The 214,149-nt window shown below is 46.9% G+C and overlaps 4 protein-coding genes across 24 annotated transcripts; 3 read left to right on the top strand and 1 right to left on the bottom strand.

Annotated features, from left to right (window-relative positions):
- Positions 1-750: 750 nt before the first annotated feature.
- On the bottom strand, positions 751-9,363 carry SEC22B (SEC22 homolog B, vesicle trafficking protein). The gene is made up of 5 exons (XM_052801875.1): positions 9,192-9,363; positions 8,768-8,877; positions 4,240-4,400; positions 3,182-3,328; positions 751-2,790 (listed from the first exon to the last, which is right to left on the bottom strand). Exons 1-5 carry the CDS (start codon positions 9,357-9,359, stop codon positions 2,636-2,638), a joined length of 741 nt encoding a protein of 246 aa, XP_052657835.1. The 5' UTR covers positions 9,360-9,363; the 3' UTR covers positions 751-2,635.
- A 297-nt stretch (positions 9,364-9,660) lies between these two features.
- PACS2 (phosphofurin acidic cluster sorting protein 2) lies at positions 9,661-94,072 on the top strand. Of its 11 annotated transcripts, none has more exons than XM_052800798.1 (25): positions 9,661-9,859; positions 39,246-39,333; positions 42,639-42,728; positions 47,347-47,472; positions 49,563-49,725; positions 50,774-50,847; positions 51,620-51,676; positions 54,056-54,115; positions 55,403-55,560; positions 57,648-57,738; positions 58,491-58,565; positions 59,355-59,476; positions 60,237-60,372; positions 61,100-61,204; positions 62,731-62,837; positions 63,572-63,726; positions 67,139-67,249; positions 69,327-69,435; positions 71,372-71,404; positions 76,672-76,714; positions 80,488-80,530; positions 81,768-81,903; positions 85,214-85,440; positions 87,389-87,502; positions 88,506-94,072. In XM_052800798.1, exons 1-25 carry the CDS (start codon positions 9,732-9,734, stop codon positions 88,622-88,624), a joined length of 2,670 nt encoding a protein of 889 aa, XP_052656758.1. In that variant the 5' UTR covers positions 9,661-9,731; the 3' UTR covers positions 88,625-94,072. The 11 variants fall into 11 exon arrangements, with proteins under 11 accessions (XP_052656758.1, XP_052656757.1, XP_052656756.1 ...); XM_052800797.1 differs by having other exon boundaries at positions 58,488-58,565; XM_052800796.1 differs by having other exon boundaries at positions 51,620-51,700; positions 60,240-60,372.
- Positions 94,073-96,910: 2,838 nt separating this feature from the next.
- Positions 96,911-184,798, top strand: MTA1 (metastasis associated 1). Of its 11 annotated transcripts, none has more exons than XM_052800491.1 (22): positions 106,324-106,353; positions 114,586-114,628; positions 117,753-117,820; positions 120,241-120,334; positions 128,367-128,493; positions 128,672-128,735; positions 134,563-134,680; positions 136,308-136,410; positions 139,909-140,008; positions 141,462-141,650; positions 142,783-142,857; positions 150,193-150,251; positions 157,509-157,624; positions 158,477-158,628; positions 160,263-160,452; positions 160,845-160,934; positions 162,804-162,956; positions 164,024-164,059; positions 170,418-170,429; positions 175,527-175,558; positions 178,455-178,606; positions 183,112-184,798. In XM_052800491.1, the coding sequence occupies exons 1-22, from the start codon at positions 106,339-106,341 to the stop codon at positions 183,248-183,250; spliced, it is 2,127 nt and encodes a 708-aa protein (XP_052656451.1). In that variant the 5' UTR covers positions 106,324-106,338; the 3' UTR covers positions 183,251-184,798. The 11 variants fall into 11 exon arrangements, with proteins under 11 accessions (XP_052656448.1, XP_052656449.1, XP_052656458.1 ...); XM_052800492.1 differs by lacking the exon at positions 106,324-106,353 and adding an exon at positions 110,051-112,374; XM_052800488.1 differs by lacking the exons at positions 106,324-106,353; positions 114,586-114,628 and adding an exon at positions 96,911-97,091.
- Positions 184,799-194,295: 9,497 nt separating this feature from the next.
- On the top strand, positions 194,296-209,741 carry CRIP2 (cysteine rich protein 2). Its single transcript, XM_052801713.1, has 8 exons — positions 194,296-194,435; positions 204,498-204,592; positions 206,546-206,603; positions 207,087-207,227; positions 207,403-207,471; positions 207,913-208,007; positions 208,303-208,360; positions 208,525-209,741. The coding sequence occupies exons 1-8, from the start codon at positions 194,393-194,395 to the stop codon at positions 208,590-208,592; spliced, it is 627 nt and encodes a 208-aa protein (XP_052657673.1). The 5' UTR covers positions 194,296-194,392; the 3' UTR covers positions 208,593-209,741.
- Positions 209,742-214,149: the final 4,408 nt, after the last annotated feature.

The raw sequence follows: 214,149 nt of genomic DNA, 5'->3' as shown, positions 1-214,149 counted from the left end.
GGGAGCCACGTCCCTGCACCCCCAATGTGCTCACCCAGCCCAGGCTCGAGCAAGCTGTTGGTTAACACGTGGAGAAACCAGCAGTGGCTTCTCCGCCCCGAGCAGCCGGCAATGGGACCAGAGCAACTAACCTCACGCCTGGCTGCTCAGGAGGTGCAGACAGCCCCCAGCAAAACAAAACTCAGCCTACACCTCCCTTGTACAGAGCATTGGCGGTACCTCTGCCCTGTGCAAGGGAGGAAAAGGGGCTCTATCTGAAACGCAGCAAAGGAGTTACTTATAAAAGTGCTCCTTGGAGCCCCATGCTGGCCTGTGGGAGCAGTCTCTTCCTTGCCTTCCTCTTCTTTAGGCAAGCAGCATTTGCAGCTCTGTGCCCTGTTAATACACACAATAGGGGACACATACTCCACTCCCAGTTTGTTCTGCTTCATGTGAACAGCATTGCCACAAAACTGTCCCCATAAAAATCTGCCCATGCACCCACAAGGCTCTGCCCATGCTGAGGTGGCTGCCTGCCCACATCCAACAGGCAGAGACACATGCCAGCAGGGAAAGAGACCACTGCTGTAACTAAAGTATAGTCTCTCTGCCAGAAAACAGCCAAGAACATGTTTTTCAACTAGTTCTGCCTCTAAAAAGGAGCCCTTACCCCAGGTGGCTTCAGCTATGGGGCCTTTACCCTCCTGTATCCCTGGAAGGAAAGAAAGCATCCTCTGAGATCACAGAAACAAGACATGGGAAACTCCACGCTGCAGAGTGGATTTTTCAGAAGCGTTTATTTCACTGCTGACACTGGGGCTGCAGTAGGCAACTGCTCACCCAGCTGCCCTTTGCTGCAGAAGCATCACTCCCCTCCAATCATGACAATCCACATATGGTCGGTGTCTGCTCACCTTTCAGAGCCTACGTTCCAAGACCTACATCACTGGGATATTCACCTGTTCGGGACACCACTTAAAAGGATTAAAAATAATGATAATAATAATAAAGCAATCTACAAAGTAACACTTGGAGGCATCATGCAGAAACCAGATGATTTTAAGACTACATGGCAGATCAGATTTGCTAGGTTTATTGGACGAGTGCTAACTGCTTCCCTGCCAGTCCAACACAGTGCCAAGCTGGGGTGTTCCCAGTCAGGACAATAGCTCTGTTCCCTACCAGTGGCAGGAAACATTTCTAGGTCACAGCTTATACTTCCAGAACTACACAAGATTATGTGCTTGTGAAAGGTGCCGGGGAGTCCTGAAACTTCCTTCTGTGACACTGCCTGCTTCCTACCAAGTGGCAGACACTTGAGTGCAGAAGAGTGCCTGAGCTGTGGGGTTTCTTTTTTTTTTTTTAAATAAAAACAAAAGCTGACTGGTAAAATGTTATTCTTAGCACAGGTGGACAAAAAAATTAAAAAAAAAATTACATTACACTGGAAGTCTATAGATTGGCCCATAAGAAAGAAGTAGCTATATACTATTGCCCCACAACAAGTTTTTCTTCACCTACAGTTTCAACTTCCCAAGTGAGGTAGGGAGAGGGTGACCACATGAAAAAAAGGTGGTGTTTCCAAAGGATTCCACTGTTTTTAAATTATCCTTTTGAATCCTTCATGTAAAGTTGAAGTGTTTTTTAAGGAAACACTGCTTTTTCTTCACAACATTCAGAGTTTTGGTTTTTTTGGTTGTTTTAGGTGGGGGAAAGAGGGAGAAAGAAAACAAGCATCCCAGAGATGAAACGCTGGCAGTTTTGACATATTTTGGAAGGAAAGCACAGTTATAAAAAGGAAGGAAATAATGTAGTGAATCTGCAGATGGAAGGGTAAAAAAAAAAAAAACAGAGTGCTGACATAGTTTGCACTGTGCCCGCTCCAACAGCATTGAATTACACACCCTGTTCACATGGAAACATACTGTCATACACAGCTGTCAGGAGAGGGAAAGTAGACACTTAACGAACCTGTAGTTTAATTTTATAGGAATCAGTAATATAGAAGCCTTTCATTGCCCCTCCTAGTACTAGACAGAATGTATTTTAAGGCATAATTTAACATCCATTTCTTCCTAAAGCAATTTAAAGTGTAACAAGCCAACGTGTCAAGACACAGAAAACTCAACAATAGCTATTCTGACAGAGATGAAAGCTATTATATGTACAGTGCAGTATTTGCCTTCAAACAGGGGAGTCTTGTCTTTAAAAAAAAAGAAAAGAAAGAAAAATAACTGCAGACCCAGATTCTAAAAAAGCAAACATTGCCAACACAAGGAATGTTCATTAGAGTCCAGTTCCCACTAGAGCTACTCAATAGGAGGACGTACAATGTGATTATGCTAAACCGCGCTGATTGACTGTTCCCAGAGCATGCCCCCAGGAGGTGGGGGGCAGAACCATGGGAGGCCAAACTCTGCAGTACCCTAGTGCAAACTGCCTCAGAGGAAAAGCCTGTAGTCAACAAGCCTTTACTACACCTATTGTTAGGCTTCAGTAAGAGGTGTAGTAGTCAGGTGTCACCTAACAATTTCAGGACACTCCCATAAAGGTGATGGTCCTGTGTGGATTCTAATGCACATCCCCCGTGAACAGTGTCCTGCACACATACACCTGCCAGGCTACCGACTTTCCCTCTTCCGTGGCTGCAACTGGCTCACAGCCACCAGAATCTCACATAGACGATCAACATGATAAAAAACACAGCTACCGCTGCAAGTTTGGCGTAAGTGGAACGCATGTTCAGATACTTCGCATCCTGACGGTACTTCTTGGACAAACTGGACAAGCTGTTGGCCTTGGAATCCAGAGCTGTTAAAGTGAAAGGGGAGAGAAGTTAACCAAGATTAACCCAATCAGGTGTTCCCCAAATGTTACATTAACTGAACAAGTTTCTCTGGAGCAGCTGGAAGCGCAGCAGTTTCACGCCACAGCACGCCCTGTACCTGTCTGCACTGCTCTAGTGCTTATCCTGCTGGGAAGAGAGCCACCCAAACTGGTGAGATGCTGGTCTTGACCAAAATAAGCACCAGTACCTGCCGGGTGCTTTAGGATGCAACTGATCCAACCGAAACACCCACCGAGCCCATTGCTTTTTCAGGACGTTCAGGGATTAGCAAGTCTTTCCCTCCGGTATGCTCTACCCAGCCAGCTGACCGAGGGGACAAGGAACTGTATGACAAATATCAGCTATTCCCTGTACCTGAAAGTGCCTCTCCTCGCTGTAAGACTTCCTCAATGTTGGCCACCATAATCCTCTGCACATCCTGCAGCTCTGTGTTGATGGAGCCCAGGTTCCTCCTCGCCCGGCTATCAATGTAGAGTTTCTTGGTTTTCTGTATGTAGGTATCTGGAACAAGAAGGGGCTATCAAGAGGGAATCTCGCCTAATATAGAGCAGCCCGGCTGCTGAAGGAATGGGAGCACTACTGAGACAGCCAGCAGACTGCATGTAAATATTCACTGGAGCAAGGCCAAGAGACTTGAAGCAGGAAATCTGAATCAAAGGACATTTACCATTTCCCTACCACTTCTCTATTCTCTTGCTTAAAACACCCTGTCGTGGTTTAACCCCAGCCAGCAACTAAGCACCACGCAGCCGCTCACTCACTTCCCCCCCACCCAGTGGGATGGGGGAGAAAATCGGGAAAAAAGAAGCAAAACCCGCAGGTTGAGATAAGAATGGTTTAACAGAACAGAAAAGGAGAAACTAATAATGATAACACTAATAAAATGACAACAGCAATAATGAAAGGACTGGAACGTACAAATGATGCGCAGTGTAATTGCTCACCACCTGCCGACCGACACCCAGCTAGTCCCTGAGCGGCGATTCCCTGCCCTCACTTCCCAGTTCCTGTACTAGATGGGACATCACATGGTATGGAATACCCTGTTGGCCAGTTTGAGTCAGGTGCCCTGGCTGTGTCCTGTGCCAACTTCTTGTGCCCCTCCAGCTTTCTCGCTGGCTGGTCATGAGAAGCTGAAAAATCCTTGACATTAGTCTAAACACTACTTAGCAACAACTGAAAACATCAGTGTTATCAACATTCTTCACATACTGAACTCAAAACATAGCACCGTACCAGCTACTAGGAAGACAGTTAACTCTATCCCAGCTGAAACTAGGACACACCCATTTCTCTAGTGCCAAGAAGGGGCTGAACTGTCAATTCCATAGCCCAAGCTGGAGAGGATCCTGTGGCTGCTGCTCCCTCCCAGCAAGAAGTTTCCTAACTAGCCACAAGGAGAGGGATCTCACCAAATTCAATGAAGGAATAGGGCCTGGAGACCGTTGGCACCTTCTTGCCATGCTGCTCATCAAACTCTGAATGCAAGTCTTCCAGATATGCAAAGGCCAGTTTCTTGGGGAATGCAGCTTCACACAGGACCAGGTAACACACTCCTTTCTCAATGATGTAGCTAAAAGAACAGCAAACAGAGCATTATCAAACAATTTTGAATCTGTGCTATCAAACACCACCCTGCACACCTTTAATCCTATGAGGCAACGAGAACTGGGTACAGGGACTTCCAGCTTGCCACGTCTGGATCAGGTGTAAACCTTTCTACAAAGTAATGGGTTATTTTTTCCTTTACCTGAAATAAATTTTCCTGTAGCCCCAGACCTTATACCTGTGCCAACAGCCCTGAACTTTGACTTTACGAGAACAAAAGCTGGCCTGTGAGTATCATTAGCTTAACAAAATACCAGCAACAGAAGTGTTATAATTTTGGAGTAAAAAAGGGAGGACACCCTCCCTCCCATAGTCAGAGGGAGGGAAGCATAAGAAAGTTTGCCAGCAGAGTAGAGGGGAAGGTGGCCAACACAGCTCTAAGACAATGCAGCACAGCCAAGTACCTGAGGCCCACAAATGGGAAGCTCTGCCCTGAGATTAGGGGACACACAAGAATTTGGTTTCAGCGTGCTAAAAAACCATCCAGTGACTACCAGCTCCTGCTTTACATTTTGGAGGGCTAGCTATCCCCTTCCCTGCCAACACCAGGCTGTTGGTGGGGTTTCGCTACCCACATGCATGACCTGAAATGCAGCTGGGGAAAAATATTGGTGCCAGATGGGTTCTGGTGACTTCCCCTACAGCTTTGCCATGGGTAAGGATGACTGTGCTACCAGCTCTTCGGCTGCGATGTGAGGAGCTCCAAAATGTACGTTGGAACAGGATCTGCTATTGCTGTGCAACGCTGCTTGGTTTGTTCTGCAGCTGAATGCGCAGAGAGGTTCTCTTCTCCTCCCACTGCCCCATCCCCATTACATGTAATTTTTAGTTGTTCACAGAGGTTTAGTGCTGACCTTGTTTCAGTGTAAGCTCCAGTGCCTCCATCAGCACTGAGAAGGGCCTTTCATTATAATTCAGCTAAAAAGCCTACTGAAATAAGGGATAAGATAGAACCAATCTTGAGATTATTTAGGCTTTGCTACAACTGTCTGCTGCTGCACATTGCCAAATACATTTTCCTCCTCGTTTAGCCAACAGAAAAATAAAGACAACAGTATTCCCACCAAAACCAAGAGAGTGGAGACAGTAGATAGCCCTGCATACACTTTTGAATGCTTATCTGTACTATTCAGGGTGGAATTTAAATGCTACTTTTATGTTACCTTCCTTTGACTTTCTGCATAATACCATTATGTAGCAGTCTAGTTAGCATAAAGATTAACAGTGTATTAAAGAATTGACCCAGTCACGAGGGCACTGTAGTTAAATAAGTAGCTTAAAATTTTGTTAATAGCTGCATCAGGCTTACAAAACAACTTCTCCCTCACACTGTTTTTCCAGATAGCCCCAACAGGTCCAAGTGCTTTGAATTAACCATCCTCAACTGTTTCTAGGCTCAGGAACATCCATTTCTCCTGCCTCTATGTGGCCCGTGTGCAAATCCCACCAGCCTTCAAACAACAACCGACCCATCCCAACCAGAAGCAAGAAACTCCAGTTACAATAATCCATTCCACAAGTGTGCCCCCATGAGCCCATGCTTTTATTCTTTTTTATGTCCCTCAGCTTGGACTGCATCAGTGCATAAGACTAATCCTACAGTAGTACCTCATGCCTCTGTTCTTCCCTTACCCTTGGAGACCTGCTTGACAGCTTGGAGTTGCTACCAGTCATCACCCAGAGCTTGATTTATCTACTGTCATGAACAGCAAGACTTGAAAAAAATCTTTTGAAATAAGGAAAACTCATGTTGACATAAGGAAAACATCTGTACTCTGGATTTCTACACACTGAGTACAGCCAGTAGGTTTCTTATCATTACCTTGGATCATTTTGAGAAAGAAAAGCTTTATCCTGGTAACAGTGGCAAAGGCCAAGGGTTGTTTTCAACATGACAGGTAAGAGCCACTTCAGCCATTCATCAGCCAAAGGTCAACTACTGACTGACAGCACAGCAGACTCCATCGGTGTTTCTGTACCTGCACAGCCATGTACACCGAGTGCTGTAGCTGAAAGGGTGACACAGCTTTTGGAGCCAAAGTCTAAATATTACATTTGACAGAAATTATCCCAGTGGTCATAGTTTAAGCTTCACATTTCAGCAAGACTAGGCTCTTCTCTGAATTGATCAAGCTAAAAATGTTCAACACCACCTCAGCAAGTTCAGCACTATCCGTAGCCACACTTGTAACTCTCATACCACAAAATGCTCTACCCTGGTTTGTGCTGCCCTCAGCAGTCAGAGCTCTGATTTGGCAACAAAATGGTGTGCTGCATTAACAAACAGCATGGCCATCAGTCAGCATTATTTTACACTAAATCGCAAACTCCCCCATTTCTTCCCCTTCCTGTACTGTTCTCTCAGGAGGTTTTCTGATCTGAAAGTATTCTTTTCATATAGGTCCTGCCTTAATGTCCCATCTTAAAGGGGGCAGCAGTTGAGTGCTTTGCAGCAGCTGTCAATTGCCTGTGGAACTTGTCTAACCTAACTAACTCAATGCAGAAGGAGAAACACTCCTTTTCCTGCTCATCTGACAGCCAGGTAACCTGTTTGATTCGAGACAGCTGTCAAAACATGAGCTTGCTCAAGTCCTCCCGCCTTGTCAGAACCAGTGACATTACAGCCACCATTAAGAGCCTTCGATTTCCTGGGCACTGTAAGTGGCACAGCCTTCCCAGACATCGCTCTGCTTGCGTCATGGAAGCAACACAAGAAGGGATTTACTAGGATCTATGCAGACTCTTTCCCATAGGATCTACACAGACTCTTTCTCAAGGCTTCACTGCCAGTGGAGTTACACCCCTGCAGTGCCATGGAAACATTTAAACCCAGAGTTTTTAAATTCGATACAGTGCAGCCCTTTGGAGTTAACTCTGGCAACAACACCCAAACCCGACAGGAGATAGGGATGGCCAGGCTATTTTAATCAGGGCTATCCTCTGACCACTGTAACTCCCTATCAAAGGCAACCAGAAGCCAAGAGAAAAAAGATTAAAAAAAAAATCTTGTCGCAGTTATCATACATAAGCCAACCACAAGAAAAGTTGTCCTCAAAACCTCATGGCTTTTGCCAAAGATTGCCCTTCCAAAAAACTCCTGTTCCTGTCTTTTCATGTCACTGAATCTCTAAAGAAAGGCACAGGGCAGGAGATTTGCTAAAGGGCCCTTGTTATAGAAACAGAGACCTAAAGCCAACCTTGCCCTGCATTCAGAGGCTGTCTCCCACTCACCCAGCCGTAAACGCGCACCCGGTCACCAGGGCTGGAGAATCGAGAGGGATCCTGCTGCCGGCAGTGAAGCAGGACTGGTGCCAAGCGTGGGAAACCTTGGTGCACGGCTGGCAAAACTGCACAACTCTGCCCTGGTGATCTCCCGTGGCACCTGATCTCAGAGACTTCTAACAATTTTTTCTGCTAATAGCATATTTCTGATTCTTAACAAGATCTTGGGCTTGACTAAGTTCTCAAGGATTATTCTGCTAGGTAATTACATGCCATGTAAGGAAGCATTTCCTTTCTCAAACATAAGCTTGCTCTCCTGCCCTTCACTGACTGTCGACTCTTCCTCTGTTTACTTGTCTTTCCAGTTCCCTTGCTATTGATTAGGGAGTAAGGATGTCTGACCCACATTCTCTGTAAGTTTTCATTATTTTATATTCAAGTTCCCTTGTTAGTGTACTGCCAGAGAAAGCCAAAAGTGCTTTTAAGTTGAGAGTTTCCAAACAGTTTCGGAAATTAATTAAACACACCCAACACACTTGGCAACAATAAGACTGAATCTACCAGATGAGAGAAAAAAGTTTGTCAGATATTAAGGAAATAATAATATTAAAAAAATCAGAGATGCTCTATGTGCTTCTAACACATGAAGCTAATGCGTGAAAAGACACACCCTCATGGGATATACAGAGAGGGAAATCTTGAGCAAGAGGAGCTCACAGTGGTACCGCCAAACTGCTTTTACCACGAACATCACTTTTTTAAAAAGACAAGACACAGGACGTACAGAAAATGCACTGAAGGTATCTTAGAGAGTGCAAACAAACAGAAAAGCCTTAAAGGGAACAGACCCTACACTGTCTTCAGCAAAGGCAGAACTATGAACCTGGCTGAAAAACAAGCGCCAGACAGCAGTGTGCCAAGAAGTAAAAACTCACAGGCTCTCCCCTCCGAGCAGCTATTACACTTCAGCTAGCAGGGCAGATAGTTCAATAACTCGCCCTCTCTCAGGCAGCCCAATTTCTAACAAATCCTCACCCTGACCCAGAAGTGCCTTCACTTATTTCCATGGCGGCAGAAGCCTGTTCCTCCATCACGCCTACAGATACTTACTGGAAAGCCATGGCTCCTGCTTCGAGAGTACATCTCGTGGGGGACTGCTCGTTCAGCTTGCGGAAGAGCTGCTTCGCTTGACTCTGGTACTGCTGTAGATCGCGGCCTGACTGAGAAGGGAGGACAGGCGGTTGGGGGCGGCTACTACCGGAGAAAAACCACCCGCCCGCAGGCGGGGGGCTCCGGGGGGGTGGGGGGGGGTGGGGTGGGCAGGCTCAGCCCGAGGAGAAGGAGCTGCCCCCAGCAGCAGAGGCGTCTCTCCACCTCCCACCCGAAACCGCCAGGCGGGAAATGCTTGTGCAAGAGCCGCCCAACTTGTGGGAGGGGGCTACGAGGGTCGGGCTGGGCCGGCCCCCCGCCCGCTCCTCGCCGACACACCGAGGCGGGCCCCCCGTCCGCGCCCCCCGCCCACGAGCAGTCCCACCTGCTCGTCCTCCTGCATGGAGGCGGCCAGCGGGAGCCCGTCCGCCACACGGGCGATCATCGTGAGCAGCACCATCTCCGCGGCCCCACTGCGGCCCGCCCGCCGCTCAGACCCGCACCCGCCGCCTGCCCCTGCCACGGAGCTGGCCGGAAACTGCCGCTGCAACATCCGGTCCCACCGCCGCCAGTAGCACGGGCACTTCCGGCCGCGCTCCAGGAAACCGCCCGGGCGGCAACACGACCCCGCCGCTAAGGGGCCGCAGCGGGAGAAGGGGAGAGAAACGCAGCAGAACCGGGCGCAGCCACATCCCCTTCCTGGCCACGCCCCCTCAGCGCAGACACGCCCCCTGCGCCGGAGCACCGCCCACATACAAAGCCACGCCCCTCAGCTTTAGCCACGCCCCACCGAGCTCCCCACCGTGATTTAGCCCCGCCCCCTCGGGCCCAGCCCCCTCACACGTGATGCCCCCCCCGCCGGGGAGGGGCGGCGGCGCAGGCGGCGGCGGCGGCGGCCCGGTGGGCGCGCGCCAGGCCAGCAGCGATGGCGGCGGCGGCAGAACGGAGCCGCCTCAGCTTCCCGGGCGGTGCCGGGGCCCTGGGGCGGCCCGTGCCTATGAACCTTTTCGCCACCTGGGAGATCGACGGTTCCAGTCCGAGCTGCGTCCCCAGGTAACGGCGGGTGGACCTTTCCTCTCAAGCGGGCAGCCCCCTCAGCCCCCCTTTCCCCTCAGCTTTGCGGTCCTTCCCTCCGTTTCAGGGTCTCTTCCCTCCCCTTCGGGGTGTCCCACCCCTCACCGTTACCACAGCGGTGGGCTGGGTTCCCCCTACCCCTTCAGTGGGTTTTGGGGTGCGGGGGGGGGGATGCAAGGATCCCCGGACCCTAAAAAGGCGGGAGGGTGCTGCTCTCTCCACCAGGTCTGTGAGGGGGTCATACTATGCTCCCCACCCCATGCGTTTGATTGCCCCCCCGCAAAAAATCTGGTGTGGGGTGTGTGTTGGTGGGTGCGTTTGGGGTGTCCAGCTCCTTCTGAGACCGGGTTGTGGGTTGTGCTCCCCGTGCCCCACTATCCTGTGTGGGGTGTCCTGTTAATGGGGGCTTTGCCTGGTAAATGCCCCATGTCAGTTGCTTCGAGGTGGGCATCAGTTTTTCTTCTGTTAGTTTTTCACCTGCTCCCAGTCTTGAATCTTTCCCCGCCGCTGGTGTGTGTGTATAAACACGCAGATGTGATCCCTGCCTGTGCTTTTTTTAGCCCGCATGGGAGGGATCCCTTTTAGTTTTTATAAAATTTGTGCTTTTCAAGTCTGGCTTTAACAGAATGCCTTTGAGGATTTAAACGCGCCAAAGATGAATCTTTGAAGTGCTCCTCTTTCTCTCTCTTTTTTTTTTTTTTTTAATAGGGACACAGCAAGTGAGCAAAAAGGGAACAGAGTCATCAGGCTGACCTCACAGGAATGTAAAGCTTTGCAAGCTTTGCAACCCCCCCAAATCCCGCTGTCTTCTGTGCTGTCCAGATAGCAGGCTGGACTTGATGGCCATGGCCCCTGTCTTGCAGGCTAGCAGCTTGCTCATGGGACTAGTAACTATCTTAGCTTAAACATTACCCACAGTCATAGTGCTTTGACATCATGAGCAGGAAGATAGCATGGGGTAGAAGAAAACCAGAGTCCTGCAATTGCAGATGATCTTGGTTTGTAACAGCTTATCTGTGCTGACAGTGCCTTGGTATCTCTTGGGCAGCAACTTTCTGTGCTTGTGTCTTGTTTAGCCTTTCTTCTCTGCAGTGGGAGGTCTTGGAAGGGGAGTAGCACCAAGGGGAATGTGCCCCTCTTCAAGGAGTCCCTCTGCTGCAGAAGGAGTTGCCTGTGTAGGAGGAGCTGGAGAACAGTTGGTGCACTTTTGTTTTTTTGCACTGGATTCCAGTGCAGTTTGCATCAACCCTGGTGGTGTACAGAGGACTCGAAGGCCTTCTTGTAATGCCGTTTTGAAACCTGTTCTCTCCATTGCACCCTTGACCTCAGGAAGGTGGTTGGGTTTCCAGCTCATCCAACCTAGTGCCTGTTAAACTGAAATAAAAAAGAAATGTCCGTTGCTGTCAAGGACTTTTAGTTCTGCATTATCATTTATGCTGATACTTGCAGATCTGAAAACGAGCTCACAACATAGCTTGCTGTTTGCAAATCTGTAGATGACCGGAAAATGCAGTGTAAGGACACTGGCCTTGCCTTGATGTAGTAGGGGGTGGGGATGCATCTGCCCAGGACTTGGCATTTAGGGTGGGTCCTGGGTGCTTGAATTGCATTGGGCAGGTGGGCAGCAGATTGCAGGCGGCTGGTCGAGGGGCCAGGAGGAATCTGGGTGATGCAAAGGACATGTGGGTATCTGGGCAGGTGGGGCAGAACTGGGGCTTGAGGGGGAAATTTTGGAGTCACTGAAGCAAGCTGTGAAGCAGGGGCTGGTGAAAGTGCTCAGATTGCATGCCCTGGGGCCTGAGGCATCAGTGAGAGAGCTGAGGCAATTAGGACCTTCTAGGAACATGGCTTTTGCATGAGGGAGTTTGTGTGTAGCGGTGGGTCCCTCTGGTTTCAGCCCTGTTGGTGCCATCACTTTTGCTTGCTGTTCCTGGATGCCCTTTTCTCCTAGAGCCCGGGGGGATAAGCTGACAACCAGCTGCCGCATCCGGCCGCTGCTGACTGACTGAGCAGGTCTTTCCACAGCCCCGCTGGACCTGGACTGCCCCACATGGGCTGGGCAAGCCTGCAAGGGCTGCGTACGGGGTGCAGCGTATGGCAGGTCTGCAGCTGTAGCTGTGGGTGCCAAGTGGTTTTTTTTTGTTAATCTGAAGTGAAGTCGGGAGCAGCTGAGGTTGCAGCTTCTGCAGTGATTTTAGTCTGATTGCACGGTGAGGTGTGTGCTATGCTGCATGTGCTGGGCAAACGCTGAATTCTTTAGCAGCAGTGAGGGGGCAGAGCCTAGACACTCAATTCTGTTGTTTCTAATCATTTAACATCATGTCTTGTGATGCTACATTGGATCCATGCTTTGCATTTCATTACAGGCTTTGCAACAAACCTCTCTGTCAGAGAAGGCAGGAGTTTGAAAACCTTTAAGTTATACTACTGCCTCTGTATTTTAAGTTCCTGTTGTAATGATTTTTCCTGTGGCACAGCAGCATTTAAGATTCTTTGTGTTAAAGTGAGAGAGACTGGGATGAAAACCATTCTGCAGGGGAAACAATTTTCAAAATGAGCTTGTTGTTCAAGCAGACATCTGTTGGGACATGAAAGGAGGATGTGGAGGAGAGTGGGCCTTAGTGTGTGGTCAAGTACTGTGGAAATGCCTTGGTGTCTTCTGAGATTTCTACCAGTTACAAGTTCCCCTCTGGGTTTCTGTTGACAGGATAGGCCTTCCTAGTTGAGAAGAGGCTTGAACTTGGCAGAAAGTCAGAGGATTCTTGGGAGACAGGCATGTGTCTGGGGAGGGAGTGTTGCTTCCTTCCCTTTTCTTTTTGGTACAATAAATCTTACCCCATTTCTAAACCGTTTCTCCTACAGTAAGCTGGAGCAGGAGGGGCTGGAAGGAAGCAGTGCCTGGAGCGGCCTGTGCTTGCATCGCCCTAAATTGTGTGGGTGGGTGTTGAGGTGGAGGGCCTCATGCGGCTGTGGTGTATGCTTCCCAGATGATGGCTGAGAACTGGACTGTGGGAGGGAGATCTCTAAAGCACTGCTCTTCAACGCACTCTTCTTTGGCGGGTGATGTACTGAAAACCTATTCAGCTTGGGTGGGGTGTCAGTAAAATCTGGAAGGCTGCCTTGGTGCGTCCATGGAGTTTCCTTGTGTGAAAAGGCTGTGTCTAAATTTAAGGAAGAATAATAGTGAAGAGTCATAGTGTTGTTCTGCAATTGTGTGTTTTGAGTGAAACACAAGGTTAGGTGGTGTTTTACACTGGTTTGCCTTTCTCCTCTGCCATTCACAGAAATGATTTTCTGATTTCTTTCTTGAGCACATGTAGCTCCTGGGGGTTTTGACTATAGTGCTTCTGAAATGCAAGTACTTTCTTTTAGTCATCCCAGAAATGTGACTCAAACTGTCTCACTGTCTGGGTGTAACCGCTACATACCAGAAGGGAGAGATGCCTACCTTTTTCTGCTGTTTCTTTCTTCTGTGCATTGAAATATTTTCCTTTGAGGAAGGTTACATTATATGCAAAGTTCTCCCTACCACCTGTAAAAACTGAGTGTGATCTTCTTGCTGCATGGCTGTGAGAGAATCAACACTTTCTCCCTCAGTTTCCTCACACTGAAAAGTAAGAATTATTCTCTGGATTTTGTTGGTTTTTTTCTTTCCGGTCTGTTGATGAAGCTGTGGGTGTGAATGGCAGGATGCAGTACCGTCCCATCTTGAAGGAACCTCACGAGGAGACGGCACCATGGGGAGGCTGTCTAGAGGAAGAGTGGTCCTGGGGGGAAAGTTTTGTTGGAAGGGGGTCTGCTGGAGCAAGAGAAGGCAAGGGTTGGTGCTTGCATTCAGAATAGGTTTTGTTTTAGGCTACTGCCTTAATTGTCACATACTTGAGAAAGTTCCTGCTAAGCTTTGAATGGTAAAGTGAGGTTGAGTGTATTGAAACCAAACTGCACATGGAGCAGGTGTGACTTGGTATCCCTTGGAGATACGAAGGAAGCCTGTGGCACAGACCTGGGAAGAGACAGTGCTGGAGATCTGAGGTTGTTTACCAGGCACTGCCTGACCATTTCTCATGTCAGCTCACCTCTGTAGCTTGCCTGCTGGATGAGGAAACATGAAGGAAATCCATGTGCATCCCCTGGACTCGAACAAGAGGTTGCTGGTGCAGAGATGTTACTGCTCAGCATGCTGCGGGATGGCCTCAAAGCACGTGGACTTTCACACTAGCCCTGGTGCGGACGTCCCCAGGGGCAATGGAAACTGATTGGGGTGAGGCTGCGGATTCACAGCAGCTGAGTAGATCCTAACAATTTGTTCATGCCTCGGGCTGTGTGCTCCTCTCCCTGTGCCAGCTCCCATCTTTCACTGGTCTGTCTCGCTGTTGGGTTCCTCTAGAATAATAAGTTGCAGTGGTTTGCAGAGGGGTCTGCAAGCATGTAAAGGTAACGGCAGGGATGTGTGACCAGGAGGGATACTGTGAGGACTGCTGGGTCATAGAGCCACTCCAGCAATCAGCATGTTTGCACCCCTATGTGGTGTTAATTCCCTCTCCCAGCCGAGTGCTGAGGGGGTTGTGACCTGTGTGATGTCCATGGCTGGCTGTTCTCTGTGAGGTTCAGCTGCAAACGCACTCGGAAGGGGGAGGCTTTGCCTCTTGGTACAAAGGATGCATGCCTACACTGGGAAAGGGAACTTCTCTTGGCCAGTGAGAGCATGTTCTGACCTGGCTTGAGTAATGACAACTACGTGCTGTATCGGCAGAGAAAGGTGGATGACTTGCTAGAGTAATAATTATGATCAGGTGATGCTACATAATTAAAAATGCTGATTAATTCAAGTAGGGAGAGATGTTAAGTTAAATGTATCTTAATCTCCTGATCTAATGGTATGCTAACATTTAGGAGAGAACTTTTGTTTGTTAGGATAACTGCTGGCACATGCATTGGGAGCTGACTGTAGATTTTTGGTACATTAGGAACTAGGAAAATGTCTAATTACTCAGATGACTAGGTACGTTTCAGAAGTGCTTATTTGGAGGCTTTGTTTTGACTTTGTTTGAATAGCATGGAATGCCTAACATTTTACCAATGAAGGAAATTGAATACAAATGAGCGCACAGGATAGGCTTTAAAAAAAATCACTAAGGCAATGCTGAATATGAGATGCATGAGGAAAAGCATCCACAACTGAGCAATAGAAATGAAATGCTTGGGGTAAAGCACAGTGGCCAAAACCAACCCCTTTATTCTTAGAGCTAGGAGATTCTATTTCTCCTCCTTCGTCTTCGTGGAAGGGATCAAGACCAAAATAACATTACTTCACGCAAGATCAAGTGATCCCTTAGTGTTCCCCCTGTAAATCCTATCACAGCAGTTACTGAGTTTGTCACTTTGTATGATACTACTGAATGTAATTTGGACTCTTGTATTCAGTGGAAAAAATTTTCTGTCTAGAGGCTGAGTGGTTTGTTGGAGTCAAACTTCCAGTTAGGCCTATTTTGAGTTGTCTTTTAGCTGACATAAGGTGAAGCTTGTGCATGTCAAGAACAGTCCTGAAAAAGTCTTAAAATCTCAAAGCTGTTAGTGAAAGGTCTCTGGATGGGATAGTGTGTGGTTTTCATCTGGACGCTTTGCACATGCCCAGTGCAGAAGGGCGTTGAGAGTGGAAGGAAAGGGCTGCTCTTTCGAAGGGCCTCTTTCCTTGCCTTCCACCAAGTGAAGCTGCCAAAGAGACCTTCCCCTCATGTTCTCTGGCAGGTCTGGCCCATGCTTCTTCAGCCCTGCATGGCAGGAGGCGACCCTGCAGCTGCTTTGTCCAAGAAATAAAAGCTCTTTTGAATGGAGCTGTTGGTACTCCACCTTTCATCAGCTCTGAGCATGCGGGTGATTTTGGTGGCAAGCTTGTGGCTGTATCAAATTAACGATGAAATGATTTGCATAATAGATTAATCAACCAGCAACAAAATGTCCCTCTTTTCTGCCAAGAAAAGAAAAGCAACAACTCAGCTGTTACAAGAGGCCATTATGTTCCTTGCAACCCTTAATCTTTCTTTTTCCAAGAGCACTTCGTGTTTTGGCCTCGCGCAGGAAGCTGGCCTGCTCACTGGCTTTATTTGCGTCACATCTTGGCAGCTTTTTCTGATTCTTTTGGGCCAAATTTTGCCACCGTTATGGTGACCTTCTAGGGAGGGTATTTCCTATGGAATTGGTGGCTGGCTGCCAAACAACTTTGTATTGCCAGGTCCTCCATTAGTCTTCGCCCTTCCATTGACTTACTAAAGAGAGTGAAATTCCTCTGAGCCCCTCATGCTCCTTCAGAACTGCCCCATTTCCCTGGGAAGTCGGGGAGCAGGAGGGCGAGGGGGAGTGGGGAGCCTCAGAGAGTAACTGTGAGTGGGCAGGAACTGGTCACTGTATTTTATTTTTCCTGTGTTTCTACCTCCCTATAAGCCAGCAATATGAATTTCCTAACCTGTATAGTCCTCCTGTGGCTCCAGATGCGATATCTGCATGTCCTTCCTTGGTAGAAGAATGCCACCTCCCAGACAGTGCTGGGGGAGTTTTATTCCGAATGGATCCTAACGTGCAGATGATAAGAGGCTTAACTGCCTAATTGAATGTGATAGCGTGAAGCTCCTCTCATGGTGAGGTTTAATTGGATTATGGTACTGTACAGTGATGTGGAGGCTTGCAGGGCATGCAGCCAGCTTCACAAGGAGAGAGTGGATCCTTGCTAATCACTCATTTGTTTAAAACAATGAATTGCCTGGAGAGCTCTGATGGGCATGCAGCAGCCAGTAGCCTTGGAGGAGGGATTCCTCAAAAATGAGGGTTGTTGATGACTACTGCACATGTAGACCCTGCCCTTGGGTCAGTGCAACTGTAGTAGAGGGTCTGCAGATCTACCTGGTGAGCCCGAGTCTGGGGAAAGGAGGAGGAGATGAGCTCCTCGTGTTTAGAAAACTAGATGTGTGGGCCTTCTTGTTGACTGCTGGTGTCTGGAACCCTTTTCCTCCTCTAGAACTACTTCAGCGTTTCTTGCAGCGCTTTGCTTGGCTGTGTCACTTGTCATGAGCTGTGCCTTACTTCTGAGGTGGCCTGCTCATTCCTTCTCATCTAGCAGCTGCGAGTCTGCAGGCCAGTCGGCTTCAAGTGCAGTTTCTTGCAGGGCAATAACTATTTTTGATCAGGAGCTCAAATGGCAGTGTTGGACCTCCCCTGCTCCAGTGAGAAGGCAATCTAATTTTTAAAGTGTGCAGCAGAAATAAAAATCAGAGCAGCTTGTATGCTGTGAAGTTTGCTTGGTGGAGGCTCTCGTGCATGTAAACTAGAGCTGGGGTCTGCAAGCCACAAAGTGTGCTGTTGCTTGCCTGGCTTGGGATGGTGCGTGGTGGCTGCTGCACCTTTGCAGCGCCTGTGTTTTGGGTGCAGCTCCTGGAGGCTGTGTGCTTTGTTGAAGTAGCGGTCTGCCTGAACTGCTGAGTGGCTGTTCTTGGGAGTTCTTGCACTGAAAGTAAGAGTGTTTGTTTTACTGATATTTCAAAAGAGTTTGAAATCTGCATGATTGCTCAGATCTTATTTCAGAAGAGTTGTCAAGGAAAATAGCATTTGTTCTTCTGTAAGCAGGCAGATTAGCATAAAACATCAACTTTGATGTTGTGCAGCAGTGTGCTCCGCATCCATAGCCTCTGTGCTGGTTTGGAGAGTTAACCATCTCATAGATCTTTGAATGTGCTGGGAAATACCCCCAAGGATGGTGTGTGCCATTTGGGCAGGGAGCAGCACGTGGACACTGGAAGGTTTTGATCAACTCGTCCTGTTTCCTGCAGTGGCTCATCCAAACTGTATTGAGGTGAAGTAAATAAATGTGATCGCTTTGCTGTTGCTGGGAAATGGTAGTTTAGCCACCTTTTCCCCAGTGCTCCAAGATGTGTGGGACCTCCCCAGACGCTCTGGTTTGGTCTAAAGATAAACCAACTCCCCTTTCCTTCTCATTCATCTTTTTGGCAGTCAGGTGCTCTGAAGCTTGTAGGAGGTAAGTGGAAGGGAGTAGAGAAGAGGGAACACTGGTGTTTAACCAAAACCTGCACAGCTTGCAGGTCCTCCTGGGCCCTGGGGAGGTAGTTTCTTTTGTTCTAAAAATTAAAAAAGGAACAAACCTGGTGATCCAGAGTTGATTTTTTTTAAGTGTATGTTGCTGGGGCTGGGGAGAGGTGGAATTTTGAAGGTGTGAGGCTGTAAAGGAGTGGGGGAATCAAGTGTGTGGCTGTGTGCAGGGTGAAGTGAAACATGTTTTCACTGCTCAGCAATATACTTTATTTTGCTGTTAAAAATCTTTTGAACAAAGACACTGTCTCCTTCCATCAGATCCCTTTGCTCTGTTAAGCTTGACTGTTCCAAAATCCTTCCCTGCTCTTTTTACTTTTCTACAAAGCCAATGTAGTGTGAGGGCTTGCAGGTGCTCCTCACTGCTGGTAAGTAAATGTCATGTGCAGGAGAGAGATTCCTAGAGATCTTCACCTCTGCAGGGAAACACATATGGAGGGCTGCAAATGGAGACATGGGAAAGCCACAGTGCTCATAATGCTGTTCTGGTTTGTGTTTCAAGCCTTTCTAGTGCAGGGTGCTCATTAATGGCCAAAATGAGCTACAGTTTGCACATACACTTGTCTGATATGTGTTTCCCAACAGGCACTAGGCCAGATCTAGATATAGAGCAGAGAATAACCCCCATCAAGAGATTCTTAGGAAGCCTTATCTATATATAGTCTATATAAGTCTGTATCCCCTTTCTGCTGAGAGGATAATCTCTGCCTGGGGAACGTGGTTAATGCAGATATACCCCAGCTTCTGAGAACCAGGCAAAGGTCCACCAGTATCACATCTGCTGTGTCCTGTGTGAGTGATCCCTAACGTGTCCTGGCTTCTGCTGCGGTGGGTTGCAGTGAGGAATTCTCTGTCGAGGGCCCCAGCTGCACTGCTCTGTGCCATGACCATGCTGTTGCAGCAAGCTGGTGACATGCTGCTGCGGCCAGCTAGGCTTATCTTCTGCAGGAGCATGCAGCAGCCGTCAGCTAGAGGGAACAGCTGTGAAGGCTGGGGCACATTGTCTGTGTGGAGCTGATGATGCCTGCGCCTTTGGCGCATGTTGGTCTGTTGGGCACTTTCCTTAAAGCAGAGAGATTGTAGCTTGGCAGCGACTTGTAACAGCTCTTGTAGGATTTTTATGCCAGTGCAATTCCCTTTCTTGCAGCTGCTTACCAGGGTGTACCATGAAAGGACCCTGCACAGACATACTGCTTCTTCTGGAATGAGAAACAATTTGCAGTGCTCAGCCCACCTGGTTCATCCTATTGCAGCAGGAAAAAAAAAAAAAAAAGGACTAGCAAGTGGCTTAGATCAGAAGTGGGAACACACAGCGAGGTGGACAATGCTGCCCTTTCACACACCAGTGTGGTCTCCTATTAATTTATGTACAGGTGCAGTTTCACAGTTAGGATGTCTGAGGCCATTCCCAGTTAGCCTTCCTTTCTCTATAGTAGGCGACTTTTTCCAGCTGGTGCACCATGGGGTTTCATAGCTGCTGAGGACCAGCCACAGAGGAGTACAGCCTTCTTTCTACTGCAGAGAGTTTGCTGCCCACCTAGCATTTTTGCAGTGCGTCCTGAAACCGAAGAAGTGAGAGTCTAGGGAGCGTTGTACCAACTTGAAATGTTAGTCTGTGAATAGCTCGTGAGGTTGTGTTGGACCTGCTGAAGGCATGGCTTCTCTTTGGATGCATTTGACTCTGGGATTGTGGGTCTAGAGCAGCCCCGTTTTCTACGCTGGAGAGGTTGATTCCTTTCTCTTGTCTTTTAGGGAGCTGGTCTGGCAGCATAACTCTTAACCCTGTTCAGGCTGGAACCTTGACAAGACATGCTCTGCCTTTCCTAAGCCCATGAAAGTCATAGGGCTGTTGGAGGACATCTCCTCGCACACGTTTTTACAAATATAGCAGGATCGTTTGAGGTCACTCAGTCTTGAGTTTCTTCAGGGAAAGCACACTTCAGCTGGAGGCTGTGCCAGAGCTAGATTTGACTGCCTCTGGAGGGGCTGTTCTGAAAATGGGTGTCTGTAACATGGGGTCTAATCTCAAGACAATTCTGCAAACTTCCTAGCTCATCAGATACGCGTGCAGTCTTTATTTCACCTTGTCACGTGTGTCCTGATTTCACTGCTGCCTCAACCGTGTGAACTCAGTGGTTTGTAACGGGGACAGGGACATTACCATTCTCAGCAGAGCAAATGTAGTATCTGTTTCCGTATGTGGGGAGCCAGCATCAGGCCTCTCTACCTTTTTACCATTCCATCTGTGCAGTGGATAATTGTGGGTGTAAGACACAAGCATTTACCAGTCCTCTGCCTGTTACAGCAAAGCTCCAATAGTGCTCTCACTGAAGAGCTCTTTCTCAGATGTGCATGGAGCTGTGTGTACTGTCCTGACACTCTGTAGGTAAGGTTATAGCTAGCTTTTACCAGCTCCACTGAGGCTGATGTGTCTGGTGGCTCTTTATAACCTACCTGCTTAGGCTGCTGCTTGCCAGCACCTTTTGCCTTGTGCCAGTGCAAGCATTTGAGAGTTCACATGGTAAAGTGGACCAGGGCAGGATTTAGGGAGTAGAGGTGAGGAAGTGGGTTGTTTCAGTTGGATGAATTCTCTGCTGTGCTTTGCTGCATGATGGTCCTAATGCTTGTGCAGACAGAGTGTGGGGATGAGGACGGAGCAGGTAACCCATTTAATCTAGTGCTGCTGCTGGAAAGTCATCAAGTGGAAGCAATAAGTGGTTCTGCATGCTCCCAGTGTACGCACCACATTTCTAATTTAGCAGAGCTTATCTTTAGGCTGGGGAAATGACTTTTAATGACTGTGGGAGAAGTCCAGCCCCTTGTTTAGAGGCTTGTGTTTTAGCTGCCTGCTAGAAACCCTGGGTGGTCCAAAGTCTTGTGTGTGTTCTTCAGCTTGGGGCTGCTGTTGTCAGAGCTGTGGAGTGGGTCAAGGGGAAGAGATGGTTGAGGTGGCGGTGGTCTTTCCTTCTTTTGGGCTCTAAGGGGAGCTCTCTGGTGGGAAGGTTTTGAGAGCTAGGCTCTTTGCAAGGAGATTGTCAGACAGGGGCTTTCTGACTTGAATAATTGACAGTGTAACCAAAGCTAGTGGAGATTGTTGGGGATGTAACTGAATCCTTCACACCGATTCTTATGCAAATTCAAACATGTGGTCCTGGTTTCTAATGGGACACCTACAAATACAGCTGGCTCCATTCAGAACGCTGCATTCATGCGCTGGATCTTTAATTGCTAATGACTTTATAGTAAGAGTGTGACTTGCAGAGCTGCATCTGTAACAGTTTCTCAGTGCTGCTTTTACCTGTATGCATGGAAGTTTCCTTGTAGATTTTACGTAAGTGACCTGTGGAGGTTCTGGCACGTGGTTTGCTGTGTTTGGTGCTGAAACTGTCCATTGCCATTCTGCTCTGGTTCAGTAGCAAAATGAGCTTGAACATTTCAGTGCTGTTTTCTTCGCTGATGGTGTTGGGGCTCATTGAAGGTAAATTAAATGACCTTGAGTTCTGCAGAAAATAATTTGGTGTATTTAACACTGAGTGCAAATAATCTTAAGTTTCCACCCAGTAAATCTATAACTGCAAGTTGATGAGCACATTTGATATTTTGTGCTCCAGGGGGAGACTGGTGTCTGCAACCTCCTGGCACAGCTTCAAAATTAGGCTTTTTTTCATAAATGTGCCACGTGGTAATGGAGTAGTTGGTCAAGACCATGTGAGCTTAATTTCTTTAAAATATAAACAGCCTAGAAATGTTTGTTTATGTACAAAATATCCAGTCAGTGACTGTAAGCTTTTCCATGTTTCTACAAGAAATGAAGGCAATTATATAATAAGCAAAGATTCATATGGCTCAACTTGTCTCCCATCTGGCATTAGTTAAATTAGTGTTTTCATCTGCATGACCTCTTGGGGTGGGGAGAAACAATGAAAATAGAAAACACAGCTGAAACAGACGTTCCTAGGTCACCTTCTAGCCCATGTAAAGGCTGGAGCAGCTCCACTGAACAACCCCTGACAGCTTCTTGGGGAAGTGACTATTCTCCCTCTGCCATGGTCCATGTTACTGGGTAGGTATTGTAGGAGTTTTAAAATGGTTGGTTTTAGTTGACCAAGGACTTGCCTGTCCTGTATGCAGTCCCCAGTGTATAAATTTATATTCAGACTAAATAGATTAACTACAGCAGGAAGAGCTTCCTTCTTAAAAGAAAGCTATTGTTAGAGCATCACTTATAAATCTCTAGTACTTCTAATCCTGCTCTCCTCCCATGGCCCTTTCCACCCTCCCATCTGCCTGCTGATTTACAGTTTGCAGGGTCTGCAAACAGGTTTCTTGGGGCTGTCCTGCAGCCTTCCTCTGTAGTCTCTTCCTCTCGGACGGGCAGTTTTCAGTGTCAAAAGGATCCTTCCAAAACGTCCCCTTCCATGAAAATACGCCTGCATGCTTTCTAACCGGTAGAAAGATGATATGCTGCTTTCCCGATCAAGTTGCACCCACTGCCTTAAAATGAAGAATTTGCAAGGAAAGCTGAGAACTGCAAGAACTGGATCATATATATTTCATGTTGCTAGTGGCTTGCTAGGGGCTGAACTCCCTTTTATTTGCTCTTCTACCTCTTCCCTATGCTGCGCCTGAGAGTGTGCCAGAATTTAAGGTGCTCAGATTTCTCTTTCAGGCTGATGGGATCTGTATCTTCTTTCTGTCAGGATTCTGCTTTATTTTGCTTAATAAAGTTGAAGACCATTAATGTAGGCTTTGTCCTTGCTTCACAAATAGACTTCGAGTGTCTCCAGGTACTTGGGTAAGCTGTGCCTGCTCATGTTCAGTCCGAGTGAGGATCTGAGACAGCTGCTTGCAGATATGAAAGCAGATCACAGGATTTTTTCCTCCCAACATGTAGCATTCAGCAGCTCAAGTGTAAAGCTGCTCACTGAGACAAACCTCTGGTGGTTCTTTACCTTTGGCCCATGGGGATGTGCTTGAGGATCAGAAGCCTGGCCAGTGCTAAGTTCAGGCAAGCAGGTAGAGCTTTTTCCAGGGAGAAGGGATTTCAGAGGTGGATTTTCTCAGTTCAGCCTTTGGTCAGCATGCTCCTGTTTTTCTGACACATAAATGGCAGGTCCTGCTGGGTGTCCTTAAAAAAACATTTATAATAAGCTTTTGCTGTTCATTCAATTATTTCCTCATTGCAGTATCATAACCTAAATGTACATGCAGCCTGGCAGTACTGAGAGCTCTGTTTATGTTCCTGCTGCACCTGCATTCAAGGCCAGCTTTCCAGTGCTGGTCCCTTGCTGTGCACATGTTGAGTGCAAAGGGCTCAGCTCTTCTTGATGCCCTGCACAGATGCTGATGGTACTGCATTTTGAAGATGCGTCTGCCATGTCTGCGTTCAGATGCTTAAGTTTGCTTTGCAGCATTGCTCTCCCGCAGGTCCAAGTAGCACCTGCAGGAGAGCAATGCTGCAAAGCAAACCTGTTGCACCTAGGTGCTCGAATACAGGCTGTGGTCCAGAGCTGGGTTGTGAGTAGGTTTAGCCCGACCTCACCAACATCCCAGCCGCGTCCTGCCTCCTGCTTCTTGTGGTATTTACTTCTCCCCTGGCTTCTATCAGCATTGCCACAGGCCACTGTTGTGGTTTCGAGCTGTGAAAGCAATGCATAGTGCTTGGCTTCTCGGTGGACTTGGAATCAGTGCATGCTTTCCTGCAGAATGGGTCCCTGTAAAACTATCTGGTGAATATTGGTAAAGTCATACAGTTCTTCACAAGGCTTCTGGGGAGGCGGGGAAAAGTTGCTTTGCATCTTGTGTACTTTTAAGTGGCATGTAAATGACTCTGGCAGTAAAGTAAGCAACTGCGCAGGAATCCTGCTTTGCTTAGCTTTGACTAGCAGTGTGCTGGATACTGGGCATGTGTTTGTGTGACGCTGCCACCACAGTGAGCTCTCAGAGGTAGCTCTTAGTTTAGGACAACCATAAGATGATTTCACTCTGCTTTGCTTTGCTTCCACTAGGTTGTCCTGTTTCTCTCTGGTGGTGGTCAGATTTGCTGATGGTTCATATTTTAGCTGGGAAAAATGTCCCTTGTTGGGATTCTGGTATGTCTGTATACAATCAAAAATGTTGAGTGGGCTGGGAATAGCTTCCAGCAAAGTTGTATCAGTTTCTTGGAGCTCTTTTGTTTGGTAGAAATTCCTTTCCTTTCTCTCCCCCTTCCATCCGCCTGACAGCCCACCTCTTTTCTACAAGGACATGCTGAGGTATAATTCACAATCGTGTGACTGAAGTGAAATATGCACAGCTGCAACTGCATTTTTAAATGATACTTCATTGTTAAGGCATCTCTCTGAACAGGTTTGCAGTTCCAGTAGCCAAGTGGTCAGAATGTGGTAACAAAGAGGATTTTGTTGAAAACACTTGACTTCAATTTTTATCAAACTCTGAGAATGTTTTGACCACTCGCTACTTTTGAGTGCAGATAGGAAGTATCTGGAGCAGGGTAGATCCATGGTGGGGAAGTAAGTTAGGTGTGTCCCTGAGAAAAGGGTATGTAGTTGAGTTTTCCTTTGCTCTCCCTGCATTGTATTGCAGAAATCATGAGACAGCTGCAATACAATAAAGAACACATTAGACAAAAGTTTTATTGATGTTTGAAGCATCAGGAATGTCCAGCCTTGCATGCTGCAGCTCTTCTCTACGTTCCCACTGAATGGAGAAATTTTGCAACTCTCTTTCCTCTTTGGATCCATCAGACTTGATGCTTTTGTGATTTCTTGCTTTTTATGGTGCATAACAAGGCCCAGCAACTGGAAGCTGCAGGCATACAGTATTCTGTTGCAGTTACTATGGCCCAGTGCTGCCAGGATTTGGTATGGGGCTGACTGAATCACAGCCATACCAAGAGCCAATGTCTGTTTATAGGTAAGTTGAAATAGATTTATTGGCATCCAGGACATCGCAGAAGGCTTGTACCAGTTTAAAGGCAGAATTTGGTGTAACTTAGTGTGAACAATTCTCTAATCTCTGGAAATTCAACAGTTCATCTTGTCTCCCAGAGTTCCTGTCTCCTGAACAGTGAATTCAGGGTCCTCTAGCTTTTGTTTCTCTTTTTCTGTCCTCTGTCAGCAGACTGCTGCTGCTGTTGCTGACAGTCTCCTGGGCTATCTTGGTTCCAAAATTATCACCAGATTTTCCAAGCTCTTGCATGAGTAACCTTGGACTTTTCTCCTGTGAGTGAATTCACACTCCACCAGCCCTCCAACAGGACCTGCTCTGAGAGAAGGTAATCTGTGTTTGAGATGGTACATCTGCAAACAGAGGACCCTGCTGAGTATCAGTCATGGGGGGCTATCTGTCTCTGCAGTGTTCTTGCTGATCCAGGTGTGAAAACAGAGAAATGACTTAGTAATTTGTAGTTATATGAACATTTATGTATGCTCAGAATTCTCATATACGTAACATACAAAAATCTCTTGGAGAAACAGTTGTAGCATGCATTCTCCTTGGCTCCAGTTTCAAGGTGCTTGCTATGAGCTGATGAGCTGACCTTTGCTTCACAGTGGTGGAAATGAAGGCTCAAAATAAACACCTGGGGAGTGGTAGCAAACCTGCACTGGCTCTCTGGAGAGCTCAGGCTCACCAGGATTGTGGGAGCCCCCAAAACACTTTTCTCTCTCTCTATGTAGGGAAATATGATTTCTTCAGAGACATGGATTTGACTGCCTCATTGCTGACTAACATGCCAAACCATGGCCTGGGAGACTTCTTGCAAATTACATGCAAAATCTTAAAATGGGAGGCATTACTCCACTATTTGTAAGATGTGAAAAGGTAGGGATGGCCCCTCTCATCATGGCTTCAGTGTAAGTACCCAGGCTCCAAAAGGAAAGACCATGAGGGATGGTGGATTTGTATTGCTCTGTAACAGATGGGCACAGAGAAGGGGGTTTAATGTTTTACAGGTACACCAACGGAGAATTTCTTGCATCATCCTTTTAAATCTCAGCTCAATCTACCGCATGTGGAACATTTAACAGCTTTAGAAAATGTGGTGTTTAGTAGATCATTTGCCTGTTAGTGTATCTGAGGCTACTGGTGAAAAATCTCAGCAGTCAGAAGCATATAATGCACATAAATGCATTTCATGTATGACTAGCCATAGGCCTCGATGCAAAGTTTGATGTGCTTGGTATTAGCTGTAGTCATGTGGTGAAAATCTGTGGCTGAGTGTGGTCCTCTGAGTGAGGAGGGTGTAAAATTAAGGATTAATCCCATCCTGATGGTTGAAAAAATGTTGTGGCACTTGTCCCTATCTCATCCCCACTGATGATCCTCCACTGTTTCTGTGACAGAAATGCTCTTTGACAGCCTGAGTATGTGTAGCTGCTTTCAGGATGCTCCTTGCCTCATCCATAAACAGGACCACTGACCACAAAATGATGCTGATACCTATTCCTTGCTCTTGGCATCACTGTCATGTTAGTGTTAGCTGATTGCATCAGGCAAAGGTATTAGAAGAGAACATTTTCAGGGAGCTGAGACTGGTCTGGCTGTAGAGTTTGGTCTCCATGAGTGATCTAATGGTGTGGTCCTGTTCACAAATGGAGTAACTCTGTCTTAATGCTGGATAGGCTCCTCGGTAATCCCACCCAGCAGTGAACCTTAATATTCTGCTGAGGAAGAGCTGCCTCGCATCCAGCCTCCACTTGTTCATGCCTCATTTACCTCCGTCTGCTTATTCTGTAGGGCGCCTACAGTTTATCTTGATAAATCTGGGTTCTGTGGGAACTCGTAGGCCTGATGAAAGGTTGTGGGGACTGGATGGATTATGATGGTTATAAATCACTTTTTGTTGCTTATATTCAGCATTAAGAATCTTATGGGGGTCTGGAAGAAGTTCTGAGCAGTGAAGACCAGCATCTCAGAGCACCTTGTGACTATTACAGCTTACTGTTTTTCTGGTTTACCCAGGTCACACTGATATTTTAATAAATATTCTTGACAAATTGAACTAACAAGTTCAGGCATTTGGTTTGCTTTGCTGCTCCCTTATTGCTTTCAGTAATGAAATATCACCAGCAATGATGCTGAAGAAATGTAATATCTAAATAATATTGAATCCTGCTTGCCAGCTCAACTTCTGACAGCTGCTGAAGAGGTTTGGAGCATTAAGGAAATGCAAATGTTTCTCTGGAGCACATCACTCTGTTCTGCCTGCCACTGCAAGTGTTTGCCACTGGTGGTTCTTCTGGACTCCTTTAGTAAAAATTGTGGTTCCTTTTTTCCCTGATAAACTTAAAGGTGATGTAAGCTTTCAGAAAAGAGGGTAAGCAAAGTCTGAGTTGCCAGGTTTTCTCCCTTTTCCATGAGAAATGCAGTGAAATCTCAGTCACAAGAGGTTTTTACAGAAAAGAAAACAAATAGAAAACCTTGTGCTGAGTTATTTCCAAACAAGTGTTTTCTTTTTCAGTAGCGGCTCTTTAAAGTGGAGCATACAGAGTATATTTAGATGTGAGGAGAAAGATTGTGGGGGAGGGAAGACATTTTTGAAGTGTTGTTGAGAGACATTTTGAGATCACCTGGAGACTGGGAGTTTCCCTGAAGGAAGCTGCTCTTACTGAGAGAGGATCAGAAGTGCTCTGAAAACCTGAGCTGTTTGCAACCCCACTGTAAGGTCTGGAAATGCATCTCCTGGCTGTCCCCCAGGCCATAAGGACAGCCTGGTGATGTGGGTTCCTTCCCATTCAGGTATCTCCTCAGAGTGGGGGGAAGATGTTTCATGCCGTCTTTGGTAATGCAAAATCTGCTGCTGCTTCACTGTAAAGTAACCTCCATGGGTCCGCTTTAAAGACTGCAAGAGACCCTATTTTCTGTTCATTAGTGCACTTTTGGTGGGTTCTGTAGTTTTCAAGGCCTTTGGTGGAGAGCTTGTGTTGTGCTTGACGGCAGGCTAGGCACTGCACTCTCTGTAAGCCTTTTCAGTCCAGTTCAGCTGGTTTTGGAGATTAAAATATTGCTTCTGGTTATTGCTGAAGTTCCATCCCTGGCAGTAGTGGTGGCAGTTTTGCTTCAGCCATCTCATTCTTGTATCAGCCTGGGTAACGTGGTTAACTATTTGGCTTTTAGAATCTCACTAGATTCCTTATTCCTGTTCTTTGGTGATTTCCTTCCCAGCTTATCTGTGCTCTTCTGAGCACTCCAGCAGACAGTGTGCAAATGAGCAAGCGCTGCCCAGAATATTTGATGGAAGAAATGCAAGGGATAGGTGCCGGACCACGATGCAGCTTCAATCAAAGGCATCAAGAGGCATTTCTTTCCTTGCAAGGAGTGCTGAACACTTTAGCACTTTCAGACCTTTTTTGACTGCTGTTGATACTGCTAAGCTCCTCTCAGTTTGCCCCTTCACTTTCTGGGAAGACAAATCTGCAAGGGATAGTACATTTCAGGTGCTTTACCGTCAATGTTTTGTTCCAGTTTGAGGGATGTTAACCAGTGTTTCCAATGTGTTTAACACTGAATAGAGTTCCCCAGCTTTAGTGACAGAATCTGGAGTTCTTTGTGAATTATATTTAGCACTCATGGAGGCTGCTTTGTCAGCTGTGTGTTGTTGCCTTGTAAAAACTGGCACCATTCAAATCTAAATAAATGCTTCTGGGAAAGAAGAACCTTCCTTTTATAAGTATTTTAATGTATTTGATTTGGAAATATCCTTTGAGCTGTGGCCAGAGAGCAGCAGAGAGCAAATCAGTTGTCAGCATTGCAGTCCCCTGTTTGAAGCACCTGTGCACAGATGAGGCAGTACTGTGGGGCTTAGAGGAGCTCGGTGCTTGTGTGCCATGATGCTGTCAGGGCAAACAGCTGAGGTGCTGTGAGCATTATGCAAGGTGTTCGGTACAGCTGCAGAAATTGTTCTTCATGGAGCTGGTGGTTCTCCTAACCTTGCTTCTGACCTACTGTTGAATACATTGGGGTTTGGAGTTGCAACTTTCCTTTTGCTGCTCCGTCCCTGTAATTCAGGTTGCTAGTGCTGTATTTTTGGATGCTGGAAAGAAATCATACTTTGGGGTGCTAAATAGTTCTCTTGAGGCATGATGAGAATTGTGCAAAAAAAGTTATGTTTCTAACTTAGGTAACGAATTCTGATATTTCTTTGACTGTCATTCCATTTGTCTCTGGAGTCAGGGGAGGAGGGAGCCAGCATTAAACACGGGGCAATTAAAGGAACAGCATAGACCATTGGCTCTGTGAGGTATTGGGGTGGCTGGCTGCACATGCCAATCTGGAAGAAGGCCAGAATGGCAGGCTTTGACAGACTTGCTGCAATGAGAACAGCATTGGGATCTCTGAAGTGTTCTTCTAGTCTGAAAGCAAGCCTGCCAGCGAGATGCTTTGCATATTTGATTGCTGTGCTGGCTAATACCAAACGTACTATCAAAGTTCACAAATGTTTTTCACTGCTGCTGGCTGCTCTGCCTTTACCCTTACAGGACATTTTGAGTTCTCAGTAAAAAAAGCAAACAGCCATTTGGGCTCTAATTATGCCTGTGTGGTTCTCCTATCTTGTTTATGTCAGGCCATATTGCAGACTTCACAAACAAAACCCTGTTCATCTGGCGCTCGGTGCAACTGGTTTAAATCAAGGTTACAGAATGATGGTCTGTTAGGAATGGGCCACCTGCCCTGGCTTTGCTGCCTTGGGTCCAGATTGGTCAGCAAGCAAAAAGCAAGCTTAAAAACAAACACGAAAACCCACCCGCAAAATTCCTTTTAAAAAGCTCCTACAACAGTTTTCTGAAAATCTGTTTATTCAGAGTGGTGTAAGGTGGTTATCTTTCAGAGGAGCGCCAAGTCTTAAGAATTACATGCCATCAGGGTCTTGGCTTTGACTGGGAGAGCCACGTGTCTGACTTGCTCATGAACTGGGAAGCTTTCAGAGATGGTTGAGTGAGAAACAATTTGATGCGCCCCACGGTGTGAGCCTGTCTGGTCTCTGGAGTGACAGGCTGTTCAGCTCGCCTCTGCATTAGAAGGTGTCATGGAAGCTGTTCAAAGTGGAGAGAAGGCAGAGAGACGGTAAATTGTTCGTGCCCTGAGAGCAAGCTTGGATTTGGGTACATGAAGAAGCCATCTGTTTTTCCTTGACTGCTTTCTTAGCTGGAGGCTTCCTAGTCCTGATTTCTCATGATGAAGAGATCACAATGACGGGTAACCCAAGCAGAACTGAGCTCTTCGTTACAAGCTCTTCTGACATGGGCCTGAAGTCAAGGGTCGTGTTGGCATAGTTTTTTCCTCTTGATGGGGGCCTTTGATAGCTGATTTGCAGACAAAGGGGAATATCAGGATTATTTCAGGCTGAGTCCTGGCCTCTAATGATTTGCAGGCCTTAGGGACAGTATGTGCTGTGGCTGGGACTGTGGTGTCTCCCTGGGGTACCAAGCGGCTAATAGCAATGTGCAGAGAGCTCAGGACCAGGTAGCACAGCAGCAAGCTCTTGCTGTGGGCTGTTCAGTGGTGGGAATGAAAAGCAGAATAGCACCTAGCATTTTGAAAGTAGTTGAGTGCAAGAGTGCTTGGAGACCTGTGCTTCCTACTGTCAAAAAGAAAAATACTAAATACTAAACCAGACTGGCCAGTGCAGGACCTCCCTGTGAATCTGTCTGCACTCAGATGCACACTGGCTTCTCATTGCCAAGCACATACAGGCTTGGGATGGGGCAGGGGAGCCACTGGGGAAGTGGCTGTTTGGAGAACAGAGTTCTTGACAGAGTAGTGAAGGAGGATTTGCCATCAGACTGCTCCGGAGGGGAGTGAGGAGGAACAAGAAGGCTGTTGGAGGAGCTGGTCTCATTTGTTGTGTGGTTGCAAGGAGCTGGTTGCATGTGGGCTGTGACATCCCTAGTTGCTGTGGAGATGTTACAGCTCCCAACCTGGTGCTGCTGCCGCTGCCTTTGGGGATGCTGTGCTCAGGGTTGAGGCATGGAGGTGGTAGAGGAGAGGACAGGGGAGAGACTGGGGGTTATCATCCAGGCAAGGCACATGCTGGAGAAAACGTGTGCCTTGAGGCATTTTCTTTCATCTCACTGACTGGTGCCTGTAACATAGCTAGGTACCACTGCAAGGATTTCCTTGGGTGTGTGCTGGAAGGCTGGGTGCTGTCTTTGTTGTTGCAGCTAGCTGGCTGCAGCACTGTCAGCTTGGGAGGAGGATACTGATACAAATGAAGGCAGAGATGTGCTGCTCTGTGCTTTGCAGCACGCTGTGGACACATCAGGAAGCCTTTAGCTCTGACGGTCCCTCTCTCATCTCCTGGCTGCTTTGTGCAGCTCCTGCTAGTCCCAGAGGGTTCAGGGGCAGATGGGAACCGCTCCTGGTAGGCAGAGACAGAGTTCCTGTAGCATGCCTGGAATAGCCGATCCCAGTGATCAGCCTGCTGTGTGACAAGCGCTGCTGTCTGGGGCAGGGGCCGAGCGAGAAGGCAGGCTGCATAAGGAAGGCAATGCAAGGGAGGGGTGAGCTGTGATGGGGAGGGTTGCTGGGTTTGTTCCAGCTGTGAAGGTCTCTCCTCTTCATCCCCTACCCCCCGATTTGTTTTTGCATTCCTGCTCCCTGAGTCTCCTTTTGGTTTGCTCATTTGTGTATATGCTTTTGTGCCAATCTGTAAAGCATGTGGTGGGAGCTGCCTTCCACCCTGGCTGGCTCGCATAAGCTTAGTGGGTTGTGCCTTTGTTTTGTTGCTGGCTAGCTGAGAAATGAAGCCCTAGCTACAGAAATGGCTTGACCAGCCCACATCCTAAAGGCTCCCCCTCCCTGACATGTGCTACTGACTGCTCTCATTAGGTGCTCAAATGGGAAACTGGCATTTCGGTGCTGCAAGGTTTTCTGGGCGAGAGGCTGTACTGCAGTGCATGGGCATCTCGTGCAAGCTTGTTAGCCCCATAGCTGCCGCTGGCCTTTGGTCAGATGGATGTGGCTATGCCTGGTCTGTCTCCATCTTGCTGCTCGTTCCTTGGTGGTGGCTCTGCTTACTCCAGCTACTACTAAATTAATACAACAAATATCAGATGTGTTTGTCTCATCTGTAATATAGAAAATGTAATCCTGATGGTCCATCAGAGGAGCCTTAACCATGAATCAGCTTTTCATTATTTGCTGATTTTAGTCTTTAAAGCTAATAAAACGCCTTCCTATTGCCTCAAAACTTTAAAAATATCGATCAAACCTAATCTGCCGGTACCATAGGCTCTTTCATTGGTGCTTGCTTTGGTGTCAGGATGCCGTGCAGGCCTGGTGTTCTGCATGCTGGGTTTGAAAGAGGCAAGCCAGGAGAGGTGTATTTAACTAGACTTGTGCCTGTGCTTGGCTTTGCAGGCAGCATGGTATCAAAACATAGGTGAGTGTGCTGGTTTGGGCTGGGATAGAGTTAATTTTCTTCATAGTAGCTAGTGTGGGGCTGTGTTTTGGATTTGTGCTGAAAACAGTGTTGATAACACAGGGATGTTTTTGTTACTGCTGAGCAGTGCTTACACAGAGTCAAGGTCTCTTCTGCTTCTCACCCCACCCCACCAGCAAGTAGGCTGGGGGGGGAGGGGACAAGGATTTGGGAGAGGACACAGCTGGGACAGCTGACCCCAATGGACCAAAGGGATATTCCATACCATATGATGTCATGCTCAGCATATAAAGCTGGGGGAAGGAGAACGAAGGGAGGGACATTCAGAGCGATGGCGTTTGTCTTCCCAAGTAACCGTTATGCATGATGGAGCCCTGCTTTCCTGGAGATGGCTGAACACCTGCCTGCCGATGGGAAGTGGTGAATGAATTCCTTGTTTTGCTTTGCTTGCGTGCGTGGCTTTTGCTTTGCCTATTAAACTGTCTTTATCTCAACCCACGAATTTTCTCACTTTCACTCTTCCGATTCTCACCCCCATCCCAACGTGGGGGGAGTGAGCAAGTGGCTGCGTGGTGCTTAGTTGCTGGCTGAGGTTAAACCACAGCAGTAAGTTTGCCTAACTCCTTTGTACTCCATTGCCTGTCTGAGAAACAGACCTAATCCCTGCTTCATGGGGCTTTTTTGTTGTTTTTTTTTCCCCCTCTAAGTCACCTTGTAAAGAGATTTGAAACCATCAAAATGAAGTGTGAGAAGCCAAATGTATAGCAGCATGTGCAAGAACTGAGATCCCGACAGAGGTCAACAGATGTGTGAAGAGAGCTGCTTCTGCTCTTGCTGAAATGACTTCTTAAAGGGAGAGAAAGCTGGTGTTTCTTGGTAGCACAGTTCAGAGCACGTACCTGGAAGCGAGCAGTTGGTGACAGGCTGATTTCCTGCCGGTGTGACTTGGAATACATCAGGTCTCAGCCAGGTAGTCAGAACATGGTGTGACACAACTGCCAGCTTGCACAAGAAGTTATGCTTGGCTACCTGAAGAGTATGTGGAGCTGTGGAGATTTAGCTTTGACCCCTGTGGGTTTCACCAGCATCGCTGTGCCTCAGTAGTGCCCTTTCCTTTCCAGACTACTGAAGCACTAAGAAATGAGAAGTGCCAATGGAATATGTAAACTCTGTTTTGTGAGACAGAGTTATTTGGCTTGCAGGGATCCTGATCCCTTTCTGCCTTGGGTAAGTCCCCTAGAGCCAGCCAGCAATGTCTTGTCCCACTGAAGGAAGACATGTCTCAGCGTTTTCCAACTGATACATTGGATTGGAATATCTAAGCTCGGATGCACTTTAATCCTTGGTCATATTAACTGCATGCTGCTCCTCAAATAGCAAATGTGCCCATGCAGAATTCTAGGATCTTTTAAAAATGATGCAGGCCTGAAAAATTTTGACACTCCCACCCCTTTTGCATTCTCAGTTTGGAGCACGAATATTTGTAATATGTTTGAAGTGAGCAGGACAGTATTTCAGCTGTAAAAGGATAGTGTCTGACTGTGTATGTGTGTCCTTGTGAGGTCCTGGGTAGAGCCTGTTGTGTAAAATAAGCTGCCATCCTCTTACCTGTCTGAACAAGACCTGCTTGCTGCAGTATTTCTATGGATCTTAGTCTCTAGAATCTTAAGAGCTTAATTCTCTGTATTAATGCTGGGAAGAGGATTCCAAGATCCTTGAGAACAAGAACAATGAAAACACTTGCTCTGCAATTGTTCCCTGGCTTCTTAAAGCTTACTTGAATGGATCTGTAGCCAGAACAGCTGGCTAAAGGTTGCCGTTCAGCTGGGTGGTAAGTGTTGAACAAAGGAGACGTAAGCAGAGACTAATGCAGACTATTATGTTTCTTTGCAAGTTACTCAGGTTATGTTTCTGGCATGACAGAAATTGGGGTGCTTGACGTTTGCCGCCTCATTTAATTTCTTCTTGCCTTGGAGCTTACCTGAGAATGGGACCAAGATTAGACTGTTTTGAGGGAATTGGCTCATAAGCTTTGGAAAGCGAAGAAGCACTCTTCCTGCGGCTTCTACCATTGCTACCCTTGCCTGGAGGCCCACTCTGACGCTTCAGTGACATTAGAGGACAGCTCTTCTCCCCTGCTTTCTCCCCGAGCTAACTCTCCTAGGCCATACAGAGCCCTGCCTTTAGCATGTAAGTGCAGCAACGAGTACATCCACATGTTCTTCTCTTCCCAGGCATGTGCAAAGCAGGTGTAAGAAACTGCTTGCACAGTTGGTTGTTCATGTGCTGCATGCGTTCATACCTTACTTATGCAGCTGTCTGAAAAATGCTGTGCAGGGCTTCTCACTCCGGCCTCTCCTGCACAGATGCCTCTCTAGCTATGTGCAAAATGGCTCTGTTTGTTTGGGCAAGAGCATGTGTAGGTGGGTGTCTCCCTCCACTTCTCCTTTAAGTGGCTCGTGATTTGTTTTGGGACTGACTTCGGCGTAAAGTGTCAGCTCAGAGCAAAACGCTCAAAGTTGAGGTTGAAAGCATCAGGGTAGGAGGCTGCTTGCTGTCCTGAAATGCTGAAATAACTTGGGTGAGGTGAAACTGTCCAGTGACCAAACGGAAACCAATTCCTTCCTTATAGCCATTGGCTGATTGAGGTTTACAGACCTCGTAGGAGAACGCTTCTGGCATGAAATGTTTTCTCTAGGAACAATGTCTTCACTGCTTTTAACCTGGACAAAGGGTATCTGTGTACTGAGCTAGAGTCTTCCTGCCCCAGCTCCCATTTTGTGCTTGGAGTCCCTTATAGCTGTGGATGCATCTGTTGTTATTCTCGACTTCTATCGGGCTTAATTAAAATACAGGTCTTTAATTTTTAATTTTTCCTTCCTGTTGATTCGACTGTCTCTGCATGAGCAAGGTCTCAGTGCAATTACTGTGCTCCCTGTGGAGAAACACACATTTAATTCAGTGAGGCAGACTCTTTCTTGGAGGGGGTTCATTTTCCTGATCTTCCTACTCGGAGGGATGCAAAAGCAAAACATCCAGTGAGTAAAGAATGCGACACTTTATGTGGTTGTTCTGGACATGTTTGCTGGATCTTGGTTACCAAAATGTTATGTTCTTCGCAGATAACTGCTTCCCTGAGCAAAGAGATGGTGATGAAGCTATTCAGCACAACTTGTGTTAGCAGGGCGACTCGAAACCATTGGGTCAGGTCCAGGTTTCCTCTTTAAAACTGCATTCTTGCAGCAGTGATATAAAAAGATGAAGAGTTTTATTCCTGTAGAATGCGTTAAGCTGTCTCATGATTTGTTAACCTGAGAACGGGGTCAGGCAAGTACCTTGCGCCTCCTCGCCATGGGGGGGGGACATGTGTGACCGGAGGGGACGCAAGCTCCTCAGCAAGAACTGCCTGCTGCTGTGTGGGACCCAGCTGTGCTCCTAGCAGGGCGATCTACTATGAACCTTCAAAAAAGGGTGGATATCTTGGCTCTCAGATTTCCATTGCCCTTATTTAACACTGCTTCGGGTAACTTAGAGCTTTTGCTAGCTTAACTCACCATGTGCAACCATAGGTCACTGCTGAAACAAACATGCAAAGAAAGGGTTTGTCTGCACCTCGTGTACTGCAGTCCCAGGCTTTTTATAGACCGCTCAAAATACTTCAAGCTCTTTCAGCTCCAGACTTGAGGCTTCCTCAGTTCCCTTGTGTGTGTGTGCTAGATTATTTTCCCTGTGTTCACGGAGATCATGTATGTATGTATTAGAAACTTCCAAATACAGCCTTGTTCTTTTTTCAGATCTTTCCAGGTCTACCTGTGTCTGTCCTGTTTTTCTTACCAATGGTTAATCTTAACAGGCTCGTTGATACAAATGTTTTGTGAGACCAGTCCCCTTCCTGATCTCTGAGACTTGACAGAAGTACAGCAAAACCTAGGCAAAAGATAAGTGTATGGAAGGAGGTGCCACCATTATCAGAGGCAGTTACGGCAGACAAATCCTTGCTGTACTTGCAGGCGTGAGCAGTTCAGGATCCTTGTGCTGGTGGCAGGGGCACGACGCTGATTCTGGATGCAGAGACACACTTGGAATATGCCTTTTCATTATTATTTGAGTAAGGTATGGCCCCTTTCTGCCATATATTCTGAAGGTTGCTTTGATTTGTAAGCTGCAAACTTAGACTGAAGACCCGGAACAATAAGTGTGTTGAGTGTAAGAGAGATTTGGTGGGATTTAAACTCTGTCTGATTTTTATTCCCTGCCCCCCCCAATGGAGAATATAAACATTTCATTGTTTTTTTGTGTGAAGCGCCTTTTAGTACCAGCAGCCCAGCAATGGGGGATAAAGAAAGCAGATGTGTCCTGTGTCTTTTTTAACTGCTTTTGTTTTTCTGATCACTGTAAAGGAGGCTTTTAAATTTTTTTAATTTTTTTTCCGAGCAGCAAGTGCTCCACAGGGCTTGATCAAAGCTCATCAATGATGAATTGAAGGAATGCCCGGCAGAGAACAGAACGCCCTCCTTGTGCTCTGCTGTGTGTGCTGAGAACACCATTGTTTCTTCCTGTACCTTTTTCATCCTTGAGCTCTGGGCTGGAGAGAAAAGGCCTTTGTTCCTTGCCTGTCAGCCGAGACAATGCCAGTGTGTTGTCCTACCTCTGCTCTCAGCACCTGACTGGCCGGAGCTCTGTGGGTTTTGGCAAGCTGAGCACAATTGTCCTCCAGCTACAACGTTACAAAGAAAACAAATGGCATCACAGCCTCCTTCCTCCAGATCCTGGCCTGGCTGCTTCACGGCCGTGGCTGCATGAGTCTCTGCTCGCTGTTTTGTTCGGGATTTGGAGGGAAAGCTGGTGGCCTCCTGCACTCTGGGTTGAAGGATGCAGCCTCACTTGACTTCCAGTGCACAGGGACACTAGGGTTTGCAGTCCGATGCGTTGGTCTGTGCTCTCCTGCTTCCACAGGTGCCCACTTCGCTCAGGGGGAGGCTCTGCCCATGGGTGAAAGTGTGTTGGTTTCCCCTCCACCAGCCCAGCAGCAGCTGCAGCTGTCCTGCCCTCCTTTGGTACCCAGCGCCTCCAGGCTCGCGCTCTCTAGCACGTTTGTCTCGATGACACTGTGCGCAGCTGCTGATGGTGTGACAGAGGGGAATGCAGGCCCAGGCAGACCCAGTTTTTCCACCTTCCTTGTAATTTCTAGAGCATCTCTGGCTGCGCTGTCTTCTGATGCAACACTGCAAAGGAGAGAGCTTTTAGTTCTCTCTTTCTCTTGGTTTTTGGGGGCCTGATTGCAGGAACCAGTGCTTTGCAAATGAGCAGGGAGAACAGATAGCATGGGCTGGGGTGGAGGCTGGCAAGGGCAGGTTTGGAGAGGTGCTTGAGTGAAGACCGTAAGAGTTAAGACCAGCTCTTCCCTGTTCCTAGCCCTGTGTGAGAGGGCAGAGTTCAGGCAGAGCCACAGGTGTTTCTGGATGAGGCAGGCAGTAGTTGCTTTGACATCTGCCACCGCTCCTGTTGGGAAGAGCCTTTAGCTGCATCTCTCCTGCCGTTTTTGTACCAGGCTGATTGTGTCTACTTCAGGCATTGTAGCAAAGCAATGTTTCAGCTTCCCACCATGGTGGAGAAGGTGGTGGAGCTGCAAGTCACTCTTGAGGTGGTGACTTGCTGGGTTCCTGGCACCAGTGTGGGGTCGTGTAGTTCAAGTGCAGGCTGCAGTCAATGGCACTTGTGCTACTGCTGCCTGGGCATGCACCAAAATCGAGCGTCAGCTCCCCTTCCCATCTACAGCTGGACTTGGCCACTTCATGGACAGCCCTTTTTCTGGGAGAAAGTTCTGCAGTGGATTTCAGAGGGGCCTTGCTGAGGCTTGCTAACCTCCCATGGCAGAGACCAAAGATGCCTGTGCTGTGGGGTAGGGACCTGACAGAAAGGCAGTGCTGGCTCCTGGCCAGCATGATGGATGATGTCTAGTTACTAGAGCCCACCTGGCAGCTTTCTCTGGCCTCTGCTTTCCTCAAGCTGAGCTGTCTTTGCTTTGAGTTTATCTTTCCCTGAAGTTTGTTTCTAGGCATGCCTTCTTAATTACACCAGCTGGTCTTAACTTCTGTGGAATTGTGACAGGTCCAATACTGTGGTCCCACTACCTCAGAGCTTTAACTCAGCTGCACCTAGTCCATACTTCATCCTCTCCCAAGCTCCCTGTGCTGGAAGGCAGAAGTGCAAACAGCTTTAACCAGAACAATGTAGCATTGCCTGGGTGAAGAATGTGATTTACTTGCATATGTGTGGCATGTGAAAGCCAGGGCCAGAGGGCACCACTTGAGTCCTCTCCTTTCTTTTTTTTTTTTTTTTCCTTTCCCATTAGAGATGCCTGAGCCACTTGCTAGCACTTTTGTTTGGGGGTGAGGAGGAGAATGCATGGGTTGACAAGAGGAGGTGGGAGTGAGATCTTTGGGAGCCAGGAGTCTGAAACTGAAAAAGCCAACAATATAGGAAAGATTTGTAGACAAGTTTAAAATTAGACTGACCCAGTGCTTTTATATTGCTGGAATTTAATTCCTCTGACCCTAAAGGTTTTGGCCTGACTCGGAGCAAGAGTTCCCAGGCTGTGGTCAGTGGAAGTGTGTGCTGTGAGGCACTCTCATGTGGTCGTGGGTCTGTATCAAACAGAGATGTACGTCCTGTCCACCTCCTTGTGTTTGTGAAAGGTTGGAGAAATTCAGTCTGAAAAGCCAGGGAAGCCTCACATTTCTGCTGTCTGTGTCTGTATCAGTGTGTGGCTTGTATCTGGAGCCTGTTCATCCTCAAAATGGGATACTGCTGTGTGTAAAAGCTGTTCAGACCTTTTCCTTTTTCAGGCATGATTGTAACTTTCTCTTCTGTTCCTGTTTGCAGGTTGTGCAGCTTGACATTAAAGAAACTGGTAGTCTTAAAGGAATTGGATAAGGAGCTTATTTCTGGGGTCATTGCTGTCAAAATGCAGGTAATTGCTGCTCAGTTCTAAGAATTAAATGTGTTGCTTGGGTAAAAATACTGGCAGATGCCGAAGCTGAGCTTCACCTCCGTGTGAGGGTCCATTGCAGCCATGGGCTTCTTCTCAAGTACATCAGGGCATTTTGCATGTGTGGAGAGTCTCTTGTGATCCTTCCCCCATGTTCCTACTGAATTTCGCTGTTGTAAGCGAAGAATAATGTTTGCTGAGGGCTCAGCATGAGCTTATCTTATGTAAAAATGCTCTTTACAGATCATATGCTGTCACCTCTTCTTCCCGAGCTGTCACTGAATCCAAACCTGGTTCTCTATTTAACATGCTTCAGCTCACTTTAGGGCTGAACATCTTGGTAACTTGGTCCTGGTTTTGGGGGGTCTGGAGACTGGGCCTTCCTCTGCTGATGGGCAGCTCTGCTATCAAGAGTCCAAGTTATTTTGTAGCCAGGTGCTTGTCAGTGGATTTGTAGGTGCCTGTATGTTTTAATTTGTTTCCATAAAATACAGCTGTCATTCTAGGTAAATAACCCACTTGATGGCATATGTTTGAGCCATTTAATTAGGTGCCTACATGTAGGTCACACTGCTTGGAGGTAGGCCAGGAAGGAAGGGGACTCAGTTCCACAGTGTGTCATAGCATCAGTTCGGCTCCCACCACTGCAAATGCTGAAGTACTTAATGAGTAAAAGCCTAGCAGACCTATAAGTAGAAAAATACCATTAACCATGATGAAAAGCAGCTGCTTTTCAAATAAAGAACCTGGCAAACCCCTGCAGAGAGCTGGTTGTGTCAAAGCACACAAAGTCTAGCTTGGAAGGTGAAATCATGAAGGCTTTATGGTGCAAGAACATGCAACTGAGGATTTAACCAGCATCTCGCACCTCCATGAGCAGTCCAGCTGGGGTAAAAATGTGTCCTCTCTATGTTGGAGGGGGTTCATGCACCCACAGCAGGGAGGAAAAGGCAGGGAATTGTTTCACACACCTGGATTCGTGGGAACCTCAGAAGAAGCACAGCTGCGGGTTCCCAGGCTGTCAGATACTGCTTATCAGGGCTGAAAGCTTTCCATATGTTTGTACTCCTAGGTGGTGGATGCACCACTGTAAGGGCCCGAGGCTTGTCAGTGAATGATCTATGCCCAGAGTGTGTCAGACTTGGGTTGGAAAATTCAGTAGCTTTTACGAGAGCAAAATCTTCTTTTCCTGTCCAGGTTACTGCTCACTGCTTACACTTTTTGGGGGTGAAAGCTTGCCCCAGATCTGCAAGTACAAAGGGAGTTTTAACGCATAGGACTTTCTTGTTGATTTTGGGTACATGTTGGGATCTGCCTTGCTACAGTAATCCAGATGCTGGAACCTGAGCTGTTCTTCTGCAGTCCTCTCTACACCAGGGCAGATCCTGAAGAACTGGAAGGCAGAAGGACTTGCCCTGTTTGGGGTGCTCATCTGCCAAGTCCCAGGCTGCAGCTTGCATCCCCAGGCCATCCTTATTTTGCCCTTGATACCTCTGTCCAGTTGACCTAGAGGAGACAGGGGCTGGAATGACTGCTGTCCCAGAGGGTGACTCACCTTGGGTGTCCCTTGTGCTGAATCAGCACCCATATTTCACTGTGATGTGCTGTTTAACAGTGGGTCAGTAGCACTGCAGCTGTCTCAGACACAGATTGAAGCCCTGTTATTAGAAGTCCCTTTACAGCTTGCAGGTTATGATGATGATGCTGACAAGCTCTTTCAGGGACACTTAATTTGCCAGCACTCAGGTTTCTGACGTGGCTATTGTTTGAGGCTGATGATACTGGATCATCAAATATATGATCTCTGTCAAATGGCTCACTGCCTTTGTATGGGGAATGGCAAAAGAGGTGTCAGACTGGAGTCATCCCCTTCCAGAGGGGATGACTGAATTCAGAGCTAATGAGAGCAGCTTACCTGCATTTCCCGTGTCTCCTTGCAGCCTCTTGAACAGTGATGCTCAAAGAGTTGTCAACAGTATTTCCCAAGCTGTTGCTCTATTTATCTGCTGCTGTCTTTTAAAAGCAGCTATATTTGGTCTTTCATTAGATTTCGAGTTGCATAACAAGTAAAGCAAGATTGCTGCTATTAGGAGCTTTGCACCAATGGAACAGATGCCGCTGTTGCCAGCAGCGAGGCTAGCTGTGCTTTACTTGCACGCATGCTGGTTTTCCTGGGGGGGAGCACTTCGCTTTCTCACCCTGCTCTGCTGTCTGTCTTCTGATCTGCTGGAGCTTAGGCACCTCAGCTTTTCCACAGAGGAGCCTGCGCTGTGTTGTGCAGGAGCTGAAGCACCACTGCAAATCACAGCATTTGCTCTGGCTGCCGGAGCAACGTTGGGGAGGAAGGGATGTAAATGAGTCTCTGCCTCTCTCTCGTCTCAGGATGCTATTTGAGGCTGATATGGGCAGACCAGATTTTCCTTTGGATGTAGCTGGGAGGTGTTTACTCCCCCCCAGTCTGTCTCGGATTTCCCAGATGCTGCTTTTTTGAGAGCTACAGTTCTGTGCTTCTGGGAGATCAGCCCGTCTGGACAAAGCCAGATCTGCAGCCTCAGCAGAACATTGAGCCAAGGACCTCTGAAACTTGCCGCTGTGTTTGAACAGTGCAGAAGGATTTGCTAGGCAGCAGTCTGTCAAGCTTTCCTACTAGTTTTCCCTGAAACATTCCCTGAAATGAAATGCTTACACAGTAAATAGCCCAGTAACTTGGTTAGCGTACAGCAGCCCAAACACAGTGTTGATTTGGAGTTGCCCTGTAATACTATCAGATCTCCAGACTCCACTGTGATGCTTAGTAGATTTATTTTCTTTTGTAACCCCAACTACTCGCAGTTGTTTAAACAGGTTTAAATCTCCACTTTCCCCAGGGAGGGGTGAGTGCACAAAAAGAAGAGCAGTCTGTCATGGCTAACACTGGAGATTTAAGCATGACGCCGCAGCCTCCAAACCCAGGAGATGATGAGCCTTGTACCTGTTGGCTGAAGTAAAAATATAAGACTTGAACTTGAGGGGTGGGGGTTGACTCAGGGCTTTTGAATGCTGGAGTTTGGCAGAATAAAAGCAGCTTTGTTGCAGTTAGGGACAGCAAATATGCCCAAACCTTTATTAATCAAATATGTCCCTGTCATCTCATTAATATTTCACAGAAGTGCAAGGTCAGACCCATCCGTTCACTTTCTCTGTGGTAGTCTCTGACAATGTTTCCTGGTTTTCAGTAAATAGGATGGGGGTGGGATGTAAGGGCTGGCTTCTGGGGAATTCACCCAATGGACTTTGTTTCTGTACAGGGCTCCAAGCGCATCCTGCGGTCTCACGAGATTGTATTGCCCCCGAGTGGACATGTGGAGACGGAGCTTGCGCTGACCTTCTCCCTGCAGGTAAGGTGGGATGTGGCCTTGGGGCGTGTGTGCTTGCTGGACTTGCTGCTTTGCAGTGAGCAGAGGTGCGTTTTGGGTCTGAGGTGAAGGTCCTTCTAGTGCTGCCAGAGATACTTGTTCTTAAGGCAGTCCCAGCCATTTCTGAAGAGCTATCTGAGCTCTTTTGGCTTGTCTCTGGGCAGTCAGATGTGGGGAATTTGAGCAAAAATGGCCTGGATGCTTCCATGATCTGGGGAGGGGGAAGCCCACTAGGAAGGCTGTAATATAAACCCATAGAGTTGTTCTTGGTACCAACCCTGCATCATGGAAGGCAGATCTCTAATCCTGACTCGTGTCTGGGCGGAATAGGCAAGTTAGACGCTAGGTGCAATTTTCATGACCTCAGTGCAACAACCAAAATTTGTCTGAATTGCCTCTCAGCATTGAGGGCCTGGAGCAGGGTGCTGGTTTGCAGCGTTAGCGGACCTTCCTTGTGCATCCTGTGTTTGGAGCCCAGGAACACGAGGACTTTGCTGCAGTCTGTCCTCTTCGTGTTATGGCTGTGGTAGGAACTGGAGCAGAGCAGAATGGCTCTTTTTTGCCTTTTGTGTTGCCTTATGAATAGGCACTGGAGGCTGGCAGCCATGGCGGGGTAGCATGGAGTATCAGGCTGACGGAAGGCAGTAGTAGGAATGGGACAGTTGAACCTCTGATTTGGAGTTGCTGAAGGAGGCATCGTTTGGGGAAGCAGGAGCAGTATGCAGAGTTACTCCTGGCTCTAGAATCATAGGAATAACTGGGAATTGGAGCAACTGTATTTTATTGGTTGCTCTTTTCCACAAAGCATGCTGCCCTGGTGCTACCTCCTAAGCAGGGAAATAAGGTAAATAGAGGCTGGCTTGCTGCAAGCAAGAGGGAGGATCCTGCATGCATAGAGCAGAGCCAGACAGTCGCTCAGAAGCATTCATATCTGGATTATCTGTGTTTTGGGACTTTTGGTTAGATCTTGAAGTCAAGAGTTTGATCTGGTAAGGAGAAAGGCTCAAGTGATGATGTGAGACAGACTGGTTGTTACTCTGAGATCTGTGCAGACTCAAAGCAGATAAGATTTCACTGCAGACGGATGATAACCCTGCGGCTGCCCAGGCAGATACGCAGAGGGCTGATGCTTCTAGTTCTCCTGATGCAGCCCACAGACTGGGTTAACTGCAGTATTGCATCCCCTCCTTTGTGAATAGGAATAACAAAGCCAGGAATACATATTCATGGGTCCTGGGGCTGCAGCTTTCCCAAGGTTGGGAGGAGAGCTGTAAGATGAGCCAGGTCTCCCTCTGCCAGTCCTGTGTCAGCAAGGACCAAGTATTTCTGCAGATCTTTTTGGAATTAACTGGGAATATTTTTTTTTTCTGGGACTCAGAGCAATGCTGCAGCAGGACACAGAGCATTGCCTTTAACTTGATTTCCCCTGAAGGGCCTGGGAATTGAGCCAGAATAGGGGAGAGTGATGTCCGTGACACTGAGCCTTCAGAAGAGGTGAGCAAGCTTAATGCAGAGATGTGCTGCTGGTCTCTGACTGCAGGAAGGATTGGTGGTCTTGGATGCTAAGACCTGGGAAGCCTTCCTGAAATGGCAAAGCAGGATTTTTGTGACAGCTTTTGTTGTTTCTTAATTGGACAATGGCTGGAAGCTACTCCTAGCTAACAACTGCAGCTTAAGCCAGATACAGCCTGAATTTAGTGCCTGGGATATATTTGAAAGTGGTGATGGGCCACAAAGTAAAAGCATGTGGTGTCACAGGACAAGAAGGTCTTAGTGTCTTGCAGCAGCCAGTATCTCCATATTGCACTGTCAGCTCTTCAAACTGTATGCCTTGCTTTGTGCTAGCTGCGTGGATTTGCAGCCCCTTGTATTTTCACAGTCATTGCCTTCTCAGCTGCTTCTCCTGGGTGAAATTCTTGTCCTTTGCACAGAGCATTTCCTTGTCAGAGCTAAGCTAGAAAGGTGATGGTGCAGGCTGGCATAATAGCAAGCAGCCCTTTGTGTCTGGCAGGCCTCTGCTCAAACAGAAGGGAGGAGTTTCCTGTTGCTCTATTACACAGCTGGGGTAAGACTGGTGTTAGTGGTGTGTCTGATCCTGTTTCGCCTTGCTAGCTAGGGCTAGACCAGTGGTAGTCTTTCTGGCAGGTGAGCTACCCATCACCCTTACTGCTGGAATGCCTGCTTCTCCTGGCCCTCTGTGGGTTTCACAGGATCAAGTTGAAATTCCCCAAATATTCCAAGCACATCATCACAGCTCTCCAGAGCGCTTAATTCCTGTGCTGAATCTAATAAACCTTTCCAGATGGAAGGGGTTACATCACTAGGGCTTCAGAGAGAATGTCTTGCCCTGACTGTTGCTGTTCTGGTGTTTGTGATGGTCCCTTCTTGTCACCCCTCAAAGGTGCCTTGGGTGCTTAGTGCTTCCTCTAAAAGTCTTGTTTTCAAATGTTTTGAGCCAAACTGTTTTTCTCTCCAGTCATGGACTGGCAATTACTGAAAAGTTTTGGTCAAAACTGTTCTGTAGAGTTGATAAGCCGTGGCTGGTGTTAAAAATAGCTTGTCTGTGCTATGAAAATGGCTCAGCTTTTCTTCTAGAGGCCCTTGCTTTTAATGGAGGAGCTAAGTGGCGTGAGTGTCTCTGTACCTTTCTTTTACCATCTCTGTGAATGCTCATCAGAGATGGCCAGGCAACACACCTTTGAAAAACAGAAACTTGCACATGTATGGACTTGAGCTGTCCAGTTTAATCCCTCAAAACTGTACACATTGAAATCAAGCTGGTCTGGGACCAAGCGTGACTTTGGACTTCAGTTGCAGGCTCATACTTAAGAAGCCTTGGTGTGGCCCAAGTACTTTGAGCTGAGAGCAAGGAGTCCCTCTCCCCTGCTGCCCTTCCAACATGTGGAAGGGCCCCAGAGGCAGAGAGATGGTAGATTTGAATGCAAAAGGTGCCTCTGGCTTTTTGAACTCCTCTTGCCCCTTCCCCCTATTAAGTTTCTTCCATCCTTGTTTAGGGAAATTGCACATCTGTGAAGTCACAGGTTCCATTTGTGTCTGGATGCAGGTGTGTTTTGAGGTTAATTACGTGGACTGCCGTTCCTCTCTTCTGCAGGGCCACTTCCTTGTGCAATGCACAGTAGATCTTGCCCTTGCAGAGCAATCAGTTAATTAGTATTCTGCTCTTTTGTGTGGCCACTGCTCCCAGCTCTCTGTGTAGCAGTCAGGCTCACTCTGGCCTGCAAATGAATATCTTGGGGTTTCTGGTGGCACTCAGCATTTGTATTTCTGAAGTGTTTTGATTGGCAGGAAGTTATTTTCATAATGTCCCAACAAAAAAAAAAGAGATGTAGGTCTTGCCTGCAAGAGAAGCATCCTTCACTTGGGAATGTCCTGTTTGAGATCCCTGCAATTAGGTTCTCCTGTCTGCAGATTACTTAGTGTTACGTATTTTGTATATTTGGAGCATGTGTCCCTTTCATATCTCTTCTCAGGATGAGACTGGTCAGGTGGCTGCTGTGTCTTTTCTTAAAGATTGCTCTTCCATTGCACAGCTTCTTCCTCCCACAGCTGGTGAGCTGGGCCCTGGGGACTGTCAGCACTCTGGTGACTATCCTGGCAGAAAGCAGGACCTGATGCACTAATACTCTGTGCAGATGAGCAGGGCAAGCTGAGATAGCATGGTTAGCCCTACTCTTTCCCTAGTAGTCTCTGCTTGACTTCACAGCCTCTCTGTTCTTGGGGAGGTTTTGGGGACTTGTATAAACAAATGTATTTTCTTGTATGGAACATGTCTCGGAAGGATTTATGTCTTTGGAACATAGCCTGGCAGTAGGACAGGGTTTTTCTTGACTTAATTACTTAAAATACAACCACTTTGAGCAACAGAAGTTTGAGTGTGTTAATGCTGGAAAACATTGGCAGTTGCAAGAGCCATGTGCCTGAAGGAGACAGCATTGTCCTGGAGAGAATCATTGCTTGACCATGTAGGTCTCTGTGCTTTAGCAAAAGAGGCCTCAGCAAATCCTTGGCCTCTTCATAGCTGTGCCTCTCTTCGCTTGCCATTCAGAGCACAATAGACTCTTAAACGTGTGCAGTAGAGGGTCAAAGACTGAGAAGTATCCTTGTGCTGGAGGGAAGGCAGTGTCCTGCCAAGAGTGCGGGTGTCCGGGGCTGTCCCTGCCACTGCATGCTGCCTGCTGTTTGTGCAGGGGCAGCCTGCACCCCGGGTGGCACCTCTGGGGCTCCAGTTCTGAGCAGCCTCTATTTAGATGTTAGGGGAAGCATCTCCTGGAGGCTGCTCATCTCTATGGAAATGGGCTTGGGTTCAGCCCTTCCCAAACTGAACAGCTCCTGTGTGCCCCTGGATTGTGTTTTCAGTGTGCTTGGCTGCGGAAACAAAAGCCCAGAGGTGAGCTGTTTAGGCAGAGATGAAGGCTTCCTTGGGATAACGAAGGATTGTCCACTGAGTGCCAGTTAGCTGTAGGCACTTCTAAAAGCCCCGGGGTTAATCCCTAGGAATGGAGTTCACTTGCGAAGCAGGCAGATTGGGAGATAATGTCAAGAGATGTAATAAACTTTTCCATTGTGTTTCCAACCACAGTACCCTCACTTCTTGAAGAGAGAAGGCAACAAGCTTCAGATCATGCTGCAACGGCGGAAGCGGTACAAGAACCGAACTATTTTAGGCTACAAGACTTTGGCTGTGGGGTCTATCAACATGGCTGAGGTGAGCAGCGTTTGACATGATCTCTCTTTACAAAGGTGGATGTTTTTCCTTCTCTTTAAACCCAGTGTTGTCACTTTCCTCATTGAGAAGTACCTGGCAGGATTTTGTATTGCTGTCTTAATAACTGTAGTCAGTATTCACAGGGTAATATTTTAAACAGGTTTTACTACTGAGTAATAATATTGGACATTTTCTGGATAGTATCTTGAGATCTAAAGCTTCGCAAGGCTAGCTTATTACCTTGTGAGGGTTTTGTTGTTGTTGTGTGTTTTTTTTAGAGTTAGGGGGTCCATATCATAAGTGCAGAACAAGACAGATAGGGTCACTCAGGCAAGACTTCCAACCATAAGAAATGCTAAAGTTAAAGCAAGGTTTGCTGTGCTTCTCTGTGCCACTGTATGAGAGTTCAGGATCAAGTAGTTTCTCTCATTTTGCTTGAAACACCCTTTGCAATTCTTATTTCATGGCTGTTGGTAATTTAGGTGGACTTCTATTCGTGAGAGGTAAATGATAAAATTTTTAGACTTACATCTGAAAATTAATGCTGGAATCAAGTACAGATAAATTATTCACTAAGGCTTTCTGAATGGCTTAGCTCCATGCTTCATTATTTCATGCCCTGTTTAATCTCTGCTGTTTCTGAGTATTTAGAGATGGGCTTAGCAGTAGCAAGTTCAGCTTAACACCAGTATTTTTCATCAGCCTGCATTCTGTCAACAAATCATTTCCATCCAAAATAAGCTAGTGTTATGCTGTGGTGAGTTATTACTATATTAAAAAATTCATTATAAAGACCACTCCTTGTGTGTGAGTTCAGCTTCCCTTAGACTTGCAGTAAATGGTGAACTCCCCATTTGAATTGGCCAAATTCTGATTTGTGGTGTTGTAGCTAACATTTTTCCTGTACCGTGTTTGATTTGTTTAAGAACTAGAAATTAAATACTGCTGTAAGGCAGAAAACATGTGGGAACATTAATTAGAGCCATTGGTGAACTTCTAAGTGTTGGGCATTTGCTGCTGCTGTGTGTGGTTTTTCTTATGTCTTTCTGTAATGTCAGCTGACTGAGGTTAGAAGGTCAAAAATTTTCAAAGGTTCACTGTGGTAGGAAATAGTTGCTCTCCAGCTCATCTGGAATATTTCTGAAATTGAAGACTTCAGGAAAACAAATTTTACAAGCCCCCCCACCTCCCTTTGCAGTTTATAGTATAATGACCCCTAAACAGCACTGACAAATTTCTTAAAATAAAAAAAAAAAAAATTCTCTTAGCTGTTGAAACAAAGCAATGAATTGGAGCTATGACTCTGAGCAGAGTTTAAATGCAGGGGGGGCATATGTTCCTCATCAGCTCAGGTCTTTTTCAAGCCACGTGAGGAGCTGACAAAGCAGCCTGGTGTGTGTTAGAAAGCTGAGGTGCAGGTGTGGGGAAGTGCTTTCTGACTCCGGTGGGGCAAGAGAAGAACCTAAGTCTCGGGTTCTGGGGAGAGCCCTGTGACCTGTGAGTGGCAAAGGAGGGAGAAACCCACACTGAGGTGTCCCTCTTCCTCCACGCTTATCTTGTTTTTGGTGACCCACTGCTTCATTATCCTGGGGTGGCCAGCTCCTCTGAGATTCAGGTGCCAGCTTTCTGGAGCAGGGATTTTTGCTTTAGGAAGCACTTTGCATGTGTATCTCACCAAGAATTTTTGCCTTTACTGACTCTTCTGCTGGGCTTTAACACAAAACTAAGTTCCTTAATTAGATGTTCAGAAGGTTGGTAACTTGATAATTCAAATCAGTACTGTGCCATGGAAGCAAATACATAGTAATGAGGTAGTCAAGTATTGTGCTTCAAGGATGAGCTAATCAACTGTCAAGATCAGAATGCTTTTTCTTTCCTTCCATCACTTCCATTAGTGGTCGAATAAAATCTCAACTAGAGTTGTGTATTGCCTGCAAGCAGCTCCTGCAGTTGCATGCAGAGTGTTGGCTTGCTTCTGCACTTGGAAATGTGGAGTAATTCTATTAAGATAAATAACTCTTGTAGTGTGCAAATGACACAAGTTTAAATACATTTAAATGCAGACTTGTACTGCTTAATTTCTGTCCCAGGTCATGCAGCACCCAACAGAAGGTGGCCAGGTTCTGAGCCTTTTCAGCAACATCAAAGAGGCTGCAGTGAAGGTAGCAGAAATCTGGATCTTCTCCTTGTCAAGTCAGCCAATTGACCATGAAGACAGTACTATGCAGGCCAGCCAGAAAATCAAGTCTACAGGTAAGAGTACAACCACATGCTCTGAGGACCGATGTCTTCCTGAAATAGCTGGAGTTAAACCCCACCTGGGCTTAGATGCTTCCTGGGACAAATGAGAACTGGTTTGCATAAGTTGCTGTGTGTATAACTGATTAATGCAAAGAAAACCCACTTTGCAAATCTGTTGCTGTGTAAGCAGGGAGTGTGACAGGACTGGGGGATTGAATTGTGAAAGCTTCTCCTGCATATCACACCAGGCCTGAGCCATCCAGCAAGGGTTAACTGTGTTCTCACCAGTGCTCTTCTAGTGTTACCGGTGGGTGTGTTGAGAACCTGTAGCTTCTTACCTGGCTAACGGTGTTGTGTTCAGGAGAGTCACATTTAAGCTACTCTTCCACCTTCTTTTTCCTTTGAGTATTCTACAATAAATCTCATTCACTTAGATGAGACCTGCAAACCTGCAACAAGTTTTGCTGTGGACTATGGCCTGGTTTAATGAGTGTAAATCCATGATGGTGTGCACTGTATAGGGAGGTCATTGGGTTTCTACTCGTGCTACTCATGACAATCTCTTTTGCTGCTAGAAGAGTGACCTGTTGAAGGTAGTGTACACAGGTGCTTGTGTGTTGTTGCCTGAGGCCAGGCAGCTCACCTGAAGTGTCATTTCAATAAAGGGTTTAGACTCTCCAGGCATGTCTGTCTTGCTCCTTTAAGCCAGTTATGCCCATGTTAGGGGAAAAAGTAATTTCCTTTGTGGAGAAACCTCTTTACTTGCTGCTGTCTACCAGGTGGTTCCTTCCAGGGTAAAACAGTGTGGTGTTTCAAGGAGCCTTATCTGTGTGCTGGTCCTTCCTTCCTATTAGATGTGTTTCTCCTTGTTCCTTACCTCCAGGTGGTTCCCATCTCACTGGTTCTAGCACAGATAGAAGATAAACTAGCAGGCATCTCCTTGTGTGACTCCTTTCTTAATTTGTGACTGTTAGTTGGCTTTCTCTGCTACTGAGATGAGACTGTCCCCTCACCTTAAAGGAGTTTCACAGGATCTCTCCCCTCTTTCCTTCCCTTTCAGACAACTATTCCGAGGAAGAGTACGAGAGCTTCTCTTCTGAGCAGGAGGCCAGTGATGATGCCGTACAGGGCCAGGTACTGTTTAGGGCATGGCTTCTCCCTGTGAGAGCTTCAGTAGAGCGTGTACACTCTCAGCTCATGCTTGAAACTAAAAGCCTACTTCTTTAGCTAAACCATGACAGTGAGAGACTGTCACCAAGTGTTTAGCTGCAGTGGCAGAAGGCCTGCACAGTAACCCATTTCTTCCACCAAGCTGTGATTTCTCTGTTCACGTGTTTGGACTTGAGCTCCCTTTAAACTGAAACATTAGCATCCTTGTGTGTTTCTCTGCTTAATGGTCAGTGCATCAACTGATTGCTTCTGTAATGCTGATTGGATTCAAAGAGCCCACCTAGATCCCCAGCTGTAATTAAAGGGCCAGTGGGGTCTGAGTCAGTCTTTAGTCTTCAATACCTTCTGCAAAATAGGTCATTATGGAGAACCCCCTGGCTAGATGTGAGATGCCTTTGAGTTTGGGTCTTATTTGCCTTCAGACTCTGGCATCACCTGCCTTCCACCTCTTGGAGGATACTGAGAAAGGAACCCACTGAAATGTGGGGCTGTGACTATCCTTATTCCTCAAATGTAGAACTAGGGCTGTTTTGCTTCTCCAAGTTGTTATTCCTGGCTCTCTGCAGACCTGGTTCGCTTCCATTTCCCTCTGCCATCATAACTGCAATTAGGGCAAATGCTGAAAGCTGGAAGACAGAGCAGCCGGTTCATCTTCATAGAGGGAACATTTTTAGCACTTAAATGCTCATGTGTTCCCAAATTGCAAAGGTAACACATGAATCCTCTTTCTATTCAGGATTTGGATGATGATGAGTTCGAGCTGGGGAAGCCCAAGAAGCAGCGGAGATCGATAGTAAGAACGACGTCCATAACCAGGGTCGGTGGAAATTAGTTTTACTAACACTGACGGGGTTTGGCCAGGATGCGAAGTGCATGTGGCTTATGGGAGCAGCAGTACTAGACATGCTGGCCCAGCAGAGAGCTTGGGGGCATGGTCACAGCATGTGAAGAGCTAGCAAAAACAACCAGTTCAGAGAGTGGGGCTGTCCAAGGTGTGTGTATGTGCTGTCTTGAGTGTCCTTTGGCTGCAAGGTTAAGGAGATCCAAAAATCATGTAAGTGTATGAAATTCCACCCTCATGAAGAAGCCAGTGCAGGATCCATGCTCATATAAGTCCTGAAAGTAGCTTTAAGTGAAGGGAAGCTCTTCTGTTTGTGCTGTGTATGGGAGAGGCCAGTGGGAAGGTTTCGGAATGAAGTAAAGTAGCTCAGTCAGGGGCTGGAGCTTGACAGATAAACCTGAGGTGGTGCATGTGGTGCTGAGGCAAAAGAAGTAGCTGGATATTGAAAGCTTTGGCAAGCTGCATGCAGCTTTCCACTGTCTCACAGCAAGCATGTGTATGCCTTCAAAGCTGCACTTCTGTGTGGAACCATCACTTGTGCTTGACGATGCCATAATGCAGCTTTCTGCTTACAGAAGTGTTTATGCATGTCTGATGACAATAACTCAAAATCACTAGGATGGGCTAGGTCTATGTTTGGACTTGGGAGTAAGTTTGGAGATCACTGTACCTCCTGTGAGGCTATTTATGAAATCCATGTTTTGATAAGGTCTGAAATAAACCCTATTTTGACCTGAATCTGACACTAAAAAGATCCTGTCTATGAGACCAGGAGCATGCTAGACCATATCCTTGGTGTCCTTAGTATTGTTTTCAAGAGTCAGTGACCAGCCAGGACAAAATACACCACTTGGTTATTAAGCAAGCAACTTCCTCATAATCAGAATAATGTCTTTCTAGCCCTGACCTCTGAACTGATACTGAATCTCCAGTGTGTGGGGCTGGTGCAAAACTGGGTTTGGTGCTACCAGTTAAGTTAACATCAGCCCAGCTCCAAACCAGGGCTCCTGTCTGCCAACTGTCAACCACTCAGGCCGGCAAACAGCTCTTGCCATGTTACCTTAGCTACTGCATGCTGTGTGTCCTCCCTCTACAGACTGCCATGCTGGTCCAAGGTGGTCTGCGTGATGGACAGTTTGGCTTAGCATCCTGAGCCAGAGGACAACTCTCACTGTCGTGAGAGCATCTTGACCTCACAAGTGCATTGGGGACAGAAATAGGGCAGTCTTTGGAGAGACTTGTTTGAGGCCTGGTGAGTTTATTTCACCTAAACTTCAGCTGTCTAGAAGGTGGTTGCAGCTCACAGAATTTGAGTTCAGAGGTAAAGGGCTACGTTTGGAGACGTGGGGCAGTATGAAGTATCTCAGGCCGGAGTGGGAGCAGGCAGTTGGACTTGCAAGAAGAGCTCACATGAGATATAGGGGAGCCAGCAAATGAGCAACTTTCTTTGCCCAAGAGTGGCCTGGTGCCAGCCATTTTCTCCTTCCTTTCCTCCTGAAACAGGGATGCCACCTTGAATGCTCTGTACCAGCGCTCATGCCTGGGCCCTTCTCATCTTCCTTTTCTTCAGAGTGTGCATATTAGGTTGGTCAGTGAAAGACAGAGAAAGAGAAAGGCTGGGCAGCTTGTGGCAAATCTTAGCTGTTTGGTCCTGCAAGAGAGAGGGAGCTCTTGGGGGCAAGTAAACACAAGGGAAGTGCAGCAGTTTGGCTTGTGATGTTTTAGACTTGGTGCATGCTGTGTCCAGGATCTGGGGTATCAGACTCAGAAAGCATTTTTCTCATAGGCAAATGCTAAGGATAAGCCCCACAACTTTTCTACAGTGCTCCTAGTCAAATAAATGAGCCTGTTAGGATGAACTGCAAGCTCCTGGAAAAAACAGTGCTTTGTTGGTAGAGAACACATTTGTACTTTGGGTCAGGGGGTAGATGCCTGTGTTGGCTCACCTTTGTTAAGAATCAGAAAAGTTGACTGTCAAATGCTTGCCATAAATACATCAAACAGGTACAGGAGGTGATCTGGCAGATAAAATAATTAGTTATCCACTGTGTGTCCCGCCAAGAGTGATGTGCCATCCGTCAGGGCCAGAAGATTTATAGTACTTGCTGGAGTGGGACCTAGTTTGTTGTAATGCAGGAAAGAAAGTATCACAGGTGTGGAAAAGCTGATTTCAACCTAAGAACAGCAGAGGCTTGGTTTGTGGTGCCAGGAGTTGTTTGATATGAAGCAGTAGCTACAGCACCAGTGTTAGATGTGTCTGGGCTTTTTGCAGTCTGGGAGAAAACAGTTCACTTAATGCTTTACTTATATAAAAGTGCCTTTGACTTGCAGCAACAAAACTTCAAACAGAAGGTTGTGGCATTGCTGAAGAGGTTTAAAGTGTCTGACGAGGTAAGTAATTCATTCTGTAAGCCTTCCTGTCTTGTGTGTTGCCTTCTGTTTGGTGCATCTTGGTTTAGTCTTCAGGAGCACACTCCTGTTTCCCCCTAGTTCCCTTCATCTTGTTTTCAAGTCTGCAGTGGATGTGACCTTTCATTGCACCCTGACCTTGCATGGAGGCTTGAGGACCAACTTCAAAAATGTCATCAAACATTTTCTAGATCAAGTTCTATCAAAAGCAGATTTTGGCAACCACGTGTGTACCCGTTAGTTTTGCAGACTGCTTTGAAATTATCTTTGACCCTTTCAAAGGCAAGTAGTCTATGGTGTGTATTGCTTGTGAGGTTAAATCCCAGCCTGTTTGATCATCTTACTGGAACAGCCAGGCAAGACATGAAAAACTTGGATAGGGAACGCAGATCCACAGGAGAGTCAGCTGTCTGGTCAGAGCTGAAAATGAAAAAGATCCAGAACCCAAGAAACCTGTGTAACGTTAACTGTTTTTATATTAGATACTTAATATCTCAATTGGCTGTATGGTTGTGTGCTGATTTTGTGGCTTGTGGGAAAGAGTAACTCCTCATGCTTCCTTACGCTTCCAAAAAGTCCTGTTAGCTTTGCTGTTCTTCCCAAGTTAGCTCAGCAGAGTCAGCACCCATAGCTGAGGCCTCAGCCAGCTGAGCTGGTGCTCTTCTGGAGCTGCCATTCAAAAAGCAAGCTCTGAACTGTGCACAGCTGCCTGCTTGCTCTGGTGTATATGTGAAGCAACCCGTGGAAGTTGTGTGAGATATCTGTTCTCTTCAGCTTTGCATGTGGGTGGCAGTTGATCTTTGTCCAGGTTTCAGGCGCCTCCTGTGGACATTTTTGTCATTTCTACCTGCTTGGGTATCAAATCAGGAGGTGTCATGGCAACTTTTTCAGTAAAACCCAAGACAGGTCACACTTTTGGGAGTACTGCCTTTCTGTACTTGTTCTAAGAAAACTGGGACTCCAGCAGGGGCCTTTTTGAAGCTGTGTTTATAGAATGGGTTTGAGTAATGGACATAATCTATGGTTAACAGCTTGTTTGTGGATGCTTAGTCCGATAGGTAACTCCTGCTTAACCAAACATTGACAAGCTTGACCCAAAACAAGCACTTCTCATACTTAATGTTTCTATTGGATATAGTATCCTTGCACTAAGAACAGAATCTTACCCCCAAGACTCATGTGCTGCAGTCCTCGGGGGGAGCTCAGGTGGCGTGGAATCGGTCTGGCTCCTAGCAGAGTCAGTGATGCCTGCTTTTGTCCTGCGTGTAGGTTCTGGATTCAGAGCAGGACCCAGCGGAGCACGTTCCAGAGGTGGAAGAGGACTTGGACCTTCTGTATGACACACTGGATATAGAGAACCCCAGTGACAGTGGGCCAGAAATGGAGGATGATGACAGTGTCTTGAGCACTCCAAAGCCAAAGTTAAAGTAAGTGTGGGGCGGCTGATGCTGGGCCAGAGAGAGACCGTGCGCAGTGTCAGCACAGATTAGATATTGTTTCTATTCCCACCCCTCCATCCTGGTTTTTTCCCCCCTCTTCACCTGGTGTCCCAGAGCCAGTGTGTGTTGTTACAATGTGAATGACTGCTTGTGAGCTGGGGGTAGTGGTGGGGGGAGTCTAACTTCCCTTCAGTCTCATTTCTTCCTTGTTTCCTTTGCAGGTGTTCTGCCTGCCCTGCCACCACAGGGGTAGGAATTGCTGACAGGCAGGCAGTAGAATTAAACCATACACAGGTGTTTTGAAGAGGTGGTAGAAACGGCTAGGAAATCTGTGCTAAGGCAGAAGGAGATGTGATTGGAAGCTGCAGAAGTAGAGGCAGGGACGGAGAAGGCAGATTGTGTCTTTCTGGAAAAGCTCATAAGACGCTGTATGGAGAGAGAGTCTTTGTAGGGATTAAGGAAGCAGAACTGTGTGAAACAAGGGAGTTTCTCAGGGCCCAAGGGGACTGACTACAGCACACGTAGATACAGGCAAACCTGTTCTGAGCCGGCTTTTGTGGGCACTGATGTGTGGGCAATCACAGCACTGTGGAGCTGAGCCAGGGATCGCTGGCTCAGGGTCTTGAGCAGATGCAGAACCCTGAGCTAACAGAGCTGTGTCACGTCCCTGCCGAATAACGACTGAAAACATGAGACTGTTTGAGCTTCACTCATGCTTCTGACTGACATGTGGTTGCATGCTCAGGCCTTCAGTGTTGTGATGGCTCTGAAACAAGCAAAGCCTACCACTGCAGTTGGTCAGTACAGTATCTGCTAAATGCCAGCTAATTACCAGGTGCCATAATATCCTAATTAATGCAGAATAACCTAGTTCGGCTAAGAACAGATTCTGAGTCTGGAGTGACTTGTTCCCTATCAGTGAGCCTGAAGATGTCAGGGATGGGCTGGGGCAGCAGTGGTAAGTGATGGGGCTGGTGGCTTATAAATGTGTTTGGACCTTGATCCAATATATTGGCAGTTGGTAGGCCCTGCCTTGAAGGATTTGAAAGTAGATGCGTTGTGGTTTGAAACAAGCCAAAATATTGTACTGTGCACACTGAGAGCTCATGTCCTGTTCCCTGGAGCCAAGAAGCTAACTGTTCTGGGACATGTGACTGCTGGAATGTTGCTGGAATAAGAACTTACTGTGTCTGGTACTGGGGAGACACTCTGTGGTTTGCTGTGTCCAGTTCTTGTGTTCACATCTTGAAAGGGATGTGATGCTTGTAGGCAGGTTTTTCCTGCAACAAAAGAAATGAGTTCCTTAAATTGTAATTGAGTCTTGTATCCTGGTGTGATGAGCTGCCTTTTTACATGGAAGCACGATCTGATTGTATGCGCTACCTTATCTTATTGAGCAAATGTGTAATTGGATCCTAGGGCTGGCAGCCAAATCCAGATGCAAACTGGAAATAAAATGCATATTAGCACCAAGAGTCACTTACCCACAGGAGCAGAGTATCAGTGGGGGGCAGAAACTCTACTTGCTGTATTTCAGTCAAGAGCCGGACCCTGTCCGGAATGGCATGTAGTTCAATCAGCATTTGTAAGCTGAAACAAGAATTGTAGTGTGAAACTTTGCACCTGGTGCCTGGGGTAGTGAGAACACAACTGCTTGTGTGGGGTGAATGTGTGTTCTGTTCTGCTGTGGGAAAATGCTGGACCCATATGCCCACCCTGGATTTTATGGAAACAAGAGCTACTGTTTGGTGTGATGTGTGAAAGCGTGCAAGTGTTCCTAGTAAGAGCTGTATAAATATGGTCTGCTGTGTGACAGGTGACATGTTGGATCCCTTAGATGGAGGTCGGTTGGTCAGTCAGTGTCAGGGCTAGTCAGGGGTCCCTGGACTTTCTGGCTTCTCTTGCTGTCCTGGAGACCTCCCCCTCCTTTCAAAAGTAGCCTATAAATGTTACTGGAATCATTGGGGAGCAGTAAGACACTCTGGGAACAGTCATGTTACTTTGCTGTGAATGTGGTGGGCTTCCTCTGTCAGTGTTTTTGATAACAAGAAAGAGTTTTTGCTTTCCTTATTCAGACCTTATTTTGAAGGACTGTCACACTCCAGCTCTCAGACAGAAATTGGTAGCATCCACAGCATCAGGAGCCAGAGAGAGCCATCAAGTCCTGTAAGTTGTGTTTCAAGAAGGTTATCTATCTGCAGGTAATATAGCAGACCTGCCCTGTCTCTATTTGCATGTGTAAATTAAAGCACCCTCTTTGACCTCCTCCAAAGGCTTGGATGCAGGGGTATGAATTTTCTGCTAAGAAGACTTATTTATTGTTTTGGTGGGGGTTTTTTGGGGGGGGGGGGGTTGTTTTGGGGGTTGGGGGGGGTGTTTGGGGTTTTTTTTTGTTGTTGGTGGTTTTTTTTAAAGCAAATATTGTATTAACTCAAGGGGACATCTTCAGGTTAGGTATTGAATACTTGCTAATGGTATGAATAGTTCCAGATTCCCTGTACTTGAAATGACTGCCAGGATGGGAGATGTTGCCTGGGAGGTTCAGGGACTCCTTGGCACTATTTGGAGGAAGCTTTACCTTACTGTTGTTGGGATACTTTTCATGGTGGCTGGGAGCAAATGCTGAGGGGCAGCTCACCCCCTTTTCCATCCCCTCATGGATGGGCATGTTAGGCACCTAGAATTTCAATTCTATTGCAGGGCACTTCCTTGCCTCTACTGTGCATCAGCTACTGCTTTGCCACATCCCACACTAATGCGTTCGGTCCTGGTGTGACCAGGAAGCACTCCTGGTCATCGTGCAGAGCTGTACAATGTTTAAATGGAGAAGTGTGTCTTTTGAACAGCCTGATCCAGAGAGTGTGGCTGAAAACTGTGCTGGTGCCATACCTCCTGATGATTTTTCTCCTCTCAAGCAGGTAGAAGTGCCTGAAAAGACAAAGAGTCTTGGAACCAAACATGCAGGCGACAGTATTTCTGACACTGTCTCTTATGTAAGTTGAAAACACACTTGTTAACATTCCTCTTGGCAGTTTGGGTGTCAACTGTGAACTCCATTCTGTGGCACGTGTCTGACCGTCCATATAGTTGCACATGCAACACAACTTACGTAGGTAACATTGGCTGCAGTGAAGATAATGCTGAGCTCTCCTCCTGACCTTAGTTGTTGGAGGTTCTTGTCTTTCAGACTTTTGAAACTGAAATGCTTTACGTGGCCTTCTGTTTGAACAGCCTTTCTCGTTGTTTGAGGAAGGCTGGCCCAAAGTATGCTACTGAGCATGTGTATCGTACTGAAAAGTATTCTCAGGGCTGTTCCATTTTATCAGACGGGAGTATTACTTCAAGCTGAATTGGCAGAAATCAAGCTGGTCCTGGGGTAAAAATCCCAAAGCTCAAGTTGCTCTGCTGGGGACATGCAGTTTGTAACATTTCTCCTATGTCTCTTTCTCTCTCTGCTAATTCATTTGGGTAAGCTGAATTAATCTGCATTGCATGAGGAGGCATGTCCCTGGCTTTGAGCTGGGAGAGTGCCTATTCCAAATAGCATATCTGAGCATACATTTCCTACCTCCAGCTCCCTTGTGAGGCAGAGCTGGGAACTGGTAGCCCCAGATAGCCAGTACTGGTTTCTCCCTTTTGGCAGTGAGTAGCGTGTCTGGAAGAGGCAGGCTGAATGTGCCTCAGCCAGAGCTAAGCTGGGGTGCCTCCTTGCCAGCCCGTGTGGTAGTGAGGCAGAGGGGAGGGTTTTGTTCCTGATGACTCAGTTCCCTGTGTTTTTGCAGGAGTCTAACCAGCAAGCCGAGGTCCAAGAAGCTGAACTTCCCACACCTGATGTGTTTGTTGAGAAGCTCCCACCCAGCGGGAAGATCACCAAGACTGAGTCCCTCATTATCCCGTCCACCAGGTAGAGTGGTGACACAGGATTGCACCTGCTGCAGGGCTGCTCGAGAAGTCATGGACAGCTTGCCAGCATTTGTTCAGGATGGCATTAAGCCACTGACTGCAAGGAGACCCTCCTTGTGTTCAGGCACTTAAGGGATGGGTCTTGAGCACTTGATAAAGGAATGCTCAGAACCCTGAAGGGCAACATTGCTCTGAGGTTGCTCCTGTCTCCTGTGTTGTACCTTCTCCATGTCCAAGGAAGTTTTTATAAAACTCTGGAGCTCCTTACTCAAAGGTACTGTTGCTCAATCAATATCTGATGCAGATTTTGGCCTTAAAAGTGGTTGCCAAGTCTAACTTATGTCCTGTTAAACCTTCCCAAATAGGATAGTGAATGTGGGCTTCAGCAACCCCAACATATAGTTTTTCCGGTCATTTGCAAGCAAATAGATGCTCTTTTGAAGAGGTGTTTCTGTGCTGCTTTTGGGTGTGTGACTGCAGTTTGCATGGCTGGATCCTATTATGCTGGTGGTGTTGTAGGTCTTAGCATGGGCTGTGGAAGTCTGCCTGGGACTCCTGGGAACATGCTCTGTAGCTGAACCATGTGCTCTGCACTATCAGAAGGAGAATTAGCAGGCCTCAAGCTAGCTCAGATCTACGTGCACGATTCCTCATTGTTTCCACTCACGTTGTTGAGGTTGCCAGACTGGGTGATCTGGGATTTGGGGGATGTATCTCACTCAGGTATGAGCTAGCTCTGGAATGCAAGCACATGTCTCTAGCAGGTCTGAAGGGAAGCAGACGGGACGTCGGGGAAGGAGCACATCTCTGAAGGAGAGGCAGCCAGTGAGGCCGCAGAACGAGAGAGCAAACAGTCTGGACAATGAACGCTCTCCAGACACCCGGCACCACTTACAGGTGTGAAAATATTGCTGTCTCTCCAGCCACTCATAGTTTTTCCTCTTCTCCAACTGTCTGCTGTGGTCCCTCTCCTTCTGGTCCAAGTGCCATCCCTGCTGGAAAGGAACTGGGCCCTGCAGCTTTAGGAAGGAGGGAATTTATGTCTTGGCTGATACTCTTATCTTCCATCCAGTCTGCTGGCTTTTGCCAGCTTATTGCTTTGTCAGCCTGCCATAAACTGAAAACACTGGAACAGATTGTTATAATGAGAAATGAATAGGGATGTGTTGAGGAATTACTCCTTTGAAATAAGACAAATTACTAGGGATTGCAAAAGGGGACTGACTTGTGCAGAGCCTATGCACCATGCTTTTGTTAGCTGTGGGACTCCTCCTTGTGGGATTCCTTCCTTGAAGGAGGTTGTTCCTGGCTTCTATGAATCCAAAATTCCTTGGGCTACTGTTAGTTGGTATAAAGTGATTTAAGTAAAAGTGCATGGCAGAAGGAGTAATGGCCGGCAAAACCAAGGTGGCTAATAGAGGAGACTGCAGAATACTACAATATTGAAGAAGCTGATAAGTGTCAGTCTCAGTAGCCAGTGCGGCTGCTAGCATGCCTTTGCTGATGGGGTGACCAAGCACTGGCCAGCCATGCACAGCTACCTCTCATGCACTGCAAGAGCTGGAGGCTTGATGATTAGAGCTGACATCTCCTACTGTTCTCTTCTCTGTGTCTTTATTTCCAGATCCCCAGGAAAACCGTGTATGACCAACTAAATCACATCCTAGTTTCCGATGACCAGCTGCCGGAAAACATTATTCTTGTCAATACTTCTGACTGGCAAGGCCAGGTAAAGGCAGGAGATGTTACCTGAAGCACAGTTCTTCTTCACTGTTCCTCCTCAGGAATGGAGAGGCCTTGAGCTGTACCACTGACCAAGTAGGTTCTGCTGCTTGGTTGGAAAGCAGTGGTAGTGCGTGGGGGCTGGCAGCATACTGAGTGTTCAGTGCCTACAGATTGGATCTCATTTGACCAGCAGATGCTGTGGATCTTGTAAAGCTTTGCCACCTGAGTCTTTCTACAGAGATTTTTTTCTCTTCTACAAAATGCCATTCTTTCTGGTTAGCAGCACACTGGGAATGGCTAGACCCTTGCACTCAAGAGCCTACTACTCAACTGTGGTAGACTGGGACAAAGGAAGCAGGGAGGAATGACCTGTGGTTTAGGCTGAGATTTCTGGGCACAGGTGGTGAACACAGGAGAAAATATTCCAGGTCAGTTCTGTTGTCTTGCACATACGCTTGTGATTCCTGACTGCAGGTACGTCACCCCATCTTTTCCGAGTGAGTGATAGCTGTGTTAAAGAGAATCCTGAGCAGTGCTTTCTTATGCTGGCAACATGGAGTGGTTTGTTATGGGTTTGGAACAAATTTTGCTCCTTTTGGAACCTTAGTCTGAAAAAGCAATAAAATATATATGGAAGAGGACCAATAAACATGTGCTTGGGTGACTGTTGGCCTGTAGAACCTGTGCCAGGCTCGTGGATTTACATTGTCTGGTTTGGCTTTCTGCTTCTGGAAGAACTAGAGTCTCAATAACCAAGAGAGCAAAAACACCAGCTGAGCTACTGGTTCCAGTTTCTCTATACTTGGAAGATAGAGAAATGCCTTCTAGAGATGGACAGAAAGCATTGTAGGTCATCTTCCAGTAGTTTTAGCAGCTTGTGCCTGCAGTATCAGAGGACATGACGATAGCGTTGGCTGAGATGTATAGACTAGTGGTGCAGAATTTGAAAGTGTGAGATAATTGCTGAGTGTCATCAATATTATGTCCAAGGTGTGTGTTAACTTGTTTCCTATTAGCTGCATGGAGGGGAAACAGTCCCTTATGAGGAACGCGTGTGTTGGTAACACCCTTCCCTTTTTTTTAGTGCTTGAGGGTGGGCAGACCATTGCATTTGTTTAAGTTCTTTTGAAATCAGAGAGAGATGCAACTGCAGGTCCAGAAGCAGGCGAGCAGACAACATCTGCTCCTACCCAGTGCTGTCTGCTAGGCTAATGGCCTTCTGCTGCTGCCCTGCTCTTTGCAGCCATAAAAACCCTGCTGTTCCAGAGTTGTCGTTGCCATGTTTTGGATATAGTGTTGGTGTTTGTCAAGAAGGTGCAATGTTTCCATTTTTCTAGAGGAAGAGGTTTCCTTTGGTTGATGCACAAGAATGAGGTATTTGGGAAATAGCTATGTCACTTAAAAATTGGACATGGGGAGGGTGCCCACGCTTGGGTGTGAGAATACCTAGGAGGCTGGGGCAGGCAGACTTTCTTTTTGTGACAAACTGTACCAAAAAAGGGACTATAAAATGTTCTGTTCTCTCCTCAGTACCTATCAGATGTCTTGCAAAAGCATACCTTGCCAGTGGTCTGCACATGCTCCTCAGCTGATATTCAGGCAGCTTTCAGCACTATTGTCTCCAGGATACAGAGATAGTAAGTTCTCACCTTGCTTGTGTTGTTTGTTGAGTCTCAGGTCTAAAAGCTCCTCAGCTCCTGTGCCCTAGTGCCCATGGAGTTTTCCATCCAATAGCTGAGAAATACTTCTCTCTTCCAATACTTCTCCCCTATCTAGTCTCCTGAAGTCAAAGTTGTGTGGCTCCTCAGCTCTCGCCAGCCCTGCAAAGTTGTTGCTTTTCTGCCATCTCTGTGGAGATACAAGTCTCCTTTCATTGACACCAGTGATTTTAAAAGATTGTGCTTTGGAGGCTGCCTCATAGGTCAGATCTAATAACCAGTAAAGCATGCAAAGCTGATAGGTAGGTTTTTAAATAGTTCTTGCTCCCCCCTTCAAGTAATTCCCAGATTAATTCCTCAATTCCTCAAGGCATTCCCTAGGTACCGACTGAGGGCTGTGGGTACCCGAGTATGTTCTCTGACACAGCAGTTAGTTGCAATAGATACATCCTAACCTACATAGTTGAGTCAAGGCCTTTAGATTATCAAAATGTGTGAAAGAAGTAGCAAGGAGACCAATTAAAATGCAACTTTGTTCAGTACTTTCTTATTAATAACGTTTTAAGCTGCTGATAATCATTGTGATATTGCCTTGTGTATTGAACGAGCTCTCTTCTGCTGTGGTTGTTATTAACAGTTATTTTTTTTTAACTTGTTCTGAAATAGCTGGTTGGAAGCACTATTATGAATATGTTTCCTCTTTTTCTGTCTAGCTGTAACTGCAATTCGCAGCCTCCAAACCCAATTAAAATTGCAGTGGCCGGAGCCCAGAATTACCTCAGTGCTGTATTGAGGCTCTTTGTAGAGCAGCTGTCTCACAAAACCCCAGACTGGCTCGGCTACATGAGATTTTTGATCATCCCTCTAGGTAAATAAGGAACAATTTTTCTTCATAGAAAGATGAACGTGTTAAATGTGATGTGTTCCCTCAGGAGAAGGCCTCCTGAAAGCTTTGGCTAGGTATATGGCTGTTAAATGAGGCAAACATCATCCTGTCATAGTATTGTGTAATGCTTGTGTTGCTACTTATGCATGAGTGAACTTCATCTTTATATTCTTGATGCCAAAGTCTGCTTGTAAACCTTTTGTTTGAAGCAAGGGATTGAGTACTTCCTCCCCATACAGGAAGGCTTTTATATGTCTTTTTATGATGGTACAATAAATGCATAGAATAATGTTCTGGAAGCCCTTTCCCTGGCTGAAATCTTAAATTCATTGGGCACCATGTTTCCCAAAGCAATAACTGTTCTGGCCTCCCTGAGGCTGACACAGAAAATGTTTATGGAGGAGGGGGGGGTTGAAAATTTTTTAAAGGCTCTGAAACTGCTGAGAGTTTAAATTATTCAAATTACATGTATGCTTTGACCTTTCCTTTATGTGCTGTTCTGCTTGGGTTTTTACCTCAGTTTTCCACCACCTTACCTCTGCCCTTCCAGCAGCTCAACAAGCCTGCCTGGCTGGAAAGTTACCCAGCTTGGTTTGCTTATGTTGGCGGGAAGTAGAGTGGACTGATAATAATGTTAGGGGTCTTGTCGTCAGAAATGTGAGGAATGTTGTAGCGGCAAGGCCTGGGAAGTCAGGCAGTCACAGATGCATGTGGGCAGGGGCATCTGGGCAATGTTGGTGTTGTAAGGGTGTGATGCCAGAAGCTGGTCTAGTCTGAGGCTTGGCTTGTGTGAACGGGGCACTTAGGTGATGTAGGCAATGGAAAACTTGAAAAGCACTTTTTCTTGGTATTTTCTGGTCTAGTTTTGGGACCATCTGATGGCAGTTGCTGTAGGAGTTAGAAGCTGCTGCCCAGCACCATGAACAGTGGGGTTAGGCTGTTGATTCAGTGGTGGGATTTTCAGAAGTCAAATGAAAAAGGCAGAGGAAGAGAGCTGGATCCTTCTGTAAGGAAGGCATTTAGTTTCCGAAGTGGTTGGCAGGAAGAGGACACAGAGCCCTTTAGGGAGTAAAAACAAAAAAATTGTTTCTGGAAGGTTAAATGTGCTTTGAATGTAAGTTTGTGTGACTGAGGACTTTGGTCCTCACACGCTGACTGTCTCCTGGCCTCAGAAGAAGAGTTTTCTGTCCTGCAGTCTTTAATGATCTGAAAATATTCTCTCCTTGAAAGTGAAACAAAAGATTTAGCTAGTGTGTTTTAGGGTTGGTTTTTAATCTTAAAACTTTCTTTGGTAATTAAAAAAAAACAAGGAACTTTGATAATTGAACTGTTTCAGAACTATGAATGCTTTTTAAATGTATTTTAAATATAGAAACTTCTTTAACAGGGCCTTTCCCATAGAAGTCTGCAGTATTTGCTGATCAGATCAAGTGCTTATTTCTGGCCAGCTTTCTGGCAGTTCATTAAAGTGATTGAGGAGCAACCTCTTTTTTCTGACAATCAAAAAAGCACCAAAGACAAAATGGTGACCATGCCATAAATGTCTTAAAGAAAAAGACTTTCTGCTGTTAGCTGCACCTTCGAAGTAGGAATAGTGGAGTTTTTTCTAAGATGGTTTTACCTTCTTAGTCCACAACTACACGCTGCAATGACGGAAGAGTCAACCTACAGTGGTTTGTTAACAACGAGAAAAGTTTAGTGTCTGTAAGCATCCATCCTCGGAGATTCAATCCTACTTCATGCTTCTGTTTCTATGGCTGAAAGACTCCTTTGTCCAAACCAGTGTATAAACAACTGAAAAGGGGCAAATAAAATGGAAAAAAATGTTGGGGGTTATTTTGGCTGTTTGGGGGCTTTTAGCATTTTATTTAGCTCCCATGGATAGAACTTCTTGGAAGACCTTGTGTTTAGTACTTGTTTCCAACTGCATCTGTCATGTGCGATTTGTTTTCCCAGCATGTGGGAAAGCTTCTCCAGTGCATGGTGCAGAGCTGTTCCACGTGCACTCTTTAAAACTCCACTGCAAAAGAAATGATGGGTCTGAAAGTAGCCATGATCCAGGGTCCATGAAAGAACTTAGGCCCCTATCTCTAATGTCACTGAGGGGAGCTTGGAGAGACCTTCTGCTTGAACCTTTCCTGGAAGTCTGGAAATTAGCACTGGTTTGGAGGACTGAGAAAAGACAGTGGTTTTTTTTTTCCCACCATGAGCTTTACTGGAGGACGCTGAGTATAGTTAAGCAACTGGGGTCTTCTTGGAAGGAGATGTCAGGTTACCAATTACCAGCTGATGACTCAACTCTTGCAGTCTCTGGAAGTGTGGCTTGATGTAAGAAGTTGGTATGCAGGAAGGATAAAAATAAGCTGATTAGGAGGAACTCTGAGGCCACTTCATGACTGATTGTAAATGTACAGGACTCATGCTGAGCATGACTGAAATGTGGTGACTGGAAAGTGCAATCCTGGCACACCTTTTCTCCTGTGTTGAAAGACTGGAGAGGTAGTTGCAAGAGTGGGTTGTCTGGTATGGGGACACATGTGGCCTAAAATGAAGGTGGCAAATTTTTACTGCCTCCCAGGGCAGAGTTAGTCACTTAAATACCTTCCCTCTCCTGCTCAGTATAAGTATGAAGTCAGATTTCCATCCAGGGCTGCAAGCTTGGAGGCTGGACACACAAAATTTCTGCAAGGAGGTCTTTCCATGCTCACAGAGGAGCCATAAGGCTTAGCTAGAGCAAGCGGGTACCTGATGCATATGCCAACATTCCCTGGGGACTGTAATCCTTGGACTCTAAATTCTGTCTTTAATTACAGCCTATTTATTGAACTTGTAGCCCTTCTCCACTGATTAAACAAGCCTCCCTGGGTTATTTTTCCTGGTTGGGGACAATTGCCTCTTCTCAGTATTGCAAAACGGCCGTGGTGTGCAAATGATATTTGGAGGAAGGGGTCCGACTCTTCTTGGCAGAGGTGACCTGGCCACAACGCACACAGTGCTGCCTGTGGGCAGGAAGGGCTGCTGGGAAAGCTGGTTGCAAAACTGAGAGACTGAGATGGAGAGCTGTAGGGCCTCTGTGTCTTCCAAATCATTTATTTCCTCAGCAGTTTCCCAGTCCTGTTTTCTTTGGCCTCTTTAAATTTAATTTGGCGGGGGGGAAAGGGGGAGGTGTCACTGAAAGATATCAGTGGTGTTGAAGCAGTCTCTCTGCTGGGAAGTCTATTTGCGTGCTCTTGTAGAGATAAGCCGGACTAAATTACTTGGTTATAATTGAAGAAATTTATTTCTGGGGTGTCTAGTGTAGTTCTGATTCTGGCATTTAATTCCTTACAGGTGAAAAACACACTTGTGTTCAGTGCTGGGAAGAACAACTGTCATGTTTTCCTTTCTTTCTTAGGCTCTCATCCAGTGGCCAAGTATCTGGGGTCTGTAGATTATAGATACAACAACTTCTTCCAAGATCTAGCCTGGAGGGATCTGTTCAACAAACTTGAAGCACAGACCACTGGTAAGACCATGTGTCTGTGTCTGGCCTGTGTGGGATGAAAGGCTTGAATGAATAATTTTAGCAAAGGTCAAGTAAATAAAAGAGGAAGCAGACAAATGTTTTTGTTCCTCTTTTCTCCTCACTCCACCACATTCCCTTTTCAGTTGCTGACCTTTGTGTGTCCTCCACATGGTGGTTTGCAAACAGTTGTTGGCTCCCAGAGGCACTAGCTGCCTCTGAGTCATGCTGGTTTTACCTAGCTCTCAGCTTTGTTCTTTGATGTGGAGGTCTCACTACCAAGTTTAGTACATTGCTTTCTTTGGCCCTTCAGAAGCTGTCCAGCCTAAAAAATTTGGAAAACTGGAAACTCTGGGAAGATCAACTTCTATTAGTTTTGCGTGAAAATGACCTTGACGTTTCTGAAGTCTGCTGGCAGGATCTTTCTCATTAAAAAGGAATTTTGTTCTTCACCAGTGTTGTAACATGTGGGAGCTGCCCTAGGTTAGGTCTAGAAGTTCCCGATCTGAGTCCGTTCTAGGCCAGGATAAAGCCTTACTGTGTGTTAAAGTACTAATTTGCTTAAAATATTAATGCTTACAGTTTTTCCATCCGTTCCTTCAAGAACGGAAAGAAACAGGAGAAACGAGGACTTGCATCTGACATTCAGGGCTACGCGAAGGTTTGAGACTTGACTGAGGAGTGATGCTCTCATGGCAGCATATTCCATACAGAAATTTCACTAGAAGGAAAAAGCTTTGGAGTTTTTGGAGCGCCATGAGGGTGGAGAGGTTACAGTGTGGTTCTCCTGTTGGAATTGCAGAGTGCCTGAGGCTCCCAAGATGCTCCTGGAAGTCCTTTAGCCATGAGAGGAGGAGAGACCGACCTCTTCACAGGTGATTGTTCAGAGCCTTTTCCAGCAGCTGGGAACCTGGCTGGACAAGGCCCTGGGCAGCCTGTTCTGAAGGTGAAGTTAGCTCTGCTTGGAGCAAGAGGCTGGACTAGAGATCTCCTAGTGTGCCACCCAACCTACACTTTTCCTTGATTCTAAGCTTGTGGAAGAACAGATGACTGGAACTGGTTTCTTTTAATTCCTTGCTGCACTAGAAATGCAGCAAATGTCAATACAGACTTGATTTTTGTGTCTGGGTTAGGAATACTTCATTAGCTATAGAAATCCAGCTCGAGAGCTATATCTGTTCTTTAGTTGGTTGTATGCTGCAGCCCTTAGTTATTTGCCTGCATGCTATGAGGAAAATGCAACCTCATTTTTGTGCAGTCCAGACCTTGCAGATTCTCCATTTTCATCTGTGCAGTGAGAAGAATGGCCTAAGAAGATCTGGCAAGGAATCATAGCTCTTCACAGTTCACTGTTCAGATACAAAGAGTCTGGGTTAAAATGCCCATCAAGGTATGGAAGTGCCTGGTGAAGGTCACTTATGTTCCCTTAATTTCACAGTTGAGGCTCTTTGCTTGAAAGCAAAGAAATATGGAAGACATTTAGGAAATGTCTTCCTGTCAACTTGGATCAAACAGTCTCACAGATCTGAAGCATACTTGCTGCTACACATGTGATCTTTGTGCTCTTCCTACCCTTGTGTGGCTCTCGGTCTTTTCAGTTAACTCAGAGCAGGGCCATGAGTTCATTAGGAAATCAGGTAACTCAAATGCTGGTGTGAGCAGAGCAGCTCGCCAAGGCCCTGGGAGAGATTGCTAGGCACCTTCTTCAGCAGATACCATCAGTCAAGGTGTAAAAAAGTCTAAAGCTGACTCTGGGCAGGTACACATTTTCAAAGAAAAGCATTTTAACAAATGTAAAATAACCATAATACTTCAGTCAATAATGCTGTGTACAGATGTCTGTGTATCTAGTGTGCCTTCCTAATGTTTTTACCTTGGTGCTCTCGTAGGATGTTTGCTTTTGGTCAGGCAGCTTTACAGTGCTCTGGGATAGGCTGCAGAGCTTCCTTTGGAAGATGCAGTTCAAATGCAGCTGGCTGGGTATGGTTACCATCAGCTGCCTGGCTGAGCAAATGGAGGACAGTGCTGGTGATGGTCTGAGAAGTCACTTAAATTATTTTCTCTCTTTGTTCTATTGCAGTTCCAGAAACACCTGATGTTGTCTCCAGGATAACGCAGTATATAGCAGGGGCGAACTGTGCACACCAGTTGCCCATTGCTGAAGCAATGCTGACATACAAGCAGAAAAGGTATGTCACTAATGTAATACTGACTTTCCACAGTGCACATCAGGTTGAAAGCGAAGTGCTTTTCTCATCTCGTGTGCCAGCAGTCTTAAAATCACTCCAAGTTGTAAACACCTTCAGAGCCTTACAGTAGCCTGCAGCTAGTGATGTGTCCCACTTAGATAACCGTGAATCTCAACAGTGTGGTTACTTTAAGTGCAAGGATTTCTTTGAAGATCTGAGAGGTTTGGGGAAGTGGGGACTAGGCAGGGTAGGGAATGGACAGATTATATCTGTTTAGGTTCTGGAGACCTCTTACCACAGAGACCTCTCCTTTACCACGGAGACCTTAGGTGTGTAAGACTGGACTGAGGCAGTCCCCCTCAAAGTATCTTCCATAAGACCTGGCCTTTGTACATTGGTGTTGAGGGAACTGAAGCCCTTTCTTTTTGGAGTGTAAATAGCAGAGCTTCTCGCAGGAGAGACAAAATCCTTGTTGATTGGCAGTTGCAGGCTACCAGGACTCCTACTGGGGAGGGCTGACATTCACCAGGTTTTATTCCAACTTCTCTTAAGGGATAAGCAGCCTGTAGGAGGGAGGATTGGGGTCTGAAAACAAGATTCAGAAGTGTGTAAAGCCTCACGTGGCTGTGGTCCAAGAAGAAGAGTAACTGTCACTGAAAGGTAGAGATGTACTGTTTCTGAGGCACAGAGGAGAATAATAGACTCCAACTCACACCCCAATAATTCCTGAGAGCAGGACAAACACTCAGCTCATGTAATTTTTCTCGATTAGGGACTAGCACTCTCCTATGAGGCATGGATGATGTTAATTACTACCCTTCCCATGTTATATCTGATCTTTCATTTTTGGTCCATTAACATCCCTCATTGGTGCCTCCTTTGCTTAAGAACTGGGAGGGATTAAAGGTGTGGGTGGAGTCACTTTTTTTCCCTCTTTCTGAAAATGCTTATTGTATATTGCTCTTCCATTCCTGTGTCTGCTCTATGTTACTTTTGCAGAAATGATTCAGTAAAATTTAGCCCATTCCTCATGCATTCCTAGGGAAAATATTTCCAGACTGACTAGTCCATTAAAAAGAGTACACTCATTTTGTGTATTTGTGAAATGCTGTAATGTTAACCTGATAAAGGTGAAGTTTGGAGAGCCACACAGTACTTGAAACTCTTTGCTTCAATCTGGTTTTGGTGTGAAGACTTACATTAGTTACCACTACGGAGTTCAGACACCCTTAGTGTAGTGTGAACTCCTTCTGATGGCTGCCTTGTTATTTCTCTGCACCCTGTGGTTGCTGGGTTCTGCACTGGTCTCCACTACCTTCTTCATTCTGTTACAGGTTAATTTGTGTCATTAACACACATTTAATCATTTTGAGTTTCTCATGTGCCCAGAAAGGTCAGTTTGGTACTTTGTTGAAAAATATCTGAAATGTACTTCAGCAACACATGCACTTAGCTCTCCCAGCAGTGTGGATGGCCACTTTACCAAGCTGGTCTGATCCATTTGGATTTTAGACCCTTTGGACTTGGTGGTGCCATGCCTGAAGCTGTTGATAGGTTTAAATCGGGCTCAAGCCCTGCAGAAGGTTACTTGGAAGAGAGATAGCTGAGACTTTTAGTCAGACTCGTGGCATATCCTACAGTCTCTTCGTATCTCTGTTGTGTCCGCTTTAAAATAACTTCTACTTTCAGCTAAGTACCCCATGAGCAAACTGGAGAGTGAGTGAGAGGAACAAGCTCTCCCATGGAGCGATGGGCAGTTATCTCCCTGTGTGGCTTTCTTTAGAAATGCAGCTCTCTGTCATTTTCAGCAGCTTAGGAAGGATATTGTGAAAAACAACACAGAAATTGTTTCCATTAGCACTATGTAAATGAATGCATCACTTTGTTGTAAGTATAATAACATATTTATCTTTTTCTTTGGTTGCTTTCTGAAAAGGAAAAAGAGCTTTCATTTTGATTTTACCATAAGGTATCGGTTCCTTTTAGGTTCCCTATCCCATCTCCTATATCTTTTCCCCCATGAATTGGTCTTTTGTGCCTTGTTTAACAGTTCCTGCAGGTCTGGGATGCACAGTTTGTGCTTTAGGTTAAATTCTGCTTGCTGCTTTGAAACTATGGCATCTGCTGGCAGAATGCATTGTTGAAAATGACTGCTCTGCCTTTGGACCACACATACAGGTTCCCAGGATGTAGATTGAATGGGAATGAAGTTACTGAGAGTAGCTTTGAGCAGTAAAACATGGAGAAGGTAGGGTTTTTTCTTCCCTTCTTCCTAGCCACCAGAGGATACAGCGTAGCTCCAAAAGGATCATCAATGAGCAAAGGCTTTTCAGTTCCCATATGTTGGAACTGGAGTGCTGTAGGTGGCACTCAGTGGCTCAGGTTGGGGTTCAGCTGTGCAGTATCCAAGTGCAGACCACCAAATCTTCTCCCTGTAATCAAAAAACTGAGGACTAGCCTCTTACTGGCAGGCTATCGCAAATGCATGAGACTTCACTGAGCTTAAGAAAGAGGAGACAGATGTATGCTAGCAGTGGAGTTGTGCTCTCTGAGCTGCCTCTAAGACCCCCTTGCTCTGCAGGGTCCCCTGCTTCAAATCATATGGTTACTGGACATTGTTTATTTTGTCCTCAGTTCACAAAGTTACTGCAACTCCATGTCCCTCGAGGCCAGAGGTGAATGGCTTCTCCAAGGCCAGATTTCAAGGCAGTGGTCCGTGTAGAAACAGCAGCACTACCTACAAACTCATTGCAAGACAAATCTCCCAGTATCCTAGCATTTGCTCTGTTAAACAAGCTCTAGTGGTCCAAGGAAAGCCAAGCCAGCCTTTAGGACGTAGCTGTATGTGATGAGCTGCTTTATAACTTTATTGCCAGCTATGCCTATTTTGACTTACCTCTGCTCTCCTTCCTGTCCCCTTGTTCTGTTTGTCATGGCAAAAGGTTGGCGCATGTACTGCCTGTGATGGACTGCAATGGTGCGAAAGCTTTGTCCCATTCTTTTGGAGCATCTGCTGACCTTATCTGAAATCAAGGGGGCTGGCAATGAGGAAGGGGTTCAGGAAGGAAATGAATTGCCATTTCAGCTCCTCTGCATTACACTGGGTGACTGACTTTGTCTGTGAGCACTGGGAGAATTACTGGTTACTGAATTGTCAAGAAACACTGCAGTCCAGGCAACAACTGGGGAGCTAAGACCATGGCGGCTGAGGTGGGCCTCTCGCTAGGAGGGGTGTATCATCAACATTGATATCTCTCTGCATTGCTTTCTTGAATGAAACCTTGCGGTATTTGGGATCTGAGACTCAACAGACAATCATTCCCAGTGTAGCTGGATTGCTGATCAGTTCTGTGAACCTGTGCTGATTCACCCACTGTAATTCAGCGTCCAGCACAGCTCCTGCCATGTGGTGTCTGGATAGCCCTTGCACAAATCTGGGGAGCACCTTGACTGTTGGAAATAAAAGCATTGCTTGCTTGTCAGGATGAGGGCTGGGTAATTTCCTACCTAGTTACACATTTACCAAAAGCTCTTCACTCTCATGAGTTGTAGAGCACTTCCCCAACTCTTGCTCCATGGACCACAAGTGCCTTGGGTTGGAGGGTTCCTGGGCAATAGGAAGCGGGGATAATGCTGGTTTCTGCATGCTGCGTGTCTCTGAGGCTCTGCAGGGCAGTGGCTAGGCAGAGTCCAGATCATCTCTCCAAGTGCTGCTTCTAAAACACACCTTGCAGCGGTTGCTGAACATGAACACACTGGTGAAGATGGACCCGGTCCCTCCTCTGGCTCAGCAGTGCCCATGTTATCTGGCTGGTTGCTGCATGAACCTCCCTGGGCAGCTGGTGGAAATGTAACAGGAGTTTACTTGTGCCCCTTTCCTGGCAGAGCAGTGCAGCAGAGGAGAGTAAAGGCTCAAGAAATGCTCGATGTCCTGTTGAGTACGTCTAGCCTGCTGTAGGAACATGAAGGCTGCTGGACAGGAGTTTCATGGGGAAGCAGAGAGACAACTCATCTGATGTGTCATGGAGACCTGGAGTTACTTTGTCCCTTTGTTTGGTTTGACCACTGGAAACTTGGTGGAACAGGGACAGTGAGCCAGCACACAGCTACAGTTTCCCAGTGGGAGGGACAGATGCTTCGTACCAAAGATGAACCTTGGAGATCTGTTGGTAGTGCCTGGCCTGAAATGGCTTAGAGGCCTGCTAGTCCTTCAGTGATAAAAGTCCTGTCTTTCCTGTTGCCCCCCTGCAGGACTTGCCTGGAATGAAGGTAGTACCTGAGACCTTCTTGCTAGGAAATCACAGGTGTTTGGCTTCATTTGAATCTGGTTTGGATTGCTTAAATTTTAAATGAAATCTTACTTAAAGGCTAATAACTGGCATAACTGCTCTAAGTGATTATTCAGTCCCCCTTACTGTAATATCTGAGTGCTTTGCAGCTTAGTTTGTACTTTGCCCCAGAAGGGAGATTATTCCTTCCCTTTGTCAGGTGGGTGACTCCTGGTGGTGTGGTGGCTTCTCCTTTCTAAGAGTCCTAAAACATATAAATCTGGCTATATGTCTTTGTTCAATCTGAATTAATTTCTTGAGCTAGGGAGGGAGCCTGCAACTCCATTTCTGGACAGTTCACCTTTGAAGGACTTAACTGCAGGTGGATGGATTTTGCCCAATCAAAAATAGTAATTAGACAACTCCCAATTCCAGATAAAGATTTTCTTTCTAGCCTCTCTGCATAGGTCTGGTTTTTGTTTTCCCCAGAATTACAGAGGTGAAGTATCAATAACACTGTTAAAAATCACAAACCAGGGTCAGGTCTGGCTTTAAATTATAGCTGAGATACCAGGGCCTTCAGAAGCCCTATGGATAAAACCAATACCTTGGACATTGCTATGGGGGTTAAAACCTCTGCAGCCTGGGAATCTGTGCAGCCTAGGTAATAAGGGGGAGCTGCCTTTCCAGGGACAGGGGATATTGTAGTTACAGGGCTGTGGTAGGAGGAATAGAAGAGACAGTTACCAAGGTGAAAGGATTCTGGATTAATATTTGGCATCCTGAAGGATAAGAATCAGGAAAGAGCATGAAAGAGGAAGTAGAGAACAAGCATGGTCATCTCATCTTTCCTTTCATCCACATGAAGAGCAACTGTTTTGATAAGCTGCATTTTCAGAGGCACATGTGCAATATCAGAGTTCCCAAGAGGACGTGTGACAGGACTAGACTAGCCGAGCTGAAATTCAGCTGGATTGCTTCAGGAACAGTCTGTACATCATTGTGAGCTGTGATAAATGGTGACTGAAGCAAATGATTTTTTTCAGAATTGCCCCTGAGCTCTCCTCAGTGGGAGTCTGAGCTCCCAGGGGGAACAAGAATGAGTTTTTTGCTGGAAGCGGGCATGGTTTGATTGTTTTGAGAGCTTGGAGCAAAGCCGTCCAGTAGCTGAGAGGTGACTAGGTGACTGTTGTGCTTCCCTCACTTGGTCAGCAGGACTAGCTTCTGCCTGCTTCTCAGCCCATGGAGCTGAACAAATGAGAAGAAAGCTGAGCCTCTGTCCTGTGCTGCTCCCAACAGCTCTGTGGGTTTCTCATTTCCCTTTGCAAAGCTGGAGCTGGAAATGTCATGGTCATAGGAGACTTATTTGCTGGGAGCCCTCCAGCTGTGTTTGGAAAGCTGTGACCTTTCTGGCTTCCAACACAGAATCAGGGACTTGGTCATTTTGTCATATGCTTTGGGGGAAGAATGAAGGTGCAGTGCCTGGGGTTGTGAGGTAGGAAGGGAGCAAAGCCCCTGGCTTTGCCTTAGAGATGAGTTAGCAAGAGGCTATTTGCGAAAGCACACTCTGCTTTGGACCAAGAGGGAGCTCTGGCTGAGTTGTGTTCGCTGCAGTTCTATGCCATTATTTCCATAGGGCTTAGAGGAAACCATCCGGCCCACGCTAATCACACAGTGGTTGGCAACCTTTGTGCGTTTGGCGCGTTTCTGATCTGTGCTGGAAACAGCACAGAAATACCTGCTTTCCTGAAGTATTTGTGCTGCATCCAGCAATATTCTAGATGAAGGCAATGCTGGATGTTTTTTTCTCTGAACGTTGCAGTGCTCCAAGCAGTGAGGGATGCACAAAAAGAGAAACATGGGAAATCTCGATGTTTGTCTGCTTCCTACCTGTTTCCTGTGCTTGGCTACTGAGAAACGTTGCGTGTCTTGCCTGTGCAGTCACTTCCACTGCTGAACTGTAATTCCTCTGAACATGTGGATGTGCTCCTGCAGTTCTCTCCTCACCCTGTGGGTCTATCTTCTTCTCTGTCACCCTTCAAGGGAGCAGTGGCTCTGCAGGCCCTCCCAGCCTGCCTTCCTCCTCACTCAGGTCTTCCCCCTCTTGTCTTTGTTGAGTCTCTCCCTAATTCCTGCTAGGTTTGACTGTGGCCTTCGTTGCTGGCCCTTCTTCACCCTCTGGCTTCTGAATCCTGGGCAGGGCCAGAGCAGGAGGGGCAGGGCCAGAGCAGGAGGGGCTGAAAGCCTTCCTGCTTTCAAAACGTGTGTAGTGTTGTCTTCAGCTGTTTCTGGGACATGGTGTGCATTTTGTTGAGTTTGGTTTAGGTGTTTGCTGTTCTCGAGTTGGTGTCCTGATGTACCTGGTGTGCTCTGGTGCCTGACCTCTCTAGTGTGCCTGTCTAAGGGACTGCAAGCTCCCAGTGGCAGGGAACATGTATCTGTGTGCGTGACCGTGTGTGTGTGTGTGTACACATATTTGCTAGTGCTATACAAATAACCACGTGTCACGGCTTGTAACCCCGCGGCAGGCTAACTGCTTTAGCGATGCTGGGATATGCAAGGTATGGCACATGACTCCAAAGGTGGGACGCGTGAAGGCCATGCGTGCAGAGTGCTTCAGGTACTAGTAAGTAACGCACAGTTCTCCGTGTTGTTGTGGCACAGATCCATTTCCTTGCAGTAGGAGGTCGTGTGTCTGTAATGACTGCCATGCCATTAAAGCATGTTTCTCTGTCAAGCGTGAGGGAGGGAGGAAGAGACCTTTCCCCTGAGAGATGTGCCGAAAGCTGCGTGCTCTTCCCCACCCATGCAGATTCTTAGCGTGCTGGCAGGGGGCCTTGAGAGGAGACATTGGACTGGCGCTTGCATACTGTCCGTCCCTGCTGCATGCTTGAATGCAACATATAAAGTGAGTATTGTGCCTGGTGTGGAAGCAAGCTGTTAACAACTCTTTTCTCTTTGCCTCTAGCCCTGATGAAGAATCTTCACAGAAGTTCATTCCCTTTGTCGGGGTGAGTGTTACCTTAGTTATGCTGCCTCAAGCCAGCTAGAATATGTCCACAAGTGTTAACCTGAACTTACCTGGTTTTTGGGGTAGAGCAGGAGTGCTGGGTGCTCTAAGGTAGAATGTCAGCATGAACATCTGATGGTTGGATGCAACTGCCTGGTATGTAAGCAAACCTCTAAGATCCCTCAACAAACTATAGGGTGTATTTTACTGTCCTGGCAGCTGGCTCTGGGCAGCTCTGTACTGCATGCATGCCTGCCAGCACTGAAGCAGGCACCATAGCCTTCCTATTGCCTTGTTCATTCAATACAGAGAGGGAAGCATGGCACTGAAGTGCTCTGATCCACAGCCTGCCTTTGCTGCAGACCAAAGCACCTAGGTGGTGGAGAATTGCTGCTGGGCCACGTGCAGAGGAAGGTGGTGTGTGCCTGGAAACGTGATCTCAATGTTGCTGTGCCCAGCATTGTCCTGGGTGATTGATTTGGCCAAATTTGCTATTCCAGTGTCAGTCCTCTGTGTGCTTGTCATGAATGGTCTCTAGTCCTCTTAATATCTCATCCACTCCTGGGAAGTGGAGAGTACATCCCACCAGGGAGATAATTTATACAACTGTTAAGTTTGAGTCTGGGGCAGTAGCTGTTTAATGCATTTTATTATGTGAATACGTATTTGGGATAGTAGTCCCTGACTTTTCCTCCTGTCTTGTCTTTAAATGTTCCCAGCTCAGGTGGCCAAGTGCAGAGAGTATCGAGGCAAGGGTTGTTTGTGCTTCTGTCACTGTATTTTGCACACTGTGTACTTTGCCTTTTCTATCTTCCCTCCCCTTATTTGATCATGCTCTTCATTAAGTTTTAGTATAAAGTCATTGACCTACAGCCAAAAGGATATCCCCTGACTGCTCTTGAGCTACCGGATGTCTTCTCCACAGTTTTTGCTGCTCTCTTGTAGCTTTTCTTTCTTGCATGCTGGTTGTGTTGTTCTGCCTTCTCTGTATTAAGCTGACTTGTGTGTGTTCCCGTTTGTACTCCTGTCAGTGCGTCAGAGCTAATCTGAAATCCCAAGGCGTTTAAAAAGCTTAGTCTCTCTTGCCCTCGGGCTGACCCTGCTTTCACTGTGGTGTCTCTTTGGAGTGACAGTCTCTCTCTGCAGTGTTCTTGAGATGACAATCTACTTTTCTTTGTTGAAGGAAAGATGTCTTCTGCAAAAGAGAAGACACATCTTCCCCATTTGTTCCCTGCTGATGAGCTTTGCTGTGATCTTGTCCCTCCCATGAACTGTGATTGCTGGTGAAGAACTGTTGTTATGAAACACCTGTTTCACCTTTCCCAATAACAAGAAAAGTCCAGAAGAGCTTGGAAGCTCCTAGACTCGTCTCACTATAGCTGCTAGGCTCTGCAAAGCTTTTCTTCAAGGCTGATTTAGTTCAGTGCTATGTGCATGCAAGTGGGGCTCGGTGTTTGTCCAGTTGCTCTAAAACGATCGTTGTCCTGACATTAGCAATGCATTTCCAGTCTGGATTTGATTATCTGAAAGTGGGAAGAGTGAACAGCTCTGTGTGCATAACACTGCCAACCCCCCTAAAAAACTTGCCTTGAAAGCACAGACTGACTTCCTATGCCGCCTGGTGGTGAGGGTCAAATCAACGCTACTTTTTCTTGCTTCTGAAGTGTTCCTGACACAGTAATTCCGCATGATCACATCTGAAGAGATTCTGAAAGGCCAATTGCAGGTGACTTACAAAGTCTGAGGCTGAACATGAACACCGAAGCTCTTTCCCTCAGCTGCAGCCTGCTTGGAGCTGTTGGCCAAGGAAGAGAGGGAGCCAGCGACGTTTGAGTTTGTGACTTCTGATGTTGGCTGGACTCTGTTGGCTTTTAAGGTGCAAAAACTGATGTCCTGCAGCTGGATTGTGCAGTCTTTGAGCCAGAAGCAAGCAGGGCAGTGCTGTGCTGCTCAGCTGGGCTCTGAAGTGTTGGGAGCAGAGCCTCACAAGGGGCCAGTCGCACATGAAAGCCAGGGTCGGGTGGTGAGGCTGCATAGTTGTGCACCTGTGTTGCGCCGACAGCCAGTTGCCAGGAGAGTTAACAGGATGTGCCTCCTTCCTGAAGGGAGAGGAGGCTGGCTGCTGCAGCGTTCCTGCAGGGAGGCATTGTTGGGACTGCAGCAGTCTCAAGCACCTCCCTCAGTGGAGGGAAGGGAAAGTGTTTAACCTTGTCTTCCTCCCATGTGTCTGAATTCAAGCATCTTCAGTCAGCCAGCAAGGGGGAAAAGGCCAGAAGAGATTTCCTGTCTGGCTTGCAGATCAAGGTGGCTGTAGGCAGTTTTCTGTGTTGCTTGTTCTTCCCCTAACTCTTCCGCCTCACCTCCTCTTGCTTACAGCTAGTTACAGTCTGTGAAATATCTTCTTGGCGTTTAACACATACAGCACAAATGGCAGCTGGACTCCAGAGCCTGATTTGTTGCCCTTTGCATGCAGACTGGCCAAACTGAGCTGCAGCTCCCTTCTTCCAAGCCAGTCCCCCCTCAGGGAGCCTCTGCACACACTGCTGAGTTCACAATGGCTTTTCCAAGACTGGAGCTAACAGAGCATCCACAAGAAAGCCTGACAGCTCTCCAAGATCTAGTGTTGAGCATACACGCCCCCCACTCTGAAGTAGGTCCTTTTTCTTGATCCTATAGCACAGAAATGTGCTCCCTAGAGATGTGGTCTAGATATGGTCATGTCTGAACTTAACGAACTTATGTTTTCAAACTAAATAGACTGCATGACATCATTTCTCATTCTAAAGCAGGTTTTATTGACTTGAGATCCCTTTGCAGCTCTTTCCCATTTGTCAGTGTTTATATAGGGTAGACATTAGCCCTGGATAAAAGTTCTTTAAGGACCTTAAGAAGGGTCTTTCCTCTGCAGTGTCGTGAGTAATGACCCCTGTGCACCGTAGCAGATTATCTCTGCAGAAGGTCCCTGCTCTTACATCACCAAGGGTCATTTTATCTTTCTAGGCATAGTGTGTTCCTGGGAGCTTGTGTCTGTAGCATGCTCTGTTCCACAAATTATTGCCAGTGGCATTTATTGTTAACCTAAATGTACTAGCTGGTGGTTGGCAATATCAGAACACATTTGTATCCTTATTACAGTGTGATTGGGATTATTCTGACCTGTCCATGTGGTGGTTTATCCATGGCTGTGTCCAGAGGCTTTGCTAGGAGCTTTATCTTCTTTGCTGGATACTTCCCTTGTTTGGAGACCAGAAAACTCTCATCAGAAAGTGTACTTTGTTGCTTTTGTGGTTTCCTAACAAACCCCAACTATGCTGCACCCTTGAGGTGACTGTACGTGTGCAGTGAAAGCAGTATGTCTGTAATTAGCAGGTGTATCAAAGCAATGCTAAAGGGATATTTATGTTCCTTTCTCCTCCCTGCCCTATTCCCACAGGTGTCACAGACAGGCACTGTAGTTGCCATAGCTTGGGTCTGATGGTGGGCTATTCAGAGCTGTGCAGATCTGTAACAGCTCCATAGGGTCTGTGCTGTCTTTTGTATAGGTCAGGGAAGGGTTGTGAGCTGGTACTACTTGGCTGGATGCTGCTGGGACCTGCCTGGCTCTTAGAAGACTCCACTTTTTAACATACTTTAGCACTACTGTGACTGCAGGGATAGTGCCAAGGGGGGTGTAGGGATGAGCTTAGTTTGGGGGTTGGGGGTTCACAAAGTTCAGGGGACTCCTGTTGCATAGTCCTCCTCTGCAAAACTCCTCTTCTGTTTTGCCCCCTCTAGGTGGTGAAGGTTGGAATAGTGGAACAATCTTCTGCAACGTCAGGTAACAAGCATCTTGCGTGTGCTTTCTGTGTTGTACAGGTGGTGGGAATGTGACTTCACATGCTGAACAAACTTGTCCTTTGCTGATGTCTTGGAGTTTTGTAAGGTGGAATTGGATTTTATTAGCTCCCAGTTCTGCTGCCTTGACTCCCAGCAGCTGTCCGCAGAGAGGCCTTTCTCTTGAAAGAGGCCCTTTTTCTTGTTACTTTACAAGGAGCTTCAGGCCAGCTGAAATTCCAACACTCTCATCCAGGGAAGCTCCACTCGTATGTGTAAACACCCGTTTTTCTTGCGTGTGTTCACAGTGGGGTGGATTCACCACTGTGGTTATTTGAGGTTCCTGCTCCAAACTGGGTAGGCAGTTCATTGGAAGTTCATGCCTGTCTCCCTACGCTGGGCTCAATTGCCTAATAAAATCAATCTCAAACATGTGCCCAACACTGGGAACTCCAGGATAGGCAACCAGTTTGCCAATCTGACAACATATTTAGACCCTTATTGTTTAATGGGGGAGTACAAAGCTGATTTACACGATACTGCCTGCTTACACACGTGGACTTGGGGCAGTGCTATTTTATCAATGTGAACTTGTCTTCTCCTCCTTCATATGCACTACTAGTCAGGAATATTTTTTTTCCTCATCTGTTGAGATTGTTTCTTATATTGCTTCACTATTAAACCCGGATTCCTGTAGCCCGGGTTACACATAGGTTTGTGTGTGGAGGCACCCCTTCTGTGGGTTACTCCTTCCTGCCACGGTGCTCCCACCATCCTAAAGGGCCAATGTGAAGGGAATGATGCCTTGGTTATGGAGGGTGGAAGCAGAGGGGATGGGGAGATCCCTGTGATCAGCTCAGAAGTACTGGAGTCTCCGAGAGTCTCAGAGTGGTGCTGCCTTGCAGTGGTTGTGGGGGGAGATTCCCCAGCAAGGATCAATGGGCTGGGCTCTGACTGTGCAGGAGCCTCAAAATCAGCTGGGAGCAAACCCTAGGAGAGCAGATGCCAGGTGGAGAGCCCAGAGGAGTGTGAATGTCTGTGCCTGCCTCTTACCGAAACATAGAAAGTCCTGTGGTTTAAGTGTGAAAGCAGTCAGAACTGATGGGCTAGCTGATCTCTGGATTGAGTCTGAACAAAACCCATGCAGCAGGAGTGTGGGCAAGGAGACTGAGCTATTCCAGTGTGCACATGCTGGGCTGTGAGACAAACCCAGACAAACAGTTTGACTTCTTTTCTGCAAGGTGACTCTGATGACGCAGCTCCCTCGAGCTCCAGTGTCCTTTCTTCTACCCCACCTTCTGTGTCTCCTGCTGTGAAAGAAGCCTCCCCCACACCACCTTCCTCACCGTCTGTCACAGGCAGCTTCTCATCCTCAAGGTAAAGCATGTTTTGTCTCCTTACAGCTCCTTGGCTGTTTTATCTGACATACACATGAGAGAGGAAAGCTCTTCTAAAGGAAAACCTATAGCTCTGCTTTCTTCCTCCCTAGCAAACACTTGAAGTTGTTACCTTTCCCCTTCACCTCTTTTGCCTCTGGAGCGACTGTGTCCTTGTTGGCTGACAAGGAACTAGGGAGGGCAGAGGGGATCTTGCACCCAATGGGAAGGCTGCACTTCTCAACGGCAGACACATTTGAACTAGTAAAAGGGGCAGTCTTGTTTCTGATAGTCTGGCAGAAACTCTAATTCTCATGAGCCATTGTAGCAGTCTGTTTGGGAAGGTTTGTGTTCTCTGTCTGCTGGTATTTTCCCTTTGAGACTGGATTCTCATGGGGACATGTGTAGGCAATAAAAAATACTCACCCTAATACGTGTGAGTGCTAGCCTAATCCCTCACAGTCCTTATGATTTTAAGGACCAAGCGAGTGTAAGGTCAGAGTGACTCTGTGGAATGAGCAGGCTTTTTCTCTGTGAGGGGAGAGCTGACAGTTGTAAGGTGGCATAGTGGAACTGCAATTCCCGTTCATGCGTGTGAAAGCATATCAGAACAGCAAGGAGGCGGCACCCGTAGGCAATGTGAAGCTCTAGCTTAGCTGAAATTTTTAGGGGTGAAGGGAGGAAACCCCTAGAAAACTGCCGCCAATAAAGAATTGCCCTGGCCAGAACTCTCATTTTGTTGCTGCACGAAACATTGGCGTAGCTGTCTTAATGCTTTGTGTGCAGTTCTGGTACCCAGAAGCACATGGTGAAGTTAAAGGTTCAGGGGAGTTAACAAGATCAGGGGGACAGAGCAGCAGCCTTGTGAGCAGAGACTGGAAGCGCTTGGACTCTGCTGTTTGGGGGAGGAGGGGAAAGAAGTAAGCCACTCAGTTTTGCAAAATCACAGTGGTGGTAAGTTTGTTGAATATTGAACTGTCGTTCACCAAACCTGTGGTACAAGACCTGGGGGCATGCAGTGACACTGGCAAGAGGTCAATTAGAAGGGAGGAAGGAAGGGACTTCTGCACACAGCAGGAAAGGCATGTTGGGACCATGTCTGCTCCTGCTACTTCTGTGGCAGCAGAATCAGGAGATCAAGGAGGGGTTAGGCAAATTCATGGAGAGCAGATCCATTAATGGTAGTTCAGGGATGTCCCCTCTAATATCCCTAATCCTGTGATAGTCAGGCTGGGGAAGTCCAAGGGAGTCCTCTGCAGTTAGAGACTGGGCTCACATGCTCTCCCTAAGCAGCATCTCCTACTGTCCCTCTTGGAGACAGAATGGGGATCTTTCCTGCCCACCCCAGAGAGCCCTGTAGGGACCTTTAGCCTTTGACTTCTTAAACTGGCTTAAGAGTTCCTTTTTAACAAGAGGAAATGGAAATGTGGAAGTCCCAGTGTAGCAGGTACCCAGCAACAGGAAGGTGTTAGTGGCTGTTAGCCTGTGCCAGGAGGCCCAGTTCCCCAAGTCCCGCCTGTTGGCTCCCTGTGGTTTGGTGGCAGGAGAGTCCTTGTCTGTCCCAGGCTGGTCCCAGCAGCAGCTGGCTGGCAGCGCAGAGAGCTGGGGGCTGAGCAGGATGTGGAGAGCAGAGCTGACTCTTATGTGTGAGCTCTGTGTGGGCTTTCCAAAGGTGGAAGTGGTTTGGGAACCTGTACCCACAAGAGTGTAGGCTATTAAAGTTGTGAGCTGTGAATGTGATATATCTGAAGTTGACACCCAGCTCTAGGAATCCGGTACTTTTTGGTTTCATGCCGTGTGGTAAAATCATCAAGAAATGAGGAAGTTTAGGTTCAACACTGTTCCATCTCCACTGATTTGTATGTGACAGCACAGGGGGTAGAGGGTGACCCAGACTGAAAGATTAAGCCACATGTTTAACTGGCAATGGAACAGAAAATCCTGCCTGGGCATAGTGAACATTAGGATGCTTTGTCTGTACAACTGAGGTGAGAAATGTGATGCAAGGGAGCCTTAAAATCCAAAGCTGCATCTCCAAAACATCATCCTTGAAGAATCTCACTTCTGAAATTACCCTGAGAACCCAAAACCTGGTTTTGGTGATCAAAGATGAACTCTGCTTTGTGGTCTGCTTTCAGCTGAATAAATTGCAAAGAAAAGGAAATGATTTGCTGAGAGGCCCTTAATGATGGGATGTCCTTGTTTTACCTTGAGAGTTTCTTATTAGACAGGCAGTGTAGAGGGATGCATATTTCATTCAAGATCACAGATTCATCGTCCTTAACAATTCCCGTTTCTCAAACAGGGGACACAGACTGGTAGATAAATTAAATTAGTTTTTTGTCTAGTACTTGCATTTTATTCAACATTCTGTCATTGTGTAGGAAGAAGTATAGGTTGTCAGTTGTAGGTCTGCTGAATGATAAACCCCTGCTCTACTTGGGGTTAGCTAGTGAGAGGCAGGGACAGGCAAGGGGTGGAATTTCCCAGGCTGCTCATCTTCTCTTTTCTGGCTCAAGAAAGGCTGGCAGCATGTTTTGGTGACGCACATCTGTTACCACACGATGCGCGGGAGTTTTCAACAGCAGATCATGTCCTGAAATCTGCTGTTGTTTAGCAAACATCACAGGACTGGCAAAGGATTTTCCCAGCACTGGAATTCCCCAGCACACAGCAGGGCTGCAGGGCAGATCGCCCCATGCCAACTCCATTACAGAGACCTGGGGAGAGCAGAGATCCTGTGTGACCTGGTGGAGCATCTGGACAGGAAGGGAAGCAGCTGATGACAGGAAGAGCTCATGAACATAGGAGATGGAAGCAAGTCAGGGAGACTGGGAACTGCGTGCCTAATGTTCAGGGACCCACTAGCTCTTTGGTCACCCCAGTTCAGAGCTGATTTTGGCAGCATGGCCTTTCTTCCCCACTCAAAGACTGGATGCGATCTGGGCCACCTCAGGGGCTGCCTTTGCTGGTTGGGTCACTGAACTCAGCATCGCGTTAGGAAAGTGCTTGTCTGCTCCTTTTCCGACCGCTCATCCCTGTGGCTGTACAGCAGGTCAGCTTTTCTCAGCTTATTGCAGTTCTGTGCTGCCAAACCGATGCCACCATGTAATGTGACCCAGGCTGCATCACTCAGTGATGATTTCTTGTGCTTTTGTGATTATCAGGTCTCACTATGAAACATCACTGCCTGATTTCCCAGAGAGCCAGGGACTATCTGGTCAGGAACAGCAGCCACTCTGAAAAAACCACAGATGGGGGGAACTCTGCTGAGTGCTGCATGGAAATTACCTTCTTCTCTTGTTTTCCAGCCAGAGCCTTGGTGCTGAGTTGATGGGCCTGCAGGTGGATTACTGGATTGCAGCTCCACCCATGGACAGAAAGAGAGACCCGGAGAAGAAGGACCCCTCCACTACCAAAAACACACTGAAATGCACTTTCCGGTCCCTCCAGGTCAGCAGGTTACCTGCCAGCGGTGAGATTGCCACCACTCCGACAATGTCCATGACTGTTGTGACAAAAGAGAAGAACAAGAAAGGTAAGGTGGACGCATTTACTGTTGGCAAAGGCCAAGAATGCAATGCTGCTCTCCCTGTTCTGCCACTCCAGGGCTGCCTGACTTGTCAGTCTGGCATTACAGCACCTTAGTCATGTTTTTATCCCCAAAATCCTAGTCGGTCTGTAGATGAGAAGTGACTGCATAAGGTGATAGAGTTTGAAAGGGTGGGTCCTCTTTGTGCTGTAAAAAGGGGATGTGTTGACCCTTACAGCTGAACAGCTGAGATGGTATGGCCCAGAAGAACAAAGGTAGGGACAGAGCAAGGATATTTGTGGGTGTCTGTGCAGAAAGACAGGAGGCACGCTGCTCTGGACAGCTTTCCTGTGTTCCTTGTGAGCCTGGTGGTGGTGGTTTGGGGTGTTGTATGAGGTAAAAGGCAGCTTTTGTGGCCCAACCACCACAGTCAGGGCAGACCCTTCAGCCTGTGCAACAGCTCCATGCTCTGGTGTCTCCTCTGCCGCATGACAGAGGTGCAGACAGAGGCAGGACATGTGTGCATCCCATCATGTTGCAGCACGTGGCAGCAGCCCCAGCAGAGACATCTTGCTGGAGCTGACGTGGCATCCTCTTGTTAAAATACTACTGTCACAGCTGGACAAACACACCAGCCAAACCTGCGAAGCCATTGGTAGGTGTGCTTGTACTTACAAGAGGTGTTGTCACTCAGAGCGGGACGCAGCAATGTAGGCTTTGCTACAGGAGCTCTTATGTTCTTGTACATAGTGCTTTGTGGGACAAAAGGAGGTAGAAAAGAAATGCTCTCAGTGCAAAGCCTGATGTTAACTTTTTTTTTTAATCTTATGCTCTTAAACTCATGGCTTTGAGTTTATTTTCTCAAAACAAACAAAAAAGGCACTTTAAACGTTGTCAGTAATTCTGTATTTGCTCCTAGCCTTGGTAATGTGAAACATAGTAGAAATTGAGAACAGCTCTGCGGCGAAGTATTTTCAAGGAAGCAGCAAGGCAGTTCTGCACTTACATTCAACTGCCAGGAGCTGTCCTTCACGACATCTTCCTGCCTATGGGCCTGGGAGTCATTTCTGGTGGAAGCAGGGTTTTGGGGGGCTCTCAGAGAAGGTCAACAGAGCCTCCTGGACCAGTGGCTGCACCACATGGGTGGATAATCCTGCAGCCAGGTCACTACTGGGCCAACATAGCTGTGGCACTGCTGGTACCAGAGCTCCCACCCCTGACCACACCCTTTTTAAGTGGCATGCCTATGGGCGAAGCAATCCTGAGACACTCAAAATGTTTACTGGGGCTGGCCCAGCCTGGAGCAGTGGTGTTCAACACCACAAGCTTTTGCAGAGCCAGTTTGTACATCTTTGCTCACGCATTTGGACAGTTCTCGGGGAACTGGACCCCTTTAGGCTCTCCTTATGCCTTTGCTCTCCACCAACTGCCCGTAGTTTCTATTCCCTCCTGCTCTCCAGGCATCTGTGCAGCCCAGCTCATGTTGGGCCGCTGTTGGTGCAGTAAACCTGCCTGCAGATACATGGGGGGATGGAGCGCAGTGCTGCCCGGCAGCCGTGTGCAGTGTGTGGGACTCCCCCTAGGTGGTGCGGCCGCCCGGCAGATCCCATCAGCCCAGCACAGGACACAGGCTGGGGACTGCTACAGATGCAGCTGTTTTCCCTGGTGTCCCAGCAGAGCAGCAGGAGTTACCATGAAGGTGCCCTTTGGGGCTTGGGTTATGAGCTGGGAATGCTTCACGTAGAAACACTTAGGCCTAAGATGTCCACGTGCATAGATGATGGTGCTGAGCACTGACACAGTCAAACTCCTGCCAAACAGGGGTGATTTTAGGAGTTAAAATTAGAGTTAGAATTTCAGACATGAATGTTTAAATGCAAAAACCCAAACAAGTCTTGGTGCAGCTCCTGTGAGTGGCAGAGACTCACTATGTGACGGTTTGATTTTCTTCCAGTGATGTTTTTGCCCAAGAAGACAAAAGACAAGGAGGTTGAGTCAAAGAGCCAGTGTATTGAAGGAATCAGCAGGTTGATTTGCACAGCAAAACATCAGCAGAACATGCTGCGTGGTAAGTGCAGCACTTGCATCCCGTTGGGCTCTGGGGTGAGACTCAGCTGCTAGCGTAGTCCTCCAGGGAAAGGGCTGACCTGGTGTCCTGCCCCATGCCCTGGAGCCAATGTAATAGGGGTGTTCTTGGGGAATGGGCTTGGATGTGTCCAGCATGAGGGAATGCATTAATAGGTCTGGGATGTGGGAAAATCTTCCCTTACCTAGGAACTCCTCTGAATCAGTGTCCTGGATGAGGAGGACAAGGGCTGGGCCTGGCTCTGTTCCCCTCCCTGTCATTCTCTGTTTCACTTGCACGTCTACTCTAAGTGATGGTAGAGAGCGGTGAGAATGTGGCTGCTTCTCTAGGCAGGACTCTAGCACAAAGGCATGCCACAGCAGGAGCCGTATATGCATCTTGCAGACAGACCTAAAGTAGCTGTCAGTGGAGCTGTGCATCCAGTATCAAAAATATCCCTACAGCCTATTCAGTTGATAATCCCCACCACCGTTAACAGCAGAGGGATCTGCTTAGGTCACCTCCTTAATCCTGGCCCAGTCTCTGTGAGACTGGTGAGCATGAGGGGTGGTCACAGAATGTGTGTCACCTCTTTAGGAGACGCAGATCTCCTGGTTAAGAGTGCCAGTGAGGAAAGACTGATGTCCATCTCTGTAAGAGTGCATTTGCCCAAAAAAGAAAATGGAGTGTGTTTAGGAAATTTGAGAAACCAGATCAGGTGACACTGAAATCAGCAGTCTGGAGAGCTCCAGTGTCAGTGAGTGATGCTGGAACAACAATCTGAGCTGTTGTCCCTAAAAGTGGTCTGCTCTTGAGCCTTTCTCCCCCATGTGTGCAGCTATTTACAGCAGTGGGGTGGCCAGGCAGAGCAGTGCCTGCCCTGAGCACAGAATGTGGCCCGGCCTCCCTCAGCTGACTGCAGGGAAGTTTCTAGCAAAGCTGTTTCAGGTTGGCCACTTCCACTTGGTATTTTCTAACTCTCCTCTCTTTTTACCCTCCCCTGCAGTCCTGATCGATGGGGTGGAGTGGAACGACGTCAAGTTCTTTCAGCTGGCAGCACAGTGGTCCTCCCATGTCAAGCACTTTCCCATCTGCATATTTGGACACTCCAAATCTAACTTCTAGCTGTGCTTGGTGGAGGGACCTTCTGTCCGTCCCGGGGACTGCACACCAGGAGCCAGGAATTGCGTGCCAACTCTGACTCGCGTCGCTCTGCCCTCTCCTGCAGAATTAATTACAGATGTGCTTGGATTACCTTTGAATTACTTTTTTCTATTAACTCTTAAGTTTACTACAAGGGAAGGAAACCCCTTTAAACAAAGGCAAAAAAACCCAGTCTTAAATATAGATGTGCTGACAACATGAAGTCGTGGGGGAGTTGGCAGGAGCAGGCAACCTGCCCAAGAACACCTACCACTTATGAGCAGATAGCTGAATAACTGCACTGCTTATTAACCTGAGACCTCATTGGTGTGAATGGGCTGGGGGAGCCGTGGATCAGCTCAAACAGATTTTTGCGGAAGATCATGCGCATTACGGTGCATTTGGCCCCCTCCCTCTGTATTTCTAGGAAAAAAACATGGCCAGTCTTTCTTCCTGCTGCCAAAGGATGAGAGATCAGCAAGTCTGGAGGGAGTTCAACTGTCCAGTTTAAAAAACAAACCACTCGCATAGCTAGGGAGGTCTGGAGAGGACATCCCCTTTGGAGTGTGGAGTCTGCCATGGGGATAGACAGGTGTTTGTGCTGAAGCAATGCCTGAGGAGGGTTGTGCAGCAACAGGAGTTAGGGAAACACTAGGTGTAAGGAAACTCCAGTGTCCCAGGTCTGTGACAATGACCAAACCAAGCCAGTCACAATGTCCCCGCAGCTGGCTGCGCTGCTGAGGGACGCCGCGTCAGTGGGGTCGCTGCTATTTACATACTCACACCAATTATTTACCTGTCAATAAAACCTCGTCCAGCCTCTAAAGGGAAAGGATTTTTTTTAACAGCTGCAGATTTTTTTTAATGCTTTCTAAAAAAAAAAAAAAAAAAAAAAAAAAAAGAGGGGAAAAAAATTAAGTTGCCAAAAAAACGAACCCAGGAAGATGAGCCGTTGTCTGTGAAGTGATACATCACTGTAGTGGCTGGACCAGGAGCCAGCCAGGCGCTCTGCATGTCCAGCTGCCTTCCCGTCCATCTGTCAAACTGCACATGTGAGGTAGCGTGGGCTGCTTTATCTGCTGCCTTTGTCCTGCCCTGACCTCACTGTGCTCCCCAGAGCCTGCTGCCGTCTCCCTCATGCACCTCTCCAGGATGGGTGCAGACTGCCTGGCTTCAGGGCCACTGCAGAAGTGCATTTTCACCATGCCATTGAACCACCCAGGACCTCTCCTCAAAGGGACTGAGAGACTGTAACAAAACTGAAGGGTGCTGGGGGTAGGCAGTCTCCCGCAGGCTGCTTTGTAGATGGACGTTGTCCTTACCTTCTGCTTTCTAAGTGTTCCTCCCCACAGGCATTTCTCTGTGGATTGCATCCCTTCCTCAGCAGGATATGCTTTTGCCCTGGCACAGCATTGCTTATGGGTTGAGGCTGTGCTGGGGGTTTCAGTCCCAAGGTGCAGTGGAAGCTGTAGCTAGGACGTGAGAGAGGATGAAGCCAGCCCAGGTTCTCTGTCCACCTCGGGCCGCAAGACATCCTGTGAGATGGAGGAGTGAGATTTTTGGGTGTCTTGCACTGTTGGCTTGGCTCTGGCTGCACTTGTGTTCACTTCATACACCTTGCTGCTGTCAGGGACACTTGGGGTGCCAGGACAAGGGGATGCTCTTACAAGGAGACAGCGTGACAAGCTGCAGGTCTGGGTGGCTCTGGGTGCTGCAGATGTGTCCTTTTGCTCTCTAGGCTTCCCAAGGCATGCCTGGGAGGGACTGGGAGCAGGTGGCTGCTGGGGTTTGGGGAGCAGAATGTGCTTGCCATGTGGAAGAACAGACATCTCTGGAATTTCAGGGTAAGGGACTAAAGTTTTTGATGGGGTGGGTCCTTTTGGGTCCCACCCTTGTGGACAGGCCAGGCTCTGTGAGCATTTCCAGAAGGCACTTTCTGAGGGCAGTAATGCTTTTGAACTTTTTGGTGGCTGGCTCTGGGGGGTTTTTTTGTTTTGTTTTGGTTTGTTTTTTTTTTTTTGCCTGATCCCTTACCCTTGGGTTTTTAAAGGCTTTGGAAACCCGCTTTGCCCTGCTTAGCAGGTCCTGCTCTGTACAGGGACTGCCCAGGTTCTTTTGGGCAGGGCAGTGGTGGTGTGCTCAGTTAGGCCTTCTCCTGCTGATGGGGAGTGAGGGATTATTAGGCGAGAGTGTGGTCCCTGCTGGATCTAGTGCCTGTTGCAGCTCACAGCACGGGCTGCTTCACCAACTCTGATTTCATGAAACCCTTTCCCAGCAGAAGTACAACCTACTTGGCGAGGGACTGGATATTCCCTTCAAACCACACAGGGGAGGAGGATATGGTCCCATGTCCGGTGGCACGCTGCTAGGCAGGACATATTGTCTAGTTGCAATACTCTGTTTCTTCCTGCAGTCTGCTAGCTCTTGGCTGTGGCAGAAGCTCGGCTGTAGTTTGAACGTTGTTGTGTCCATCAGTTCATGCTTTTTCGGTTGACCTGAGCTGATGCTCTGGGACTGTATAGCATTGCCTAGCAACGGTAGCGTGGGAGATGGTGTATAAGCACATCACTTCTTTTTCTTTATTGAGGCTGTTGCATCAAAAAAAAAAGCTTTTTAAAGGAAATTAGTCAGTGTGTGATTTCTTCCTCAAGTCTCACACTGGTGTGACGAGTGATTGGGCTGGGTTCCAGCACCAGGAGCCGCACGCAGCCTGGGCAGCTCTCAGTGCTGGAGCGTGTTACTGCTGGAGAGGTGGGGTGGACTGACCAACTGCAATAACTTTGTTTACTGGGGGGGTGAGGGGGGAACCATCACTGTGCTCCTCTTTGTATTTCAACCTACTGTAAAGAAACAAATGGTAGCTAGGACAGGATTTCCAGGGTCCTGCCTGTCAAATGTGTGTTGCCCTGCTCTACTCTGTGTGTGTGTGTGTGTGAGAGAGAGAGAGAGAGAAACTCTTCTGCTCATTGCATTTCATGTTGGTTTGTGTTTTGTTCTAACTTCATACATGCGAATTCACCAGGAAACTTTCTGTATGCCTGAGACCTGAGGGCTTGCATCTCTGCAGGGTTTCTCCCCTGTGCAAAGATGCTGTTGCTCTGAAATGCCCCTTCTGTGCAAGGAAACATCCCAGCTTCTCAGCCTTGTCCTCCTGGAGCCCAGCAGTGTCAGGCTGGGTCTGCTTGTGGGCAGCTCTGTGCCCAGGGGGTGGCTGTGGTGTTTCCCAGCCTTGGAGGCAAGGGCTGGCATGTGAGTTTGGTGGTGCTGCTCTGGTCAGGGTGTTGTGCCTCTGTTGTTTCTCTTGTATCATGTGGAGCCACTTTGTGCAGCTGTTTCTGTCCCTGACTGTAGGAGAAACAGGTTTCTGTCTCTAAGGAAAATGAGCGTCAAAGCATGCATGTGGCTCAGACCATTTTGGGAAGGGGCTTTGCACCTGGTGACATGAATGAGTGACTGATCTCGGATCTCCCAGCTCCCCAACAGTTTCCTGGGGCACCCTGCCGCGAGCAAGCCCCGCCGGCCAGAGGGATCCCTGCTGCAAGGCCAGGGAGAGCTGCTGGGGCAGCAGTGGGCCTGTGCCTGCAGAGCTGTGCCAGCCTGGAGGAATTAGGTGGTTGCATGCAAGTCAGTGAGTGCAGGACGGCTTAGAGCAGAGACAGCACTGCTCTCTGTTTGGCTCTTGAGAGTTTTGGTGAGGAAGGTGCAACTCGAACGAAGAAACACAGTGGCATTATCTTGCCTGCCTGCATTAGACAGGGCTTGCTTTGGAGCTTTGTGGTCTGACAGCAAAGGCAGGGGCTGGAGCAGGCAGCATCTGAGCTGATCTCTGGCTGGGAGGTGCTTTGAAGGTGGTGTCCCCTGGTGTCCCTGTCCCTTTGTGTCCCAGAGCTCACCCCTGCTCCCCACAGAGCTTGTTATCTCCTGCTCCCCTGGCTGTGGCTTCTCAAAGCAGCCGGTTTCTTTTCCAGCTGCTCTTAGGCGAAGGGCCCCCGCCTTGCTCAGAGGTGAGGTCTCGGGGACAGGCTCACTGCTGCATTGGGCTGTGTGACGCTGACCTAGTTTAACAGTGCTGGCGAGCAGATGAAAGATGGAAGGTTTTTGTGGCGTCATGTTGCACCTTGAGTGCTTCCTGGTCCTCTGGGTTGAGTTTCCTGGAGACAAAGGCTGGACCTCAGCCCTGAGAGCGTTCAATCAGGGCTGGCTTTCCTGCTGTGCTGGTGAATTTGTAGACATCTTGATGTTTTAGCTCAGCGTTGCAGTTTCCATCCAGTTCAACTGTTACCGGTTACATCTCAGCAGTAACTGCAGAGTCCTCCTTAATTACATATGAGTTTGGGGAGAGCCACTGTCTCTTTGGCTGTGTTTTGCTGCTTTAATTAGTATGTGCTTATGGCTTCATCCTGCAGAGAAGGCAGGGGTAGGTGGCTGGGAGGAGGTTTTTGGGGCTGGAGGAGATGTGCCTGTTTGCTTTCCATCATCAAACTCAGCAGACTGCCCTGTGCTTAAGCTGTGATTGCAGCAAAGGCCCTGTCGTGTTTCTCACCAGCAGCATGTGCTGGAGGGAGCACTGGAGAGCTGGGGTGGAGGGCATTGCATCTGGCACCTCCAAGTTTAAAAAGAAAATCCTGGTGAGAGGCAGCAGAGCTGGTGGCCTTCTCCTGCTGCTTGGTGTGCAGAGGGATTGGGAGGGCTGGGATTAGGGCAGTCCTGCCATGCAGTGGTAAAGGGCTGGGGGCCCTGGAGCTTTCTTGAAGCTAGGTTGGATGCAGTGCCTCTGTCCTCTTTGTTCAGGGGGTCTCAATCTCGGCGGATAGCTGTGTGGTGAAATTTTAGTGTGATACTCCCTCTGGGCTCATCTGGCAGGGAGAAGGCCAGAAATGAGCCCTAGCATCTCCCAGAGGTTTCCTGGAACCTCTTCAGTGGGGTTCTCATGGGAGATGCTACTGGCAGGGCTGGCTGCTGCACGGTCACTCGGCTGCTTTGGGACAGACTGGGGGAGAAGGGGACATGCCAGCTTGGAAAGCAGCAGGTCACTGGTTTCCTTAAGGAAGAGCCACCAGTATGGGGCCACATCCAGTCAGCTGCTGCTTTGCACCTTGGCTGGAGGGTTGCCAGAGCGTTGCCTGCCTGGTTGGGTACATGCCATGGCCACAGGGAAGTGCATTGCGAGCATGGGTACCAGTGCTGCGTGCTGCCAGCCTTGTCTGGACTGCAGCGTACGAGGGGACGTTACCACTCTGTAGATTCCTGAGTTGTCCATCTGTTTCATTGTTGTATTGTTTGGGTTCTAGGTTTGGTTTTTTTTTTTTTATGAAGACAGATTAAATGTAAATAGCCTTTTTTTTTTTGGAACAAACTGCAACGTGCTCGACCTCGTCAACTATTTTATGGTACTAATGCAACACTAATAAAACTGGACATGAAAGCACACACCCGTCCCTTGAGTCGTCTCTCAGCAGGGGCTGCTCTGGCATGACTGGGGCAGTTGTCTCCAGTAGGAGACAGCAGCATGGCTTTCTGGCGTGGGGGGATCTCTTGCGTTATTTATCCAGCTGCCCAGCAGCAGTTCCAGGGCAGAGCTGGTGGATCGGCATGTCCTCCCCAGCACCAAGCCCTCCTGCAGTTTTTGCAGCCCTGCTGCCCTCTGCCCTGCCCCTGATGGCTTTTCTCCCAGAGGGACCCGCTTGCCTCCTCCAGCTCTCCTGGATCTGACAGCCCCCTCTCTAGCACACGGTCCTCATCCTCTCGCAGCAAGAAGGGACCAGGCTGGTGCCCATTTCTGGTCTGGGGGCTGTGCTGGATGGACACAGTGATGTTAGGGTACCGAGGGGGGGGGGGGTTCAGTGTACTGAGGCTGTGGTAGCCTGAAGCTGTGTGTGCTCCTGGGAGAGCGACCAGGATGTGTGGGGTGGCAAGCATGTGGGCTTGGTGCTGGGGAGTGGGAAGGTGGAGAGAAGGAAAGAGAAGAGCTAAGCAGCTGTTTTGAGGCAGAAAGGTGAAGAAGTTTTGGGAAATGGGCCCATGGCCTTGGTTCCCCAGGATACGGCATGTTGGAGGCAGCAGTGGGAATGCTGAGCCAGAGCAGCCTGTATCCCTGTGCTCCCCCTGGCTGAGGGTGGGGGCTGGAGGGGTGGCTGCTGATGGAGCAAGGAGCTGGGGTGAAGGGAGCTCCCTGCAGCAGGCCAGGCTGCTCTCAAAGCATGCAGGTCTTGATGGATGTCCCAGCTCTTCTGCATGGCCTGGCCAGGCTTGCAGGTGCATTTATGGCCTCAGCTGTTTGCTGGAGGAGGGAATGCAAGTCCCACCCAGGTAGCACTGAGTGGGCCTTGGATACCTCCAGGCAGGTGGAAAGTATGTAGATCAGGAGGGGGCAAATTTGGGACTCCTGAGTGCAGAGACAGCACCAAAAGCCATGGAGAGGTCCTGGCTGCTGACGAGATGGGGAGAGCACCGTGGGGCTGCTAGGGGAGACAACTGGGTGAAGGCTGTGTTTTGGCTATCTATTTTTTGCACAGGTTCAGCTGTAAACCTGCCCAGATGGCCCAGCTGCGTGGAAAAGGCTCAGCCTGAGCTTTGCATTCTAGAGCCCACGGAAGAGCTCGTCTCAGCATGGGAAGGAGGGAGCCAGGGTGGTGGGAAGGCTCAGGTACTGGCAGGGGGAGCAGAGGACCAGCCCCACATGAACTGGGGAGCATGCGTGAGCTCTCCATGCCTAGCCAAAAGCCCTGGTGGGGCCACGGACATGCTTCCCTGTCTTTTGGAAGGGAGGAGAATAAATTAGAGCTGGGTGGAGCAAGGATGGTTCAGGGCCGGGGTGTGCCAGGTCACATGCAATGGGCCTAGAGAGCCTCCCTCACCCATGCGTGCTGGGACAAACTGATTTCTGCCAGGCAACCTCAGACTGGGCTCTCAAAGCGTTGGCGTCTTCCTTTTGCAGGTCTTGGCCTTTCTCAGCGGAGGCGCACCCTCGCTGCCATGTGAGAGGTGTCAAATACAAGCGATGCCTTGTCAGGATGCACCAGAAGCTTTCTGGAAGGACTGGGTTTGCCACGGTGGGAGTCAGTGGCATCCGTGGGAGTGAGGTTTGGTGGTGGGAGATGGGGCGCTGCAAGAGCCCGCTCCTTCCCAGGCTGTGGCCGCCGGTGCCAGCTCCCCTCCCTCCCATTGCACAACACCCCAGTGGTGACCACAGCTATTGCTTAACCTGGAAAAGGAACAGCAGGGAAGTTCCGACATGTTTTTGTTGCTTTCATTTAAAACACAATTTAGCATCTGGAAAGAGCAGTCAATGCCACGTGACCGTCTGCTGCTTCATGTGCAACTACCGAGTGCCCCATGATGTGATTTGTAAATATTTATTCTGGATAATTTTTCTGTGTCCTACTGAATCATTTTCCGCTCTGCAGATTGGTTGCAGGAGCAGCCTGGGGAGAGCCAGCCCTCGTGTCCTGCAGTGTCCCCGATGGCTGTGCCGGCACGTGCTCCCCCAGCCAGCTTGGAAAGGAGGAAATACCGCAGTGGTGCTCCCCGGCGCACTGAACATTTTTGGCTGACTGATTTTTACCCCCAGAAGTGCCTTCCTCGCTCAGCTGTGCTCCTTGCACATATTGGAAACATGAAAGCGGAGCCCTGTGCCCTACTGGGATCGGAGGACTGTCAGAGATTTGGGTTTTTGTTTTTTTCTTCTGACATGCAAAGTGAATTTTAACAAAAGCCCTGTTCTTTTTCAAATAGATGCATTTTGGCAGATGTTAAGGTTTTGGGCGGTCTTGTGTAGCTGTTTCAGGTCTTTATGAGAATCAGGGTTGAGAGCGCAGGCAGTGGCTGTGCCCAGCCCTGGTTAAAGGGGTTTTGTGCTGTTAACCCCTTGCTCCAGCAGAGTTTCATGACAGATATATTTTGGCCACCATGACCTGTCTGAATGTGAGGAGGAGCCCTGGGCTGACACCTGGCTCAGGCTACACCGGGTGATTCTCCAGCTCTGTGCTGGAGCTGAGGAGTGAGCGTAGTCGTCCTGCTGTGCCGAAGGGGCCAGTGGTGCCCTGGGTCCCCCTGTGCTGACCCTCGGAGGTGTAGGTCTTTGTTGGCGTTCACCATCCGGCCTTGGCCACACATGTGGAGAAGTCCTCGGGGGGATGGCCCGTCACCTGCTCTGCTCTACTTGGTCAGCCCTTGCTGGGGGACCTGCTGTGAAAGTGTTACGTACCAAAGAATGATGATTTCTTGGGGTGTTTTTTTGGCATCAGCCTGCCAGTTCCTGTAGGAGAGGAAATGGCAGTGGCGATGTACAAGTTTTGCAGCACGATCTGGAGCCGGCAACTGTTCAACAACCGCATAGCCACTGCGGGGCTGCTCAGCAGATGCCTGGAGAGGAGCTGCGCGTGGGTGAATAAGGGATGTACCTGCTCGGTGCAGCCCCTGGTATGCTCAGGACCGGTGATGCCCCCAGGTCAGCTGGCAAGGGAAAACTAAAGCTGTCATCTATGTTTCATCTCTCAGGCTGACACCAGAGGAGGGGGGAGAAAGCCCCAGCGTGGCAGCGGGTGACACAAGCACGGAGGGGACAGGCCAGGCAGCCTCTCGCCACCATGGGGATCTGAGGGAGACTGTGTACGAGGGGTGGGAGGGTGTGAGCAGGAGGTGCGTATAGGGCACGGGACTCCCGTGTGCGTGTGTAGGGCTGGAGGGGTGTATGCGGGGAGCAGGCAGCATACAGATGTAGGTACAGGCGTGAGGGGGTGTCTCGCATGGCGTGAGCTGGCTGCGGGTGTGTGCGAGGAGGGCTGTGTCCGTGCAGCGGCCTGTTGTTCCTGCCCAGGGTGGGGACGGCCCATGGCAGTTGGGTGTGTGTGAGGAAGACTGGGTGTGTGAGGGCAGGCAGCGGGAGGGCCGTCTGCAAGTACAGGCGGTGTCTGTGTGTGGATACAGGCGTCGTGTGCGTGAGAAGGGCTGTGAGAACAGGGAGATGTGCGTGAGGAGGGCTGTGTGCGAGTACAGGGGTGTGTGTGGAGCGCTGTGAGTACACCCAGGGTGTGTATGTGCGAGGAGGGCTGTGAGTACAGGCAGATGTGTGCGAGTACAGGCGGAGTGCGTGCGTAGGGCTGTGTGTACAGGTGGGGTGCTACGAGGAAGGCTGTGTGCAAGCGCAGGCAGATGTACGCGTGAGGAGAGCTGTGCGTACAGGCAGATGTGCCTGAGCGCAGGTGGTGGTTGAGCGTGTGCGTCGGGCTGTACATGAGGACAGGCCGTGTGTGTGTGTGTGAGGAGGGCTGAGCCTGCGTGGCGACGAGCGAGCTGTGCGAGGGAGGCTGTGTGAGGACAGGCGGGGCGGTGTGTGCGTGTGTGTGTGTGAGAGGAGAGGCGCTGCCCGCCGGCAGGCCCGCTCCCCTCCCTCCCCTCCCCTCCCGCCGGGCGCAGGCCGCGGAGCGCCGCCCTCACACGCTGCGGGCTGGGCGGCGGGGCCGGCTCCTTCCCCCTCCCTCCCGCCGCCGCCGGGCCCCTCTCCGCCCGGGCCCGCCGCCCCCGGCCCGCCGCCGCCCCGCCCTCCGCCTGCCTTTCTCCCTCCCTCCCTCCCTCCCTCCCTGTCGGCCGGGCGGCAGCCGGCGCGGCCCCTTTAATTCCCCCGCTCCCCTCCCCCGCCCGGCCGCTCCAGCCTCCATTTTCCAGCGGATCCGGCACCTGGAGGCGGCGGCGGGAGCGGCCCGCGCCCCGCACCCGGCCCCGTCCCGGGCATGGCCGCCAACATGTACCGGGTCGGAGGTAAGCGCCCCCGGGGGCCCCGGCCCCGCCGCGGCCCGGCCCCGCCGCGCCTCCCTCCCCTCGCTCCCTCCCGCGTGCGAGCGGCGCCTCGGGGGCCCGGCGGGCCGCGGCGGCGGGGCAGGCCCGGGGCGGGGCGGCGGCCCAGCGGGGCGGCGGGAGGCCGGCGGGGCGGGGGGCCGGGGTTCGGACAGCGCCGGGGGCGGGCTGGGGGCCGGGGCGGGGGGGCAGCTCGGGAAGGGAGGCTGGCGGGGCCGGGGGGGGCGGGCGGCGGGTGAGGCGTGTGGGGCGGGAGCGGGGCAGGGGCCCGGTGCGCCGGGGGTTGAGGGGAGGCCTGGCGTGGGGTTAAACGGGGTGAAGGGCTGCCGCGGGGGAGCCCTTATGCGGGCTGTAGGGCGAGGAGCGGGGCGAGACGGGGGTGGTCTGCTTGGGGTTACCTGAGCCGGGGATGTGGGGCGGAGGTGGGGGGCAAGGGGCAGAGAACAGCCTTACGGGGCCGTGTGGGGCTCGAGGGTGCAGGGAGATGGGGCTGGGGGTGCTCGGAGGGGGCTTGGGCAGCGGGGAGCAGGGGGCAGGGTGAGGTGGGTTAGCGGGGCTGGGGCAACGCCAGGAAGGCAAGAACGGAGAGGCCGTGGGGACGAAGCAGCGTCGGGACGGGCCCCGGGATGGGGCCTGGGGTGGAGTGGCTGCTTAGGTGGGGGTCATGCGAGGTTGTAGGGGTGGGGACCAAGAAGGAGTCGCTGAGATAAGGAGCACAAAGATGGGCAGAGACTGCTGGTAGAGCAGGGGACTGGCGCGAGGCACGTCCTGCAGATCTTGGCCTCCCCTTCCACTCTTGCTGTTTCCTTGTATGCTTTGCCATTAGTCTTCTATTCAGGGTTGCGCTCCTGTCTGATTGTCCTTTGTTTTGACTCGCATGAAGAGAAAGGAGAGGCAACAGGGTTTGGGACTCCGTTTTATGGAATATAAACTGAGGGTGGTCTGGCACGAATTCGTGCTCGGCCATTTTCCTTCATAAAAGCTGTTCTGTGGAGCTTCCTTCTCCCCAGGACTATAGGATGTGTGGGAAGATGTTTTTGGGGGGTTCCCTCCTTTTCACAATGCCCCTTTTCTCGCAGAGTTCTGTAAAACCAGAGTAAAGTAAACAAGGGAAAAAATATAGCAAAGGTGGCCAAGCCATCCTGTCTGGCTGCTCTCCATCAACAACTACTTTCTGTTCTTTCCGCTTTTCTGGCCTGCCCTTACTTTGTGCGCTGAAAAATGTTACTGCTTTTGTCACGTTCGTACTTTTTTAAAATTCTGGTTGCACTTGGTTTCATAGAGGGGTAAGGTGTGCCTCTTGGCTGCCCCAGCTTTGTTTCTTGCGTTGCTACGAGCTGATGGTGTGCGTGTAGCGTTATGTTGGCTTGGAGATGTTGAAAGTAGAAAGATGAAGGGCAAGATGAGTTCTGGAAATTTACAGCTCGGTTCCTGGTGTGTCTTGTAAAGGGAATTGTTTCCTGGAAATTATTGTTTGGCATTTAATGTCACAGGCGCCAGTCTTGTGTGGAATGTCGTCTCTAGTGTTTTGTATGGCAAAATCTGTACTGTATACCCCATGGGTGGTGGGAAGGGACCTCTGGAGATCTCTAGGCTGACCTCCTGCTAGAAGCTGTCCTGTTAGAGCAGGGTGCTCCGGGCTGTGTCCAGCCCGGTTCTGAGTATCTCTGAGGATGGCTATGCCACCCTTACTTTGGGCCCTGTCCAGTGTTTGACCATACTCATGACAAGTATTTGTTTCTGTGTGCCTGGTTGGATTTTCTCATGTTCCAGCTGGTGTCCCTTGTCCCTCACCCTATCCCTGTGCATCTCTGAGAAGAGCCTGGCCCTGTCTGCTCTACACCTCCCACTCAGTACTTGTAAGCAGCAGTAAGGTTTCCCCTGAGCCTTCTCCTTCCTGGGCTGACCTAACTCCTCTCTCTCTGCCTTTCTTTGTACATCCCATGCTCCAGCACTGACTGCTTCGGTGGCCTCTGGTGGACTCCTTCCTGTATGTCACCACCCTTGTGCTGGGGAGCCTAAATTGGACCCAGCTCTCCAAATGGTCTTATGAATGCAGGATCCATCTCCTCGCCCTGCTGGCTGCACTCCTAATAACATGGCAATGCTGGCCACCCTTGCTGCAAGGGTACGCTGCTGGCTCCTGGGCAATTTGTTATTTTACCAGGTGCCTTCCTACAGAGGTGCTTTGCCGACAGCCTGTACTACTGTAGGGAGTTATCCCACCCCAGATGGGGGGCTTTGCTCTAGCCATACTTGAACTTCCAGAGGTTTTTGTCAACCCATTTTCCAGCTTGTTGAAGTCTCTCTGAAGAGCAGGCCTGCCTTCCAGCATGTGGTATGCTTTTCCCAAGTCCCCAAACTTTTAGAGAGTGTATACTAGTCCCTGTCCAGGTCATTAAAAGACTTAGAAGTAGGGCTGGCCCCAGTGTTGATCCTCAAGGGATGCCATTAGTAGCCGGCAGCCAGGTGAAGATTGTAACTGCTGGTCACAATCCTTTGAGCCTGGCGTGCCAGACGGTTTTCCCCTCCCACTTTCACTGTCCAGTTATCCAGACCACACCTCAGCACTTTGGTTTGAAGGATGCCGTGGGAGACTTAGCATGGCCTTTGACATGAAGTCGAGGTGTCCAACACTCTCTGCTCTCCCCTCAGCTACAGAGCCAGTCTTTTCGTCCAGAAGGGGAGTCAGGTTAGTCAGGCATGATTTGCCTTTGGTATATCCATTTTGGCTGGTCTCTGTCACCTTCTTGTCCTTCCTGTACTTGGAAACGGTGTCCAGCATTTGCTCCTTAACCTTTCTGGGCAGAGGGCAAGGCAGCTGGCTGATAGCCAGGGTTACAGTGCTCCATTATTGTACATATGGATGAGGTCTTGATTTGACATATTACCAAGATCAACATATGGATGGATGCAGCTGTTTCTGTATGAGCGCTCTGTTCAGCCTGAGCCGGAGGAGTTTGTGTTATTGAATTGTTTCTGACCTCTGGTGCTGGTATCTCCCACTAATGGTTTTGTGCACTGAAGTTGTGTGTGAACTCCAGGGCAGGATTAAATCCTGAATGGGATTTATACATAGTCGTTTCATACACTTCCCACTAGAAGACAAACATTCAGCAGATAATCTGTTATTATTCTTGTGGCTACCGAAATGCGTCGTATGAACTCCAGATCTAACAGCTGCCAAAAGCAGCTTGCTCGCTCTAGATCAATAATGCTCCTAGAAGTATACGTTGACTCAGAAAGGATGGTCGTCGCGTTTGGCCTAATCATGAAACACTGTGAATTTTTGTTTTCAGAAACCAGTAAGTGGATTGTACTTCTCTGATAAAGACTGATTTTAAATGCATAGTTGACTGTTGAGAGCTGTTCCAGAGGACACGAGGTGTCTTGCTCTCTTCTAATGTTGATGTGCAGTAGTTCCTGGAGAGAGAAGCTGAGGAGCCTGCGCTATGGCGGCTGAAGGTGGCATGCAAGTCATCTTCTCAGTGTTTTGTAACAGAGTGAGCATGCCGGGGGGGTTAGGAGCTGCCACTTGAATGGTTGTAAGACACTGTGGGTAAGTTGACTAGTGGCATTGAGTTGTTTAGAGAAAGTAACTGTTTCTCTTGGTTCCTGCCAAGTTTCTACTGGTACATTTCTGATGGGGATGGGGTTGGTTGCCAATACAAATGGGATTCCCATAAGCTAGCACTGTTCACGGGGAACATGAAACTTTTTAAAAGTGTAGAGAAGATGCCAGGGTATCAAATTCCAAAATGAAATATGGGATCTTACTTATTGTCCAGAAGGAAATCCTGGAATTGCCTGTCTCCAGTGTAGCAGAAGTGAAGATTTTCTTAACAGCTGCCGTACAGCCATGAAATAAATGGCAGCATGATGAGAGTGGGCTGTTTTTGCTTGGAAGGAGTCATGGTGGGCTGGCCTGCCGCTTCATGGAGCGGACTGGCAGTCTGCACGATCACAGACCGTATGGGAATGTTGGATAAACACCAGATCTGAGAAGCTTGGGATCTCTGAGCTGGAATTTGGGGCCTCTGATGAAAAAATGCATGTGGGAGAGAGATGTTCATTGTTCTAGCTAGTGCCAGGCTCCGCTTTCAGGAGAGTGCTGTGTCAGCTGCCTGGAAGAGAACAGGTCATCTCGGTATCAAGAGACTTTCCAAAAGCTATTCTGTCTCCACCTTCTCTGGGAGAGTTTAACTGTAGTATGACAAGTATTTCTTCAATGGTGGTAATTGACTTGAGCCCCACTGCAGGTTTATGCCCCTATGGCATTCCCTTGATGCAGTGAAACAATGATTTTTGCATTTCCATCTTGCACCGATTTGAGGAACTTAAATTTTTCCACCTTCCCTCCCCCTCCCCCTTTGTTTTTTCCTGGATTATTTTTAATCTGCATCAGCTACCCGATCTGGTTCTGTGGGACTGTGTGAACAGCTGAATGGGCTCAGTGGGAGGGCTGGGAACAAGGGGATGGGGAAAGAAAGGAGAGGAAGGATGGAGGAAGAACTACTGAAGCCAACACTTTTGCTGAGACAAATGTCAGTTTATGCTTTTAGGTGAAAAGCTTTTTTATATGTTCTTGACTTTTAAGAGTCACTCTCTTGTTTGGCGCGTACTATGCTACAAAATTATTACCGCTTTTGAGTCTGTGGTACGTTTAAGGTGTGTTTAAATGGCATTGGAAGATATGATCGCAGGTCAGTGAAGCACATACGTGCTAGCTGTATCTGACACGATTAAAGTAAGTGCAATTATGACCCTGCAGCGCCTGGCATGGGTGCCTAAGATTCCCAGCAACTTTATACCAGAGTGCTGGAGACTGAAGCTCCACAACTTACTTGGCGGTGTTATTCTCGCTCACTAGATTACACTTGGTATTGGTGTGCCTGTCTGTGCTGCAGTCATACTTCTCAGTTCAGCGTAGCCATCCCCAAAGTTTTTAAGAATGGCAGTATGACATCATGTCTCTGTTATTACAGGGTGTTATTAATGTGTGGCTGGGGACCATGGTTTGACCTGCCCCCCATCCCGTTACATACCCTGGTTTGGCATCCAGACTCTCCTGGCAGCATATGACTCTTGACATCCATACTGCTGCCAGAGACCTGTGAGCAGATGGGTGCCTTGGTCCTCTTGACATCACAATGATGTCAATAATAATTTTCTGTGCTTTTCCTGGTAAAGAACTGAGGTACAGAGTTATTAAGAAAGCTTGCATAGAAGCATGTTGTTGAGTCCAGATCTGGAGCAGGTAATTCAGATAATTTAAGTACAGGGGCATGTGTAAACTCTCTCCTGTCCCCTTGCTTTGTTATCAGTGTGTATGTATTTTGGATTGCAGGAGGGGTTACTGTGGGTTATTTTTGGGTTGGTTGTGTTTGTTGGCGTTTTGGTTTGGGTTTTGTTTTTTTTCTTTATTAACTTTCAGCTGAAGTGGAGTATTTGAAGGTAACCTGAGCTGAGAGTGGGTTTAGTGGAGAGAGGCATTAAATAACTAGTAAAGATAATAAAAATGAGAGTTTATTCTTGCAACTTACTAATAGGTTTCTGCGGTCATTGGCCCTAATAAATATAGGACAGCTTCTAGTTTATCACCTTTCAGCAACAGCCAGGCAGTGGGTTTCTTCATCCTTTCATTGTTTCTACTTACAGTTTATCTTCTTGTGTTTTACAGCCTTCCCTTCCTTCCCTTCTCCGTCTCCCCCATATCGGACTGCTTCAGCATTCATTAGCCTTTAATTGGGAAACGTTGCATGGTGGGGAGCATGTTGTCAGCCAGCTTAGGTGTGTTTGGGGGCTAGACCTGTAACGATTGTGTCAGTACACGCTCTGTGGATTTGTAATAGCTGTAAAGCTGTTTGCAGCTGGCAAAACGGAGCGAAAGCACTAAGCTCGCTTCTGCCAAAGAGGGGGAAATCTGGCTTCCCACCCCCCACCTTGTCCCCAGCAGGCTGGTGCACATCTACTATCTCTTCTTGTTTTTCTTGGCCACCTCTTTGGCCAGATTGGTGTTGCCGGCCCATTAGAAAGTCAGCACAGCGACAGAGACGGTTTTCTGCTGGGTTAGTGACTTTAAGGAGTTCCTGGGCTGGTGCGTGGGAGGCTGTGCCAGGGCAGCTGGGCAGGCTGGGGTGGGGGGACACCACCTGCCTGCAGTGGGGGCTGGCAGTGGTTTGGTGGGCAGCCGAGCCACACGCACCTTGGCAGTGCCCGTGCGCTGTTTTACTCCTTGGCGACCCTCAGAGCCCGTCGGTCTTGTTGGTGTGTTTTGCCTTTCAGTGGTGGTGAATAAAGACACTCGATAAGAAATTGTGGAAAAGGGACTTTTAAACTCTTTAAGCATCTCCTTTTGTTTAACTAGTTGGATTTTGGGTGAATGTAAGAGATTTTCCTTTCACTTGCATCTAGTTGTTGTTTTTCAAGCGACTTTTGATGTTTCAACATCTTAACCTTAAATAAATGGAGTACTTGATCTGTCCCTAGTAGGATGAGAAGAGAGTAAGATGGTTGCTGCTATTGTTTTTACTTTGATTTATAGACTACTCCTGAGCAGTTTGGGATCACTTGAAAGCATGGGTATGAGCTGTTGGAGGTCACCTCCTCCTAGTTCTGCGCATCTTCTGGCAACAAGTAAACTGTTAAGGCAGTGTTACTTCTGCACCAAGTAACAAGCTTTTACACTATATCTCACTGCTTTGTAAGATCATATTTTTTTAAATCCCCAAACAGGTAACTGACCAAGCCCTTCAGCTGCTTTGCCTGACTTTCCCATGAGGTTTAGATAACTGGAACTGTCGGGAAAGATGCTCTTGTAAGATATTACGGTTCTAGGTCTTCAGTGTCTCGGCTCTCACTGCCATAGATGTAATATACAAAGAGGCCCTGCTTCAAAGTGTTTAAAGTCTGTTATGATTCCTCCTCTCCTTTTTACTTGTAAAACCAAATTTGGTCTGTTGGACTGTCTGTTGTTAACAAGAACTAATGAGTTTCTCCTGTAATTATTTAATGCGTAAGAAAGCATTTCAGTAGGGAAAGACATTGAGGAATTTTTCATGTTAAAAAAGACACAACCTTCTTTTAAAAGGAACTTTGTGATGCCCCAAGGGCCAATTCAAAGAGGGTTGAACCCTGGTGCTTAGATGAATAATTTAATTTATTCTCCATTGCAGATGGCAAGTTTCTTATATCCCTTGACATGGGATACAGCTGGAGGTTAATACATTGCGAGGTCCTCAGAGTTGGTGCTGGATATTAAAACATAACAAAATTTAAGCTTTAAGTATATCGGCAACCTTTTTATGTTCATGTACTTCACAAATTTCCTTTAAATATACAGTAAAGCCTGAGGTGAATTTAAGGAAGAAGGTGTTGTTTTTGGAAGCTTCAGGAAATGCCTTGTCTTCTCCCCCATGCTGTTCCTGCACTTCTTGCACACCAGTCTTTTTTTGAAGATTCTTAGTGGACTAAACACTATTTGATGCCTCAAGAGGCAGGGAAACAATTCTTATCTCAGCCTGTAAAGACAATAGCCTGCGTACTTCTGATTTACTTGTTTGCTTCACAAAAAAAGCTTGAAATTTTGGCCTGACCTTGGTGAACAACGTTTGTGTTTACTTACAAGTTCTGATGGTTGGATGAGACCTAGGCCTGACTGAACAGAGGAGTCCCCTCAAGCAAACCTCCTGATCTGTATCTTGGGTGATCAGTTTACTGCCAGTGTGGGGACTTGTCCTCTATGTACATCTCCATTGCCCGTGGGATGTGAGCGTGAGTAGTGCATCTTGTGAGAAACATGAAGACTTCCTCTATTTTTTTTTTTTATCCCCTTAAGCTGTAAGGGAAGGCTGAAGTCTTGAAGAATGAGGTTTTCTTCATGGTCTCGTGCAGAATTAAACATGTGTTTGTATTTGGTATGTCACTCCTAACTAAACCTCAGTTTCTGCTTGCTGAAGTAAGTGAGGAGACAGATGAATCACCTTCAGGAGAAGGACCTGTGAAGTACTGGTGAAGCTTTCAGGCTGTGTAGCCCAGCCCAGAAGGAACCATGCACACCCATCTCTTTTTCCAGCTCTTTGGCTGGATCATCTTTAGGAAGGAAGAGTGTTGCTGAGATAATTTTTACTTGACATGGATCAATGAAGTAAAGTGAAGAAGTTAGTTGGCAGCTTTGAAGTGAGTTTGCAAGCGAAAGAAAAAATTTAGGCTTCTTCAGTCTTTTACACGTGTGTTACTTGCAAGCTGTTTAGTCTTTCTGGCGCCTGGGATTTCACAGCTCTGGTTCTGTGCATCGCCAGATCACCAATTGTGAACTGTGTCAGATGTGGCCCACGGTAATGTTTCTGTTAAATTGCACATGATGTGCTCTGGTTAATTTGGGGACTTTATGCAAGATGTAGGAGGACAGACGATACTTGATCAAGCATAAAGTTAGTGCAGTGTGAGCAGATGATTCCTGATTTAGCACAGAGCTTGTCCTTACAGAGTTAAGTTGTCAACATCTGAGCAAATTTGAACCAGCCATGTGAGACAGTTTCAGTGGATGTTTCTTTTGGTAGGGGTGTCAAGCAATGCCTGCTCTCAGACACTTGTTACTGTCCTCACTTTGCTTCCTTAGCTGGGCTTACACAGCTCCTGTGCAGCGAAGCAGATCAGGGAATTGGTTTGGTTGGAAGACAGTTTTTTGACCTGGGTGAGTTCCTAATCAGGTTTACCATGTGCGTGCTTGCCTCCTCCCATCCAAGGAGAAGTTGTCACAACTTGAGGGGGTGGTATGAGAGGACAGGGGATGAATCAGCTTCACTGGCAATCTTGTTTGAAGAAACATCTGCAAAACTATGGCAGGAGTTTATGTTTCATCTGTGCTTTATGTTGTGAAGCCATGATGTTTTTGATCTAGCACTGAAATCTCCACTCCTGGAGTTAATATACTGTCATACTGTGGCCTAAGCAGTTAATTCACGTTGACTAACTGAAGTTGAACATTGGTCTTAGACAGACAGACAAACAAACCCAAACAAAAAACCCACAACTTTTGTTGTTGTTGTTTTGTTTGTTTCTTGAGGGTGATACCAAACTTGTTGTCTGAGTACTTCAGAGGTTCTCGTTTTTGCAACTCTTGAGATACTTCCAGGGAACGTGAAGCTGATTTCTTGTCAGCTTCTATGCTGCCTAAATATCTTTTGGAAAATAATGTTTTTCTTATCTGTCCTTAGCAATGAGAATTGCAATGGAACAGGCTGTTCTCTTGGCTGCTAGAGAAGAAAATTGTTAGGGTGCAGTTTGAGGATACTCTTCTCCCATGCTCCCCCCCTCTCCAAAATACTCCCCCATGATTTAAGGAGTTCTCTTCTTACTAGTTTCTCCATCTGCTCAAGTGTTTCTCTGGCTTTTCTGTAAATTAGATCATCCTGGTCTTCCCTTGCAAACCCACCTTTGGGGAATGGTTTTTCTTTTTTTAAGCCTGGACTATTTCCATGAGCTGGTTCATGGTATTGCCCCACAAAGAGTTGTACTGGTGCAGCTGAAATTATGTAGGCTCACCACTTTGCTACTGCAGAAAATGTTTGTATAGCTACATCCTGAACTGAACTGAAGCGGCAGAAGAGGTGATACAGAACAGGCTTTGTGTCCAGAGGACTTCTAATCATGCTTAGATATCTCATATAAAGCAGAGAATAAAAAAGTGGTTCTCCAGGAATATTTAGTGTATGCTTGTCCTGCAGGAAGCTGGAGGGAGTTGACTTAGTGAACCTAAAGGGTCAGTGCCACATGCAAAGGTGTCTCCATTGTAGCTGGGATATTGGGAGTGGATTAATTGAAACGGGTTTCCTTCTACTGCCATATAATTGATTTCTAGCAGCAGAATTGCTTCTTTATTCTCAGGGTAGTACTTTGGAAGCTTAATTTTATTTCCAGGATTCTCACAGATTGTCTTTTCAAGTCTTGTTTGTACACAGTCTCCCTACCTTACCTTTAAGCCGGCATCCCTATTAGCAGTTACTTCAGCGTGGCATAGTTCTTATCAGAAGAGTGACCTATGAAGTACAGCTGATACCCATAACCTCTTTTTCACAAGTACCCACAGATTGCTGTCCTTCATTTTTTTCCACAGATCTTCTGCAGTTGAAAACAGCCAAGAGTGCTGTGAGGAACAGAAATAAGGATGTTGACTTTATCTAAAATTTGTGTGCTTTCTGCCATGAGGTCGTTCTTCCCCTTTTTCTGCTCCCACACCTTTGTAATTTTGCGCTTTTACTGGGAAAGGTACCATACGTATGAACTCTTGTGCCTTGTCCAGAGCTGAGATCTTGAGTCTCCGGATTGTTGCTGCTAGGCAGAATACCTGCCTTCTTCCCTGGCAGAGAGGATAAACGTTTGGGAACACACTTGGTCATAGTGAATCAGATCAAAAGTTAATTGAGCCCGGGACCTGCCTTGAACAGCACTGACAATAGAGGTGTTGGAAGGTATGTAATAAAGTGTGCAAGCACTTTTGATAATTCCCCCAAACACTGCGGAATCTCCAGTGACTTGCTTTAAAACCTAGTCTGTTAATTGTTTCTGAAATGGGAACCGTTTCATATCTCTAATTGTCTGTCTTACCTTTCTCACTTTCTCTTGTAGCTTTAGTATCTATGTTTTTAAGAAAGGGAACAGTGATCAGAACTTAATTATCTTTGAGACTTCTGTCCCTCTGTGAAATGTTTTAAATCAAACAAAGGGTTCAGGAGTTAATAGGGAAGAACTAATGCATGGGTAATGGAGTTGCATAAACCTTGTTTCACTAAGAATGAGGCAAAAAAATTATACGAGGTAGCTGGACAGGAATTTTTCTTCCCCCCTTTGACATGGTAGAAAACAAAGAACAGAAGACCTTTGGGAAGTTCCAAATCCCTTAATGTTTCAGAGTTTAAACTGGATCAAGCAACCGTCAGTTTGTCCAAGCAAGTTGCATGCCATTAACTTAGATGGGTTTTTTTGCTGCAAAAAGGTAGAGAATATTTCTTAGCTTGAATAGAGTTCTGTGGTAGATATTTGAGGTTTTGTTTGTAATCCTTACAGGTCCTTCAGAGGTTTGGTTTGGGGTTTATTTGTTTGGGGTTTTTTTCTACTATATTTTACTACATGAGAAGAGCTTGTATTGATAAAAGTTTGAATCAGCTTTTTTATAGGTCTGTGCGTAATCCGTAGTCCTGTTATATGGACCTTGCCATGAATTGCTTCTACTTTAGGGTTACAGTTTGGAGAATATTGAACCTGGATTTTTGGAGGCAAGTCAGAAAAACTAATATGTAGGTTTCATCTCAAAACAGCCAAGTTATTTTGGGTGTCCCTTTCTAGATACAAGTTCTGTGCATTTGGAAAAAAACGTAACATGAACATTTTGTTTACCATATGAATGTGTAGATAATCCTTGTTTCTTGAGAGTTTTACAGTTTGGGAATTTTTAAGGTGAGGAGATAAAAGCCTATTCCTGCTTCTTCATGTTCATGGCTTTGATCACATTCTCCAGGGCAGCCCACCTTTAGAAATAACAGTTTAGCCATTAGAAAAAGAGATGAATTAACAAACTCAAGAAAATCAACTACCTGTTTCTTACAAGCATGCTGACTCTGAGTTAAAGTATGATATTAAAGTATGATAAAACAAGGTATTGATATTTGCACTGATTATCAGTTTCTACCCATTTTTGTACAGGCGTGTGTTTTATGGGGACTTGGCAAAAAGTACATGGGTTTCTCACTTGTGTATTTGTGAATTTTCCATGTTTTTTTCCTTCTCACTGCTGGGGGCTGGAGTGGCATCTTGTTCTATGTTTTATTATTGAAAATAAGAGTAGAAGCTGGTATGAAACTGAGAACATGGACTTCTGCCATGCGTTTTGAATACGTGAGGCTGAACTTCCTTTAGTATAAAGCAATCTCGAGCGGTGCTTCTGCTATGTATGTGTGTAGATGCATGCTTGGAATTTGATTGTGGTTACAGAGGCTTTAGTTTATTAAATGAAACTGAGTTCTCCTTGCATGTATCTGGACTCTTCACTTTACAGCTTCAGGGTTCTTTCAAGTCATGTTGTTTTTCTTGGAGAAGGGGTGGAAAGGGGAACTGAACGTACTGCCTATCCTTGTATACGTACATCTATAAATGTTGCTTTTTTTTTTTTTAGAGGTTTTACAGTATATTATATGAGGTGATAGAATCTGGAGAGGCTGTATGCTTGCTCACCACTAAAGTGCTTGGCACATGGGTGTTATGATGTATTTGGTTTTTAATATATAGGATGTTGTCTTCCCAATACAACCCTATAGGCTCAGAATTGTACAGGAACCTCTGTTACACTGTTTGCACGCCCTGCAGGAGGGTAGAAGCAACTTTCCATTGTAAGGGCTGGTCTCACAAGAGAAACAAACATTTTACGTAATTACAAAACAGCATTGTAAATTAAGATTTTCTATACATATAATTTCAGTGTGTAATTAACTAGACATAACTGCTATTTTGGAGGGAGTTTGCTCATATAACTCCCTGCGTAGGCCAACTCTCAACATCTACTCAATGTGAAAAGCTATGGGAGTTAGCAGAGGAGTCATGCTGTAGAAACTCTGAAGTGAAGACTATTAACTGCCAGGCTGAAGTAGGAAATCGTAAAGGGAAGGGTAGGGCTGCAACAGTTCCTTTAGGAGTGTTTTCTGGCTCCAGTCTGAGAAGCTGCAAGTACCTCAGGAGAATTTGGCTGTGGATCACTTTGCTTGTGTATGGAGCCATCCCACCCTCGTTGAATGGAGTTTGCGACGTCTGTAGACCTGATGGTGACCTAAAACATTTGACTGACTGCCAGAGCCTGCTGGGTCTTGTGACTGGTAGCTCTTTAGGATGGCAGCCTTCCTTGCTGAAGGAAGCCTTGTCTGTTTTTACCTGACTTGGGACTGTTTTCACTGTGTGGTTAGAGACAGGGTAGTCACTGTTCTGGATGGACGTGCGCACACCAAGTTGGGCTGTCGTTGCAAATTTATATCTAGGAAGTTTACTGCAGGCTTTGGGCTTAAGGAAGTGGTGCAGTGGTGTGTTAATCTTGATCCGTTGGTGAAAACCAAGCTTTCTGCTTTAGCAGTGAGAACTTGTTGCTTAAGTCATTTTTCCCTGTTTTGTTGTGGCTGAGCCTTTTTATTGAGACTGGGCAGCTAATCTCAGGAACACGGTGTATGAGCAGTGGATTCTTCTCATGAGCATGGTCCCTTTTGAGATGTGTGTCCTGGTTAAAGATTTCAGTCAAGGGTTATTTGTTTTGATCTCTATCCTCATGAACCTTTTGACTTGGTCACTTTGCTCAGAAGAGCAAAGTTAGCTTGATAACTGGGGTACCTCAACCTATCCGTACTAAATTTACTGATGATTTGCTGTTAACTGTATGAGAGTGGAGATTTCTGCAGGAGATGGGGCTTGCTTTTGCCATGTCCCTCACTAAATGACTACAGGTATTTCAGATGCTTTTGTGCTTGGGTTGTTGTTCCATTTCCACTCCTTTTTTTAAGTTGAGCGGCGGTAGTGGTGTTGCTCATAGCACATCAAGCTGAGGATGAGGCAGCACGTATCCTGTGCATGCAGTAGCCACAAATACTGCTGTCCAGTAAATGTGAATTGAACTTGTGCTGACAGTATATGTTTAATACCTTCATTGATCCATGAAAGAGATTAATTATAAATACCTAGTTCATGTATACTGCTAGGTAATTGGACCTCATAATTCTTTTAGCAACAGAAACAACTGTTTCAGTTTTGCCTTTCTGGTAATGAAAATATTGTGCTGGTAAAGCTTTCTGTGTTGAAACTCTTACCTGTTCTGTAACTAAACATTTCATCAGGTGACAGCTGCTGTGAGTGTTGCTGGTTTTTTGAGCAGCCAGAAGGCAATGGGACCTGGGCTCTGCCAGGTGAGATTGCTTGACTTGTAGGCTGACCTCTAGCCTCTCCAGCCTCTCTTTCATGAGAATGTAGACCAGGAGGGATTGTGTTATCCAAAATGTAAAGTGATTGACAGTTTCAGGACCAAGCTGCTGAATAATTTGAAAACTAAAGCCTACTGAAAGAAACTGGCCCAAAGTTGAATTTGAAACCCAGAATATGAGAAGGCATATATTTCCCGTAAGAGAAGTCATAAAGTAAGCAGGTCATCATAAGTTTATGCACTCTCTTGATGCTCATCTTTAATTCAGGGCAGCAGCTTTGTGGATTGGGCAGGGGAAATATTTGCAACCGTGAAGTTACTACTTTATCACATGTCTGGAAATGCATATTGTACCAAACAGCGGTAGTGAGTGTGGGAAGAGGAAGGCTTCAGCCTCCCTCGTGTCCTGCGTACATCTGTAGGCTAATGCAGTATGCAGTGTGTTAAGACTTTCTGGAGGTGTGGTAGGGAGTAGTATTCAGCAAGGTCAGTCCTCAGAAAGCACTTGTAGCTTGAAAGGCAAATGTAAGTTGGGAAGGATAAAAATACTTTGGGGCATTTTTGCAACTTGATCACCTAAAAGCCCATAAGGTTATTAGGTAGCTCAGACATGTCTAATCTTATAAATATATGACCTCTAGACAGTGTGTGTTCTTTCTTTTGTGGTACCCCCTCCTGATTTTCTTTTCCATGGACCAGTGTAGACTTAATCAACAGCTGACATGAAGAGGGCAAAGGGGGAAGCTATTTTGCAATAATGTCTTTAAAGCATATGAGAGCAAAAAGAAAGTCCATTACATTTATTGCTAATTGAGAACAATTATTTTATGGCCTTTGTGGAAAATTTCCATCTTCTGTGGTCTGTAGGCTGTCATTGTAGTTTAGCTGCTGTGCTGTTGCAAGTATGCTTGTGTCTGTGTGTTCTAGCAGTTCAGTACCTGTGTAATACAGCATTGCTTTCTAGTAAGTTGTGCGTATTCTCAACTTCAGAAAAAAATGTTATGGGATATAAAAGCTTTTTGGGTAGATTTATGTATGCAGGTACTTCTATAACAGTATGGGCAAGAGGAAGAAATACATCTTGAGTTTGAGTCAGAAGGTGGTTAGATGTGTGATGGTCCTTACTGTCTTGTGGTATTGCCACACTCCCTAGTCATTCGTTGTTTTAGCCTGATCACAGATAATTCCGTGATGTGCATGAGTGATGCTGTTAATTACGATCGTGATGTGGCTGCACGGCTGATTAATTCAGGGATTGTGAGTTTAAGCTGCAAGCTGTTGTGAAGGTATGGGATTGAGTCTCCAACCTTTGTTCAGGCGGTTGGGTGGTAAGGGGTGAGCTTCATGTGTTTTATGGTGGTTGCTGTTTGTAAGGAGACATGCTGTGCTTGTGGGATGCAGAGTGGATAGGCCAGTCCTCTTCAATCGTGTAAGCAGAAAAGCCAATAAATGAGCAAGGATAGACTGTTGTGTTTGAAGGGTCTGACTTGTTTTGCTTGCTGTCAGGCTCTACTTTTCTGTCCCTAGACCTTGTTTTTTGTTTTAGTGGACTCTTTCCTTCCTGTTCTGCGGTAGGAGCTGAGATGCATATCTTCCTGTCGTTTAGAGGTTTGTTAATTTTGTCTCTTTCCCCATCTTCTCCTTCAGCCCAGGGCACAGAGACTCTGGTAGTTGTGCACATCCAGGATGTCTCCCATCAACAGCTGGATTGTTGGGAGCCTATAGAGGGTTTCTGTTATCCGATGTGTGTGTGTGTGCAGTTGTAGCTACTCTCCTGAAAGCAAACTGGGAACAGTATTAGTTGGGTAGGCAGTATGAGAAGGATGCACTTCCACAGCATGGGAGGAAGCTGGAGATGAAGGGGGAGTGCTGCTCAAGGGGAGGGGAGGTGTTTTGGAGTGTAGGGGTCAATGGAACATGGTGCTTTACCTCCTTTAAACCTGGTGTGCAGGAAAACAGCCTTCATGGGTTTTGTTGCTTGTGGAACAATTTTAGAGCGGTCTCACGTGCTAAAGCATCAGTTTGGAGAGTGGTTTGTTGAACTTAAAATTTCCTTATTGTACATGTGCAACAGTAACTCGAGCATTTTTCTGTGCAGGATAGCATTTTAATTTTAGTTAAAGTATTTAAAATCTCTATGAAAAATGCAAATTACTCCCTTCTGATCTGCTCACATTCTGTTTTATGTGATTTGCAGTGTGCTCTGCATTGCTTGCAGAGAGGAAGAAACCCTTTTCCAGGTAATTTGAGTAATGGGAAATAGGTCTCCATTAGTTGCATAGCTACTGGTGAAATGCTTAACATAGTTGTGGGATTAGTTTAAAACATGGATGAGATGTACTGGGCTGTGCGTTTGTGATGTGATGAAGTCATCAAGCACTGGTCTAAGTATGCATCTTTATGCTGTGTCATGTGTCAGCTCTTGAAGCATCCCATCGGACAGCTTTGGTTCTGCCATTCTGCCAGCTGTGTGCAGTTGGCTGTTTTGTGTAAGGTTTGTTTGCAGAGTGTCAGTTTGGGGATGTTTCTGCTGCTTAATAAAACAACGTTTTGGGGGTTTTATTATTCAAGACTGTTGGTTACCATTGTGAGCTGTTCTTTGGTAAACCATTCATCTGTGATATACTTTCTTTAAATCCATGCCAGATTTTACAGTCAATAAACTGTAGTTAAATGAAAAATTGAGTTAATGTTCACTTGAGGTAGAAAATGTGTCTGTGAGAATATTTGCCCATATGTGCACACAAAAAAGCTGTTAGAACAGTGATGTGAACTATGAACATTTGTAACAGTCACCTGAAACCCGTGGAATTAAAGACAAGGTTATATTTTCAAGACAGAGATTGACATTTCCTTTAGTTTTCATTTTTAATTTTCAGTCACAGTATTCATAAATGTAGATTTTTTGCATCAGCCTCAGCCAGAGTACCTGGAGTGAGGGGTAGCTGGTTGTCTTGGGAGTAACGAGAGGGGTGGAGGGAAAGAACTCGTCCTTTCTTCGGGTGGTGGAGCCTTGACGTGAGAGGTGGCTGGTGAGCTTGGAGCCACCTGGAAGCTTCCATGTCCTCCACTGCATCAGCCTTGTAGAGCACGGGTGATTCTACTGAGGGAGAAAAGATTTCTCTTTATTCTGCTGATCTGTAAATTGCTTAATGCCTGTCATTGTTATTTCAGTCAGCAGTTGTTATTGCTGAAGCTGCCAAATATCTGTTTGGTTTTGTGACTTCTGGTAGAGTTGGTCATAGTAATGTTGAGCCTGTTGTTTTCAGTTTGGTGTGCTGCACAGAGCAGGTGCTTGGGAGTGGCAATTTAGGACCTGGTTACTTGGGTGTTTTAACCATTTCTGGGAACTTTGTTCTTCTACAAACGAGCAGTCCAATCTGAATTCCTTAGATGAGATCATTCTCCAGTCTAAAGCCTGCAGGGAAGTGACATTTAAGAGGAACTGACTCTTGCAGTTGGGAAGAAAGTTTTGGAGTCGCTCAGATGCATGTTTAGTGTGTGTGAAGATAGCTGATGATCAGTCTGAGAGGTCTGGAGCACAGAATGCACAAAAATATGAAAAACTGAGTGTAGTATTTCTATGCTTTATTAGCCCTGGTTACACTATGTATGATTAGGTAACCCAGGATGCGCACTGTTTGAGTATTGGCAGCGCAACCCCGTCGCTCATCACTTCAGGACCGTGTTGAGACTTCATTGTCAAGGTGTCTTTGCAACTCGTGGCATATGACACATTTTTTGGAAAGACAAGAGCCTGGAAACCATTTTTTTTTTAAAATTGTCACTCTTGGGATTGTAACCCCTGAGATTCCTGACTTGTGACTGCTCTCCTAAGGCGGCCTAGCCCTGTTGAAGGGACATGAGGGCACTTGAGTTGCTTGCAGGCAGTGCAAGCTGCAGTTCCCGGCTGGGTCATTTGCCCAGCGTGAGCTGCTGCGCTCTCCTCTCTCACGAGTGGCTTGGCCTGTTGACGGCTGGGAGACCTACGGATACCGTGAGCTGTAAGCAGGAGTGGGAAAACAATCGGTGTCTGGAGCTTGAGTAGAGTGTTACACGGGGAATTGGAAGGGCTGCTGTAGGACGTGACGGGTAAAAGCTCTGGTGTCTCCCTGGCCACCCTGGAGAGAAGAGGGGAATCGTTAACTTATGGTGCAGCTTTTCAGGAGCAGAGGCCCTGGGGGGTGTCTGTCTTTCCTCTGGGCTGGGGAGGAGGTAACAGTACCTCCGATACCGACCGCCCTTTAAACAAGCATCTCGGGGAGGTTGAGGCTAACAGCTTCGGTCCTTGTCTCTATTTACAAAAGGCTAGCACCGCTAAACACCCATTCAGCGTTGGAGCATCATGCTGATGTGTTCATTGCAGACGATTACCTGAGTCGTGCCCGGGGGCTATGGGTGTTTTGCTCCAAACACAAATAAGCTGGGAAATCTGGAGGGAAATGGTCTTAAATTTAGTAGATAGTCTTGGAGGGAATCGTTGTTAGATCTTCATGCAAGGTCAGCACCCGAGGGCGGGTGGCTGCGGCGGGGAGGTGAATTTAGCCCTCTTTTTGCCTCACTTAAGGCTTGGAGTTTGGCTTCTGGGCTAGTGGGAGATAAAGGTCAAGTCCATTCAGGACTCTTGAGCTTCTGTTTCTTTACCTGTAAAAGGGAGTGTTTAAGCTTGGAGCTCAGTAATACCAAATAACTTATATGGCACTCCTTGATGCCTCTCTTGAGTTTTTTTGAAGGCACTACCTTGGGTAAAGAACTAATTTTCTGCCTGTAACTTAAGATGTTTGTCGTGTTTGAAAATATGAGTATTACTGACCTGTTTGGCTTACTATATGGAGTTTTGTTGAGGGTATTCTAGGATAATATAGGCATAAAAGACCAGGAAGTAGAGAAAAAGATAAGAGAGAAAGAATGAAACTATTTGTATTTTAAGTAAATGGGCAGTACGTGTAAGCTGAGCTGGATGGGAAGAGGAAAGATCGCATATTGCTGGTGAGAAGTGGCTGGATTTTGATAAGAGGAAGCAAGTAAAGACAACAGTGTGATCAAAGTGGAAATAATCTGATCAGAGAGAGAAGGAAGCTCATATGCTTTGCTTTCCAGGCTGACAGTAGAGGTCCTTTTTTTTTATTATTATTTTTTTCTGAAAGTGAGTTGATTGCCTTCAGATTGCACTAATATATGTTCCTTATACTGGCATGGATTTTGTATTTCCTTGCTTAAAATCCTGGATTTAGTAGGAACATTTGAAATACTGCTTGTGCCAAGAAATGAATTTGGTATGGTGTCTCTGACAGGTATACATGTGAGGTTTTGATTCGATTTTTAGCAGTTCATATTTTAAAGACTCTTTTTTCTTTTTGTCAGATTATGTCTACTTCGAAAATTCTTCAAGTAACCCATATTTGATACGAAGAATAGAAGAGCTCAATAAGGTAAACAATTTTTTCCATCAAGTCTTTGAAGTTAATTGAATTTATGATCTGTTTGATTTGATTAAAATCAAAACAATTCTTTAGCAGTTCTCTGGTAATTAGAAGCTTAAAAATACTTTTGTTCAGATAATTTTCTGGAATGCTTTGAGACCTGCTAGGTTGTTCTCCTTCTGTATGAAAGGAGTGTCAAGGTAGGTCATTCTCAAGGTGATTATGCCCACCTGTAGGGCAGGAGATTTCTGCAGTTCTTCAATTCCGTGCCAGGATCATGCGATACGAAGATAATATAACAGTTTGCCTAGAGGATGGAGAGCTTTATAATTTGATCTTTCTGGGGGAGACTCTTGCTCAACAGGAAGGTTTGGAGCTGTTATCTGCTTCCTCAGACTCCGTCTTTGCCCGTTGTCCTTTGGGCCAGTGTATTACTTCATCTGCCAAATTTCCCTTTCATTTGATCTAAAAGGGAAGCATGATAGCTTGTATGTGGGAAGCCAGCTGATGTCCTCAATGCTGAAATTTTGCCTAGTTGAGGAGGGAAGACTGTTCTGAAGCTGTTAGCTGTGTCCTAAACATGTCACTTTCTCAGGTTTAATACCAGTGTGTCCATTGCAGCCCATACAGGAGGAATGTAACATTGCTGGTTTGGTTTTGAACTTAAATTAACTGACTAAAATTAGGTCTTTTTCTTCAACCACCAGTGATGGAAAAACATGTCTTTCTAAAACAGTTACTTGGAAAAGAAAATTTATCAATATAATGACAAATAAAGAATTTGAAGGCTAGGGCATCCTTGTAACCCCCTTCTTTTTAGTGGAGGTCTTTTGCAGAAATACTTTGTCTCTCTTCCATTAATGAAGCAAGAGTGAGTTTTTAAAATGTTCACAGTGGATCCATAGCCGTGAGGTATCAATAGCTTTATTCCATCAGTTACAGGGTGCAGATTTGTTGATCACTTTCTAGGAAAGTGTTGTTTTCCCCTCTTCCTTCCCTCTTCATTCTTCCCCCTCTTTGAAAAAAAAACTTTCAACCTGGATCTCTCATCTTGGTGCAACTTTTGCTTGAGCTGTAATTTCTCTGACCTGCTCTTTGAAATGGGTCTTTCAGGTTGAAATGAATCATGTATCATGGTGCCTTTTTTCACTGAGTGTAAATGAAGCCTGGGCAACTAAATGAAATAGATAATTCTACATTGTAGTTGTCTGTATTTTAACAAGATGGCTCCTGACTTTGTATTTTAATTCCTCAAAATTTAAAAGTTCTGAATTATTTAAGAGAAAAGGATAGAAATTCTGCAGGCTCTGTACCAAAAAGTGGTAGGCTGCAAGGGGAAATATTTGTGCATGTACGTATTGTCTGATTTTTTTTTTTCTTTGTGTTAGGAAAACTGGTATTATAAAAGATGAAACTTTTCCTCCATTTACATCTTAGCAACAAGCAGGTATATCAGTTTTTATTTTGTTTCCTTGTGGACAGATTGCTGGTCCACTACCTTTTTTTGAAGACTTCCCAGAAGGGAATTTATATCTTAGTCTTCTAGTTTCTTAAACTGTGTGCCATCATTATGGTTTTCAAGGACTCTTCAGAAGTAGGATACAACTCTTTTATGTTACATTTTCATTATTTGTTGATTTATTTTAGAAAAGTGGATTGGTGGGGGATGTTACAAACCAGTAGGTGTATTTCCCCTAGAGTTTGTATAAAGCGAGTTTCACAATTTGGCAGGTGCCATCTTACAAGTGATTGATTGCCTATCTCATTTTAGGAGTTTTAAGAAAAAAATCCCAAAGCTTTCAATAATTCAGACTTTTTTGTATGTTGTCACTGGTGTAGAGTTTATTGCCTGATGCAGCTTCCTTGGTTCTCCCTTTGGAATGATTTTTTTTTTTTTTTTTTTTTGCATTGGTCATTGTTTAGCTCAACAGTGCTGCCAGAGAAAGAAAACATCACAGGGAAGTAATAATGGCTGGGTTCTTGCTTGCTTTCCTACTGTGCTACAGAGTTTGGAGAACAGCCTAAACCTGAATTCTGTTGTTATATTTCAGTTATTTTTATTAGGATTTTAAAGATGTCTTTGAATTCTACCTAATGTAGGCATCACCTGAAAAGTAGCAGAGTGGCTTGCTAATATGTTGTAACTGCAGGTAAGTGTTTTTTCTCACCCCTTGAAACATCTGTAACTGCTAAAAATGGTGATCCTGCAGAAATAACTAGGAAGGAAGGGCCAAACTCTGTTTCCCTACCCTGGAATGGATCACCCTGGAATTTGTGTGTTAGATAAGTGTGTGCAGCTGGAGGGTGCTAAAAGGTGATGCTGTGTAATTCTTGTGCAAAATTCCAAATTATTTATGAAGTTTCTAGTTTGGTGCCTACAGTTCAGTTCTTCATTTGTGCTTAATTTTTTTTCTTTTTTCCTGTTTCAGACTGCCAATGGAAATGTGGAAGCAAAGGTGGTATGTTTCTACAGAAGAAGAGACATATCAAGTACACTTATTGTATTGGCAGACAAACATGCAAGTAAGCTTGTTTATGTTCAGATTGCTTCTACACAAAATTGCCAAACTTGGATAGAACTTCGATATTAGAATTATGAGTATCAGTATTATTATTCTTAAATGTCCTTTTTCTGTACTCATCTTCAGCAATTTGCATTACTTGTTTGGCTGACTTTTCTCTCTCTTTCTCCCCCCCAGGCCCCCTTTTCCACCCCCCCTTTCCTTAAACCTTTTAAAACCTCATTTGGTGTATGGTTTGATTGTAGTGGAGACAGGACGGAAGTTTTCAGTTAGGGCTGAATAAAGACATCTTATTTGTTCCACAGAAGTGAATTTCTTAATTTTGGGGATGAGAGTAAGTATTCTCCCTGTCTCTTATATTACTTCTCATGAATTATTTGGTTTGGTTAGTGGACTTAAAAAAAAAAAAAAACAACCCTCAAACTTTCTTTATAAGTAAATCAAATAGCCTGATCATAGGAAACTGACTTGAAATGTGGCCAGCTTGAAACTTGGCTAACAGGAATTCTCTTTAAATTTCAATATTAATAATATTTTTTTTGTAGTGACATAGCTTTCATCTGAACATGCTCAGTAAATACACCTTAAAAGCACTGAATTCTAGGACATCCTATCACTATTTTGAATATTTCGAATCCTTTTGTTAGGGAAAAAACCAATGTTTATGCTGAGAGGAGACTTGAAAAGTATAACTTTTTTTGAGCACTGTAGTTACTTTCTGATTTAAAAAAAAGCATGAAACTAAACTATCATAAAATTCATGGGGTTGTCCATGCTACATTACATCGGCCTCCCTTGCATGTATGCATTGCATAACTGATTTCTTGATTTTTATTATTTTACAGAATGTTGTGTTAACTTATGTTGGCATTTACTCCTCTCCCAAGGAGATCAGAGACATGTGAGATACCTAGCTGAGTAGAGATGGAAGCTTATTTCTAAACAAAAATTTAGCGTTACAATTCTCTTTCAATTATAGAAGCAGTTTTAAAATGCTAAAAAGTGCATACAAAAAATAGTTATGTGTCAGTATAGATTAGGTGTTTGCCTGTATAAATCTGTAAGGCAAGATACCGCAAAAAAATTCAGATGGTTTAAAAAAAACACAACAAAACCCCACCCAAAATAGATGAGAAGCTGCTGTAGATCTGTGCGTTCTAAACTCAAATGGAGGGTGACCATGGTGCACTAGCTGGCTCTCAAGGGGAGTATCCATCTCCGGGGGAGAAATAGTGCAACATATTGGATGACTTCGGGCACTTTGTCTGGGGTGCTTCCAGCCTGTTTGACTCCATTCTAGTTGCCAGTGAGGATTAGATTCAGGTTCATTACACCTTCCTCTGCCAGTTCAGCATCCCTCTTGTCCCATCCTTGCAAGGTGATGGACACAGTACTAACGAAACAGACTGTTGCCAAAACAGACAGGTTGAAAGGGAGAAGAAGACTAAGCAGGTGGAGTTACTAAATTGTTTTTACTTGTGAATAATAGAGTATGTGAGATGTAGCTGTTCAGATTGCTTAAAATTTAGCAAAAAGCATGGACAGCCATATCAATCCTTGTAATTCAAGGCACATACATAAATGAAAAAGAAGCAATCAGATCTGGGCATGTCAGAATTATGATTTAGCTGCCAAGGACCATTGTCTTTTAATGTGCTTCTTGGTGTATATATGAATAGACTGTGATGTATATGTAATAAATATCTACATAGTTGTACTGCATGGGGATTGATTCAATCGAGATACTCAGTTTTAACAATGAATATAATGTCTTGCTGTGTTCTCCGTGCTGTAGTGCCATTGGGGAAAACATGCAGCAGAACTAGCTCCTCACTGATAAATCTGAATATTTTCTGTTGTAGATTCAAGTCCAAATAAGTCCCTCTATTGCAACCATACTTTGGAAAAAATGTCACGTGGCATTGAGATGAGATTTGCCTGTGTTGCAGAATTGTAGTATCAGGCAAAGCTTTTTTTGATATCTCTTCAGTGCAGCACTACTTATTTTAGCTGAGAATACTGAAGCTTAATAGGAGCTTTACCATAAACAACATGACTATTGATTCCTTCACGCGTGTCTCACTTCACTAGATTTAGTAAAGGAAGCAGGTAGGAATGATTCAAAGAAACGCATGTCTGAGGCTGAAAATGAAAAATATTTGAACCCATATAAATGCTCTTTGAACCTGCAAAGGCTGATTTCTTTTTATGATAAGAAATTTAAGATGATTTTTTAAAATGCAAACAAATAATTCATTGTTCATATTCACATGAGTTTGAAAGACAGGAAAATTCTTCTATAGCACAATCCTATTAATAGAGCCACTGGAGACAACTGAGGCCGTCTCTTAGTTTAAATTTCATTAGTAACTAACATTTTTTTCCAGTATGTTTCTTTCTGGTGCAGAATAAAATTGCTACTAAATGACTTCCATTTATTTAGATAGATGTGCTGTTGTGTGGCTTCTGTTCTTCTTAAGGAGGGAGAAGAGTAAAATTAAGCTTTTGGACAGCCGTTAGTTCTTTACTCTGAAAAAAAATAATATCTACATCCTGCATGATATAATGAAATTAAATTTTGTGGATGTTAAGATTCTAGTACAGATACTCAACACTGTCACTGACTTTGAGTTCATTTCCATAAAGTCTCCTGTTGCCTCATTTTGATGCATTTGCAGTAGATGTACGTATCTGCATCGCTGATCTTTTAACTGCCTTTGTTCAGCTGATTAATGGAGCTTTCTGACTGCAGACATTTGTGGATTCACACAGTCTTCTGTTTAAGATGCCTTTATTTTAGACCTACTGTTGAGATCAGTGCAGTGAGAGAGTCAAGTAATGGGAAGATTTGGCCAGAACTTGAATGGAAAAAGTATATGTGTATTTTGTTGTATTTTTTTCTCTTCCAATAAAGGAAGGAAAAAGATGTGATTGTGAAATGAATGTTGCAAAGTTTAAAAAAACATTTTAAAAATGCTTAAGCTTTAGCTTGTATAATCCATCAAATATCTGAAACAGACAAGTCTGAGATATGTTGTCTTTTCTCATAACTCTTTATAAAGAGAAATGAGTTGGAAGCACCTTATTCTGTGGTTGGTGACTTTAATTAGTACCTGATGTGTGCAACCTGATTCTTGGATTTGATCTGTGATCTTACTATTTTTATCATATGATATAAAGCTTGTCTGGGCTGTCCTATAAATCTTTCAGCCTTATAATGGCTTCCATACATTGTTAGCAGTTTTTATTCATAAGCCTCTTTAATTGCCTCTCAAATTATTCCAGGGAATTTCTCCACCTGTTTCTGAATGAACCTGCTTTGCCAGTAGGAGACTTATTTAATGTTCTTGCCCAGACACTTTGTAGTGGTTTAAGATAGGTATTGTATGCAAACAAGATTGCAGGCAGAACTTGGTGGAAGAGAAGTGAGAAAGCTTACTCCTCAAGCTACTGTTGGATGCTGTGACTATATATTTTCTCTATATATAGTTTCTATATAATGTCTTATCTCGTTTCTTATATAATTAAGTAAATATTTCCAACAGCAGGAACACAACCTCCTGTCCTCCCTTCTAAAGATCCACCCCAACCACCTCCAGATACTTGTGATCTCTCTTATGACCACAGTTTTCGTTTCATTAAAAATGTTTATCCTGATTTGTAAAACAATGAGTGACTAGCTGGTAGTGGTTGGAGAACTGAGTAGTTAGCGCTGGCTGGTTTGGCAGGTTTATGGTTAGTTTTCAGCAGCTAATGTTTGGGTGCCAGGCATACATGGCAGCATGGTTTTGTAAGTGCCAAAGCTTCTAAAAATAAATGTCTTGCAGCGGTGAGGTGTTGTTACTCAATCAGTCCACAAGTTGCGTGAGGCCTGTGTGCCTAAACAGGTAGGGGGTGTGCTGAGTTGGGGTTTTTTTAAAAGTTTTAGATAATACCAGTCTAAGTGCAGTGTGACAATAGCTTCACAAATGAGCTCGGGTTTTTGTTGGGTTTTTGGTTTTTTTGGTTTTTTTTTTTTATTTCTTCCATTTTATTCCCCTTCTCCATTTTCTCCCAACACCACACATGCAGGTTTCAGAGGAGTCAGATTCATTAATCCACTAATGATGCTTTGGCTCTGTTGTTAGCGAGAGGAGGAAACTGTGGTTTTTCTCTTCTGGGGGTGGTGCAGTGAGGAAAGATAAGCGAAGTGTCCAAAATAGCATCTGTTTGCTCTGTATGCTACCTGTAATAGTGGCCATGGCTGCAAAAGATGATCACAAGAAGTTTTTGGAAGGGATCGTATTGGGATGTCATGATAATGTAGCAAACTCCTTCTGAAGTGTCAAGGCATAAGGGTTTCTATTTGTTAAAACTTTCACCTCATTTTCTATAGCTATGAATCAGTATCTGGTTTTTGGTAGAAAATTAATAAGGCTGAGGCTTAATATAGACAATTTGAAACTGGACCTGGGAGAAGGAATGTGGTGTTGTATTGTTCGTTTCTTCAAATGCAGCATTTCTGTGATGTCCTTCCAAGCTGCTTAGTTGAGCTAAAGCACCAAGAGTTTAAGCTTCCTTCGCTACCAAAGGAACTGTTGTGCAGGTCACTAGCACTGGCTTAACCATGTTTCCCAGTGTTTTGACCCCATTTTTTTTTCCTTTTTCTTTACATTTTCTTGTTGGTGATAACCATGCTAACTAATTCTTCTGTTACTACAGACCGTCTCCCAAGCTGGACAACCTAGTGCGCTTTCTAAACCTAATTTCTGTATCTTGTTTGCCTTTGTGCGTTTCCGAATTCTGCCATGTAGCTACTTGTACGATACCCAGAATGCAGAGAAAGGGCTGGTGCTTTCTACCTCTGATGTTGTCGAGAGCCTAATCTGATCTACAGCAAATTGCTATTCTTTCTAGTGTCTAGCAAATATTGATGTTTAATTTCACATCTCACACACCCAGTCATTTTAAATTACAATTACTGCCTCTTGGGTTTCTCCTGCCAACGCAAAGTTTACTCTTTCTAATTATTTTCCCCTGTATATGTTAGCTTTCGCATGAGTCTTGCTGTTTGTGTCCAATCTGCCTCTCACTTGTTCCCAATGTAAGTTGTCTTCAAGCTTTGTTAATGTGCTATTAATGATACTGTCATCAAATATCAAATAATACTTAATCTAATACACTCCTTGTAGCATTCCACTGGCTGCTTCTGCATAGCTGATATATTACTGTTTGTATTAAGACTAAATGTTTAGTTTTAAATCTGCACGAGCACATCTATCAAGCAGAGATTAATTTTTAAGTAAGGCTTTATGAGAGCATTGAAGTCCCAATATACTGCACCTACTGTATTCCCATACTACTTATTCTGCAGTCCTGTAAAAAATGCAGACAAGTCTTTCTGAAAAGATTTCTTATATAGATATTTATATTTTTTTAAGACTATGGTCCTTATTTCTCAGGGGCCACCATTCTCAAGGATGAAGTCTGCTTCACTTAGAGCTTGAGTGCTTGAGCTATGGGAGGGTGAAATGCGTCAGACAGGCTTGTCCTGGAACCTGAGGCTGAGCCAGCCCCTTTTGTGGTTTATAGTCTGATTTAAGCCTTTGCTGTCTGTGCAGAGGCAGTGAGGTGGTATTAGTTACAGTTTTTGTCAAAGCCACTTCTGCATGACTCCAGTGAGCCAGAGAGGTTCCTGTGCTGGATCTAGCCCTGTAGTCTTTCCTTCTTCCCTTGGTTCCGAATGTATTTGCCAGGTTCATTCTCTTCAGTACTAAATCATGGCTGTGAAAAAGGAGGGAAGATGCTTGTGTAGATTTGTTTGTTATTTCTTGGAATATTCCTACCTCTGTCTTTGGGAACTATGCAATTTTATGTCTGTGTGTGGGGGGAGTTGTTTGTTACCTGTGGAAATGTCTTTTTTTAAGAAAAAAAGTATTGTGCTTTTTTATTTTCAAAGGCTGTGCATAGCAGAGCTGGCATAAGCAGAAAATGTGTGCTTCCCACCTTCCTTATTTTATTACGAAAGCTAGACACATAAATAAAACACCAGTTGGAAGATGAGCCTACCTGAAGGGATGCAGTTCCCGAGATTAGCTTGGTTGTGCTGGGTGGTTTCATTTTGTTTGTAGATTTGATTGGCACGTAGTGGTTGATACATATTTAAAAAAAAAAAATTAAATATACTGAAGATATTAAGTATTTTAGGTTGCTCCTTATAGTATTTTTCCTGCATTACACAGTGCACTACTCTCATTCTCCAAAAACTGTTGTAAGTGCAGGCATGAATGCCTTTTCATTTGTGCATCCTTTGGTTTTTAGGCAAGCTAGCTTGGAACCTGCTGACTTGTTTGTGTATTGCTGCTGGTATATTTATAGTGTAGGTCAGCAGCCACAATATTAATTTTCAGCTAAAACAGAATCCACTTCAGTAAATAAATTGCAGAACCATGAAACTGTGGCACAAATGTAAATTTGGTGTTCTAGTTCCTAGGAAAATACTAAAATGTAAGTGCATGCTGCTGTATGCTTAACAGCTCATGTGGTATAAGAGCTATTGTATGTTGCAGTCGGGTTTAATTATGCTACTATTTTTTTCCTTCCTTGCTGGAGCAGCTTACCTGAGGGGCATATAAACCACAGGTCTTTTTCCAGGACGGTAAAACAGTGATAAATTGAGGGGAACCTGAAGGGTACATAATTTTTTGTCACCCCCCTTGGCATAATGGTGGCCTATTTAAAACTAAATGCAATTTTAGCATTTTATAAAATGGAGATATCTCCTTTCTGTTTGCTTTATTTTGGGATAACTGTGAGGATTACAGTTAACTAATCTTAAGGGTATATAAATAATAACTGTGCCTGTATGTGTTTCTGACTAGAAATGTTTCTTGGCAACAACCGTCAAATTAAGCTGCAGGCATAAGTCTGTTCTTTGAGAGTACTGTTGTCGTAAAATTAGAGTTTTACGATTCATGTATGAGACTTTACAGCTCATTCTACTACAGTCTGGGAAACTTTTCCCATGGTTTTGGAAAACTCAGTAACTGCCTTGATTTCTTAGGGAAGGAAAAAGTCTGATGTTTTCTTTCGCAGTCCTTCATCGTGGAGACACTTTGCAGCTTTTTTTGGAGTCTTTTGTCTTTTACAGCTTTATCTTGCATAATTGACAGGATACTTGCTAATGAACACAAAACATACTAATAATTTTTTTTTTTTACAAGAAAGCTGCCTAGAGATGTTTTGGATCAGTTGTGTATCAGTGTGGATGTGATTTCGTATATTTACTTTGGCATTCATTTAAAAAACTGGTTGGATGGAGATTGGGTAGCTCAAAGCCAGAGATGGTGGATCCTGACTGCAGAAAAAAGCAAGCTTTTGAAATGCAGGAGTATTGCAGTTGAATGCGTGTGGTGTGGGTAGGGGTAGGGCAGGGCTGGTTGCAAGACTGGCCTTAGGCACTTGGTTACATTCCAGTTAATCTTGTGACTGTGATCTATTGGCTGTGGTTGGAATGAAGATAATAAAATACACTAAATAAATAAACTAACCTTTTCAGCGGGCATTTCCTGCAAAAGCTGTTGAAGTCGGGATGGGACAGTCTGTGGTATCCTGAAAGAGGAGTTGGGGTCTAAGGTAGCTGATGCCTGGCAAAGAGGAAAGACTTCGCTTTTACTGCCTTTCGCATCATGTATCGGCTTTTTCCTGATGAATCTAACGGTGCAGTAATGGTCTCCAAGAGCAGCTCTCTTCAGAACTTGTCTGTTGGTAGCAGATTTGTGTGACTTTCAGCTTGGTGAGCCAATGTGACCTGTGTGTACCTGGAATGCTTTGATCCCAGTGATGAATAAGTACAATTCTTCACAGGCATCATTTCAAGCATCTACTAATTATCTAATTGTTCAGTTGGCTGAAATGTGAGGATTCCGATGAAGTTAGATTTAATCTAAATAATGTGTATTATTTAGCAAAGGTTTTGGAGTAGCTCATCCTGATTAGCTCAGAATCAATACTTGCACTGTTCTTGATGATCAATTTTGTCTCTTTATAACTAGGAGAAATGGAAGAAGAGATGGAAAATCCAGAAATGGTTGATTTACCAGAGAAACAGAAGCATCAGCTACGACATCGTGAGTTGTTTCTCTCACGACAGCTGGAATCTCTGCCAGCCACACACATTAGGTAATGACTATTTTCTTCCAGTGCTTTTTATTCAAAAACCAAATGGCATTATTATTATTATTATTCAAGTATTCTTCAATGTGAGATTAAACTCTGTGTACAACTTCAGTAATACCATCTTGTGAATCACATGAGCATTTAAGATGTTTTTTCATAAAATGTGTTTCTCTTTTTTTAGAGGCAAATGCAGCGTTACTCTGTTAAATGAGACAGAATCCCTTAAATCATATCTGGAACGGGAGGTATGAACCATTTTGTGAATTGTCAAGCTTACAGTTTATTCTGGCACGATTTAGGATTGGTGGCTTTTTGCAAGTTTTCTAAAAAGAAGGTGGTTCTCTCATTTCTACACATACTGGGCATTGACACTGGGAAGCTTTAGGCTCCATACAATTTTCATTCTGATATAAAACTTTGTGGATCTCGATGCCAGACCTGTTGTTTACATCCTTGTGACAGTAAGCTGCCTCTCCTTAGGTAACGAGAGCCCTACTTGCTCATCAGCCAGGCAGTCCGAAAGTTCAAACCTGGAGGCTCATGCCCCAGACAAGACAGGCTGGGAGATGCAGTAACTGCAGAAGAGGGAGAAGATGTATTTCTATATATTTGCTTTATCCTGAAATCTTACAGATTTATATTAATATGGTTTAAGCTTGATCTTGCCTCAGATTTCTGAGGAGCTTAGTGCCCTATTTTTTGAGTTCACTGTTCAAAATATTTACCTGTAGTCCTTCATATGCCACCACAGACACTTAGATTCTTGAAAAACTGCTTGTCAGTTAACTTCTGAGTCCTGCAGAAATTTACCCAATATGGCTCTTTAAAGGTACCTCAAACCAAACAACTGAAACTGAATTGTCTTGCACTGTTAATCACTATTCAGAATATAAATCTTGGGTTTTACTTTTTCAGGTATTTGGGGATTTTAAAAATTACTATTGTAATTCTTTCAAATATATTTATATACCTTTAATTGTGGCTAGACCTCTGGCTGCCAGCTGTGTTAGACAGTCTTGGAATTTGACAATCTGGGAGCTTTACTTTGGGAGATTAGCAAAGAATTTCAGTATATTATTATTTGAATACATCTGCAAGCGTTACATTTGCATTTGAAAACATTAAAATGTTATACAAGAGAGGAAATCTTGTAATTAAAAACAGTAGGGTAATGGTCATTACCAGCCTTTAAGAAACAAGAAGAAAACAGGTCATTTTTTGCAAGGAGCATACTGTAGTCTGTCTCATAGTTGGACTTTCTTTTTAAATGCTTTTTTAGCTTTCTTTTTTATTTATTTAAGCATAAGATTAATTTTAATTTGATACCCTAGTTTAAGAGAAATTTAAGTGAAGTACGGGAATTAAATAGTTAGGTTTCTCTTTGGAATGTGAAACCAAAAACATGTCGAGTCTGCTCAGGGGTGCCAAATGGCAGTGCATCAAACAATGGCCCTTGTATTCAGAAATGCTTGTAACCAGCTAGCAACCTAGGATATGCCAATTTGAAAGCAAAAGTTAATCAAACTGAGATTGTTTTAGATTTACTAGTACCCAACTTCCAAGTAGTGTTCATTCGCAATTGCTCCCAACACATTTTTATTATCACTAATGTTACAGGTAGGTATGTTGAGACAGAGAAGAGAGCTGGCTTCCTTTAATCATGCAACTGCTCAGTTGCAGATGTAGGAATAGAGAGAGATTTCTTTCCTTCATCCTTTTGAACTCTCAAAATGCAAGATGAGTGATGCAGGTTATTTTTAAAACTGAGCAGGCACTTAGAGATTTCACAGAATGAGAGAGTTCCCTGAATGTGTCCTGTCACTTAGCATGGTATTTTGCTGTGGTGCAAAATAACTTGGACAGATGGTAAAGAAATTAAGCTGAGGAACACAAATGTGCTTGGGTGGAGGGTAAAGAGATTAAGAAAAGGAGATAGTTGTTGCCTTATGAATTCCTAGCACTGGTTGGTATTGTTTTGAACTGTTTCTTCTTCCCTCCACCCCAGTCTTAATCTGTTCTTTGCTTTCAAAATGTTTCGGGGGTTTTCTTAATATGGCTTCTGTCAATAAAGCCTAAGCAGTTCTAGGGAATCTGTCGTTTGATTTCTTATACGTTATGACCACTAAAAGTAGTTTTTCAGCCCGAGGCTGTCTGCCTCAAAGGAAGTTAAACGTGCAGACAGAAAATTTTAGGGAGATAGTAAGCAGAGCAAAATTACATTTGTGTTATCTCTGTTTTCCTCCTTCTACCCTTTCTCTGTCATTTTCCTCAGGAAGTTTACTCTGTTACATTCAGAGAGCAAGCTGAAGGGGGACCAGCACTGACTTTTTTTTACTGTGCCTGGCAAAATTCAGTTTGTAGCAGGAGTGAGGAATAGGAAGAAAAAGAAAAAAAGCAACTGGAAAACCTGAATTTCCTGTAGGTACTGAAGTCCCATGGAGCTCAAGAGAAGGGCATAGCCAGTTATGGCAAAAGCATTAGATTTCCCTGTTCTGCAAGAAACTATTTTATATATACCATCCATTTTACTGCTCTGCTAGGATATATCCAGAGGCTTGTGTGAATTTTGCCTGTTGGGCAGATGTCTGGCATTTCTGTTCCTTTTGGTACCCCTCCTAAAAATAAAATGCTCTCTACTTAAAATAAATTTCCCCCCCTCATCCAAACTAACTTCATGAAAGTAAGTTTGCAAGCTGCAATGAACTAACCACTATTTCTGTACTGTACTTTCACTTTGAGCCTGTTTTCTTTTTCCAGTTCTTCTGCAGTTTCTCAGTGGCTTTGGTTCTTGGCTATAGCTACAGGTAGCTTAGGGGCTTGGGCAGGGAAGCTCTGAGCATATGTGTCTGTCTAACACTTTGGAGACGTAGAAAGTCATAGTTTAATTTTAACTCTTGGCAGGTCATTTTAATTTTTCCAAACATGTTGGGTGTTCTCTGGGATCTGAAATTAAAAGAGAAAAGCCTTCTTTTTCTTCACTGCTGCAAACTCAACATACACAGTTTTGACAGCTAAAATGAGCATGGAGGATTTTGAAGAGCCATGTTATTTTGTTGTGAACATCACTCTTCTTGGGAAACCCTTCTGAAAAATTGTCCTTATCATGTAGTGGTGATCAAGAGTTCATATGCACTTTGGAGTATACAAGGATCTGCTTTGTTCCTTAGACTATAGTTTGCATTGGCACTAAGCTGACATTTATTAATGTTTTCAGAAATCGCACTCAGTTTGCATGAGCTGAATTTCACGCTTCTATGGGGGAAGATCGTAGTGGTATTGCATTACCTTTGAGGATTAGTCTGTCTTGTATTCACACTTGAGCCTCTAAACTTCCGTGTTTTCTCTGTTGAGGAGGCTCTGACTAGGGAGAAGAGCCCAGAGGCTTTTAATTCTTTCATTGAACCTGCTTGATTTGAGACAAAACTGGACAAGATATAAAAAGATGACCTGAGACTGGTAGAAAAGATGGGGTTTATTTTGTGGAGAAAATTCATAGTGATAATCAATAAAAGAGAAGCAATAGGGCATCTAACAGTCAAATACCATGGGTGAAAACTCCTCCACAATGAATGACTTTCCCTGGCCCAGAAAGACTGTGTTAAGAAATTGCCTATAGAATTGGCCTTCCTTGGGGCCCACTGTGTTATTATACTACAGTGTTTGGTTTGTGTATTTGCTGGGCAGTGTGCCTGAAAAGCATTAAAGTTGCACTGCATATACTTTGTCCTATAGTTAGGTACTTTGGAGCTGGAACAAATAAACACTATATTTATAACATGGAAGCTTGGAGACAAAAGCTTTCCCTATGTTTTATTTATGCAACAATACATTCTCAAAATATTACAGTATCTTGATCTTTGTGTATGTCATGGAGCAAGAGACCCAGATTTTTTTTACACAGCTATAATATAAATGAGTTTTCATATACTCTGAAGCTCCCTTCTGTCAGTAGGTTGACATAATTTGACTCTGGTGCCTGTGGGAATAGGAATCAATTCTGTCAAAAATGTCATTCATTTAGGATGCAACTGAATCCCCCCACCCCAAACCCAATCACAGACAGCCCTTCAGTTGACTTGGCTGGGTGTTGGAACAGCATTTTGCCGACTGTTAGCTATGACTTTTATGCTGTTATCGTGACATAACATGAGATTGTTCTTCCCTTGGAGTTCATGCTTTCATGCTGGTGAAATGGCATGTTTTCTGCTGGAGGAGATTGGTGTCAATTCCTGTCTTGGCCTTTGTGCTGTGCTGCATAGGTGATACCTTCTTGTGCAGTAGCTTTCTTAGGTAGCAAAGCAGGTTTGGCTGGCTTGCTTGGGTCTTTTCTGGCTTTTTTCCTCCCTTCCATAGATGTTGATCTCTTCCCAGAAAAATGCTGATTTTTATTAAAATTGGAGCAGAAAATATAGAATTACCATGTTTAACACTCCTAAATTCTGTAATTGGATGCTGGATGCACTATCCATGTAAAGAAAACACGGGAGACATTACCTCTATGGCATCAGGCTTAGATTAATACGTGTAATGTGCAGGGCTGGGGAACAGAACTAGTATGTATCTTTGAAGCCCTAGCCCACAGAATTTTTGTCATGTTACTGGGGAAACTCACAGTGATTCTTCCTTTTTTGGGCTTTGTACGACAGATTGGGAGACTCTCTTTTCCCTTGCCACGTCTTCATGAGGATGAACAGGTCTTGAAACTGATGCTGGTTTTGTCCTAATTTTTGTTGCATGCTGTTGACACATACAAATATAGGGAAAGGGAAAATGAGGTGAGCATGAAATGAGATGTATTTAAACAGGGTGCCTGCTATTGACACAGAAATATGGGGAAAGGGAAAACGAGCCAGAAACCAGAGATGTGAAAAATGGCACATCGCACATCCTGTGTTTCTGTTCAGAAACACTTCTCTTTTCTGGTGATGGTGTTGCTGTGGATGGAAGTTACGAAAGGTCTGTTATTTCGTGTCCTAGAGCTCTCTTCCTGCCCCATATCCCACAGTATACTTTGATGGACCATACCTGGTCTCCAGTACTATAAATTCCAGTACTAGCTACTGCTAAGTACTTATCCGTGCAGAAAAGTTTAATTACTTATACTGTGCAGTTTTAAGTAGTTAAAATTTTGGCTGTTTTCTTTCTCCACCCTGGCAGGACATTCTCATTCTGGTATGACTTCTTGCTTTAATTTTACACACCCAAGTAACAGAAGCCAAGTAGCTTTTTTAGCCTTTTTCTCATCTACTTGAACAAAAGCAACAAATGAATGTATTGCCACCTGCAGCTAATCACTGCTGCTGCCAAATCTGCTACCTCTCCCAATAAAGAGCAGAAGGAAACATGGTGATTTAAGCTTAGACAGTGGTGGACAAGAAGTTGGTCAGCAGTGCATCCCTGTGACAAGGAAAGCCAAGCACATCCTGGTCTATATTAGCAGGAATGTAGTGAGTAGATGGAGGGAAGGGATTAATTCCTTCAGTTCATCACTTCTGAGACCACTTCTGGAGTGCTGTGTCCAGCTTTGGGCCTCCCAGCATGAGGGAGACATTGACATACTGGAGCAAGTCCAGCAGAGGCCATAGAGGTTGTCTGGGGCTTCATGTCTCTATAGGGTGTTTCATTGGTATGGCTGTAACACTCTGAAGTTACGCTTTAGTTTGTACCAATATTTCTGTGCAGATAAGTCACTAGCATCTAGCACTGCTATTTTGGTGTATGGGAAAATGCACTTTTGTGTTCTGAAACAGCAGGCATTACTAAAAGTTATCTCCTGGCCCTTCTGAGCCTCGTTTGTGCAAGAGGAGCTTTGTTCACTTCAGCTTCAAAGACTGTGTATTAAGGGAATGGCTGCTTTTGAGGAGAGTTGTTACACTTACGATATGGATGAAAGTGGCAGCATTTAACGTGGGGTTTTAAAACTGGTGGTTCATTTATTGTTTGTTCACCACTTTAAGATCTATATTTAGGTAATAAAACCAAACTTAAAATGTAAAAGCTAGCTAGTATGTATGGAAAGCTGAAAGTAAAAGCTAATAATACTGTTTACTTTTTTGCTCGTTTTATTTTTAGGATTTCTTCTTTTATTCACTAGTATATGATCCTCAACAAAAGACCCTACTCGCTGATAAAGGAGAGATTCGAGTCGGAAACAGATACCAGGCAGATATAACAGACTTGCTAAAAGAGGGTAATTTCCATAATTTATTTAAATTGTCAAGAGGCCATGTAGAATGTGGCCACTTTTATGCATGCGGTCTGCATAGGTGTGGGAGGTGGAGGTTTCCACTGCTAGGTCATGCATACAATGATGGCCTGGTTTGTTGGTGACTGAAGCTGTTGCCCGCTGAATGCAATTAGTTATGTCTCAAACCAGTCTCTTAAGTGGGCGTTTGTCCAAATCATAAAAGTTGTTGAAACAAATTGAATTAATTGGCTCTCTCAAAACTTGCACTTTTTTTATTGAGAGATTTCAGAATTTCCATGGGAAACACAAATTTCCATCACGTCTGTAAAGCCTTTTGTGTTTTTAATCAAGCCTTGCTTCCCTATAAGAACCCCTCCCAAATTACTGCCAATTAAATGCTGTCTCCCCTCATCAATTTGCCCATTATTGCTGGGTGCCTTTTCCTCAGAGCCCTCTCCCCATCCCAAGTGTTGGCTGCCAGCTTAGACTTCTCACCTGGTGAACAGGCAGGAGGAAGAATTTGCTGGCCTGAACATGTTTTGAGACCTCAGCCTGCCTCCACTGTGTCATGGAGCAGTAGGACCGTGAGGACTCTGGCCCAAGGAAAAGGGACTAGTAGCAGTAGCCAATACTAGTTACCAAATAGTAACTAACTTTAGATTTGTCTTTACACTACCCTACAGATCCAGAAGTGGGTGGGAAAATTGAGAGGGATGGGCAATATTGGCATCTAATTGCTCCTTTCTGAGACCCATGTAATGCATGGGGAAAGGTCTGTCCATATGCTTCTCTTAAAGAGAGCAGGGGTTGTGACCCATATTGGAAGGACCTTCTCCAGACTGTATGGGCAGAGATGTGAAAGCAATGAGACGCTTCTGTCTTTGCTTAAGAGCTTTGCTGATACCGTTAGCCTCATGTTAGAACAGGCAAACAAATTGGTCAAGACTCTTGTTTAATTTGTCTATGAAACTGGTATTTATTCAGCAGCTGGGCAAGCCTCCTAAGAGAGGGTGAACTAATTTGAAAGGCATTCTCTTCCCTCAGCAGGCCAACACAGGGCTTCAGAGAAGAATAATCTCCAGATGTTTTAAAGGGACCAAAAAAAAGAAAAAAAAGTCTCAGTAGCTCCTGTATTTTTCCAGGGTATTTTGGTTTGTGTAGAGTCAGGAAAATAAAAGCAAGAGGGTCTGATGCCATGATTTACTCCTTTAGAAAGCAGCTGACTCAAGTTGAACCAGCTACTCTTTGCCTGCTCAGGGCAGCTGGGAGTGTGTCTGTTTTCCCTGGAACTGCTGCAAGATAAAGGAGACAGAGAGAGGAGCTAGGGAGAGGGGCGGAAGCAAGACTGTCTAGTTGGGAGAAGGATGTACGCTGTTTCCCATTACATGTGTCCTTTGAAACCAGTTCTTGAACATTTGATTGCCTGATTCGGATGAGCTGTGTTGCTCTGTCTGTCAGGCTGAAATTGTCACAGACAAATAGGTGAATGAAACTTTCACAGTGGCCTGTTAAGCAGTGTAACTGAGATGGGTTAGCAGTTAAATTATTTATTGTGAGACAAAAAAAATCTAGAAAATACTTCTATTCTAAAATAGCCATACCAAGCATTTCTAATTTGTTTTTCAACCAGGTGAGGATGATGGAAGAGATCAGTCAAAACTTGAAACAAAAGTTTGGGAAGCCTTTAACCCGCTAGTAGACAAGCAGATAGACCAGTTCCTGGTGGTAGCACGGTAAGAGCATTTTACCTCTCCTTCGAATAAGTGAATGTTACTAAGTTTTCCAAGCACTTTTAATGCTCTTTTTGCTATACTAGTATGAATGCTGGTTTTGGTTGCTTGATTCACTTGCTTCATTTTGAAATGATGGACATTTTGCATGCCTTCCTGGGAATTGCATGACTTTAGGAACAGCTACACGGATTTACAACTTCGTTAATCACCTTCATAAAAGAAAAGCAAATGGCATGTAAAAACTACCCTGTAATTGGAGAGGTTTTTCAAATCCGTTGGCCAGCATGCAGAAGGCTTAGTGAACTAAATTCTTGACAGTTCATTACTCTGTCCATTTTCTCCCTTTTTCAAATCCAGTGACATTTTAACATCCATTAATAGTTTGCTAAGAAGTCTGGTAAAATGTTTTTGATGGAGCGTGGATGCTTTCTAATGCCTAGATTCCAATAGGTGGGCACAATAACATAAAATCCTGCAAATCTGTACAGATGGTGAAATGTGTGCTTTTATTTAAGCCCAAAGTAATCTTTGTTGATCAACTTTTCCTTTTTAAAATGTTCTTGAACTTTTTCATTGGCATGCATTTATATGAACAGAAGCCTATACTAAATTTTAGGCTCTCATAGCAACTGGTGGCTGAATAATTTGGGGGAAAAAAAAAGAAAAAAGAAGAGAGGTAATACTCTCCAAATTCTGTGTCTTTTAGGTAAGTTTGTAGGACTGTGTGGGAGCAAAGTGGTGTAAGTAGATGGATGGTTGGACCTTTTGATGGTTTTAGTCAGTGGAGCAAGTTATCATTGGATATGGTTAGGAAAGGGGTGTGTAAAGTTACAAGCTGCTAGTAGTATCTGGTTTGCTAGTCTTAAGAGTTCTGCTCCTTGGCCATGGTATCTGATAGACATGGACCCTGACTCACAGAGCTGCCTGCTTCAGCCAAGGGCTTTAGCCCTGGAAAGCAGAATTAAGCCCATATTTCAGATACTCTGTTAAATTGGGCCCTGGTTCTGTCAGCCTTTTGGTTCTTGTTTTTCCCTCTCTTGAGTTATCATGCTTTGAATTTCCTTCTGAACTTCCTGAGCGTGGCATTGCTGTGCCCATTGTGGAGTAAGTTCATGGGATGCTCGCCAGAGAGGCAATACTAGAGTTTGTGTGAAAGAATCTGCCTGGATAGGGCCCTCCAGTTCTGACTGAAGCTGCTGGATGATGCAAGGAAGGGTGCGTTTTTATCAAACAGCAGTAAATGTGTTCAACATGCTGAATGATACAAGCTCAGGGAAATACTGGGGGGGTGGGGGGCAGGGGCGGGGAGAATTGAGGTAAGTGAAGGAGATGGTGAAATGCAATGTTTTAAGTACTCAAGATGAGAAGTGTGTACGCTCCCAAATCAATTTTTCTATGTGCTTTGAAGATAAAACTTGCCATTATTACAAACTTTGGGCAAAATTTTTAAAAATGGCTAGTCTGAATTGCAGCACCTTTGCATGGTTGCTTGGGCCTTGTGTGCAAGTCCAGTAACAGGGAGCCAAGAGTAAAACTAGGTTGGTTAAAATGAAAAAAAAAATGTTAACTGCAGTCGAGATTGAAGAAAATCTCATAGTTCAGAATCCATTAATACATTTTTTTGCCTTTGGTTAAACATGTGCTTTTTGTTGTATAGACTTTTTTAAGGTTCATAAAGTTCATAGTGTTCTGGCTACACTGAAGAATCACCATAAAATTTAGGCTTTTGGAAGTTTCACTGTGCTGCTTATATGATATATTGCCATTTCCCTTGACCTGTGCCAACAGTAAAGTCAAACTAGCTGAACTAAGTAATTTATGTGCAACAGATTAATTCTACTTGATCAGATGGACATAGGGAAATGGATGAAAGTGGGGAGAGGATAATCTCCACCAGCGATGCGGAGCAAACAGAGGAAGGAGTGATGGCGAGAGCTGGGATATCTCCAGCAAAGGGTATTCCTGCTTCTTAAGGGACCCTTCTTGACAAGGCTGCAGCTTCACAGTTGCTTCTAATCAAGTGAAGTACAGGACACCATTGAAAAGCTAAGAACTTTGTTTTCTGGGTTAATTTTCGGCAGGATTGATTCAAATTGCCACTCAGCCACACAGTGCTCTGGTGTTTGTGTCAGGAAGACCCAGCAGGAAGCGAGAGGGTAGAAGTGCCCTGGCAGATGGGGGTTTTCATGTGGGTTGGTTTAGAGTGACCATAGAGCTGCTTTGAGATGGGGGTTTCCACCTTGCGTAGGCTTTTGGTGGCGAAGCTGGTTTTAGTAGCTCTTTCTGGCTGTTTGCTACTGCCCACTGGGTTTGCTGATACAGCCGCTTGAAGGTGCATGCTGTAATGAGAATCACTGAAAAGAGCAGTATAAAAATTGCTTCTGTCGTGAATCAGCAAAGTGATCCAGTTCATCATTAGATGCCACACACACACACACACACACACACACACAAAAAAGTATCAGTACAGCTAAAGCTGGGGACAGGGGAGTTGCGAAGCAGGGATGGGGGTAGTGACTGGGAGGCTGGGGAGAGGCTGAAGCGTGAATTGCCGCGGAAACTTGGGGGTGGGTGAGTCTGTTTTGGATTTGGGCCAAAATTAGGTATTTGATGACAACTACTGCTTAAGCATTTACCTTTTGTCGTACTGCACTGCTTGGCACTAGTTTGTTCCTCTGTGCTCTCAACTAGTTTGGGGAAGTGATCTGAGTGGAGAACAAAAAAAAAACCCACCACCTTTTTTTGTTGTTGTAGTTGCTCAGAGGAGTTCAGCTCCAGTTCACTGTGCAGGACCACAAGCGTTTCACCCATATGGTGTAGCAAGCAGTGAGGGGAGTAGGAATTGCTGGAACCAATGTTCCTGTTAAAGGTTTCTCCGACTAATTTCTTTCAGAATAGAACGAGGAGCATGGGGATTGTGGCCTCAGATGCAAGAATGGCTGGCATTGGGAAGTATTCGAGAATTGCTGTATTTTTATGCAGGCTATATAATATATATGTATTATACAATATTAAGTTGTAAAATAAAAATTGGTTTTAATTTTACTGAAACTTTTAGAAAAATGCTTGTGTTACTGTATTTTCTTCTGTCCAGTCTTGGCATCTGTCTCTGTACTTTGGACAATGCAGCACTACTCTTGCCATTGTGGAAGAGACTTTTGCCATTCATAAAGCTTGCTTGTGCTGAGTTTCTGTTTAAGTCTGTTGAGAGATAAGGGATAAGAGAGTAGTTCAAAACTCCCCATTTGTGATCCTTGAGTCTTTCACTGTTTCCCCTCCTATGCCTAAGCCTCTTTGGTCATATGAACTAAGCAGAGTAAACCGTTCATAATAACAAACCACATCTGAAGAGAATGGTCTCTGGCTCGGAACTAGCGCCAAACCATGTAATCTTGTTACTGAGAAATGGAGTCTGGTGATCTCAAAAAGTGTTGGTTGGGTGTTTATATTTATGCTTGTTTTGCATGCAAAGTTAATGCTCTGTTTAATTTATTTCAGGTCTGTTGGTACGTTTGCCCGAGCACTAGATTGCAGTAGTTCCGTCAGACAGCCAAGTTTGCACATGAGTGCTGCAGCAGCCTCTAGGGACATCACGCTGGTAAGATTTTTAAGAGGACCTTAAGTTTTTGAGAGATGCAAAATATTCACCTCAGCAATAACAGTTGGCAAAGAGAGAGGGGCAGATGGGTTGTAATTGTGGCCTGCTGTGAAGCAGATCCTGCCTTTGTAAAGGAACCCTTTATTTACATATGAAGTAACTTTTTCTGGCCTTGTGCCTCCTATGATCCATCACGGATAATTCTATGAGATAATGTTTTTTGTTTTGTTTTATTAAAATGTTTTGATGACATGCTTCACAGCCCATCTCTTGCATGGGCTTAGTAGCTGTCTTGAGAAGAATGCAAATGATTATCTGGCTGTCTGCAATGTTATAATGCCAGAATGCCACTCCTCATCACTTCCCCAACACCAGACTGTCACTGGCATCCTTGGGCAATATCGTCTGGGGCAAAAGTTTGTGGTCAGATAAGAAATTTCAGTCGATCCAGTTCTTCTCTGTGATGAGGTCCATTTTAGAGTACCTGAGGAGTGGTGACATTGTTAATATTTTATAATCATAAATGATTCTGAGTAGATAGAGGAAAGGGAAAACTTGAACTTCTTTGCTAGAGAAAGTTTAATGAATATTTGAATAAAACTTATGAAGTCTCCAGAGAACTGTTATCAAAGCCTCACCTCATAACTGGAATAATGTGAAATCATATATAGAACAAATTCTGGGATAGAACACTGCAGATTAATTATGCACGTGCACAAAACGTATGATGAAAGGCAAATAACGTCCTGATTAAAACTACAGAAATCAGGAAACAAAGCCAAGCTTTCATTTACTAATACCACTTCCTCCCTCGCCATGTGTTCTCAGCCCTTGTAAATCACAAGTTGCAGACAGTCATAACTCAGCTTTCTGAGGAGTAATTGCTGCTGGGAGTAATTCTTTTTTCCTACTCAGCTATGATGTGTGGCTTGACTTGAATTGTTTTGGGGATTTCTTGCCTTTGGGGGGACAGCATGCATGTGTTGCTGCTCTTAAATTTTTCTTATATGCAATTTTTGTGGATTATTTGACAAAGAAAGTGCCTGGCTAAGCTTATTAGAAAATATACCCTTGGACCTCTGTCTTCATGCCCGATCTGTGGAGGGTACCTAACAGGGCTGCTCAGTCATGGGGCGAGTGGGTCTCTATCCTGTGCATTTTCTTAACAGTAGTACTACAGTGATGGTGCTGGTGAGTAGCTAAGTAGGAATTATTCATACAGAAGGGCTCACATTCCACAAACCCCACTATTGTTAGCGAATGTTACACTCGTACGCTGACAATTACAGTGAGTCTGAGGTTGGAACAAGTTTTTACTGACTTTGTGTTAGGTATAGAATACTGCAGCCACAAATCTTGGTGCAGAATTTTTGTTATTGGTGTTTCACTGTTAAGCATTTTTTCTCCCTAGATGCTTGTCCTTACATTTATCTTTCTCGTTACAACCATGTAGTTCCATGCTATGGACACGTTGCACAAAAATGTCTATGACATTTCCAAGGCAATCTCTGCGCTTGTGCCACAAGGTGGGCCAGTCCTGTGCAGAGATGAGATGGAGGAGTGGTCTGCTTCAGAGGCAAACCTCTTTGAGGAAGCACTAGAAAAATACGGAAAAGATTTCACTGACATTCAGCAAGATTTTGTAAGTATATAAAATGAGGGCCCACATGGTGACCAGTTCTGATCAGTGACAGAGCTGGTTTACAGCTTGTCTAAACTGTGGTGTTTTTCTTCGTGTTGAAGAGGAGGGCTTTGAACTGGAGCATGTGTCTTGCTGTAAATTGGGAAAAGGCAGACCTCATACTGATGACAGCCTGTTGTACAGTCAGAATTTCAAATCACAGATGATAGCTTTTCCTTTAGAGACATTAATTTAAAATCATCTGCTCCACTACAGCTGAGGGAGTATTTAGGAGAGTGTTGTGACAGCCTAGCTGCTGTAGATTAATTTGTGTTTGAAGGAGAATAAGTACTGGGCCTTCTGAAACATGAAAATTTAGTCACTTTTACAATGTGATTTCAGAAAGGGCCTTTTGAAAGTTTGAAAAAGGAATCTTGGGCATCCAAGGGAAGTGTCCTGTAGTTTGGCCAAAGCTCCACCCTAGGTGCTCAGCCTGCAGATTGAATGGAGCACTGTAAAGAGAGCCAAGTTTCACTGTATCGCTGTTCGAGTCCTCAGGAACAAAACAAGTGGTTTGTGTTGCTTGTCCCGTGCTCTAATCTTTTAGACAGAGGGTCTTGGAAACAGCACAACGCTCTCTGTGGTCCTGCGGAAATCCTCGTGCTTCTCATGCAGAGAAAAGAGCTGGCAGGGCACAATTCTGTTAGTAGTTATTACTTTTTTTTTTTTTTTTTTTTTTTTTAACGGGCCAGCTCCATAGAAGCCGAGCAAATCAGAACTGTGCTACTGTAGTTGTGGCTCTTGCTCGAGTCTTTGCTGCTCAAGCAGAGAGTCTGAGCCAATGGGCTCCCTTCTGCATTGTGCCTCTCTTGAATGGTTTACTGTGGAGCCAATGCAGCATGAAGATTTACCTGTAACCTGCTCTACTTCTACACTGAAAGCACCATTTTTTGAAAGGGCATTTAATTTAACATGGGTCCCATGTGCATCTAATGCCCTTAGGAGATTTAGACATTGATTGCCTTTTTTTGTTAGGAGGGTTAGTAGTTGCAAGACTCTGCTATAAACTGTCTGTCAAAGGAATCCTGTGAATTTCATAGAGGCTGTGTGCCAGCTCCCTGTAATGACTGCTGCTTTTCCTTTATGTCCCTAGCTCCCATGGAAGTCCTTAACAAGCATAATAGAATATTACTATATGTGGAAAACTACAGACAGATACGTTCAGCAGGTAAGAGAGTCAGAATCACCTCTTTCCTTCTAACAGAAGATGTTTTTCTTGCTTTTGAAACCAAGCATTGTTGCTTTATTCTACCTCTTGGGGTTGAGCCTTTCCGATAAGTTCTGTTATGATCTGAAGCACTGAACAATCTCTTGTCACTAAACTCATCAGCCGTTCCGTAGATACAAACATGTAGCATTGGCATTTTGCTTTCTTCTATGTTTGCTGCTACTTTATTTGTCTGGAGCTTTCAAATGTCTGTTTGGGAATTTAGCAGTTTGAGGAAGGGAATATGGTTAATTTCTGCCTGTAGAGTTCAAGGTCAGCATTAACTTCAGTGTTGACTTTTTATTGGAGGGGGTGGGCAGTTGCTGTACAACAGGCGCCCATGTTAATTCTCCACCTCTGCCTGCCCATGACTTTGATTGCAGGTGCATGGAGGATCCCCCATCCTCCCCATGCGAGCAAAATGTTTGTCTGGGAAGCGTTGATGGCTCAAATTCCCAGACTTGTTATACTTGAGAATCAACTTTGACTAGTGTTTACAATTGTTTTTATCTCTACTTGTTTAAATACTAAGGATGCTTGGTCCCTTAAATAAAGAAAGCACAATGCAAGCAGCATACAAAATGTTGCAGAGTATCAGTTGCTGAAAACTACTTATAATATTTAATGGAAAATTAATTAAAGAAGGGAGAAATATGTAATGGATTTTTCATTATAATTATCAGCGTTATGTTTAGGCACCTATTTGAAGTATTAGAAAAAGTGGAGTTATAAAAATGTCCTGCCTTAACTTGCTTCATTGGAAATTCAGCCTGGGATAAAGACTAGATGCCTGAGGCATTGACCAATACTTGGCTTGTGCTGTATTTGGGCACCTTGGTCTGTAATGTGATTTTTACCATATTCTTTCTGATCAGAACACTGATTAGATTACAGAGGGATCCTCAGGACAAATGAGAACTTTTTTGCATCAATTCCGTATTACTTTTTAAAAAAAATATTAACTGCATCCTCATTGCAATATTTCCCCAAGTTCATTCTTTGGTTGAAACTTTTCCTTCTGGTAAGGAAATGGGTGGTAGGAAGGTGGGATGGTGGTGGAAGCTGGCATGGGGGGGGAAAAAGGGTGCTGGAGAAATGAGGTCATGGTATTTCCTTCCCCAATGTGAACTGTGTGTATCATTGATATAGTGAGTGCTGCTATACTGTCTTGACTACAGCTGTTCAGGAGATGATAGCTGAGTGTACTCAGCCTGTACTACACTCAATATTTGCACTGAGAGGAATCCATTTATCTTCTTCCCTGCATCTTCTATCTCACCTCACTTCTTTTAGTGATAAAAATTCATCTAGCAATATGGTAGGTATCAGAAAAAGTGAGGAAAGTTCTTTTATCAGTCAGTGAAAACTAGAATCTTAGGCTGTTGCATGAAAATGTCACCCCTGTGCAGTCAGACCAGCAAACAATAGTAGGAATTCTTGGGAAAGATTAAACCAAAAAGCATCTCCATACTGCTCAGAAAGTCCACGATACATTTGCAATGATGAAGTTCTGTTTCTGCCCATCTTGAGGTATGTAACAATGGTGGTGGTGGGAATAAGAGGTAGGGAGCAGGATCTTTGGTGTTCACTCTTGGATACTGTAGGAGGCAGATTGGAATAGTGTCCTAGGTGTTTGCTTCCAGGCCTATGTGCTGGGAAGGCAAAACATCTGGAGAAACTGTACCTTGATTAGGAAATGGTTAAATTCTTTTGCTTTTTCCACTTTCTTGAACTTTCTTATTACATAGACAAAATTGCGGAGGGGATAGTTGCATGAAGATTTTGATTATTTGTTCTTGCAGCAATTAAAAAACCCAGCAAACCTACAGTTTCTCATACTGTTTTGCTATATTCCTATGCAGTGGGTTTTCTATCATGGTTATACCTTACATGTGCTGCCCAGCAGTGTACCAGGGAGTGGGATTTGGGGAAAACTTCCAATTAGAGGCTCTGCACTTAGGAGATAGTATAAGCCGGACAGGTAAAAATTGCAGTACAGAGATATTGCATCAATTAAGTCTGAACTGAGCTGAAGACCTCATCTCAAGTTCCCACCTTGTACAAGCAAATAATACTATTAAACATTTATAAAAAACCTGGGAGAGCTATCTGTGTATCACCACAAAGAAAGCATAGGAAGTTGTAGTTGAAATAATGGTGTATTAAATTTATATTTTACTTGATGTGTGCAAAGTCTTTGGCAAAGTACATCCCTCACCACTTTTTCCATCTGTTTCTTCATAGTGTTTTGTCTGTGTAGATTCTTTCCTTAGTCTAATACCGCAAAATGGTTCTGGGTCTAACAGTATTTTTGTACATAAGATACTGAAAATGGGTTAAGTAAGGATATGAAAAGTGTGCATCCTGAGTTATTTAACTTTCACTTGCCCTCCTTCTAAGAGGATGATTAAATTATATTCCAAGGCTGTATGTTATTGTCTTTAAAAAAATACTGATAACTTGCTCATTCTTGTAGAATCTTTGGCTGAATGAACATAAAAACATCCATTTAAACTGTCTATTTCTGTGAGTTACAAAACATAGTAATGAAGTTTTTTGTCATCAGCCAATTGCCTGCTTTGATGAAAAACAGTTAGTTGGGAACTGTTTACATCCTTCTGTGTTTCCTTTGAGACTTTCTTGGAGCAAGAAAGCACTGTCATAATCCTGAAGCAGAAATCCATCTGTTTCTTGCCATTGAGGCAGCTAAATTGTGAGTTGGCTTCAAGAGAAGTCCCTTTCTCAGAACTGAACAATAAGGTATACTTATGCTTGGTATACCAAAGATCGAAAGGCTTAATACAGCACTTCCTTGCCTTGTGAGTAGGACACTGTGATTGAGATACATGCAAATTGACTTGCTTTGGAGTATGCACTTGGATCTCTTATCCAGTAATTTTTATTTGGCTTCAGCTATACCGTGCTTTTGAAGGTTACCAGCATAATTAGGAGTTCAATCATTTCAAGAGGAGGACTGACCCTCAAAGAACAGAACTGCTAGAAGGAGTAATTCTACTGCAATGTCAACGCAGAATTTGTGGTCTGACGTAGGCTCCTGAACATCTGTCCAAAGTGATCCCAAGAGTTGTCCTGTCAAAGACATCCTTTCAGAGCTGTCCTGAAGAAAAGGAGGGAGATGCATTCCAAATTCAGTATCCCGTGTCTTCTTTGAATGCATCCTTTTCTTGAGACAGATTTCCTGTGTCAATTCACAAGAGCATATATTTCTGATTCAGAAAGGTTTGAAATGGCATCCACTGAGTAACTGCTGTTTGGTGGCTTCCCCCAGTGATTTGAAAACTCTTCAAGAGTTGATGTGATGTTTGGGTATGCCTACGTTTTCATTCAAAGTAAAGGTTGTGTTCTTATGTAGTTACGAATTCCAGGGTGATTTTTTTTTTTTTTTTTTTAAGATCTTTAAACACTTCTACTGGTTTGCATATCATGAGGGGAAGTCCTGAAAACTTTAAAATACAACACTTTCCAACTGTTGAGATGCAGTTGAGAAGAACTCAGGACATGGCACTGGCAGATGACTGTTTGAGTTAGTCATATGCTTTCTGAGAGTTGAAGGCTTTAATTTACTTTTTGCATTTTTATTTGTGCTTGAGGAGCATGTAACTCCAAGAAAAAGATCAAATATTATCAATTTCTACTGTTCTGTTTCTTTTGTGAAAGTGCTATTAGAAAAGTGTAGGAGGAGTAGACAGAGAAAATCAGTTTTTATGTATGCATAGTGCTGAAGATACTGGAGAAAGTGGAAGTGCCCTTATAGTTGACTACATGAGGTAGGGAGCTTAAAGGAGGGAGCTCTGGGTAAATCGTGATGTGGATAGAAAACATCTTTATTAAGCCTTCTTTGTACCTAGCCAAGAGCTGTGAGTGACATCTTAATGTACTAGCCTTCATAAAGTACTGTGTTGCTAGCAAAGTAGAAATAACATCACAGAAATGTTTTTCCACATACGTAGGACGTTTTATCCCCAAACACCTCCTGTTAAGCCTACAGCAACATGGAACTATGGCAGTTTTGGCAAGCAAGTGACAGAGACTGTAGGTACCACACATCAGTGCTGAGATGTGTTGCTGGAGCACAAGCAGCTGGAAACACTTCTCCCAAATGCATCATGGACTAATTACCTTTTCTGTCCCATCTCCCCTGCTTCCCAGCAGCACTTGTATGTTCAGAGTTCTGAAAAAGAATAAACAGTATGAAAGTTCTCTAAATCCAGAAAATGCAATTTATCTTCCCTATCATCAACTAATAAAGGCTTAATATTTGAGGATGTTTGAGGTGTCCCCATGCTGTCTACTAACCCAATTCTTGCGTTGTAGACCTTGAAATATCCACTGTGTTCCTAGATTTCTTCTGTTACTTCCTTTTTATAAATGTTCACTCTTTAGAAAATGACAATAAACATTTGCTCTGATACATCATGTATTGTAAAACTCTTTCAGGCTCAGTGGGTAGAATGAAAGATATCAAATCTAGGGAGAAGATATCTAAAGGACAGTTGTTTGTACCTACTTGAATGTACAGTGCTTAGTATTTTAATCCCTTGGTCCTTGTTGGATAGACAAGTTGGTAATATCTCCCTTTCATAGATGGGGAAAATATGATGAGGTAAATAAGTATATCCTCTTAAGTTGTGCATATATAAATAACTCAAAGACAAAAGATTTCATTTAGGCCAAACTACTAGAAAAAGTTGGAAATGTTCAGGGTTTTTTTTTGTGGATGAGGATATTCATAACTACATCAGACCACATTAAAAATTCATAGCGTAAATATGCTTCAGGCACAAATCTATAACTGGCAAAGGACCTAGCAAAGCACTTTCTCTGTGAAGGGATTATTCTGAAATTGTGCATGACTACATTTCAGGCACCTTTCTTTTGTACCTTCTGGTATCAGTCACTGTTGGAAAATAGGAAACTCATCATATCTGGTCTATTGATTGCCCACAGCCGCAGGTACTTAGTGCAAACCTCTTCTTATCCAGTACATTGTGGTACCTTCTGAAAACCTTCAATTTTCCTGGTATACTAGTTTGTAATAAAGGCGTATGCTGTATGTCATGCTCTGCGCTGATCCCCAGGCAGCTGTAGGAGAGGAGGGTATCGCTAGGTCCAGGTGACTTATGGCAGTTGTTAGCTCAAAGCTCACACCATGGTCATCAATCGCACAGAAAATCTGTGGTGTGAGGTTAACATTCATCACCAGTTTACTAAAATGTTGCTTAATACCCTAAATTAACCGTGTCTCCAAGGCAAATGACTTTATATTGTGGATAGTAGAATATTTCAGCTGCTGGTAATGCTTTGTACTTGCATGAAGCTTTTGCGTTCATAGATTTCCAAAACTGTCATAACATAATGACTCTAGATAGTCCCCTTGGGAGCTTTTGTCAAGAAAACTGCAGCTTTTTTCCCCCACAATCTAGAAATCTAGTGGAAATTAAAAAAAAAAAAACGAACCCAAAAAACTAAACAGTTCTCTACCACTGGAAGTTCACTGAATTTCCTGCTTAGGTCTCAAGGAAATACGATTCTGGTACAAGGTTCATCAAGCAGTATTTTAAGCTGTTTATCAGTATCTGATGTTGGACTTTCTTGTAATTCCTGGGGAGAGTATGAGCTCCATGGCTGTTGATCTGCTGATGTAACTGCCCATGGTAGTCTGCCTGGGGAGGGAAGACCTGGTTTTCAGTCCAGCCTGTGGGTGGAACAGCCTCCAGTTCATAATGAGAAAGGCACATGAGCATGCATTTTGTGGAAGGATGATTTTTTTGGGTAGTGTCTCTCTGGAAGGTAGAGGAGGATTTCTGATGCTGTTTGGAGAACCATTGTCACAGCACTTTTTGAGGCCCATCATTGGATGCTTTGGTTCCTTAAATAAAAAGACTTGGGTAGGGTGGTTTGAAAATGTTCAACTTCGAATTTGTGGTTTGTATTCAGAGGGAGAGCCTCTTTAGTTCCATCACCAGTTGCCAGCAAAATGTGTGTTATTGATTCCTCCAAGTCTGTAGGATTGATAAAGATTGTCTCCATGAAGTCTTCATTTGGGTTTTCTTGAGGATAGTTTTCAGGTAGCTGTTCTTGTCCTAGACGAGATTTAACAGAAGCAGTTTGCTTTTGGATGCAGCTCTCTGAAGGTGTAACCGTAGTCTCGGGATAACTTTCAGAAGTTCTGTTTTCTCAGTCCTTGTTCCTTTGCCTGACAACTCCATTCTTTGTTTCTAAGATAGCTTGACTTCTATTTGCAGGAAAAGAGAGGAATTCTTTAGGAGTCTAGAGAGCTTTGGCGAGGAACTGTCAGACTGTCAAATGGAAAACTGTTGCTTAAGACTGTCCCTCTGATCAAAGCAAGCTTTACGCTTACAGGAAACTTTTACTTCGTTGTTTCTGTGTGTGTCCATCGTGTCCCTGTAAAAAGGATTTTTATGTTTGTCCAGTTCCTTAGTGACACATTCTTCAATTTTATTCCATTTTTGGTGCTTCCTGTTTCTTTGAAGATACTGACTTTAGCTTTACAATTATTTTCCTAGACTGTGCCTTGAGGCTGCTGCATAGAAAATGTTAAGCTAATCTGTTTGTCTAGAATATCACCATGCTGTTGGTTTGTCTGGAAAACATTGTCGTGGCTTTATGCAGACCACTGTTACCAGCATGGATGTTGAAGAGCATGGGCCCAGCTTTGAGCAGGAGGTTGGACTAGAGGCTCCAGAAGTTCACGCTAAAGTAATTTAGCTTATGCAATAAAGAGGAAATTTGAACCTCAGAATGTTTCTTTTACTTCTGCATCAGTTTTGAGTTGAGCTCTTGGCCTTATTAACTTTTAAAGAAAATCTCCTGTGTCACTCAGTCTTCAAAAGTGAGAAGGTGCATTGCTGTATCTGTTAATGTCCAGTTGGTGAATATTATCATGGAGAAGAAACACAAGCTGGTATGTCAGATCTTCCTCTGCAGGGGCGGCGGGGTGGAGGAAAGAAGAGTTGTGGAAGGAACAATGCATGAATGTGCATTGAAGTGAATGGGAATGAAAAATTTGTCCTTACAAATAGTAGATTGTCTTCTCTGACTTTTTTGAAAAGCTGTGTACATAGTCATTTGATGCCCGCAATTGTTTTCAGGGGATATTTTCCTGTTGGAAAAGGATTTTGTGGTAGCTGCTCAGTGAAAGGAAAACTTCCTTCTTAGTAAATAAGTGCTAAAGTTTTTAGAGCTATACTTGACTCCTAAGTAAAATAGTCCTTATTTTCTTTTTATTCTAACATTTTTCTTTTCTTTTTAAAGAAACGATTGAAAGCAGCAGAAGCGGAAAGCAAGCTAAAACAAGTGTATATACCCAACTAGTAAGTATCTTTTTGTATTGTTTTGTTTTCTGTTTCGTTGTAGGGAGTGTGGTGTAGCAGTTCCCATGGCCTGCCAGTATTATGTATTTGCTTTAATTACGTAATGAGACATAGTTGAACAAACACATCAGAGAACTATTAAATTAGGTTACCAATATAACGAACCTTCTGCTGATGCTTGAATAGGCTTGAATTCCTTTGTATTTTAGTTGAGTTAATGCTAACCACCCCGATGCTAACAAAAACAACTAGGAGCCCTGTGGAAGAAAACACACGATAGCTTTAGTAGTTCAAAGCTGGCTAGAACAAAGCAGCAGTCCTCCCAGTATGCTTACGCTGCTGCTTGTGAGTGTGTAAAAGACAAAGCTGTTCCCACACACTGACCTTCCACTTCAGGAACACAGGGTGTTTCCTCCATGGGCAGCCGAGGGCTTTCCCTTTGGGGCTTTCCTGGTTAGGATGCTGTGCTGTCATGTTGCTCGTTTCTTTACTCCTGTATAATGTTCTCATCCTGAAGCAACCGTTACTTATCTTCTAATTTTTATTTTTATATGGACTGGGAGTTGGGGACTTGATAGCAGGTCAGCATGGTTGTGAACAAAAGGGTAGCTATTTAACTGCTCAATAATATATCTGTTTCTCTTAATTTTTGTTGTCAATGGATCACCAATGAATGGTTGTTTCCTAATGTCATTTATGTAAAAAATATTTGTATACATATAAAAATATATTAAAACTAACATATTATATACGGTATATAAAAATAATGTATAGATAAATATATTAAAATTCTTAGTAAATCGTGTTTCTTCTACTGCATTTCCTCTGCATAACCCAAGCAACAGTTGTTATAATGTGGAACTTGAATCACCCTTGTCCTTCCTCCTTTCAAATTTTGCTCCCAGATGAATTCCCACGTGTATTATCCCCAATAACTCCTTTACTCTTTTATGCTATCTCCTTTCACATATTTATGAATTTCTACCATGTGTTCTGTTACTTAAGGTAGGACTAAGTTTTATGTATTTAGCTTGCAAGACAGCCCCTTACTTCTTGTGAAAATAGAGGATCCTTGATTTCTTTTTTTCTTTGAAATATGTTGATACCTTTCAGGTGAATTTACTAAAAATTAGGTGTAATATTCAGAGTGAAGGCAAATATATTTCTTGTCATGCAATTTCTCAACAATATTGCTTTTTGTGGATGGTGTTACTCTGCAGGGGGACACTGGACATCAAATTAAGCATGAATTCATAATGTGATAAGCTTGTAAAGCAATAGCCAATGTAATTTAGACTGCAGATGCAGAAGAATATTGCAGACAAGAGAGCCTGGTAGTCTTGCTGTTGCTCTTGAATTATAATGTATGTAGGTAGGGCTTTGTATTTGAAAGGCTGTGGTGCTCATTTGATGATGGCGGCTGTCTGGAGTGGTATCTTATCCCTCAACACTGTATCTCAGCAAGATAATACTTGTTGCTATCTAGAGAATATAATCAAATCAGCAACTTGCCTCTCTACTTCAGGAAAAGACTTCTGTCTCTCTGCCCATGTAGTTGCTATTCTTGTCTCTGGCTTTGATTTCCAGTCATGGTTCATTTTTGTGAGTGTTATACCTTAACTTACATATTGTTCAATTGATAAAATGGGTGTCAAATTTTTCTCCTCCTTAAATATCCATGTCAGGAAAAGTAGCAACTTATTTAATCCCACATGAATGCTTCTGCTGTTTTTTTGCTATTAATACCTCCAAATGTGGCAACAATTAAGTATTTCTAAGATTTTTGGATTATTTCTACTCAAGTTTCAGTACAAGGTCTGGCACGTAGGGAATGTATTGCATCTACATTATCTTTTGACCCAGAAGAAGATTATATTCTTGGCTTGTAATAGCAATACATGGTGTAGGGATCTAAATATCAATGTTATTGATTTGTCCTTATCATGTTACTGAGCCCATTCCTGTTTCGAGGCTTGAACCATAATGATCCACTTGTCACCTTGAAGATAAATTACTTGATGTAGGCCGTCACAAGACCTACGCAGAAGTGTATCAGCTGATTGAGTGAAACCTATTCTAACAATAACTGGTGTAAAATTGTTTGCAAAGAGAGACCCTGGAGGATATCAGACTCAAACAATTTTTTCTTTTTTTTTTTCTTTTTTTTTTTTTTTTTTTCCCTCTGGCTGTCTTCCACTGATAGGACTCTCGTTTGTTCCTGTGATGTTAATAGGAAAATCTAGGTAGCGGGGAGGAAAATATTAAGAAAAACAATAGAAGCGATCTTCAAAGGTTATTTCTCATGTCACACACATACTACACAGTGAAAAATAACAGCTCTACATGAAGCTTTAGAGTTGGTATTTTTTAACTTGAGACTGTGCCCCAAATTTATAATGTGGGTAACTGCAGCATGGAGAGTCATACAGGTGATTGATGTGAGGTTATCAAGTCCTAAACCAATGTCCTAGATACTGGAAAAACATTTCTGTCCTAGATATTGGACAAACATTTCTGTGCTCCTTCCAAGAACAACCCTGGTTTTGGGACAGACATCTGTAGGTGATGTGACTGAACCCAGTGTTTGTATGTCTGGCTTTGTTATGCATCCCTTAAATTGAAAAGCACTAATATGCTTTCCTGGTGAAAGGAAAAAGTATAAAATCAGTTGAGTTCTGCATTCAGGAAATACTGAAAAAAAAATCTTTTCGTTGTTTTCTGTAGCAATTTCTCTGTCAGTGGGAGTAGTGTTAAATAAAGCAGCAGCAGAAGCCTGAGTGCACAGAGATTCCATGTTCTCACACGCTTCATCCTGTCATCCGCCAGCCTGAATGCAGGGCTCGGAGACCTTTCTTGTTGCAGATGTAGTCTCACAGTCTCTTTCTTCTTCTGGTGTGTACCCAAACATATTCTTCAAGCTGTTGTGGAAGTCATATTCTGGTTTTACTGATATTATGGGCATCATATGTGCTAGTTACTTGCTGCTTTGTGATGACGATCTGGTTGTGTAGCTGGTGCTTTTTGGGATTAGGACATCTGCAAATCATGAAGGCTGGGACATACAATTTTGTGTGGCTTTTCTCTCTTTTGCTTTGATCTAAGTGATACCAGAAGGGCTAAGAACAGAAAGGGAAGAATGAAGTGCTCCATACAATCCCCAGTCTCCAAAATGTATTGATGTAAAATGTAAATTTTAAATGTATATCTGTAAATGTAAATTAATACATTCTACTTACAGTATTTTATCTGAGAATTTCAAAGTGCTTTTACAAGCTGCAAACGCTGCCTCGCAAACATTTGTAAAGTAGGGCAATAATATTCTCCCTACCCTGCCTCTTTTTTTAAGTGAATAGGGAAACTGGAGGAATAGGTCAAAGCTTTGAATGACTACAAGGGGCGACTGCTTAACAAGCTGAAGATAATTCCTTTGTCTGTTTCTTGGTTGTCCTCTGCCTGAGGAACAAGACTTTTTTTCCTTCACTGATCAATTGTGCAGAGGTACATTGCAGCATGGAAAACTTAAAGGTGTAACACTGTTCCTTCTTTTGTAGCTGTGCTAGTTAAAACGGCAATCTTCAACATTTTGTTGGAGAAAGCTTCTCATTTTCAAAAAGCATTGTTTAGCAGTCATTAGACCTGTTCTTAGAAGTGGGTATTTACAGTAGCCTGGAGAGTTGTGATGAGAGCTCGCTTCTCTGTTGTCTGGATAAGGAATCCAGACACTTGCATTAGATGCCTGGAGGTAGATGGCACAAATGTTCCTTACAAAGGGTTTAAAATTGTTTTTATTTCTGAGGCTTTATTTCTTAATTGTTCTGTTGCATCTGGCACCACTATGTTTTTTTCAATAACAGGAAACATTCACTGATGGTTTTAAGTTTATAGTTATTTTTAACAACTAAAATTTTATCACTGTGCTGTTGGTCAAGTGCTAGCCTGTCATATAGTGAACGGATTTCAGTGTTCTGCGTGGCTCAGGATTATATTCAGGTTGGGGTTTTTTTGGGCAGGGGCCTTGGTCCATGATGGCTGGCTTCCAGTACCTCCTTTCTGCATGTGCTTTATCACCTTAATCTCTTCAGCTGAGACTGATCTCCTGCAGAATACAGCCCAGAAATCTGCACTTTGTGATCCCTGTTCTAGCATAACTGAGTGCTCCACTGCAGTTGAAACCCATTTAAAAGATTTCCATTCTTGATGTAAGAACTGGAAATGATAGTTTACTGCACCATCAATATTCTCGCTACCTTATTTGCATCTTTCACTTCAGCTTCATTAATTGCTTAATGATTCATCCAGTTATTCACCTAATTCTCTTGTTAATAGCTGTAGCAGGCTTTGGTAATATCAAACAAGTTTAATTAACATATCAACAATTAAGAGCTTTTTGCTTCTCATATGATGAAAACATTAGCTGCCTAAATTTTATTGTTACTGCCACTGTGAAACTTGACCTTACCTTTGGAGTAGGACGCTTTCTGGTGCTTGTTGCAGCTACATTAATTGCAGTGTTCCAAAATCCTGAAGTGACGTTATTGCCCCAACTACAGCATGTTACTCCTGGTGATCAGTGTGATTTGGTGATCAGCTTTCACCCATGCATCCCTTTCACTTGTGTTTGAAATACAAGTTTGGTAAGGGTTGTAGAGAGGACAACGGGAGTCAGGCCATCACCCTCTTTTCTGCACAGGATCTTAGTGCTTTGGATGTGCATGCCAATGCATGCAGTCGTGTTCTCAACTTACTGTTTACAACCAGACACATCAGGGTTTCCCGGTATGCTGCTCAAAAAAACCCAAAACCTTTTTGTGTGCTTTACTGATGGATTTCAGACTCCTTTACCACCTTTTTCAGAGGATAAATCAATGTATAGAAGGGAAACAATGTGCCTGATGTTGAACCGTAAGACCTTAGTTTTCTTTACTTCAGTCTTTTGCTCTGTCTGTTGAGCAACGCTGCTTGTAACAGTGTGCATCTGTGACAACTGTTTGTTTTGCAGCATCTTGGTAATGTTTGCACTTGGAGTTTGCTAGTGACTCATTGGCAAAAGTTCTTTTGCAGCAGGTTACTATAGTGACATCCCAGAGCAAAATGCTGGGTAGCGTGAATGTACCCTCTTTCAACTTTCCTTTTGTTAAATGTGTCTGCAGATCTCCTGCCATCTGTGGTGTCAGAACTTTGTGCCATTCTAATAAGCACCCTGAAACACTTTAATCTTTGTAAGAGCCGGGCAAATTAATAAGCAAAAGGAGATGAAAACCTAATCAAGCTTGTTAATCTAAATGCCTTTATGGTTTTTTTTCTCTTCTCTGCTTCTTTCAGGCTTTGTATGGGCTGCTCAGTGTACTGAAGGAACAAACTATTTACAGTGTTTCTGTGCCAGTTAGCCTCCTAAGCTTTCTCTTCTGCAGAAAGGCCCTAAACTTTACAGCGAGGAGCACCATCAGAATGCTATCAGAAGTTTTTTCTGGACTGGGCAAATACTCTCTTACCTCCTTATGCAACATGTGTGTGGTTCTTGTGGGTCATTCACAGCAGAATCTATTTTATCTGTATAGAAATGGAGCTTCACTGAGCTCTGTATCTCAGTGCCTGATCGGACATTTTCAGATGAGGAGAAGGATGACCTTCTGGCTTCTAGGGTAGTGTAAGCTTTCCAGCGGCGTTTGGGTTTGTTCTGGAGCTGGGAGGGACAGTTGTCTTCAGAATTCAGTCACTTGGAACTCCTTTGCTTTCAGGGGTCATTGCTGAGAACATGAAACTTAATATTGATGTCCCATTAGAAAGAAATTAATTTGGCCATATTCCCACAGTGCTGTTTTTGCAGCACTAGCCAGGGTGAAAAGTACTAAGTATTCTGGGTCACTGAAAACACTGACTCCTGTGTCAGTGTGCAACTGATGTGTAAGAAAATGTGTTTTCAGAAAGCCATTTAAAGATACTTCTTCTTGAATGAGTGGATTCCAAATCATGGGTTTATTAGTTGGAAGTAAAAGCAATGTGCCCACTCCCTTTGATCTTCAGGTAAAAGAATATGAGGGAAATGTAATCAGCACTACAATTTGGGCTTATGTCCCAAAGTTGGCACCAAAGGCTGCCTGCTTTTTGTTGCTCCTATAAGCTGAGCTCCTAACAGCACTTGGGAGTCCTTGCGTGTTTTATAAGCTCCTTGTGTATTCTTGTCTGAAACTTCTTGTGTGACTTCTCCCATCTTCCTCCATTCCCCAGAAGTCCTGTCCCTGCAATATTGATTCCCTGTCCTTCTTGTTCCCTCCCATGCCAAGGATTTTTTGAATGCCTCATTTTCCCCCTCAGACATCTCTTCCTCTGCGGAGATTTTGTACTATTCCATACTGCTCTCTATGCCAAGGTTTTGTTTGCCCTTCCGTTCTCAGCTCCTGCCAGTAGCTTTTTTTTTTTTTTTTCCCCCCTGAGTCAACATTTTTAAGAGAGTATAGGGATGAGCTGAGGTGATTCAAATGTTGTTATATTAGAATGTATTAGTGACAGCCATCAATGCATTTCTTGCTGTATGGATACATCAATGCATTTCTTGCTGTATGGATATTAGGCTTTCAGACTTCTTCCATTTAGTAGAAACCTAAATGCTTTCTGTTAGAAGCACAGACCATAGTTTAAGACTCACCAGAAGGCTCATATTCATGAAAATCTCTGTGTATATGCTATGTCCGAAGATTTTGTTCAATGTGTGTGTTGGGTATGCTTGTTCAAATTGTGGCTACATGAAGCAAACCTTTGCAGTAAGACAACATGGAAATGTTTGTGACTGCAGTCTAGGGTTATATTTCCCTGAATAAGGTAGGGCTTGCCCTTTCTCTACCTACCTTTCCTGCGCCGTCCCCCAGCCTTCTTTTTGGAGATTTAAGTAAAATATCCCTTATGTTGAGGACTGAGAGAGATCTATAGGTGAGATATTTTTGTCACCTAGATTAGAATGTCTGGGATAGTAAGATACCTACCTGGCCTCACTGGTTTGACCATTCTTAAATGGTTTTGGACTCTTGAAAATGGCATTTAGCTATTATTATAGTTATTTTTATTATTGGTGTTACTTAAATACTACTGGAGACAGGGTGTTCATGGAAGTCAGATTGCTGGTAAGTACAGCTTGTTCTGGAAGCCACACGATGAATGAAATTTAAATCTTCAAATGTTTTGGGCCATACTTTTGAAAGTCAAGTAGGAAATTGCATGCCTCAATTAATGTTTGTCCTCCTCTTTGCTTTGTGTTTTAAGTAACAAGCCAAACCCCAACCAGATCAATGTAAATAATGTCAAACCAGGAGTGGTAAATGGTACTGGAGTGCAGGCACAGAACACGGGAGCAGGACGGGCCTGTGAAAGCTGTTATAGTAAGTGACATGCCAGTATGGCAGTTGTGCATAGAGAGTGTGAGTGCTGTGTTGCAAACAGGAAAGTCAAAGCTGTGTTGTGGTGGGGGGTGTGAGACAAGGCTTTGGAAGGGTGGGGGGACAGAATTTGACATAGCAGCATTTAAGCAAAGCTTTTTTTTTTCCTTTTTTTTTCCTTTTTTTTTTAGTTACTGGTGTTACATTTGTAAATAGAATTATGAAGTATTAAAGGGGGAGTTAGTAAATGTCTTACATAATTGGAGGTAGCTCTTGAGTAAAGACTTAAATCACCAAGGTGTGAATTTGACAATTTTTTCATAATTTTTTAGTAGATTTCAAAATATATGATATCATTATATTGGTTTGCTGCCTGATATTAATATACTGAGTTCTAATGATTGTGCTTCTTTATGGGGAGCCTTTAGAGATACTGGAATGTAGGACTGTACGAGAAGTCAAGTCACAGATTTCGTGCATTCTTTAGTCATAAAATTATTGTATGGGGAGTTCTTGAAGACAATCTTCCCTCTCTCCCATGCTCTGCAGAAATTGTTATCTACCACTCTTGCAAAATGAGAGCTTTCAGTTTCATTGGCAGGAAATTTTCCCATCCTACTAGTTGTTTTTTTCTGTTCATGTTTTAAAAGGGGTTTATATGTGTAATTAATTCTGCTTAAATCACAAGTGTGGTTAACAGTGGTGATGACAGTGAAGCATCGTCAGTTTTTTAAGGTCTCTTTGAGCTTTGCACTGTCTTTGTGGGTTTTCTTTTGTGATGGTTTTAAAGCGAATAAGCTCTGTAAAGTGATCCTGTTAAAGGATATATATAATTTCCACCTTTGTTATCTCTAGCCACACAGTCTTACCAGTGGTATTCTTGGGGTCCCCCTAACATGCAGTGTCGCCTCTGTGCATCCTGTTGGACGTACTGGAAGAAATACGGTGGCTTGAAAATGCCAACACGGTTAGATGGGGAGAGACCAGGACCAAACCGCAATAATTTGGTAGGTATCTGCAAAGCAGACTGCTCGGTGCTCTCGTCTGGAAAGCTAGGTGGCATGATATCTCACTAGTTCTTCACTGTTCTTAAATATTTAACAACAAAAAGAATGCCTTCAGCCTCCATTGTTGTCCTTGGGTTTGGTATTTCATGTCTTGCAAAAGTTGGCACGTTAACTTTGGCTGTAAGTAATATGTTGCCAAGTACTGCCCTGAGAGAAAAAAACATCATTTGTTTAGCAAACTAGCCATCAAATGCATGGGTTAACTTAATGAAGATGGAAAAAAATGAAATGCTAGCCAGCGTTTCTGGTATTCAGTTTCCATGATTTTTGCTGTAGGAGGAAGAGGACTTTTTTTTCCATAAAGGAATTCATTATTTCCTGAAACCTGTTCCCTTTCCCAAGGCACATTCAGAATTAGATACCCCAAATAGCTAGTGGCTTTTTAGAGATCCCTTATCGTGTTTTTCTATTTTATCCTTTTTTTTTTTTTTTTTTTAATCCTTCTTCCTTTTGGATAGCTTTGAGTAAGCATTGTATAAGCTTCTTCTGTTTAATTTTCCCCCTTTTAATTAAAAACCAAAATTCTCAGAATTTTTCTGAATTTGGTGGAAGTTTGATCTGGAACCATCATACATTGAGCTGATTGGAAAAAGTAGCTGCATCACATGGACAGAAGGATAGTGCACGTTGAACTTTGGTCTTAGATTACTATTTCTTTCCTCTCTCCTAGTCCTAGCTATCATACCCTTTCTATTCTGTTTCTTTCATTTAACCTCTGTCCTTTCCAGGTGTCTGTTTGCCCTCTGAAGCTACCTAATTGCTGAGATAACTGCCAGGTTTTATCAGCCTTATACCTCTTTTTTGTTAATTAAAAAGTATGTAAATTGTTAGAGAGGGGAAAGCCTTGTTCTCCCCAAACTTGCGTTATTTTATTGGTTGACTTAGTTGCTTTTAATGAAGAAGATACTGCTTTGGCTCTGTAGTCAATAAATGTCTTTCAGTAGTGTTCTTTATTACATGCAGTGAATATTTGACAGCTCTGTAAATGCATTCATTGAGTTCCGAGTAAGAATTAAAACAAATTCTTGCAACTTTGAGTCAAAAACATTCTTTTGCATACTGTAAGTTTACTTTGGGAAATGAGTTTGTGATGTATATTTTAGCCATACAGCTACTTTCTGATTTTCTTCTCCCTCTTACAAATGATTTGTTATGAGGAGTTTGCATTGTATATCCAGAGGAACTATAAGCACCCAAAGGTGGGGAGTCTTTATTGACTCTATAAGCACTAAATCATGTGATAGCATCAGGTAACTTCTTCAGGTCTGCCTTTTGGATCCCTCCTTTAAAACTTGGGACAGCACAGAAATAAATACTTCTCTGTGAAGACAAAATGTTTACCTTTGTTTTATCCTTTGACATTTTGGAAGAAAATTCCAAATATTGATGGGTAAGATTTGGGAAATGGGGAATAGCTGGGCTGAAAATATTTTCATCTGTAATACTGTTTCTGTTCTTAGGCCTGTGAATCAGTAGTTGAAAGTGATTTTTATATGGTATTATTTCTCTTCTTTAAAACCATACTTTCTAATAATAATTTTTTAGAAACCATATTTATTTTTCTTTCTTTTTAGAGTCCTCATGGTGTGCCAGTACGAAACAGCGGGAGTCCCAAGTTTGCTATGAAGACACGACAAGCTTTCTATCTCCATACAACAAAACTGACAAGAATTGCCAGACGTTTATGTCGAGATATCTTGCGCCCTTGGCATGCTGCAAGACATCCCTATCTGCCTATTAACAGCGCAGCAATCAAAGCGGAATGTGAGTGGTGATGCAGCTGGGACCTGCTCTGGGACCTACTTGCAAAGGAACCCTTAGAGATTCCTTTCCTATAAAGTTTGAGTTGCAACTTCTTGAGATGGTCTCTTGCATGTAGCTACTGGTTTCCCAAATCTAGCTATACTTGCAGAGCATTCTAACTGATTGTAGGCTAGACAAATAACTTTGAAAATTCATGAGTTGTTTGTTCTAAAATATTCATGTTTGCTATTACATTTAGCATTCTCCTGCATTTGTGTCCTGTTGCCAAGACATGCTTGCAACCTGTAAAATTTCTTTTAATTGGAAAGCTCTTTCAGGACACTTTAGTTATTCACTTAGTTTTGCTGTATCTAAATGTCTTTACCCTCTAATTATTTTTCTTTGTTTTACAGGCACAGCACGTTTACCTGAGGCATCAGAAAACCCATTGCTATTAAAGCAAGTGGTTCGAAAGCCTTTAGAAGCAGTACTCCGGTATTTAGGTATTAAAACCAAACAACACCAAACACAAAAAACCCCAACCAAACAAAAAACCCTACTAGCTAATTCTGCTAACCATTTCTTTTCCCATTTGGTTCTGGATTTAGATGCTGGTTCTGGATTAAAAAAGAAAACGTGAAAACCTCCCCATGAACTTGTCCTTTTTACTACCTAATTTGACAGACCTAGTGGCTCAGCAGTCCACTCTGGGCTCATGGAGCTTTTATCAGAAATTTCAAGTGAAGGGCGGAATGTGTTTGCTGTGGCTTCTGATGTATGTGGGGATAAATTAACCATCTGCTAATGGAGGCATAAACATAATGTTTTGGGAACAATTGGTCAGTCCACTGTTCCAATTTTTGGGCTGTCTGGAGACAGTTCCTACAGTCGGGTCCTCCAAGAAGCCTCTTGGGTTTAGGATAGCACTGTGTCCCACAGCTTGTGAATCAGCTGCTGGCTGTTCTGTGCTGGAGCTAGACAAGGGGACAATACTTCCATTCTTTACTTTCTTCTTGGTGTGGGGGGGTGGGGGGGTGGTTTTTGTTAGTTTGTTTGTTTGTTTTGGGGTTTGTTTTGTTTTGTTTTCTTGAGGACTTGGGCCTCATCAGCTGATCTGTGGGGGCATGCTGGGTAGCTCCGTCCGGGACCTTGGTGTAAGTTTTAGGTGCTGGAAGCATCTAAAGTGATGCTATGTGACATGCCAGCTCTTGCTACAAATGGATGCAAAATAATTTTCCCTATTGTTGCTGGAGATACCCTGAAGACATGTCTCAGGTTGTTACAGCAGTCTAACATAAGTCTAACCACAGAAAGCTAGCTTGGACAGTGGTACTTTGAAGGCTTCCAGATTAACAAGGAAATTGATTGCCTTTTTACTCTGATAAGAAACACTGGAGTTGATTTTATGTCTCTTTGAACATTTTTGTTGGTGAAATATTGTAAGGCTCAAGGCTTATTAAATATTTACTGCTTTTCTGTTGAGTGTTGTATTTCTGCTGTATACTGATGAGCTACACAGACTGAGAAACCTTTGGATACCTATAGTGCAATGAAAGCCAATAAAGGGAGAAGTTTTGCTGTTGGATAAAATCTTGCTTAAAATAGTTGTACAGAATGTAGCAATAGATTTTAAGACTTCATTAGTGCTGTGTCAGGGTCTCCGTTTGACTGTTGAGTTGGGAGAAGGTAGTGAAAGAAATAGAGGGAGGCTGAAGGACTGGCGAGAACATATTCTTGGAGGTGTCGTGCTCAGTGTGCTTTAAGTTATATGTTATTCAGCTGTTGGGGCTGCGAGAGAAAAACTCGGTTGAAGCTCCCGTTTGCTGTTGCTTGTAACTTTCTCAAAATCTTTTCCGTCGAACAGCGTGTGCTTGATCTCTGCCTTGGCCACAAGTTTGAATTCAGACTGTGTGTTCTTTATGGTGGTGGTTTGAATCCTCAATTTGTTTGGTCAGTTTAGAAATTGTATTTTTTTACAAACCTTGCAAAACTGGCAAGGTTGTAAGTTCCCCAGAGTTTAGGGGTGTTGCCTGACTGCCCAAAGATGGCTTTTAATATAGACCACCCCCAAAATGATCCCAAATTGTTGGAGAACAGTGTTTTGGAAATAGATTCAAAATGCTTTTCTTATCAGCTCTTATTTTAGGATAATATCATGACATTGGTGTTAACATCTTCAGTAGAGGTGAATTCCTAAATATACTTAAAATGCTTTATATAAATAGCAATCTCCAGTCAAAATTATTGACTGAGATAGTTTGTATATAAGGGGTATATACTTGGTCACCTTGGAAGTTTGCAGGTTGTTTTCAGATTTATAATTCCAGTATCTTCACTAATTAAAACCACCCCACCTTTCTGTTTTACAACAGAGTCTCATCCGTGTCCTCCGAAACCAGATCCTGCAAAGAGCTTGTCCAGTTCTCTCAACAATCTGACTCCTGCTAAGTTTACGCCTGTCATTAATAATGGGTCCCCAACTATCCTGGGAAAAAGAAGTTATGAACAACACAATGGAATGGATGGTAAATATTTTTCTGCAGAATGTATATTGTCTATATATGCTTTTTCTTCTGTTCTGTTGGTATACAAGGAGATTATTTAAAACCATAGTCCTTCATATAAATTCCAGGTTTCTTATTCTTGAGGCAGGTTATTTTTTTCCTTTTTTAAAAGTCTCTCGTCCCATTTCTCCTTTTGGGTGAGACACGTGATGTGTACAGCCTGGGTGGTGCACGCACATAAACCTACTGTGCTAGTGGAGCTCTGCCTAGCTTGACCAACCTTGCAAATGGGATAATGAAGGAGAAACTTCCCTTCAATTTTTAAAAGAGTAGTATGAAGAAAACCTTAATAGCTTTTTTCAGTGATGTTTCCTTTTTCTTTTGAGGTTTACAGATTTTTAACCTGTAGGTAGTAGCAGTGCAGTTCCCAGGTGGCTTTGTAACGTGTGGATCACCTGGCTTTCAGCAAAGCTGCCAGAGGCTGCATGCCATTGAGAAAGGCAGGCTGCTGCTTAGCTGAGAGAGGCAGACATGCCAGATCTGGTGCGGCATAAACCTGCTCTTGCCTTGCACAGAACCAGAGCATTTGCTTTTGCTGGCCCTGTCACTGAGCACCTCTGTGCAATGGAGTTTGGACTTCATCTCCTCAAGAATAAAAGGCATGGGGAAGGTGTTTGAAGTGGGAGTTAGATGCAGGTTGTTCCTGGCATAGACTCCAGGGCTCTGTTCTGAAGAGTTGCTCTTGCCTGAGAGTGTTGGGGAAGAGAAAGTGCAGTCTTTTTTTCAGATGAGGATAAAAGGGTCTGTTCAAATGGTCTTAACGGGAGTGAGAACATGGAGGGTAGCTCTCCTTAGCAGGGGAAAGGAACAGTTGGTTTAATGGTGACTCTGAGCAGGGAGGGAGATATGGAGAATCTTTCTCATTTTTTACCTTTGATTTCAACTTTATATGTGGCTTATCTGAAATATAATTACAAAAATTTGATACCTTATTGTTTGTGTTTTAACATTAAGAACATTTTAAACTGCTGCTGTTCAGGTTGCTGATGTGATGTTTTTCTCTTTTCTGTTCACTTGTGCTCTATCAGGCAACATGAAGAAGCGCCTGTTGATGCCTAGCAGGGGTAAGACCTTGAAGCTGCGCTCAGCTTATGCTAGGAGAGTGATTTTTAGTTTCATCTGCTGGCTTGTCTGTGCTTTGTGGCTAATGAGTCTGTGTGCACCTTTTGTGTTGATGTCTAAGTGTTCCTTGGGTAACCATTTCCACCCATGGTTATGCTGCTCACCTTCCAGGCTTTACCGTGCTGAAGACATGAAGTGCTACGTTCAGTATTCATTACTAATTCCTCGAGTTGACAGAACAGTTTTCTAGCAGGTTTGTGAAACTGCTGAAAGCTGTGATGGTTGGTTTGAAACTAGGTGTTGTTTCACTGTTTGACTTTTAAGAAATCAGTTTCATGCATCCAGAACTACTTTAAATTCACTTTGACCAAAAGAAATACAAGACTATTCACATCAAGTCCCAAGTTCAAGTCTCTATATTTGCCATTGTGAGTGAACAGTCCCACTGGTGAGAGACTGTCTGTGCGTTCTCTACTTGCAGTAGAAATGGTTTTCAAAATTTCCACAGGTTAAAAATTAATCTGTTCTGACTACTGAATAGACCTCAGAAGCTTTAGTTTGTGATAACGCAAGAAACGTACATATGATGTCACTTAACCAAATTCAATAGAACAGACCAATTTTTAATAGTTAAGATATTTAAATGTCATCATGAGACAGGCAAACACAAAAACTTCAGCTTACGTGTTACCATGAAATGGCCGCCACTGCATGCCCTGATGTTAAGCTTTGTGTTTAATGGCTGAGACAGTGGATGACTGTTACCAATATTTACGTGCATGCATATATAAGTGCATGTGGAGAATACAGTAAGAATGAGGACAATGATCATTCTACTGTCTTGCTGTCTTTGGGAATTTATACCTTGATATTGTGTTGCTGAGTTTTTAATGTGCTTTTTAACTTTTGTGTTTTGGGAAGAATAACAAAACCCTGCTGCCTTGGTCAGTTTGGCTTCCTTGGAAGCTTTGTCCAGTAATGAGGGATGTAGATGCAGAGTAGCTCACAGCTCCTAGTGACTACCTGCTTATGGGCATGCCTGCTGCTCCCTGCTAAATGTCCTCATCAGCAAGGGGACTGCTGAGTCACTCAGCAGATGACACACTTCTGAAGCTTTGAGATGTTGTGGTCCAAAGGAGGGAAGTAGAAGAACTGATCCTTCCCTCAGGAAGGCACTCTCTGTGTAGAGCACTGGATTTGATAACCTGAAACCATTTACTTACTGGAAATGGAGGATTCTTGTTTTAGTGTTTTAAAATGTCTGTCTGCTGGTACACATATTTGGTTAGATACATTTCAGTCATAACTGTTGCTGGAGCAGTTGGCAAAAAGAAGATTTGGGTGAAATACCTGTTCAGGCTCCTCAGAACACGCGTTTCTCTGATGCGTATGTGCGTAGTTGTGCAGGGGCTGGCTCTCACCGATTGCCTGCTGCTTTATCTGCTCAGTCTGTTCTCAGCCAGCCACTGAAATACTTGGAGTAGTATTTGTTCCTGTAACTGCTAGGTAAGAGAGTACAATTCAGTCCCAGAATCTGTTAACCTGCTGGGGTAGTGAGTGTTAACTGGATATTTTTGTGAGCTGTTCAGCTTAAAATTGTTGGTTGAGATTTATTTGTGAATGGAAAACGTTTGCCACGCTGCAATTTTGACATCTGGAATATTTTCTGACCCTGGGTTGCTGGAAGCTTTGCCGAGACAGAGAGGGAAGGGAACCACCTGCAAGGAAACAAGGTTTAAAGAACTTGGATTGAGATCTGCTGGGCACAGGGAAACAGATGGTGGAAGTTTGGTGGATCTATTTCTGGCCTGGAGACAGTTTGTGTGCCAGTGCCAATTAGCATTGGTTCCCAGTTGCCTTGCATGTGAGCTGGTAAGCTTTGCTGGCTCTGGGCATGGCTAATGCCAGTTTCCTGTGCTGTGCCAGAACTGGGAATGTGGTGCTGAGACTACTCCTTGGGTTTGGATGGAGTCATACAGGCTTACTGGTTTGGGGGGGGCTGCTGGTGGGAAGGGAGAGGAGGTCGTCAGCGGAGAGGAAGAGCACAAGTTGGAACTGTTGTGAAGAAGAGGTGAATGGCAGCAAGAGTGATGAAGCCTTGTGACCAGAATTCAGGAGCCAATGATTTAGTATAAAAGGACTGAAATAAACCCATCTATCCAGAGTGACTGATTTTTGCATTATAACTGGCCTAAAATAGAAGAAAAATTAATGAGAGTAAAACTGAATTGTTATAATCAGTCAGATTCTTCATTTGCATAGCTCCTATAGATACTATGGGAAATTGTGGGGGTTCTTTGTTGGTTTTATGTTTTTCCTCTCCCCTTAGTGATACATGGTGGCATACTGGCTGCTTTAGGTCATAGTAGGAGTGTACTGCAAAGAAAAGCTGGTGTTAAGACGACTGCTGAAAATACTCTTTCTGCACAAATTTAGGTGCAGGAAGACACTTTGTCCACCTAATGTCTCCTTGAAATAGTTTTGAAGGAGATGTTAACCTACTGCAATGTTGTATTAATTAGCCAGGGTTTTTTCTGCTTCCTGCTGATGTGCTGTGTTGGTGGCACCTGGAAGATACCTTACGGTTTGGACAAGTCACCATGTCAAAGTCTTTGACATATGGCAGTGGACAGCTATTATGGTGGGCTTTAGCTGAAGTCTCTTTGCTGGTGATAAAAGCCTTTTGGTGCTGGGCTATTGCTTTCAAACTCATGGGAGAAGTATGTATACTGTAAATTATGGCTGGTTGCTGAACTGATTGCATGTGATGAGTTTGTAAGGCTTTCCTCATGGCCAGATCATAAAGCAATATAAAATCAAGAGATTGCTTTGCAGGGAATGAGCCAAGTAGCAGCTTGTATTTTTGCTTAATGTAAAGCATTAACATCCATGTTTATATGTATATAGTGGTGTGGTCAGGTTTGTAAGGCATTTAAATTCCCATGGCACCTGCTGCCTTCATTTAGAATTCAGCTGTTTAACATTGGTGAAAATTGAACTGTTCATGTAGGATTTTGGGTGTTCCTTTAGGCAGTGCTGCTGGAAGATATTCATCTGAGTCTCTACCACCCCTTGGTATTTAGGACGATGGGTGGTTGGTAGTTAGAATTCAGCCCTCAGAAAAGTTAATCAGTGAAGTGCCTAGATGAATGTTCCTGCATAAATGGAAACACTGTTCCTAAATATGCCCAAACAATGACTGAGGGTGGAGGGGTTGGCAATGAAAGACCACCTAGTCTATGGGCAGATGCAGGTTGGTCAGACTGAACTCTGTGTGAAGAGAGGTAGTAATGGGAAGTAAGGAAAGGCTGGGAAAAAGGGAACCTTCGTGGTGAGAGATCAAGGCGGAAAACAAAAGGAAACTTGTTAGTGGGCTGCAGCCAGAACTAGTTAAAACTAATTACGGAAAAATTGGAAATTGCTGAACTTAAGAGAGTACTTCAGATTTTTTCCTTTGGAATATTGTTGTTTGTTTGTTTGTTTTTTCTCTTACTATGTAACTCCAGCTAAGTGTCTTTAACTTTCCTTTTTCTCACTTATCCCTGCTTAATCCTTGAGAGAGTTGAACTTTTTCAAGCTTTGAGTATTATTTGTCTGGCCAGGCATCTAGCATTTTGACTGGTGCTTGAATTCCAAGAATGGGAAAATGTTCTTAATCTCGTCTTGCCTTACTACCTCCACTCTATTTTATAAGAAGGGTGTAGTCCTTTCATCTATTTTGTTTCCCTCTTTAAATTGCATTGGAGGTACCATCAGGCATACAATGCCCTTCCCAGCTCTCCTTCAACATTAGATTAGCATGGACGAATTGCTGCAGAATCCTATTTTTGGAGCATGAAAAGTACATGGAGTCTCATAAGCTGTCAAATACAGTGAGGTGTTAAAAAAATTATAGTTTATTGCTTTTTCATTAGTGTTCTGGAGCTTGACTGACAATATTTGCTATGAAACTTCCTCTAGAGAGATAGAGAGGATGTCTTATGTTCTGGACCCTGTTTACTTTTTTCCTTACAGCTATCCAGTTATGGGGTCTGCGTGATACTTGTTTATGCAAATTTCTACTGGGGGAAGGGAGGGAGCATTGTTAGATTTTTATTTTTTTTCCCCTCTCTTTTACACCACGTTAGCTTTCATCTAATCAAATCTGTTTTTCAGGGTCATCACATGCACTCTAAAATTGGCAGAAAGAGAGAGAACATGAATGAGTAGCTGAAATAAAGGGAAGGCTTTTCCCAGCAACAAACTTGCATTGATAAAATGGTAGCGGATCGAATGCTGAAAATTGGAGAGGGTTTATAGAAGAGTCGTGAAAACGGTGAAGGGACTGGAAAACACACTGTATAATGGAAAATGCTTTTATCAAAGTGGAAGTTGTAGATGTTTGTCTCTGCTGACAGGAGCAGCAGAAGTGTAATAATAGAGGGCTTTTTAGTCTAGCTGGGAATGGAATAATGAGCTGCAGTAGCCAGAAGGTACAGTAGAAAAACTTTGGCTAGAAACAAGCTGCAAATTTTTGAGTGAGGTTAATTAACTGTTGGAATACCTTGCTTCTGCTACTGAGGATTTCTAAACCAAAATGGAATGTCAGTCTCATTTAACGTTCTGGTTCATTGTTTCTCACCTCCTTTTGGGGAAATATGAATCAACTCCTAGAACTGGAAGCATTCATCAGCCTAGCATGGCATTAGTTTAATTATCAAGAGATGAGCATGGAAGTGGAAATACTGTTCTTGATCAAAAACAGCTATCGAGGTGGGAACATAAGGAAATTCTCTAGCATCAGCTCTGTAGGTGACCAGACTTATCTCAAAGTTTTTTTTGTGGCTGACTTAGACCTTGCAGAAAGCATGGACTTACCTGTATGCATAAGTTGCATTAAAATTCTGCCTTTATCAGCAGTGGTCCTGGCTGCCCTTCCTTTGGCCCAGCCAAAGGAAATCAGCCCATGCAGGAATGACTGTAAACAGCAGGGAGCATTGGTCCTTTAATGAGTAATGTGATACATGGGGTACTGGAGAAAAGTCCTGGCTTTAGCTGTTGGTATCTGAACCAGAGTAATGCTGACTAGTGTCAAGAGAGAAAATGTTCAGTGCTTAAAAGAATGACTGTTTCTTGCCAGTAGCAGCACAGCTGGGAAGAATGACAAGTTGCTTGAAATGCTTTTTGGAGACCCCAAGAACTGTGCCTGTGCCACTTCCCTGCTTTACATTATATACCAAAAGTACAGATTATTTTTGAGAATTGTACATAGGATTTTGTATTCAGATGTTAAGTGAAACTTTTTTGACTTGCCTTCAGCTTAGCTGTGATACTGTGATCAGTTTCTTTTGGTGTTATGGAGAAAGATATGGAAATGAAATCAGGTGATGGGCATCATGCTCTATGGATCAACTAGTGAAAACCATTTCATTTATGAGGGACGGCATGGAGTAAGATGCAAATGTTGAGAGAGAGGAGAGTGCATATCCCAAGACAATGGTAGGGAGCAGGTGTAATTACGATGAGAGGAGATGAATGTATAACAATGCAATGGCAGAATTGCAAATGCCCTGGATAGTACAAAGCCTGAATTTGTAATTAAGTGGAATCTACATGTGTGATACATATCACACATATATATATTACACACGCACAGACACATAGATAAACGTATATGATGTGTAATATTCCCAATTCTAAGAAGAGTGAATAATTCAGTGGTTTCTGCAAATCCTAAAGCAGTGAGGTGCATGGTTTTGTTGTCTCTTTTTTTAACCACTTAGTGTGTTACAGCCAGACAGAATATACTGTGATGCTCTTTTAGGAATGAAGGTGGATAGTATTGATTGACTTGACACCAAGATAGATAGCAGCTCTCCATTCTCAACATACTTGTCCAAGGGTGGCTACTGACTCATTGTAGTTGGATGTCACTGACCAGAAAGTATTAGTAGGGTCCTTGAAGTACTCTTAGCAGAAGGTACAGCTTTGCATAACAAACACATCATCTGAGAGATACTGTGAAGCAAATTAATGTGAACTGTTAGACCAAGCATTTTAGGAAGTACTGTCAAAATCCAACAATGTTAATGTGCAGGGGTTGGTGGAAGGAGGTGGCTAGTGAACCACTACTTACTCACCCAAAATTAAAGCTCCTCTTTGTGGAATCTCTCATTTGGAGTTACTGTTTGTTTAATGTTGTCTTGAGTTTATCTGTCCAACAGAGAACTGCAATCACTTCTGTGTTTCTTTACAGCCAAAACAGTCTGTATTTCTGTATTTGTTGCATGGGCCTGGGCTACTGTATTCTGAACTATGTGAATCTTTCCTTTTTTTAACCTTAAATCTTTTTTTTTCCTTTTCCTTTGCCAATCTTGGTAGGAACTTACTTAGGTAAGTAAATTGCAATTTTAACATTGTTTTTATGTACAACAGAATTTAAAAAAAAACATTAGTCTAGGTGGTGTTTAGTACAATTTATGCTCTGTTCTGCTTGTTGCACTTGCATTCCTGAAAGTTTATAGCCTTTGATTGTTAGAACATGGACACTCAATCTGCTCACAGCAGTAACACACTCTTGGCAGTTTAAGAGAGAGAGGAGTACTAAAGCATTCTTATAAGCTTGCAAAAACTGATGTGTGTATATGTCAACACACAGAGACTACTTCAAGTGAACCAGTAACTTGGAAGTGAAATCCTTGTTCATCAAGCCTCATTCATGCATGAATTTTTTTTTTTTTTTTCCTAGCTTGCTCACAAATGTGGTACTGTTGATGTTTTTGTTACTGCTGGGAAGGATGGAATCCCAGGAGGAGGATTACTTTTGGAAAAGGAAAATGCATATGAAGAGTGTATGGATTTTTGAAAGCAGTGTATTTTAGTATAGTAAACTTGTTGGTTGTGAAAATGTGTGTTAAATTCTCTACAATCATTGTGACTGAAGATGTGTTTATGAATGATACTGCATATTGCATGTTCTGCATGATACTTCTCTTCGGTAAACAGACGTTAAAAACAAAATGCCATCTGTGACTAATTGCTTGATGTCCTGATTGGTTAAAAAAAAAAAAAAAAAAGATTAATTTTGTTAACATGAGATGAAGGACCCATATTTTTGTGTGTGGTGGATATGCTTAAGATTGGAGTTAGTACATTTCAGTAAATATAAATTTAACAACACCAAGTTATGTCCAGTGGCTAGAAGCTGGGCTACTCTTCCTCCTTGGTACTAGCAGCTCTGTACAGACTTCTTGTGCCAAACTATGAAATGGTCGGTAAATATACAGGCAGCGGTATGTATGTTCAGGCATGGAAAAGCACTGGAAGGTTTCTACCGAATTAGAAAAGTGGCCATGGTTGGTGTTTATTCTGCAGCTTCTTGATGCTTGCTGTATTAACTTCATGGAAATATCCCTGCACTCCAGTCTGCATTGGGCACACTGCTGAGGGTTTAGGCTCTCCTTCTTCTCGAAATGGCAGTTGTGTGTTTTGTGGAGTTGGCAAAAAAGCAAGCTGAATTTGAGCGGTGGGAGTAATTTTTGAATGCTGCCATTCAGATGCTGAGGTCCTCTCGCTGGACTCGCAGGGGATGGGACTGGATCAGCAAAGAGCATGCATGTCTACTCTCAGGCGTCCAGTGGGACCAGATGTACTGGTATGCTTCCCATAGGGAAATTACATTCCCCCAGTCCACTCTGTGTCATCGGGTTCCAACTATTACCTACTCCTGCAGCATGCTCTTGGGGTGGTGCTCTAGTTGCTGCTGGAAGTTTAGGTATTCTCTCATTTTAATTTTTTTTTTTAACAAATCTGAAAGCATTAGATTCAAATGATATGAGATTGTAGGAAAAGAAACAGGTTGGTTGACTGAGAGGTGGTTCCCCCCATCCCCAAAAGATAAAACAAAGCTGCAAAGCAACAGTAGTAAGAGACTTGTTTTGCTGTTTGTGATAGTCCTTCCCCACCTGTGTTTCTTTGGGTGAAACTATATTCATCTGCAGCTTTGATACTTCAAGAATAAAAGGATTATTAGGGCATAGTAACCTGCTGTGACTGGTTTTGAGCCAAAATCTCTGTAATTGTGCTTATGCTAGAGGAACAGTTCTAAGGTCTTTGTCACTAAGCTGTGGGGAGTAGAGGCATGCTCTGAGGGTGTCAATTAATCTCTGTACTGTGATTAGGTGTTTTATTGCCATTTCAGTAACAATGTAGAATCATCTGTGGCAAAGGACATTTATGCTTATCTGCAGATATACCTTCAATTTACCTTCATTTTATCCTCTGGGACTTCCTCTTTATTTCAGTGTATAGAGGAGAGTGGCAGGAGGAATTGAATGGCAGGAGATTTTCTAGGGCTTTGGGTTTTTTTCAGTGCTATGGGAAAAAAAAAAATTTATCTTGAGTTTTCGGAGTATATTTCAATTTCTTTGGCTGCAAAAGAGTGGAAAACCTGCTTAGATTCATCATTGTAGACCTTTACACTTTGTGGTTTTAAAGGTTTGGTCAATCCTGAAAAAACCCTCCTTTTTTTGTTTGGGTTTTTTTTTTTTTTTTTAATCTCATTTGAAGGCTGTTCGTGTTGTTCCTGATGTGGAGCTATGTAAATTTAAGCAGTTGGACCTTAGATCTTATCGAAAGGAGTGTTCATGCTTTCTACCCTGTGGCTTCTCTAGACATCCCTCCATAGAATAGTTAAAGACAGGTTTTTTTCCTGGAGAGGAGCTGCCAGAACCCTGTTGTATTTTGCTTCTGGTTTTTATTCATATGCTGTCTTGTATTTTTAACCTGCTTGTTGGATGCATGTGTGTGAGAATTCTCTGTCAAACCTTGATCTGTGAAAATGGAGCAATCACCTCGGGGAGGACTGTTTCATATGGCGAGTTACCTGTCTGTACCACTCCTTAACCCAGAGACGGAGGATTGGTTTAGATCTTAGAGGTGCCTGTCTCGCAGACCTCATCTCTCACACAGAAGCCACCAAAAACTTTTGGCTGAGAATCCATTGTTTCCAGTACAGATGCATCCTGTTGACTTGACAGCTGTTCTGCAATGGGTTACAGATGTTATGCTGTCTCTCTGCATCTCTTTGGTGACCATTGTGGGTAAAAGTTGCTCATTTAATAGCAGTGCTTCATTTGCCTATGCTTTTAGTGTGATTTTTTTTTTTAATTGGAAACTGAAGCTAGTCTTTTTAGTGTCTGTTTTCAGTCTTTCAGACTCCAGTTATCGAAGTGTGACTAAAGGGAAAATTCACAGATAGCTAAGATTAATGTGGTAATTGATACCTTATTACTGTGATAGTGAGAGTTTAAGTTGTATTGAAACTGTAACTTTGTTTTGTGTCCTATTTTACTGGAGCAAAAAGTTGTCATGGGCAGCTTTATCCTGGAAATTACAGCTTAGGGGGTGAGGTGTATCCCTGTTGTTCGCACTGCTTCTTTGCTGTTTGAGGGCTCTAAAGCTTTGGGGCTCAGAGTAAGTAGCAGTTCTGCTCAGCGTTCGCTCAGTTTGTATCAGTCTCAACATCTCTTCTCACCATGGAATATTCTGGGTTAATTCTTCTACTCGGGAATAGCACTGTTCACTGTCTGTTGTACAACCAGCAATAGTCATCACAGCAGCCACGTATCAGCTGCTCCTGTAGGCTAGTCTTTTCTGGCATCAAGAACGTTCTTAGTACAAGAAAGTTGCTGATCTGGAGTGTGGTTAAAATGAAATGTGTGGCCTCAATCCAGGGACTAGCATCAGTTGATTTACATCTCTCGGAGCTCCTGTGAATGGAGAAAATGTTATCTTTCTGTTACGGAAGGGGGAAGAAAAAACAAGTGCTAAAGCTTAGCTCTGAAGCCAACAGATTCAGGTTGCATCCTGCTGGCTGTGCTGTTTCCCAGCATCCGTGGAGCTCTTTGTCCATCCATCTCAAACGGCTGCTCACAGCTGTGTTTTGGATGCGATCGCTACTCCCATGTAAAAAGGAATTATTATCTGGTGCCTACATTGCCTTTGTCAACATCTGAAGGTTGTTACTGGTGGTCTTATTTGGCAGCTATTTCTTCATCTCTGTGAATACTTAGGCACAAAAATGCTGCAAAAATTGAAACTGTGTGTCTTGATGTTTGAAGTAGCTAACAGCACACATCTACACAGAATGGAAAATACACTTGATATAAACTGTTGGTTTTAATGTGATGTCATGATACTCAATGCTCAGAAAATGTCCCCTGCTCCGCCTTTCTCCCTCCTGATACATTGCTGTGCCATGTGTTTCCTAGCGTACTTGCTGTGAGTAGATGGTGTTGTTTTTACCAAGGAGAACCTCAAGGAATCTGTTGGAGTGCAGACCATGAACTGTAAAAGTTCATTTTGCTGGATTCTTTAAAAAGCTTTGCTCTTTCATCACAGCTTAACTCACTAGCAATGGGAAGTTTCAAAAGTCAAGCTGGGAAGTTTGCTATAAATGTGAAAGCATAATTCATACTGATAACTGTTGTGGCCAGCGACAGCATTTGCTGATGCCTGTCCTGTAGTACCTGTTGGATTTGATGTACTGGCATTTTGGTTCTCGGTGAGAAGGGGCTGAGAAAGATGGTTTGGTGCACTGATGTTAATGAAATGGTGTTTTCTGCGAGCATGCCCCTTAGAAAACTAAAGAGTGCTAACAAAAAGGTTTATTACGTCTCCCAGTCCATTCCGTGCCATACCCTGCTGCCTTATAGCAACACATCATTCTCTTACATCCCAAGACCTTTGTGTGTCCTACAAGGTCTATATGTAAAGTACAGTTCAGTACATATGCTATGGCAGCATGATAGATAGGGTATCTGATAGTATAGCAAATAAGCTAGTAAAATCAAGCCATTGTGCTTGGTGCTTTATCGTGCTGTTCGTGTTACTGGGCAAGGGCTTTGTGTGATAGCTGGAGGCGCTGTGCTCTGTGACTGATGGAGCTATGTCTGTGAAAGTATTTACTTGTGGTAGGTTCAGCAGATACAGTCTGTTTGCTAACAGCTTGTAGCTAACATCTGAGCTGAAGAGTTCCCTGGGGATCTAAGGATGATAGGAAGGATTTTATTTGTTGCTGTCTTGACAGTGTATAATACCTTCCACTTTCTCCTTCTTGATGTCAGTAAATTCCTCCAAAACTAAAACAGAACACCCGTTTTTTTTCCCAAGACTTGAGGATAACCTCAGATCTGAAAGAGGAAGTGTACTTTTAGTGGTAGTTTGAAGAAAGGTGTGAGTAAATGGAGAAAAGACTGGGTGAATGGAACGTGTTTTTAACTTGGGACCTCTGCTTTTCAAAACATGTTGTTAAGGAAGCTCTTTTCTCAGTTACCTTTGTAGGAGGGGAGAAGGTAGTTTGGTAGACAACTCTTGCTTTAGCAAAACAACACAGTTGCAATCATAGCTGCGTGTGTTTTGATTTTGTACTTTTTTCTGTCTTGGAAAAGCAATGGTCTTACCAGCTCTATTCTCTTTCCTGTTTGTTAGGTCTGCCTAACCACGGACAAACCAGACAAATGGTAAGAGAATGTTCATTTAACCAAAACAGGGAAAAGAAGAATTACTAACCCATGCTAGATAGAACACCCCATTAAACTGTAGAGTTTCACTTCCATCTTTGCTGTTTGCAGCTGGTCATACTTCCCAATTAATTGAAAAGTATTAAAAAAAAAAATTATTTTGGGGTATGTGAAACATCCAAGTGGTTAAATACAATTTAAACCTCAAATCTATCTATCTATGTATATATAAATGAGATTCTATTTTGAATGGAACATTTTGTTTCTGCTCATACAGAAACTGAGTGGCTGTTTATAGCAAAGCTCTGGGATGTGTTTCTAGGTGGAATGTGTTTCCCTGAAGGAGGAAGGTTGTTTAAATGATGGAAGGGTTTGTTTGGAAAACAGTTTCTTCTTTTTTTTTTTTTTTTTTTTTTTTTAGGAAGTTGGTGTGCAAGTTGTCTGCTGAGAATGCTTGTTTTTTGTGTTCTTTTTTTTGAGTAAAAATTATTCCTAGCCTTTCATCCATTATGCTGAGTTTTATCAAAAGACAGAAGCAAATAGCCAGTCTGATTGATGCGTCTCTGGCAAAATGCTTTCTCGTGAAATTCACCTCGGTGTGAAGGGGCCAGTGCAAAGCCTGTGCATCACTTTCCCAGCTTACGCATGGATTATGGGAGACTCATGGGAGAGAACTTCAAGCATAAATTTTTTTTTTCCCCAAAAATGATCTTCTGGTGTTGATAAAGTGGAGCTTGCCTCATTAGGTGAACTGCCACAATGTGTTAGTGTCAGTAGAGTCGCTCTGACATGGGTCAGTCTGCAGCAGGTATGACTGATGGTCACTGAACGGTGATCACAAGCATTAATAAATCTAATAATGTTCTCGGATAGTGTGCAGTATTATGAGGGTAGGCTATAACTTGAGCATGCTAGTCTGCTTGTAATAACAAAGCATTCGTTTGGTTTGTTACTTGAGCATCTGATCTGAAGTGGTAAATTGTATTCTTCCATGAATTCAGCTTCATTTCTTGTCACTGAGGAGACTGGCTACTTGTTTGTGTCTGCTGAATAAACCGACTCAGTGCAGTGGGAGAAATCTGTGATGACCTAACACTTTTTAGGTGTTTTAGGGTGAAACCCCTGAACTGCCTTGATTTCTGGTTGCTTGATGAATTGTGCTACTGAACAGAACATTAAAGGTCCACATTTGAGGATATACTATTTGAAACAGATTGCTCTGTGCAGGTAGAGAAAAGGCGACCTGGAAGCACAGGGGTGCCCCTTCTAGGTATTTCCAAGAACTTTCTCCAGAGTTGTTCTCCTGTGTATGTAGCACGTGCGGAGAAAATATCATTTGCAACACTAATGAAAGGATTTTCTTGGAGAAATCTGGAGGGGGTAAAAAGAAAAAAAACCAACAACAGAAAAACTTTTTATCTGAAACCTTTTCCTTAATAAATCTCTAATATAAAAGCAATTCTTGAAGTATTTCAGTGGTCTGCTGTGGTGCTGAAGTTGTCTTGTATAACATGGAGCTGGGCAACTAAGAAATTAAACTGTTACTGCAACTTTAAAGAGCTTAGGATTTTTAAAGGTGGGGTTTTGTTAGTTTAGCTCTAAAGCCCTAATTTTCTACAGGAAGTAGATCTTGCTAGCACAGTTGATTAAGGCTGGTCAAAAAAAAAATCTATCTTTTTTTGTTTTTTTCCTCAGATAAAAATGAGATAGACATAGGGTTTTGTTGGGTTTTTTTCCTTGGTTGACAGACTGAAGCCTTCCCTTTCTAAGGCAAAGTGTTAAAATTTGGTTGAGCTTTTGCCATAACCTGACACTGAAGGACTTGAATACCTCATGTCCCCACCTTTCCTTTTGAGGTGGATCTCCCAGGCCAGACATCCCTCATGTACATGCTCAGTTTCCCATTTTGTGGGCAGAAGGGGAAGCCTTGGTGCATCTGGGGAGATGGTCTGACCTCAGATGATGGCCTGTGAAATACCAGAATTAAATTTCTACCGGGGTGTTTTCTGACCAGCTTTTATTTATGCATATCAAATTTTCTAGGGCCTTATTTTGCATCTTTCCCAACTGTCCAGTGTTACTGATTTCAGTGGGATTTCTCAATGTGCTAATCAGCAGGAAGAGGGGCAGCAGAACTGGACTTCAAATGATCAAGGACAGCTGCATTTGAGAAGCTTAATACTTTGCTCCCTTTCATCTGCACCTCTTTTAATAACAGCTCGTGTTTTTCCAGTTGAGTGGAAGGGGGCTACTGTGGGTCTGGAAAATGATACCTGTGTTGATTCGCAAAGCAAATGTGTTATATATGGGAAATCTGTGGTGTTAAATGCTAAAAGGATTTTATGATGAGAGCTGCTAAGCTTTGTAGTAGTAGATTTGTTTTCAACAACATATTTAATTATATACTATCCTCATTAAATATTAACCTCCCGAGAACAAAATGGATATGGGTAAGTTTGGTACACCAGAATAACTGTAAATTCTGATTTTTATATTTGATTTGCTGCGTAGCTAGATTTCCTTCCCTGAAATCAATAGAGTTGCTCTAGATTTATGGTAGTAGCTGAAATCTAAGTCTTACGCTCAATCTTTCGAACTTCATGTCATCTTTCAGACACAAGCAACAGATTATTGGTAATGCCTTCCATTTATTATTTGTCCTGTCGCTGGAATATTGCTGTCCTATTGTATATTGAAGGTGCCTAACTTCTACTGCTTGTGGACAATTGCTTTTATGTGAATTCTGTATTCAGTCATGGGCAAGAGGGGAAATATTTACTGTAAACTCTCAACAATGGATATGAAAACTTTAATTTGCTTTTCCTTTGAGTGCTTATCACATGCTACTGCAGGTTTGTTGCAGTCCATAATTGTACTTTTTTATGTATCACGTTAGGGACCAAGCCGAAACTTGCTGCTCAATGGGAAATCATACCCAACAAAAGTCCGATTAATTCGTGGTGGATCCATGCCTCCAGTGAAAAGGAGGAGGATGAACTGGATTGATGCACCAGATGATGTTTTTTACATGGCCACTGAAGAAACCAGGTAGGAAGCTTGGTCTTTCAGAGGATTTAAGGGGAGGTCTTTTGGTTTGTGTTCCTTGTGGATGCTGCAGCTGATTTTGTGGTTAGACAGGGGTCTCTTCAGCAGATCTGTTGCTCAGACTGAATGCAGAGACCACTGCCTGTGTGTGTTGAGGTGGTAAAGGCTGTGATATACCTGATCATGCCTGATGTGCCTAATCATGCACTTGCATTCCAGAGAAAGTAGATTCTTCTTCTTCCAGAGCAGTTCCTGTAAGAGATGGGCAGTAAGGGGAGGAAGAGTGAGGTGGGAAGTTCACCTGGTTCAGACCTATAAATGCCTTTGGAGGTCCTACCACAGTGTCTCAGTAACAGGATTAGGGCCTTCTGGCGCATGGGTGCTGAGGAACAGAGCCTGCTATACGTAGAGCTCTGTATGCCCTCTTGCATGCTGACGTCTCTTGTATTACATCTCGGAACGTCTCGTCGTGTGTCTGAGTACTGAAACCTACAAATGATGCAGGGTTTCTGGGGGCTGAGTTGCCTCATTTCTTTGGTGGTTGGTATTTGCCACCAGTAGTGGTGAGATTTAGCCCTGCGGTGTCCATCTTCCTCCTCTGGTGGTACCGCTTCTGCTAGTCCTTGTTACTCCGCCCACAGGATAAAATTAGTAAAAGAAACCTTCCTTGCATGACTTTCACTTTAAGCTCTGTTTACAGGCTGCTAACAGCAGTAGAAGCTGTGTGGCCTGATCCCTAAAGCAAAGCTTTTGTGTGCGTGTTCCCAGTACTGTGTTATTCCTAGGAAGGGAGGACTGCTCCTGGGTGTGGTGAGAAAGGTGGAGACGTAGGCGTGTGTGTTTTCCTCCCAAGAACTTGATGCCTCTCTCCTGGGTGATCTCGAAGAAGGTCAGAGCAAAGCTGCAGCCCTGCCTTTCAGCCCTCTCTGCAAGCAGAAGTGCTCTCTGGCTTTTGTCTGTGTCCGAAGCCTGAAGTTATCAACGCTTTCAGTATCAGTGCCCCAACAGGCAGAGAAGCACTTACCTTTCCCTCCAGTACCTAGCAGAGATAGACATGGGAATTACTGGATGTCTGAGCCCTCAAAGGTGACCAAGGAGGTCAGGATTTTTGAGTACTTCTCTCTTCTGGTACTACTAAATTTGGTGCTACTCTTGAGTATTCATTTGTTCAGCATGAAGTGCATAGAGTCCTGACATCCCCAACCTCCTCCTTAGCCTGCAAAGCATTTCAAGTGACTATTCTGTGGGCCTAGTGTCAAAGATTGGCTTCATAGACAAGCTGAGACTGGTAACATTCAAGTTACTAACGACTGATCTATTGGATCATCAGATTTCAGTGCAGGAAGCCCCCTCATCAGAACTCAGAAGAAACATGAAATTAATTTCCTTGTTCCTATGGACACCTTTAATGCAACTGTGCATTTCACACCAGCTCATATCTTTACCTTGTCTTTCCCTTCTTTTCTGTTTCTGTGAGATGCTGTGAAAGTGAGCAGTGGAATCCCATATATAATTGAAACTAAAGTGAGAGAAGTATTTAATTCTCAGGGGAAGCAGTTTCCTTATTCCTGTTGTCATCTTGCTCTGGTAAAGAGGTACCAGGATCCCATTACAGACCTGCAGCTCTGGCAAATTCATGCGCCATTGTGGATGCAGGGTACACAGTCTCTAATTCAGTCCTTATATACTCAAGGCTTATTTCATAATCCTGCATCTACAAAACACTTCTTGACATCTTTACCGTCCAACCCATAAGAAATACTGCAGGTCTGGGGTAGTAATGTCTCAGTACTACTACAAGGTCCTGCCCTTTGATGTGTACAGAACAGTGAGAATATTCATCAAGTGTGATGTTGGTCGTGAGAACAATTTACTGTAAAGGCACAGAATCGTCTGCTCACACAGAACCACTGACAGAGGCAGGAAAGATCAGTCCCACAGCAACCAGCACATCTCTAACGCAGAAATCGTAGTGCAGTGATAGACATCAGCTCAGTAAGACCTTATCTCTTCCATTTAAAAGAAAAAAAAGAAAGAACGGGCTTCTTTGTCTGACAGCCTTGCTGCTTAGCTGACTGATGAGTGCTGAAAGGAGATGTTTGGCAGCCTGTTGAAAAGCAGGGAAGCCTGAGCGATGTAGCATTGTAAGCGGCACGGGTTTTCTGTCAGGCATTTCACCTCTAACTTTTTCCTGAACCATCTGCTGCATTCCAGTGTCAAGAATGTAAGACTTGTTTGTGAGCTCTGAAACAATTTGAGCTTTGTGTTGGCTCCATAGCAATCAATCTAGCAGCCATATCTGCATATCATCCTCCAGCTGAGGGTCAGGCTGTGTTTTCAGTCACAGAAAGTAGGTTTTCCTAAAGTTTTACACCCCTCCTCCTCCCCTTTTTGTGTAGCACTGTTGAGAATGGTGCTAGAAAACTGGATAGCTTTGAGAGAGGAGTTTGAAAAGTTGGTTGATTGAAAGGAATAAGTTTTTGAATTCAAGCCTCACAGTAAGGAATTTGGCATTTATAATTTATGCAAGTGGAGGCAGTGGGTGACCTGATCAGAATCTAGAACTGCTACGAGACGTGTTTCTGATGGCGGCGTGTCTAATTGAGCACATGCGGATACTATAAGAAGCTGTGCTGGCTAAAAGATCAACTTCAGCTAAATGAGTCTTGGAAAAATCATCACATCAAGATTTCATTTTTTTCTCCCCACCACCACTTTTCCACCTTGTTCTCTCCTCTCCCCACCCTGTGGCCTTTCAACTTTAGAAGGCACTGGAGAAATGGGGACACTGAGCAAACAAAAGATGTGTCTCTGTGTAAGTGCTGTGTAGCAGACTTGTTCTGCTCAGTGGGCAGAAAAAGCAAGGAAGAGATGACCAAATCTGACCACAGCTGATTCAAAATCTTCAGCTGAAGTTGTTGATTTGTCAGTGCTGGTGGTGGTAAGGGTAAATATTTGGGGGAAATGTATTTTGACCAGTTTCTTCAGCAACCAGCACATCTCAAATACAGAAATAGCACAGTGATAGACATCAGCTCAGTAAGACTGTATCTCTTCCATTTAAAAAAACAAAACAAATCAGTAAAACCCCAACACATCCAAAAAAAGGGTTTCTTGACCCCAGCAATGTTGACTAACCAGAAATGTAAAAGTTACCTTTGGGGTTATAGATGGTTGAGTTGTGGACTGTAAAGCCATGTGGCTGCCCTTCCTCTAGTGCAGTATCATGTCTGTCACAGTAAGTAAAAAAATTGTTAAGGTAGGAGCCTATAAGGCTAGGCAGTGCTTCCTTATCAGACCCTCCTTGTTGCCCCAGTTCAGCCTGAACTGAAGGCTGTGTATAGCGGGTACTGGGGGACTACTCTTGTGAATATTTATCGCTTTCCTTTCTAATCTCTAAATGCCTTTGACCACCGCAACGTCCTCTGGAAATGAATGCCTCACTTGAATTACGTAGTACATTTTTCATTGTTGCTGGTTTTGGGGGTTGGGGGGGGTGGGGTGCAGGATTTTTTTGTTGTTGTTTTGGTTTGGGTTTTTTGTTCTGGCTTTTTTTTTTTTTTAAGGATACTTCCTTTAGCTCTAAGCCTGGTATTGACAAAAAGAAACAAGTAATCATTCTGTATTGTCTCTTTCAACCTTACTTTGCTAATTTTAAAATATCGGTGTGCCCCCTCTCTTCTCTCTCTTTTACTTTCTCTTCATATGGAAAACTGCTTCATGTGTCTGATAAGACTTGTTGCTAGTCTTGTAACATATAGGGAAACTCTTAACAAATGCAAGATGTGAATATTACCCATTTCTGGGTTGGGCACTCACAGCGTAGGAGAAATAAGAGGGGGAGACACCCTGTTAGTGTTCCCTGTGGGGGGAAAAGGCTCCAGTATTGGTTCACTGGTTGGTGGCCGTCATGGAGCTCCCCTGCAGCAGCTCAGCCTTTAGGTGTAGCTCCATGGGAGACCAAATGTTGCTGGCTCGTGCTGTGACGGGTTTCTTTTGAAGAGGCAGCTGTGTGCACCTGCTTGTGGCTGGGGAATGTCAAAGAGCTCCGTGAGAGATGGATTAGCAGAGGAAGTGACCAACATTGCCAGAAGAGGTTTGGTTGTAACTTGGCTTTGTAAATTCCCACAAAGCTGCCTGCAGCATGTCCAACTGATGTGTCTGTGTGCATCAAAATAAATTAGTGATATGGAAACTGGCTGTCATAACTATTTCATGTGTTATATGTACAGCAGTAGACCCTGGTTCTGTGAGGCTGGACCAGAATGCCTTCTGCTCTGCAGGGGAAGGATTCTGGAACAGAGAATGCAATTCCTCTTCATTGGTGGGTTTATAAATCAGAAAACAAAAGTTCCCTGGGGAAGACATTGCTGAAATAAATAGCATCAGCCCATCCCGTTAGCTAGCAGCCTCTGCATGTGCAGGCCTGGTTTCACTTAGAGAAATCGAGAAACCTACCTTAGTGTCCAGCCTCTGTAATTGGTTCCTTTCTTCCTTACTGTCTGCAGGAAAATCCGCAAGCTGCTTTCCTCCTCTGAAGCCAAGCGAGCCGCCAGACGCCCTTACAAGCCTATTATCCTCCGGCCCATCCAGGCAGTGCAGCTACGCCAGCCCATGAACGATGAACCCATAATCATTGAGGATTAACACACACTGAGCAGCTCTCCAGATGATGGTGGATCTGCCTGAAAGAATCTCTCCTCCAATATATACTTGAGTTTCTATGGCTACAGCATTGAACTAACTGTTGAAGAGAGGGAACTTTTGAGGAACTGTTTTGCATCTTTTAAACCCTTAAAAGGAACTCAGCCCTGCTCTGAGCCTCTGACCACAGACTGCTCTCTCTCTCGCGCGCGCTCTCTCCTCTCTCCTTTCTTTCTTTTTTTTCTTTCTTTTTTTTTTTTTTTTTTTTTTTTTTAATTTTTGGTAGCCTCTTTTCCCCTTTGCTTCTACCCCTTTTGTAGACAGGGGGAGGGAAAGTAAGTTTAACTTATTAAGAGAATGTGGACTAGTACTTTTTAGCTTTGTTTCCTCTTCTGATGTACGAAGAGCTAGAACCCTTCATTTTGTGACTGAGCTCTCGTTGCAAAGCCATTTTTACGAGGCTGTGTTGTAAGATTTTTCCTTTTTTTTTTTTTTTTATTTTGTGGACGGTGCCATTTTTTATTTCATTTATATGATTTCTTTTGTAGATAAATTTCCAACCTTTAACTGATATTTGGAAATAGGAGCTGAAAGCCAGCCCCAGGTTCAGCCAGTTTTCTTTGGTCCTGTCCCTTATGTTTTTTGGATCATTTTGCACGGCCAGTTGTGCTCATGCACAAGACAGAAACAACTCAGGCTGAGAAAGGAGTGAGCTAAGAACTGAAGAACCTTGCAGAACATTACACTAACGTTGTGTGCAGTGGAGGCCAGGCTACCAGAATTAGGTGTCCTTACTCTAGTCAATCCCTGGGAGATGTGGCCTGTGGCATTTCTCCCAGTAACCAGCAGTTTGCGTGCTGCCTTCTCTCTGACATCTGGAATCCTACGTGCTGTTATACCACCAAGACCCAGCAGTAGGCCCAGCAGTCCAGCAAGTGTAATGAATTGCTTTGCTCTGGCTCCAAGAGTCAAGTACACCAATGCCCAGGGACATTTTGCTTAGAACTCTGAACCTGTTTGTGCATCAGTGTTTTTGGACACATCTCTCCCAGGATGAGACCTGGTTTCTCTTTAATTGCGTTACTGTATGTTTCCCATTTTGAAGGGAATTTAAATTACAGCTGGGTTTTCATTTGAACACATTGTGTCTGAAATTAAGTGTTTTTTTCCCCCCTTGACATTTCTTGTGTTTGAGGTTTCTTGCATCTCTTGAACTTCTTATGTATTTGCAAGTCTGTATAATTTCTTTTTCATATGTCTTCTCATTGCAGTGCATTTGCTGAATGCCCTGCTCTGTTTTGAAAGGATGTAAACTATCATTTGCAACTTGTGCTGATCTGTACATGTACCTGCCTCAAGCAGACACAGCATGTAATAACCCCCAAGTCATTCCATATGTGTCAGCGGTGAGATGAGCCAAAGTTGTATTTGGGTTATCACAGTCCAACCGTGATTCTGTGCAACTCTGCTAACCCACCAGGTTAGACGGAAAGGAATCCCCACAAAATGAAAACAATTCAGTTAACTTTACTTAATAAACCTGGAAAGTGAGCTTTTGTGAAACATCTGCTTTTTGTCTCTTCTGAAATAGCTGCCAAGACCCTTGCTCAGGGTGCCATCTGGCTGGTGCGTACGCCTCTGCGCTCCTTCCGTCACATCCCAGAGTTGCGTTCTGCTCTCAAGTGTTTGCATAATTGCGGCGCGTCCTTGTGCCGCCAGTGCCGGTACGTTGTGCAGGGCAAGAGTCATTCATAGTTTGATTTCCCCTCATACGCAGTTTAAACATTTCTAGCACTTCAGACTGTGACTCCCTCCCTCCTCCTTTTAAATGTGGCAGCAGATGCAACGCCGGAGCTTTGAATGAGCCTTTTGTCTGGGGCGGCTCATGCATCTTGCTGATCAGGGGCATGACTCTGGCATGTGGCAGAGTGAAATCCCTGGGGGTTAGCAACTGAACCCACTGACATTTAAGTACTGCTTCATTTCTACATTTGCTCCTTACTGGGATAAGCAAAGCGGGCTCAATGTTTGGTCTCATTTGCTGCTCGGGAGTGGTAAGATTTACTCTGTGGCTGTGAGTAGCTGTGCAACTTAGCAGATGTTGTAAGTGTATCCTATACTGCTGGTCATGTTTTCCTATCCATAACTTAAAAGCGGGAGGGGACAGCCATTCCTGAAGGACATGCTACAGAAGAACGGCACCAAGCTTACTAGAAAGGCAGCCTCCAGGCTGTGTGCAACGGTGCAGGGCTGCACCAAAGACCATTGGCAGTTTCACTTTGCCTCCATCAACCTGTAGGATTAACCTGTGTACGTAAGAAATATTGCCGAGTGCAGGAAGGTTTTGTAACACTCAGTTTTTCTGTGTGAGGGAAAGGTCTTGTAGGGATTCCTTCCTGTTGTAAAATGAAATCTGAAGGGATCACTTTGAAAAATCTGTCCCCGAATTGTCTTCAGCCCCTCTGCGGTGGGATTCAGAGCCGATGCCTCAGCCGTAGCGGAGGGCCATACTCTGCCTTGGTGTTGGGGGAGCTCTGAAATCCCTGCGTGCTGGGGACAATGCACGTTGGTTATCAGTGGATGAACTATTGATGAGACTTGAGAGAAGCTGTTGAGGCTGCACCAAGAGCTCAGAGTAACCACTTGGGGGTGCCAGCTCTGCAGTTTCCAGCAACTTAAAAGCTTTCTTGGAGCAGCTCCAGAGATAACTCTGGGAACGAGTCCAGGCAAGCAGAGAGAATATCCTGTGCTGCCCTGACTTTGAAGGATCCCTCGCATGTCCTTTAATATGGATGCTGGTTTTTGGCATGCGGAAGCAGACGTCACTCCCTTGTGTTTCACTGGCTTATGTTTGTACCGGCTTGGGAGGAGGGGCTAGAAGATACCTTTAGCAACCAAAGAAAAATGCTGGCTCTTGGGAAGTGTGGAGTGAATGCTAGGTCCCACCACTGACCTACCTAAGGCCGCGCTGTCACTCTCTTAAGCCAGCTGCTGTCACTAAGCCTCTCCTGTACCAACCTCTCTTCTGAATTCACATTCATACGCTGATGTGCTGTTGCTGCAGGAATTGCCTTTGATTATTCACCCTCCTGCTCTAGAGCCTTGTAAAAATAAAAAAAGGTTCATACAGCTGGGGCAGTGTCCCTTCCACCCCCTGCTTCCACCTCCTAAAGAGCCCTTAAGATTGTAGGGGACAAATTCTGACAGGAGTTGCAGTGAGAGACGCTGGGCCAGCATTTGGGCACGTTAGTTCTGTGGTGCAGAGCCTGGCGTTTGGAAGTGCTCACCCTCCTGGAGCAGGTTATTTCTACCATGCGTGTCTCCACTCCGTAGTAAGTTTTGCCACAGGCATTTGGATACTTTGCCTTCGCTGTGTGTCCCTGTTATCCCCGTCCTTCACTTGTTCCTCTGCCTTGCAGATGTGGGAGCAGACATGTCACAGGCTCAGCTCCGATCCCTTGGAGAAGGCTGTGCTTCATGCTCATGTGGATGGAGCCTGCTGGCCTCCAGACTCGCTACGATCCTTAGGATTTTACAGGCTTAAAAGTAGCAGGGAGCTGGTCAGAAAAGTCTTTTTGAAACAAAACAAAAATCCAAACGTTCCTACAATACTTTTATGACAAAATGTTTTTGTTACAGGTTTGGGGTTCTTTTAGTGAACGTTGGAATCTGGGGTTTTTTTATTTTGCATTTTACCAGCTTGTCAGTAGCAGCTCCCAGTGATCTCTCCTTTTGATGCTGTAACATGAAAGCAGCGCACTGTCTGTAACAGCACTGTTGAAATAGTGTGAAAAAAAGCAAAGTGTGACCAAAACTAACAATTCCGAACCTGGCATTCCTGCTGTGGGAGGTGGGCTGTAACCGGGACACTACTGGAGAGTTGTAAAGCAAAATACATGCTGAAATTTCCTTTGAAATGGAAATTCGGAGCCTGTGCCAGCTCTGCTGCGGGCTCTGGCTCTCGGTGCAAGTGTTACACAAGCCAGACCTTGGGAAGCCTGAGAGTCTCTTTTGGATAGTCAGTTTGTGTCATGGTGCAGCTGCTTTCCACCGCTGAGGTAGGACCGTGGAGGAGGAGGGGACAGTTAACCTGCTCAGATGATGGCATGGGCACATGATGGCAGGCAGAGTAGTGGTATGGGAGGTGTGAAAGCCTGGGGGATTTCTGGGAAGACCAAGAATAAAATCTTCTAGCAGATTCTGGCTGGGAGGAGGAGGAGGAAGGGTTTTGATACAGTTCTAGAAACTGGACCCTGCATCTCTTCTGTTTTTCTTAATCCATGAAGAGGGCACAGGCTTAAAAAGACCTTTAACTTAAAATAAGCATTGGCAGCAGTGTTAGAGGGAGAAAGGAGAGATCACTGCAGAAAGGCAAGCCCTGGCCTGACAGTCCTCTCTAGCTGGCGAGCGTTTGGTTGGCTGGTTTTTTCTTGTAAAAGTGCTTTTTAGTCAATACTTTTCAAGGAGAGCCTGCAAGAGCCAACAGTGATGGCATCTGCCGTGATCCCCATCTTCAGGATGCGAACATGTCTTGAGTGTCTGTGGTCTTTACTGCCCTCCCTGAGGGAGGAGGCTGGCGTGCCCCATGTCCCTGTGTCCCTGCTGCCCTCCCTTCCCTTCCTGGGGACTGAACAGAAGGGTTTTGCCCTCCTCAGCCAGCTTTGAAACCCAGTGAAAGCCTCAGCCTCTGATGATCATGTTTCATCCTTGCAGGCTCTCGGGAAGGGGAAAGCTGTTGCAAGAAAAGGCACACAGTAAATTCAGAAGGACTGTGGGGCTGGGGGCTCGTCCCCATCTCCTCTTCAGCCTGGAAGAAAGGCAAGGTCAGGGCTGAAGCACACTTGATTCCTGCCCTGGGTTTTGTGAGTTCATTCACCGCATTCCTGGAATGCGTGTGAATAACATAAATTCAGCATCTTTCTGCAGACAGCTTCCTCCCCTCCCACCTTCAAGGGGACTCTCCACCTGGATCCAGTGCTCCACAGGATGCTGGCAGCATCACAGCGAGCAGATTTACAGATCCTCGCCGGAGGGTTTCAGCCAAGTCGCGCTCGTTCAGAGATTTTCCATCTGAGCGGGAGCGAGTTTGTTCCCTGCTGCCTGCGTCTTGGCTGCCCCCGTGCAGGACATACAAGAGGGAAGCATGCAGACACGGAGCCACGCCGGGTATGTTTGCACGCTCATTTCCCTGCATCGTGGTAAGAGGCCTGTAATATCTGGTGGGGACCGGGGACAAATGCATCCTAATGGATGGGTCTTCCCCCTTGTGCTGCTGAAGAAGATGGTGCCGTGGGGAGGTCGCAGCACCCACGAGGTGCTGTGTCCATCCCTGTCCCTGCCCCAGGAGCTCACGGAGAGCTGTGTCCTGGAGGTGATGTGCATGTGGGGCACAGGCAATGAAAACTGGGCAGCTGCTGTTCACACTTGTACTGCCGCCGTGCCGGCCCCTGAAACTCTGTTGCGCCATGGCTGGCCGGACCTCTGGCCACAGAGTGTTGGAGAGGGGCCACGGGACGGGGAGAGCTTAATGGCAAACCACCCCGTGCTGCCTCGCACGGCCAGGAGCTGAACTTTGCCACCAAAGCCCAGCTCTGAGCACAGCCTGTCCCCTGGGACACCCTTTCCTTTCCCTGGAAAAGCCAGGACACAGCTGCCCCTGTGCCTGGCCACCCTCTGCACAGCCTCCCCGCTGCAATTGGGGCTGGATCCGGCTCTGCCAGGGGTTTGAGAGCCATGCTTGGGTCTCTCCAGCTGGTTTGCTGCCTTTTTTTGGTTAAAGCACTGCTCTTCAGGTGCTTGCATCCCACCTCACGGAGGCGTCACGCCTGCTCAATGGAGGTTCATGTTGCTCTACACCGAGTATCTGCATCCTTGGCATCCATATGCGGCCTGCTGGGACGCTCACCGGCCCTGGGTGGGCTGGCAGCTACAGCCCCTTGGGAAGGGGACACAGGGACAATGGGGACATCCTTTCCTGCTTGCAAGGACAAGTGAGATGTCTGTAAACCTGTTCATTGCAGGCATGACAATGCTATCTGCCCTGCCTGATAACGGCAGGGACTCGGATGCCTTTTAAAGGAGAGAAGCGACAAGTGGATGGTTGGAGCTCCAGATAGCGGGTGCCGGGGCCAGACGGTGACGTGCCAAGCCCTGGCCATGGCATGTGCTGCCTGACGAGACCCAGCTCCTGCCAGCCCCTCGGCATGCTCTTGCTCCCGTCCTACATCTTCCCATCTCTTGCTAATCCTTTCTAAGCCCCTGGGCTCTGCTTTCCGAGCCGTGTACTTATCCCACAGCCACCCTTCGGCAGTAAGGCTGGGCACCCGGCATGTATGGGCTGTGTCCCCCGTGCACGTGGCTGCCTCCCTGTCCCAGCTCGCCCTGGGCTCCTTGGGTTGGGGAGCAGGTTTGCCCTGCTGCAGGCAGGGTGCTGCCCTGCTCGCCCTCCCATGCAGCCAAGCCTCAGGACACAGGATGGCCAGATCCAGGCTGGCAGGTGCTGCACATCCAGGAGGACCGTGCAGAAAAAAATAAAAAATAAAGGTTTTGCCTGGTTTCGTGAAAGGCTCCGCTGTCGCATCCCTGAGCACCCACCGGGAACCACTCCCAGGCCGTGGATGGGAGCCTGACCAGTTTTGCCATGAAGCTCCTGCCAAATGGCGAGGACGGAGGCAAAACGCTGGCAGAGCTGGGACAGCTGGCGGTCAGTGGCCATTGCTCGCCACAGCCTGTGGCAGCAGCTGGCTGCTCTGCCATTTGCCACCGCGAGCACCTGGCTGTGGGTTGCATCTGGGGGTGCGGGAGCTTTAGGGGTGACAGAAAGCTGCAGCGTGTCACCCTGGGGGGACCCTCACACGGGGGACAGCGGGGGCTGGGCATGTGGGTGCACACAGTGCACCAGCCGAGGGTCTGCGGGCCACACACAGACAACTGTTGTCTGGGCAAGCCCAGCCAGCAGTGGGTTTTTTTCCTTAACCTTTTTATTGGATATTTTTGCCCCTAGTTTCTTCTTGCCCTGTAACAAATCCAGCTGATCCTAGGTGCCAGAAAATGCGAGACACACAAGCAGAGGCGAGCAGAGGAAGGCTTTCCAGCCTCAGCTCCCTGTATGAGCAGCGTGAGTTTTTGAGGTATTTGCATGTGAAGGAAGAAGAAAGAGCTGAGGGGAGTCAGCACAGGGAGGGGGAGAGAGGTGAGCCAAAGGAGAGGCAGCCTGGAGGGAGTTACTCCTTATTTATTCCTTACTTTCCCTTAATCTCCCTGCAAAGCTCTCTGGTTGACCTGCCCTAGGCAGAGGTCCCAAACAGCCTCATGCCTTTTGAAGGCTCCCGATGGAGGCGATCCCTGCTTCACAGCCAGGGCGAGACCAGCACAGTCAGCAAAACACCCCCACCACATCTCGCAGCCCTCCTTGCTGCTGCCCAGGGGATGGATGGCCATGTGTGCTGGCACCAGCTTTAGGATCTCAGTCCCACCCGGGAAGGGGGATGCTGCAGGGACGCGGCTCCTGCTCCGCTCCGTGCAGCATCCCTGCGGGAAGGGGCTGGGTTACAAAACCCTGCCTGCGTGGTCCCCGCTTTATCAGGGAGGGGGATGCTGGGCTGCCAGGTGCTCTGTGGAGGAAAGCCACGCCATGCCAGCACGTCCCCTAAGTGGGTAATTACGGGCACGGCCACATCAGCGAAGATCGAACATCAGTGCCCCGCGATGCGATGTGTGCTGGGTCGGGTGACCCAGCTGGCCGCAGCGGCTCAGGAAACCCTGAGGCTGTGCGGGGCTGGGTGCCATTGGAGGAAAATGGGTCACCCACCATCGGGGGAGGGCGAGGGCTGGGGGGGATGGTCGCCTCGGGGGGGACGTCCCCAGGCATTGCTGCGGGGTGCGTTGCTGCCCTCCCCCCTGGCTGCTGAAAGGCAGCTTTGGCACCCGCTGCCAGGAAAACACCAGTTCAGCCTTCAGGGAGGGATGGAATCCCCCCAAATTTCTGACGTAAAATGCATCATTTTCCAAAGGTGACACCAGTAACAGCACCCTAGGCCAGTCCCCAGCCTGCTCCTCCTGGCCTCGGTGTGGTGGCGGATGTGTCCCCAGCCTGGGTATTAATACAGCTGTCTGGGGACACGGCACAGCAGGGTCAGGGGTGTTCCCCCCAGAGAAGCTGTGCCAGGCGTGCTGTCTCTGGAAAAGCTGAGCCATCCCCACTCACTCAGCCAGTGCCACCTGAGTCACCCATCCCGCTGTCCCCATCGTCCTGGGACAGCCCTGCCCTCGGCGCGGGAGCACGCCAAGCCTAAACCGGGGCAGATTAAGACAGGACTGGTTAAAGCCACTTTGCTCCTGAACGGGCATATCCGCTTGGGATTTAGCGCATTTGCAGGCAGGGATTCACACCTTTAGGTGATTTGTCTTAATTACCTCCAGCCTCTATGTGTGAAAAGCCCTTGGCAGGCAAGAGCCCGGCTGGGTGCTGGTTCTGCACCAAGGCCGAGCCCGGGGTTTTACCTGCAGCTGCCCCACATGTGCTGTCAGGTGGGTGCAGCCTTCCTCCTCCTCCTCCTCCTCCTCCTCCTCCTCCTCCTTCTCCTCCTGCCTCCCCAGCTCCCAGGGCTGGGACACAAGCTGAGATTTCCTATGGATCTGGAGGATTTAGACAGCAGACCCTTTTTGGGATGTCCCTCGCAGCGTGGGAGAGGGACGATGCAGCTGGTGCCGTGCTGGCACCTGCCTGCTGCCGAGGGGTGCTTTAGGGCAGCAGACACACCGGGTACTGCGGAGGGACCCACACGAGCGCCCGTGAGGCTGTGCTGGCGAGCCAGCTGGCCTCCCAGAAATCAACAGCTTCCCAAATCCCCAGCTCCTGCCTTACGCTGGCGGCTGCCAGCACCGGGGGGGGGGCTGCCGGCAGGGGCCCGGGCGTGCCGGCTCCATGGTGGGGCCCGCAGGGCTCAGCCACCCCTCCCTGGGGCCGTGCAGGGCCGGGGCGTCCCGGCCACTGCCACCACCTGCCCCTGTGCGGGGACACCGCAGGCCACAAAGGCCCACATTGTTGTGACAGCAGCTGGGCGCGGAGTGACGGGGACGCCTGGGTCCTTCTGACCCGGCGGGGTGCGCGGCCGACGGGAGAAACCCACTGTCATCAGCCCCGTCCCGTCCGCCCCCGTGCACCCCCAGGCCGGGGTCACCCCGTCCCATGCCGGAGCCCTGGGTTCCCTTCCCAGGGCCGTCTCTGCGCTGGGGGCCGAGCTGGCGCTTGGCAGCCGCACCAGCTGCCGGCGGAGAAAGGAGGAATTAGATGACAATGGCGGCGGAGGAGAGCCAGGCTGTCGGCTGATGAATAATGCAACGGCTTCGCTTTCGGGAGCAGCAGATTTCCTGTTTACCGACACACGGCCCGAGCCTGTGGGGTGACGGGGCAGGGGTGCGACCCCCGGAGCACCCCAGCTGAGGGCCCTGCCGCCCCACTCTCGTCCCCTGAATGCCCCCCTTCCATGCACCCGCTGCCCGCAGCAGCCTCATGGTGCAGGATCCGGCCATCCAAGCACAGAGGAGCTTCCCCTGGTACAGGGGGTCTGCACCCCACCACGGGGCACGTTTTAGGGTGGGCGAAGCCGGCACTCCCACCTCGGCATTGCTTCATGGCTCCCTGAGCATCCCTTTGCAGCGGCGGCAGCCGGAGGGATTTTTGACATGGGCGTTTCCACGGCAACGGAGCAAAATGGCGCCGGGAACAAGGCAGTTGCTGGGCGCTGTGGCAAGGCAGCCTGCGCTGCCGGAGCAGGGTTATGGTGGGGAAGGGCCGAGGGTGCCGGGACAGCGAGCGCGTCTGCTCACCCTGCAGATGGGATGGGAGATGCCCGAGCCCCTCTGCTGGGGCTGCCCCAAAGCCGGCACCCTCACCTCATGCCCCAGGCCCATGGCGTGCCTGTGATGGGCAGCGCTGCCCCATGATGCCGTGGCTGTGCTGTGCCGTGCTGTGCCAGCAAGGCTGCCAGGAGACGTGCCTTCCTCCCTCCCCTTGCCCGCCTGCTGTCACCACTATCTCTGCTCCCCCAGGGCCTCTCGCCCTCGTCCCCCCGCCAAGGTCTCCCGTATCAGGCCTGTCGTCCCGGCTACTTATTCTGGGTTTCTCGGTTACCCCATCGGGAAAAAATGTGTCTAAGAATACCCAGCACAGGCACAGCGCTTCCCGGGGTGGGGGGCTGCTGCCTGCCTCCCCCCTAACGTGTGCTGCCAACCCCTGTGCCCTCCACCTCACCTGGGCACCGTCCCACCAAACCAGCTCCTGCACAGCCGTGGCTGTGAGCACTCCGGCGCTGTGCCTGGCCGCTCTGAGGGCGGCTGCTGTCAGGATGCAGCCGGTGGTCTCCCGGCCAGTGCAGTTGGTGTTGGGCTTCCTCAGACACCGGTGTGCCACCCCGAAGGACCACAGCAACCGGCTGTACACCCCTCTGCAGCCGCACAGTCCACACTAGTCTGACCAGCCTAACTGTGTGCACACAGAGTTTGAAAGCATCCCCCCAGGTGCTGCCCTGTCCCTAAAAGAGGGGGCTAACTGTCCCTTAGCTGTCCCTAAAAGAGAGGGCAAGCCGGTTCCTGTGCTCGCTCCATTTCTTGCACGGGCCCTGGGGCTGGGGGTCGTGGCAATGGGATCTGCTGGTCCCGCGGGTCAGTGCCAGCCGGCAGGGATGCAGGACTCACCCGGGGACAGGCGAGGTGGCACCGCTGCTCGGCCGCGCACTGGAGGGGACCGGGCACAGAGCTGGTAAAACCCCACAAGTCACATTGCTTAATTGCAACCTTTGTATTTATTTTTTTTTCCCCCAGGCAAGGGGAATCGCGAGCACTTGCATCCTTTGGGCTTTCGGAGATGGCGAACAGGGCAGGGGAGGTTTGACCCGGGCGGGGGCTCTGCCGGCTGGGCCCGTGCACCTGCCGTGCTCGGGGCCGTGCTGAGCCGGGCCGGGTGGTGCCCGGCCGTGCCGAAGCCGAGCCGAGCCGAGCCGGGCAGACGCTCCGCGGGCAGCCCCGCCCCGGCCCCCCCCGGGCGGCGGCGGCGGGGCCAGGGGGCGGGGGCCGGGCGGAGCGGGACGCACGGCACGGCGCGGCGCGGCTCGGCACGGCTCGGCTCCGCTCCGCTCTCCCGCCATGGCATCCAAGTGCCCCAAGTGCGACAAGACCGTGTACTTCGGTGAGCGCATCCCCGGGGCCCGGCCCCGCATCCCCCTCCCCGAGCCGGGCGCGCATCCCCGGGACCCCCGCTCTGTCCCCGGTTCTCCGTCCCGGAGCCGGCGCTCATCCCTGCCTCCCCCTTCCCCAAACCCCGCTACATCCCCGGGTCCTTTTCTCCTTCCCGGCGCCGGGGTGTGTCCCCGGCTCCGCCGTCCCCAAGCCCGGCGCATCCCCGGGTCCCCCCCGCTCGACCGCGGCTCCCCAGCGGGGCGCACCCAGCGCCCTGCCCGGCAGCAGCTGCTTCTCCCCCCGGGGCCCCCCTCGTAGCGGCCGCGGCGCCTCTGCTCTGCCCCCCCCGCCCCCCCACGCCGCCCCCCCGGACCCCCGTCCCCGGGCTGTGCTGGGGGATGCTGCTGGCTGGCCCCGCGGGGGGGGCTGGGTGGCAGGGGGGGCCGGGGCACCCTCCCCTGCTGCCTGGGCTGAGGAGGTGAAGCAGGGGGAGAGGAGCCTCGGTTGGGGTGTGTGCCCGCAGCCTGTTTTGGTGCTGGGGGGTTTCACGGCCCCGTGTAGCCGCTGGCTTGGGTCATAGGGGAACCCAGGCCATCTGACATGGACGGGGTGCTGGGCAGGGGGCTCCCGTGAGCGGGGGGGTCTCTTGGTACTGAGGAGCAGGCGGTGACAGGTGCAAACAAAACCTTCTCCTGGCCAATTTGTTCCCATTCCCTGCCAACCTCGCTCCAGGTGTGCCGTTCACCCCTCCCCATCTCGCCTCTCACCCAGCCCTCTGCGGGCTCTTCCCGGGTGGGAGAGCTAATGAATGGTTTGGGGTTTCTACGGGACTTTTTCAAAGGCAGCTTCTGGGCTCAAAGGTCCATCTCGGCATGCCCGGGCTGGGTTTGGGCGGCAGCGAGTCCCTGCAGGTCTCCGAGGGCCCTGCTTGGGGTTGTGGCTGGTCAGGATCTCTGGGAACCGGGGCATCCCGGGGTGAGTGCCGCCGCCCAGGTTGCAGAAAATGCCGAGGGCGGAGGTGGGAGCGAGGGCAGATCCCCTGCCTTGGTGCCTCACCGCCGCTCCCCGAGGAGCCTGTCCCAGCCCGCTTTCCCCCTGCGTGGGCATCCCCGGGGTGGGCATCCTCAGGGCTGCACTGAAGGCTCAGGGTGGCTCTGGGGACGGATCCAGCACTCCAGCCCGAGCTGCCTCCTGGGACCTGCTGGCCACGGGGTCCAGCTGGACTGGCCCGGTGCTGCCCGCCTGCGCCCCTCCCTGCCCGTCTCCCTCCAGTGCTCCAGGGTCCAGCCCCTGCTGCTTCAGCATGTTTGTTTGGTGGAGAAATACCAAAGGGTCATGATGGTGCCTGAGCGTTTGAGGCAATGGTGCTTTCATTCCTTTCCGGCCATCTCCAAGTAAACACAGAGAAATAGGAATTTGCTGTCTTCCTCCCTTAAATAAACCTATTTGTGTGGGGGTGGGAAGGGCTCGGCCCCTTGGATGTCTTTCCTTGTGTGAATCTTTTCCTTTTTAAGCAGAAAATAGCGCGTCTGTCCAGCCAGCTGGGCACTGGCCCGGGGTCAGCGTCGCTCCTCTCGCTCTGGGGACGAGCCTGTCCTGGCGGGGGGGGGCTGGGGCCGGGCTCAGGGACCCCCGCCTCGCTGCTGGAGGAGGCCAGGCTGTGCCAGGAGGTGAAGCACCAGCCCCCAGCAGCGCCCGTGCTCTTCGTCTCCCCCCATGTGCTGGGGGACTTGTGGGTCTCTTGGGGATGTGGTCTGGGGGGGGGAACAGTGCTGTAACCCACGTCCCCAGCTGCGTGCCGTCTCTCTCTCTCCCCGGGTGGGCTTCTGTAGGTGTAGTGGTCCATGTCCAGGTTTCTGCTGCTCCTTGGCTTCCCTGTTTCTGCCTCCCTGGGGGATGCCTTGTCCTGCAGGCAGGGAGTAGGCAGGTGCCTGGCAGCCCCCATCACACACTTCCCTGCAGGGACCGCGCGGCCCCCGCTGCCCCTAGGAGAGACCGGGGGATGATTCGAAACGGGAGCGAGCCAAAAACTTCCCTGTGCTTGGAGCTGCGATAGGCTGAAGCGTGTCCTTGCTGACGCCTTGAGCTTTTCCTTGAGGAACTGCCCAGGCTCCAGCGGAATAAACCCGAGTTTGTTTATTTAATGCATAGAAACTGGATGCAACCTCTGAGCCGTCTTTCTGGGACATGGCTCCTGGGGTTTCCTCCCGATGGACCGCGTGGTTCGGTGGGAAGGCGATGGGAGCGCTGCGCCTGGGGTTTGGTAACGCTTGTGAATTCCTTGGCTGGCCCAAAGCTTAACAGGGAGGTGATTCATAAAGCCCCGCTTGTTGGGAGCGCTCCTCGCCTGTACTCAATGAACGCTGGCAACTATAACTTCTCGAATGCCTGGGATTGCAGCCGTGGGTCATGTGTGAGAAATGCCACCGTGTCCCATTCCCGGCCCCGCGCAGTGTCTGAGCGGCTGACCAACGCCAACAATCGTGGGTACCGATGGAAAACTCATTTCCAGCCTGCCTGTTGCTTCATGCTCCCTGGAAAAATCCAGTGGGCTCCTCCCTGCGCAGTCAGGAGGATGTGGGCGTTTCCTGAGCTACAGAATGAGCTTTTTTCCTTTAAAAAGCACAGGGAAATATAAAAATAGTTTTCTGGCTTTTTTTCTATTTTTTTTTTAAAGGCAGGCTGAGGTCTGTGACATTGTTTCCAGGAGCAGCTGGGGCTAACTTTCCTGCTTTGGGGAGGTTGGAGGGATGAGGCGAATGTTTAACCGGAGGAGCAGCGCTGCCGGTGGCTGCCGGGGCTGGTTCCCATCCCACGCTGGCAGGTGGCGTCGGGTTGGGGTTGGGTTTGGGTTATCTCTTCTGGCAGGAAGCGCCGGAGGGACCCGAATCGCCTGAAGCCAAACAGGCGCACATTTCCCCAGCGCCCTTTTGCATGGCTAGCCTTAAATGAGTTTTGCAGGGTCGCCGGGAGCACTGGCCAAGCCTTTCTGCCTCCCATCCTCTCTTCCCAGGGAACTGCGGGGGATCGCGGCGGCGGGGGGTTTCCTGTTTTCCCATCCCAAGCGCGAGGCAGGTGAAAGCCACAGGGATGTGGCAAGCACACGTGCAGCGGGGTCCCCCGGCGGGCGGCTTTCGGGGAGCTCTCTGCATGTGCTGGGGTATCTGAAGGCCGGCGGGAGGCTGCTGCGCTGTTTGTTTGGGAAGGGGCATCCTAAAAGCACGTGGGAATTACACGGTAGCCCCGGGGCTTGTCCCGGCCATGTCTGCAGCCGGAGCAGCAAAGCTGCTCTCTGGGGACGGTTTGCCGGTGGGGTGCTGGGGGGGACTAAGGCCATGGACACATTCAGCTGGGAAGCAAGGAGGGTCCAAGCCTGGCATGCTCAGAGGGGCCTGCAGCAGATGCCTGACCCTGCTGTCACGCTGATGTCCCAAGCGTACCGGAGAAGAGGGGTGCAGCAAGACTCGGGGTGCAGTGAGGTGTGGGGTGCTCTCCCTGCAGAGCACCACGCCGGTGGGTCAGCTCTGCAGAAATTCAAGCTGCAGAAGCCGCTCTGCAATTAATAAATAACCGCTGTCCTTGGCTCCGGGCACTGGCTGTTGGGAGACGGTGGCCCACCGGCGCCTGGGCAGGAGAGGCAGGAGGGCTTTATTTCAGTTACAGCCGTCCCTAACAAAGGAAGCGGCTCTTCAAGCGTAGCAGTCGGCACGTCGGCGTCAGCATGGCCCCTGCCTTGCCAGCGTGAAGGCTGGCTGGGCTCCTTGGGTAACTGCCTGCTCCGATGTCTCAGGGCGGCTGCTCTCGGAGCGTGCGTGGACCTTGCAGAATGGTAACTAAGGATGCACCAGTTCCCTGCTCCCTGAGCAGGGCCCTGCTGGGGGGAGATGCCTCTGTGGGAAGCTGAAGGACGGGCTGATTAGCATTAGCTTTTCCCTCGGGAAAATAGCGTGAGCTATAGAAAATTATCTGTGGGAGGGCGGGACGGGACGGTGTGAGGTCTCGGCCTCCTTGCTCTCGCTCACTGTGAAGTGCATGCTTTGCTGGAGCTGCTGGGGCTCCTGCACGGTGCGGTGCCGGCATCTCGTGTGCGTGTTCGTGGGCAGTTGCCTGCCTTGCAGGGAGCTGGGGCTCAGCTGCTGTGGGACACAGGGATCCACGTGGATGTGCCCGCAGGGGTTGTGCCAGGGGTTTGTGCTGGCCGGCCTGGGCGCCCTGCTCTCCCTGCGCTGCCAGCCTGCGGGCAGCGGTGCTGCTCCCGGGGCCGTGGGTGCCGGAGGCCTGGGGCTGGCAGGCAGCTCTCTGCAAGCCTGGCTGGTCCCGAGTGCCTCTGTTTGGTGCCTGGTTTGCAGAGCTCTGCACTCACGTCTCAGGTCCCGGGCAGGTCTCGGGCAGAGCTCCTTGTGTTCCCGTCCTCCTTCCCTGTCCCTGGCAGAGACACAGGGATGGGGAGAGGTGATGTGATGGGACTGGAAAGGAAAGGCAAGGAAAGGTGGAGCAGGAACGCCCAAGCAAGAGGTAGTGGAAAATGTGTTGCTGCAATGTTGCAATCAAATACGGAGCCTGGAGCGTGTGCCGTGGTGCCACTTTTGGCTGTGGTGGGGTGGTGGTGCCCATCACTCCTGCCAGCGAGGCCCTGAAGCAACCAAGGAGGTGATGGTGGGGTCCTGGCACGTGGGTGGGGAGAGCTCTCCCACCAGCCTGCCGTGCACTTGCTGGCAGGGAGTGCCGGTGCTGCGGCCCCCAGGAGGTCCCGAGCATCCTCTCCCATTGCCATCTCTGTTCATACTGCGTTGCCCACAGCCCTGGGCCAAACCCTGCTTGGAGCTGGTTGTGCCTGTGGCTGCGGGGAGCCAGCAGGGTGGGGAGGTGAGGAGCCGTGGGGCTGGAGGGGCACTTAGACAGGCTTGGCTGCTCCAGCGTGTCTCTGAGTCCTGCTCTCGCCGACACGGGCCAGGAAACTGTCTCATCCTCCCGGCGCTGCCCGCCAAAGATGGTATCTCAGTGTGCAGGAGGAACACAGTGCTCCAGACCAGCAACGACCCAGGGAGGGGTTTTGCTTCTGTGCCTGCCCGTGCCCCAGCTCTCCGCTGGCCGCTCTGCCCCTCGCCGTGCGGCGGGGCGAGAGGAGGGCTGCAGGCTGGCTGGATTCCTGCCGCTGCCCGGGGGTCCTGCCTGCAACGCCTCGCGTGTGGGTCTGCGCCGCAGCAAGAAAGCAGCTGGTTGCTTGGGCTCAGCCCTGGCTGAAGCCAATGCCTGGCAAGAAACGCTGCTGATCCTCTCCCAGCACAGCTACGGTCTTGCTGGCCGGCCTCAGAGCCGGAGGGATGCATCCTGTGCGGACACTGCTTGATGAAGTACAGCAGCCCCATGGAAAACGGAGAGGGGCTTGCTGGAGGCTGTCCTGGCCCCGTGAACCAGAGCGGGAGGTTGAAGGCTCACGGCCAGGAAAATGCTTGCACTAGGTGAGGTTTTGTCAGCAGAGAGCGGCGGGGTGGACGGGACCCTTGCCGTGCATTAGGGCTGCAGATGGAAATCAAACAACCCTTGCTCGTGCCCAAGCGGCTGGGCTACGCGGGAGCTCGGGTCCTGGGGAGGACCTCGCCTCTGCTCGGCTGGAAGCGAGGCCCTGGCAAGCAGGATCCCCCGCGTGGGGTATTCCTCGTTCCCCCCTCCCGGCTGTGCTCCCCGGCGAGCCCATCCTGAGCTGGCTTTGTTGCGCACTTGGAAGGAGCCCAGCAAGCGAGTGGCTTCGGGGCCAGAGGGGTTGCCTCGCCTTGCTGCGGGGGAGCTAAATATATACGTCTTGGCCACAAAATCACAGTGCGGTGTAACCGTCAGCACCGGCTGTCTGACGGGGGAGAGAAGCTGCCTGGCCATGGCTGAGGAGGGCAGGAGGGGATGGGGTGGGGGATGTGGGAAGGCAGCACAGACCCTTCCTGGGGGACCGGTGGGGCACCATGGCTGGCGGCATGGCACGGCATGGCAGGAAATCCTGAAGCCGTCCCCCCACCTTTTCCATCTCCTGGCCATGCTGCAAGGGGCTGGGGAGAGGATGAGGCAGTCGGCCGCCTGGGCTTTTGGCTTTGTTTCCAGCCATTTACCAGGCTCCTTTCCCTGGGCTCATCTCTCTTATTCATTCCTTTGTGCCTGCAACTGCTTTGAAGAGCATCTGCGGTCGATCTGACAGCATCCCTCTCCTCCAAGGATGCCTGTCACTGGGTGACTGGGGAGATTTGGCATCTTTATCGCTGGACTGGGCTTTGTCAGCCCTTCCCTGCGTCCTCCCAGGGCTGCGGTGGGATGAATGGGGCACGGCCCAGCCCTTTGCAGAGACGCGGCTGCAGCTACGGTTGTTTTGCTGAATAAGCCTCCGGCTGGAAGCAGCGCTGACGTCAGGCCGTGGAAATACCTGTGCGAGGGCACGGAGCCGGCTTGGTGAGGCTGGGAGGAGGGATGCTCCCTTCCCACCCTGAAAAGATGCATCCACATCTGGCCCACGCCAGCTGCCTTGCCTGGGCATGGCGGATAATTAAGGGCTGAGCCGCGTTGTCTCTGGGGTGGGGCTGCCGCAGAGCCGTGGGGAGCTGACTGCCTTGGCAGAGCTGTGAGGAACAGACTGCCTTGGCAGCCCCCTGGGGCTCTTTCCCACTCCTGGCCTCCGATTTCCCCCCAGCTCCGGTTCTGGTTCTGGTGGTGCTCCTCGTCAGCGTGGGCTGCACCCCCTGCACGGTGCAAATCCACCCCGCAGATGGCCACGTACCCAGCCGTGCCTCCACCTCTCCTCCACGGGGGCATTTCCCCTAGGGGAGAGGTTTATTGTCAATGGGCACCCGGTGCCCACCCATGGCGAGGCGGGTAACCCAGGGCAGGCAAACCCCGAGTCACGCACGTTTGGCAGAGGCCAAATTCCTGCAGGCGAGTGCCCTTAATCTGCCCTTCCCTGGGAGTGCTGCACGGCTGGTTTAAATTTGGTGGGCTTGAGGGGAGCATCTTGCCACAGGCTGAGTGCGTAGGTGTGGGATCCAGCAAGCGGGGCAGGACGTGCGTGCGCTCGGTGTGATGCTGAGACGTGGGCACTGGCCCGTCCCTTCCCAGCGTGGCGGGGCATGGCGTTCGGTGGTGGAGGCTGGGTGCGGTGTGACATCTGGCCGAGCGAAGCCCGCGCCGGAGCCCTGCGCCATCCTGCACTCCCTGCGCGGAGCGGGACGGATCCCGGGTGCTGCTTTGCCCCCAGGCTGCTCTTGCAGTGCTGATGGTGGGGTGCCCCCCTGGAGTCGGTGGTGCGGAGTGGGGCTCCCCCCAGCAGCTGCCTGGGGATCCCTGCCACAGCGGGAGGACGTGGCCAGAGGCTTCTCCTCCGGAGCTGATGCAACAGTGGAGCTGGTATGGCGGGGTGACAGGAAATCTGGGCGCTGGTGCTTTCCCTCCACAGTGATTTATGGGGCAGCATGGCCACAGGCGGGACGCCGCTGCCCTGGAAATGGGCTGGGGTGGCTCCAAGCTGCTTCCTCCGCTCGGTGCGAACAATGCTGCCTGGAAAGCCGTCCCGGCTGTGCCGGCCCCGGCCTTGGCTCCCGGGAGCCCTTGTTTGCAGCCAGAGGATGTCTGACCAACCTCTGCGTGACGTTTCCACCCGCGGGCAAGGGGCAGCCCCTGCGGTTCCCGGGCTGTCCCCGTGCCCCGGGAGCAGGACGGTGCACTGGGCCACCTCCTCCCTCCTGCCCTGTCCCCTGCCAGGGGCTGCGGGTGCCAGCGAGGTCCCTCTTGCTCTGCATGGCTCGGGGATGCCTTGGCGGGGGGAGTGCATTTGTCAGGAAGCAGCAGGGATTTACAGCTGTCTGAAACATCACGGGGGGAGGACACATTGGGGCGGCATCTCATCTCGCGGGGACAGGAGGGAGATGGTGTGGGCTGTGGCCAGCTGTAATTGCAATGGCGTCCGGAAAACATCCGCTGGGATTTTCCTCCTTGCTTTGTACCTGGGGCCGCGACAGTGCTGGGCCGGGGCGGCGGGAAGAGCTGGGGGTGACGCAGCCGAAGAGCAGCCTGGCCTGGCTGTGCGTCCGCTGTGACAAAGCCGAGCGGCTCTTTGGCCCCAAGCCCCTGGCTCAGCTTTCAGCCCATCGTGCTCCATTTTCCTCTCTGGTCGCCCCAGGGAGGCACCCGTTCCTGCTGGGGAGGGCTGGGGGGATGCAGGGTTCTTGCAACAGCCCCAAGGCAGCAGCGTGCTGGGACCTCCATGTCCCTCTCCTTCGCTTTTGGGGAGCGCTTGCGGGGCTGGGGGCTGTGTGCCCTGGGGCTGGTCCTCTGCCCCCAGGGGCAGCTGAGGTCTGCAGAGGAATGGGGGGGCAGGGTCCAGCCCTGGCCCATTCCCCGTGTGCTGCCTGCTGCGAGGGGCTGGTGAAGCACGAGCCCTCCTGAGCCCCCGGGCTTGGGGACCAGCAGGGATTTGCCCTGGCAGCTTTGAGCAGGCAGGCACAGACCCCCGGCTGCAGCGGGGCATCCCTTCACCCTGCCGTCCACTCCCACCTGAGGTTTGGTCCAACAGCCTGGACTCGTGCATGGCATCACCGGGAGGTCAGTCCGGAGCTGCTTCCACCTGATGCTGGTCCCCCAAGCCTGTCCGCCATGTCCTTGCTTGGGGATGCTCTCAGGGCTCTCCCCTGCACCCCAGTGCGATGGATCTGGCTCTGCCCCCTTGTGCTGCCCTCTTGTGCCACTGGCCACCCTGCTTTGCACCGGAGCTGATTTTTTGGGGGGTGATGGCAGTTATTTTGACTTATCTTGGCCCTGTGGTGTGCCCCAGATGCAGCTGTTTGCCTTGGGAGGAGGGTGGCTCTGGAAGCCAGGACCTGCCCCCAGGGAGCTCTTGACCCCCATCTTGACCTGATGCAGACAGGTGACATTTGCTGAGGTCCTCAGTGGAAAAAGGGCTGGGAAACCCGCCGTTGCGGAGGAGGTCTTCTTGTAGAGCAGGGCTGGGCTCCAGTTGCGCTTTTATTTGCTTGTTAAATATTTTATTTGGCTCTTTTGATTTAGTTTTACGGTGGCTTTAACAGGATCACGCTGTGTTCCGGCTGTCTCTGCACATGTGCGGGGGAGAGGGAGGGCAAACAGGAATTGGCGGGGGGGTACAGGGCAGCGCCTGGCCCCCCAGGAGCTGGGAGGGTGGAGGGATGGTGCGAGGCCGGGGATGCAGGACGAGGACTGGCAGCCCGTGCTACCTCCCAGGGTGCTCCTGGAGACGTACAGCTCGGGGCCAGTTGGAGGAGGTGCATTCATGCAACCGGTCTCAAAGCATTTTCCTTCCCTGAATTTGCCCACTGATGCTTTGAAACTGTTTTTGGTGCCGGCAGCGAGTTGCTCCGCAGGTTCGTGGCACTCCGGGGCAATACAGGGATGGTGCCTGTGTACCTGTCTGCACGTCGCGCCTGCTCCCGGGCTGAGGGCGAGGGGAGAACACCCGCATGCCCAAGAGACAGGTGTTTTCCAGGGCCAAACGTCCATCCTTGGTGACACTGGAGGCTCTCTGCCGTCCCGTCCTCCCGGCTGGAGGCGGGCGGGTGTCCTGGGAGCAGCACCGGGGCAGCTCCGGCCAAGGGCTGGAGCTGCGGCCGAGGCTCCCTGGGGAGCCCAAGCAGCTGGGTGTGCGTGGGGGAGGCATGACTGAACGGGTGGGGTGGGCATGGTAACACCAAATATTTGAATGGGAGCAGGGTCATTCTGGGTAACGTGGCGGGTAAAAATAGATGCAGAGAGTAGAAAGGAAAATACTACCCTTGCTGGACTGGTGCGTGGGAAAGGGTGTCTGTGCGATGGCAGAGCCAGTGCTGGCAGGGTCAGAGGCTGGGGGGGGCCCGTGCCCATGGCCTGAATGGCCTCAAGGACCCTGTGGGCTGCAGCAGAGTGGTCCCTGCAGTGTGGTTGATTTGCACAGTGTGGTTGATTTGCACAGTGTGCCAATGAGCAGCCCCCCTCGAGTGCAGCCCCCCACGGTGCCCGGAGCCTGGCTTCCCCAGGGGCTTTAGCAGGTGCTGGGCAGTCGCTTACCCCTCTCTCACGTTCCCTGCAGCCGAGAAGGTGTCCTCCCTGGGCAAAGACTGGCACAAGTTCTGCCTGAAGTGTGAGCGCTGCAACAAGACCCTGACCCCGGGCGGGCACGCCGAGGTAAGAGCCGCTGGGGCGGAGGGGATGGGGGAGCACCCTTCCAGGGGTGGCCTGGTGGTTTCTGCAGGGCTCTCCAGCACCCCAGGGACAGGGAGTCCCAGGAATCAGGCTGGGGCAAGTACCTGATGCCACACGGGTGGGCACGCAAGCCCAGGAGCACGCACTGTGGCTTCAAATGCTGCTGCTGCAACTTGTGGTGCTCAAGAGCTCTCGTACACATGTGGTGCCTCAGCTGTGCCACCCCGATGTGGGCTCCCAGGCTGCCTGTGGCAGGGCTTGGCATGCCCCAGCAAGCACTTGAAGCAGCTCTGTGCACCGGGCAGGCTTGTCTGGGCATCGCAGTGGCTTTGAAGGTGTGCGGGTGCCTAAAGCCTGCACCAGAGTGTGGTTAAAAATGCCAAAAATTGGGGATGCACGGGTTGCCATGGTGATGCTAGCTCGGCACTGGGGCTTTTGGTGCCCTGGGGCTTGCGCTGGAGCTCGGTGCCACCGCGGCTGCCGAGCGCTTGGGAGCGCGAGGGTGCCGTGCCGGTGGTGGCAGGTGCTCGGGCCTGGGAGCAACTGTGTTTTTCTTGTGCAATGCCCCGGCGTGACACCCGGTGCCCTGGGTTTTGCGCAGTGCCTGTCATGCCAGAGTGTCACCAGCTCTTTAGCACGGTTTTAGCACGCGGCACAGCTGGGGAGCGGGCGGCGGCGGCGGGGACAGCCGTGCTGGTTGCCACCAGCCCAAAGGGGAGTGGGGCCGGTCCTGCTGGGGAGGATGGGGCTGTGCGGGTGGATTTGTGCTTCGGGCCGGGTTAAGTCCAGGGGATTTGCTGCTTCTCCATATAAGGCCAGATTCTGCTCCCGTGGGGGATGGCAGCCAAGCCCCCACCGACTGCACCGACAGCAGGATTTGGCCTTTCCCTGCTTTTTCTCCCTCCTTTCAAGCCAGCATGTCCATCTGGCTTGGAAAGATGTCGCGGGGAGACCAGCTAAATGTTTACCCTCTCCTCCAGCATGGTAATGCCGCGAGCACGCCGATATTTATGCCTTGCGATATTTTGCAGCTGCTTGCTGCCAGCCAGCTGCCTGCTCGCTCCCCCAGCCTTGCCCCTGGCTGCTCCCAGCCCTCGCCTTCAGCATGGCACCGCTCGGGGAAGTGAGGGAAGGGACATCGCTTCTGCTCGGCTACCGCTCTGCCCGCTTTGGGCAAGGCATCCTTGCCTTGCAGCAGAGGGGATGGAGGGCAGGAGCACGGGGCACGAAGCAGGGCTGAGATGCTGAATGGAGCCAAGCAGGCGATGGGGTGGGCTCGTGCCTGAGGACGGGGTCCCAGTGGGTTTCTACACAGGGCAGCGTACATGGCAGCCCCGCTGGCCCCCTGCCCCAGCCACAAACGCTCTTTCTTTTCTTTTGGACTCGGTTTCCGCTGGCCCATGAGAAATGACTGCGGGGAGTTCCGGGGCTTATCGCCCGCTTCGTGCCTTCCTGCGATAATCACCCCCAGCCGATAGCAGCTGGGCCGGGACCAGCAACCATGCGGGGCCTCTGATCTCAGGCCAAGGCAAGGGGGGAGGCAAAGCTCGGTGGAAGCCACAGTGGTCTGTGTGCCTAAGAATGGCCCGATGGCATGCAGGATGCTTACGGGGCAAAGGGATGCCTTACTGGGTCCCGGTGGCACACCGCCGGGTTGGGGCTCAGAGGTGCCTCTCAGCTGAACTGCCGCAGGGTGCCAGTGCTCCAGCGATAGGGCATGTGCAGAGCAGCTGGAGCGTTTCATGCAGGCACAATCCTTGCGTGCTTGGGTCGGGTTAGGCTGTCGCTGGCAGACGCGCAGGCTGAGGGTGTCCAGTGGGTGCGTTTTGGGGTGTAGGTACGGCCGCGGTGGTCTCTGAACATCGGTGGGGATGGAAGTGATCCCAAGGGAAGCACGTCGCCGCTCGGCATCCTAACACTCCCCTCTCTCCCCAGCATGATGGGAAACCCTTCTGCCACAAGCCCTGCTACGCCACGCTGTTCGGCCCCAAAGGTACGTCCGTGCTCCTCCCATGCCTGTGCGGCTGTGCCCAGGGCTGCAGGAGGGGCCAGGTCCCCCCATCCCCGCTGGTGGGGAGCCGTGGCCCGAAAAGCACCCCAGGAGCCAGGCTAGCATGGGCTGAGCCTCAAGCCAGCACTTTGCAGTCCCAGCACTGCCGTCCCCTTGTGCAGAGGGAAAGGAGAGCTGCTGGAGGGAGGGAGGGATCTGTCCTGACAGCTGTCCTTTTTTTTTTTTTTTTTTTTTAAATATTTAAAAGACAAATTCCCATTCAAACAGAAGGTGGAGTTGTTCTCCTATCCCAGACGTGGTTGGAGAAAGCCTGGTCGGGAGAAAGCAAGCTGGGGCCAAGGTGCAGCAGCGTCTGCAGTGGCCCTGTGGCTCAGCGGGGCTGGGGGAGGTGGGACAGGGGCTGGGGGGAGGATGGAGACCCCGCGTGCTCCCAGGCCACCACGGCCTCTCTCTGCCCCACTGCAGGGGTGAACATTGGCGGTGCCGGGTCCTACATCTATGACAAGCCGCAGATTGAGGGGCAGACTGCTCCAGGACCGATCGAGCACCCGGTGAAGGTGGAGGAGAGGAAGGTGAACGCTGCGCCTCCCAAGGGACCCAGCAAAGGTGAGGGGCAGGGCAGGATGGGCAGCCTGGCCCTCTGTTGCGGCGTTCAGCCGGTCCAGAGCCACCACGTTTGGTGATGCTGTGGGGTGCCGCATGTGTGGGGGGTCCTCCGCACCCATGTGTCCTGGCTGAGACGTCCCTCCGCTTCCCACGCCCATGCCCTCTCTCCTTCCAGCCTCCAGTGTCACCACCTTCACCGGGGAGCCCAACATGTGCCCACGCTGCGGCAAGAGAGTCTACTTTGGTAAGGTGGCGAGCGGGCAGTGGGTGCATGCCCCGGGGTGGCACGGCACCACAGTGCTGGGGCTGCATGCAGGACCCCTGGGGCACGCAGAGGGGCTGGGAGGGGGCTTTGGCTCAGAGATGGGGTTGGGGGCACAGAGGGATGTGCCCAAGGAGCCTGCAGCGATGGGTCCTCTTGGAGGAGCTCCTGGGTGCAGGGCTTCATGTGCATCTTGTCCGCTGCTGTCACCTCCCAAGGTGGGTGGCATGGGCTTAATAGCTGTCCTCAGCCAACCTCTGTCACCTGTGAGGCAGCAGAGGGGTGGGAGAGATGTGGGAGGCTGGGGTGCACAGGGGTGTCTTGGGATTTTGTACGCAGAGGTGACGTCCCCACAGGGCACGCTCCCCCTCGGTATGCGTGCGGGGCGGCTGGCGTGACCCTCCCTCCTTGTCCCCGCTCTAGCCGAGAAGGTGACTTCGCTGGGGAAGGACTGGCACCGTCCCTGCCTACGCTGCGAGCGCTGCAGCAAGACGCTGACCCCGGGGGGCCACGCTGAGGTAAGGGCGCCCCGGCCCCGAGACCCCCAGGCAGCACGCGTGGGGGATGCCAGCGTGCCGTGGCTGAGCTGTGCTGTGCCGCGCCAGTTGGGCAGCCCCTGCCTTTGCAAGAGGGCAGGGCAGGGCAGGGCTGGCAGGAGCAGCCCTGGGGGAGCGCTAGGGGTGCTGGGGTGCAGGTGTCTTCAGGGGATGAGCAGAGTGGGAGAGGTGCCCAGTCAGGGGGATGTGTCCTGGGGACTGGCCTTTCCCTGGCCCCTCGCCCCCAGTGACACGCTTCTCTCTCTGCCCCGCACAGCACGATGGACAGCCGTACTGCCACAAGCCCTGCTACGGGATCCTCTTCGGGCCAAAGGGTGAGTGCCTGCAGGCGCGTGGGGTGGGGAGCCGCTCCGGGGGGGACGCACCCCGCCTGGGCTGCTGCTCTCGGTGCTCATGCCATCGCCCAGAGGGGACATCTCCCTGGAGCGTGCCACCTTCCCGCCCGGGTCCTCACCCTCCTGCATCTCCCCCCATGCAGGAGTCAACACCGGAGCTGTGGGAAGCTACATCTACGACAAAGACCCTGAGGCGAAGAACCAGCCCTAGACGGCATCCCCCTGCCCGCTCGCCCGCTCTGTGCCCCCGTACTAACCTCCTGCTCACAGCCGGAGCAGACCCTCACCAGGCTGGCCACGGAGCTGTGCTCTCTCTGCTGTCTCTACTCCGGGCAGGACGGCCCTGCCCTCCGGGTTATATATCATAGTCTCTAATATAAGCTTCAGTGTTTAAAGGCAAAGGTAGAAGGTGTCTCTGGTGGTTCCCAATGCGCTCTGCCCTCCCACCAGCCCCCCCAAGCGCAGGAGGCGGTGGGGCAGGTGTGGGGATGTCACCGTGTGCAGGGGACAGCAGGTGCCACCCGAGGGGCCGAGAGCAGGGTTGGGGGGGGGAAGGTGGTGGTAGGAGTCCCACCATGGAAGGGTGCTCCCTGCTGTCACCCGCACGGAGGGTGAGGGAGCTGGGCAGGCGTCCCGCGGCGCTTAGGAATGGGGGCTGGTGGTCAGGGCACCCAGCCCTGTTCCTTGCCAGCCGCTGGGGACGTGCGGGTCCCGAGGACTCTGGCCCGCCTGGCAGCGCTGCCCTTCTCCCGGCCCTTCCCGGGCTCCATGCCCTGGCTCTCGCTCTCCCCAGCACCTGCGGCCAACCCCAGCCACCGCTGGGGTTGCAGGGTCTAGCACCTCCCTGCATCCCCATCCTTGCACCCCCAGGGCATCCCAGTACGTGCACCCAGGCAGGTGCCCGACCTGCTCTGCTGGCTGGTTTGGGTTGGTGGCCACCCCTGCAGCCTTGTCCCCCGCGGTGGCAGAGCCTGTGCCGGGGGGGCACCCGGTGGCTGCAGCCCTGGGGGAGTGGGCTGCTCCCTGCCTTCGGAGGGCAGAGCGCATTGGGCTGGCAGCTCGGCGGCAGGATGCCTGCCTGCTTCCCCGAGCCGGAGGTTTCTCATTGTTGTTGTTTATTTATAAGCAGTTGTAAATGTGCCCCTCGCTTTGGAGAATGACACGTGCCCCCCAGTCTCACCCGTCCCCCCCATGCACGCCCAGCCCTGCTGCTTGCCCAGGGGGCCGGGGAGGGGGCTGGTGCAGGGGACCCGCCGGGGCGGCGAGCCCTGGGGTGCCAGCACCCTGCTCTCTCCGGGCTCCCTTGGCCGCTGCGGGGCTGACTTTTGTTATTTGCTGACAATAAAGGTTTTGAGAGATGCGTTGTGTGCCTCAGCTCTGGGGGGAGGTGGGGGAAGCTGTGTGTGCCACGCAGCATCCCTCCAGTCCTGGGACAGCGTGGCGACCCTGCCGCTACTGTCCTGCCCCACCTGGCTGCTCCTGGGGCAAGACAGAGCAGCCTTAGCCCCAGCCGAGCCTGAGCTGCCCAGGCCAGAGCTGCTTTTGGTGCAGCACAAACCATGGCTGCTCCCCGGGCTGTGAGCAGGACAGGCTTGTAGGAGGCTGGGATGGGATGGGGTGGGGTGGGATGAGACGGGATGGGATCCGATCCTCCCTGGCTTTGCAGGGTGGAAAACTAATGGAGGGATGTTACGTAGCAGGTGACACTGTTCCCCCCCAGCCTGGGCTTGCTGAGCAGGCACAGCGCCTGAGCCGGGCTGCCGGTGGGAAAGCCCAGCCTGGCAGCAGTGGGGCAGGGATGCAGTGCGGGGGCATGGGCCACCCCCAGCCCCTGGGAGCTGCCATGTCCCCAGCCAGATACCAGCCCCACTGCCAGGCCTGGTTTTAGACATCCAGCTATTCCCCCTAGGAGCTTGGCGTCTGGAAAGCAAGATGTAGAGGCTGGGGCTGCCAAGGCAAACACCGGCTCTGGGAACTGCTGCTCTGGCTCGTCCCCTCCGGCAGGTTCTTGCAAGAGCCCTGTTGGGCTGGCTGTGCCCCCCCAGGGCTGCAGGCACCCCCCCGGCCTCATTTTCTGGGGAAAACAGGGACCTGGTGACCCCTGCAATGTCTTGCATCCTTGTAGCAGCCTCAGTCCTAGAGCTGCTCCATTCCTGTGCAGGAAAGGGGAGGGTGGGCACCAGCCACAGCCCCTGGCCTTGCTCCTCGCCCAGGCACGACTAGAAAACACAGTGGGCACTGCAAAACAGGAACTCTGGCTCTGCCCGTGCATCGCACCTGCAGGCAGCGTTCGGCCACAGTGGCATCCCCCGGGCTCAGGCAGCCATCAGAGCAGCGAGTGCGGGAGCCGCCGGTTTTCCCTCTCCCGGCAGCAATCCCAGCGCCACACAGCCTTTTCCCAGGCACAGAGGGCTCGGTAGCGCGGTTCCTGGGCTGGGGAATGGGCTGTGTTTGTGTTTTGGCGGGGTTTCTATAGAGACTTGACCCCTCTGATGCTTTAGGGGACAAGGCTGCTGCGTAAATCGGAGCAGTGTCGCTCTGCCAGCTTCTTCCCTGACCCGCAGCAGAGAGCTGGGCCCTCGCAGCCAAACTTTGCCAAGTTTGCCCCACGTAGCAGCAGCAGTGCTGGGGTGGGGGGTCCCCATCGCCTGTCCAGGACCTGGTGCAGCTGCTGGTAAAGCCCTTGGCACGAATCCAGCTCTTGTTGCAACCCTTATTTACCATCATTAATTAAAGAGCTTAATATGCTAGCCTTTTTGCTAGCCTGTAGCAATGCCCCCCAGCAGGGAGTTTCCCCAGTGGACTGCACAAGCTGATTTTCCTCCTTACTGCCCTGCCTGCAGCTTACTGGGGGTATCGCTCTCCCCAGCACCTACCTGGCCCCAGGCCGTGCATCCAGCCTGGCCCGGCAGCCCTAACAGCATCCTTGCCGTAAGCACTGGCCCTGGCCCCTCAATGGGGGGCCAAGCAGCAGGTTCCCTCCCCAGTGTCTCTGGGCAGAATGCTTGCTGCAGGGGGGAGCCTGGCACACCTGGGGCATCTCCTGAGACTGAGAGTGTGGCCAGTGTGGGATGGGAAGGAGCTGATGCAGGGCTGCTGGGACTGGTGGTTATGAGATAGAGAGGGAGGCAGTTTGGGGTGGCAGGGATGAGAGGGGATGCCCCTATGGCTGGTCCCTGGGTTAGTTCTGGGTGTGAAGGGATATGGGGCAGGTACAGCATCCTGGCTGCTGCCTGCTTCCAGGCGGCAGCCATCAAATGCAGGATTTTATTTTGGCTTGGGGCCGGCTTTTTTTTTTTCCCCTCCTTTCTTTTTTTACTTACATTTTCTTTTCCCCTTGGGAATTTTACTGGGAGAATGCAATGAAATTAAAAATAGAAAAAACTCAGCTCTGCTCCGCAAGGGGGTGCCAGGAAGCCTGCATCCATCACAGCCTCCTGCTACCCCAAGGGGGACAACCCAGCTGCTCAGGCTCCAAGTGGGTGACATCACTTCACTGTCCCCCCACCCTGCTGTGGCGGGGGGGGCTGGGCACCCCTCGTGGCAGAAGGTGGCCCCCAGGTACAGCGGGTACTCACAGGGTGGGTGTTAAGACCAGGAAGCTGAAGGATGTAGTGGGACTTTGGGATCCCACGTGGGATTATCTGTGTGTGTGCCGAGGTGTCGGGGCTGTCCCTGCGCTGCCAGGTCGGTGTGGGGACCAGGGCACTGACACAGCAGAGTGGCACTTTGCTCTAGCAGAGATGGCAGCTCTGGCCTCTAATCCTTGGTGCATTTTTGTATTTATTTTTAGGAGGCCTATGTGAGCTGAAAATGCTCCTTTACTTGAGAACTGGAAAACATCCTTCCCCTTGGGGATGTCAAATATTTTATTTTTTTTCAACTCGGACTTGCTAGTGGGATACAAAAGTCGGAGGGCTCTGGTGATTACAGACATGCTCTCCAGGGTACGGAGGAAAACAGAGAGCAAAGTGGATGCAGCTTTGCTTGGAAATCCCCCAAGCCCTGTGAACTTGTCCTGGGCAATTACCCTTGCTGGCTCCCAGCTTTCCTGGGAGCCAGCGGAGCTCAGCAGGGAGCCGTGCCTTGCAGCTTCTTGCTGGGCGCAGGGCAGGGATCCCACCAGCTGCCACGATGCACTAGTGGTCAACCTGTTTTGACTGGTGAAAAGGGACTGGTGAGTGTACAAAGGCTGGTCCCAGAAGGGCACGGCAGGCTGCACAAGGAAAAAAACAGGAGGGCACTTGGTGGCGGTAGGAATGATGAGGACAGCCCTGTGCTATAACATCTGAGCTAGTCAGTGCAGGGAAGGGAGATGCAACCATTGCGGTGTGGAGGGGCTCCTGAAATGCAGGGAGATGGCAGGACAGTATGGCTGTGGCTGGCAGCAGGGCTCTGACGTGCCGGGGGCCGGAGCAGCACAGCTGGGCAACGAAGCAAGACAGATTTAAAGCATTTGCTGGGAAGTCAATAAATAGGAGCCAAAAGGGATGAAGTGCTGGAAGATGTGATTTAAGATGGGATATTAAAAGCGACCCAGTAAGCACAGCTTGCTTCCACGAGGGCCAAGAACCAGCTCTGATACTCCCTGAAGTCAGTGGTGTGGCTCTCCCTGGCTTGGCTGGGCTTTGGCTCGGCCCCAGGGGGAGGTTAAAGTACTGGGTGTAAATACTGGAGAGGGTATAGGAGAGCAGGCAGGGATGAAGGAGGAGGAACGGCACGAAACCAAGCAGAGGAGGATTTGGGCTGTAAATCCCACTGCCAGTGCGGTGCACTGGGCTGTCACACAGGGAGCTGCTGGTGCAGGCTCCGGCCATGGCGCTGGTGAGGAAGGTGCTGGCTCCATCCCACAGCGATTCCCCGGCTTGTTGCTGCCTGGGAGCATCCACAAGGGAATTTCCCCCCAGGATGTAGGCTGGGCTCTGCAGCTGCCTTCATATCACCAGTTGGTTTCCAGGTGGGGCGAGCAGCAGGGGGACCACCCTGGGGGCTTGGTGGGCTCCTGGAGTGCCCTGGGGCTGCTTGCTGGGGGAATAATCCCTGTGCTGGTGAGACAGAGGTGTGCACGCTGCTAACGGGTGCGCAAACCTGCAAATCTTCCTCTTGCTCTCCTCTCGCTCTGTCCTGACCGTCTGTCTTGCTTGGGTAAGGCAGAGCAGAGCAGCTATATCCCTCTCCCCTCCCTGCACCGCCACCACGACCTGACCACGCTGAGCAGCGTGCTGATAGAGAACAAACACCTCTGCACCCCTTCCCCTTCACTTCGCCTCCGGTGAATTTTTAACCAGGAATAAAAGGTGTGGCGTCAACAGCCAGGACCCAGCCCAGGGCAAAGAGTGCCCCTGGGCGAGTGCCCCGTGCCAGGGCAGGGCTGGAGAGGTAGTCCCTGGAACTGGTCGCCGGCACTGGTGCCCCGCGAGCAGCCCCTGAGCAGTGCCCACACTCCCCACCAGCCCCCAGTATAGATGCGCATCTCCCCAGCAGGCAGAGGCGATGCCTCATGGATGCTGGGCAGCTTCCCAAAGCAGCGGGCGTTGCTTCCGCGACGATCCTGGCTGGATTCGATAGCCACAACAGAAACAGCTGGGGCCATGCCAGGAAAATGCACCAAACCCTCCCCCGGCAGGATTTAGCCAGGAGGTTTCCTTGGGCTGCCGCTAATGGAAAGCTTGCAGAAAAGAGCAGATGGTACCCCAGACTTTGGCCAGACCGTATGCAGGGAGACTGGGGGAGCGGTGCCTGGATGAAATCAGAGATTTTCCATGTAG

The sequence above is a fragment of the Harpia harpyja genome, chromosome 11 (assembly GCF_026419915.1).
Source record: "Harpia harpyja isolate bHarHar1 chromosome 11, bHarHar1 primary haplotype, whole genome shotgun sequence".
In the NCBI taxonomy this organism is placed as follows: domain Eukaryota; kingdom Metazoa; phylum Chordata; class Aves; order Accipitriformes; family Accipitridae; genus Harpia; species Harpia harpyja.
This window is presented reverse-complemented; position numbering and strand designations above follow the sequence as displayed.

Coding starts and splice junctions, on each gene's coding strand:
- CRIP2 (XM_052801713.1), top strand. CDS start 194,393: ATGGCATCCAAGTGCCCCAAGTGCGACAAGACCGTGTACTTCG. Junction 207,472..207,912: donor CGGCAAGAGAGTCTACTTTG/GTAAGGTGGCGA, acceptor TCCCCGCTCTAG/CCGAGAAGGTGACTTCGCTG. Junction 208,008..208,302: donor CCCCGGGGGGCCACGCTGAG/GTAAGGGCGCCC, acceptor TGCCCCGCACAG/CACGATGGACAGCCGTACTG.
- SEC22B (XM_052801875.1), bottom strand. CDS start 9,359: ATGTTGCAGCGGCAGTTTCCGGCCAGCTCCGTGGCAGGGGCAGGCGGC. Junction 8,878..9,191: donor CCATGCAGGAGGACGAGCAG/GTGGGACTGCTC, acceptor CTCCCTTCTCAG/TCAGGCCGCGATCTACAGCA. Junction 3,329..4,239: donor CTATTCCTTCATTGAATTTG/GTGAGATCCCTC, acceptor TTCTTGTTCCAG/ATACCTACATACAGAAAACC.
- MTA1 (XM_052800488.1), top strand. CDS start 96,914: ATGGCAGTGGCGATGTACAAGTTTTGCAGCACGATCTGGAGCCGGCAA. Junction 97,092..117,752: donor AGGACCGGTGATGCCCCCAG/GTCAGCTGGCAA, acceptor TCTTTTTGTCAG/ATTATGTCTACTTCGAAAAT. Junction 157,625..158,476: donor GGCCTGTGAAAGCTGTTATA/GTAAGTGACATG, acceptor TGTTATCTCTAG/CCACACAGTCTTACCAGTGG.
- PACS2 (XM_052800793.1), top strand. CDS start 9,732: ATGGCGGCGGCGGCAGAACGGAGCCGCCTCAGCTTCCCGGGCGGTGCC. Junction 59,477..60,236: donor CTCATTATCCCGTCCACCAG/GTAGAGTGGTGA, acceptor ACATGTCTCTAG/CAGGTCTGAAGGGAAGCAGA. Junction 62,838..63,571: donor GTCTCCAGGATACAGAGATA/GTAAGTTCTCAC, acceptor TTTTCTGTCTAG/CTGTAACTGCAATTCGCAGC.